At 40.8% G+C, this 254,682-nt stretch overlaps 2 protein-coding genes across 4 annotated transcripts; both read left to right on the forward strand.

The window, feature by feature from the left end:
* Nucleotides 1-20,719: 20,719 nt before the first annotated feature.
* pik3ap1 (phosphoinositide-3-kinase adaptor protein 1) lies at nucleotides 20,720-178,558 on the forward strand. 3 transcript variants are annotated; one of them, XM_051923423.1, is made up of 17 exons: nucleotides 20,720-21,490; nucleotides 38,967-39,383; nucleotides 89,858-90,285; nucleotides 95,176-95,320; nucleotides 95,914-96,056; nucleotides 111,170-111,302; nucleotides 112,177-112,373; nucleotides 113,174-113,360; nucleotides 121,340-121,417; nucleotides 125,252-125,467; nucleotides 130,303-130,365; nucleotides 135,889-136,091; nucleotides 165,788-165,860; nucleotides 165,974-166,159; nucleotides 172,081-172,151; nucleotides 177,186-177,286; nucleotides 177,672-178,558. In XM_051923423.1, the coding sequence occupies exons 1-17, from the start codon at nucleotides 21,478-21,480 to the stop codon at nucleotides 177,781-177,783; spliced, it is 2,766 nt and encodes a 921-aa protein (XP_051779383.1). In that variant the 5' UTR covers nucleotides 20,720-21,477; the 3' UTR covers nucleotides 177,784-178,558. The 3 variants fall into 3 exon arrangements, with proteins under 3 accessions (XP_051779383.1, XP_051779384.1, XP_028651832.1); XM_051923424.1 differs by having other exon boundaries at nucleotides 89,864-90,285; XM_028795999.2 differs by having other exon boundaries at nucleotides 20,721-21,490; nucleotides 165,974-166,141.
* A 26,376-nt stretch (nucleotides 178,559-204,934) lies between these two features.
* LOC114645233 (fatty acid-binding protein, intestinal-like) lies at nucleotides 204,935-222,843 on the forward strand. Its single transcript, XM_051923521.1, has 5 exons — nucleotides 204,935-205,005; nucleotides 205,195-205,277; nucleotides 211,647-211,819; nucleotides 219,221-219,331; nucleotides 222,668-222,843. The coding sequence occupies exons 2-5, from the start codon at nucleotides 205,211-205,213 to the stop codon at nucleotides 222,722-222,724; spliced, it is 408 nt and encodes a 135-aa protein (XP_051779481.1). The 5' UTR covers nucleotides 204,935-205,005; nucleotides 205,195-205,210; the 3' UTR covers nucleotides 222,725-222,843.
* Nucleotides 222,844-254,682: the final 31,839 nt, after the last annotated feature.

A 254,682-nucleotide genomic window follows, 5' to 3' on the forward strand; every position in this document is an offset into this window, starting at 1 on the left:
ACAGCAACTGTGCCTGTGGCCTTCCATTTCCTGATTCCATTCCTTACAATTGAAACTGACAGTTTAAACCTCTGAGATGGCTTTTTGTAGCCCTAAATCATGAGACTCAATCTTTGTTTTCAGATCTTTTGAGAGTTGCTTTGAGGATCCCATGCTGTCACTCTTCAGAGGAGAGTCAAAGGGAAGCACAACTTGCAATTGACCACCTTAAATACCTTTATATCTCATGATTGGACACACCTGTCTATAAAGTTCAAGGCTTAACGAGCTCATCCAACCAATGTGGTGTTGCAAGTAATCAGCATTGAGCAGTGACAGGCATTCAAATCAGCAAAATTACAAGGGGACCCACATTTGTGCACAGCCAGTTTTTCACATTTGATTTAATTTCATACAACTAAATACTGCGTCACTAAAAGTCTTTGTTTGGTAAACACCCCAGTACTCAGATGTTCCTAGGAAATGAAAGACATACCACTGTAACTGCGTTTTCCCAAAGTTTCTAAAATTCTGCAGCTCAAACTCAAAAAATGGGATTCAGCAAAGGCCTGACACGCAGAAATGATTCCACAGACAAAATATCTTTGTTTTTAAAAGTTTAGTTAAATTTTAAAAGTAAAACAGTTCACACAAAAATAAAGGAAGAAAAATTAAAATAGCAAAAAAAAGAAAAAATTATAATAAGAAAAAATTTAGTTCTAAGCTTAATCTTGTTACATCTTAAATCGTTACTAGTCACTTATAATTTCTGAACCATTTCAAAACGGTCAGAAAACTGTATGCTTATCCCATTTCTAAACTTAAAATGGGTTTATCAAATCCCTCTTTACTGGGACCTGCTCTAAACACAATTAACTTAATATCACACTGTTTCTCAATTATATCTCTTACTAACTTATAGGGGGAAAAAAGACTATACCATTGTCTATGACTATAGAAGAAATTATGTTCTATTCAAATAAAGCAAACATTAATATGAGTTTAACTCAAAACTTTAACTTTCTAAAATTGGCTCTTACATTTCCGGCCCCTAATTGGCTATGCAGGAGCGGAGACAATTACTATTCTTTATTTCAATATGAGCCAGTTAACTTTATATTAACTATTGTTTTCAAATCACTAGCAATAACACTGCAAACAAACACTTTAAAAATGTCATATTTCAAACATTGGCTGTTTCTTGAAGCAGACACAGTTTGTTCACGGGTCTGTCCAGTGTGCTGGTTTTGGTCTGCACACAAACTCTTCTGACTGCACCTTTGGCATCTGGCATTGTCTTGATGACTCGACCCATTACCCAGGAATTGCGAGGTGTAGCTTTATCTACAATTAAAACAACGTCCCCTGGTTCAAAATTTCTTCTTGGTGCAAGCCATTTTTGACGTTCTTGAAGTATTGGCAAATACTCTTTAGTCCATCTTTTCCAAAACAAATCAGCCATGTATTGAATTTGTTTCCAGCGTCTTCTTGGGTATGGTTCATTTTCTGAAACGAGTTCGGGTGGTAATTTAGGTTTTGTCTTCAGTAACAACAAGTGATTGGGTGTGAGTGGTTCCAAATCATTTGGGTCATCTGATGTCTTTGTAAGGGGTCTGTTATTGAGTATTGATTCCACTCTACACATCATTGTAGGAAGGTTTTCATCATCGAGTGTTTGTTGGTTTAGTGTTGAATTTAAGATCTTTCTTATGCTCCTTATTTGTCTTTCCCACACTCCACCTTGATGAGAAGCTGATGGTGGATTGAAAATCCATTTGATTTGTTCTTGCATCATAGCATCACTGATTTTTTTGTGTTCCAACTTTTTAATAGCTTCTCGTAGCTCTCTTTCTGCTCCTACAAAATTTGTTCCATTGTCTGAGCGCATGATTTTAACTTGTCCTCTTCTATCGGTAAATCGGAGTATGGCTTGGATACAAGAATCAGTGTCTAAGCTATGTGCGATCTCTATGTGTGCAGCTCTGGTTGTTAAGCATGTGAAGATTACTCCGTACCTCTTAACTAGGCTTCTTCCTCTTTTGACTAGGAAGGGGCCAAAATAATCGACTCCAACATTTGTAAACGGTGGTTGGCTTGGTGCTAGGCGATCTTCTGGCAAATCTGCCATTTTTTGTTCACCTACTTTTGCGTTGTATCTTCTGCACGTTGTGCACTTTGAAATTATTTTTCTGATAGCTGAGTTTGCTTGAGGTATCCAGTATTTCAGGCGTAGCTGTGCGAGCACATAGTTGCGCCCACAATGTCCAATTCGTTTATGAATGTGCTGCAATATGAGAGAAGCAACATGTGAATGCTTGTGTAGAATTGCTGGATGTTTAGCTTCTTCTGGCCTTGCAGCTTTGCAGAGTCTTCCTCCAACTCTCAGTATTCCATCTTGTATGATCGGGTCAAGTTTATAGATTTGACTGTTGTTTTTAACACAAGTCTTTTTCTTTAAAGCCTGTAATTCCTCTGGAAATTCTTGCTGTTGACTGAGGCGGATAAGCTTTGTTTCAGCTTTAACTAAATCGTCTAGAGATATTGGATTTGTTTTTAGAGTCAGTTTATACTTTTTCATGTGCTTTGCAATGAGTAATTTTTGTTCTTCTGGATTACTTTTAGTCTGACTAACTTCTAGTTGGAATGTTTTTCTTTCATTTCTTAAGTTCAGCATTAAGTCTTTAAACTTGAGGAGCCAAGCCACTGCTTTCTTCAAGCGATGCCAATCTGAAAAATAGGTGATTAGTTTGTTGATAGGCTCGGTTGCTTCCTTTGTTTTTGTCACGTTAACTGCACAAGTTTTAACTTCTGGATCATCTTCAATGAGTGGATCATTCAGTTGATCTGGTCTTTTTGGCCACTCCTTTTCAGGCTTCAACAAGAAACCTGGACCTTGTGACCATGTGGTGCTTTTGAGAAAGTTTTCTATGCTTAGCCCCCTGGATGCTTGATCAGCCGGGTTAAGAGCAGATATGACATTCCTCCACTGTGAAGGCTGTGAATGATCTCTGATCATGGAGATTCTGTTGGCAACAAAGGTCTTGAACCGAGTGCTTTCATTTGAAATATATTTTAGCACCGTGGTGCTGTCAGTCCAAAATGTAGATTCTTCTATGGGCATTTGTAGCTCACCTTTAAGCATTTTGTCCATTTTAACTGTCACAATGGCTGCTGTCAGCTCCAATCTTGGAATCGTGACATGCTTCAATGGTGCAACTCTTGACTTGCCCATCAGGAATGAACACTGCTTTTTGCCCTCTTCATTGGTTAAGACAAGGTAAGTGACAGTGCCATATCCATCTTCACTAGCATCTGCAAAATGGTGCATTTGTGCTGTCTTTATGGTTCCAAACCCGGTAGGTTTGAAGCATCTGTTCACTTTATAGTCTGTAAATAACTGCAAATCATCCATCCATTTTTTCCATTTCTGAATGTGTTTGGCTTCTACTCCTTCGTCCCACCCAAAGTTCTCTTTGCATAAGTCTCTTAGAATAAGTTTTGCTGGCAGTAGGGCGGGTGCTAGAAAACCAAGTGGATCATAAACTGAGCTAACAACAGACAGAATACCACGCCTTGTAGCGGGCTTGTTTTGTAACTTAATCTGAAATTTGAAACTGTCCGTTTGTGTGCACCACTGGACACCCAGGGCACGCTCTGTGGGAAGGAGACTGTGGCTCAAGTCTAAGTCCTTTCGTTCATGAGCTCTGTCTTCTTCTGGTATAGACAATAAAACTTCTCTGTTGTTACTCACCCACTTAGTCAAGTGAAAACCCCCTTTGAGGCACAGAGCTTGGAGGTCCTTTGCCAGCTTTATTGCTTGTTCCTCTGTTGTCACTGACCTTAAGCAGTCATCCACGTAGAAGTTATTGAGAATGGTGTTAACAGCTTCCTCAGGAAATGTATCTCTGGAGTCTTCGGCTGTTCTACGCAAAGCATAAGAAGCACAACTGGGTGAAGAAGTAGCACCAAAAAGATGTACCATCATTTTATATTCTTCAAGGTCTTTACTTAGATTACCTTCAGGCCACCATAAAAAACGTAAAAGATCAGTGTCTTTATCTGGTACTTTAACTTGATAGAACATTGACTTAATGTCTGCCATTAGTGCTACTGGCTCCTTTCTGAATCTTGTAAGGACACCAATGAGTGTGTTAGTTAGGTCAGGGCCTTTTAATAATTGCTCATTAAGTGAGATTCCCTGGTAGGTGGTAGTGCAGTCAAAGACTACTCGAATTTTATTTTTCTTTAGGTGATACACACCGTGATGTGGAATGTACCACACTCTGCCTTCGTTGCTATTTAGGTTTTCTTTGGGTACCTTAACAGCGTAACCATTGTCTATAATGTCTTTCATGAAGGCTTTATAGTCTCCGTGGAAACCTGAATTTTTGTTCAGTTTTCTTTTGAGTCCTATAGTACGCTGTTCAGCAATACAGCGATTGTTTGGCATTTTTAGTGTTTCCTCCTTCAAAGGCAAATTTAAAGAGTAATGGCCACCTACCAGACTCGCAGATTCTGAGGCTATGCGCATGAACTTGATGTCCTCCTGTGACATCTCCTCCTTTTCTTCACAGCTGCGTTCTGGAAAATCTGTGTTATACTGTTGCAACAACATATCCTCAATCTCTGTTATTGACACACGATTGATTGAATGTTTGGGTATCTTACCACTTTGTTTTGTGAGGTCATCTATCTTTTTGTATGGTCCACCAACTACCCATCCAAGTGCAGTCTTCATAGCATAGGGTCCACCATCTTGGCTATATATGGTTTGTGAGTCCTTGAAGATTTCTGGGTAGTTGATTCCTATTAAAAGATCAACTTCAGAGTCAATATGAGTTAGACGTACCTCTTTAAGATATGCCCACTTATCAATATCTTCTTGTATTGGAATATTTTCTCTGTCCACTGGAATGGAGACCTGTGTAAAGACCTTTGGCAAATCAAAATATTTATCATCATTGAGACCACAGACTTGTAAATCTGATAAGACAGAACTTTGTGTTAGCACTTTTGAATCATCATCATAGTTATTCATAGTTTTGAGAAATACTTGTGTTCTTCTCCCTTGAAGGTTTAATTGTTTCTGGAGCCTTTCAGTGCAAACTGTTACTGTACTGCCTTGGTCTATAAAGGCATGCATATGTTTCTACATACCTTTCGCCTTTCTTAGATTTTACCTTTACAGGAACTACTTGCAGTGCACATTCTTCTCCGGCCCCAGTAAAGGCACAAGTTCCAGTCTCTGTTTCCTTGTCAGTAGATGTCGCCACACTAGCTGTAGATTTAGATGTTGCCCCGGAATCTTTTTTGATATGCAGGATGTCTGGGTGCTGAAAAGAACATGTCTGACATTTCATTCTTTCTTTACAATTCTTACCAAGATGCCCCTGTTTGAGACAGCGAAAACATAAACCTTTAGATTTTAAAAAGTCAATTCTTTCTCTGTGCGGCAATTCTTTGATTTTACTACATTCAGCAAAGATATGCTGCCCATTACAGAATACACAAGGATTTTTAAATGCACAGTTATCATTAACAGTCTTTTCGACCAAAGTTTCTCTTGCCTCCTTTTCATCGACATCGGAAATACTTGTGGAAAAAATACTTCCCGATCTCTGTCCGTATTTCTGAGGATACTTAGCTTTCTCAGTCTTTTCTTTTTTCTCTGTACAAGTGTCACTTTGTGAAAACAAAGGGTCTAGAAGCATTTCAGCTTCGTCACACAAAAAATGAATTAGTTCAGGTATGCCAGGTCTCTTTTTATTGTCTCTTCTAAGCTTATATGCATACCTCATCCATTCGTTATTCAGTGATGATGGAAATTTCTTACACACAACACGCACATTATTACTGTTATTAAATTCCCCACCGTTCCCTGAATCATTCATAGTGTTCATGCAGATAGAGAGGAAGTTAGCGTAATCTCTTAGAGCTTCCCCATCGTTTTGCTTTATTTGAGGCCATTTCAATGCTTTATTGAGGTATGCGTCTGCTACGAATAGCTCATTGCCATAATATCTTTCAAGCAATTTTTTAGCTTCTGAGTAGCCTTCATCTGGTGACATTCGTGCGCAGCCTTTAATCATTTCTTGAGGCGAACCTCTGGTGTACTGGATCAAGTAATCTAATTTATCTTGTGAGTTTGTTAATACATCACCCACAGCATGATCAAAGGCTCTGATGAAATCTGCATAGTCAAGTGGGTCACCTGAAAATAAAGGAATCTGTCTATGTGGTACTTCACCTCGTGGCGCTGGGATTGGTGCTGGTGCTGGAGGTGGAGTAGTAGCTCTGTTTTGTTGGGTTAACAATTTAGCCATTGCAGTAATTGCTTTCTGACACTCAGCTTGATTTTTCTGATATTCAGCTTGATTTCGTACTAATACATCTAGTATATCATTTCTGGAGCTTTGAGCGTCGGTTTGTGCACTAGTTGTGGGTTGTTCTTGCTTTTCTACTTTAGCTTTAAGTTCATGTAACATTTGTAGAATACTATCAAGTTCTGTGCGTTCAAGTGTGACTGTGGATGAGGGTGATGATGCCGCTGCAGCGCTTTTCTGGGCTAAAGAGTCGCATTTACTTTCTAAAGCGCGCTTTAACTGCGGAGAAGTCTTTCGTGTCTTTGACTTTGAGCGATTCCGTTCTTGCAATTGCATCACTTCGAATTGCTTAACTAGCTGATCATCGGATTTATGTGTTAACAGTCTATTTGCATCTTTCAGCCATAGCTTTGTAACATTAACAAATTCGTTCCAATTCTTAGAACTTTCGGCGAATGTCGTTTTCTGTCTCTTAATCGCGCCTTGTTTACTCAACATTGATATTAGCCTTTGATTCAACTCTTCTATCTCACTGTGCGTTTCGCAAAAATTTTCAAGTCTTTCAGCTACTTCTAAATGATTTTCTGGAGTATCTTTAAGACTTTCTATTTCAGCTATAAGCACAGAAAGTTTATCTTTCCTCTGACTTATGTGTCCTTTAAGATCTCCGATAACATTTTCTGACTTTGAGTCTGTACTCAATTCACTACTAATTTCACTGGAATTATGCTTAGACATTGACATGATAACAGCTCAAAGACTGACAGCTGGTTCTCTTGACAGCAACAAACGTCACAACAGGAACGTTCCAACAAAGCAGATATTTCCTTATAGCGAGGCTTCAAAAACTCAGGCAAAAGCGATCATCCACAAAGTCGTTATAATATCACAGTCTCTTAAAATCTTCTCAAGTTCAGGTGCGGCGACCTTGCTTTCATTACGATAACGCAGAGATAGAAGGTAAGAGCACAGTACCTCGTGATGACTCGGTTCTTTTTCTTTCGTTGACAAGTTCAGGTGCAGAAGCGTCCTCTGTCCTTAGATGGTAGATTCCAATTTCAAGGCCTTAAAATGGCAAGTTTTCTGACGAAAATGTAACTGCGTTTTCCCAAAGTTTCTAAAATTCTGCAGCTCAAACTCAAAAAATGGGATTCAGCAAAGGCCTGACGCGCAGAAATGATTCCACAGACAAAATATCTTCGTTTTTAAAAGTTTAGTTAAATTTTAAAAATAAAACAGTTCACACAAAAATAAAGGAAGAAAAATTAAAATAGCAAAAAAAAGAAAAAATTATAATAAGAAAAAATTTAGTTCTAAGCTTAATCTTGTTACATCTTAAATCGTTATTAATTTCTTATAATTTCTGAACCATTTCAAAACGGTCAGAAAACTGTATGTGTATCCCATTTCTAAACTTAAAATGGGTTTATCAAATCCCTCTTTACTGGGACCTGCTCTAAACACAACTAAACTTAATATCACACTGTTTCTCAATTATAGCAAGAAGATTCTATCTCTTACTAACTTATAGGGGGAAAAAAGACTATACCATTGTCTATGACTACAGAAGAAATTATGTTCTATTCAAATAAAGCAAACATTAATATGAGTTTAACTCAAAACTTTAACTTTCTAAAATTGGCTCTTACAACCACTGTTATCTTTTTTGTTGAAAGTCGAGTCAATTATTATGCAGGCTGAGAGGGGTTCACAAACTTTTTCATATGACTGTATCTTGTGAATAATTCTTTTGATCTGAATTCATATGTAACTGTATACTTTTCAATATTAAAAGTATGGAAATTTTAGGCTTTCTGTTTTTTACTAGGGGGCTCCGCCCCCTGCTCGCCAACCCCTGGTGTTGGGAATGACAAAGAGCGTGATGTATGAATGAGATATAGAATAGTGTGACGGTGTAGATGATGCAAATAGAAAGCAAACAATAAAGTGTGTGGCACAGTGTAAAGGTTTATTTGAAAATTTCTTTGTACACGCCGTTTAAGTGTAAAAGGTAATTCCAGCTCAGAACTTGTAAGGTCATTTAAGATGGTTATTGTTGTGATCAGAGTCAAGTTTGTCAGAGCTTAGAAAGAGTTGTGTCTCTCCAGGAAGTAATGGAATGACTTGGGTATTAATGTTTTCCATATTAATATTTTTTGGACATAATATAGTGCGTTGTGTTAAAAGGGGCATTTGGTCTAATGAGATTGCTGTTCGAAATGTCTCTGTAACTAAGTTGTCGCAGATAAAGGCTTGAGGAATTGTAATAATATGTGGGTGAAGTCCATCTGTATTGGTGAGTGTACCATCTCTCAGTTGTAATAAGCAATTGTTATGATCTGGTTCTGGACATCGTATCTTTTTTACTAACTGTATCTTTTGAAAGCAATGCCAATTGTCTGCGTATTTTAAGGTGCACTGAACAATAGCTGAGTGCATGGCATCTGGAAGAATAGCTAATCACTGTCTAAAATCTCCTCCTCATAAAAGTACCTTTCCTTCAAATCGAATATTATTATTCATAAACGTTTGTAGAAGTTTATGAATGGTGTTGAGTAAGTGACTTCATGCCATTGAACATTCATCAATAAACAAAATTTTTTCAAGACGCATGTCACGTGCAGTGCCACCGTTAATGTTCATAGTGGATACCGATTTGTAGGATCTAATGTAGTTGATAAAGATTTCACTTTCAGGTACATCGTCAGTTATAAGCCTCTGTAGATATTCAGTATATGAATGTAAAGAAGGCAGTCTAATTTGACCCTTTTGACAACAACGTGTAAATGTATAACTTGTATTTCCAGTTGTTTCTTCAGGGAAGTGAACTGAATGACAATGATTGCAAATGACATTCATTAATCCGAATGAATTTTACTGGTGTATGTTTTTCTTGTGCCGTTTGAGAGGCGCGTTGTTGCATGTGTAGTATTTGGGACGTGTTGTTTTGGAGCTGTAATCGATTTGCCTGTGCTGTGTGAGAAGCCCGTTGTAGCCTTCCTTGCCGTTAACGTATGTCTGAGACGGGAGGTGTTTCGTTTTGAATCCGTGCCTGTTGCGATGCAGCACTTTGATTGATAGTTTGCGTCATGTGGATCTAGGATGTAGATTTGTGCATATTTGCGTTGTTGATTTGTTTCAGGGTGCACTGTTCCAATGCGATGCAGTATTTGTGCACATATGCGAAAGTAGTATGGGCCATTGCCTTTTGGTGGCCTGATATTTACTCCGGTATATGCAAAAGCAAATGAACCATTGTAGGATCTAATGCAGTTCATAAAGTTTTTACTTTTAGGTACATCGTTAGTTAGAAGCTTTAGTTGAGCTTTGCGTTTTTGGAGTCGAGACATTTTTTCTTTTAGAAATATGGATAAGTAATAAGGAGTATTGCACTCACTGTTAATATGGAGACTTTTCTGCGGTTGAACGGTTAATAGTGCCTTATTGTAATGAGATCCACCTATGCCGCATAGCCGTCTATTTTGTTGTTTCTTTCGTTTTCGTGTGTTTGTTCCTGTTATCCTTTCCTTTTCGTTTTGTACCCGTGACCGTGTATTCATGACTTGTTTCTTTCTCAGCATGCGAAATATGGATAAGTAATAAGAAGGATCGCAGTCACTGTTAATATGTTTCTTTTTCTGCAGTTGAACGGTTAATAGTGCTTTATTGTAAGGAGATCCACCAATGCTGACACCTATGCTGTCTAGTGTGAAGGTGTTGATGTTCACTTTAGAATATGTGGCTTTGGGTGTCACTTCTTATGGATGTGTGTGTGTGTGTGTGTGTGTGTGTGTGTGGGGGGGGGGGGGGGGTTGAGGATTGTTGTTGCGCGAGCGTCTTCTTTCTTTTTGTGTTCCTGTGTCTTGTTGAATCCCCCTCTTTGTGTGTGTCCCGTCCCTTGCTTGTGGGGTCTGTGGGGTGGTTTTGTGTTCTTTTTTTTGTGTTCCATGGGCTTGTTGAATCCCCCTCTTGGTGTGTGTCCCGTCCGGTGCCTGTAGGGGGGGGGGGTGCCTTGCTGTTGTGCGCGAGCCTCTTTTTTTTTTTTTTTTTTTTTTTTTTTTGGGTCTAGTTTCGTGTGCAATGTGTTTCGTGCTTTGCTTGCATTTGAATACTTTTTTATGTGCCGTTTCCTTTTTTCGGTGCTCTTTGCGCCTCATTTCTCAATTTTTCCTGTGCTCACTCCTTTTTTCTGTGGTCTTGTCCGCCTCTCGCGGCCCCTCATCCGCCTCTCTCGCCCTCTTCTATCCGCCTTTCTCGGCTCCTCAGCCGACCCTCGCGGACTCTTTTTGCGCCTGCGCAGTACGTCTTTTTGCAGCTACGGCCCATTGCCGGATGTGCCTGCGTCCATCATCCGGTTTAGCATTCTCGGTTAGTAATATGGATTCCATATCAAACCAAACAACTGTTTTTACATTGTAATAAATAAAGAAAAAGACTTGTGACAACTCCATGAAGAGTTGGGGAATAGCGCCGTATAATGTCCACTAGACACAAGCAGAAGGACATAAAAAAGGGATCAACACAAAATTGTTTGACGCTGGGTGATGTTTTACCAGGGGTATATATACAAAATGAAGGCAGGAAATGAAATCAAAACAGAGGGATGGAAGTGACATCATCCCGTCGGAGCCAGAAGTGACGTCATCAGGTGGAGCCGGAAGTGACGTCCCATCGGGAGAGGAGGAAGGGGCGTCTATAATGGATTGCAGAAACAGGAAAATGGAGTAATGGCTAGGTTGAGGAACCAATAAGTTATTGTTTGTCTTCTTTGTTTCTGTTGGTGAAGAGAGAGAAATGTTAGTGTCAGAAATCTACCCTTCGTCTCTTGTGGTGTCACTTACCTTAGGGCTTGCTGGCTGCCACGTGTGTGGCAACATTAAAAAAAAATTAATTAAAAAGTATTTGTCTTACATAAGAAAAATTAAAAGACACACACCCACACAAAAAAATCCCTAAATACAATATTGGGGATGGTGGATTTAAGAAACAAACATCGCCTTTAGTTGTTTGTGTCTAATAAGAGTTCAGTACTTGACAATTTAAAATGGAACAAATTGTTGCATTTCAAAACCTTCAGTTCCTAGAGACATATATCAAGTGAAAAGGATGAAATCCCTGGCTTAGAGGCATCACACAACATTTGATCACATACAGTCTGTGTCAATAGTCTACTGCAGTTATGCATTTACTTTGATTAATTAATCTACTATTATTCAAAATCATGCAGTGTGGCTACTGCTAACAGTAACCAAGAATTCAAGATTATGTGGCACTTTGCAACATTGGCTTTCTATTAATGGGGGGCCCTATAGTGCCAGCTCTAGCTTTTTTGCTACCCTAAGCAAAAGTGAAAAAATTGAACCTAAACCACAGAGTGTTGAATGTAATCAATATACATATTATCATAAATTGAAGGGCGTTATTGGGAACAGGGCTGGCTCTAACATTACTGTTGCCCTATGCGAAGTTGCAAAATGGTACCCCGCCACATTCTTTGCTTTGAGTGGAATCATCACTGCCAGAATTATACATAGAAACCTGGAGACAAGACATGGACAGTGAAGTATGGAGAATTTGGAATTTACTATTTAAACATGTTGACGGGGGGCCATTGATTACTTATAGCAACATCTGCTTACAAGACACTCTTGAGGGTTGTCATTTTAGAAATCAAGTGGGAATTAGGCTGTATTAACAGGCTTTATTAATTAATTAATAATTAATTTATTTATTTCATTTAACATTTTTCTGAATTAAGGAATAAAATTTTTTTTTCACACTTTAAACATGTATGCACCCTATTGGTCTTTATTTAAACCTTCAGCCAAATGTGTAGCTTATAATGATGGTGATATTCTAGTTTAAATTTAACCAAGGTAGCTCCATAACATATACATGTCAATTAAATTAATAAAATTGATTGACAAACTTAATATAATCGCAAAATTCATTGAAATTGAAGTTTCATAATTACTTTAAAAAGGAATTCCCACAATTCTTATTTACTTTATTCTCGTGCAGGCAAATAATGTAATGTAACTATCCAAACAATGCATGACCTCAGAGAGTTTTTCTAAAAAGAACTACCATAGTGTGCCAAGAAAGAATCTCATAGATGGTGGTGAACAACGGAGAACAATATTTGACACATATTAACACGCGTTTTAATGTAAGCCCATTTGGGATATGATTATAGTTTGAATTAAATCAGCCTTTAGCAATGTGTTCAAGAGCTGCAGTTCTGTTGCTGTTTTGATCATTTAATATTTTTCAGCCTTGTCTGTGCTTCTTATGCTGCAGTCTGAGGAATTATTATCATCATCAGTATTGCCAGAGGTGGGTAGAGTAGCCAAACATTGTACTCAAGTAAGAGTAGCGTTACTTCAAAAATAATATTACAAAAGGAAAAAGTAGTCATCCAAAAAATTACTCAAGTAAGAGTAAAAAAGTATTTGGTGAAAATACTACTTAAGTACTGAGTAACTGTTTGATCATAATAAATGATTTATTTTTTAGAAATGTTGTAATAAGACAGACAAAAATATAAAATAATGTGCAAATTCTATTTCAAAATAATAAAATAAAAAATGAGTACAAATAAATAACATCTTTACAAAATAAAGATGCACAAATAACACAAAGTTCCAAATCTATTTTTCACAACAAAGCTTTTGAAGCGAATACCTACAGTAGGTAACGTGTGTGTTTGAACAGTGCAGACTACTTACAGTGACGAGATCTACTGACTGTACACTGACAGTACAATACTGCATACTCACTTGCCCTCCAAATAGCACAGCTGATAGAAAATAATATTAGAACAAGGCAGCTTGTGCACCTACAACAAGTCTCACTTTACCGTGACTGTCTGTGTCTGTGCCTGTTTGGTTAAACCTGCTTGTTCTTCACTCAGTGACGTGATAGTTAAGCCTCAGCAGGAGTTGGCTCTCATTTTTCATGTATTCTTTCTTTCCCTGTCTGCTGTCTGTGAGGAGTTTGTGCCGCTATGCCACCACAGTTAGTGTGTGGTCATGTGACTGCATGGCTATGTCTGATTTGTGAAACGGAGTCATGTGATTATTGTTGCTACATCTGATTGGTGAAACAGTCATGCAGTAGATCCACTGGTGACTTCTCTCTGGCAAAAATATAGCGTATATAATGGAAAAAAAGTAACGATTCGAGTGTTGCCCAATGTAGCAGAGTAAGAGTAGCGTTTCTTCTTCACAAATGTACTCAAGTAAAAGTAAAAAGTATGGTGCAGTAAAACTACTCTTAGAAGTACAGTTTTTTAAAAAGGTTACTCAAATAAATGTAACGGAGTAAACGTAACTCGTTACTACCCACCTCTACCCACCGCTATTGTTTGTGTTATTGTTGGATTGTGTAAGTTGTCGGATGTTAAGACCAAACATCACTAGTTTGAGAGTATAATATAAAACAAAATCATCAGACAGTTGCCTTGTGTATTTGTGGTTCTATATTATTAAAAAAAAATGCTGCCCCCACCAAATTTTGACGGCCTTAGCAACCAAGTTAAGCCAACGTCACAATACACAACTTTTTCTCATGGGGTATGACAGATTTACTGATCACAGTCACTGATATGATCATTGCGTCATGTCAAATTACACAACTGAAAATCACAACCCATGTTATATTTACCAACCGTGCACCAAACTTCCCGCACAATCATGCTTTTTTGACAGCCAGTAGCACGTTACCTGATGGAGCCAACGCTATACGAAGGGTTAACAGCTGCAGTAAGTTCAGCAGCAGTCTTTGCCCTTAATTTATTTTTTCCATTCTGTTACATTACGTAACATACGAGGCATCGGACATGCCACCTTCACTTCAATTTGTGAGGTTCAAAACACGCATGTTTCTTATTCTTTGTTGCTACATTCTATTCATTGTACTTCAGGATGAACATTCGTTGGTTCATTTTGATTGTCAACTCCACCAAAAAAGTCAAACCTGTCCTCTATGGATTGTGAAAGATTATGTTATTTGGGTTTCATTTAATTAGACTATATTTAGGCTCAATCAGATTCATTTATGTGTATTATTGATCTTTGAACATGTAATATAGATAGATGTAACTTTGCTGTGACTGTTTTTCCCATGATATTTGGAATATACGTTTTTTTTTTGCCAATTTTCCAGTTTATCATAAACTAGGGGGCTCCGCCCCCTGCTCGCTTCGCTCGCCAACCCCTGGCGTTGGGACATGACAAAGAGTGAGATGTATGAATTAGATATAGAATAGTGTGCAGCTTTGGATGATGCGCATAGAAATAACAAATAGAGTGTTTGGCATATATTAATGTTTTATTGGAATATTTCTTTGTATACAACATTAGTAGTAAAGATGGTGTCTTGTCCTTGAATGAGTCTTCCTTGGCATGGATCATTTATAATTTTAACTGTAACGTCAGATGAACGTCGAACACGTGAGAAGGCAACATAAAGTTGTCCATGTCCAAAAACGGGTTCAGAGAGGTAGATGCCAACCTTGTCCATGGTTTGTCCGTGTGATTTGTTGATGGTCATGGCAAATGCAGGTTTAATGGGGAACTGTCGGCGTTTCAATGTAAAAGGTAATTCTAGGTCAGAACTTGTAAGGTCAATTCTAGGAATGAGAACAGTATTGTTAGCATGTGATCCTGTAAGAACTGTTGCTTGAATAACATTGCGTGTCATGGTGTTGACGACTAACCGTGTGCCATTGCATAAACCCTGTTTTGTGTTAAGGTTTCTTAATAGCATGATTATTGTTCCGTTTTTAAGGGCAAGGTTGTGTTGTGGTAATCCGGCTGGGTTAATAGTGTTCAAATATTCTAAGGGGAAATTTATATGTTCATTGTCGTCATCAGAGTCAACTTTGTCAGAGCTTAGAAAGATCTGTGTCTCTCCAGGAAGTAATGAAATGACCTGGTTATTAATGTGATTAACATTAATATTTTTTGGACATAATATAGTGCGTTGTGTTAAAAGGGGTATTTGGTCTAATGTGATTGCTGTTCCAAATATCTCTTTTACTAAGTCGTCTGAGATAAATTCATGGATTCACGTGATCGTCTCTGTGCCTGCTGTTTTTTAATTCTTGAAATTGTAGCACTCCATCCTTCCTGTCCAGTTGGAAATAATATGGGGTATGTTAAAGTATCAAGAAGCGGAAAGCAAATGTCTATGCGTTGGAATGTAGGTGTGTTGTTTTTATCAGGACGTAAATGTAGAACAATATCTCTGTGAAATGGAGGCTCACCATCTTTACTTTGAAAGACAATTGCCACTTCATTAACGATGGGCAGATTGTATCGTCTTGGATCTTGTGTGTCCTTTATCAAGACCAAAGCAATTGTAGTTGCCGCTATACCTTCTGCATTTGCTTTTGTATTTGCATCCTTTTCAACTTCATGTAGCATTTTTATAGACTTAGCTAATGGGTGATTGTTTATGACATGAGTGACGTTTCTCATTATAAGCTCTGTGCATTGTTTGTTTTCAGGAAGGTTCATGCGTTGATAGTTTGCCTCATCTGGATCTAGGATGTAGATTTGTGCATATTTGCGTTGTTTGATTCGTTTCAGGGTGCACTGTTCCAATGCGATGCAATATTTGTCCACATATGCGAAAGCAGTATGGGCCATTGCCTTTTGGTGGCCTGATATGTACTCCGGTAGATGCAAAAGCAAATGAACTATTGTAGGATCTAATGCAGTTCATAAAGTGTTTACTTTCAGGCACATCATTAGTTAGAAGCTTCTTTAGATATTCAGGATATGAATGTAAAGGAGGCAGTCTAATCTGCCCCTTTTGACAACAACGTGTAAATTCATTACTTGTATTGCCAGTTGTTTCTTCTGTGAAGTTAAGTGAATGACAATGATTGCAAATGACATTCATTAATCCCAATGAATTTTCCTCAATAGTGGATTCCTTATTGAAGGCGTTGTCAGCCATTTGGCGTAAGCGTTTAACAGGTGTGTGGCGTTGATGTCCGCGATGGGCATGTTTTGCTTTTTGCGTTTGATTGCCTTTTTGTTGCATGTCCATTATTTGTGACGCGCTATTTTTTTCTTTTTTTTTATTCTCCTCCGCTTTGCGCAAAGTCCGTTTCAGTCTACGCCGTGCATTGTTTGTATCGAGCCTTGTCCGTTTTTGTATGTCGGTCATTTGAGCTTGGTGCTTTTCGCGTCTTGCTTTTTTTTTCTGTCAGTTCATTTGCGCGTTGTTCACGTCTCCGTTCAGTTATTCTGTCTCTTCGCTCCCTTTTTTGTATGTCTGATACGCGAGCTCTTTCGGTTTGAAATCGTGCTTCTTTCGATGCAGCACTTTGACACGCGCGCTGAATGCGTCTACGTTCATTGTGTCTGTCCATTTGGGCACGTCTCTGTAACGGTGTCACTTGTGTTTTGCGTTTTTTGATCCGAGACATTTTTTCTCCCGGTGTTTCAGAAGCGCGTTTTATGCGCCGCCGTCTATTTTCTTGTTTCTTTCGTGTTCGTGTGTTTGTTCCCGTTATCCTTTCCGAATCGTTTTGTACCCGTGACCGTGTATTCATGACTTGTTTCTTTCTCAGCATGCGAAATATGGATAAGTAATAAGAAGGATCGCACTCACTGTTAATATGTATCCTTTTCTGCAGTTGAACGGTTAATAGTGCTTTATTGAAAGGACATCCACCTATGCTGACACCTATGCCGACACCTATGCTGCCTAGTGTGAAGGTGTCGACGTTCACTTTAGAATATGTGGCTTTGGGTGTCACTTCTTATGGATGTGTGGGGGGGATTGTTGTTGCGTGAGCGTCTTCTTTCTTTTTGTGTTCCTGTGTCTTGTTTGAATCCCCCTCTTTGTGTGTGTCCCGTCCCTTGCTTGTAGGGTCTGTGGGGTGGTTTTGTGTTCTTTTTTTTTGTCTTCCATGGGCTTGTTGAATCCCCCTCTTGGTGTGTGTCCCGTCCCGTCCCATCCAGTGCCTGTAGGGTGGGGGGGGGGGGGGGGGTGTGTGGTCGTGCCCTGCTGTTGTGCGCTCGTGTGTTCTTTTTTTTTGGTGTGTTTAGTTTCGTGTGCAATGTGTTTCGTGCTATGCCCGCGTTTGACTACTTTTTTATGTGCCTTTTCCTTTTTTCGGTGCTTGTTGCGCCTCATTTCTGTGACTCCTTTTTGTATGTGCTCACTCCTGTTTTCTGTGGTCTTGTCTGCCTCTCGCGGCCCCTCATCCGCCTCTCTCGCCCTCTTTTGTCCGCCTTTCTCGGCTCCTCAGCCGACTCTCGCGGACTCTTTTTGCGCCTGCGCAGTACGTCTTTTTGCAGCTACAGCCCATGGCCGGATGTGCCTGCGTCCATCATCCGGTTTAGCATTCTCAGTTAGTAATATGGATAAAAATTCTGCATTGCGAATTTCGTTGTTTGAATATTTTGATGAGAAAGCCTTCTCATTTGTGTATTAATTAATATTACAGGTTTCAGTATGGTAGGGAGTTTTCATGAGAGTGCGCTGCCAACTGCCTCCGACTGACTAACATTATGTAAATGAAGGCTATGACTGAAAATCACTAGAAAAGTCGTCTCATGTGACATTGGCTTCAGTTCACCTAAATGGCAGAGCCATCCCTGGGTGTGTGTAGGTGGGAGTCCCCCTTGGTGTTTCAAGCAAAATTGTACTTGTTAGAACGAACAGTGGGGGTGGGTGTCAAGGTGATGGATATGGGGGGGACGTTGCAGGGAATATCAGGGGCTCGGGACCAGAGATAACCCAGAGCCTCCTCTTCCTGACACCTGTGACCAGGCCTCCCCCTTCAGAACTTTGCCACTTAATGTGCCTGAATTAGAGCATCTATTTTTAGAACATTAGAACAATCTAGAAGAGAACAGGCCTTTCACCAGAACAAAGCTCTCCAGTTCTATCTACTTAATTCTTTCAAAATAACATTAAGTCTAGTTTTGAAAGTCCCTACTGTGTACCACACTACTTGGTAATGTATTCCTCGTGTCTATGGTTCTCTATGTAAAGAAAAATGTCCTAATGTTTGTGCAAACTTTACCTTTAATAAGTTTCCAACTGCGTTCCTGCACTCTTGATGAAGTCATTTTAAAGTCACAGTTTCAATCCACTGGACTAATTCCCTTCATAATTTTAAACACCTCAGTCAGGTCTCCTCTTAATCTCCTTTTCCTTAAACTGTAAAAGCTCAGCTCTTGTAATCTTTCCTCATAACTCATCCCCTGTAGCCCTGGACTCAGCCTAGTCGCTCTTCTCTGGACTTTTTCTTAGTGCTATTGTGTCCTTTTTGTAACCTGGAGACCAAAACTGCACCCAGTACTCCAGATGAGGCCTCACCAGTGCATTATAAAGCTTGAGCAGACCCTCCTTGTACCAGGGCCCTCTTAAAATATGGGCACTGGCCAGGGGCACCAGGAGCACAGGGGCCCATGATGTTTCTGATGCCTATGTACCATATACGAGGGTTGTTTCATAAGTTTTGAGACTTTTTTAAATAGATCCAACATGGTTTGGTTAATTCCAAATTTTTACTCACATAACCTCGTCATTTGGCAACACTTCAGTGCTGTTCAACATACTCTCCCCCGATTTCAATGCACTTTTTCATGCGATAAATCCAACGATCAAAACAGTGACGAATATCAGGTTCAGTTAGTTGGTCAAGCTGCTCTTCCACCACAGAAATGAGGCTGTCCCTGTCCTCAAAATCCATTCCTTTCAGCTCCTTCTTCACTGTCGGGAACAGCCAGAAGTCACAGGGTGTCAAATCTGGTGAATAAGGGGGCGGATGAAGGACTTCAATCCCAGATTTGGCGAGGAACTCAACAGTTTTGTTTGACTTGTGAGGCGGCGCGTTGTCATGGTGAAGGATGAAGTTTTTCAAGGTGCGATTAGGGCGACCTCTAGTGAGATTTTTGAAAACTTCTGGAAGGCACAGGGTTGTGTAGACATCAGAGTTCATCGTCGTGCGTTCAGGACGTGGAACTGAAGCAATAATTTTTTTGTAGCCAAAAAAGACGGCAAACATGGTCCTCTTGGCTGACCTTTGGCGCCTGGCTTTCAGTGGAGGAAGGCAACCTTTTGGACCCCACTTTGAGCTCTTTTTCTCATCTCCATCTGTAGCTAGGTGGGCCAAAAATTTATTAGAAGATGTGAAAGGATTGTAGAACAATAGAAAAAAAACTGACGGCAAGTGACCGAGTCTCAAAACTTATGAAACAATAAGCATATAAGTTGGTCTTGAAACCCTAAAAATCGATTATAAAATCAGACCCCGACTTATACTCTCGTTCAAAAATGTGACACTTATTATTTTTATTCTTTTACATCTTGCCTCCTCCAATCGCGCACCAGTTTCTCAGACACATCGAATTTTGTTGCAGCAGCGCAGTTGTCAATTTCTTTCGCCACTTCAACGACTTTTAATTTAAAACCAGTTTTTTATTTTCTTCTTATGGAATGCTCCATCGTTGATAAGGGGATGCTCTTATGATGAAGGTGTATGAGGGTGTGAGATACAAAAAAACACAAAACAGTGCAGAAAAGTCACTTCGGAATAGTTCAGGTATTACCGGGTAGGTCATGTAGGCACAATACATAGAGAAAAAAGGCCGTGTGCTCTGTGGTTCCTCTCTCAGGTGGGCTTTAGCATATCATAATCTCTTGGACCAATAGCATGAGTTTTCCCCATTCGACTTATATGACTGACATTATAAAATACCGGAAATTATACGGTGAAATTATCCGCAGGAGAACATAAACGAGAGTATTTACGAGGTATGTTTCTGTTTTGCTATCAAAACAGGGTCCCCAATGCACTACTTTGCCCTGGGGTCTATGATGCTGTTAAGATGGGTGTGCCTTGGACTTGTACTCTACACACCGTGCTATATTACCAAACAATCTGCTAGCCTTCTTAATGGCCTCTCCAATCCACTATGACTCCTAAATCCTGCTCATAACGTGTACTTTTTGATTTTTAGACCCCCATTATGTAATCAAACCTAACATTTTTACTTCCTATATGTAATACTTTACATTTACTGACATTAAACTTCATGTGCCACAAATCTGCCCAATTACTGTATGCTGTACACGGTAGAACAATATCCCTGAGGTCCTGAACAGATGGTACAAATTTTAGTGGGCCAGAGGCTTAAAAAAGTTGGGGAACTCTTGGTATAAACAATTAACTAGTTATAAAAATATTGTACAGATCTCAAATAACAATTCCCACTAGTTAAATTATACTTTAGATTATGAAATGTAACTCTACTATAATTAAGACGAGTCGCAATAAGACATTCAATGTTTGAATATAACCACTCAGTCGTAATGTTTAAATTGACCACACTACACATATCTCTGCACTTGTAATGAAAGTGCTCTCTCACCAAGCGAAACTCCTGCAGGTGTGTCGCCTGGCGTTCATGTTTGCTTGTCCCGTTCAGAGGGGGAGCTGCAGCAGAAGGTGAAGTCCGGTCACTCAGATGGGATGTGTGCGTAGGCTGGTGACCCGACCATTAGTCCGTGCAAATAAAAAGAAGAAGAAGACAGCACTTTTTTAGGAAGTGACGAGTAGTATACATGAAAAGCAGGAAATACATTCAGTCGCAAGAGCGGAGTAAAACGTATGGGTGCTGCAGAAGGCGACAAGTGAAAGGGGCGCGAGGACAGAGAGGAGCTGACCGTGACGGTGACGGAGCAAGACGTGCAGGGAAAACAGCAAAAGCCGCCCGCCGGGACGTCCAGACAAGAGAGAAGCTGCCAGTTAGGGTAACTGGACAGAAGTGGCAGTGGCACGAGAGAAATGACGGGCATAGGAATATAGAGACACTGCCAGCAAAGACCACCCCGCATTAAGAGGTTCGCCGTACCCACACAACTTCGGTTTGCGGAGACGACGCAGGACTTTTTCAATTTTTTGTCTACCTGGAAAATTCAAAAGTTAATTAATTGTCGGAAAAAACGTACAGCAAGTGGGCCAGGTGCCAGCAAGTCAGGGGCACGAACTTACATACGCTGCCTGGAAGGGGCGACCCTGAGAAAGAGAAAGAGAAAGGGAGGTGGCCGCAAGTAGGCTAGCCCCTCCAACCTAAGGACTGTCCTAGACGGGGGACAGCTGCCAGCAACGTTTGTCTCTGACGCCGGGAACCGATCCGCCAGCATGTCCAAAACAGGTGCGTTCAGTTTAAAACTTTATTTCCTTCATTAATATGCTTCGTTAAACTTCCTCTTTCTGTGTGCCTGGTTTCACTTTTACGAGTAATAATTTGAACACAGTGGGCTGTTAGAATTATTCAACCACCACTTTAAGTTTCAGTTGACAACCTTGAGTTAACGTTCATTTGCTAACATTTGGTGTCCACGATGTTTCAGCAGATATCCCTGCAGTTTCTAGCCACCTCTTCCCCAGGCTGCTCTTATCTTTCCTCATAACATACTGACTGATTCTGACTGTATGTCTGATAGCATGAAAAAATGCATTTTTGGACCATCTGTTTTGATTGCAAGTTTGCTTTAAGGCAGAGCCCTGGGATGAAGGGAGATACCAGTGGGGTGGGACACCAGTCCATGGCAAGGCACTCTCACTCACTATGGCCCAATTTAGTAAGCCCAGCAGGAATGTATTTGGGATGTGAGTGTAAACAGGACTACTTTTTTTGTGATTAATTTCTTGATTTCAAAAACAAATACTAAGGCAGTAACAAATTGTAAAAAAAAAGAAAGAAGACATTAAAATTTGAAGAAAATCCCGCCACCAGTGTCCACTCCAAGCCCACCCTACCCAGGAGCTATTTAAGAAAGTGGATTAAATTAGAATTGAGGCAGAGTTTGTATGTTCTCCCTGTGTCTGTATAGATTTCCTCCAGGTGCTCTGGTTTCCTGCCACAGTCCAAAGCCAGGGAGGTTAGGTGAATCCTAAATTGGCCCTAATGTGTGCTTGGTGTGTGGGTGTGATCCTAAATTGGCCCTATCTAGGGTTTTGTTCCCTGCCTTTTCTGCTGTGCTAGCTGGGATAGGCCCCAGAAGTACCCCACCACCCTGTTCAGGACAAAATGGGTTTGACAATGGCTGACTGATTGATAAAACACACTGGTTACTCACATGTCAGTGCTAGGGTCGCTGCTACTTTTAATATATATAAATGATTTAGATCGGAATATAAGTAACAGGCTGGTTAAGTTTGCAGATGATACCAAGAGAGGTGGATTAGCAGATAATTTGAAATCCGTTATATCATTACAGAAGGACTTGGATAGCATACAGGCTTGGGCAGATATGTGGCAGATGAAATGTAATGTCAGTAAATGTAAAGTATTACACATAGGAAGTAAAAATGTTAGGTTTGAATACACAATGAGCGGTTGGAAAATCGAGAGTACACCTTATGAGAAGGATTTAGGAGTCATAGTGGACTCTAAGCTATCAGCTTCCCGACAGTGTTCAGAAGCCATTAAGAATGTCAGGTTATATAGCACCCTGATGTGTGGAGTACAAGTCACAGGAGGTTCTGCTCAAGCTTTATAACACGCTGGTGAGGCCTCATCTGGAGTCCTGTGTGCAGTTTTGGTCTCCAGGCTACAAAAAGGACATAACAGCACTGGAAAAGGTCCAGAGAAGAGCAACTAGGCTGAGTCCAGGGCTACAGGGGATGAGTTAGGAGGAAAGATCAAAAGGGCTGAGCCTTTACAGTTTAAACAAAAGAAGATTAAGAGGTGACGTGATTGAAGTGTTTAAATTATGAAGGGAATTAGTACAGTGGATCGAGACTGTTATTTTAAAATGAGTTCATCAAGAACACGGTTGGAAACTTGTTAAGGGTAAATTTCACACAAACATTAGGAAGTTTTTCTTTACACAAAGAACGATAGACACTTGAAATAAGCTACCAAGTAGTGTGGTAGACAGTAAGACGTTGGGAACTTTCAAAACTCGACTTGATGTTTTTTTGGAAGAAATAAGTGGATAGGACTGGCGAGCTTTGTTGGGCTGAATGGCCTGTTCTCGTCTAGAGTGTTCTAATGTCCCAGAGGCCAACATGCCCAGCCGGACAAAGAGATCTAATAGAAGAGTGTCAAATTGAAATTCGGGTACCCTGTCAGCCATGATTTGATCAGGGAGATAGTGTTTTCCCGTATGTGCAGCTACCCAATTAAACTGTGCAGCTGACAATTCCATTAGATCAAGATTGTAAATGGAGAACTCTCAGACCAAGAAAGTGACAGGTTTAGGATTCCTCCATTAGGAAACTATTATACTTTAAAACAGAAATACTTATAGAAATCCCCAAAAAAACAAAACAAAATGAGAACTTGCAAGTTAAAGAATGGAGCCCAGGTCCCTGGAGTTGTGAGGCAGTATTGCTAACCATTGAGAAAATGTATTGCTGTAGAAGTGTGCAAGTGACACGTCATGCAATTCTGCTAAAACATTAATAACACAGTCTGTTTTTCTTCAGTGAATATTATTTAGAAGTGTTGGGGAGAGCTGCACACACAATCAAGAACAAGCCATCAACCAAAAAAGATTAATTATAGAGGGAGACGTACACCTTGGATTAAATAGGCAGAAATCTAACAAACCACCTGGACTAGACAGCATTTATCTATTAAACCCATGGAGCATACACTGCACACTGGGGAAATTCCTAAGGACTGGAAAGTAGCAAATATTATTTATTTCATTATATAAAAAGGGTTGATCAGGCAGATCAGAGTAATTATGGGACAGTAAGGGTAACGTGCATCACTTGTAAAATAATGGAAGGAGTAATTAAGGAGAAGATTGAGCAGCACATGGCACAAACAGAAGTTTTACTGAACAGTCAGCTTGGGCTCAGACAGGGGAGGTCGTGTTTTATTAAATGTTGGAATTCTATGAGGAAGCAATAAAAGAGTATGATCAAAGCTGGAGCAGATGATATTTATTTTGATTCTCAGAAAGCATTTTATAAGGTTCCACATGAGAAGGTGGGCATCAAACTAAAAGAAGTGGGAGTTCAGAGTGTAGTATGTAGATGGAATTGGTCAAATGTAGAAAGCAGGTAGTTATGGTGCAAGGAACCTTATCAGAATTGGGTGATGTTAAGAGTGGTGTCCCTCAGTGGTCAGTGCTGGGGCTGCTGCTATTTTTAAATGTATAAGTGTTTTGAATGGGAATATATAAAACAGGCTGGCTTAATTAGATGATAGATTATCTTGAATCCATTGAATCACTACACAGGGACTTGGACAACATATAGGACTGGGCAGATTTGTGGCAGGTGAAATTTAATGTCAGTAAATGTAAAGTATTACATGTAGGAAGTAAAAATGTTAGATAGGAATACACAACAGGAGGTCTGAAACATGAAAGTATTACTTATGAGAAGGACTAAGGTGTCGTAGTGGACTCAACATTATCAACTTTCAGACAGCTTTCAGAAGCCATTTAAGAAGGTTAACAGAATTTGTAGGTTATGTAAAATGATGTGCAGAATACAAGACAAAGGAGGTGTCACAAACTCAACAAAGAGCCATAGCAAGGTTTGGGGCAGCCACCCGTATATTAATTTCCTGGCTGCAAAAGTTGCAAAAATAAATGACGGCACTGACGTGTCCAAAACAGAACTGAGGGAATAAGGGAAAGGTGGAGGATTTTAAAGGTCAGGATAGGAAGTGACGTCAAAGGGGCCAGGATCGAAAGGGTCTTCAGCCATAGGCTCAATCCCGGATGTGACATCAAGGGGGCCGGAGCCGGCAAGGTCTTCCTCTATAGGTCTGGACCCAGAAGTGACGTCAACAGGGCCAGGTGTGACTTCCCGTGAATAGTCTGTAGGAAAGCGAGAAAAAGACTCAGTACATTCTGCCATATTCCGGTCGGATTCAAAATTGCCCTTACTCAAGCCCTTTAGCTGCCTCCCATCCGCCCGTGTGTGACAGAAGTTATATTGAAGCTTTATAGTTCACTGGTTAGGCCACATCTGGTGTACTGTGCACAGTTTTGGTTTCCAGGCTACAAAAAATACATAGCAGCACTGGAAAATGACCACAGAAGAGCAACTAGGCTGAGTCCAGGACTACAGATTATGAATTGTGAGCAAAGATTAAAGAAGTTGAACCTTTACCCAAAGGTAGTAATGAGAGTCAGGACCGCTGGCAAAGGTATAAAAAAGGTTTTATTCTACATAGTCACATAAAGGAACTTGCGAATCATGGTACAATAAATAAGCAAAAGGAGAGTAAGATGTGACATGAATGAAGTGTTTAAAAATATGAAGGGAATTAACACAGTGCATCGAAGGCTGTTACTTTAAAATTAGTTTAATAAAAACAGTGCAAGCACAGCTGGAAATTTGTTAAGAGTAAATTTCACACAAACATTAGGAAGTTTTTCTTCACGCAGACACATGGAATGAGTTGCCATGTAGTGAGGCAGGCACCAGAGGCCTCATGTATAAATGGTGCGTATGCAAAAAAATGTCGAGCACACCCGTTTCCACGCTCACATTACAATGTATAAAAGCTAAACTTGCCGTAAAGCCACGCACATTCTCATGGCAGCCTACCCCATTCCATACGCTTGTTTCTGCTCGGTTTTGCTATTGTCTTTTCACATAATGCTGAATGTAACAGGCTTTTTATATTGATTTGCATATTCAAAGGGGCATAATTGTGGGAGGAGTTGGGGTGGCACGTGCGTTATTTTTCACGCAGACCAGAATTTGTGGAGCTGAAGCGCATGGAATTTGGCTTACGCATGATTGTGTGCATCTGAATTTTTTTGTGCGTACGCACATTTCCACTTTTGTCGGTACCACATATTTTATTGTGAATTCTACACACAGCGTTATACATGAGGCCCCAGGACTTTAGGGACCTTTAGAGCTATACTTGTTGGATAAGATTGGCGAGTTATTTTGGGCTGAATGGGCTGTTCTCATTAAAATTTTTTCTAATGTTGTAACTCATTAATGTTCTAAAGAAGGTCAGTCAAGCGCAAAATTCTGTAATAACAGACATAATATCTTTTTTGTATTAAAATATATTTTATTTAAAGCACACTAACAGCTATCTGGAGTTGTTCATTTGAGAAAGTGCAAGGGTAAAAAGTAATTATAAATTATATAGTAAAAACTTTATTACCATTGAATATGTTGCATTTAATACATAACTATTGCTAGTATTAAAAAAGCTTTTTACACATTATTTCTAGTATTCTTGTTTTTTCCTTCTGGCACAAAGAACACCAAATTGCAATAAATAACTCCAGAGATAATATAGCAGCCGGGGCCCATGACATACAGTAAATAGTGAGGGAAATGCTTGATTAAAGAAAAAGTTCAAAGTAATGATTGAAAATAAAATCCAAATTTCTTGCTTCAAAAGGAAGAATGCTAACCATCACACTAGATGCTGTTTTTTCTGTCAGTTGATCGCATTGTAGTAATTTTTGCCACACGCTCTGACTCCATACTGCCCCCCGGAAGGCAAGGCTGAAAGCTATATGTGAAAAAAATAAATTATGATGAAAAGTACCAGAGTGCTAAATTCCAAGTCTGTTCTTTGAAAAAACAAATCTAAACATAAAACAAACAACCAAACGGAGATTGTTCTTAATAGATTCTGTACAGATATTTTCAAAGTATATTTTATGTAGCTGTCAGTATAGTATAATGTAGTATATCCACGTCTATTACTCATTCTAATTAAACTACTGAACAGACCACCAAATGTCAACAGTCACCCTATACAACTAATCAACCAAAGATAGTCAAGAAATAACAATCATCATTTATTTTACTTAAAAACATTAAGAGCAAGTACGTCTGTGCCTGTCAAATTCAAATGTCTTATTTGTATGACAGGCTGCACTGTTAAAATCATACAAATAAAACACAATGTATTTTTAAGTAGCATCCACCACTGCAGCACTGAGCGGTGCTGCCACTCGCACCATCAGAAATATATAAAGTTGATAAAGCACAACATACAGTGGTGTGAAAAACTATTTGCCCCCTTCCTGATTTCTTATTCTTTTGCATGTTTGTCACACAAAATGTTTCTGATCATCAAACACATTTAACCATTAGTCAAATATAACACAAGTAAACACAAAATGCAGTTTTTAAATGATGGTGTTTATTATTTAGGGAGAAAAAAAAAATCCAAACCTACATGGCCCTGTGTGAAAAGGTAATTGCCCCCTTGTTAAAAAATAACCTAACTGTGGTGTATCACACCTGAGTTCAATTTCCGTAGCCACCCCCAGGCCTGATTACTGCCACACCTGTTTCAATCAAGAAATCACTTAAATAGGAGCTGCCTGACACAGAGAAGTAGACCAAAAGCACCTCAAAAGCTAGACATCATGCCAAGATCCAAAGAAATTCAGGAACAAATGAGAACAGAAGTAATTGAGATCTATCAGTCTGGTAAAGGTTATAAAGCCATTTCTAAAGCTTTGGGACTCCAGCGAACCACAGTGAGAGCCATTATCCACAAATGGCAAAAACATGGAACAGTGGTGAACCTTCCCAGGAGTGGCCGGCCGACCAAAATTACCCCAAGAGCGCAGAGACGACTCATCCGAGAGGTCACAAAAGACCCCAGGACAACGTCTAAAGAACTGCAGGCCTCACTTGCCTCAATTAAGGTCAGTGTTCACGACTCCACCATAAGAAAGAGACTGGGCAAAAACAACCTGCATGGCAGATTTCCAAGACACAAACCACTGTTAAGCAAAAAGAACATTAGGGCTCGTCTCAATTTTGCTAAGAAACATCTCAATGATTGCCAAGACTTTTGGGAAAATACCTTGTGGACTGATGAGTCAAAAGTTGAACTTTTTGGAAGGCAAATGTCCCGTTACATCTGGCGTAAAAGGAACACAGCATTTCAGAAAAAGAACATCATACCAACAGTAAAATATGGTGGTGGTAGTGTGATGGTCTGGGGTTGTTTTGCTGCTTCAGGACCTGGAAGGCTTGCTGTGATAGATGGAACCATGAATTCTACTGTCTACCAAAAAATCCTGAAGGAGAATGTCCGGCCATCTGTTCGTCAACTCAAGCTGAAGCGATCTTGGGTGCTGCAACAGGACAATGACCCAAAACACACCAGCAAATCCACCTCTGAATGGCTGAAGAAAAACAAAATGAAGACTTTGGAGTGGCCTAGTCAAAGTCCTGACCTGAATCCAATTGAGATGCTATGGCATGACCTTAAAAAGGCGGTTCATGCTAGAAAACCCTCAAATAAAGCTGAATTACAACAATTTTGCAAAGATGAGTGGGCCAAAATTCCTCCAGAGCGCTGTAAAAGACTCATTGCAAGTTATCGCAAACGCTTGATTGCAGTTATTGCTGCTAAGGGTGGCCCAACCAGTTATTAGGTTCAGGGGGCAATTACTTTTTCACACAGGGCCATGTAGGTTTGGATTTTTTTTTCTCCCTAAATAATAAAAACCACCATTTACAAACTGCATTTTGTGTTTACTTGTGTTATATTTGACTAATGGTTAAATGTGTTTGATGATCAGAAACATTTTGTGTGACAAACATGCAAAAGAATAAGAAATCAGGAAGGGGGCAAATAGTTTTTCACACCACTGTATGTCAGTGATATAATCATTTTATATAGTGCTTTTCCTGTAACTCATTTTTTTATGACTTGTATTACTGGTAAATTATCAAAACTTATTTTTTATGAAGTACCTTCATAGAAACCTTTCTTAGCTTCATAAATCTCCAAACAAATGTACAAATTTAGTCAGCCTAAGAATTTGCAAGTAAAAAACTCAATCATCTTTGCCAATTGGCGTTTATTTTATGTAACACATTTCACATTTCTGTGCCTATCATACTTAGATTAAAAAGTTTTAATATGATTACAGTATTAGAAGCAAAGCATTTACACATCTTACAATTTTGGGAGTTTTCTAAATGGAGTGCTTTTTCTAAGTTCTGCATAATTCAACAAATGCAAAACACTCAATGAAAGTTTTCAAGTAACAAACATATATCCATCCATCCATTTTCCAACCCGCTGAATCCGAACACAGGGTCACGGGGGTCTGCTGGAGCCAATCCCAGCCAACACAGGGCACAAGGCAGGAAACAATCCTGGGCAGGGTGCCAACCCACCGCAGACAAACATATACAGTGGTGTGAAAAACTATTTGCCCCCTTCCTGATTTCTTATTCTTTTGCATGTTTGTCACACAAAATGTTTCTGATCATCAAACACATTTAACCATTAGTCAAATATAACACAAGTAAACACAAAATGCAGTTTGTAAATGGTGGTTTTTATTATTTAGGGAGAAAAAAAAATCCAAACCTACATGGCCCTGTGTGAAAAAGTAATTGCCCCCTGAACCTAATAACTGGTTGGGCCACCCTTAGCAGCAATAACTGCAATCAAGCGTTTGCGATAACTTGCAATGAGTCTTTTACAGCGCTCTGGAGGAATTTTGGCCCACTCATCTTTGCAAAATTGTTGTAATTCAGCTTTATTTGAGGGTTTTCTAGCATGAACCGCCTTTTTAAGGTCATGCCATAGCATCTCAATTGGATTCAGGTCAGGACTTTGACTAGGCCACTCCAAAGTCTTCATTTTGTTTTTCTTCAGCCATTCAGAGGTGGATTTGCTGGTGTGTTTTGGGTCATTGTCCTGTTGCAGCACCCAAGATCGCTTCAGCTTGAGTTGACGAACAGATGGCCGGACATTCTCCTTCAGGATTTTTTGGTAGACAGTAGAATTCATGGTTCCATCTATCACAGCAAGCCTTCCAGGTCCTGAAGCAGCAAAACAACCCCAGACCATCACACTACCACCACCATATTTTACTGTTGGTATGATGTTCTTTTTCTGAAATGCTGTGTTCCTTTTACGCCAGATGTAACGGGACATTTGCCTTCCAAAAAGTTCAACTTTTGACTCATCAGTCCACAAGGTATTTTCCCAAAAGTCTTGGCAATCATTGAGATGTTTCTTAGCAAAATTGAGACGAGCCCTAATGTTCTTTTTGCTTAACAGTGGTTTGTGTCTTGGAAATCTGCCATGCAGGTTGTTTTTGCCCAGTCTCTTTCTTATGGTGGAGTCGTGAACACTGACCTTAATTGAGGCAAGTGAGGCCTGCAGTTCTTTAGACGTTGTCCTGGGGTCTTTTGTGACCTCTCGGATGAGTCGTCTCTGCGCTCTTGGGGTAATTTTGGTCGGCCGGCCACTCCTGGGAAGGTTCACCACTGTTCCATGTTTTTGCCATTTGTGGATAATGGCTCTCACTGTGGTTCGCTGGAGTCCCAAAGCTTTAGAAATGGCTTTATAACCTTTACCAGACTGATAGATCTCAATTACTTCTGTTCTCATTTGTTCCTGAATTTCTTTGGATCTTGGCATGATGTCTAGCTTTTGAGGTGCTTTTGGTCTACTTCTCTGTGTCAGGCAGCTCCTATTTAAGTGATTTCTTGATTGAAACAGGTGTGGCAGTAATCAGGCCTGGGGGTGGCTACGGAAATTGAACTCAGGTGTGATACACCACAGTTAGGTTATTTTTTAACAAGGGGGCAATTACCTTTTCACACAGGGCCATGTAGGTTTGGATTTTTTTTTCTCCCTAAATAATAAACACCATCATTTAAAAACTGCATTTTGTGTTTACTTGTGTTATATTTGACTAATGGTTAAATGTGTTTGATGATCAGAAACATTTTGTGTGACAAACATGCAAAAGAATAAGAAATCAGGAAGGGGGCAAATAGTTTTTCACACCACTGTATGATTATTCGCAACCATTTTTAATTTTATATAAAACGCTTTGTAGGAGGTACTTATATGTATAATGCTGTATTAATACTACATTTACATTGACCATGGCCAAAGCACTAAAATCACTTTTTTTTTTCTTTTAATTTTACATAGATGCCTCTTTCAAAGAGCTGCATTGACCACCAGAAATAAAACCAAGAAAAACCCCTTAAATGTAGCAGATGTCACAGTCCAGATTGTAATAATAGACATTTAAAAATATGACCTGTAATAATACATCAAGCACCACTGCAGCATCTGAGCTAGCAGGAGCAAGCTATAGTGTAAGAAACAGTCTGCGGCTGAATTTCAAAGCCTGGCAGAGTACACCTTTATTTTAAAAAATAATTTAACCTAATAAGTTAGTCCTAATGTGGTTGAGTGAAGGACAACAAGTTCAAAACGATAAATGTTGGAGCACAGACCCGGCTGTCCCTGATTAATCCAAGGCAAAACAAAAAATAAAACAAGAGCTCTTCTGCATGAATAGGAAATCAAATAAGCAAAGTAGGAAGTCAGTTAGGGGTCACGGGATTCATTCCTTTGGTGAAGGCCACAAGGTAGGAGCTCCGTCCTGCGCTATGCTCTGATCAAAGAATGAAGCCTCCATCCCGACTGCCTTGTGCTTTATAGGCGGTAGACCAGACTCACTGGGCATCTTCTCGGCACTGTGGAGGGAATGGAAAAGGACATGATTAGCACCAGCGCCCTCTCTCGTCCCGGAGTGGTATTATGTACCTCAGATCAGGTGCATACGTGACACCAAGTAACAGCTTGATACTGTATACATTCACACTAGTTACTTTGGGGGGGTGGGGGGGGCTAGTGTTTCCATGCTACGTGGACACAGTTTCCTGCTTGTGTGTTTACTGTCACAGTCCCTAGGCTGAATATTAAGCAATAATAAATTGCTTAGAATAAATTATGTACAAGAAAGCACTGCATTTCATTTGTGGTTATTGCATTTATCCCATTTCATAGGAAGGGAAATCAAGACATACATAACATATTTTTGCTTTTATAACTTTGGTTTCCATGTTTATACTGTTGGTTATACATATTTACTGTCAATTTTGGCTTGCACATACCTGTATAATATAAGTTGGTGTGCATACAATATAGATTTCATATGTGTATACCACAGAAACATTTTTTAAAGTGTTTTGGGCTTGCACTCTTTATGAAGGCACTAGATACATGTGTTGTGTAGATTCGACAGACTGAAATATGTTGTGAAGTCTCAGGTTGCACAAGTATGCCCTCTGATAAACTGGTATCATGTCCTCTGTTTCCTGCTTGCTTCTGTCCCTTTGGGGTGGCCTTTCGTTCTTGTAGGTAGAAGTGGTGAATAGCATTTCCTGACCTGCTTATCCAGGGCAGGGCTGTTTGGTAGCTGCTGGAGCCTAATCATTGAGCACAAGGCAGACACACACACTTACTAGGGACAATTTAGTGATGCCAATTCACGGAATCTGTATGAAGAAACAAGAGGAGAACATGCAAACCCCACAGAAGGAGTACCCAGGACGTGAACCCCTGTCACCTTGTTGCAAGGCAGCAGTGCTAGCATGGTGCCACTCTGCCACCCTGAGGTATAACAGTCAATATGAAGTAAGAATTCCCAGCCTAGAAACATTCTTTCAGAATTGGAAACTGAAAAAAGAATATCCATCCATCCATCCATCCATCCATCCATCCATCCATCCATCCATCCATCCATTCATCTATCCATTTTCAAACCAGCTTCGGTCAAGGGGAAGCTGGAGCCTATCCCTGCAAGCATTGGGCACAAGGTGGGAACAACCCCTGGTCAGAGCGCCAGTCCACTACAGGGTGAACACACTCACATACAAACACACACTTATGCCAATTAGGAAATGCCAATCCACCTAACCCGCAGTTTTTACAGAAATTATTTAATTTTGTGTATTATTACTCAGAGCTTTAATAGGGGAAACAATGTAGTCCTGTGTTTTCAAGCAACTTTTAAACAGTGCCTTATTTTTTGGTTATTAACAGCTTAAATCTGTAAATATGGGGAGGGGGTCATATCATCAAAGTCTAGGTAAATATATATATATAAAAATACTTTTTAAAAACCACTCTTATATTAAGTTAAAAAGTGTACTAAAAAGTAAAAAATAAGTCTCTGATACATCACTGGTAAAATAAAAGGTGGGCGCTTTGGCTAAGATTTTAAGAAGTGTTTTTTGAATGTTGATTGATGAAAGCGCCTTTTTATTTTATGAGTGATGTATGAGAGACTGGGTGGCGCAGTGGTAGCACTGCTGCCTCGCAGTTAGGAGACCTGCGTTCGCTTCCCAAGTCCTCCCTGTGTGGAGTTTGCATGTTCTCCCCGTGTCTGCGTGGGTTTCCTCCCACAGTCCAAAGACATGCAGGTTAGGTGCATTGGCAGTTCTAAATTGTCCCTAATGTGTGCTGGGTGTGTGTGCCCTGTGGTGGGCTGGTGCCCTGCCCTTGGTTCGTTTCCTGCTTTGCGCCCTGGGATTGGTTCCAGGTGACCCTGTAGTTAGGATATAACAGAATGGATGTATGAGAGACTTGTTTTTTAATTTTTAGTACACTTAATATTAAACTTAATATCAGTGTGGTTTTTAAAAAGTATTTTTTATACATATATTATTTTCAACTTTTTAGTCTTGGGTTTGTTTTAGTATAATTTTGTAATCAATATTTTAACACTTCCTTTAATATTTCTATCCATTACTAGCGCCATCTATTGGTGAAATCTTTAACTATTCTTCATATGAAAATTTCATTTCTTAATTAACATGGATTAATTGATCAATTAGTGAAACTGATTATTGATTCATGTATTGTCATGTCGGAAGTGAGTAAGTGTGCAAAATTTCAAGTCATTTGGATAATAGGAAGTGGGTTAAATATCGATTACAAGATTTGTACCAGACAACAAAGAGATGAAGTTAAAAGAAGCGTGGTAACTAGAGATCCCGTGCTCCCGGTGTACAAGCTGGTGAAGCTGAAATCAGTCCCAACATTATCATCCACAAAGCAACAGAAATCATTAGACATGATTCCAGTCATTTATTGGTCTTAATTTCTGTATGAAAACACAAAAATTAATCAACACATTAATCTATTTTTCAAATAATGGGGGGGGGGGGGGGATTGGGGGGGAGTGAAGCATAATAACAGCAAATGAAAAAAAAAAAATACAATACAATTTATTTCTTGTATAGCCCAAAAATCACACAAGAAGTGCCGCAATGGGCTTTAACAGACCCTGACTCTTGACACCCCCCCAGCCTCAACTCTCTAAGTAGACAAGGAAAAACTTCCAAAAAAAATACTCTAGTAGGGAAAAAAATGGAAGAAACCTCGGGAAAGGCAGTTCAAAGAGAGACCCCTTTCCAGGTAGGGTGGGAGTGCAGTGGGTGTCAAAGAGAAGGGGGTCAATACAACACAATACACAGATCTGAACACAAGTAATCCTCAATACAGTATAACAGTAAAATAAAAATATTACTGGTAAAGAACAGAATTCAATAGTAGATGATATCACATAATATGATTTGTACTATGATCTATGTACTTCTATCTGTCTGTCTGTCTGTCTGTCTATCCATCCATCCTCAGTAAAAGAGATCCACAGTTCTGTGTGACTTGGTTCATCATTTTAATGTTCAAGTTACCTGGACATAAATGGAGCCAGTACTCTGAAATGATTATTTCTACATAATACACCTTCTGTTTATTTTTTTGGGATCTAAAATGTAATAATTCAAAGAAATGGAGTCTCACGAATTGTGCAAAGAATAATGTAGACACAACATTAGCCTTGATTTTCTTCACTATCATTTTTAGCCCATTTCTTTGAAGTGCAGGTGTTCAAAAGGATTTTTTTTCTTTGCATCTGAGTGTGGTTTCTTCGATCGCACCAATAACTGAAACAGAAAAATAAAAGCTAAAGTTTAGTCAAATTCCCAAACATAATCTGGTTTCACACCTTTGACATATGTCGCATCGCATTCTGCTCATAATGTAACTTCTAATCTCGTTTATCTTTTTCCTTTGAATGAGGTGCTTTTATAACCTCCTCCTCACCTTCCCTTTTAGTAAACATCTAAACCCATGATTTGCCCTTTTTAATGACTGTTACATTTGTTACACTTGACATTTTACGCGTTCCAACTGAATGTACGTTTAAAACTTATTTAAGTGAAATTGTCCGTGTGATATCTACAAGCTTTAAAAACCAACGGAATCCCATTGTCCACATTTAAATAAGAGACAAGATGCTTAAGAATAGTATTAACAACAGACATAATTTGCTAAAAAGTAAGTATATTTATAAAAATAGTGAAATATATCGATAATAAGCAATAATAATTGCAAAATAAACAAAATGCATTTAAGTATAAATTTGTTCTACTGTCGCTGTAGCTTGTAAAGATGTTGACTTTGAATAACACATCCATTTTAGAAACGTATTTATTTCTATTACAGTGTTTTGGGGTTGGGGATTCTGATTATCAAGTTTTCTTTATTTTTTTTTTCACCAGCATTTATTCATTTTGTTCTAAATTATTGATGTCTTTATGGTTAATAAATAATTATATTTTACAACATAATTCTATAACTTGATCAAGCAGGTTTGAAAATGGACGGGTGTATTCAGGTTTGCATTTTATTATCAGCTATGTTTTGTGCTCTGTATTAGTCTGTTGTACATTTTAAGACAAGCAAATCATAATTTAGTATTTTTATTTAAATTAGTATTTATTCCCCTATACATATTTTTAATTTTGCATTTCATTATAGTTAATTTGTGTTAGTATTTACTAGTGACCTTGTTCTGTATATATTCAATTTGCATTTTTTACAATAATATTTTTAAGTCATATTCAGTGTGGTTTCTGTAGAATGTCATATTCATATGAAGCAAAAATTCATGTTTGCCATTTGATTGTTTAGAACTGTTTTGTGAAATATGTTAGTTACAAACTTTATATAATTTTGCAAGAATAATAACATTGTACTATAACATAAGCATTAATATTTAGTATTTGTCACATAAATATAAAACAAAAGCGTGTATTCCATTATAAAAATGATGTAGCTTACATGTATTGTATATCATTTATGGAAGCCTAAGTTTGGAATAACATTCTCTATGAATATCTCAGGTTAAATACTGCAAGATTTTTTTTAGAAGTCTACTTATTGTGTTTTACAATACTTATTGTGATAAGAAGAAGTGGCCGGGGAGAGGGAAGTCTGGGCATCTCTGCTCAAGCTGCTGCCCCCGCGACCCGACCTCGGATAAGCGGGAGACAATGGATGGATGGATGGATGGATATTGTGATATTTATTATACTTCTTATATTTAATTTGTATTTCACTAAATGTTTATTTTGTTTTTAAATACTGTACTCTCATGCTTTATGATACACTTTTAACTTTTGATGATAAATTAGGTTTTAATTGTTTACATCCCAAGATGAAGGTATGTCTACTTTGATAGCTAATGTTAATGTGACATAATATTTCTATCCATCATTTTTACATCCATCCATCCATTGATCTTCCTAACCCTCCTTCCAAACCCATGTAATTTGGTCCAGTGCTGCAAGTGCTTAGTGTATCCCACTACAGAGGGTGTAAGGCAGGAAAAAACCCCGGACACAGAGAAAGTGCATAATAGGGCCCATCCATCCATCCTCTTGTGCTTATCTGAGGTCGGGTTGCGGGGGCAGCAGCTTCTTCTAGCTCTTCCGGGGGAATCTCAAGGAGTTTCCAGGCCAGCTGAGAGACATAGTCCCTCCAGCGTGTCCTGGGTCTTCCCCGGGGCCTCCTCCCGGTTGGACGTGCCCGGAACACCTCACCAGGGAGGCGTCCAGGAGGCATCCTGATCAGATGCCCGAGTCACCTCATCTGACTCCTCTTGATGCGGAGAAGCAGCGGCTCTACTCTGAGCTCATCCCGGATGACTGAGCTTCTCGCCCTATCTTTAAGGGAAAGCCCAGACACCCTGCGGAGGAAACTCATTTCAACCGTTTGTATTCGTGATCTCGTTCTTTCGGTCACTACCCATAGCTCATGACCATAGGTGAGGGTAGGAACGTAGATCGACTGGTAAATTGAGAGCTTTGCCTTACTGCGGACGATAACAGGGCCCACTCACTTAGATATCTGCATGGCAATTTGGATGTACCAATGAGCTCAGCATGCAAGCACAATGTGCCGACATTACACAGATAAGAACCAGCTGCTGGATTTTCACCCAGAACAGTACACCAGTGAGGCAGCAGTGCTAACCATTTTTCCTCCCTAATGTTAATGTTGCATGTAATTCTCCAGCAAATGGTTAATCATAATAAGTTATGCCTGTCTGAGTCTCATTCTTTTCTCTACCTGTTTTTGAAGTTGTAAGCAGCTAAAATTAAATCCAATCAAGTTTTTATTTGTCACATACAGTTACACATATTACAATATGTAGTGAAATGCTTAGTTGCCTAACTCCAAGACTGTGTATTAGAAGAATTTAAAAAGACAATAGATAGTAAAAAAAAACCCAACTGTTTAGACATCAATAAATCAAAAAATGCACAATGATAGCATTATAGTAATATTGTAAAAATATATAATAAAAAAATCTGTGATTGTAAAGGGGATTGTTCCTGTCTTGTGAGCTGTGCTTGCTGGGATGCCATCCCTTACCCATGTGACCTTGCTCAGAGTTAAGCAGGTTAGAAAATGACATGACTTAATAAATAATTAACTTAATACAGGAGAGTTAACAATAGGGCATCATGTAGCTCTAGGCGCTGTTCTCATTTAGGATGTGGATGGACCGTGGGAAGAAGCTCCTTCTCAGCCTCTCTCAACTGGTCTTCAGGCAGTGATAGCGTTTCCATCATGGCTAATTTTGGCATGGCTAGTATCGCTTATAATTCTGATAAACGTCCACAACTTTTTGATTGCTATCACTTGCCACGGTAGTGAACTGACCAGCATTAAATGACCACTCTGTGTTGGATTCTCCATTAGGTTATGTCTTTCTTTTACTTTTGTATTTATTAAATATTTGCTTGCTTTTTTGAATTATGTTTGAGGGAATTAGTTTTATATAGTCTTTAGGGAGTCCCCTTGTATCATTCCACTAAACAAAAAAGGCCAAGGAAACCAAAAGATGCCAAATAAAGTGGCACACACAGGAGGGTAAAAATAAGGAGTTAACATAAAGATGAAAGTAAAAGAAAACCCACTGGGCCTTTCTAAACAGGTTAATGCATCCTGTCTAACCTGTGGGGTTCCTGTCACTCTTACCCACAATTTAGACGTTCCTAACTCCTCTTTCACCAAACCTCTGATTTTTCTTCGGCCTTTTGCCAGTCTTCATCTATCCAAATGTAAAATCCCATACATACATACATGAAAGGACAATCAAACCCCAGCTCGCTTGCCCTGCTGTGATCAATTTTATTCCCCTCAGAAGTACAGTACTTATAAATCAGGGGCTAGTTTCCACTTGAACCAGAGACACCAAGCTAGATCCCCATCCAGTATCTCCTTTTGTCCGTGCAAACCCAAGCTGAAATTTGGCTCAAAAAGGTCAGAAGAACATGACTACTTCTTATCTACATCCTCTTGCAGAACAACTCTTTTACAAGAAGAAACAATGTGTTCAAAATGATCCTGTAACTTCCTTATTTTTGTTTGATTGATTTTTAATTTGCTTTGTGGCGGTGCTCACAGTGAAATAAAAATTGACTGATTTAAAATGCTGCATTGCTAAACTGTGTATATAACGTGATTCACTTTATAATTGCAGTAGTCTAACGACTTAGCTAAGTACAGTATTATGATTTCTTTGTTGCAGAAGTAGAAGATTCCTGTGACGTGCTAATAGTTTACACTGAAGAAGCCTCCGAGTGGAGCACCTACTTGCAACATATTCTTGTTTCATCTAATCTCTTCTCCACAAAGTCTATAGTCCCTTACAGACTGGACAGTAGTATAACGTTTTCCAACGAAGATGTCAGACTCTTTCAGCACAGTCGATGCATTCTGCTCCTGATGTCCTTTTCATTTCTGGATGTTTTACGTGACTGGACAGTCCTTGAGAGTTTGAAGGAAGCTCTTTGTCAGCCGAGCAAGATTGTGGTGCTGCTTTGTGGTGTGACAGAGACAGAATGGTTGGAACAGTATTTTCAGGAGTGGCATCAGTGGAAAAAGCTGTACCCCGAGGATGATCCTTCGTTGTACATTACAGCTGTTCAGCAGATTGTTTCTGAAGGTAAGGACCCATTTGCACATTTTAATGCAAAATTGTTGAGTTAAGAAAAGAGAACACAGTGAGTAAAAAAGGCGATTTCGTTTTTAAATGTAATTTTTGCAATTGTGCCTGTGTCTCATCTATAGATGATTTATCCCGGCCCTGTGCCATCCTCATTCTGCTTTTTGTTCCCTGACAACCACTTGTCAGCCAAGCGACTCCTCACAATAGATATTAACATGTGAGACTAAGACAGTGCCAAGTATGTTTGATTTGGAGGCTCCTATGATATTGTTCTGTTAATGTTCATGCAGTCGTTGAAAGGCTGTGTCTGACAGGGCACAAGAGTCACTTAAAGGGATATTGTGTTGTCTCTAGACCAGTGTTTTCCAACCTCGGTCCTGTGCCCCCCTAACCCCGTGACTGCAGGTTTTTGTTACAACCAGATTCCTAATCAGTGACACCACCTGATAGCACTGAGCTCATTGAATTAGCTGGTATTATTCTTCTTTTATTCGACATTCAGTAAAGCATGGCAGCATGATTTTTACATTTATAAGACATTTAGAAATAGTTCTAATTTTGCTATAGTTTTCAATGCTTAGCTCTCTTTTGTTGATTTCATTATATGTTGCTCTCTGTGCAGTTTTCCCCCTTTGTTGTATCTTATTAATGACAATTAAAAACGAGCAGAGCTGACACCCAGGCAGACAACGTGGAATAATCAAAGGCTGCAACTACTTTAGCATCAGACCCACTAATTAGTAAAAAATGGATTAAGTAAACAATTAGAACACCTAGAAAAGTAGAATGTAAATCAAGATGAAAATACTGTTAAAAAGAAAAAAAAATACATTATTCCCATATACAGTAACTGCTTGGGACATTTTAATATTTTTTTTTTTAACCAAACTTAGTTTTCTAATTTCTATATTGTTCCCAAAACACAGAACTTGGGAAATAACACATCACTTAATTAGCCCAGGAGTTCAATTAAAAACAGACGCTGGTTGGAACAAAAACCTTCAGCCACAGGGAGTCCCCAGGACAGAGTTTGGGAAACGCTGAACTAGGATATGTAAAAGAAAAAAAAAATAGGTATCAGGTTAGTAAGAAAAGCATCTTATGATAGTCTCTGCTATGAATGGTGCTATAAAAAATATGAGAAAACTCTATACATTAAGTATAACGGTGAAGTTCCGCATTGATTTCAAAATTGTTCTGTTAACTTTTAAGGCTCTCCACAACCTCGCCCCTCCATTTCTGTCTGACCTCCTCCATGTTGACATTCCCTCCCGTACCCTTAGATCCTCTTCCTCCGTCCACTCGACTGTCCCCTTCATCCGTCTTAGCACCATGGGGAGCAGAGCATTCAGTGGCTCTGGAAATCACTACCATCTGAGCTTAGAAGTATTGAATCATTTTCACTTTTCAAATCTAAACTTAAAACTCATTTGTTTAAGACTGCTTTTTCTCTTTGATTACAATTGCTCTGTCTGATTTTAATTTTTGTATTTTAGTTTTGTTTATAATCTGTGTTTTATCTATTTTTCGGTGCCCTTGAGTGTTTAGAAAGGCACCTACAAATAAATAAAATATATTATTATTATTATCCATCCATCTTCCAACCCGCTATATCATAACTACAGGGTCACGGGGGTCTGCTGGAGCCAATCCCAGCCAACACAGGGCACAAGGCAGGAAACAAACCCTGGGCAGGGTGCCAGCCCACCGCAGAGCACACACATACACACACACCAACCACACACTAGGGACAATTTAGGATCGCCAATGCACCTAACCTGCATGTCTTTGGACTGTGAGAGGAAACCCACACAGACACGGGGAGAACATGCAAAGTCTATGCAGGGAGGACCCGGGAAGCGAACCCAGGTCTCCTAACTGCGAAGTAGCAGCGCTACCCACTGTGCCACTGTGCTGCCCTATTATTATTATTATTATTATTATAAATTAAAGACACACTTTTCACTGTGCATTCATAGTTATACATCTATGTTCTATTTTTATAGTACAATACAATACAATTTATTTTTGTATAGCCCAAAATCACACAAGAAGTGCCACAATGGGCTTTAACAGGCCCTGCCTCTTGATAGCCCCCCAGCCTTGACTCTCTAAGAAGACAGGGAAAAACTCCCAAAAAAACCCTTTTAGGGAAAAAATGGGAGAAACCTCGGGAAAGGCAGTTCATAAAGAGACCCCTTTACAAGTAGGTTGGGCGTGCAGTGGGTGTCAAAAGAAGGGGATCAATGCAATACAATACAATACACAGAACAGAACAAATCCTCAATACAGTATAAGTATAGTATAGTATAGTATCAAACAAATTTTTTATTTTCAGCACTATTGCAAGTTGTAATGTCTCATTTAGTGGGGGCTGAACATTTGAGGCCCGCTATAATTCACACCCTGCCTCCACCCATGCGAAAGATAATATATGTGGCAACACTGCTCAAGAACATTACAAAAGCTATCAAAAAACTAAAAGAACAAGTATACTTGTGAAACTGTATCTAAGCAATGCTGGCTACAGATAATGTATGTGGCCACCTTGCTCAGGGACATTACAAAAGCTGTCAAAAAACTAAGATAACAAGTACTGTATACGTTTGAAACAATATTTGAGCAATCTTGGCTTAGTTGTTTATTTGCTTAAAAAAACAAAACAACTGAATCTGTGAAATTTTTTATATTGTTTGGTTAATGTCTACATTGTTATCGCATCCAACTGCTTTTTAAAAGTCGTTAGGGTCTCCACCCTATGCAAGTATGGTTTTCTATAATAAGGGGAACAGCTAATCTATCCACCTTAGTCTTTTTTTAAAATTTTATTTATTCATTTTATTGCAATCATTCAATACAAATAGATCAATTTATACAAAAAAGAATTGAAAACAAATCAACTCCACCTTAGTCTTAGGCCACTGATTTCTTTTTGTTTTAATTTTCAGTTTGTGCTTCCAGTTTGGAAGTGTACTAGTTATGTTAAACTGCCAGAATAAAAATAAAGTACCACAACTCCAGCTTTACTTATCCTGTTCTCATCTGTCATATAAATGAGAAAAATTATTTCGAGCACAAGTCTTAACAGTGATTGAATTTGATTGAGGAACACACATTCAAATGAACTAATCCATGCCATTTCTCTGAGCGATGGTGCCAAAGGTATAAATTCACCAAAGCACTAAAAACTTACCACTGACCATCCCTGTCCTTACACTGGCTTCAGTGCATTGTGAGGAAATGCAGTGTTAATTAAAAAAAGTAGCAATGCACAGAATTCACTCGAACTCCATATGTGCAAAGCATACAATCATTCAACTTAAAGTTATCTGTCCAGCACATCTGTCCAAAATCAAGATCCAACCTGCGAACATTGCAATCAAGTTCCAGCCTCACTGGGTCACATGTTTTGGGCCTGTACCAAATTAACATCATTCTGGATCAAAATCTTTAAATGCCTTTCAGACAGCCTTGGTGTCACAATCCCACCTAATCCAGTAACAGCTGTGTTTGGTGGGCATACAGGTGGGTTTAAATTGGAGAAGGAAACACAAACTGTAATTGCCTTTACTACACTATTAGCACGTAGACTTCTCTTGCTCAACTGGAAGAATCCTAACTCATCTCTTTTAAGTCAGTGGGTAACCGATGTTACATATTATCTGAAATTGGAAAAAAATCTAATTCTCACTTAGAGGATCAATGCAAAACATTTTCAAAACTGGCAAGATCCAATCAATAACATCTTAGAATAAAATAAAAATTCTCTCCCCTCATTTTTATTCTATTTATTTTTATTCATGTATTCATTTATCTATTTACTTTTACTATTTAAAGTTTCACTCTGTTGGCTTAGCTCTTTTTCTCATGGGTGGCGGTTGTTTTGACTCAAACCTAGTTTTGTTAAACTTGACTTGCTTATATGGAATGTTATTTGATTTTCATAAAATAAATAAAAAGTAGAAAGAATGGAGATAAATATTTATTGGGTCCACAGCCTGCCATCCTGATAATTAACATGATACATAGACAATGTGGAGGTGGGTACAAATATACATTGGTTAAGAACATTGTCCTCTTTACTTTTTCTTGTATATAATATTAATATTTTGTCATATAACTGTTTGTTTTATTGTTTATATAAATAGTTATTTAAAGTGTTTATTTAACACCAATAATGGCTCGAATACACTTGACTTGAACATTTCTATTTTTCCTACTCTTTCTCTGTACGTTTAGCATTCGTTTGCTCAGAGGTTGATGCGCTTGCTGCTTCCTGAGCAGATCTTCTTTTCTCCACTCTAGCGGCCTGCTGCTTCTCTTCTTCCATCGGCATCTTTTCGCGTTAAAACTGATGAAGTCAGTGTTTGTGTTGCAGTTACTTAGTACATTTTCCTTAATTTTTCACTTAAGCTGGCACTTAAGTCTTCAATCTGCTTCAAGAATGATTTAAGATATGAAGAGGTAGAGGAAGTGACGGCAAAGGTAGTAGGGATGAGATCGTACGCATACGCTGCATGGACACCCTGCTGCCGAGAGTTGATTCTACAATAAAATAAAATAAGAGGAATAACCTTGGAGGTCACTGATCACCCCGAAAGCGGATAGTAGATGTCACATAGTTTATGCGTACCAAATCTCAGGTCGATAGGTCAAACGGTTTGCGAGCTACAGGTGATTTAAAATTCTGGACAGACAAACGAACAGCGACGGTAGCTTATTATATAAGAAGATATAATGTTGCGTGAGGCAGTGCTTGTTCCTGACTTTCATTTAATTTTTTTTACCATTCAAAATCAGTTTTATTCAGCCTTGTTTTAGTAGAAGGAAATTATTGTTTTTTCTCTGATTTAAAGATATCTTAACTGTTTGGGCATGTGAACCTTCGTGTTGTGCCTTCATTAGTAACTAAAATATATTTTATTAGGAATGCTTAATTATGTCAACCCTAAATGGATTTATAAATTTTGCACTGCAACAGACTATGAAGTCGTGATCTAAACTGCAGTTGTATCTTGCAATAACTTATTTATTCAAAACAGCCAATATCACTATACTTCAGAATGAATGAACAGAAAGAGACAGCTTTTGCTAAAACCTAAACGCTTTTGTGATATTATAAGAGAACTTGAAATTGGCAGTTCATAATCGAAATGCCATGAATGTTGTTGAAAGAATTGCAACATTATTTAAGGAGAAGTGGGTCAGGATCCAGTGACCTTTTCTGTATTAATAGCTGCACATGAAATGTCTGGTGGTAGTTATCGTTGCTAAAGGTTTCATAACCATTTATTAAGTCCAAATGTATTGCATGGAGCTTTTATAAATACATATAAACATTTGCCATTATTACTTCACTAGGATCTTTTATCTAATTTTAAGAACTGGTTAATGATCTGAAAATATTTATTATGAATAGTGTGAAACAATACAGAAAAAAAGATAGTGTTAGGTGACTTGCTCATTTACAGTGAATGACTCTTAGCTTACTACCCACTGGAGAAAACGGCTTTTAATTTGCAGTAGTTAAGGCTAAAAGTGTTAGTGGTTAATTTCAGCAGACTGTGTCAATATGTTTGTTTGCCCACAATCTGGCCAAAGAAAATTATGCAAACCACACTTTTCAGTACAACCATCCTGTTTTCATGGTTATATATACATATAGATATTTTTATAAGAATGGAAGGGTTATTTTTATTATTGTAATTATGACAGGAAGGTGAATTAAAAAGCTATGACTGTTAATGTGTACTGTATATGAGTTAATTCATGTTTAGTATGATATTTTACATAATAAATTGTAACATTTATGATGACTTGTGATAATTTCACAAATATGCTAATAGCTAGTTCACAAAGGCATTAAATAATTTGCATATCATAGTCATAATCAATTAGCTAAACACTGGGCAGGATGTGAATGGCAAACTGTAATAAATTAATTACAGGGTTATATCACATGAAGTAATAAGTAAGGAAATTAGAGAAATGGATCTGCAATTTAGAGATTCATCTGTAAAGTTTTCTCATGACGATTACACCAACAAAGCAAAGAACAAATAAAAAAAAAACTTAAAAATAATTTCTGACTTTCTTCAAGCTTGGATTTCGTAAAGAAGGCTTCACGATCAAAACGTTTACAATTTTACGTATCAGGATCATTAATAACATTGTGGGAGTGAGAACACAGACTCCCCTTAAAAGTGCTGCCAATTTATTTATGGAAGCAGAGAAGCTCTTGTCAGTAATGAAGATGAGTTAAAAGGACATTGACTCTTTTCACCTAGAAAATATATAAAACAAAAAAGATGCAAACTTACACAATGTTAATTTATCGACCAGTATTATCTAACAAGTCCATCAAAGACTGGGTCACGGGGGCTGCCAGGCTCCTTGTGTTGTTGGGATAGGCTCTGGGACCCTGATGATGAATATTAACAGATACAGTGAGCAGCACCTTGGGGTAAATACACTTTTAATCAGGAATAACGCCGGCATCAGAGTATTCTTTGGAATTCTTTGTGCTGAAAACTTGATTCTTGTAAACTAAAGAAGTATGCAACTTTATAAAAAAAAGATACTTAGCTAAATAATTTAAATAATATGGACATGGGTCTGAACTTGCATGTGTTAGTTCACTAGTTTTTCTGGTGTGTACTGCTACATAATTTGTGTATCAATTACTTTTTAAATACAGTGCATGATCCCTGCCTCCTTAGGTTTTGTTTAAATATTACAGTAACATCATTTTTCAAATCAAATTCTTAATAATAGTTGTGAAAATGATTTTTTCAGTGTTTAGTTCTTTTTTTTAATTTTCAGTAAATATGATTTTGACATTCTATATTTAAATTTTGCTACCTGCTGTTATAAACATGAAATTCAGTGATGCGTTTTTGTTCAGCTTCACTCTCACAGTTTTGTGATTTCTGTTCAAGAAAATTTATTTTACATGTAAATAAGTCCTCAGAAATCTGAATTGGAATAAAAAGGTTTGAAAGGTAGAAAGTGAGTAATGTAATGTGTTTGAAATATGCAGTATATGTTTGCTAACTTAATGTGAAGTTAAACAACGATAAATCTTCACCAGTGTAAGTTAAGGATTTTAAAGTAACATTAGTATGTAGTTCTAAATGTGGCCATTTAACATTTTATTATACATTAAATGAATCATTCCTGTCTATTGTCGTGTATTTAAGTAGCTTAATTTTCTTAATAAAAATATTTTTTTTGTATATTAAAAATTAATTTTGTCAGTAAAAAAATCATCAACTTTTTTCAATTCCCATAGTTTATCAAATATGTATTTTGGCAGTTAGGTTGCTTTTCTCCAATGTTGTAATGCAGTGTAGACATTCTATAGGATTGCTATATTTTAATTTTTTATTTAAAACACAAAGTAAGCAATAGTTTAATCTTTGATGCATTCATATACAAAATATATTATTCAGTTTAGACATGTACAGTTTTATTTCTTCATGTAGTTATTGCTAAAATAATGAATTTGTTATCATAGTGCTTAATGTCTTGAACAAAAAAGCTAATATGACTGTTAATAATTCTATGCAGATCATATTTTTTTGGAACAAGGTGTAGTGAAAACATGACAGTTTTAATAAATTCATTTACATTGTCTGAGGTTGTCAATTAAGAGCAACAACCCTCCACTTATATTAAGGACACAATATGTCACTGAAATTGTATTAACTGAATCATAATACTGTATTCTCAAACACACTTAATTCCACGCAAGGTGGCAGGGGCCAATGTCAAAAAACAGCTCAAGACAGACGACTAGTCCATTGTAGAGGGCACTCATTCTCCCAACCATACCTAGTCTCACACAAGGACCACTTTGGAAATAATAGTTGATCTAATGTGGAAGAATGTGGGAGGAAAATAAGAATAAATTGAGGAAAACTAATCAAACACATGGAGAATGTGTGAACTCCACGCAGACAATGGCTGTGTATGGAATTCAAACTCTGTGCCACCGTGCTGCTCTTAACGGAATAAGAGAGTGAAATGTTTTACTTTATTCTTTATGTGGAAAATATCTTTATCGAAAGGGCCTTATAAAATCAATATTCCACTTAATACTTTCAAGCCAATACGCTAACTGGGGCTCCTTTATACCAACAGCATTACACTTACATATTGCCACACTTATTGCTGTGACAGCCAAGTCAGAAGTTATCTTTCTTTTTAATTTTCTTCTTTGTTTAGAACAAAGTGTGCGTGTATACATTAATTAATTTGCTTCCTTACTTATTTACTTATGTATTTATTTATTTAAAGAGCTTCTGTAAAAAGCCAAATTTTCCCCGAGGACAAATAAAGATCTATCTATCTTCCCCCACACTAAGCAACTCCTCAATTCCACCCGGGGTTAAATGTTAACATTATACAAAGTTATTGTCTGTTATACCTGCATTTTTATTACTCTTTCATTTAATATTGTTTTTGTATCAGTATGCTGCTGCTGGAGTATGTGAATTTTACCTTGGGATTAATAAAGTATCTATCTATCTATCTATCTATCTATCTATCTATCTATCTATCTATCTATCTATCTATCTATCTATCTATCTATCTATCTATCTGAATTGCATGTATTTATTTATTGATAAAAAAGAAAGGAAACAATTTATGTACTGTTTAGTCTGTAGTTATAACTGATATTTTGAAGATGGAATATTCACTTTAATTGTAACATTGATTTCAGTCAGTAGGGAAAATATTTTAAAAATTCCTCCTGCAGAATGAAGTCTCACATTTTCTTTTTGAAATCACAGGACTATAGACTGATCCACAATCTACTGGTATTTTTGCTAATTTACCATAAACCATATGCACTCTCCCAGTAAAGCATGTGCCCCATTTATTCCCCATGAAACATTGTGCTGCTTTTCTCATAATTGCTGTGTTCTGTTCTGTTTTTCATGAACCTATTTTCACTGTAACATTAATTTTTATTTTCTTGTGTAAGTAAATACATGAAATAAAGTAAAATACTAGTTTATTTATAACTTCACTCTATGGTGAGCATGAGAACTGTGAATTTCCCCTTGGGATTAATAAAGTATCTATCTATCTATCTATCTATCTATCTATCTATCTATCTATCTATCTATCTATCTATCTATCTATCTATCTATCTATCTATCTATCTATCTATCTATCTATCTATCTATCTATCTATCTATCAATAAAATACACATTAAACACACTAAAGGAAACATTTTCTACAGTTTAGGAAAGTAAATATATTACTAAAGTTAGTGCACTTAAAATATTTCAGTGTTTAGAAGAGTATTCATTTATAATAGGACGTTTAACTTTAGAATGCAAAGATTATGGTCTTCAAAAGTTGAAACATCTTCATACAAGTTGATAATTAAGGAAATATTTTACTTAGAAAAAAATAAAACTTAATGCAGTGTATGTGCCTTCCAAGGATTTGTGGATCAGAAATACTTTTATTATTTGTCCTATGTGTCATGCTATTCAAGAACATCAAGAAGAAATAATAATATAAAATCAATATAATTCACAAAAAGAAGTCCATGTAAAAATATGGTTAAATGAAGAAAATCAAATGATGTGGAGGCTTAATGATCCACTGTATCTGCTAATGTTGTTTAAGAAACTGGAGATAAACGCTAATGCTGATTCCTTGTATGAAGAAATACGACATAAGCAAGCCCAGTTAAGTAAGGGCAAAAATAAAATGCAACTAACAAGAAATGTTAACACCTAGTGTACCATAAATGTTACTGTATTATTATCATCAGTGCTATGATACTGAAAAACAAGTGTATCAGTATAAGAAAAGGCCACTTTTAAAGTTTGAAATCTACTCAGAACTGTTCTGTAGTCTTTTTGAACAATACAAACTTCACAGTGGAATTTAATCCACAGTCACTGGTAGTTTACTTTGTTAGTTTTCATTCTTTCATGTAGAAATTGCTGATTACTGCTTTATGAAGACCATTTCAATTTTATTGCCTCTGTACTTTATAGGAGAGAATGGAGATATCTCTGTAAGAGGAATCAGTGGTGGCGAACCTATGGCACGCGTGTCAGATGGGGCAGTCAGAGCCCTCTGTGTGGGCACGCATGCCATCGCCCCAGCACACAGTTCGTTACTAGAAAGCCAGATTGACGCGGGGCCGGACTGCTCCCCTCCCCCTCTCCCTCTCACATCACCCACCCCTCTGCCCAGCAGCCCAATGGGATCGCTTCCTCCCTCCCCCGTCTAGGGCTAAGGTGGGCGGCTCACATGCGGCGTGAGGGTGCGGCGCGGACGGCAGCCTGTTCTGTCTATGGCAAAGGTGATTCCCGTGGTGGGGTTGGAGGGGATGTGGTATAGCGGGTCCACAGCTAAAAATTGAAAAGGCCAGTTTTAATAGATAATCGCTGCACTCGCGACTTAGAGGGGCGCATGGTAGTGTGGCCAGAGCTTCATGATGCGGGCGGTCCTCGCTTAAGTGCACAGGTGAGGAGTCGTCCGCATCTATAATTGTTGCCGGGAGCTGCTAATCGCCACACCTGATCCACGTCCCCATAATATATAATAGAAGCACGAGGCGGATGGAAAGGGCAAAAAAAAAAAAGAGAGAGAGAGAACGGGAACGGAGGTTAATGGGGAGACCTGCGTGAAACAATTAAGAAGATAGAAGGGATGACAAAGGACAGCACAGTTAGTTCTGGAAATGAAATCCTTAAAGTGTGGAACTCTCTGCCAAATAATTTTAAGTCAGTGAAAGCACTTGGGATTGCTTTCCTTACTTTGTTTAGATCATCTTATGCTTGTAAGCAGCAGTTTTCAGCTTTGAATGATATCAAATCTGACACCAGAAACAGGCTAACAGATGACCTGAGTGCTGCATGTGTTGCTGTCAAACTTACAAAAGTATGAGCCAAGGTTAGACAAATTATCAGCATGCGTACAACAGCAAAAATCACATTAATTGTTCAAAAGCATGCCAAATGCAAACTTTTACCTTTCCATAAAAAGTTGTTTGTATCATTGAAAGCTCTGTTACTGTGTTTTTCTTTTAAGACGAAAGATGTCAATGTATGAGTTGTTTTTCTAAACTAAAACCTCAGTATTCAGGTTAAATTGCCGTGCTGGCACTTTGCGATAAATAAGTGGGTTTTGGGTTGCAGTTTGGGCACTTGGTCTCTAAAAGGTTCGCCATCACTGTTCTATTTTATTCCCTTTATACAGCACTTTCAAACCTGCAAAGTCAGTGTGCTAACTGTATTCATTGGTTCCAAAAGGCCTCAGTTGTTCTTCACTTGTCCACCACAAAGTCATGTTCAGTTCTCAGTGGTTACGTTTTACCGTACCCTTACATTAGTATAACACCTACTGCAGCTGGTTTATTCCACTCTTGTACAAGTCCTCAGCATGGTGGCTTTACGCCTTGCAACTTGAATGTAAACCTCCACTTGGGAATGATGAGAAGATTATCTTGGTGATTATCCTCACCTCAACTAGCAGCAGGAAACTGCATCAGAGGCATGCAAGCAGACAGTCGAAGCAGCTATGAAACTTTGTGGTTACTATTTATGATGAAGTGTAAGATAATAATCAAAAGTTTAAGTCTCATTTATATACAGTATGTGTTTCACTTAATGAATATAAAGGAAAGATTCTCTGGGCTCAAGCTTGCAGCTTGGGTGCAGATTTTTGATAAAATACTCACAAAGATGAGACGACGAATAATGTAATGTAGGCTGTATGATGAAATACACGTCTAAAATGACAAGATTGAAAAAGGTGTTTTGCAAGCAGCTTTAATCAGTTGAATGTGTTTGAAGAGAGAAGGTTCTAAACTATCAAAGGAGTGACTTAGTGGTGTTACTGTTCCAAGGAAAATAGGGGCCAAAGTTGTTACCTTTACAAGAATTAATTTTTTTTTGCTTACTTGGCGTGTTCTTCTTGCGCATATATGAGTTTCCTCCTATTATTAGATTCATTATTTTTGCTAAATTCCTTCCACTTATAACATAGAAATAAATGGGTGGTCATTGTATCCTTTACTGCAGAGCTGTGTCCTGCATACAAAATTAAAATAGTCAGTCAGATATTGTGCAACCCGCTATATCCTAACACAGGGTCACGGGGGTCAGCTGGAGCCAATCCCAGCCAACACAGGGCACAAAGCAAGAACATATCCCGGGCAGGGCACCAGCCCACCGCAGAAAATTAAAATTGTGTTACAAATATATATGTACAGTATGTTCTATCCATCCATCTGCTGTCTGAACTGTAGGGCCATGGAGGGTAGGCCCTGTCCTAGCAGCATTGGGTGCAACACAGGGTGCAGCGACCAACCCTGGACTCGGTGTCAGTTTATTACAGGACACATTTTTCCATTCATCAGCCTATCCAGTACCACAGCTGCAAATGCAGTGATTTTGACTTTTACCTTGACAGGAACTTAATTCGGCAGGAACTCAGGGTACTCTCAGCGGTACTTGGTTCATGACAGTTAAGAACTGCATGCACAGTGAATGTATAAGCAACTAGAAGCAAAAGTGGACATTCTTCTTGCCAGCTGGACACAATGCTTAATTCTCAAGTTGCAAAATGGATAATCTGTACCAAGGATTCCTCACTTCCTAATGTAGTTTCAGAATAAAAATAAATGATTTAAAGCTTTGTGGATATTGTGTTTGAAAACACACCATTGCAACTTGAAGAAAAGTATGAAAGTTTGGAAATAAATAATACTTTGGCAGTAGCACAAAGAGTAATGGTCAGATGAATCATTGTCTGGGCAACTCTTTCTTTTATGCAATGTATTTTAGCATTTAAAACAGTAATGGAGATGCTTGTGTGGCGGGCGACCGGGTCCCATGCCCGGCCAGGATGCCCCTTCTACTTATGTTCCAGGGGAGCAGCCATGGGCTCCTCAGTACCTCCCCTGGGACGCTTGGTGGCAGCTTCCCTGGCTAACGATGGTGCCTCAGTTTCCCGCAGGGTTCCATGAGAGACGGAGTTCTCCACAACCCTGTGGGGATCTGGAGTGGCCGCCAGGGGCTGCTGCATGGGTGCCTGAGGCGGCCCGGACAACTATACAGCCCCGGGTGGGCTATAAAAAGGACAGGCAACCACCACTCAGGGCCAGAGTCAGGAGGAAGAGGACGAGGTTGCCTGGGAGGAGTGGTGGCACCAGAGGAAGGATTGTGTTGTGTGGAGTTAAGTGCTTTTGGGTCTGCGTATTGCCTGTGGGGTTCACAGGGAAGATGTGCCCCACAGCTGAAGAAAAATAAAAGTCCTTTGTGTTTTACACGTGCCTCAGTGTGAGTCTGTGTCGGGTTGGGCACAATACAGCATCCATATCACACTTGCCATTGCCATAAAAAATAAAATTCTACTTTAACCATTCAATATTTATTTTATGTCACCTTTCACACCAAATAGTATCCATCCATCCATTTTCCAACCTGCTATATCCCAACTACAGGGTCACGGGGGTCTGCTGGAGCCAATCCCAGCCAACACAGGGCACAAGGCAGGAAACAAACCCCGGGCAGGGTGCCAGCCCACCGCAGGGCACACACCCACACACCAAGCACAATTTAGGATTGCCAATGTGCCTACCCTGCATGTCTTTGGACTGTGGGAGGAAACCAGAGCACCCGGAGGAAACCCATACAGACACGGGGAGAACATGCAAACTCCACGCAGGGCGGACCCGGGAAGTGAACCCAGGTCTCCTTACTGCGAGGCACCTCCAAATAGTATCAGATAGCAATTTATAGAGTAAGAATAAACTACAGTAAGTAAAGGATATGTGGCCGTATGCCTGTCCTGGAGCTCTATAGACAAGCATTCAGGTTTTACATTTTATTTGTCATATGCAACAATTAACTGGAATTTCTATGTGTTTATCCTATCAGCAATGAAAAATAAAAGCTAGAATACTACAGTCACTTAATAGTAATTATCCAGCATTACTACAAGCGCTAGTAATATCCACTTTAATTATCCTTCAATTTACAAATCTTATTTTTTCTCATTGTTGTATAAAGTTTCATTTAGGTAGACGATCAAAATGTTTAAATAGATTTTACAATAAAGGAGCTTCAGTTAAGAGCATTGTGAGATAAACACTAGCATAAAAGTTTTCTTCAAATGAAAATGGTGAAAAGGGTTTGCCATGTCAATCTTGTATTGAAACATTTTTAAAAAATCAAGTTTTTGGTTTTATTAATTCTTTGAAATAAATGGATGTACAGTAATTTATTTTTTGTTTCATTATCTTACACTTAACTTACACTCTTATCTGTTGTGAAGGTAAATAAGAAGAAGGTAACCACATTAACGAAGCTCTTTCTTCCCCTAGGTTGTCATAGGAAAGCTGCACACTGCTAGATTCAGATATACAGTACACCTTGGATCACCTTGGTTTTCTCTGTACGTAAACTCAAATAGAAACCCTTTATATTTTGGGCCCATTTCAAATAAATTGCCCCTCTAGTTGTCTAATTACACATTTCTAACATTGGCAATATCTGTATCATCAATAGATGCTATTGTTTTAGCACAGCTTATTTCTAGTAAATCTTTGATATACAACATATTAAATTAAAAATGCTCAGGAAAAACATTAATCTCTAGCATCCTCTGCAGGGTCTGCCTCTCAGTGTGGCTGTTATTACACTGACTGAACGTTACACTCAGACTGTCCTGCTCCTTAGGATACTGGATATGCGAACAAACAGACTGATCCTCAGATATTACAACTTATAAAGTCCATCATTTATTCTCACAATAACTGTTACTAAGGTGTAACAATCAATTGAAATACTTTCCTTCCACATAGGATTTAAATAAGCAATGCCAGGGAGTGGCATTTTTAACTTTAGGATCACATTTTGTTTGTACAATAAACCAATCGATGTCTAACTAGGAGTTTTTTTTTGTTGTTTTTTTATAATTTTATTGATTTTATTGAAATCAGACAATATTTCTTACAAATAGATAAATTTTTGAAGAATAGGATTGAAAACAAATCAACCCCCACCCCTGAGAACTAGGAGATTTGCTGTCATTTTTCTTTAAGTCTCAGGCAAACAAAAAACTTTCTCGACTCTTTTTCTATCGTTGCCCAAGAAATATTTATATAAAACAAGAATAAAAATAAAGGCAAGCAATGCATAGCAAAAAGCAAAAAAGTGCGCCGTAACATAAATTTACAAGCTGACATAAAAATGTGTTGTATATGAAAGAATGATATTTCACAAAGTGGGCTATTTATGGGAATGCACAGCTTATTAAATACTCAGACCACATTGACGCACTGAATATCATTAATCTTTATTGTTGCCTACCCTCGCACATTTGAGTCCTGAATGCCTTTATCTTTAAGTGTACTTCTAGTAAATTGCCAAAATGAATATAGTTTACGAAAGCAAGTAGCATTAGTGTGATACACATCTAAAGTCGCATCTCCAAAAGGCAAGAGGCAGGCTCATTGGTGCCCACATGTACTGAATTTCATTTGTAATTGGAGGGAATCCCCTCCAGTCACGTAACAACAAATTGGGGGGATTTTATAGACTGGGGAGAGGTCAGTGTAAGGTTTAAAGAGACAGATGTGATAATCAAAGTTTACTCATTTATCTGGCCATATGCGGATTCGAAATGTATTCTCTATGTTTTATGTATGTCTAGTCACTACAAAATAAATACTACCGAAAACCAACGCTAAAAATAAAAATTAAAACCTTTTTATAACTGTACCACATGAATTAGAGAATATCAAGCTTCAGGATGTTTACACTAACACAAACTCTGTAAACGCTGTTTATGTAACAACACACTTTTAAAATTAGCCTTGTCAGCAAATTACTTGAGCAGGTGTGTGTCATTTGCTGTACTGGGATTTATATTTGCATCAATATACTGTATAGAGGAGATGTTAACTTGTTAAAAACACTAAAGCAAGTAAACACTAAACCTGACGAGTCAGTGAGAAAATAGATGGATTATTAGGTGAACAACTCTAGCCCTGCCTGTTCTATTCAGAGGACAAATACAAATTTTCTGTCTCTTTTATTTCTAACTCATGACACTAGAAATTAAAATGTTTGCAAGTCACAAATGATTGGTCACATCATCGCACTCTCAAACCGCGGTTTAATTATGTATTTTTATTTCTAAACTATGTAGATGCCAAAGTTAGCTTAAAGTTTGGTGGCTCCTGCACTCACTTCCACTGAGGAAAATGTAATACTTAAACATTTATATGTTGTAAGATAGCAAGATTTGACTTAACTGACCATATATGGAACCTACTTTAAACCTTACAATGTTTTCATATACTGACCCAGTACTGTGCCTGATTAGGATTTGTTTATGGGTTGTAATCAAACAAAGCACCTTAAATGTAGCGGAAAATCCATTTAAAGTCAATGGCGGGTCATAACTGAACTAAAGGATGTGGCAAATTTCAAACTGTCTATCAGCTGCACATAAATATGAAGCTTGGAAAATGTTTTGGCTTTTGTAAAGTTGTATAATTTACTAACACCTTTCACAATTCTAAACTGAAAATACAGTAACCCCTCGCTGTATCGCGCTTCGACTTTCGCGGCTTGACTCTATCGCAGATTTTATATGTAAGCATATCTAAATATATAACGCAGATTTTTTGCTGCTTTTTACATGTTTCCTCAGTTGATTTACCCAGTTGATTTCATACAAGGGACGTTATTGGTGGATGGCTGAGAAAATACCCAATCACATCACGCAGTTAAGTTCCTGTGTGCTGATTGGCTCAGCGACAGTGCGCCGAATTCGATTCTGCTGCGTTAACCAGGAAGTGTCGTCTCGCTCATTCAGCATCAACGTGTTTCGCTGTGTAAAGAGTTAACTTTTGTGCTCTTTTGTGTTTATCTTTGTGCATAGTCAAGCCCTTCATTATGGCTCCAAAATGATCTGCTCCTGCTGCTGCTTCAGGGGCCGTGCCCAAGCACCAAAGGAAGATGCTAACAATTGCCGATAAGGTAAAAGATTTGGATATGTTGAAGGAAGGGAACAGCTACACCGCTGTAGGACGCCATTACGGCATCAATGAGTCCATGATTCTTTTTATTTAAAAAGGAGGAAAAGAATATAAGATCTATGGCCACAGTGTCCTTTAACCAGGGCGCAAAACGAGTTGTAAGGTGACGTAATAAAGCGGTAAGGTTTATAAGAGTGTGGGAAGGGTTTATAAAGCCTTAAAATATATATAAATAATAAAATAAATATAAGGTCGCTACTTTGAGGATTTTCACATATCGTGGGGGGCTCTGGAACGTAACCCCTGCGATAGGTGAGGGATGACTGTATTCCATTTAGGATTATTACAAGTGAAAAAATGATTTTTGAAAACCGATGTTCAGAAAAATGGTTACAGGGTGCAGTTCACCTTGGCTCAGAAAACCCTGTCTATTGCAATCTTTCAACTGACTTTATGATTGATAGATAGATAGATAGATATGAAAGGCACTATATGATAGATAGATACTTTATTAATCCCAAGGGGAAATTCACAGTTCTCATGCTCACCATAGAGTAAAGTTATAAATAAACTAGTACAGGGTATTTTACTTTATTTCATGTATTTACTCACACAAGAAAATAAAAATTAATGTTACAGTGAAAATAGGTTCATGAAAAACAGAACAGAACACAGCAATTATGAGAAAAGTAGCACAATGTTTCATGGGGAATAAATGGGGCACATGCTTTACTGGGAGAGTGCATATGGTTTATGGTAAATTAGCAAAAATACCAGTAGATTGTGGATCAGTCTATAGTCCTGTGATTTCAAAAAGAAAATGTGAGACTTCATTCTGCATTAGGAATTTTTAAAATATTTTCCCTACTGACTGAAATCAATGTTATAATTAAAGTGAATATTCCATCTTCAAAATATCAGTTATAACTACAGATTAAGCAGAACATAAATTGTTTCCTTTCTTTTTTATCAATAAATAAATACATGCAATTCAGATAGATAGATAGATACTTTATTAATCCCAAGGGGAAATTCACATACTCCAGCAGCAGCACACTGATAAAAAAAACAATATTAAATTAAAGAGTAACAAAAATGCAGGTATAACAGACAATAACTTTGTATAATGTTAACATTTACCCCCCCGGGTGGAATTGAAGAGTCGCATAGTGTGGGGGAGGAATGATCTCCTCAGTCTGTCAGTGGAGCAGGATGGTGACAGCAGTCTGTCGCTGAAGCTGTTCCTCTGTCTGGAGATGATCCTGTTCAGTGGATGCAGTGGATTCTCCATGATTGACAGGAGCCTGCTCAGCGCCCGTCGCTCTGCCACAGATGTCAAACTGTCCAGCTCCGTGCTGACAATAGAGCCTGCTTTCCTCACCAGTTTGTTCAGGTGTGAGGCGTCCTTCTTCTTAATGCTGCCTCCCCAGCACACTACGGCGTAGAAGAGGGCGCTCGCCACAACCGTCTGATTGAACATCTGCAGCATCTTATTGCAGATGTTGAAGGACGCCAGTCTTCTAAGGAAGTATAGCCGGCTCTGTCCTTTCTTACACAGAGCATCAGTATTGGCAGTCCAGTCCAATTCGCAATGTTTTGATCCAACCAATGTGTTGAATTAGAAGCTGCTCATTGCCTATAATGCATGGGTGTCGAACTCCAGTCCTGGAGGGCCGCAGTGGCTACAGGTGTTCATTCTAACCATCTTCTTCAGCTTTTGCTGCTAATTAACTTCTTTTGCCTTAGTTTTAATTAACGTGACTCAAGCCTCTTAGTTGTCTCTTTTTTCTTAATTAGTAGCCAAACAATAATGAGACACAAAACGAGCTGCCACATGACCAGCTCACCTGCTCCCATCATGCAATATCTGAATATAAAGGAAGGTGATGGTCTCTGTAAGGTTGATCAGTTTTGGCAGAATGAGAGCAGCAACAAGCCATGGAATTAAATAATGGGTTTAATTAACAGCAAGCATCAGCTTCAAATTAAGAGATTGGTTGGAGTTTGAAATCCCAGTTCATCTCATTTCTATTTGGCTGTCATTTAATGAAGAAAGGAATAAATTAAGAGGGCTGAATCCTTAAAATCAAGGCCATTAAAGTGAAGGGAAAAGAAGTTAATTAGCAGTGCAAACTGATCACTGATTAGGTAAAGGGTTAGAATGAAAACCTGCAGCCACTGTGGCCCTCCAGGCCTGGAGTTTGACACCCCTGCATAATGTATAGCCTATTAGTGTTTCATTCTGCCTTGCCCAATCCTTCTTATATACTGTAGTACATTTCTGTTTTCTGACCAGCTAAGTGATCTGTGAACAGAAGCACATTACCAATTGCCAGTCTTTCACTTTTTTCTTCTTCCATTTCTTTTCACAATTGTAAACTGGACAAAGTTGGGTCAGTTTCTCCTACGTTCCATCCTGGGGTCGGACTCTGGCTGCAGGTTTTTGTTCTAATCAGTTTCTCAATCAGTGACTTATTGTCCCACTAATTGATTACATTGTTTATTTAAATAGTCTTTTTTTTTTACTCATCTCTTATTCTACCTTCAGAAAAGAACAATAGTTTGAGAGTTACGTTTATGGGAAACTTAGAAATCTTTGCATTTTTGCTATACTTTTAAATGTTGAATTCTCCTTTGTAAATGTTAATTAATTAATTCACTTTCTTATGGAGTTTGATCCCTTAATTGTAATCTAACAATGATGATTAATGATGAGTGGTTGAAACAACAGGGCACTTACAGGGCAAATGACTCAGAAGGGCTGAAGATACTTAATAGCTAGCTCCTTATTAACAGCCTAACTAACCAGAACACCATGAAAAACAAAGTAAAAATTATGGTGATGATGAAAATAGTAAATTATCTCCAAGTAACATACATACACTGCTGGTCAAAAGTTTTAGAACACCTATGTTTTTTGCACACAGTTTAATCTCGTAATGTTTCATGAAATCAAGACATAGAACAAATTAATGACAAATAAAAAATAGGTCAAGGAATCATTAAGTGTACACAACTGTATTCAAATTTTTAACTCAGCCACCTTTTGCTGATATAACAGCCAAACTGCTGTAACCCTTGTGATGAAGAATGCCAGTCACCAACTCTTCCACCAGCAAAAGAACCCCAGATCATCACACTTCCTCCTCCATGTTTCACAGTAGGTGTCACACACTGAAGAACCGTCCTTTCACCAACTTGATGGCATACTAACACCCTGCATGATGAACTGAAGATTTCAAATTTTGATTCATCGGTCCATAAGACTTTCTTCCAGTCTGCAGTAGTCCACAGCTAGTATTTCAAGGCCCTGTTTTGTCGTTTAAGGAATGGATTTCTTACTGCCACTCACCCTGTCAAACCTGCAGCACAAAGTCTCCTCTTCACACCAGAAACTGAGACTTGCTTTTTTTTTCACTTGCACTGTTAGGCTGTGCTTGAAGCTTTTGTGCTGTGAGGTTCCTATGATCACACAAGCTAGTGACCGTCAGAAACTTGTCTTCTGATTGGGTTTGATTTTGGGTCTGTCAGATCTCTTCCTATCAAAGTTACTTCCAGTTTCTAATTACCTTTGGATTGTGTAGGACACCATTTCATTCACTGGCACTTGGATATTTTTATTGCAATTTTTGCAAATGAAAGGCCTACACTTTTAAAGGTAATAATGCTCTGTCTAAATTTCATTTGTTAATTGCCATTATTACTGGAATTTATAACTTTCTATAGTGTAATATTGTCCAAGTCATACTTCAGAGGGTGTAGTAACACAGTCTGTTCCAACTCTGCTTTAAAACAGACACAGGGTTTTTAAGTAATCGACAGAAGTTGGGACACCTGTGCAAATTTTTTGCTTTAACTTGCAAGGCTTCATTTAGATAGATAGATAGATTGATAGATACTTTATTAATCCCAATGGGAAATTTACTCTCCTTGCAGCAGAACATCAGTATTAGTTGGTCCCTGAAGAAGGCCCATTTCTAATATTCTGAAATTTCCTATTCTTTCATTTGTTGCTAACCTAAACTTTAAATTTAAACCTTTGGCAGTTTACTGCTTCACTATTTTCTGTCAATCTGAAGAAAAAACTGGAAAAGCTGAGGTGTTGTAAAACTTTTTCTGGTAATGTAAATGCTTGCTACATTCCAGTACAATTTAAAAAACCCAGTTTTGTAATTTATAATTTATGATTTGAGGCCAAGACAGGGGAAAATAACAGCTTTACTTAATTAAGACAGGAGTCAAATTAAAAGCAAAAAAAATCAACACCCACAGTAAGCCCCCAGGACTTACCTTGAGAAACACTAAGTTAGATGGTGAACTGCTGGTTCTTTTGTCATTGACATTTCATTGTTAATAGGTACATATTCACAGGGTTAAGCATCTTATCAAGCAAGTTAAATGAAACGCAACAGAAAATGATGCCTGAGCAATAGTTGCTTCAGCCTCAAGAACTGGCTTTGAGTTAATAATATGAGCTGGAAGAAAAAACTTGCAGCCACAGTTTAGATTGCTAGTACTGAACTTGATGACGCCTTATGCTGTATATGATGCAACATGCACAGATACTACCAGTAACATAGCAGTGAACAACTTATTAAAAAGAATTATGGTAATGCAAAATAGTGTCAAGACTGAGTGTAGGGCTCCTGTGCATATAAAGTAGTAAAGAAGGCATGCATACCATTTTCCTTTTGTTCAGTAATAATTAAATAATATCTCCTGTTTCCTCATTGTGAATATTTTAAATGTGCACAACTTCTAACAAAGTTTGAACTCCTTCTAAAACATACCTTGATCTAAAGTTAGGTGGATACCAAGCCATTTCACAATATACAGTACCTTCACTGTGCCTGGTCCACGTGCCTAGCAGCATGCAGTGTCTTACTGAGCAACTTGACAGAATGGAAAGAATGGCACAGTACAACATTTGTTTCTTAAACTCTGAAAGGAGTGGCAGGGGAAATGAAAATGAAGCACCGCCATAGATCGATGCCCTAACACAGTTCCTATTTACTTCTGTGAAAGCTACTCAGTTAAGTGTTTAGTTTTCTAGAGTCTAGTATTTAGTTCCTTGGTGACCTTGCTTGTTCTAGGATTTTCTTTTTGTATAGTTTTCCAGTACCTTTACCTGTGTTTTGTGTATTGTGTGTATCTGATCACATTTTCAGAGGATGATGGTAACTTACGCAGCACAGAATCAGAGCCATGAAAGGCTTTGTCATCTTTTGCTGGCCTAGGGTGGCCAAATGTGGTGGGGTTTATGTAGCATTTTTTTAAACACTAAGGACCCACAAAAAAAAAACAGGTGACAAATTATATCTTATATGTAAACGTCTACGCGTGGAAGTGCGTGTGTCTGTCTGGCCCGGAAGTGAGAGGTGGAGTCGAGGTAAGGGCTCTACCTCCAAGGATATGCAAGCGAGGCCAGCATGTCGGCAAAGCGAAACCTCCAAAGAAAGAGTCACTCGCTTGGCGGCTAATACAGGAGCGAGGCGAGCACATGGTATCCCTTTTACTTTTCCTCCCGCCACTAATACACAAGCGAGGTGAGCATGTCGGCAAAACGAAACCTCTGAAGAAACTTTCAATTACCTGACATCTCGACATTTCATTTTTGTTTGTGACGATTTCAGTAGTTCCTAGGACCCCATGCTTTTTACAGCACAGACCTATACAGATAGTTGTTTTATATTATTTTTGCATAGCAGTGAACAACATGAACAACAACAATGATGCTGAAGATAATAATGAAACTGTGGCATGGAAGACAAAGACATGGCTGAATAAAATGAAACCATCAAAAAAGTAAAGGACTGCAGCCTATGAAAATGAATAGACTCAACACACTTAAAAAGGTTTGGGGCTGCCACTCGTATATTATTCCTGGCTGCAAAAGGCTTTTAAATAGCACAGAGATGTTCTCAGTACAGAGTCCAAAACAGAACTGCTGAGGGTTTGTAAAGATGGCAGCTGTAAGGGATCAGACGGGAAGTGATGTAAGGGAACTGGAAGTGATGTTCTTCTGATGTCAGATTGTGTGCCGGAAGTGATATTCTTCTGGGCACCGGAACTGGAAGTGACATCATCCGCTCTGAATCAGCCAGGTTGTCCCACGGCTGGTCTGCAGAGATAACAGTAGAAGGTTTAGTGCACCCCGCCACCCCCTGGCCTGGCATGGAATTACCTTTGCTTGGTCCATACAACGTCCTCCTATTCGCACGTGTGTGACAAGCTCTTGAACGCATTGCTAAAGGCCAAAACAGAACTGCCGAGGGTTTGTAAAGATGGCGGCTGTAAGGGATCAGACAGGAAGTGATGTAAGGAAACTGGAAGTGATGTTCTTCTGATGTCAGATTGTGTGCCGGAAGTGATATTCTTCTTGGCAGCAGAACTGGAAGTGACATCATCCGCTCTGAATCGGACAGGTTGTCCCACGGCTGGTCTGCAGAGATAACAGGAGAAGGTTTAGTGCACCCCGCCACCCCCTGGCCTGGCATGGAATTACCTTTGCTTGGTGCATACGACGTCCTCCTATTCGCACATGTGTGACAAGCTCTTGAACGCATTGCTAAAGGCCAAAACAGAACTGCCGAGGGTTTGTAAAGATGGCGGCTGTAAGGGATCAGACAGGAAGTGATGTAAGGAAACTGGAAGTGATGTTCTTCTGATGTCAGATTGTGTGCCGGAAGTGATATTCTTCTGGGCACCGGAACTGGAAGTGACATCATCCGCTCTGAATCAGCCAGGTTGTCCCACGGCTGGTCTGCAGAGATAACAGGAGAAGGTTTAGTGCACCCCGCCACCCCCTGGCCTGGCATGGAATTACCTTTGCTTGGTCCATACAACGTCCTCCTATTCGCACGTGTGTGACAAGCTCTTGAACGCATTGCTAAAGGCCAAAACAGAACTGCTGAGGGTTTGTAAAGATGGCGGCTGTAAGGGATCAGACAGGAAGTGATGTAAGGAAACTGGAAGTGATGTTCTTCTGATGTCAGATTGTGTGCCGGAAGTGATATTCTTCTTGGCAGCAGAACTGAAGTGACATCATCCGCTCTGAATCAGACAGGTTGTCCCACGGCTGGTCTGCAGAGATAACAGGAGAAGGTTTAGTGCACCCCGCCACCCCCTGGCCTGGCATGGAATTACCTTTGCTTGGTGCATACGACGTCCTCCTATTCGCACGTGTGTGACAAGCTCTTGAACGCATTGCTAAAGGCCAAAACAGAACTGCCGAGGGTTTGTAAAGATGGCGGCTGTAAGGGATCAGACAGGAAGTGATGTAAGGAAACTGGAAGTGATATTCTTCTGATGTCAGATTGTGTGCCGGAAGTGATATTCTTCTTGGCAGCAGAACTGGAAGTGACATCATCCGCTCTGAATCAGACAGGTTGTCCCACGGCTGGTCTGCAGAGATAACAGGAGAAGGTTTAGTGCACCCCGCCACCCCCTGGCCTGGCATGGAATTACCTTTGTTTGGTGCATACGACGTCCTCCTATTCGCACGTGTGTGACAAGCTCTTGAACGCATTGCTAAAGGCCAAAACAGAACTGCCGAGGGTTTGTAAAGATGGCGGCTGTAAGGGATCAGACAGGAAGTGATGTAAGGGAACTGGAAGTGATGTTCTTCTGATGTCAGATTGTGTGCCGGAAGTGATATTCTTCTGGGCGGCAGAACTGCAAGTGACATCATCCGCTCTGAATCAGACAGGTTGTCCCACGGCTGGTCTGCAGAGATAACAGGAGAAGGTTTAGTGCACCCCGCCACCCCCTGGCCTGGCATGGAATTACCTTTGCTTGGTGCGTACAACGTCCTCCTATTCGCATGTGTGTGACAAGCTCTTGAACGCATTGCTAAAGGCTGACTTCATTCAAACTATAATCATCTCCCAAATGTGCTTATATGAGAACTTGCATTAAAATATTGTTATCGGCTGTTCACCACCATCTGTGAGATTTGCACTTGGCATGTTGAAGCAGTTCTCCATGGTCTACGTCTTGCTGGAAAAACTCTGAGGTCGTGCATTGATTGGATAGTTACATTGTATTATTTGCATACATGAGGATACAATGAGTAAGAATCATGGGAATTCCTATTTAAAGGTTATCATTATACTTCAATTTCATTGAATTTTGTGAACATATGAAGTTTGTCAATTTATTTTATTCTACAGAGCTGCCTTGGTTAAATTTAAACTAGAATATCACCATCATCATGAGGTGTATGTTTGGCTACAGGTTTACAAATAGACCTCTTTGTTAATTAAAAAGGTAATGGCTAGGTAGTTTAGAGAAACATTAAATAAATAAATTAGTTGATAAATTCTGTAGTGCTAGGGTGTTGTACCGTGTTAGCCATTATGGATGTATTAATACAGCCCTCAAGAATATATTTTTTTCTGAGCCAGTCTTGTAAACAGATGTTGGTATAAGTAATCAACCCCCCCAAAAACATTCTCAAATTGTAAACTCACTGTTTTGCATCCAAACCCTCCATACTACTCTGTCCCCAGTCCTGTCTCTGTGTTTTAATGTACAGGTCTGACAATGACAGTTCCACTCAAAACAAAAGAGAGATGCCAAATATGCTAGAGCCATCTCTGGGAACAGTAGACACTACTGCTTGGGTTCAACAAAAAGCATTGAAACGGTTAAAAGACAAACTGAAACTGAACTATTGTTTAAACTATAGCAAGCATCAGACTTGTTTCAGTACTAAACTAAGAAAAAAACCCAGAAAATATAAGAAGCCCCAGAAGTACTTACTGTAAGTGAAAATGATCAAAAACGAGCAGCAAATAAAGCAAATACTTCCTCCAAGCATACGCAAAAGAGGAAATGGATGGAATACCTCAGGCAGAAGTAAAAAACAAGCTCAAAAGGTTACAGATTTGAAGATAGAAGAGTCAAGAAGGGTGACAAAGTAGATGGCAGTAATTATAGTCCAAAAAATTTAGTTCTGTCTCATGCACACCATAATCAAAATAAATCAAAAGACTACTTAAAGGAAACTAAGCCTGCTTGAGTTCATCAAAGGAAGATCCTATCAGACTCACCCGTTACATTTTCTAAATCTGCAATTGAAATAGTAGACAAAAGCAAGCAGCATAACATAATCTACTTAAACTTTCAGAAAGCCTGAGATACAATACTACATCCAGTAGTAATTTTGAAACTAGAATCCATTGGCATCAGAAGTTGTTTAAGAAATTGAACAGAGAATTCAGATAACAGGCGACTACCCCTTGTGTGGAGAGGTCATCAGCAGGGTACCTCAGGGGTCTCTTCTCAGATTGTCGCCGTTTCTAATCAAAAGAATCTGATATTCAGTATTTAGTAAACGTGTGACGTTAACAGAAGGCAATAAAACTAAGAGATTGAGAACACGTACTGAGGAGGCACAATCTTTTCAAAAAGAAAGTGTTCAAATTTGTGTAGACACCTTCAAAATGAAGGTTAGTGTATAGAAGAGCAAAGTGCTATGTTCAAGCAAAAGGTGCAATCATAGGAAGGAAACAGTGTCTTAAAAAAATGTAGGCATTTATATTGACACAACATTCTTATCGTCTAGTGCAGGGGTGGACAAAGTCGTTTCCTGGAGGGCCGCAGTGGCTGCTGGTTTTTGTTCCAACCCAATTGCTTAATAAGAAGCACTTATTGTCTCCCTCGCTAATATTTTGAACCCTTATTGCTTAGTTTAGTCTTAAACAGCTGTAGTCTCGTTTTTTAATTGCTCCTTATTAGCAATAAGATGCAAATGACAAAAGAGATCAGCATTTCTCCATTTAGCTCGTTTCCATTTACACTTGTGTGTATTTATCGTGCACTATTTGGTTTAATTAAATACTTGGAAGGAAAGTGAAGAGAAAAAAGTGAAGGACTGAGAATTACTCACCGGGTTTTAGACTTCAAATCATTTGGATGATATCCTTAGAAAGGAAAAAAAAATCTAGGATATGAGAATGAACTGACGGCAGAGTTAAAGCAGTAACACACCATGAAATTAAATTTTTGGCAACAATTGTTTTTCTGATTAAGCAATTCGGTTGGAACAAAAACCTGCATCCACTGTAGCCCTCCAGGACTGATTTTGCCCACCTCTGATCTAGACCAGGGATCCTCAATCACGGTCCTGGAGGGCCACAGTAGCTACAGGATTTCATTCCAGCCAGTGTCCTAATTAGAACTCAGTCCTTGCTGATAGTGAAAGTTGGTGTTTAACTCTATGCCTTGTTAGTGCCTTTATTCATCAAAGACAAATTTTAGTTACCGTATATACTTGAATATAAGCCGAGTTTTTTAGCACCCAAAATGTGCTGAAAAACGTCACCCTCGGCTTATATTCGAGTCAGGTCCCGATGCCCCTGCCAACCCGCACGTGTTCAGTCTCTCCCTGTGCATTCCCTGTGCAGCGAGCGAGAGAGAAAGAGAGAGAGAGACACACACACGTGCGAGAAAGACACACACACACACACACGAGAGAGAGAGAGAGAGATACCATATTGTTTTTGTTGACCCTCTTCTCCACTTCCAGAGCTAGTTTACTGTTTTTCTTTGAAATAAATACTCAAAAACATTTAACCTACTGATGCCTCAATTAATGTACGGTCATTTTATTGGTATTTATTTTGATTATTGAAACTTACCAGTAGCTGCCGCATTTCCCACCCTAGGCTTATACTCCAGTCAATAAGTTTTTCAAGTTTTTCCAGTTTTTGTAGGTAAAATTAGGTACCTTGGCTTATATTCGGGCCGGCTTATACTCAAGTATATACGGTACTTTGTAGATCAGAGGTCCTCAATTACAGTCCTGGAGGTCTGCAGTGGCTGCAGGTTTTCACTTTTACCAATTTCTTAATTAGAACCCTTTTATTTACTACTAAAGCAATACGTATTTTAGGCTTAATTTTAGTTCTCTTGCCTGTTCCCATTCAGAACCCTTAATTGCCTATTTTAGATTTTAGCAGCTGCATTTAAATTTTAATTGTTGCTTGTTTTCTTAATCAGACATTAGTTAATAATGAGATGCAGATAACCAATAAACCAGCAGCTCTCCAGCTAACATGCTTACCATGAAGTATCTGTGATAAAAAATGTTTAGAAATGAATGAGAGGGGAATTGGAAGGACCATTAAGTTTAAATCTATTCTGGTCCACAAAACACAAGGATAATGTTCTCACAGAAGGAAACTCTACACTGCAGTTAAAATTGCTCTTGGATGAATGCAAGCATTAACAAGCGAAATAGTTCAATACCAAGTTTCCAGTTAGGAAACTAGTTGGAATAAAAACCGGCAGCCACTGCGTCCCTCCAGGACCGTGATTGAGAAGCCCTGATCTAGACAATGTGCAGAAGCAATATAGAAGGCAAATACTGAAACATATTAAATTATGTTATTGAAATTTGAATATAAATCAAGACACTATGCTCAGAATGTAAAATGCTCTGCTGACACCTGCCTGCAATACTTTATGCAGTTCTGCTTATCGTGCTGCAAAGCAAACTGCACGTGTAGGGTACTGACAGATTGAAGGAATTAAACCTCTTTAGTCTTGGGGAGAAAAGGCTGCATGGAGACCTTAGCCAGGAGTTCTTGATTCTCAAAGGCAGCAATATAGTTGATCTTTCAGCATTCTTTCAATTATAGATAGATAGATAGATAGATAGATAGATAGATAGATAGATAGATAGATAGATAGATAGATAGATAGATAGATAGATAGATAGATAGTTGAGCAAGTCTGAAGTATTACAAATAGACAAACAGCATATACACCAGTTATATGTTGCAAAAATAGTCAGGAGTAGTCCTATGTAAGTTTATTTAGGATCTGAATAATTTGAGAAAAGAAGCTGCAGAGAAGGTTGCGATAGACCTGTACCTCCTCTGTGATAGCAATTTAATGAACAGATGACTGCTAGGATGAGTGGAGTCAGCTGCAGTCTTTCCTGCTCTGTCATTTAATGGTAGGAGACAATAGCCAATGATTTTCTCAGCTGAACAAATCGCCTCCTATAACCTACTCTTAGAAAGAGGGGAGTCAGTAAGAAACCAAATGGTGATGAAGGAGGTCACAATACTCTCAATGATGGCTGAGTAAAAATGTAACAATATATGCCTTGATATACAAGGCTTCTTAAGCTGGTGAAGGAAGAACAATCTCTGTCTGGCTTTGTTGATGATGTGAGTGTCCCATTTTAATGTATTAGTGACAGTAGTCTGCAGGAATTTGAACCACTGAACCACAGACACAGCCTGGCCATTAATTTGCAAAGGTGGACACTTACTGACTTGTCAGTGGAAAATCAATCTTCATTTTCTGTATCTTAATAGCATTGAGCTCTAAGTTGTTACAAAAACACCATTCTGCAAGATGGCCCACCTCTCTTTGACACGTCATTATTGGAAATGAAACGCACTACGGTTGTGTCATCCAGAAACTTTAGGATTTTTGCAGATTTGCCCATGGATCGACAGTCATTTATATAAAGTGAAAACAGGAAGGTGAAAGAACACAGCCTTGATGGGCGCCTATGCTAACTGACATTGGACCTGACATGTAAGGGCACAGTCTCACATACTACTTCCTACCTGTCAAGAAACTCATAATCCATTGGCAGATACCATAGGGTACACCTAGCTGGATTAGTTTACTCTGAAGTAACTCCGGAACAATGGTATTGAAGGCTGAGCAGAAATCCACAAACAAGACCCTCACATAGGTGTTAGGCAAGTCCATGTGGTGAAGAATATAGTGGAGGCATGGAGACATCCTCTGCTGAACAATTTGCCCTATATGGGAGCTGAAGTGGATCAGTGGAGTGGATCAGTGAAGGACTTTAGGTAGGAAAGAATGAGATGTTTGAATACTTTCATAACCACCAACGTCAAAGCAACTGGCCTACAGTCATTAATTTCAGAAATTTTATCCTTCTTGGCAACTAGTATAATAGTGGCTACCTTAAAGCAGTCCTGAACTTGGAGGCCAGTGTGAGTCCAAAAAGAATTATAATTAGGGGCAGGGCAAAGTTAAATTCTGGTTGAATTTAGTAGTAGAAAATAATTAAATATAAGTTTTCAGCTCCATTTCTGTTTCAGTAATATACTTATTTTCTGCTGGAAGTGTAAATCTTTTTCTTCTTCTTTTGGTTTCTCCCGTTAGGGTTCGCCAAAGTGGATCATCTTGTTCCATATCTTCCTGTCCTCGTCATCTTGCTCTGTCACACCCGTCACCTTCATGTCTTCGCTCACCACATCCATAAACCTCCTCTTAGGCCTTCCTCTTTTTCTCTTACCTGGCAGCTCTATTCTTAACATCCTTCTCCCAATATACCCAGAATCTCTCCTCTGCACATGTCCAAACCAATGTAATCTTTCCTCTCTGACTTTGTCTCCCAACCGTCATACTGTGAGCCAACCCTCTAATGTACTCATTTCTAATCCTGTCCATCCTCGTCACACCCAATGCAAATCTTATCATCTTTAACTCTGCCACCTCCATCTCTGTCTCCTGCTTTATGGTCAGTGCCACCTTCTCCAACTCTACTACTTGCATCCTCACCATTCCACTGACCTCCCTCTCATTTACACACATGTATTCTATCTTGTTCCTACTGACCTTCATTCCTCTCCTCTCTTCTCATATCTCCACCTTTCCAGGGTCTCCTCAACCTTCTCCCTACTCTTGCTACAGACCATAATGTCATCAGCAAACATCACAGTCCATGGGGACTCCTGTCTAATCTCGTCTGTCCATCAATATTACACTGTATTTGGAAATTATTTTATCCTACTGTCTTTGCATGCAACATGTAATATTAAGGCATAACCAATCATCCAGCATGATTTACCTAATAACGCATTACAATCTGCTGTAGTAGCTATCAGTCTACCTGTGCTTATGCCAGTTGGCTTTTAAAAGTGTCTCGTGATCAAGATGCTGAGGGAGAAACCTCTAATTTGAATTATAGAAACAAGTGCTCAAATGTTCAAAAACATTTATTGTTTTTAAATATGGCTTCATACTGAGGTAAGGTTTGCTGTACAGAATCCCGCAGTGCTGCTTCTAGAAATCAGTAATTTCTTGCATTTAGAGAGTAAATGCAGGTATTCCAGTAAATCGGACTGTGATTACTAAAATAAAACAACAGTGACATAAATTCATCAAGTGAAACAGCAACAGTGGGCTTCACTGATGTAGCAAGTAACAGGAAATCATACAACACTTTATTTTAGTTATCTGAAATGAGTCTATATATTTCTTAATAAGCCAAGCTTTTTGCTAAATTAACAACTGATTTACCCCAACACAGATTTAACGTTAACCACTTTTCAAATATCAGACTTTTGAAAAACAAATTTCTATTTGTGTGATTTTCAAAAAGCATTTATAGAACTATTTTCGCATTCTACTGGTAACCATTTACAGTACTTTCCAGACTTGTGCGCAATTGTGTTAATTTTATTAGCAACCTAGTAAAAAATTTGCTATTGTATTGCCATAATTTCTCTAAATGTTTGAATATTTTGAATTGCAAAAAGACTGCATTTAGAATTTTGCTGCTATAGTTGTATTATTGTTTGTCTTTTAAAGTGCCACGTGAGAGTGTGCATACTTAGAGTTTGATTAATTGTTTTTTAGACTGGCATTGTGATAGTCCACCAAAAATCAGGTATTACTCACAAAAAAATGTTTTGGCACAGAGACGATGATGTTTGTTCACAGTCTAAAGACATGATTACAGTTTGTTCAGTGACTCCAAATTGTACTGGCATCATTCACAGTTATTATAATTATGAGAGTTGTTCATGATAAAACTCATTTTTATAACTTTCTACTCCCTTCAATTTTTAATAACATTACTAAATTTTAACATTATTTTCTTTTATTTGTTTTCTGCCATTTCATTGATTGTTTTTGACAAGTTCCGCTGCCATTTTGTGTTATTTGGTGTTGGCCATGGCACCCCAACTGCTATCATGTGCTTGCCAGAAGTGCAATGTTCAGTGCAAAAAATCTGGCAATGCCCCAACAGGCACGCAGTTTCTTTTTATTTATGGTTTTGACTTTCTTGCATGATTACTTTTAACTTTGATATTTAGTTAAAATATTGAGTTTTGGTATTTTTCATCATCCTGACTAATTATGAGTGAATCCCACTGAGTTTGTCAAAATCACAGAAATGTTTGTGACCTTGCGAGTTCCACAAAATGATTGGAAGTCAATGAGGAAGGAAGAACTAAACTACTGTAGCTTTGGATGGATTATAATGGTGCTGTGGTCTTTTAAGGGTCTCAAAGGGCCAAGGAAGAGTCAGCCAACTATACTGCAATGATTACGGCGGTCGAATATGTAATCTAAGCTATGAGGCAGCAGTGCTAACTACCAGCCTCAAGCAACAAAAGACACAGACAGAAGGAATGCCACAAATAAAATACAAAAAGTGACCACAAACTTTCAATAAGTAAATAAAATATAGATCATTATTATACTCACAGAGTTCTGTTCTTGGGATACACATTGGCTGTGCCACAAGGCAGCGGTGTGGGATCTGGCTTCTTCCATTGTTTAACGTGGTTCTTGCTGAAGCTTGTTTACGATCTATCTATCTATCTATCTATCTATCTATCTATCTATCTATCTATCTATCTATCTATCTATCTATCTATCTATCTATCTATCTATCTATCTATCTATCTATCTATCTATCTATCTATCTATCTATCTATCTATCAAGAAAAAAGAAATGTATTGTAAATGATAAAAAATATTTTGTTTTTATAATTTCGCTGCAAGTCCTGTGTTTCCTGATTGAGGAGGGGGAGCAGCTTCTTTAAGGCTTGTTTTGGGATGTAGCCGGGCACATGGCTAATTTGCATGCATAATTAGCCATGTGGTACCGCACTGCTAAGCATAGTGATCAGTGTTATATACAAACACTTACTTCTACCCCAAGCCACCCACATTGTCTCCAGGGAGCGAAAATCCAAAGTTATATGTCAGTCAGTCATTATCCAACCTGCTATATCCTAACACAGTGTCATGGGGGTCTGCCGTAGCCAATCCCAGCCAACACAGGGCGCAAGGCAGGAACAAATCCTGGGCAGGGTGCCAGCCCACCAAGGACACACACACACACATCAAGCGTACACTACGGACAATTCAGGATCGCCAATACACCTAACCTGCATGTCTTTGGACTATGGGAGGAAACTGGAGCCCCTGGAGGAAACCCACGCAGAGAACTCCATGGGGAGAACATGCAAATTCCACGCAGGGAGGACCCGGGAAGCGAACCCAGGTCTCCTTACTGCGAGGCAGCAGTTAACAGCCTAATTATGTAACTTTAAATATGTCAAAGAAACAGGTTGCAACTATGGTGAAATAGTGGCACATTATACCTGTGACCCCAAATTGTGTTAAATAACTCCGGAAATAATGTTGCTTCCCCTTGGACTGCTTGGAGCAATGAAAAAAACAGTGTTGTTAAATATAAAAAAGTGAAAACTTATTTGGGCAGAAATTAAACCCAGATTTCTCATTTAAAAGGCAAACATGCTATTATGCTACCATCACCACCTTTTTCTTATTATATACTAGTTGATTACCTAGTGGCTTCGCTCACTGAGTGCAATGGAAAAAAATACAGTAAAATGTAGTCTATAAGTTATTAAACAGTAAAACATTAACATTTAAGAAGTAAAGATACATTGAGCACTACTGGAGTGGTTTAGGGTAAACTACATTTTAAAGGCGCTATAACACAACAGGTAAGTAGTAGATCCCTTGTGAAAGGCACTACACGACCGCTGTGGTATAGAAATTACATTTTCTATGTGATCGTCCAAATTTTTACATGAAAACCTTGCACTACATGCCTGTGATTTACTTGTTAAAATAATTAATCACAAAAGCAACCTTGAATGTTGTGGGGTTTTAGTGACCCAAACTTACCTTAAGGGACAGTAAGTAGTAGTGCAGGGCAATTGACAAACAGAGTCCTGCTTCGATGGTGCCGATTACACTTATTCGCAAAGATTTCCACTCTCCCAGGAGCCGACGGGGCACTTGAAGTGTCACAAACAGTACGAGAAGAGAGGACGCTGCCTGAAACTGCGAAGATCTCGACCCAGCTGAGCAGCCCGACATTCTGCGCCTCCCAGCGTCCACTTTGTTCTCACGACCCCTCGCAGCTGAAGGCAGTCTCGTCTTCACATTGTTTACAGCTTGGCGCAGTTAAAAAGTAGAAAGATGCAAAGCTGTTTTCCTCATCTCTTCTACTATCAAGTACTGCCAACTAAAAAAAAATTACAATGTGGCAGTCTCAGCGACAGTCACGTGAACGAATAAATAAAACTTCTCTGTCAGAATGTGCCTGGCGGTGGACGGCTCAGCGCTGTAGTCCAGACAGGAGGGGTGGGAGAGGGTGACACGGGGTGCACACAAATAATAAAAATTCGTAAAGACGATATAAAAATGGCGTCCACAAATGAAGTGATTAGTTCCTGTATTATAATATGTTCTGTGGTCATAGGTAATTTCCATATCATGTGGTCATACGTAATTTCCGTTTCATACGTAATTTCCATATCACGTAGTCATACGTAATTTCCGTTTCAAACGTGAAAAGAATATTATATACATATAGATTTCTGAGCACGCAATGTACATACTTTCAAATTTTAAAATAAAGTTAAGACATTACTTGGAAAATCTCAGGCCATTGTGTGACTTTGCTGATATCTCTGCTGAAACTCACGAGGAGACATTTGTGAAAATATTGTTTTGTTTTTTTTCTCAGGAGAAAAATCTGACAAGCCTGAAACAAGAGAAAATGTCTCCGTTTTATTTCTTTGTGATCTCATTGTTGTCTATGAAAATCCAAAAAGACATTAATAGATCTCTTTTTTGATTTTTCATTTCTATGGGAAAAGAGAAATAAACATTTAATTCATTCTAAAAAAGAAGACTATAGGCCAATGTACATCTTGGACTTTTTTTTTATTATTTTTATTCAAAGTGCAGAATATTTTTCAACCAGCTCCTGGAAGCCAAACCCACTTTTGTTATTACCATTTGTTCTTTTCATTTTCATTTTTATGGCTTGCTAAGTTGTTCTTATTGCTGTTTGATTTCATATAGTGGTTATTATTGACTCCTTGGTTCATGTGAGATCTCTTATTACTTGTTATAATTTTTCTCTAATGATACATTTACATTTAATTTCTCAATATACAGCATTCATTTTGAAATGAGTTTTTAGGAATTATAATGAATTATACACATGTAAATAGTTAGTTTCAACACATTTGGCAATACAAGTCACATTCAAACCCACATTTTATGTTAATTCCCATGTCAGTTAATATTATATACTTTGCATACAAAGACTATTGAATTTTTCAAATGCAGATGTTCTGAAATTAAATGCATTTTGAAAGGAGAATGTCATATTTGTGCCAAATGAAATCATAATAACAGAAAAACACCACCAACTGAGCTGAATGGAGAGGGTTTAATGTACAGGTGATTTTTGTTCATGATTAAACTTTGGGGAGCTTTATGTATTCTACTTTATGCTTTCCAGTCAGTCAAACTGATGTAGAGATTGTATAAAAATCGTGTACAGAATACGAAGTAAGTACTATTTCAAGCTGCAACTATGTCGGTTAGGTGATACTACAGCAGGTATCTACTTGGTAGGTAGTGAATACAACTACGTTTTATATTAAGTGAACCCTGCTTGAGACTACTTTATTTGTAGTTATTTATCACTACTGAGGGTAAAGACAAGTGAAACCAGTAGTTTTAATTGAGCAGTGTACAGGGCAGTGTATAGTGTGAGGGTTTTGACAATGTCTGGGTTGACGTACTGGACCATCCAGAAGTTGTATGGACAAAAACCCCAATTCTAATAAACAAAATGAGTTCTGAATAATTGAATGGAGGCTGGGCGGCATGGTGTTGCAGTGGTAGTGCTGCTGCCTTGCTGTAAGGAGACCCAGGTTTGCTTCCCGGGTCCTCCCTGCGTGGGTTTCCTTCAGGTGCTCCTGTTTCCTCCCACAGTCCAAAGGCAGGTTAGGTGCATTGGCGGTCCTAAATTGTCCCTAGTATGTGCTTGGTGTTCGTGTCATGCGGTGGGTTGGCGCCCTGCCCGGGATTGGTTCCTGCCTTGTGCCCTGTGTTGGCTGGGATTGGCTCCGGCAGACCCCCGTGACCCTGTGTTAGGATTCAGCGGGTTGGAAAATGGATGGATGGATGAATGGAGGCTGGGACTTGAACTGAAGATTTTTCTACTATAAAGTAATTAAAGTAAGAACCTTAATGAAACAGTTAACCCAAAACCAATCAATAAACAAATCAAATAGGAAGCTGTTTTAACAGATAATCGATAATTAACCACCTACAATAAACATTTACCTAATGACTGCCCATTAAATAGCAAACAACAGAGGCACTTAACCACATGAGAATAAGTTAGTTATAATTAACCCTAAATTGATAATTCAAAAAGAAAACTCAAACCTTACAAAGAACATTAAATATTTAAATGAAAAATGAAACCAAAGAAAACTAAAGAGAAATAATATGACTAAAAGCCAAAGCAGGACTCTAAAACTACTGTAATTTAGAATAGTTGAGGGAGAAGTAGCACAAAAATAAACTCAAATCGAGAACCTGAACAAACTGAATGTCCAAAAACAAAACAACTGGATAAAATTTGAGAATAAAAACCCTGAAATCAAAAACATTGATTAAACGTCTGCAAAGGAGAAGGGAAAGCAAAGATACAAGATAAAATATCAAAATGCAAGGTAATTTTTGATTTCAGACAAGGGGCACAAGGCAGAACTCGTCGTTTTTTTTTTCTCAAACCTGATCCCTTTAAGTGATCGCATAACAATTAATGGTACCTGGAAGTCAACATCACAGAATAGAAACTTACCAAAATTCTGGCTTGTGTGGCTTAAGAAGGTCCTTGTTGTTCCTGTCAGGTATTTTAATTTCAGTTTTAGTTGTATTCTTTTAACTAAGGTACAGTATGAGCAAAGCTCAATTAAACTGTATTCATTTAATATAAAGTTACTAAAAACATAGTTAATGAGAACAGATTCAATTAATTAATGTTTAAGTAATTTAGTTTATTTTTCACTAAAATCATTTTGTATTATTAATAATAATAATAATAATAACATTTATTTGTATAGCACATTTTCATACAAAAAAGTAGCTCAAAGTGCTTTACATAATGAAGAGCAGTAAATAAAAAAATATAACAACATAAGAAATTAAAATAAGACAATATTAGTTAACATAAAGAAAAGAGTAAGGTCCGATGGCCAGGGTGGACAGAAAAAACAAAAAAAAACTCCAGACGGCTGGAGAAAAAAATAAAATCTGCAGGGGTCCCAGGCCACGAGACCGCCCAGTCCCCTCTGGGCATTCTGCCTAACATAAATGAAATAGTCCTCTTGTGTCTAGGGTTCTCACGGAAGGACTTGATGATGATGGACATGCAGACTTCTGGCTTTTAATTCTTCACTGTTGGAACATCACGGTGCTTTGAGTAGATGGTGGTGGCAAAAGCCACCACCAAAAGGACACCGGAAAAAGAAACAGAAGAGAGAATAGGGGTTAGTACAGATTTTAGAGCCACCATGATAGTTATTATAATGAATTGGTTATACAGAGTATCAGGATTAAATTACAGTGAAATTATGAGAAGGCCATGTTAAAATAATGTGCTTCCAGCAGTTTTTTAAAGTGCTCCACTGTATTAGCCTGGCGAATTCCTACTGGCAGGCTATTCCAGATTTTAGGTGCATAACAACAGAAGACCGCCTCACCACTTCTTTTAAGTTTTGCTCTCGGAATTCTAAGGAGACACTCATTTGAGGATCTGAGATTACAATTTGCAATATAAGATGTCAGATATTCCGATATATAAGATGGGGCGAGATTATTTAAGGCTTTATAAACCATACGCAGAATTTTAAAGTGAATCCTGAATGACACAGGTAACCAGTGTAGTGACATCAAAACTGGAGAGATGTGCTCGGATTTTCTTTTCCTTGTTAGGATTCTAGCAGCTGCATTCTGCACTCGTTGCAAACGATTTATGTCTTTTTTGGGTAGTCCTGAGAGGAGTGCGTTACAGTAATCTAGTCAACTGAAACAAAAGCGTGAACTAATTTCTCAGCATCTTTCAATGATATAAGAGGTCTAACTTTTGCTATGTTTCTTAAGTGAAAAAATGCTGTCCTAGTGATCTGATTAATATGCAATCTAAAATTCAGATTACAGTCAACAGTTACCCCTAAGCTTTTTACCTCCGTCTTGACTTTTAATCCTAATATATCCAGTTTATTTCTAATAGCCTCATTATATCCATTGTATTGTACTGATAAGTACATTGTATTGTACTGATATTGTATTGTATCCATTGATACCATTGTATCTATTGGCTCCAGCAGACCCCTGTGACCCTGTAGTTAGGATATAGCGGGTTGGATAATGGATGGATGGATGGATCATTTTGTATTTGGTAATTGTATGGTGTGGCAACAAAATTGGCCTTACTGATCAGCAAATGATTATTTTACAATTTAAACGCTCCAATGGCTATTGCATAAAGTTTGGAATATTGAGTTATCAGGATTATATTTCACATTGTGGAGGTGTACTGTCCTCATGACCAAGAATAAATGGAACCTTTATGCCCTCATCATCATGACAAGTTGACATTGGGCCAGACTAATAAGCTCTGTAATGCTTGGGTGATGGTTACTGTAAATTTTTCGGTTGTTGACAGCACTAAGAAATATAGACATTTAGTATATTCATCCATTCATCTTCTCAGACCACATAAAGAGCAACAGGAAGGGCACAAATCCTTTGCAAGGCATGCTCACTTGCATTGTAATATATAAATGGATGATTCAAGGAAAACATAATTATAGTAATACCTCAGCTAAAGAACATCCCTAAGAATGAAGCTCCTTTATAATGAATTCTCCATAAAAAGTGCAATGGCACTTGCACGAAGTGTGACCGTGGTGAGGTTTGCGGTAGGAGTGACAGATACATTCAAGATGAAGGTGGGATTACATCAGGGTTCGGCTCTGAGCCCTTTCTTATTTGCAATGGTGATGGACAGGTTGACAGACGAGATTAGACAGGAGTCCCAGTGGACTATGATGTTGGCTGATGACATTGTGATCTGTAGCGATAGTAGGTAGCAGGTTGAGGAGACCTTGGAGAGGTGGAGATATGCTGTAGAGAGGAGAGGAATGAAGGTCAGTAGGAACAAGACAGAATACATGTGTGTAAATGTGAGGGAGGTCAGTGGAATGGTGAGGATGCAGGGAGTAGAGTTGGCGAAGGTGTATGTGTTTAAATACTTGGGATCAACAGTACAGAGTAATGGGGATTGTGGAAGAGAAGTGAAAGAGAGTGCAGGCAGGGTGGAATGGGTGGAGAAGAGTTTCAGGAGTGATTTGTGACAGACAGGTATCAGCAAGAGTGAAAGGGAAGGTCTACAGGACAGTAGTGAGACCAGCTATGTTATATGGGTTGGAGACGGTGGCACTGACCAGAAAGCAGGAGATAGAGCCAGAGGTGGCAGAGTTAAAGATGTTAAGATTTGCATTGGGTGTGACAAGGATGGACAGGATTAGAAATGAGGACATTAGAGGGTCAGCTCAGGTTGGACAGTTGGGAGACAAAGTCAGAGAGGTGAGATTGCGTTGGTTTGGACATGTGCAGAGGAGAGATGCTGAGTATATTGGGAGAAGGATGCTAAGGATAGAGCTGCCAGGCAAGAGGAGAAGAGAAAGGCCTAAGAGAAGGTTTATGGATGTGGTGAGAGAGGACATGCAGGTGGTGGGGGTGACAGAGCAAAATGCAGAGGAGAGGACGATATGGAAGAAGATGATCCGCTGTGGCAACCCCTAACGGTAGCAGCCGAAAGAAGAAAAAGAAGATGCTAGAGTGCTGTAGTACTCATTGTACAATATCCTTACACAGAATGGTCTTTTTTCATTGATACTTAGTTATTTTACACATAATGTAGTTATATTGATAGCTATTACAAATTAATAAGTATAATTAATTAATGTTCCCAGTACTAAAATGTAAAATGTGAAGCAATACCTTTTGAAATTAAAAATCTGCAAGCACTACAGGCATGCTTTTCTGCAGCTAAACAGCAAGTCTTCATAAGTATCCTGTCTTGGATTGTGTCACAGGGCCTATGATACCAAGTGAGGTGCAGCTGGTAGCGTGAAATGTCTAGATATTGAACAAAGTGGAGTAGAGCATGTAGAGCAGTATTATAGGAGCTTGTTGGAGGATGCAGACAGCATGAGCCCCTCAACATCCATGCAAACCTCCAGAACCTCTTCCCCAAATCCCATCCCAGTTATTACAATGCATATCCATATTCCTCCTATGTTAAATCTAGCTATAACTAAATTTTTTATTACAAACTAACATCTACTTTGTTAACCAAATTATAACTTGTATTTTATATTAACAAGTTATTTAAATTAGCAAACAAGCTCAATAAAGTATTATGAGTAATATAGTTGAAAGAAAAATAAAAAGCAATAGGTGAGGCAAAATTATGGTCAAAGAGAGTTCAAATGGCAGAACCAAAAGGAAAAAAACAAGGCAAAAAGGACAAAACATAAAATTGAGAGTCGAAGATGGCGGGATAGTCAAAGCTTTTGCAGTTCCCGCATTTATCAAGCATTTCAAGATTACTCCTAGGAATTGCACCAAAAGTCTGACTAGGATAAGAATTTGTCCTACTCTAGATTAGGACGTGAGAAGACGTTAGAAACATCCTATACTTACTCCCCGATAAACGTTTGAGAATGAATTTTATGGCACCCCGAGCAGCAAATTGGCACTCATGATGTCATGATGATGTTTTGTAGTTTTTGATACTAATGCTTAAGGCTTCATTTTAAATTTAATAATAATAATGATGTTGATAATAATACTTAAAGTAGTAGTAGGAGGAGAAGAAGAGGAAGAAGGAAAACATAATAAGGTAGGATATTGTGCTAAGCTGCATGTAATTGTTGCCACTTTGCAACAACATTTAGAAGAATATTGTAATGTACTCAGATATGAAAAGACTGAGACACACACACCGAATTACAGTCAAGCTTTGTCATGATTGAAAGTCACGCTTTCAGGACAATAATCTTTCGACTGTTATGGCCAGTCTCGTAAAGTAACAGTTACTGAAACTAGCATGGCTATTCTTGCACTGTTTTTTGAAGTCTTGTTCACTCTTCCAGTGTTCCCGATCATCTTCCAGAATCATGTTCTGTGTCTTGTGAGTGGTGTGTTGGATGGTCGGGCATCCCAGCCAATATTTAGGTTGGTTTGTACCCAGAAAGGAATGCCACAATGGAAGGACCGCCCAAAGTCATATTCTCCTACTGTACACACAGTGGTAGCATCCCACTGCTGGGACAACCATAGGAATATCTGCAGGGCAGGCTGGGAATTGTAGTCCCATGGGACAGCCCTGTTGGGGTTCTTGGGTCCTGCCGGGGTAAATGCAGGAGAGCGTTACAATAGACTTCCACCTGACTCTGAAGTGTTTCCAGAGTGCTATAATGTGACACTCTTGGATCTGATATAAAAGAAGCCGAGTTTCCTGCGAGGACAATCAGAGTCGGGAGCAATGTGGACAACACTTCAAGGGATATGAGGAAGGAGGAAAGAAATTTATTGACATATTGTCTTATTGTGGAAGAGAATTGGAAAAACAGAGGTAAAGAATGGAGGTAAAGAATAAAGAAAATCGTATATTTGAGCCCAGGACTGTGTTGTGTGGTTGTGTATGGGGGTTTTGGAGTGCTGCTCTGCCCCCTAGTAGTCACAGTCTCCATTTAGGCTGTATTTATCCAGTGCTCCAGGAGTTATGAACCTTCCCAGACTTGTGAATTGTAATACGAATATTCCAGGGGTTTACAGAGTGCATTGTTTTCTTCAGGGTAATATCCTGGCTACTGTAATACAGTTTGCTTTGCATCCTTAACCACCTGTATGTTGATACTGTAATATTGCTTGCAATTCACAGATGCGTGCTTATCCACACTTGGGGCAATGATCTTTTTATGTGTGTCAGTTTGCATTAATGCAGCTTGGTTTAACATTACCTCCTGCGGAGTCATGGGGAAATGTATAAATCTATGTATTACCTCACATGTTGCAAGGGTGTTCAACGTTTGGTGCAAAATTCAAGAATTAGTTGGCTGTGGCATACCCAAATCATTGCTATAGCAAAGCAGAATTTTCTCCGTGGCCAAAAAATGTATCATGGCCAAAACATTACTTTTGGCTAACAATGCATGGCTTCTCCGCCGTTTTCGGACCGATCATGTTAATGTCCAAGATTTGTTATGAATATTATTCCGTCTCTATCAAATTAATATCTTTTACGAGTTTATTTTTGTCCAGTGTTTCCAAAACTTTGAGCCTTTCCAGGGATATGCGTTCAGTCTCTGTATGAATGGTGTTTTGTGGCAACTCCTAGCGAGTTAGGACAACTCATGAGCTCTCCTGAATCCTGTGGAAGTTAGGATTAGCTTCCTAAATTTGGAAAATTGATAAAACGCTTTTACTCCAGTGTGCAAGAAAAGGACTACATTTGCGTCACTCAGAGATTTTTGACCTAGTTAGATAAATAGGGGCACAAAACTTGATGCACCTTTTTTATACTGGAAAGTGAAAGATGTTATAAAATGTGACTATTGTGATCACTTGACCCACCCAGAATACCATTGCAGAAAATAAAATAAACAAAACAATAAAACATATCAAGCTAATTAGAATTTATTTGAAAATGCACAACAACATTTCTCTTTCATTAAATGTGGTCTTGCTATAAAAGTTATTTTGCTGTGTAAATGCCAGTTTTTATTTTAATACTGGTTCCTACTTATGCCTTGTAAATGGTTAAAAATTACATCGTTTTTCTGTGCAGTCTTGCCCTACTTCATTTTGAGAAATAGAAAATGGAACATCACCCTCACTTTAGTAACTAAGAAGGCAAGGTTGAAGTTAAATTTGATTCATACCTCTCGTATGTCTGTAGTACTAACTAGGGTGTTGTACCGTGTTAGCCATTATGAATGTAGTGAAAAGTCAAGCAAAATGACCCCTTTTATTGGCTAACTTAAAAGATTACAATATGCAAGCTTTCGAGGCAACTCAGGCCCCTTCTTCTTCTGATTACATCTTGCCTGAAGAAGTGGCCTGAATTGCCTTGAAAGCCTGCATATTGTAATCTTTTAAGTTAGCCAATAAAAGGGGTCATTTTGCTTGACTTTTCACTTCATTCATACCTCTCGTAAACCATTTAAAGTCAGTGTCTATTGAACGGGGACTGGGCCTGTTACAATACCTGTGAGTGAAGGACGTGATAGTTTAAAGGTTTTGAAGTGTTCAGATCACTTCTGATAAGAAACTGGAATGTACTGTATGCTGGTTTGCACACTGAGCTTAAACATCTTGTCTGGGTCTTTTTTACTTTTAGCTGCTATTTATATCACTATTGGTTTTTTTCTGCATAGCTGATGCCCACTTCCTATTCCGTATTTAGATGTTGTGGCTTTTGAAGCTTACTCAAAGATGTTATTTCCATTTAACTACCTTCAAATGAATTTCAAACCTAAATGAACGTATAAATAAGCCTGCTTCAGCTGCTCTCGCATTATAACTTGACCTCCAAAGCATACAGCAAACATAAATTTGGATTATTACAGTACTGCTATACTATATAAGTATTTTATGAGTATAGTGCTTGCAAGCTGAGGTGAGGGAAAAACATTTTTCGCATTCAGCCGTAACTTCAAATTTGCACAGACAAATGAAGAACTAAAATGCTTAGCTCTTTTATTAACTTGCCATTTTATTGGAATACAAATAATACTTTCTTTATATGTAAATAATATTATCAGATACATATTACACGCTGTTTGTTTTACTTGTTTATTGCATTTACAGTGTCCTTATTCCTTATTATGAATAAAATGAAAATATCTGAATTGTTTGTTGTGTTTCAACATGCTTTAGCTCAATAAACCACCCTATTTAGTTCAAAAAGTACCCAGAAGTGTGGAAAAATTAGGTTTCTCTTCTTACAATACAGTATGAAGAAGCAATTAAGGAGGCTAATGAAAAAAAATCACAATTTATTGTAAAAAACTTTAGAATGGAAATCAAACTCTAGAGCAGGGGTCTCCAACACGTCGCTCGTGAGCTACCGGTAGCTCGTAACCCCTTTCCAAATAGCTCGCCGAAGGGGTAATGAATCCTACATAAATTTGAAAACTTGATTAGTCAAATTAGGGGTTTCCAAAAAATCATATCACGATTCTTTTAACACAAAATCACGATCCACAATCTGAATTGCAATCTATCTTTTCAATGTGGCATACACTTAAGAGCCTATCCGGACTCAAACTCATCAAGACCTAAGTAACACTTTATTTTGAATATCAAACAAAGCTGAATTCAATTGTTCTCTTGTTCACTAGCTAAGTGGAGTTAAGGAACATGCACCAAAGCTGGCAAGTGAGTGAGGAGAGACACCCCCAAACCCACCCCCACTTCGGCTGCTGTCTTTTTCTCAGATTCTCGCAAATAAATCAGTACCGCAAGCGAACTATGATACATAGCGAAATGAGAGAAGTCGCAAAATCAACTGGAATGTTCAAGCAAATTACAGAAAAAGCCCAATCTAAATCCGTTAAGTAGTTCTCTCGTGAAAAGTTGACAGACAGACATTGGATTTTATATATTATATACTGTATTAGTAAACCTTCAAAATAATGTGCAGTTAAAGTCACAACAGCATTCTCAGCATTTCTGGAGCTTAGTAGAGCCAGATAACTAGAAGAATCTTCACCAAGCAGCTCTGAAAATGTCTGCTTTGTTTGGGTCTCCATACCCCTGTGAGTCTGACCTGAATGTCATGAAATCAAAGTTCAGAACACGACTGACAGACGAACATTGAAATGACTCCATAAGAGTGAACCTAAGGGGGGCTCCACTCCACCAGACACCTGCCTCTCTTGTTGACTCCATGCAGTGCCAGTCACCTGACTAACTAAAAAACACGTCACACATGCAATTGGACAAGTGATTAAAGTGACACAGTGACATGTGACAAAATGACAAATGAATATGTCATATCTTCATGATTTTTACTCCGTTTAAATAAAAATTATTTTTTCTTTTACATATTTATAGAATTTTGTGATTTTGACTCCAATAAATAATCATTTTTCTTTTGTACATTTAGAAATTTTACTAATATTGTGGCCGCAACTGGGCGTTGGGCACCAGGGGAGCTTGTCCCTGTAGTTATGTATATAACTGTCCTAGTCCAACAACATTAGTAACTCTTTATTACAAAATGATATTGTCCTTGTCCTCAGTCATTCTATGTATGTTCCTCTGTTTTGCCCTGTTTGCTGTCTGTCCCTCTTCATTTGTCTCAACTTTCTAAGTGCCAACTATTCTTGAGGTCAAGGATGTGCAGTCGGATTAGTGAGGTTTGCATTATTAAGTGAATTTTTCAGTTTTGCTGTGATTCTGTTCAGTGTACCAAATCCACATTTACATGAAACATGGGCTGGAATGTGAAGTTCAGATTTTTCTCTTTGAAAGAGCTTTGAGAGACGTATCCACTTGCATCAGTATATCCATCATGTGACAGAGTATCATAAAGTTGAACTCTCTGACAGCATTTGAAGAGATTTGAAGAGCTTTATTAGAGTCTAGAGTTTTGGTGGAAGACATGCTTTGTAGCACATCTCTCTGAACTTTCAGTGATTGGTATACTCAATGCACATTGAACAGGTAGCCACCACAGTACACTGTATGTAGTTGAGTAAACTTTAGTGCTGGTTAGGCCAGCTGTTTCTGTAATTTTGGAAGGATTATTTATCTAACAGCAGAGTTCCTAAAAATGCATTTACAGTCTGTCTCCTTCAGATGTAGTTGCATCCCTTGCACAATTAGCAGATCTGTGAGCTATTCAGTGTACTTCTATTAACTCTGGACTGAATTCTTCACTTGAACTACTGGTACTAGTACATTGTGTGTATATATATATACTAGCCATGTGCGTCCAACTACGTTGCGCGTATTAAAGTTGTCTGTGAAGGGCTCCCTGTTTAAGCGCGGCTGCCAGTCATGAATTTGGCCCTTCGTTGCACAGCATTATGATTTTTTATAAGGGAAACAAAATTACAAAAGAAAACCCTTGGACATTGATTCAGTAGGAACGGCCCACTCGGAATCACTGTCCGAATAGTAATTATGTGGTGGTGTAGGAGCATTTCTGCTTCTCTTCGTTCACAGTCCGTCTCGTTTTCACGACGCTGTCGTTTTCTGTCACGATTTCTTCTCAACCTTTCTCCAATCTCGCAGGTTGCTTTGTGGCAATCCAAAGAGTAAGGCAATATACACGGAGCAATGGTTATAAAAGGGGGACACATAGGTATCCAGGCTCTTTAAAGCATAAATAGGGATCACTTCACTGACATGTGAGCAAGCCACGGTACAACTGTGAGACGCGCAGCACTCGCCGGCTACAACGTAACAATAATAATTTCCGGAACGTGCTGTTACGTTGTCATTCATTTTACCCACTGTCTTTCTTTCATTCATATGTTACGTAGGCACGTACCTTTTATCTTCGGCAATCTCATTCTCTAACCAGGCCTCAGGAGCTAACCAGCGTAACACTGTCCACCACCCCTTTCGTTATTCTGGCACATTGTTGACATCCGTGAGTAACAACAACGTACTAAACTGGAAGGTGGTCTACGCATGCGTGGAATTCGCGGACAAACAAAGATCAATATCCAAATGAAGATTATATATATAAAGATTAGTTAGTTTGAAGCACAACAATTTGTTTAGTTTGAATGTCTGTGTTTTGAGGTGTGACTGGAGTACTACAGTCTTCAGTAGTATAAGCCTGGAGGAGATTCTTAATGCAATGCCTATGTTTTAGCTGTCTCTCTACTGCTATCTAGTGCTTCTTCTTCTAATTCATTCACGGACAAACAAAGATCAAGATCCTAATGAAGAATATATATAGAGATATTAGTGTGGCGGACAGCCGGGTCCCATGCCCAGCAGGGACGCCCCTTCTGCATCTGTTCCGGGGGAGCAACCATGGGCAGCTCAATACCTCCCCCAGGACGCTTGGTGGCAGCCTCCCTGGCGGACAGTGATTCCCCAGCCTGTCGCATGGCTCCACAATCTGGTTGGGGGCTCGGATGGCCGCTAGGGGGAGCTGCATGGAGTCAGCAGCCCAGCTGGACGTATCCTCAGCCCCACCCGGAAGGGTAATTAGGACCAGGTGGTCATGCACCTGCAACGCTTCCGGTGGGATATAAAAAGGGCCAGCCACCACCACTCGAGGAGCCAGAGCTGGGAGGAAGGAGACGAAGCTTGAGGAAGAGTGGTGGTAAAAAGGGAGAAACTGTTGGTGTGTGTGTGACAAGTACTTTATGGACTGTTTATTGCCTGTGGGTCACGGGGAAGACGTGCACCCACGGGTGAAGAAAATAAAAGCCTTTATTAATTTCATACGTGCCTCTGTGTCTATCTGTGTCGGGTCGGGCGCCTATATAGCGCCTTTGTTACTATATATATATATATATATATATATATATATAAATATATACTGTATAGTCACAATAACGACCATAAAATGTTGAGAAGGTTTGGGGCAGCCACCCATATAATTGTTCCCGGCTGCAAAACTGATTCAAAATGCAAGACATCTTCATACAACTGAGTCCAAACAGAACTGATTCTCTTGAGACAAGATGGTGGCTTTAAAGGCCAGTGAAGGAAGTGATGTCATCAATACCGGAACCGGAAGTGACGTCATTGGCTGCCCCAGAACCGAGCGGGATTTCCCTAGTATGGTCGAGAGGGAAAATTAATGCACTTCGCCATCCCCTGGTCTGGCATGAAATCACATGTATTCAAGCCCTTTAGTTGTCTCCTAAATACACGTCTGTGTATATATATACACACATATATATATATATATATATATATATATATATATATATATATATATATATATATATATATACACATACAGCCTGTGCTGTAAAAAGCACGGGGTCCTAGAAACTATTGAAATCGTCAGAAAAAAAATTGAAATGTACAGATGTGAGGTAATTGAAAGGAACTACTCTGGGCATCTCTCTCCTAGGGGGATTCGTTTTGCCAATGTGCTCACATTGCTTGTGTATTAGCTGCGGGAAGAAAAATAAAAGGGATACTGATTTGCCAATGTGATCACATCGCTTCTGTATTAGCTGCTAAGTGAATGACTCTTTCTTCTGAGGTTTTGTTTTGCTGACAAGCTGGCCTCGCTTGTGTATCCTTGGAGGTGGAGCCATTACCCCGACTATATTTATAAAATGAATTTAAGTAGCCATTTAATTTCTTCAAATTGCAGAGTGTAACACTTAAATACAAGTAACAATCATCATCAAAATTCAGGACAGGAAAAAGCCAGAAACCAATTAGTGATTATCATTTATCAAATCAAACAAAGCAAAACTAAACACAAATTTCTTACACAGTGAATTTCCTGAAATATTGTATTTTTGTGCAACAAAATATTTTTTATGATGTATTGTATATTGTATATACGAGATTGGAAGCATGAGCTGATAGCGTGTTACTGCACCCACCACACAACAAGCCATGTGGTTTGGGACCCCATAGCACAACACTGGAACAGTGTGAGGTTTTTTTACTGTGGCTGGAGTGCCAATCCTGCCACCAAATCCCAGGTTTTCCCTGTAAATTGTAGGACCTGCTTGCAGGGCTGAATGCAGATCAACATCATACCCAGGATGAAGCAATTGCTGGTTAAGGGCCTTGCTTAAGGGCCCAACGGAGTAGAGTCACTTCTGGCATCTTTGGAATTTGAACTGGCAAACTTCCGGCTGTTCTCCGAACAGTTCTTGAGAGCCCCTCAACTAATGTCTTTGGAGAGTCTACCTCACCCTGCTAATTCCCATCTTCCCTCAGTGACATACTGTATACAGGTGTCCTGTAATGTCACTCACACACCAGATACAACATGGAGAATATTACTTGTTTCTAATTGTTCTTTTTTTGTACACTATGGGGAATGCCAATTAACCTCTTCATTTCTTTGATATATGCTTATATACTTTCTTGTTAGTGAATGAAATTCCTATATCAAACTCAGCTATTATCTGGCCCCAAACTGTAATAGGTGTTTGCTTTCTTGACTCCAATTTGAGCAAAAGTGAAGTAATGTATGAACCACAGATTTGCTGGCTACCTGACAGTACAGGATAAAACCACTCAATGACTGCTTTTCATGCAAGGCCTCAGCAAATGCATCTCCAGATTGTCACAGATTATACTGTTTGTGCCGGAACTAAATGAGTTCAGTGATTCCTGGGAAATAAATAATAAGATATACGAAGTAAAACGAGTACTGGATTTTGATTGGCCCAATCTAGCCCTTAGTAGAATACAGTAATCTATGCCAGTTTGCACTGATTTCATATCTTAAGTGTGAGCTACTCAGAACATCAATACATACACTAATTGCTCCAATGTTACTGCACAAATGTTTATTCAGTTTTTTACATGATTTATTCTTTAAGATTCTTAGTCTTTAACTATTTATTTTATGCAAACAAGTGGTGACATCCTATTCAAACAGCATAAAGATATAAGGAACTTGTGTTTTTATCTATTTTATGAACACATACGTTTTTTTTTCCATTATGTTCCCAGAAAAAAAGAAATAAATGTATGCAAGATTATGTTGTACTAATCTACAATGCTCCACTAAACATGTTTTTCCACTTATTAGAGAAGTGAAATATGCACTTGCAGTTCATGAGATGCAAGTCTAACAAATGACAAGTTCCATTAGCTTTTGATTAAGAAAATGGTTAGAATGATACTGTGCCTCTATTATGATTGGTTTTATGTCATTTTTCTTTGCCTTACAAAGATGTACCTTCCTGTTTCTTTCTGTGTTCTTTTTATTTGATTGCATTTGGTACACTCTATAACCTCCCAATTATTCCCTTAGTTTTTAAAATACATTTTTCATTTCCATTTACAGTTTGAAGTGGCATTCATATATCACAATCACTTACTGAATGCGTGCTTTCACTGGTTTCATAATGTTGCTGGCTTAACCGTGCTCTTGTTCTGCTTAGTTAGCGTCAGAAGGTACAGTCTGTTTAAAAGAGTGTTTTATTGGATTTTAAAATGGTATATTTAACTAGTGAATGAATCTGACATTGATTTGTTTATATTTTCATATTATCTTTCTTTGAACAGAGAGCAAAACACACACAAATCAATTTTTTCTTCTTTTATGAGATTCAGGTTGTGAAAGCATAACTGACAGTGAAGCAGATACATGGACAGAGGTAGATGCAAGTGAGTATTTGACGGCGGTTACAACAGAGGATCAAGTGGAGATGACAGAAAAACAACAGGAGAGGGAAGATGTAGACATAATGTCACCAGAAGCAGCAGAGAGCAATTCAGAAGAGATAGCAGAGAAACTGCTGGAGGAAACGGGAGAGGAACAGGCAAACATATTGACGGAAAAGACACCTGAACTGACAGAGAGCTGGCCACAGGTGCCAGAAGAATTTCTGCTAGCACTAGACATACCAGTTGAGGAGACGGTGCCATACCAAGTAGATGACAAACAGCCCTGCTTGAGTACAGAGGAGCCTCAACCGACTGCATCTCTTTATGAAAGCCATGTCATCATCCAGCCAAACAGAATACGTTGTGGGGTGAGTGGGATTAGTTAATATAACTATTTTTTAGTCTGTCATATGGTGGGGATTAATCAAATGCATGTATAATTAAACATATCCTTTTTTATGGCCTACAAAACAGCAGCTTGCCAAAAGAAATGAACTTTTGTATGAAAAATAATTTGCATGGTAGTGGTGTTATAGTAAAATGAAAAGCACATAGACGCCATTTGTGATGCAAATCGTTGTGCACCTATCAAGCTGTTATTTTTTTGGGTTGATAGTTATGATGATAATGATAATACCTTATGATATGTTATTGTAGATGCTGTTATATATGCATACACCTGGCTAAATAGTAGCTCTCATGTGTCAGAAATATGGTGCATATGGAATTGTATCAGAGAGGTGTGTTGAGTAAATTTCAACAATTTGTTTTGGGAATAAAACCAGATTGAATGCTGAATAACACATTGATAAAGGTGTTGCGCTTAGACCTTTGGAGCCACCATACATTCTGCATTATATTAGGACCTCTTTAATATGGTTGCTTGTAAAAAATCCCTTTTGGAGCCATTGAACAGATGTAGAAAGTTTACACCCCATATTGAAAAAACAAGAAGAGTGCATGATATTGTCCAAAGCATAATTGCCCTCTCAGAGTTAACAATATGTCAATAGTGTTATGGCAGATAAGAACTTTTAGTTATTCTATGCACATGCTAAGAAATCTGAACTTTTTGTTTTAATTAGCTTGTATCCTGTAATAGAAAATCAAAAAGAACATTCAAAATAATCACCAGCATATATTGTACACAACTGGCAGCAGTTGTATGGAGCAGGGGGTGCATGCTCCCTGGGATTGTGTTCTTTATTAATGCAGAACAGACTTAAGCCTTATACACATCCCTTTACCATGCAGAAATAATAAGACAGGAGAAATTTGGTACAAAAAGATATATAAATATATATATATATATATATATATATATATATATATATATATATAGTCACAAGAACGACAAGAGTCATCGGAAAGATTTGGGGCAGCCACCCATATAATATTTCCTGGCTGCAAAATTGATCAAAAAGAACAGACATGTTCACACGACTGAGTCCAAAACAGAACTGACGTGCTGCCTTAAAATGGCGGCCTTTAAATGCAAGTAGAGGAAGTGATGTCATCATGACCGGAACCGGAAGTGATGTCGTCAGCAGGGCCAGAACCGGAAAGTGATGTCATTGGCTGCCCCGGAACCGGGTGGGATTTCCCAAGAATAGTCTGTAAGGAATTGAGAGAGAGAATCAGTGCACTTCGCCACCCCCTGGTCAGGTTTGGAATACTTTTATTCAGGCCCTTTAGTTGTCTCCTAATCGCGTGTGTGTGACAATATATATATCTATATTACTAAACGACAGTTTAATTTATGCACGGACGGCGGACGCACCGCATGCGCACTGTGCCTCAGAGTCAAACCCAGTAGGTGGCGCCCAAACAACACAACCTGTGAACTAAACCTGCTCTAATCCACTGTGCCAGCGGTCTGTGTGGCATATTAAAAGTAAGTTGAATTATGATTCCTAACAGTAAACGATGTCTACCTAACGACGCAGCCACAGAAAAACAAAAACGAGACCGCGCCGACAACGCGCTTATGACACAGCAGAGGCAAAGGAGTCATGGCTCCAAATGGAAAGAGCTCACCGATTAGTAATACAAAACTGAGCCCGTACTTCCCAGAGTCAGTATGTGGCGCCCAAACAACACAACCTGTAAACTAAACTTGCTCTAATCCACTGTGCCAGCAGTCAGTGTGGCATATTTGAATCACATGACGGTAATTCAGTATTAAAAGTAAGTTGGATTATGATTCCTAACAGTAAACGACTTCTACCTAACGACACAACCACAGAACAACAAAGACGAGACCGCATGGATAAAGACAATACACGGAGGCTCCTACAACGCGCTTCAGAAACACCAGAAGCGAAGATGTCACAGCTCCACAATGAAAGAGCTCAACTAACGGAAATACAAAAATGAGCCCATATGGATAAAAACAATGAACGAAGGCGCCCACAACGCGCTTCTGAAACAGCACAGGCAAAGGAGTCACGGCTCCAAAAAGAAACAGCTCAACGATTAGGAATACAAAAACGAGCCCGTATGGCTATGACCTGTGAACTAAACCTGAGGTAAAGCGTGCACGCCAGGTTGTACAGCCGCCCGAACCCGACCACCCACACCACCGCATATGCCACCTTCGTTTAGTAATGTAGCCCTCCATGCCCGGATCCGCCACCATGGTCACTTCAGCACGCGAATCCGCCACCGTCAGCAAACGACTTCTAGCTAACGACACAACCATAGAAAAACAAAAAAGACACTGCATGGATAAAAACAATACACGAAGGCGCCTACAATGCGCTTCTGAAACACCAGAACCAGCTCCAAAAGAAACCGCTTTGGTACAAATATGTTTATTTAATTAAATGAAAAATGTTCCAGGACGCACCCACCCTCCATGATATTGCATCCCTCCAAATATCGGAGGGAACAGAAATCCAAGCCATTCTTGGATTTGCGATTCTTTCGAGAATCGCAGGCTTACTGGTATTACCTACTTTACAGTATACCAATATACAATGTAGTATAATGATTTATACATACATATCCCAACCCAACAGGAGCTAATAGACTCATAATCCGGTGCTTCAGTGGGGAGTGCTAACAGCTCTACGTTCAATTTGGTGGCAGAGTGCAAGGCGATGTTTAGATGGCCTCTGATTTCTTGTTGGTTCCTTTCCAATATAAATAGTCAGATATTTTGTATAATTAGTGAACTTTATATAAAACTTGCCATGTATGGGTAACTGCCACCTGAGCCGCACTCTTCGCACCTTTTTGCACCGGCTCTAATCACTTATGGCTCCTGCAGACCGTGGCCTTGGCCATATATTATATATTGATCAGCAAATTTTAGCACTTTTTAAAATAGCCTGCCTGTCATCTTGCCATTTCTTTTCATCTCATCTCCCTGTCAGGTTCACCCTCTCAGCTGGTTTGTGTGTATTTTTTTAATAAAATATAGAATAATCCTCAAAGGTGCACAGTGGCACACTTAAAAAAATTGGCTACAGCACTCAGGCTTAATATTTTTACTATCTTATCTTAAGCCTCTCTCAGATTTACTGTACTTTGAATCTCATAGACACTGTGCTGTCATTCTCAAATGTGAAACTTTAATCTTTTTATTTTCCTTATATTAATTGGATAGTACATTGCTTTTTTATTAGCTATAACCCATAATTGTTTATAAGGAAGCAGAACACTGATCTGTCTGCTGTATGACTTAAGAATTGTTTGTCTTCCATCCATCCATTTTCCAACCCGCTGAATCCGAACACAGGGGTCTGCTGGAGCCAATCCCAGCCAACAGAGGGCACAAGGCAGGAACCAATACCAGGCAGGGTGCCAACCCACCTCAGGACACACACACAAACACACCAAGCACACACTAGGGCCAATTTAGAATCGCCAATCCACCTAACCAACATGTCTTTGGACTGTGGGAGGAAACCGGAGCGCCCAGAGGAAACCCAAGCAGACACGGGGAGAACATGCAAACTCCACGCAGGGAGGACCCGGGAAGCGAACCCGGGTCCCCAGGTCTCCCAACTGCAAGGCAGCAGCACTACCCACTGCGCCACTGTGCTGCCGATTGTTTGTCTTGCCTGAAATAAATAATGTCAAATTTCTGAAACTGAGAAAAGGCTGATCAGGCTAAAATAATGCATTGATAATCTCCTGACACAAGTTAAGTGAAAATTGTGAAGGTGCAATTTAGTGGACGGATCTGTTGAAGTTTTGTGGCTGGGCATAATCAGAGCTATCTCTTATTCAGTTTCCGTGAGGCTGCAGGGCTGTCTTTATTTTTCTGGTTTTGGTTCTTCTGTTACTCACATGTGTGTTTAAATAAATGTTAGTTAGAAACAAGTGCAAAGCTCATTATTACTCTATTTTAATATTGTCAGCATTACCCAATGAAGTGACTTGTGCAGAGTCAAACCACGTTTGCTGAAGTTGTAACCATGTGCCTTTAAAGTACGACACCTAGGCAAGCACTAGGATTGTTGACCTAGCACAGTTTTGTTCAAGGTTCTGGGTAGAGTATTTACATAGTATTGTGTTTGAATTATTATTTTATAGATTCACTTTAAGAATCGGGCGGCACGGTGGTGCAGTGGTGATGCTGCTGCCTTGCAGTAAGGAGACCTGGGTTCACTTCCCGGGTCCTCCCTGTGTGGAGTTTGCATGTTCTCCCTGTGTCTGCGTGGGTTTCCTCCCAGAGTCCAAAGACATGCAGGTTAGCTGCATTGGTGATCCTAAATTGTCCCTTGTGTGTGCTTGGCACGTGGTTTTGTGTTTGCCCTGTGGTGGGCAGGCGCCCTGCCTGGGGTTTGTTCCTGCCTTGCACCCTGTGCTGGCCAGGATTGGCTCCAGCAGACCCCCGTGACCCTGTGTTAGGATATAGCGAGTTGGAGGATGACTGATGACTTTAAGAATCACTTTTAGTCTAGGTAAGGTTGCAGTGTACTGACAGGTGTCTGCTGAGTATATTTAAGTGAGAGCACAAGTAAAGTATAAGCACACATTAGTGATTCTAAACAAAGCCATGATATAAATGTGTTTGAGCATACAGCTTCATCAATGAGAACACCTAAGCCTGATTGCCTGGCTGTGTTATGCAAGTGGAGGATTGCATGTTTTTGAGGGTAATAAGATAGGGAGTGATACCTTGAAAAGTTCTCATTTAATTTGTGCATATACATTTTGACCCATCTTCCTAACAATTAAAGCTACCCCCAACTGAATTGTCAAGGTTCAGCGGTGACATTTCTCACTTCTTACGTTTTATGTTACAGAGCCAGGAGAAGCTCTATATAATCCTGAAATGCAGGCTGGATAAGCAGGTAAAAACAGAAATTGAATTCACATGCAAAGACCGCTGCTCCATGCGCGAACCTGTGGTACTTGAGAATGATTACACAGCATCAGTCAGAGCTCCTGGTAAGTCAACTGAGAGGATTGCTCTTTATGGTTTTAAAGGAGGGGGGCACATTACCATTTAGGGATCATTCATTGTCTACCTAAAGATAAAGTGTGGCATCCTGAGGCAAGGCTGGGTGTATTGTTTCGTTGAAGTCTAAGCTCATTCATTCAGCATTTATCCACACTTCATTTAGTCACTTTTCATGCCAGCCATAAATCCCTCATATTCTATAATATATTATATTCATGTATTATAATATATTAACAAAACATATTCATATACTGTAATATATTCATATTCCATTCATATAATTTGGAACCTCAATGCCCTAAATAGTTGAGCTTTGTTTATAACGAGAATCTCTTCAGGAATTAGTATCTGTCTTACTCTGTGCCCTGCCATAGTGGCTCTAAAAGTACTTTGAATGTTCATTAAGTGAAGTGATGTGAATCTTAATCTTATTATTAAATCATATGACTTTAGCAGTATGGGAGCTATTAGACCACCCTTTCTGTTTTATATTCTGCTGTGTTCACCATCAATGCAGCATGGAAAAAAATCTACTGAAGTCAAATTTTGGTTTGGTGCATCTTATCTTTTCTCTGTACAGATATGCCACCTGGTCCAGTGTCAGTAACTTTATACTCTGGGAATGTAACAGTTTGTTCAACTTCTGTACATTACTACACTGAGATGGAAGAGATCAGCAGATGTCTACTAAAAGTTTCCAACCCAGTAGACTTCATGTGTCAGGTAAGGCACTAGTGTCTAGTCATTTGCAGATGGGCCACATAGATATGGCTTTAAATATCAGATTGTAGTTTATTATTTCTCATGTACTGTACAAATGTATGTGAACGAAAAGCAAACCCCCACCATACTGTGGCCTGACCTAATAAAAATAACATACAGTAAACATTTTAGGTGTGTAGATCAGCTTTTTGTCACCTTAAAAGAACAATGTTTGTCTCTTAAATATTCTGTACCATTATGAATAGGCAAGTAAGACCATGACAGTGACCACAACCACCATACAGGAGCCACAGGTTTTTTTTTATCAAATGTATGTATGTTTGCCTATTTTCATCCTGTTCTGCTTCAGTACAAAGCACATTTCAGGTTGGCTGTTTTCAATAATACCCTAAAAAGAAAGAAATCTATTTTTACAGATCATTGGTGTACAAAAAATATTTTTTGTTTGCTTCTGGGAACTTCAGAGAGGCTCTTTATTAAGTTTTTGACACTGATTTCATATATGAAATCGGAATTAAGTTAGCATGTCAGATTTTTGAAGTACACATCATTGATGTTTTGACACTTTTGAATATCAATATAATATATCAACACGATATCTGGAGTTTGCACTATGTCCCACCAAAATTGTTTGATGTGTTTATTCTGAAAACAAACCAGAAGACAATACCAGAGACACATATTTATTTCAATTTACCTCAATATAAAAGTGAGGTCAACGTGCCCAAAAATGTTGGAGGCACTCGGTTTTTGCGCTTGTACTGCACATCCGTCTCTCTTTGCAAGAACCAACAGTAGTCAGCCATCATGCTCGGAGTGAATTTTCCCCGATATCAGTTTTCCATCACCTTTATATCTTGATGAAATCTTTCCCGATGCTCATCTCTGACATCTCTTAGATTTAGTGGAAAAAAGTCGAGATGAGAATGTAAAAAATGCGTCTTCAGTGACATTCTTACTCCCGTAAGCTAATGTACTTTCGCAAGTTCTCCACAAGCTCAGCATTATTCTCTGCTCTGCGACTGTCAAGAAAATTCTGGACAACCTGCACGAATGAGGGTGCTGATTCAGTGGCCTTCAGTTTCCTTTTGAACTCATGGTCAAGCATCAGTTCATGGATTTCAGGGCCAACAAAAACACCTTCCTTAATTTGGGCTTCACTGTTTCTCGAGGCCAAACTTATTTCTTAAATTCTGAAACACATCACCTTCACTGTCCAGTCACCCTAGTTGTCCAAGATCTGGAACATCATAACTAAAAAATGGGACGTGCTGGACGAAAACGGTTTTCAGATTTGGAGTCAGCAAGTGAAATTTGTTAAAGTACTGGTGAAAGAATCCCAGTAGCAAAATACTTCTTGACCAGTGATGTTTGATCCATCTAGATCAGAGGTCTCCAACTCCAGTCCTGGAGAGCTACTGTGGGTGCAGGTTTTCATTCTAACTCTTTTCTTAATTAGTGACCTGTTTTTGCCGCTAATTAATTATTTCCATTGATTTTAATTGACTTTTCTTGAGACTCTGACCACTGAATTGATTCTTTTTTCCTTAAAGGCACCTAAACATAAATTTGATGTGAAGTGAGCCAACAGATGACCAACTAAGTTGGGGCCTCAAACTCCAACCAACTTCACTTCATTCAGTTTCTTAACTTGAAGCCAATTCTCATTGCTAGTTAAACCCGTTATTTAATTCTGCCATGGCAGACATTTCCAAAACTGTTGATTTTCTGGCTGTCAAAATGTTTTGTGGACCTGAGCAGATCAACATCACTGAGGCCTTCACCTTTCCTTATTTTCAGTTATTGTGTGATGGATGCAGGTTGTTGTTTATGTGTTGGTTCATTTTGTGTCTTAATATTATTTGGCTGCTAATTAAAGAAAAAATAAATGATTAAGGGGCCTAAGTCTTAAGTTGTGCATCAATTTAAATTAAGGCAAAGAGTTAATTAGCAGCAAAATCTGGTCACTAATTAAAAAAAGGGTTAGAATGAAAACCTGCAGCCAGTAGCTCTCCAGGACTGGAGTTGGAGACCCCTGGGCTGGATTATATTTGGAGTGTTATTTGGGGAGTTAATAATATATTACTGTGATATTACTGAAGTTTGTATAACTATTATACAACTTTTAGTGAAAAGCCCAGATATGTCTTATCAAGGACTTCATCTCCTTTTTACCACTGCTTAAATAAGCTTCATTGATCACTGGATTACTGTATATCTGAGTCTTTTCAATCACGTGATTTCATTATTTTACCTCCCAATTTTTTGCATCATCCTTTTTGTCTTTATTCTAATAGATTCAAGTTACCCTTTTCTGTAGGCTAGTGATCCACCTACTGCATCTACAAGTAGTATTCAGTTTCTAATCCATCTTTAAACAACAACTCCAGCTACTCTTGAATCTCTGCAATGGCGCAGGTTTTCCAAGCCTTACCTATCTCTGTTCACTCAATGAGAGAAAGAAGGGGTGAAGACCTGGTGATGAATGATGACTAGAACTGAAATAAATAATAGTTACTTCAGACTTTATCACAATGTTCCAGTTGATGTTTTTATCCACAGTGACCACAATGGTGCAGATTTTTTTTAAGGTTGAAGTGGGTGAAGTGACTTAGGTCATACAAGAAATCAGTGGTGGGAAGTCAACTAGCAAAAATGTAATGTACAGTTTACTATCCTTAAGTGCTATTTCATATTAAGTATTTCTTGTCCATTATTTTATACTGTCTGGGAGTGAGTTGTCTGTTATACCATCCTGTCTCTAGAATATATGGCAACAGATAACACACAGTATTAAGAAAAGAATTTATGTCATGTCCAACCTGCTATATCCTAACACAGGATCATTGGGGTCTGCTGGAGCCAATCCCAGCCAACACAGGGTGCAAGGCAGGAACCAATCCCAGGCAGGGTGCCAACCCACCGCAGGACACACACACACCCACCAGGGACAATTTAGGATCGCCAATGCACCTAATCTGCATGTCTTTGGACTATGGGAGGAAACCCACACAGACACGGGGAGAACATGCAAACTCCATACAGGGAGGACCCGGGAAGCGAACCCAGGTCTCCTTACTGCGAGGCAGCAGTGCTACCACTGCACCACCGTGCCACCATGAGTGTCAAAAACAATAAACACAAATTAATGTGTCATGTTAGAAATGTCTTTCCAGATGCAAGCATCTGATCAGAATGGAGAAAGATGGTGTGGTGCCAGCAGGCAGTGTGCCCATCTTTGTATTTCAAATGCTGTAAGTTGCTTTGGATAAAGGCATCAGCCAAATAAATAAATGTAAATGGTTATGAAGTCAGTGAGATGGCAGGTACAAGGGTCCTAGAACCAGAAGTGATGTCATAAGCCAGTGTGATATGTTTACTTCTGGAACCTACAGAGTGAAGGAGAGGAGAAGTATTATAAGACAGCACCAACCCTTGACTTGGGGTGGAATTACTAGTTGACAGGCCTTGAAGTTGTTTCTCAAGCACACATGTTGTGACAGGAGGTACTACCATTTCCTCAGATACAGCAATGATGTGGATGTTAACTGTGGAATCTAAACTGGCCATCTGAGCAAATGTGCATGATTGTGCTCCGTAATAAACTGACTCCATTTTCATGTGTGATACTCTTGTTGTGTCCAGTGCTGTTGGAAAAGGCTTCTATAATATGTTATATATATATATATATATATATATATATATATATATATATATATATATATATATATATATATATATATATATACTGTATATAAGCCAAATACTACTGACTCACTCACTCATCATGAAATCTCCCAAACCATGAGGACTTGGGACCTGAAATTTGGAATGTAGGTTACCCTTGGCCCATAGGTGCTCGCTAAGAAACAGTTTAAAAACTTTCTTGGTCCAAGTGCGAAATTTCTTACAGTTTTTTAGACTCGTTTGTATGTCTGTCCGCTTTTCGTGAGAGAATTACTTAATGGATCTAGATCGGATTTTTTTCTATAATTTTCCTGAACATTCTGTTGATTTTGCGACTTTCTCATCACACTAAGTATCATAGTTCACTTGTGGTACTGATTTATTAGCGCAAATCCGAGAGAGACTCATCGGACTGCGTGGAGAGGTGCAGGGCCCTCCTCACTCACACATCTGCCTTGGGGCGTAACCTTAACTCCGCTTAGTTAGCGAACGAGAGAACTATTTAACGGATCTTTTTTTTTCTATAATTTGCTTCAACATTCCGACTGATTTTGAGACTTCTCTCATTGCGCTAAGAATCATAGTTTGCTTGCAGGAGTGATATACAGTATTCACGCTAATCCGAGACAGAGGCTGCGGGCCAAGGGGAGGGGGAAGAGTGACGTCAGGAGTAGAAAGCTGGGCAGGCCCTCCTCACTGTCCTGTTTCACTAACACGCGGGCGAAGCTAGTGTTATTATATGGCTGTGTAGCTTACCTCCAAATACAATATCAATAATGTATAAACTGTCAAGTGCTTTGGAATGTTATTCACGGTAAAAGACTCTGTATAAAGTATAAATCAGACATGTGAATAACAAGATGGCTTTCATTCAGTAACATAAAAGTAAGCACTTTATAAGCCTCCCCTAGGTTAGATTTGCCAGGATAGTGTCTAGTATTTTTGTTGAAACAGCTTTTCTTTTTATTGTTCATAGATCATTTTATATAAATGATTTCTCCCTACATATCCATCCTACCTCACCATTTGCCTTCCCTAGCAGTAAATTTTTGTTTGTAAGTAATAACGTCCATTGGCAGAGAATTTTTGTACCTGATCCAAGAACTGTATTTTCTGTGCTTAATTTTATCCTGAATGATTACTTGCTAAAATATGGTTTACTTGTGATGAGCAGACACCACTTTGAATAACATTTACTAATTAATGAAAAGTTTATTGTCAGAAAAAATAGTTGCTAGAAATGTGTTTAGTCATTACAGCCATAGATATAACAATATTAAAATACAATTGAGAGGGCAAGATATAATATTTGACCTTATTCAAGTATATACTGTACAACAACAAAAAAATGATAATGTGGCACTCAAGACAGAATAAATGAATAATATCGCTATATATATACATTTTGTAATCATGCCTTTAACTATACAAGTCTTTAAAGGTATATATAATTTAAGATGGAGATATTTGCAGATCTGGGGTAGAAGGATAGCTTGAAGTGAAAATTTGCAGTCACTATAATTCTAATGGATTGGGATTTTTCTCTGTTTTATTCCAGACAAGTGTAGTGGAGAATAGAGTGTGACACATTTTTCCTGATGGAAGATATTAGGCTATTGTGATGCCATTGTAGTTGTTCTTGAAATAAGTAATTGGTTCAGAGTGTATTTCTAGGGTATTTTGCAGCACTGTATACATCACTTAATCATCCTTGTGCTCCATGTTGAAAAGTTGCAAGCAGCATTCACAGGGAGTCATGCATCTCGTCAAAGTATAATTACCATTTGCCTTAAAACATATAATATAAAAAAATGCAAAAGAGAAGAGACAGTATTGTACATACCAAAAAAATCCCACCCATCCATTTTTTTCAATTTGAAACTGTACTTCCCCCAATATGTTATATTTTTTATCATACCATTAGGATCTGTTAAGGTGATGTAGTATAATTCTCCAGTTTGGTCAAATGTCTGGATTTAGTGAACTGTTATGAAAACAAAATCTAGCAATTAAATGTGCAGTGTGGTGCTTCTCAGATACTTGAGTCTGGCTGCTATGGGGCAGTAGGGAGGGAAATTCTACAAGAACACATCACTGTGTCTCAATAAGTTATCACAATGAGAAATGACTGGCATGGCAGTGTAATTACAGTAAGTTTCAATTGCAGTCATACATAATCCAATGATAAGGTACTTACCTTTTCAAGATATAGTATGAATGTATGGCTTCACTTGCCAGTCCCCCTTGCCCACGCTACGCACCAGCCACTTCGCGTCTGTGCCGCTTGTGTTGTGAAGAGGGGGGCTGAACGCACCCCAAGGGGACGCGGTCGCTCCTCCGAAACCCCCTCTTAAACGGTGATACAATGGGAAACAAATACAGTTTTACCTCCTCTTCGCTCGATCAGCTGCTGGCTTGCTGCTGCTGCTGCCGTGCCGTGTGATCTGCATCTTGTGTGGCACTTCGAACATTTAAAAACCTGAACAGCAGCTGTCTTTGTCATCTACTCTTTGTCTTTTATTTCCGGCCCCGGGCCTGGTTAAATCTGTTGGCACAAAGTCTCATCTCGCGGGACTTGAGTTCTTGATATTTTAGTTTATGATTTAAAAACAGAATAAGAATATGTAAATCTAACAGCATCATATTAAAGTTTGATAAATTCTGAAAAGAATGATACCAAACATATAAATGTAGGTTTTATAATAAGCCCAATTTAAAGCATGACATAAAATGTCACATAAAATCGTTGCACAAAATCTTTTTTAGGATTTTATATTTATAGAGAGTAGATTTGCAGTTTACTTTTCTTTATTTCTTTCTTTCTTTTTTCTTTTTTTTGCATTTTACTGATTTTATTAAAATCAAATAACATTCCATACAAGCAAGTCAAGTTTAACAGTAAACTTCCACCCATGAGAAAGAGAGCTAGGCCAGCAGAGTAAAACTTTAAATTACGGTAGTAAAAATAAGTAAATAGATAAATTAATAAATGAATAAAAATAAATAGAATAAGAAATAGGGGAGAGAAACTGCTTCCTTAATTTAAATGCCATTATCCATCCATTATCCAACCCGCTGAATCCAAACACAGGGTCACGGGGGTCTGCTGGAGCCAATCCCAGCCAACACAGGGCACAAGGCAGGAAACAATCCCAGGCAGGGTGCCAACCCACCACAGGACACACACAAACACACCCACACACCAAGCACACACTAGGGACAATTTAGAATCGCCAATTCACCTAACCTGCATGTCTTTGGACTGTGGGAGGAAACCGGAGCGCCCGGAGGAAACCCATGCAGACACGGGGAGAACGTGCAAACTCCACGCAGGGAAGACCCAGGAAGCGAACCCGGGTCTCCCAACTGCAAGGCAGCAGCGCTACCACTGCGCCACCGTGCCGCCCAAGCTTATTCCAAAATGTTATTGGTTGGATCTTGCCAGGTTTTGAAAAAGTTCTGCACAGATCCTCTAAGTGAGAATTTGATTTTTTCCAATTTCAAATAATATAAAACATCAGTTACCCGCTGACTTAAAAGAGGAGAGTTAGGATTCTTCCAGTTGAGCAAAATAAGTCTGCGTGCTAATAGTGAGGTAAAGGCGATTACTTTTCAATTTCCTTGTGGTCAGATAAAATGGTGTGAGCGCTGAAGTCGAAATCAACAACGGGAGTCTAAAACCAATTTTTAATAAAAAACAATTTCTTTATTCTTTTGTTCTTTATTCTTGGTGAGTAAAAAAACTGTGAGACTGCCCTGTTGGAGAATGTGGGCAGACTGCAAAAGAAAAAAGTGTTTTCCCTTTTATCACCTAGCTTGTTCATTTAGCAAAAGAGAGAACAGAAAAAAAACATAACAGTTCATTTTGAGGTCATCCATAGATTAGGGAACATCTTAAATTTATGACATAGGAGTACAGAAAAACAAACAGCAGTACCAGGCACCTACATTATCTAAAGAATGTGCCCGTCTTAGTACAACCCATTTTAAGCAGTTTTCTTAAAGTTCATTGCATTAGTTATAAAGAGATTACATTCTTTTAATTTTAATATCTTCATTAGATTATATTTGTTGGATTAGATTAATAATTCTTATTTATTAATTCATAAGTAACTTGTTTTCTTATAATATTAAACAAGAGTAAAGGAAGATCACATTGAATTATAATATCACAGGGTGTTCTGTTAATATCAAGAGGTTAGCACTTTCACATAGAAAAATTAAATCAGTCTCATATTCTGTGTATAAACATAATTAATTTCCTACCTAAATGCAGATAAAATCATATAGAATTATAAAATCATATAGTTCTCTGCAGCATGATTAATACAAAATTCAGTCATTGGTATTTTGTGAGTTAAATACTTATAATCAATCATCTGTGGTGGGCTAGCTCTCTGCCCGGGGTCTGCTTCCTGCCTTGTGCCCTGTGTTGGCTGGGATTGGCTCCAGCAGACCCCCGCATCCCTGCAGTTATGATATAGTAGGTTGGATAATGGATGGATAGATGGATACTTATAAACATTACAGTTAATAATGTTTTTTCTGTGTTCTCAATGGAGCTTTCAACTTTGTAAGCATTTCAAATAGGTACAAATTCAAAAGATGGTGGATGGGCAGGAAATTAAATATACAGTTTAAACAGCACAAAAGAAATGATTAGTGAGTCTGATTTTACAAAACAAATCCTCTGGGACAGTCTTAAGTGGTACAGTTTTTGCACCACATAATTTTAGTTTTATTATTATTTGCAATGGTACATGGAGGTGTACAAGTCTCACTGTGTGCCAAGGCTATACTTAGAAAAAAAGAACATGCCTTCCATTTAAACCAGAGCATGGTGTTAAAGCGTGATTTAGTTTTCAGCACATTTTAGTACGATAGACAAGAATTCTTGCTTAGACTGGACTTGTGCATAGCACTGCTGAAACAGGCTTTCAGTTATAATAATGGAAAAGTGCTTTCAGGAAAATAATGTTTTAGAATGGTCTTATTTTTTTTTCAAGCAAATATGCTGACTATGTTACTCACCATTATTGTCCTTCTGCATTCTTTCTTCTTCTTCTTCTTTCGGCTGCTCCTGTTAGGGGTTGCCACAGTTCTTCTGCATTATTTTGCCATATTATCATTGTTTTCATCAAACAGGAAATATTCTTAAATTTAACTAAATAAAAACAGCACAAAAAGAGTTACAAAAACAGTCTGACTCTATAAATACCAAGAAAAAAGAACTAATTGTGGACTTCAGAGTGTAAAATGAAATAACATTCCAGTTGGCATCAATGGAGTAACACTAGAAATTGTTATCTGCTCTTGATGACTTCAACAACAACAATATGTATTTCTATAGCACATTTTCATACAAATGGTGTAGCTCAAAGTGCTTTACAAGATGAAGAAAGAAAAGTTGATATGAAACAAAAATACGATTAGGCAATACTAAGAATAAAGTAAGGTTAGATGGCCAGAAGGACTGAAATAAAAAAAAACTACAGATGGGTTGGAGATAAAAACAAAAAACAAACAAAATCTGCAGGGGTCCTAAGGCCAAGAAACCACCTGGCCACCGGTAGGATTTCTACCTAACATAAATGATCTCAATCAGTCCTCATGGTTTTCTGATTTTACGTGAAAGAATTTGATGATGATAGTCCTGTGGGCCTCTGGCCTTCAGTCCATCAACGTAAGGACAGCATGGTGCCTTCAACAGGTGGTAGTGGCGCAAATCGCCACTACAGAAAAACCGGAAGAAGAACCCCAGAGAAAGTAGGGGTTAGTACGGATTGTTTATCCTTGATGACAATGATAATTCAATGCATATGTTAAAATAATGGGTTTTTAGCAGTTTTTTTAAATGCTCCACCATATTAGCCTTCAACCCCATAACCCCAAGACATGCTGAAAATGGAACAAAGTCATTTTAAAACATGGCTGGTTGAGGAAGTAGTTTTTATTGCTTTATCCTCCGTTTTCATTTCTGCGTTATGCTGTAAAAAATGTCTTGACCCAATGTAACATTCTTATATGTAAGACAGTTCCTCTCCTCAGAAACATTTTTTAAATACATTTTAATTGTATTCTTCTAGAAAATGCACCTATCAGTCATCACCATTAACTGTGAACAGCTTACTGAGTCACAGAATCCCAAAGCCAAAGATAAGGACAGGGCAACTTTGGTATACCTTGGCCAGGCTGACATAACAGAGCTTGATGAGTCAGGAGACGCAGTACATTTCATGGTTTTAAAACTCCAAGTTGGGAAATAGAGAAAAAAAAAATTGAAAAATGCACTTGAGGCTGGACCTCCTTTGGGTGTTTTTGCAACTATTTTTCTACATGGTCCTTTCCTTCTGCTTGTCTATGTTTGTTTTTTTTGTAGACTAGGGGACTCCATCCCCTGCTTGCCCACCAACAGGTTTGGTTAACTGGATATACAATTTAAAGAGATTGTTATTTTCATAGGATGTTACATATGCATTATTTTCACTTTTACTTTACAACTTTAGTAAAAATAATATTTGGAATTAACTTTTCTTCAGGATCGCATTGAATTTTGATTCCGTGTTTAGACTTACATCGTGACAACGCAACGTATAACTGCCTGTGAGTGAATATTGTTTCTTTCTCTTTTTCGAATGTTTGTCCATGGTCTTTCTTCTTCGCTTAGTCGTTGACGTGTCATCTAGAACGTATAAAATTATTGTCCTGATAAAATTTATAAAAGCTGAGAGCACAGGAAGCGTGTCTGCCAAAAGCATTCACACGACTGAGAGGTTAGATGACCGTGGTCTTGTTTGAAAATGGTTGTAAGTAGGGCGGGACATGAAAGAATCTCATGTTAAAAGTCTCTGTCTCATGGGGCTTCATACCGCGCCAACGTTTTTGGAATCTTTTAATTCTCGCTGACAACACGAATTAGACGATTTACAAGTCTCTGAGTTAAAGTTTAAACCCGAACAATATATTCGATCTCTTTTCGCTGTTCCGTTATTTCCATTTGTTTGCTCTAATGCGATCTTTATCATACTTTTTTTTGAGACATTCAGATTGTTGTACTTCCATTATCTCTAACCTGTGGTGGCTCTGAGGCTAAGGATCTGTGCTGGTATCCAGAATCCCTGTCACTGCCAAAAAGAGATCCTACTCTGCTGGGCCCTTGTGCAAGACCCGTAACCTGTAATTGCTTCAGGGGTGCTGTACAATGGCTGACCCTGTGCTCTGACCCCAAGGGGTATGTGAAAACTAACAAATTCCTAATACAAAAAATTGTATAAGGTGAAATAAAGAACAAAAAAAAAAACCTGCTCCGCATGTGTAGTACACCAACATTTTTGGAATCTTTTAATTCTTACCGATACGCCTCTTCATTGGGAAGAAACACTACTTTTTTTTCCCCTGATGGTAACACGAATTAGATGATCTTCTAGTCTCTGACATAAAGTTTAAATCTGAACAATATTTTCGATCTCTTTTCGCTGTTCCGTTATTTCACCAAGTAATAATTTCCGTTTGTTTGCGCTAATGCGATCTTTACCAATCTTTTTTTGAGACTTTTGAATTTTTGTACTTTCATTATCTATAACCTGCTCTGCATGTGTACCACGCCAACATTTTTTTAATTCTTTGCGATGTTCTACTTTGTCATCTACTCTTTTTCTTTTATTTTCGGCCCCAGGCATGCTTAAATCTCTTGGCTCAAAGACTCGTCTCGCAGGACGTGTAAGTGTCTCTCCCAAAAAATCACGTCTCATCTCCTTCCTAGATTTTTTTTTATAATAGGGAGATACTCTGGGATTAATAAAGTATCTATCTATCTATCTATCTATCTATCTATCTATCTATCTATCTATCTATCTATCTATCTATCTATCTATCTATCTATCTATCTATCTATCTATCTATCTATCTATCTATCTATCTATCTATCTATCTATCTATCTATCTATCTATCTATCTATCTATCTATCTATCTATCTACTCTGCCTTTACCCTAGACTCTTTTGGACTCTTTTAGATCTGTCCATTCAGTACTTTTTTTAACTCACATTAGTAGAGGTTTCCCTGTCATGGCTCACTTATAGCGAAACACATCATCTTTACTTAACACCAAAGGAATTCAGAGCTGGTCATAGGGGGAAAATTGTTAACCTCATTTTATAACCTGTTATTATTCTTGAAGCTTAATGCCTTATGGATCAACAGAGCATCAAGTAAATCTTTTGAAGACTGAGCTTTGTCTGTCTAGCACTTTAAATCTTAGAAGGTTGACACAAATGTAGTCTTCACCAACTTGGTGTTGCTTGTAGCTGTGTGTTTGTCAGTGGGTTCCAGAATGGTTCCAGATATAGCTACTGGAAAGGTTTGAGCATTAAGTAACTGAATTTAGAGAAAAGCCAAGCAAAATGACACCTTTTATTGAATTGAATTATTTTATTGAATTTTATTGAATTATTGTAACTGAATTTGAAAGTCTGAGTTAAATTCAAAGCAAACAGATCACACATAAAAATAAAGGAAAAAAGTTATCATCTACAGAAAAAATAAATAATTCTTGTGATGTTTCTGTTAAAGGCATCAGTATCATAGTTACTTTTCTTTAAGTTTCTATATGTTATTACATTGTGGGATGAGAACAGGCAAACCAGCCAGGGTGGACTTTGAGTCTTTACCTGGACAGGAGGCCGAGAGGAACAACAGGTGGATCAGCTGTCCGGACGGAAAGATAATTCTATGCCCAGCTGGAGTAAAATAATTGGTGGACCAGGAGAAGCTGGAACTTGGGAGTGGTTCCAGTGGTCCTCATACAAGAACTGAGTTGGGACATGTGCAGGGGTGCTATGGAAATGGAGTCTACAAATGTATCCCTGTAGGGGTTCCTTGGGGTCGATAGAGGGCGGTGTCAGGGGTGGACCAACCTTCTTTGTTTAAGGCACGGAAAGCATTTCCTGGAGGAGACAGAATGATACCAGAAGCATTCCCGGGTCCGGCATAAAAGGAAGCCCGCTGCCACACATAAGAGAGTCAGAGTAGGGAGGCAGGGGGCAAAGCTCAAAAGAGATGGAGAAGAAGGAAGGAATAATTTGATTTATCATTTATTGTATTATTATTGTGATTGTGAGTTAAAGAGGACTGAGAAAGTGCTTGGGAGAAGAATAAAAATCATTTGTTTTACTCCATTTACGTGTGGTGCATTGCTGAACCTGTGGTTTGGGGTTCTCTGGTGAGTAAACACCATGGAGTTTGCTTCGCCAGGAGCTGGGTGAAATCACGGAAATAACACTTCGCAGAGCTCAGCAAAATGCATAGAAGTCATTGGACAGGAGGAACTGAAGTAGTTTTGAGTAGAATATAATGGTGTAACGGTCTTTTTAGTGTCCCTGAGGGACAGAGAAGTGTCTGCCATTATTGTGGCCAGAAACGTTATTTAAGCTGTGAGGCAGCAGTGCTAACCACTGTGCCACTGTGCCTCAAACAAAAAAATAAAAGAGGCTGAATGCCACAAACAAAATACAACACATGGCTGCAAACTAGAAATAAGTAAATAAAATATAGATAGTTTAGTTACAGAGTTCAAATTCTGGAAACACAAATTGGCTGTGCTACAAAGCAGCAGCTTCGGACCGGCTCGTTCCATTGTTTGAAGTCTCGGCTCTGAGTACAGCTGGAACATTTTTTTTGTTTCCTCTGTGTCTGTGCAGATGCTTTTCTTCCATCAAGAACAAAGAAACACCTTGTAAATAGTAATGCATCTTATGATATTATTATTATTATTATTTTAGAGAGTCTCACTCTGATCCTTGGGATTAATAAAGTATCTATCTATCTATCTATCTATCTATCTATCTATCTATCTATCTATCTATCTATCTATCTATCTATCTATCTATCTATCTATCTATCTATCTATTCAGTGGGGGAGGGGAGTTTGGGTGACTACTTTAAGGCTTGATTTCAGAAAGTAGCTGGGCACATGGCTGATTTTCCATGCAAATTAACCATGCGGTGCTGCGCTGCACAAGGATCAGTGTGACAGAACTCATTATGGTCAGCTAATGTACTCATCAAATGAAAATGCCTCGAGTTTTTTTTTTTTTTTAAACACACACGGGATGGAAATTCGAGTAGAGTGCTGATTGAGTCATGACATCATGTATGCATGAAGAAGATCAGGCATGTGAGAAGGTTCTGGGCATGGCTGCTACAGCTCAGTCTCTTTCATCTTTTCCCATTTCTGTGTGGGTTCGATGTGCTTGATCAACCTTCTCCAAACAGGTCGTTCCTTCACCTCGTCGCCAGTCTGGCCCTTTTCCTCCACTTCTTCTTTTACTTTATCCATCCACCTCTGCTTTTGGCCTCACTCGCTTTTTGTTACCCTGTACTTCTATTCCCATTACTCTTATGCCCACATGTTAATTTTCTCTATAATTGTAACTAATTCATTCATTCAAAAAAAAAAAGAACTTCCTCAATGGTGGTATTATGTGATACTGTAGCACAACTATAAATAGATCACAGAAGGAACATCTAAAGGGTTATAATATTGAACATTTGATTTGGATATCTGCATCAAATACTGCTACAGTATAATGAAGCCTGTGCCATAATACAGGATTCCATGCATCCCAAACACTAAGCCAGTAACAGCAGCAGCATCCTGAGTGTCCGGCTTATTTCTATTATACCATATACATTTTAAATTTCAGTTGTACTATAATTATTGTGTTTGTAGGTACATTGGATTAATGCAGTTGCCCTTTCTCAACAATTTGAAAAAAGCATTTTTAATCCAGTTTTCTGAAAGCTTGATCCCAAACAAGCACTCTTAAGCTCTGTATTTAGTGCTACTGAAATTCATTTGCGATATTCATAGTTTTCTTTACAGTCAGTAACTTTCCAACCTGCTATATTTTAACACAGGGTCACAGGGGTCTGCTGGAGCCAATCCCAGCCAACACAGGGCGCTAGGCAGGAACAAACCCAGGCAGGAAGCCAGCCCACCGCAGGGCACCCACACGCACACACACCAAGGACAATTTAGGAACGCCAATACACCTAACCTGCATGTCTTTGGACTGTGGGAGGAAACCCACGCAGACACGGGGAGAACATGCAGACTCCACGCAGGGAGGACCCGGGAAGTGAACCCGGGTCTCCTAACTATGAGGCAGCAGCACTACCACTGCACCACCGTGCTACCATGTTGAATGTAATGTTGAAAAAAAATATTATTCTTGCTTGAAAACTTGGTGACTTGACATTTGTTCTGTTTTGTGTGGGTAAAAGTGAAAATGTAACATTATGATAATATCTTACTTTTTCATAACTTTTGGGTTAAAAGACACTGTAATAAGGTGTATAAATTATTAATGTTATGCTTACAACATTTAACTGATCTATTGAGATTCTTTTTTTTACTACATTTCCAGGCTTTCAGTATCTTACCAAGCAAAATAGAAGCCCTAGATAAGCTGTTAACAGAATCCCTGAAGAAAAATGTGCCAGCAAGTGGACTTCATCTCTTTGGGATAAATCAACTAGAAGAAGAAAACATTTCAGCATGTAAGTGAACTTACTTACTATTGTGGACCACCGGGGCGCATACTGCCACCCTAACCTGACAGAGACAGGCACAGAGCCCAAATTCAACACAGCACACGTTTATTTTCAGCTGGGGAAACACTTCTTCTTCACTCCCCGAAGTATAGCACACTTTAAAGCACAGTCAACACTCTTCTTTTCTTTCCTTTCATTCCTGTCTCTTGCCACCTTCCCCCCTTCCTCCTCCTCCTCCTCCTCCTCCAGCAAGCTTCGTCCTTCTTCCTCTCGACTCTGGTTCTCTGAATGGAGTGAGGCAGCTCCTTTTAAGCTGGTCCTGGGAGTGTTTCAGGTGGCTCATTAATCAGACCTGCAATCACTCCCAGGTGTGGTGAAAGCCTGAAGTAGGGCTCTGCAGCTGCCCCTGGCAGCCCCCACGGAACCCAACTCCTCACATGCCAAACTCCAACTCTCCATGTGCCCTAAGGGAATCCGTGGTGCCACAGCTACCCAGGAGGGCTGCCCTCTAATGCCCCAGGGTAGGTAGTGCCTTGCAGATGCCCTCTGCCCATATCCTTCCATGCAGCTGGCGTCCCGACCAGGTAATGGCCGTGGCTGCCCATCAGTCTTATATATGTGTTTATTAACTGTATTTTTGAGCTAAGTGCTACATCAGACTTCTTATAACATGAATTACTTGTGTGTTAATGGAAGATGGAAATCAGTTACTTTTTTTGAGAGTTGTGATACTAAAGTTGAGTGTAGTTTTAATAATCTTACTATTGCAATCAGCATACATTTATTATATTATATAGTAGGTAATGGGGTAGTATTAAACAAGGGAAATTGATCTAAATACTAACATTTCCTTACACCAGAAACATTTTAAATTTCACAGTTGAAAGAAATGAAGAACTGCCAACACTGCTTCATTTTTCGGCAAAGTATGGCCTCAAGAGTCTGACAGCCCTCCTGCTACAGTGCCCTGGAGCAATTCAGGCCTATAGTGTGGCAAACAAGTATGGTGAATACCCAAACAGCATTGCAGAGAAGAATGGTTATAAGGATCTGCGGCAGTTCATGGACGAGTACGTGGTAGGTAAAGTGTCATATGCAACCGTGTTTAGCTTATTTTGATTGTACTTTTCAGTTTAGAATAAAATTGTGTGCTTTATCTTGGACAGTGTGGAGGAAATGCTCTGTATATTTTTATAGACTATACTGAAAGACCCTTAGTCACTCTCATTAGCCTGTTTAACAACCTAAACCACTTCCTTTCTCACCCCATCTCTCAGCTCAAATGCATAATCACCATTCAGCTCATTTAATTGAGTTTTCCTACTCTAAATGTATGTTTTTTATAAGAATGAAGGGCTTCTGTTTAACACAGCCCATGCTCAAGTGCTCCTTTTCTTAAAGTATACAGTTAGTGGAATGATTATTTTAGCAAGACACAAGTGATCTCCATTCTAAGTACATTATACAGTATCTGATTATTAATGTAAGGCCCACATTTATAAGAAGAGTAAGAGACGTTTTCTACCACAGGCATTAGGACTACTTTTAATGCCACTTTTGGAAACAAAGACATGCAGGTTAGGTGCATTGACAATTGTCCCTACTGTGTGCTTGGTGTGTGTGTGTGTGTGCGCACTCTGCGGTGGGCTGGTACCCTGCCCAGGGTTTGTTTCCTGCCTTGCACCCTGTGTTGGCTGGATGGATGGCTGTGTGAAGCAACCTGGTCAGATGGCTTTTGGAATTTTTTAATTCTGTTCCACTGCAGCATTTGTGATACTTAGGGCTCAGGCACATCATTAATCAGATGAGAAGCAAACAGGCTTTGAGAGTGAATAAGAAACAAGGGGCCTAATTCATTATAATTTGTCAATTTACAGGAGACAGCTGATATGCTTAAGTCTCACATTAAAGAAGCTATGAATGAAGGAGAAGAAGATGAAGTATATGAGACAATGTCCAAAGTATCTACAGATATTCTAATGAAATACTCCCTGAATCCTGGCTCAAATGAGGAAATCTATGAGTCAATGATGAAACTAAATTCCAATGATGTGGAGGATATATGTACGTATGCATATCTGTTTTACACAGTTTTTTAAATATCTTATGATTCTTTTATAAGGCAGCAAGATACAGCTAGGTCCATAAATATTTGGACAGAGACAACTTTTTTCTAATTTTGGTTCTGTACATTACCACAATGAATTTTAAATGAAACAACTCAGATGCAGTTGAAGTGCAGACTTTCAGCTTTAATTCAGTGGGGTGAACAAAACGACTGCATAAAAATGTGAGGCAACTAAAGCATTTTGTGAACACAATCCCTTCATTTCAGGGGCTCAAAAGTAATTGGACAAATTAAATAACTGGAAATAAAATGTTCATTTCTAATACTTGGTTGAAAACCCTTTGCTGACAATGACAGCCTGAAGTCTTGAACTCATGTACATCACCAGATGCTGGGTTTCCTCCTTTTTAATGCTCTGCCAGGCCTTTACTGCAGCGGCTTTCAGTTGCTGTTTGTTTGTGGGCCTTTCTGTCTGAAGTTTAGTCTTCAACAAGTGAAATGCATGCTCAATTGGGTTAAGATCAGGTGACTGACTTGGCCATTCAAGAATTTTCCCCTTCTTTGCTTTAATAAACTCCCGGGTTGCTTTGGCTGTATGTTTTGCGTCATTGTCCATCTGTATCATGAAACGCCCCTCAATGAATTTGACTGCATTTAGCTGGATTTGAGCTGACAGGATGTTTCTGAACACCTCAGAATTCATTCGGCTGCTTCTGTCCTGGGTCACATCATCAATAAACACTAGTGTCCCAGTGCCACTGGCAGCCATGCACGCCCAAGCCATCACACTGCCTCCACCGTGTTTTACAGATGATGTGGTATGCTTTGGATAATGAGCTGTTCCACGCCTTCTCCATACTTTTTTCTTGCCATCATTCTGGTAGAGGTTGATCTTGGTTTCATCTGTCCAATGAATGTTTTTCCAGAACTGTGCTGGCTTTTTTAGATGTTCTTTAGCAAAGTCCGATCTAGCCTTTCTATTCTTGAGGCTTATGAGTGGCTTGCATCTTGCAGTGCACCCTCTGTATTTACTTTCATGCGGTCTTCTCTTTGTGGTAGACTTGGATATCGATACGCCTACCCCCTGGAGAGTGTTGCTCACTTGGTTGGCTGTTGTGAAGGGGTTTCTCTTCACCATGGAAATGATTCTGCGATCATCCACCACTGTTGTCATCTGTGGACGTCCAGGTCATTTTGCATTGCTGAATTCACCAGTGCTTGCTCTCTTTCTCAGGATGTACCAAACTGTAGATTTTGCCACTCGTAATATTGTAGCAATTTCTCGGATGGGTTTTTCTGTTTTCACAGCTTAAGGATGGCTTCTTTCACCTGCATGGAGAGCTCCTTTGACCGCATGTTGTCTGTTCACAGCAAAATCTTCCACATGCAAGCACCACACCTCAAATCAACTCCAGGCCTTTTATCTGCTTAATTGATAAGGACATAACGACGGACTTGCCCACACCTGCCCATGAAATAGCCTTTGAGTCAATTGTCCAATTACTTTTGAGCCCCTGAAATGAAGGGATTGTATTAAAAACTGCTTTAGTTGCCTTACATTTTTATGCAATCGTTTTGTTCACCCCACTGAATTAAAGCTGAAAGTCTGCACTTCAACTGCATCTGAGTTGTTTCATTTAAAATTCATTGTGGTAATGTACAGAACCAAAATTAGAAAAAAGTTGTCTCTGTCCAAATATTTATGGACCTAACTGTATTTCAGATTTACCAAGTGTGACAAGTAATTCACTCCAGACATCATAAAGGTTTGGGGTAGCCACCCGTATATTTTATCCTGGCAACAAAAGTTTTAAATAATTGAACAGAGACGTTTACAAGACCAGAGCTGTCAGACTGGAGGTAACTGGTGGCTTTAAAGCCCGTAGAAGAAGTGACGTCATCCAAGGTCCCGGAAACTGGAAGTGACGTCATTCAAGGTGCCAGAACTGGAAGTGACGTCATCCAGTGTGCCGGAACATGGTGGGATTTCCCAGGAATGGTCTGCAAGGAACTAAGAAAGACAGTCAGCACATCCTGCCGCCCCCTGGTCCGATGTGGTGTTACAATTATTCAAGCCCTTTAGCTGCCTTCTATTCACAGGTTTGCATTTAAAATGGCAAACTTTTGTCCCCAGGCCTTTTTATATAGCTTTTATTTGAAAAAAAGTAGCATTCCATACAAACAAGACTTACTTTTACAGCAAAGAAAATAACATTATATATAATGAGTCAAATTTAACAACCCCCCCCCACACCCAACCCACGACAGAGAGTGGACAACCAACAGCAAGAACAAATCTTTAAAAACAACAAAGAAGGGAGAATGTCATTTCCCCCTGATATAAAAGCTTACTGATTTGATTTGTTTTCAAATTTTCAAATTTGTTGGGTTATAAATTGATCTGTTTGTATGGAATGATTACAATGAAAATTAATAAAATAAAAATATTAAAAAAAAAGAAAAAAAAAAAAAAAAAAAAAACTTACTGTAAAATCTTATTAATTAGATCTTGCCATATTTTAAAAGAGTTTTAAGCAGATCCTCTAAGTGAGAATTTAATTTTTTCCAATTTCAAACAGTTGTCACAAACTCGGCACAGAGTCATAGAAAGGTTTGGGGCAGCCACCCGTGTAATTGATTTCCTGGCTGCAAAAGAGTTTTTAAATGAATACTGCACTGATGTGCACACAACCGAGTCCAAGACAGAACTGAGGGAATAGGGAAAAGGTGCAGGCTTTTAAAGGGGAAGACAGGAAGTGAGATCACTGGGATTGGGCTCATGGTCTTCAGCCATTGGTTCAAGCCCGGACGTGACATCACAGGGGCCGGAGCAGGCGAGGTCTCCTTCCATAGGCTCGGTCCCAGAAGTGACGTCAAGAGAGCCAGGTGAGATCTCCCGTGAATGGTCTGCAGGAAAGGGAGAAAATGAGTCAGTGCACTCTGCCACATCCCGGCATGCCTCGGAACTGCCCTTACTCAAGCCCTTTAGCTGCCTCCCATGCGCACGTGTGTGACATAGTATACGCACTGACTTATAACAGGTAGACTAGGATTCTTCCACTTTGCAAGATAAGTCTATGTTCTAGTAGTGTGGTGTAGGCAATTGCAATCCATTTTTCCTTCTTCACTTTAAGCCCCTCTGGGAGTCCACCAAACACGGCTGTTAATGGCTTAGGAGTGATTATGACACCAAGGTTGTCTGATAGGCATTCAAAGATTTCTATCCAAAGTGATGTTAATTTGGTGCACGCCCAAAAAATGTGGCCCAGTGTGGCTGGAGCTCGATTACAACATTCACAGGTTGAATCTTGGCCTGGATACATTTTGGGAAATTTTAACCAAGATAAATGTGCTTGATAAAAGATTTTAAGTTGAATGCTTTGCACATATGGAGCTTGAGTGTATTCTATGCATGACTGCCTTCCACTCCTTTTGAGAGATGTTAAGTTAAAGATCCTTTCCCCACCATGCCCTGGGATCTTTGAAAGGAAGGGACGTTAAAATGTTTTTTTTATAAATTGTGGAGATGCTATCTGAGTCCTCAAGACTGATCAGTATATCTTCTGGAATAGAATTGGGTAGGAGGTGAGGAAAATTGGGCAGATTCCTCTTAGCGAAGCTTCTGATTTGAAAGAAGTGGAAAAATTGTGGTGATGGAAAGTTAAGGACTTTTAAAGTGTTTGCTCTTTAGTATATAAAATGGCCAGCATCAACAGGGCAATTTATTTGACGTGTTTCCATCTGAAAACAATTCCCATTAAAGCATGATGTGCCTGTTATTATCCAATGAAAGCACTTTCCTCATTCTGTTGTATTCTTTGCTCAAGGGTAACTACATCAGTACAGCATTAAAGTGATTAAAATTATAAAAATTGAAAATATATGGTTAAAAATCTCCAGCTTTTATCTCATCATGTGACAATAAGAAGGTTACCTTATACTAACTATGCAAAATGTTACAACATAACTATACATATAAGTGGCATACTTTAATTTAATTTTAATTTAAAATGTAGTATTTTAAACTTTAATTAAACTACTGCTTAGAAGTGAAGTAGGTGAATATTCAAGGATCCACCACCTACATCTCAAATGACCACAGATCTTCCACGTTAGTCATTTATGAAAACTTCTGAAAGAGTTACTTCAATTAAAATTTAAAGTGGCTATCAAAATTCTGCACACCTTTCCTGATGTAAAGGCTGAAATCAAAATGAACACTTTCAGTTTTGCTAACCACATTTTTTGTAAAGCAGACAGAAAACAAGGGAGAAAAAAAGCTTTTAATGCCTTGGTTGTATAAATATGCACTCATTTTATAATGGGGTTGTAACTGTCTTATTCCAAAGGTGATCTGCGTTGATGCTTATTTAAGTGTTTCTCATTACCTCTTAGTAAAATCAACTGTTCCACTAGCTTTTCCCTGAAATTTTCCTTTTTGCATAGTGCAGAAATAACCGCGGTGCAAAAAGGAGGTAACAGGAGCTGTATGTGAAGTTAAAGTTGAAGACATAGGAGAACAAGGGAGATGGGAAAGATTTTCAAATATTTTATCTGTATTATGGTATCCTGTGAAGACAGTCATTAAGAAGTGGAGAAACCTGACATCACAAGGACATTGCGGAGATCAGAACATCCCTACAGAATTGATGACCTAACATAGAGAGGAGGCTATCAAGAAAGTAACAACATCCATAAAGGAGCTGCAAGAATGAAAGAAAGCTTGTCACACTTTGCATATTAAAACCATTTTGCACATTCTGTACAGATATGAACTGTGAGGTTGAGTGAAAAAATGGAAGTCATTTGAAACAAAAAACATCAATACATTTCTCAAGAAGACATGTTTGGATAAATTTGATAACACTGATTCTGATCAAACTGTCTGGGAAAATGTTTTATGGTCTGTTGAGACCAAAGCCAACATAGCAATTCATCTATAGATTACAGTGCCAACTGTCAAGCATGGTGGTGGCAGCATCATGTTGTGGAACTGCTTATTGTCAGCAAGGACAGCGCTTCTCTTCAAGCTAGAGGGGGCTAAGATTAACTTCAAACATAGATATATTCTGGTGAAAAATCTGCTGCCCTCTGTCAGAAAGCTCAAGTTAAGAAATAGTATTACATTGCAAGATGATAATGATCCAAAGCGCATATATTAACAACTAGATGACCCCCCACCGTGGCTCTGCTCGCTCAGTAGTGAGACAGGACAAACTTTAAAAATCAATAAAAAAAAAAAGAGTAATAATGTTTATTGAGAAGGATTTACATTGATAGTTTTCATATCTGAGGGCCTCTTGATATATAGTACAATATTTTTGGTTTTGCTATCAGGGGCGAGAATGTAGCTGTGATCTGTTTGCCAAAAATGTAAAAATTTGCCAAGGTATCTCTGGCCAAGTGGATGGTAGGTACACTCCAACGTCAAATGTTGCCCTGTATCTGATCGTGTTCAGCTCTGACGGGAGAACGTCCCCCGTGTGGGGAGAAGAGCACATGGCCGTGATATCTCTGCCAATGAGCAGGTACCCTCTGCAGTGTTTCCCTTGAAAATAAGACAGGGTCTTATATTAATTTATCCTCCAAAAGATGCGCTAAGGGCTTATTTTCAGGGGATGTCTTGTTTTTCCATGAACAACAATCTACATTTATTATTGAACAAAAATCTACATTTCTCTCTATTATAAAAAAAAAATCTTGGAAGGCTTGGAAGGGGACGATACGTGATTTTCTTGGAAACAGTTTAACGACCCGCAAGACAAGGCAGTGAGATAAAAGGACAGCTGCTGCACAGGCTTTTAAATGATCGACACGCAGCGCAACAAGCAGAAGACACAGCTCGGCAGCAGCAGCAGCAAGACAGCAGCTGATCCGACCGCATCTCCTTAGTGTGCGTTCAGCCCCCCCCCATTCACAACACAAGCGGCAGAGATGCGAAGTGGCTGGCGCGCAGTGAGCCCCGGGGTGGTGAGCAAGTGAAGCAAGCCAGGGGCACAACCCCCTAGTATTCTTGAACAAAAATGTACATTTATTCAAATGCAGTCATGTGATCATTTTCTGGAACATCATCATAACTCTCCAAACCCCGAATTCCATTATGAATTTCTTGCGACTCCATTTCTTTTAGAACAATTGGCCCCAATCTCTCATGTCTAGCAATAGAGCTTTCCTTAAATGAGCACCTCTTGTCCATGTAGCCTGCTCGTAGTGCATTCGGATGTCCAACTTCTTCTCTTTACAGAAAGCAGTAAGATATTTGCCCTGGGACTCTTCCACAATTCCTTTCTTGTACTCGAAAGAATAGCTCTTTCTTTTTGCACTCATCTTGTCAGGGGGTCAAAATGCCAGTATTATTTCCGTAACTAGGGCTTATTTTCGGAGTAGAGCTTATATTACGAGCATCCTGAAAAATCATGTTAGGGCTTATTTTCGGGAAAACACTGTAAAACACACGTAGCTCTGATCTCTCTCGCTCAAAAATGTCAAACATTACTTTTTAACACCCTGTAGATGATAATGTCTGGTGAACAAACAGGTATGGCTAGCTAAGTGGAGGCATGGTATGCTCCAACACGTGGTGAAAGGTAGAGTGACTTGAACGGAGGCTGGCGCGTGAATGAGGAGAGTCCCGCCCAGCTCCCTACTCCTGAAGTCCCGCCTCCCCCTCCCCTCGGCCTACAGCCTGTCTCTCGGATTCGCGCAAATAAATTGGTGCTGCAAGCGGTGGGTTGGCACCCTGCCCAGGATTGTTTCCTGCCTTGTGCCCTGTGTTGGCTGGGATTGGCTCCAGCAGAACCCCGTGACCCTGTGTTCGGATTCAGCGGGTTGGAAAATGGATGGATGGATGATTGTGACCACAAGGAGGCACCACTGAGCCCCAAACCACTGACACAATTAGCACCCGACACAGTCACAGGTTCAAATAAACAGACAATCACAGCCCAAAGGATAGGCATCACAATTGACTAAAGTTTCTTTCCTCTCCTTCCACTCCTTCTGTGAGTTTCGTCCTCTGCCTCCCAATTCTGACTCATTGGTCAAAGTGAAGCAATGTCTTTTATCTTTGACCTGGGAGTACTAGGACATGATCCATTGGAAGCACTTCCGGGTCAGGGAGAAGTCCAACAAAGTATGGACCATATCTCACTGCAGCACCCCCTGGCGACACCCACAGAACCCAACAGGGCGGTACTCCGAGACTCCAACTCCCAACATCTCCTTTGGGTGTCCGTAAGGGACCTGAATGCCCCCTAGTGTATCATGGAATACAGTACCCACATACTGTTGACTCCCCTGGTCCTTCCACTCTGTCAGGTAAGGATTCCTGTTCCCATCTGGTCAGAAAGATTGTCCAGTCAAGGAATCGCCCTTTATGATGCCTATCCATCCCCTGTGGCACTCACTTGATTTAATTAAAGAAAAAGGTGTTCCCATTAGGTATTAGTTTATGTGAGTGTATACCTATAAAAACAAGGCGTTGAAAGATTTTTGCTTCCAATGTTCTGTCCCAAAATGATCAGTTTGCTTTGTTGGCTACAAGTTGTTTTTAAATGGTTAAACAGTGGATGACAAGACTTTTTTTTAATATCATCAAAAAAGCTGAAACTCCAATAAGAGTCTGTGAATATCTGATTTTTTTCACTAATTATTGTTGTTTTACATTTGGTTGATGCATTTAATTAAGGCAACAGAAAGATGAGTACTCAGTGCAATTTGTGATATTTTTTAATTGTATCTCACTTAGCTTAAATGACGTGTTTAGGATCATCCAGTTTGTTGGAAGTGATGATTAAACCAACAACCCTGTAGTTTAAAGTTTTGAGGCACTTCACTATGTTGCATGTACGTACAGTATATTCAAATGTATGCACTTCTGATTTGTCTTTATGTGTTACGTTTCTGTTGTCTGGCTTGATTTTTCATTACTGGTCAAATCAACTACTTCAAAGCAACGCTTTGTTTTCTGTTTCAGATGAAGACATGATGGAAGAAATCCCAGACCCCTTTTCCATGTCAACTCAAGAGTCCATCCTCCGGAAATTTCTGGAAGGTAAAGTGAACATATACGGTATAGAATTTATGGGTGAAGGCAAGCCATCGTTTTACTTTCACTGGCGAAGTATCTCTAGGAGAGATGTCAATATTAAAATCGTAAAGTTCATCCATCCATCCATTATCCAACCCACTATATCCTAACTACAGGGTTATGGGGGTCTGCTGAAGCCAATCCCAGCCAACACAGGGTGCAAGGCAGGAAACAAACCCCGGGCAGGGCGCCAGTCCACCACAGGGCACACACACACCAGGGACAATTTAGAATGCCTTTAGAATTTAGATGCCTTTGGATTGTGGGAGGAAACCGGAGTACCTGGAGGAAACCCACACAGACACAGGGAGTACATGCAAACTCCACGCAGGGAGGACCCCCAGGTCTCCTAACTGCGAGGCAGCAGCGCTACCCACTGCGCCACCATGCCGCCCAATAGTAAAGTTAAGTACAGTATTATATTCATGAAAGGACTATAATACATTCACTATCAAATGTCATTTTGCATATTTTTGTTTCATGAGTGTTGCCATTTTGGAATGTCTGGCCGATATGATACTGCGTGTTACAGTGTAAGTGGTACCCAGGCTGACAGAGCATCTTGCGAATTTAAAGATGTGCCAGCTTTGTTTAAAATTAAAGGAAGTTTCTTGAACAGCCAATTCAGTTTAGAAATGTAGGTTTGACTTTGTTGTGTTTTCAACCTTATTTTTAGCATTGTTCTGTGAACTAGGTTACCAAAACAAATTACCTAACAATTCTTAAAAGAAAACCAAATAAGATTTCTGCCACTCTTCTAAATTATACCTGTGAGAATTTTCTATGGAAAGTATGTGTCATTCATGGAACAATAAATTGATAAAAACAGCTAAGAAATTATTTAATGCAGAATTTATCAGTGTTGAGCTATTACAGAAATTGTCAGCCTAGATCGTGGGTGTTGAACTCCAGGCCTGGAGGGCCGCAGCGGCTGCAGGTTTTCATTCTAACTCTTTTCCTAATCAGTGACAAGTGATTAATTAAATTCTTTTCCCTTCATGTTTTTAAGGATTCAGTCCTATGAACTGGTCCTTTTCTTAATGAAATGACACCCAAGCACAAATGAGACATGAAACAGGCCAACAGATGACCAGCTAAATTGGGGCTTTAAACTCCATTTTCACTCCAACCTGTTTTTTAATGAGAAGCTGATTCTTGCTGTTAATTAAGCCCGTTATTTAATTCCATGGCTTGTTGCTGCTCTCCTTCTGCCACAGCAGACATTTCCAAAACTGTTGATTTTCCATTTTTTCTCAGAACATCGTCACAATGTTTTGGTGACCTGAGAGATCAACCTTACTGAGACCTTCACCTTCCTTTATTTTCAGATATTGTGTGATGGGCACGGGTGAGCTGGTCATGTGGCGGCTTGTTTTATGTCTCATTATTGTTTGGCTGCTAATTAAGGAAAAAGAAACAACTAAGGGGTCTGAGTCAAGCTAATTGAATCTAAGGCAAAAGAAGTTAATTAGCAGCAAAAACTGCTCACTAATTAAGAAGATGGTTAGAATGAAAACCTGCAGCCACTGCGGCCCTCCAGGCCTGGAGTTCGTCACCCCTGGCCTAAATTAAAGTAGGTTCACAATAAGGTAGTGATACAAAATAGCAAAAGTGTTATAGTATATTAAAGGCATACACCACCCAAAAATTATATGTTTCTTAATCAGTTACCAACTCCATATTGCTTGTAATAATGGCCAAGAAAAAATGCTACAACAGAGATAAGAGTTTCTGACACAAATGCCTAAACACCTATACAGGGTGAGTCAAAATTATATTAACACTAATGGTACTGCTATGTATTGGAAATGCCAACCTCGACACAGACAGGCACTAGAGGCGCAAATACCAAAAGCACACGTGATTTTATTTATTTAAAGTGTCCACCAGCCCAAACACACACTTTCCTTTCTGTTTCTCTGACATCTCTTTCTTCTTTACTTTTATTTCTCAGTCCTTCTCTCTATTTTGCCTGCACTCCTCCTCAGCCAGCTTTGTCCTCCTCCTCCTCCTCCTCATGACTCCTGCTCCAGGTGTAGTGTCTGCTGGCCCCTTATATAGGGCACCCGGAAGTGCTCCAGGTGTCTGATGATGTGTTTCTGGCAGCACTTCCAGGTATGGCAGAAGAGTTGCTCTCCAGAGCTCAGCAGTAATTGTAGCACCCCCTGGCAGTGCCCGCAGATCCCCACAAGGCTTTACCAAACTCCAACTCCCATGAAGCCCTGTGGGAGTCCGAGGCACCCCCCTGCGACCCAGGGGGGTTGCCATCTAACGTTCCAGGGGAGGTAATGCTCTGGCCACACTTGTTCCCTCGGTGCTCCCAGCATGCAGGCATACAAGCTGGGCAAGGGCCCCAGCCGTCCGCCACAGTATATACTTATATAAAATTTTTATGGACAATTTACATATGAAAAAGTTTGGGAACCCCTCTTAATTCTTTGGATTTTTGTTTATCATTGGCTGAGCTTTCAAAGTAGCAACTTCCTCTTAATATCTGACATGCCTTATGGAAACAGTAGTATTTCAGCAGTGACATGAAGTTTATTGGATTAACAGAAAATATGCAATATGCATCATAACAAAATTGGACAGGTGCATAAATTTGGGCACCCCAACAGAGATATGACATCAATACTTAGCTGAGCCTCTTTTTGCTAATATAACAGCCTCTAGACGCTGTCCTCCTATAGTCTTTGATGAGTGTCTGGATTCTGGATGGAGGTATTTCTGACCATTCTTCCATACAAAATCTCTCCAGTTCAGTTCAATTTGATGGCTGCCGAGCATGGACAGCCTGCTTCAAATCATCCCATAGATTTTCGATGATATTCAAGTCAGGGGACTGTGACGGCCATTCCAGAACGTTGTACTTCTCCCTCTGCATGAATGCCTTTGTAGATTTCAAACTGTGTTTTGGGTCATTGTCTTGTTGGAATATCCAACCCCTGTGTAACTTCAATTTTGTGACTGATGCTTGAACATCATCATGAAGAATTTGTTGATATTGGGTTGAATTCATCCGACCCTCGACTTTAACAAGGGCCCCAGTCCCTGAACTAGCCACACAGCCCCACAGCATGATGGAACCTCCACCAAATTTGACAGCAGGTAGCAGGTGTTTTTCTTGGAATGCGGTGTTCTTCTTTCACCATGTAAAGTGCTTTTTGTTTTGACCAAATAACTCAATTTTTGTCTCATCAGTCCAAAGCACTTTGTTCTATGCAGGTGAGAAGGGTTCCCAAACTTTTTCATATGATTGTATATGCCACATATGATACATGTGTTGAACATGATGGCGAACAGGTTGAGACATTCCTGTAAATCATCTTGCACGTATGAAGTATGTTTTGAGAATAAACTGTTTCTGCCATTCAAATGTTAACATAATTTTGACTTACCCTGTATTTTTTCTAAAATATTTATAAAATAAATTCCTGAAAATCCTCTTGTGCTCAACAGTGGAATGCACTGATGCTGATATACTAGAGGACTGTAAGAAGATCATTAGGAATGCAGTGTAGAGCACCAGTTTATACAATGCTTCAGATATATAAACATTAAGGAATAAAGGAAAAAATACAGAATGAAACCTTAATTCCATCATTTTGCCCTTCGTTAAATGGGCATTAACTATAGTGCTAGAATGTTTTGAGTTACGTTATTGTAAAACGAGTGAAATGTGAAGAATTTAAAATGTTATTTATACTGAAGCAAATGATTCTTTTTCTGTAGATCACTTACTTTTTCAGCAACTTTGTACAAATGTTATCTCTTAACATAATTCTTTGCCTTTAACAGGAAAATCAGAAAATGCAGATTCATTGGTAGAGGCAGAGAGCAGAACGTCAGATACAATGCAGGAAGATCCTTACAAACTGTGTTTTGAAGATGTATATGACACGGTGGAACAGGGCACTGAGTGCCGTGTGGAAATTACAAACAGGCCACCAGCCCCTATTCCCAGACCGTCAATCAGCCAGGATGTAGAAGAAAGAGAACCATACATTTCCAAAGGTAAAATAAAATATGATCTTGATAAGAATATGAATAAAAAAACAGTGGCAGATGTTTCTAAACTAGGCAAAATGGCAGATACATCTACAATCACCCAAATCATTACATTTGTGGCAGATGAAATTTAATTTAAATAAATGTATAGCATCACAGATTGGATGTGTAAATGTTAGATTTGAATATACAATGGTAGGTTTGAAACTTCAAAGTACGCCTTATAAGAAAGGGTGTGGAGTCAGAGATTACTCATCATTGTCTATGTCCTGACAGTGTATAGATGGGATTAATAAGGCTGCGAGAGTGTTAGATTATAGGGCACCCCAAAGTCGAAATATAAGTCAAGGAAAGTTATGCTTAAGCTGTATCGTGCATTAGTAAGGCCTGATCTTGAGTACTGTGTGCAGTTTTGATTCCCATATTATAAAAAAGACATAGCAGCACTGGAAAGTCTAAAGATGAGCTAATTCCAGTACTGTAAGGAGTGAGCTTTAAAGAAAGACTAAAGGAGCTGGATCAGCAAACAAAGATGAAGACGTAACATGATTGAAGTATTCAGAATTATGAAGGCAATTAGAATGATGGACCCTGTTATCATCAGGCTCTTGTTCCTGTTCATTATACTGTAGCTTCTCCTTGACCTCTAAAAGTTATATTGACCCTGTTTTAGGGGTGTGGCGGACGGCTGGGAATTTTGCCCGGCTGGGATGCCTGGAGAATGGAAGGACCGGGACAGAGGCAACATCTTTCCTGGGATGCAATAGGGCAGCCCCCCTAGATTACATCAGGGGGGTGGGGGAGGGGCCTGCACAATTCCAGAGCCCTGGACTGCAGCACTTCCCCCACACCAGGAAGTGCTACCGCAAGAGAATCCAGGCACACTGGGAGTGCTTCCAGGTGCCCATGCAGCACTTCCGCCACACCACGAAGTGCTGCAGGAAGACCATCAACGAGCACCTGGAGCACATCCAGGTACAATATAAAAGGGGCCGCCTCACTCTATCCAGGGAGTCAGAGTCGGGAGGCAGAGGACAGAGCTTGTGGGAGAGGAGAAGAGAAGAGAAGAGAAGAAGAAAGTACTGAGTAATTGTGGCTGTTTGGGGTCACTGTGTCAGGTGCTATGTTGTGTACTAAAAGAAGAAATTCAAACGTGTGTGTTTAGGACATGGGAGTCTGCATCTCTGTCTGTGGTACAGGCTGGAATCTCCACAGGGGTTTTAGAGGTCAAGGAGTCCCACATTCATATCTATTTTGGTGAATGATGCATTTTTAGCAATGTTGAAAATACGTTGTGTTCCGCCTTGATAACATTTTGCTTTCCTTATGTGCATCACCACGTTGAAGAGTATTTATTTACAGTTGCTATGCCATTACTAGGCAAAGTCAATCATAAGTGTGTGCTGCGCAACATATCCAGGTGAAGAGTATAAATGTTGAATTGTGCACTTCCCAGTTATTCTTGATTGGATTCAAGCCAGACTTTAAATAATTAATTCCTTTGTTGTTTCCAAATGTTTCTGGTTAACAAATCCTAGCTCTGCTGTTTGACTGCTGTTTAATGTTAACTTTGTGGCTCTGGTTACATGGGTGTTTATTGGTTTTCAAATTCCTGCCCACTCTATGATTTTCACCACACACGTTGTGCCTCAGTTGTTTTTTTGTGGTAATGGTTTTTAGTTATGATCCCCTAACTTGGTTACAAATGATCTCCTGGTTCATTTTATAATTTAATTCTGCTGCTATCCTGTGCAGTCAGCACAAATCCCAGCTGTAAAGTAAGCTCTTCAGCAAGAACACAGGGACACAGATGGGAATTTGTCCAAAGTAAATTTAACATAAACATTAAAAAGTTTTTCCTCACACATGAACAATAGATACACGGAATCAATAGTATGGCTTTGTAGGGCTTTGGGAGCCTTCAGTATTTATCTTGATGATACCTTAGAGACATAGGACTCGTTTATACTTGACGCTCAGAACGCGTACGCGCACGCATCATGGCTGCCACGCGTTCCCAGCATTCATTTGACTCGTCCTCTGAGCAGGTCCACAGAAATTAACGCAATGCGTGCGTGAGTTGCAGTACCAACAAAAAGTCAGGGGGCACAGTGTCATAAAAGTTGGAATGTGACATCAGAGTCTCTGTTTGCTATCTACATGTGACCGCGATGTGCGCGCTTCGATTTTTGATGAATGGTTCAATGTGGTGAGGCAAAATGGCGAAATACAGATAGATTCGTGGTGCTTTTATATTCAAGCGTTGAATATTCCCGATCATAATGATACGATACATTTTAAAAGTCTCACATACCATCTTCTGTGACGTCTTTTTTTCTGGGGCTTCCTCCTGACCTGACAGCAGCGGCGAACAAAAATAGATCAGCACACAGAACACATTAAATGAATGATATTCCAACTCTCTGCACATTTAGAATCCTTAGATTTATACCTGATATCACTTTCATGATGAAATGCTTTAAAGTATGTATGTTACATTTTACAGATAATGAATACTGTTAATAATTACACACATGGGGATGACCCGGTGGCAGAGTGGTAGCACTGCTGTCTCGCAGGGAGTCACGTCACTGGTATTCCCTGCCTGGAGTGTACATGTTTTTCTGCTCGGTTTCCACAGTGAGCTCCGGTTTCCTTCCAAAGATATGCAGATTTGGTGACACTAAACTGACGCTAGTGTATGTATGTGAGTGCTTGTATTCATCTTGAGATGAGCTGATGCCCCGTCCAGGAATTGTTTCTGCCTTGCGCCCAATGCTAGCTGGAATGGACACCTCCCTGGATTGATGGATTTAATCATAAAACATCCTTTTCAGAGATATTGCGGTAAGGTGTCATCAGAATTTAATGGGTGTTCCAGGCAATTCACAACACAGTGAAGCCGAACCTGTTCTCACCGTGATAATATCTCGCACTGCCACCTGGTGGATTCTTCCAGATTTACGTAAAGTATGCGCGCGAGTATAAACAGTAAAACGCTTGTGTAGCAGGAGCGTCCGCTGAAGCATGCGATGCGTCGCGTGAAGTATAAGCCTGGCCATAAGGTGGATAACATTGGTAAGGTTGCTGTACTTGAATGGCCTGTTCTCAAAATTATTCTAAACTTCAAAAATGAAGGTAAATTCCCCTTTAAACAGTATACTTAAGCATACTGTGTGCTAGTTAATCTTTGGTAAAGGCACCTACTAAGTAAAGAATAATTCTGTTAAAAATCAGGCCAGTTAAAATTAATACAGTTAGTCATCAGCTAACAAAGCCGGCTAATTTTACAAACCAAAGAGACAAAAAGCCATCAATGAAGATATCAAACTTGTTTTCTTAAGTAATCACAGATCATTATTACATTATCTCTTTGAAAGACAAAATGCACACAGCAGAGATATTTTAAATCAGACACTTCAAAATTTGAAATTCAATTAAACAATCTTACACCCAGCATCCTTAGGTACTAGAATTGATATACACAAAACTTTACAAAACTTGTTTTAGGTGATTGAAAATAATAGTTCCTAAACATTAAAAAATCAGACACACTTAATTTAATGTTTACTTCATAATGTTTTCTACACACTATGTTGACTAACATTTAGGCTTCAGTAGACCACGTCATTCCCCAACCAAAAACACTGAGCTGGACCTTAGAAGTATGGCTTCTGGCACAATGCCCTCTTGCAGTGCTTCACGTCACGATCTGTCATACCCTTTTGTGTTTACTACCAAGCTGGTGCAATTAGCTGTATTTTCCTTTGGATATCAATGTTCTGGCTCTTACCTGGTGATCCACAAATAATTGGGGTCATCAAGTATGGCTAAGAAGTTAGACTTCAAAGTATCAATCTACCTAGTAAAAGCTCTCCAGCGCGTGACTCTTAGTTCGTTTTTATTCCTGTAAGATTTGATGTACTGTAATGTAAGTTTACATTGACTTGTTCTTGAAAACTCAGTCCCCTTAATTGTTTCTCTTTCCTTAATTAGCAGCCAAACAGTAGTAAGATACAAAATGAGCCAAAACATGACCAGCAAACTGTGTCCATCACACATTATCTGAAAATAAAGAAAGATGAAGGTCTTAGGAATGCTGATCTGCTCAGGTCCCCAAATCATTTTAACAGAGCTCTTAGAAAAGAAAAAATCAACAATATTGGAAATGTCTGCTGTTGAGCAATGAGAGCAGCGACAAGCCACGGAATTAAAGAACGGGTTTAATTAACAACAATAGGTGGCACAGTGGTAGTGCTGCTGCTTTGCAGTAAGGAGACTGTGGAAGATTGTGGGTTCGCTTCCCAGTTCCTCCCTGTGTGGATAGCGCTTTGAGTACTGAGAAAAGCGCTATATAAATGTAATGAATTATTATTTATTATTATTAACAAGAATCAGCGCCTAAATAAGCAACCAATTGGAATGAAATTAGTTGGAGTTTAAGACCCTGACTTAGTTGGTCTGCTGGCTCACTCACGTCTCATTTTATGTCTGTTTGGGTGCCATTTAAGGAAAGAAATGAAGCAATTCAGAGGAACAAATCTTAACTAAACAAGTAAATTAACATTAATTCAAAGGAAGTTAATTAGCAGCAAAAACAGATCACTAATTAAGAAAAGGGTTACAATGAAAACCTGCAGCTGCTGTGGCACTCCAGGACCAGAGTTGGCGACCCCTGGTTTAAAGTAAACTAGAATAATGTTAACTATGAAGTGTAATGCACCAAATGAAGAATGACTGAATGACAAATAAACTTCATGAACAATTTTGTTAACTAATTATGCAGTCTCATTATAGCATTTGATTCTTCAGTACTTACACTACTGTTTTTTTTCTTCTAGTATTTTCTGCAAAGGAGGAAAAAAAAATTGATAGCCTTTACAGTCAAGCACTGCTAGCATCAGGTAAGTTTAAAAATGGTTTCTCACAATCACATCAGTCTGAAATTAAACCGAGCTCTGCAATCAAGAGGGACTTCATAAATGTTCTAAATGCTGCATATCGTTCTCAATTGTAAGAAGTTGTGATAAGAGGGAAACGTTACTGAAAGAATGTATGGACATGAATTAAATGAAGACTAGAGGTACACCCTCTATCAGTGAGTCTCTTTGTAGCACATATAGTTAAGAATACAGCTTGTTATATGACTTCTTATATTCTATTGTTCTACAAATTTTGACATTAATGTGCTTGTCATTGAAGACATCTAGTTATGCAGAATTCAGTTCTTTGCGTGTGTTTCATGCATGACAGACAGACACAGTAGTATCTTGGAGCTGCTTCTTGTTGCTGGCCAACACAGCATTGCTAAATGTCTCCAGCAGTTACATGTTGCTGTGACTCCACTGATATATTACCGTGCACCAAAGTCACACAGATATTTCTGGTGAGTTATAAAATCTAGTAACAGTCACATCAAGTTTTCAAGAACTACACACTTCTAAAATAAGTTGTTCATCTGCCTCATCCATAAAACAATATTTACTGAGTAAGCAGTTGCTTACATAGTTAGGGACAGGAATGTCAGAGTTACGATAAGTGTACATTTTCATTTACTTTCAGTTACTGTAACTACACATGACTTTGCTGATGTAAAATATTTGCTGAAGGAATCAATGCAGAGCCATATGTGCTGTATCAGTTTCTAAAGAAGGAGCTGGACAGTATGATATACTGTAGATACCACTGAAGATTTCAGGGCTTCATTCAACCAGTCAAAAGCATGTAACCCACAACCCTATTTGTGAATTTAACTGTCCCACTTTGTACTGTTTGCAAGTGTCCCAGACTGGAAGTGGTGTCCCTTCATGGTCTTAGCCTTCTTGGTTGTGTTGTTGTCTTGAGATGTTTGGTCCTGTCCTGGAAAGAGAGAAAAACACGCCTTTATGCATCTGGAGTTCCTTGTTTTTTTTGACATTGCCTAAACATGCTTGTTTGCTTGCCTGTCTTTTCTTTTTACACATTTTTCATGTGATACTTTAATCTAAGACAAATTAAAAATCACAAGTGCAGAGTTCAATTTTTCTGTATTTCTATCTACACATGTATGTCTTTATAGTCACATACTGAGTCTTTACAGTCTTTTAATTTACAATCCAGCCAAAGATTTAGCTACTAAAAGGCTACACTGCCTTCTTATTATTGTAAAAATATTAAACTTACCTGGAATATCATTTTAGAACTGTTTAGCCACCCTAGCTTTCTTATGCATTGCTGATTTATATTCTTCTTTTCTGCAAACCTTCAGGGCAAGTATTAAAAGGAGAAAAGCTGGTCCTTACAGCATTAAGAGCAGCAAAGCAAGAAGTCAGCCCATAAACGTCTTTATACGTTAGCCATGGACTATTACAAAAATATAGAAAGGCAAACCCTATGTTACTAATCAAGTTGTGGGTGACTCCTGACCAGTTTGTAGGGCTTATTTAGCATATAAGCTAAAGAATATCTTCTGGGGTGCTCCGTTTGGGGCCTTTTGTATTGAATGTGTACAATGAAAGAGACATTTGCTGCCTGGAAGCTTCATTAGGAGCTGGGAGTCTAATAGCAAAGGACATTTTGAAGATTATTCCGAGATAAGGTCTGTCTGGTAATACAGGGGGTCCTCGGGTTACAATGTCTTGACATACGAAGTTTCGAGTTTACAACGCCCACTCCCATAAAATCTTAAAAAAATTGAGACGTGAGAAGGAATAAAGATAAGGATTTTTTTACACTTATTTTTTCTGTACAGTGTACAGTACAGTATATTTATGTCCTTTTCCTTTTTCTGTGGCTTAGTTGTGTTTTTATGTTCTAGACCAGGGGTCCTCAATCACAGTCCTGGAGGGCCGCAGTGGCTGCAGGTTTTTGTTCTAACCCAGTTGCTTAATTAGAAAGCAATTCTTGCCAATAATTTAATTTCATGGTTTGTTAGTGCTTTAACTCTGTCAGGTATTTCTCATATCCTTTATTTTCTTCCTCTTTCTAAGGATATCATTCAAATGATTTGAAGGCTAAAATGGAGGAGTAATTCTCAGTCCTTCACTTTTTCTCTTCACAAGTATTTAATTAAACCCAATAGCACATAATAAATACACACAGGTGTAAATGGAAACAAACTAAATGGAGAAATGCTGGTCTCTTTTGTCATTTGCATGTTCTTGCTAATAAGGAGCACATAAAAACCAAGACTACAGCTGTTTAAGACTAAAATAAGCAATAAGGGCTCAAAGTCTTAACGAGTGAGACAACTAAAGTGAAGCAGAAGTGTCACTTGAGCAATAAGGGCTTCTTATTAAGCAATTGGGTTGGAGCAAAAACCTGCAGCCACTGTGGCCCTCCAGGACAGTGACTGAGGACTCCTGTTCTAGACTATGATTTTACAAATGTGTTAGGATAGGTAAGTGACTTAGGCTAGGGTGTGTTTCGACTTGCACCAAAATTCAGGTTACATCTCTGTTGTAGGAATGGAACTGTGTCGTAACCCAAGGGCCCCCTGTATTCTTGCAATTTGCTCAATGGAATATTCTTTTGTTAGCTTGCATTTTTCTATGCCTAAGCTATGCTTCCAGTTTTCAATCATCTGATTACTTTAAACAGGATGTTCTGTCACTATCCCATTGACACGTGTAATAAGAGTGAAGGTAATATCCATTCATGTCTTAGACTGGGCATTTCATTAATAGGTCCAGATAAGGGTCAGTATGATACTGTTAATGTATACTAATTAGGTACTGTATATCATAACTGAGGGATAGCCAGAACTAAAAGTGTTCACATTGTTCAAAGAAGTAGTAACTATGCCCCAAGAAAAGATGAGTACATAGAGCTAGTGAACCGTAACCTCTTTGTAAGTTTTCTTGTGACAAGTGTATTTGCATTTCATTATACCTTGTGATTTGTTTACAACTAAATTTGTCTTAATTCTATATATATATATATATATATATATATATATATATATATATATATATATATATATATATATATATATATATATATATTGTCGCAGTTTGAGGCCCTTATCGTCCTCTTGAACCCTCTGACTCGACTCCAGACACCAGGTAAAAGTCCAAATATTACTTTTATTTAGACAATAATGTGCACAAAGCACCCTCCACTCCATAATATTCATAAATCAATAAACAATACACTAATTAATCCTCCACACTCCCAGACACTTTGCCACCCTTCCTCCCAGCTCAGCTCAGTGTACTGGTTACCCAGAGTCCTTTATATAGTCCATGACCCGGAAGTGTTTCTCCCTTCTGTCCATGTGATCCTGAACACTTCCGGGACGGATAAAAAAGCTCTTTTCTTCAACCCGGAAGCACATCGTTGCCTCTTGTCATGTGATCATGACGCACCTCCGGGTTATAGGGCAAGTAAGAGTCCGGCAGCCTCCCCACAGCGACTCCTGGTGGTCCCCATGGTATCCAGCAGGGCTGTGCATATTAACTACAAAGTCCATGAGGCCCTGCTGGAATTCGGGGAACGTCCACGCTGTTGGGAGAGCTCCACCTGGTGGCCTGGGGATGAGGGCCGGAATATTTAGCCGGCCACCCGCCACAATATATATATATATTGTGAGAAGAAACACTCTACAGACATTATAAAGGTTTGGGGCAGCCACCTGTATATTATATCCTGGCTGCAGAAGTTTGAAATTATTGAACAGAGATGCTCACAAGACTGAGTCTAAAGTCTATGCCAGAACCGGAAGTGACGTCATCAGAGGTGCTGGGACCTGACGAGATTTCCCGGGAATGGTCTGCAAAGAACTGAGAGAGACAGTCAGCACACTCTGCCACCCCCTGGTCTGGTGTAGTATTATATTTACTCAGGCCCTTTAGCTGTCTCCTACTCGCATGTGTGTGACAATATATATATATATATATATATATATATATATCGAGTCACAAACTCGAACGAGAGCCGTAGCAAGGTTTGGGGCAGCCACCCGTATATTGTGTATCCTGGCTGCAAAATTGAAAAAACAAGTGATAGCACTGGTGTGCACAGATCAGAGTCCAAAACAGAACTGCCCTCCTGCAGAGTGGAGTGAGGTTTTATAGGGAGTCTTGGGGAAGTGACGTCGTCCTCTGGGCCGGGGCAGGAAGTGACGTATTCAGAGTTGAGGCCCCGGAACCTGGCTGGATTTTTCGGGAAAGGTCTGCAGGGAACTCAGAAAGAATGTTAGTGCACCCCCGCCGTCCCCTGGTCGGGTGAGTCAGTACTATTCTCTAAGCCCTTTAGCTGCCTCCTACTCACACATGTGTGACAATATATATATATATATATATATATCACCTTTCAAAATGATTACCACTGAAGAATATTAATTAGATTTCAGTGAAAAGTGAAATCTACAAATAGTATAGAACGAACTCAAAAAAGACATAACAGTAGAGTGCTGTAACAGATGATTCACATAAGCAATCAGTATGAAAGCACCTCAGAAGAAGCGTAATAAAAGTTCAAACAATGATGCAGCACATAGTTTTCATACTCCATTTAAAAGTTCAGACAAAAAGAGCATCTTGCATAAACTAACTTTGTGCATTCTGCTTATGACACACTTAGAACTGAACAATTGTTAAAAAAGGTTTTGATTTGGAGCATTCAAAGGGTGTGTTATAATCAGTGGAGACAAGCACTTAGGTCAGTTTTATTTTGCTTGCCCTTCCTTGCTGCCACATGCTTAATGTTGCCAGGTAAATGGGCATGCCACGGTCAAACGGCACAGAAAAAGTCACAGAACAGGGAACATTAGGAGAACTCCTGTAGAATGAGTTTGCTACCCAGTTATTCAAGAGTTACTGTTGGCACTGCATGTTGGCCCCTCAGTTATCTTAATTGTACTGATTTGTTGACAGATAAAGAAAACTAATATTAAATTATGAAGCTATAAATATCTTCATTACTGTATACTTGTCTCAACTAAGATCTTCTGATTTTGATCTTATTTGTGTTCAAAATCTAGACCGATCTAGGTGAATGCTTAATTTTGTGATTTTTCAGGAGTTCCATCCATAAGGTTCTACATGAGTGCTTTCTACCACTGTTGTTCTCTATTTCTTATTTTTGGTCTAATCTAAATTTTTTGAAGTGTCTGCTTATGCTGCATTTTTCTGTCTACATATACTGTTATTTTAGTTTTTTGTTATTAGACTCACAAGTTTTCTTAGTTTGATACTGTGTCATATTCTTGTGTTAGTTGCTGATGATGAATGTGCATACTTAAAATAATGGCTGATTTATTAACTTTTTTTTTTTTTTAATTAATTGTGTTTGAGAATGTTTTGTTCTGTTATGTTCTTTTGTTCTGTATTGAATTGGATAGATTAAAAAGAAAGGGACAACTATGCATTATCCTGAATGGTCTGTTGTCTTCTTAAGCAGTTATTCTGTCTTCTTCTAACCACATGTTGTTCTGCACTGTCTTGCAGAGGCAGTGAGGCCTGTCAGGGACAGATTATCAACCAGCAACTATGATCCTTTTGCTGGCATGAAAACTCCTGGACAGAGGCAACTGATTTCTTTGCAAGAGAGAGTGAAGATGGGCATGTGTACTGTTGATGAAGCACTTCATGAATTTAAAGAATGGCAGCTCAACCAGAAAAAAAGATGTGTATCTTTCAAGTTCCAACAGGTACCGTTATGTGACACTGGCATATACTTAACTGGTGAAATTAATTTTAGGAACCATTCATGAAGTGACTGTTGCCATTTCTCTGCTCAATTATGTTTCAATTTTATTCAATTAGGGTTTTTTCATATATATATAATAATAAAAGGCAAAGCCCTCACTGACTGACTCACTCACTCACTGACTGACTCACTCATCACTAATTCTCCAACTTCCCGTGTAGGTGGAAGGCTGAAATTTGGCAGGCTCATTCCTTACAGCTTACTTACAAAAGTTAGGCAGGTTTCATTTCGAAATTCAAAGCGGAATGGTCATAACTGGAACATATTTTTTGTCCATACACTGTAATGGAGGAGGCGGAGTCACGTATCGCGTCATCACGCCTCCTACGTAATCACGTGAACTAAAAACAAGGAAGACATTTACAGCACGAGTCACACGCGGGAATGAAGGTAAATGACGTTAATTTTTGACTGTCTTTTAATACTGTGTAAGCATACATATTAACACATGTGCAATTAAACGTGTGCATTCACGGGGTGATTTGTCAGGCTTAAAAGCTCACCTTTTATCAAACGCGGGAAGAAAGGTAACTGACGTTGTTCACTGTCTTTTAATACTGTGTAACCATACATATTAACACATGTCCAATTAAACGTGTGCATTTACGGGGTGATTTCTCAGGCTTAAAAGCTCGCCTTTTACTAAAAAGGTAAATGCAAAACTATTTTCAATCAGTTTATTGAAACGCTCCCGTTAAGGATTGCAATAACATATTCGCGAGATAAAAGAACGAAGTAGGGGGAAATGGAGGAACAGCCGCAAACAGCGAAGACCAAAAAATTAATTAAACAATTGAGAACGGAGCGAGTTAAGCATACAAGCATGTTCATAAGGGAAACAAAGCACGGTGTAAAACGTAAGTTTAAATTAAGTTTATAGAAACGCTCCCGCTGCGGATTGCAATAACATATTCGCGAGATAAAAGTTTAATGAGAAGACACGAGGTATAAACGAACCACACGCCGTGGCGCAACGTTAGGGGCAACAGTTTCAACCATTCTATGATCTGCTTCTCGCAACTGAAAGACGGCACATGGCGGATGTTAGCCGACTTGCTGACCGCAACGTTAGGGGCTTCAACTATGGCGCTGACGCCACATCTCAGTGCCAACACTTTGCAGACTGTACTTAAAAGACACGCCCTCCTCACTGGACAGTTAAAAACACCAATCAAACTAACGATGACATCAAGTATTACCCAATCAAAAGTAGGAAAGGAGGCATCTTCATAAAATGTGTGTGGGATGATTTGCATGAGACGCTGCTTTAAAAAAAAAATGATAAAAAAAATACGGGATAAATCCCGTCCAGTATTGATTCAAAACGGGACGCGCAATTTCATTCTCAAACGCGGCACGATTCCGTATTTTAAAGGACGGGTGGCAACCCTACAGTGCCAGGTAACCACCCATACAATCAGATTGTGATTCAGACTAGGAATGCAATGAATGTAATTACCCCGATCTACATACAAGGCGAAAGTCTTGCAACATTCAAAGATGATGGTTTGGGATGGGCGAAAGTCTTGCAACATTCAAAGATGATGGTTTGGGATAAGTACACCATACAACATAAAAGAGCTTATGAAGCCTTGAACCGAAAAAAGCAAGATCTCAGAGATCGTAAAAAAAAAAATAGGAGGTAATGTCGTTTTACTCGCTGTGGATTTTACTCAAACATTACCAGTTATTCCACGAGGGAGACCAGCAGATGAACTCAACGCGTGTTTAAAATCCATGCTTCTCCCACGCTCGGTTATATGTCGCGTGTTCTCGGGTAGGTGCACCAAAAAATGTATACATTTAAGCATGTAATGGGCAAACAAAAAATGAGGTATACCCGAAGGCACTGCAGTAGTACTTAATGTAACTTTACTTCTTAAATGTTAATGTTTTACTGTTTAATAATTTATACGCTTCTTATATGTTGTTCAAATTCTTTTATCAAAATACCACTGACAGCGCAATGCACGATAACATGGAGTGAATACACCATACGCATCCGCCCACGGCTGCCCTGCTGTGCGCAGATAGGAGTTGATTCTACAATAAAATAAAATAAAGATAAAAAGAGTAAAACAATCATCACCCATAAAGCGTGTGTGTGTGTATATATGTGTATATATATATGTTGATATGTGGATGTGTATATGTATATATATGTTTATATGTGTGTGTCTGTATTTTATATATATAAAACACAGCAACACTCATAACAATGACAACACAATTACATTGACAATCATGTTACGTTATTTTTAAAATGTTTCCTTTTTTTTTCATAACCTCTTTAACACACTACTTCTCCGCTGCGAAGCGCGGGTATTTTGCTAGTATATATATATACCAGTAATGGCGCACTGCACGATAACGTGCAGTGAATACACTTGACTTGAGCATTCCTAGTTTTCCTTCTCTTTCTTGGTACGTTTAGCATTCGTTTGCTCAGAGGTTGATGCGCTTGCTGCTTCCTGAGCAGCTCTTCTTTTCTCCACCCTAGCAGCCTGCTTCTACTCTTCTTTCGTTGGCATCTTTTCACGTTAAAACTGATTAAGTCAGTGTTTATGATGCAATTCCTTAGTACGTTGTCTTTAATTTTTCACTTAAGCTGGCAGTTAAGTCTTCAATCTTCCTCAAAAATGATTTAAGATATGAAGAGGTAGGGGAAGTGACAACAAAGGTGGTAGGGATAAGACAGCGCCCGCACGCATGCAATGCATGGCCTCCCTGCTGGCTGCTGCCAAGAGTTGATTCTACAATAAAATAAAATAAAAAAAAGAGTAATAAAAATCATCACCCCGAAAGCGGATAGTAGACATCACGTAGTATATGTGTACCAAATTTCAGGTCAATAGTTCAAGCGGTTTGCAAGCTACAGGTGATTTAAAATCCTGGACAGACAAACTAACAGCCACGGTAGCGTATTATATATAAAAATATATAATTATAATGGTCTACAGAGGGTGCTGCAGCTCCCCAAGCTCCCAGCATAAAGGCTCAAACACAAGTTTGCCAGTGAATGAAGGGTTTTTATTGTGTGAAACTCTTCCACAATTAATCATTTCCCACACAACAACCAGCTCTAGTTCTCTGTACAACACTGCCGCCCCTCCTCCACTTCTCTAGCAAGCTTCATTTTCCTGGTTTTGCCTTAGACGGTGGCACCTGAGGTTCGATCCCCACAAGGGGAAGCAAAGGTGCAAACACCTGATGAGCCACAATTTAGGGAGAAAGACATGCAGTCTACTCTTTGTATTGTTTGACTGGTTCACTATGTATGTATGTGTGTGTGTGTATGTATATATATATATTGTAACAGTAGGGAGCGCTAGAGCTCCCGTGAACCCTCAGATACCACTCCAAACACCAGGTAAAACTTCAATTATTATTTATTTTATAATAATGTGCACAAAGCACCCTCCAATCCACACTACACATGCAATACTCTATAATCAATAACCAATAACCAATACACTAATCCTCCTCTCCCAGACGCGTTGCCACCCTTCCACCCAGCTCAGCATCTGGGCTTTCCCACAGTCCTTTTATATTCCCTGACCCAGAAATGGCTCCAGCCCAGCAGTCCATGAGTCCTTATCACTTCCGGGTCAGATTAAAAGTCCTTTTCTTCAACCCGGAAGCACGTCGTTCCCTCTGGTCATATGATCGTGATGCACTTCCGGGTTATAGGGCATATACAAGTCCTTGGGCCTCCCTGCAGCGTACCCTGGTGGGTCCCACGGTGTCCGGCAGGGTTGGGAATAAAAACTCCATTGTCCATAATTCCCTGCTGGTCTTCGGGGCACTTCCATGCTACAGGGAGGGCTCCATCTAGCGGCCGGGGGGTATCGGCCGGGGTAAATGGCCGGCCACATCTCACAATATATATATATATGTGTGTGTGGGTGTGTGTGCGTGCGTGTCTGTGTGTGTTTATATGTATATTTAAATCCAGCTGCTGCTTCACTTTTACTACACCATAAACATAAAGCGGACCAAAGAACAACACAGTGGCATAGTGATGGCACCTGCTGCACATTACTTGAGTTGGATGCTGAATTTTCATTTTCCTTTTGGCTTTTTGACATACACTTACTATTATCAATTAAATCTTTGTATCTAGACAAATATCATGGCTCACACTAATACCCTCACTTGAAATTTAATTCTTTTTGTCTCTGAGAGAAAAATGCAAGATATTTGGTTTCAGGATTCTTCTTGCTTACAGTTTCACGGATCTTGTTTTCCTGGGTTCAAATCCTTTGCTCAGATGTTATCTGTGTGGAGTTTGCACATTTCCCCATGTTTGTGTGATTTTTTTTCTCCACTTACTCCGGTTTTCTTACCACATACCAAAGACATACCAGGTAGTTAACTGGCAGTGCTAAACTGTCCCCAGTATGACTGCAAGTGCGGTTGTGTGTCTGAGTGTGCCAAGCAATGGATTGGCACCATGTACAGGGCTGTTTCCTTCCTTGTGCCCAGTGCTTCTGAGATAGGCTGTGGCTCCCTTAACCTTGCCTGGGATTAAGCAGGTTTGAGAATGACTGACTGACTGACTGATTGTAGCATGTGTGTAAGCATGAAGAACATACATTTCTACTCTTTTTTTTTTTACTAAAGGAGTCAGAATTCTCAGTAGTATGTAAAAATCACTTTTTTTTTTGTACTGAAGGATTTCCCAGTGCATTAGAGGTAAAAATCAACCTAATGAGACACAAAGATAGCTTCTCTGGAGGCCAGTTTGCTGCAGCAGAAGTGGTTGTTTATCACTTTGGCCCTATCCTGGGAAAAAAACCCTTGGCCATTAATTTGGTGCCCTTCAGTCGTAAGTTGTTTTTGTTAATGTTTAGTTTGACATTGTTAACTGTCACAAGGAGAAATATACTAATAAAGTCCCTTTGACTCTATTTCTGAACTGAGAATTCATTGGAAACATCATTAGAAGACCTTAAGTAGGTGTCCTATTGATACCAATTATTTTATTACGCAAAGGCACTGAGAGACTAACTTGAATTGCTTATTTAGTCTCTAGACAGAGAAAGGTTAGAAACCTCACTTGGACAGAGCTGAAGACCAGGGACCATAGATCTTTTATCATTGTTAGGGCATTGTATCTTGTACAATTGTATTGCAATATGAGTGCAGTAAAGTGTTCTGCTGCAAATTGGCTTTTTATGCTGACCCAAAAAATATCGTTTTATGTATTTACTCCCACAACCACATAAAAACTGAATGTAGTGCTTTTTCATTCGGTTAATGATTTCCAGCAGAAGTAGGCATTATGGAGAGAAGGCTGGCTGAGAGATTCTTGACCTGTTGGCCAATATAAACAGACAAAAAAAACAAAAAAGTTGTTCAGTGCAAGTATGCAGCATTGGCCCTCTTAAAAGGAAACTAAAATAGAGTCTGTACATCATATTCATTACTATTGAGGTTTTATATGTTTGTCAACACACATTATAATATTGGCTGGGTGATATGAATTGATCATCATTCAGCTGGTTGTGCTGCATTTCCTACTTGATCGAGGGTGCCCCCAAGATATCTCATTATGTATATGCAAATATTCCAAAATCCAAAAATATCTGAAGTCTGTAATGTGCAATCTCTTATGTAATTTCATTTGTCCAGTATTTTAAAAACTGTGCCATGGGCCAACACCCCTTTCAGGCCTGGTTTCTGGTTTTGTGCCTAATACTATCAACTCCCCCTGACCCTGAATTGGATTAAACAGCTTTGAGAATATTATCAGGTCAAGTCAGGTCAGGTTGAGGAGCATGCACTGGTACAGCTTGTTGCCGAACCCACCACATGACCAAACAGCTTGAGATACCAGTTGGCAACCCCCAACACGTGGTCCAGTCCCACCCTCCAGAAATGACCATCTATCTGCCAGAGCCAGGTGTTACATGGGCATCCCCTTGGCCTGGTCCAGCCACTTGGATCTTCAACAATGAGGATCCTATGAGCCAGATCACCTTCAGGGGATTGCACCACATGGCCATAGCAATGTAACTGTCCTCACAATGTAGGTAATATGCCTCATTCTGGACTCTGTGAGCAACCGCTCATTCGATATAAAGTTAAACCAGTGGTACCTAAGGATTCTCCAATGAGACACAGTACCGAAGGAGTCCTGTGTTTGTGTCAGGTCACTGGATAGCGTCCATGTTTCACAATCATATAACAAAACAGGAAGCACCAGGACTCTAAAGACTTGGACCTTCATCCTTTTGCATAGATATTGGGAGCTCCACACACCCCTTTCCGGTGACTTCATGACCACCAAACCCCCCCTCCCCCCCTTGTGCTTTCCAAATCCATATACTGACTTCATAGGAGGATTCACCAGAGACATGAATGTCACTGCTGAGGTAAGTAAACCTCTCGATGAGGTCGACTCTCTCTCCCCAGACAGACACACTGCTGATGGCTGTGCCCAAGAGGTCATTAAAAGCCTGGATATTGGTTTTTATCAGGACTCTCGCAAGCCCAGACACTCAGACTCCTCGCTCAGTCTCACGAGCGCCCTGATCAGAGCCTCCATCGACTCTGCAATGATTAGAACATCATAGGAGGGCACTCTGGATATTATTGAGAGGAGTCGCAGTGCATGACTTGATGGCAACTCCAGTCTGTACCGGGAACTGAGAAGGACGGCTTCAAGGGCTCTGAGGGCGGATAAGGAGGTGTTTGTTAGAAGAGTCTGTGAGCAAGTGACACACCATCTATGGTCTAGTGACCCACATCCTACTTACAGAGGAATCAAATCGCATTATGCATATCCGAATCTGTTCCTCACATAGTCGCAGTCAGGTTGGGTGATAGAACGGTCCTTACGGATGACGTTACAGGTGTGATCCACTGGGCTGGCTACTTTGAGCAGCTATTTAAAGCTGATCCTCCAGCTAGGACGATGGACATCTCTGGGTACACAGTTCTTGAGGCTGTTCCTCCAATTAGCTGTAAACCCCCCAATCTTACTGAGATTGCACAGGTGGTAAACCAGCTGAGGGTAGGGAAGGCTGCAGGGATCTGTGGTATCCAGGATGAACTTCTCCAGGCTGGTGATAAGGCTGTCCTCCTTGCATTGCAAGCAATCTTTTCCTCCATTTGGGATATGAGCATCATCCCAACTGACTGGAAAATGGGACTTGTCGTCCCTATCTGGAAAGGGAAGGGTTATCACCTGGATTGCAGCAACTACAGGGGGATAACACTGCTGTCAGTGCTGGGTAAGGTCCTTGCTAGGGTCATCCTCAATAGTATCCATGACCACTTGCTCACCTACCAGCAACTGGTGGAGTCTAGTTTTACACCTAAGAAGTCTACCAATGACTACATCTTGGCACTAAGGGTACTCATCGAGTGCAAACTTGAATATTGGCAGAGTTTCTTTGCTGTCTTTGTTGGTTTTCGTAATGCGCTCAACTGTCCTGTCTTGTGGGACAACCTGAGACTTCACAGGACCCCTCAAAGTTGCTGGATATCACAGCTGGCCTGAACCCTGGTACTGTGAGCGCTGTGCAGAACGGTGGGAGAACCTCTGTGTTTTTCCCAGTTGATTCTGGGGTTCATCAGGGGTGTGTTCTTGCTTCTACTCTGTTGGGCAGGGCCGTGGGGTCCAGCGGCTGTGGGGCATCTGTTGTTGAAGAAAGATTTTCTGAGAATATTATGTTGTGATTTTAAAGAAACATAATTTTATTTTGGTCTTGGCAGTACAATGGCTACCTGAATATCTTTGCCCTAATAAACTCAATAACCAAAACATAATTGTTTTAAATGTATCCTCGTACTTGGATATTGAGTATAACTTAACACCATCTTAAATACTATTTGCTTGATGATGTCATGAATCACAATATCAGTGGTCATAGGATAGCAACTGCAAACCATATAGCCGCAGCTATGAAAATCTTCACATGAAACAGCAACAATCAAGATAAACATCAAAATGCCAAACGATGATGTCAACAGCACAACAATACATAACATCGGTCATATACCATTTGATCTGGTATACTGCATGAAATTCTTCTTCTTCACCTTTTTATGGATCTAAATAAAAGTTCTATTGCTATGCTAAAAACTATTCAAAATCGTAGAAACACATTTAAAAGTAAAACACAACACGCATGCAAAAGGTAATGATACTTGTGCTGGAGTATTAGTGTCTTAAAGGTGATGTCTTTGTTTATGGATTTTATTTTATTTGATCTGTGTGCAATAAGTGACCACAACCCTTTAAGAATATTACTCAGAGTGCTGTGCTGATAAGTGAGTTGATGCAAAAATGAAGGTAGGACAGAAAGAAGCCATGTCTTGTGCAGTGTGTGCTTGGTGGAGGCAGTGTGAGTGAGTTAGTGAGAATTTTATCGGTTCAATGAAGGTAGCCGAGTGTTAACTAGCATTTAGATGAATAAGAAGTTTGCTTGTCTGCAAAAGTTAATAAGCATTTGTTATCTATATATATATATATATATTAAAAATACATTTCAGTCTGAGGCACAGTACTTGCACTGTATCTACCCAAAAAGTCAGAAATGTAGAAACACTATGATACTGTTAAGCCTGTGAGAGGAAGTGGTTAGGAAAAATATTTTTAGCAACCCAGCGATATACGGGTAACAAAGCAAATGGTTGATACCAGAGAGTCAGTCCTACTTTCAGTTAAGTTTGAAACGCTAACCAAGAAAGTTACAAAACATTAGCCAGGAGTCAAAAGCCAAAATAATCTTCCAGAAAAATCTCACACCAACATAGAGTTGTGTTTGTATAACCACAATCTCAGATGATTCACGGTCATGGTGCTAACTATTTAAAGTGTTGAACATCTAATCGCACTTCAGGCTATCTTCAAGTAGCAATGTTACAGCAACGGTAGCAAAATGGTAATGGTAATGTACGTAACAAAAACAAAGTACCTTTCCAGAAGACGTGTCGATATTTCAAATGTTAAAGTGCTTCACATTGAACAGAACTGCTAATTTCATTTATGTTAGGTAGAATGCCCAGAGGGGACTGGGCGATCTCGTGGCCTGGAACCCCTACAGAGTTTTTTTTTTTTTTTTTGTCCACCCTGGCCATCGGACCTTACTCCTTTTCTATGTTAACTAATGTTGTCTTATTTTAATTTCTTATTTTGTCTTTTATTTTTCTTTTCTTCATTATGTAAAGCACTTTGAGCTACTTTTTGTATGAAAATGTGCTATATAAATAAATGTTGTTGTTGTTGTTAATCTGTATTCCCTGCATTCATGCATCATGGGTTCAAACTACGTTGAGCTCCCAGTTTTCTCTGTGCTGATATTTTTCAGACTACATTGCGCCTCACTAAGCTTAAACCTGCTTAAATATAAATCACAGAAAAATAGAAAAATCTCTGGAAAGGTGTATAAATAACTAGGGGGTTCCCCCCTGCTCGCTTTGCTTGCCCACCCCCCCTACCTGCGCTACGCACCAGCCACTTCCCGTCTCTGCTGCTCATGTTGTAAAGAGGGGGGGCTGAACGCACCCCAAGGAGACGCGGTTGCTCCTCCGAAACCCCCTCTTAAATGCTGATACAATGGAAAACAAATACAGTTTTTATTTTACATCCTCTTTGCTCGATCAGCTGCTGGCTTGCTGCTGCTTCTGCCGTGTCATGAGATCTGCATCTCGCATGGCGCTTGGAACATTTAAAAGCCTGAACAACAGCTGTCCTACTCTTTGTCTTTTATTTCCGGCCTTGGGCGTGGTTAAATCTTTTGGCACAAAGTCTTGTCTTGCAGGATGTGAGTTCTTGATATTTTTTAGTTTATAATTTAAAAACGGAATAAGAATCTGAAAATCTAACAACATTACATTAAAGTTCGATAAATTCTGAAAAGAATGATACCAAACATATATATATGTAGGTTTTAAAATAAGCCCGAATTAAAGCGTGACAAAAAAACGTGACATAAAAATGTCACATAAAATAAGCATAAAATCATTGCACTTTTAAGCTTAGGATTTTATATATATATACATATATATATATATATATATATATATATATATATATATATATATTTTTATATATATATACATATATATATATATATATATATATATATATATATATACAGTAATCCCTCCTCCATCGCGGGGGTTGCGTTCCAGAGCCACCCGCGAAATAGGAAAATCCGCGAAGTAGAAACCATATGTTTATATGGTTATTTTTATATTGTCATGCTTGGGTCACAGATTTGCGCAGAAACACAGGAGGTTGTAGAGAGACAGGAACGTTATTCAAACACTGCAAACAAACATTTGTCTCTTTTTCAAAAGTTTAAACTGTGCTCCATGACAAGACAGAGATGACAGTTCTGTCTCACAATTAAAAGAATGCAAACATATCTTCCTCTTCAAAGGAAACAGAGAGGAATGCAAACAAATCAATAGGGCTGTTTGTTTTTAAGTATGCGAAGCACCGCAGGTACAAAGCTGTTGAAGGCGGCAGCTCACACCCCCTCTGTCAGGAGCAGGAAGAGACAGAGAGAGAGCCACAGAAAAACAAAGTCAAAAATCAATACGTGCCCTTTGAGCTTTTAAGTATGCGAAGCACTGTGCAGCATGTCGCTTCACGAAGCAGCTGCACACAGCCCCCCTGCTCACACCCCCCTACGTCAGCGCAAGAGAGAGAGAGAGAGAGAGAAAGTAAGCTGGGTAGCTTCTCAGCCATCTGCTAATAGCGTCCCTTGTATGAAATCAACTGGGCAAACCAACTGAGGAAGCATGTACCAGAAATTAAAAGACCCATTGTCCGCAGAAACCCGCGAAGCAGCGAAAAATCCGCGATATATATTTAAATATGCTTACATATAAAATCTGCGATGGAGTGAAGCCGCGAAAGGCGAAGCGCGATATAGCGAGGGATCACTGTATATATATATATATATATATATATATATATATATATATATATATATATATATATATAATAATAAATAATAATAGTTCATTACATTTATATAGCGCTTTTCTCAGTACTCATATACAGTATATATATAGAGTAGATATAGAGATAGATAGAAAAGGTACTACATGGTAGATACATAGGAAAATTCATATTAGATAGATAGATAGATAGATAGATAGATAGATAGATAGATAGATAGATAGATAGATAGATAGATAGATAGATAGATAGATAGATAGATAGATAGATAGATAGATCATTTCTTTACATTTATATAGCACTTTTCTTACCACTCAAAGTGCTCTCCATGCAGGGAGGACCCAGGAAGCGAACCCACAATCTCCTTACTGTAAAGCAGTAGTGCTAGATAGATAGAGTGGGTGTTACAAAATGGACACAGAAGGTCAGATCTTCTACAGGATCCCAAGCAAATGGCGATGGTTCTGTATCTAATGTGGATTGAGCTTAATTGTCAGTGGGAGGAGGTCAAAAGTGGTGAAACCTAAGATGTGACTGATGGTAAATCATGTTGCTTATTTCAGATTAAAAAATCTGAGGTGGTGTGGTTTTATTTATTATCTAATGACTAAGTGTATAAAATGTATTTATTAAGATTGTTTTACAAAGTCAATGGAATTAATGTTGCAATGTAAGCCTCCCATGATTCAGTCTTGCAAACCAAGGGTATGATTCATTGCTGCTATCTCTCATCTTCCATCATCTCTAAGGTTGGATAACAATATACATGTAAGTTTATAGGTTTATAGAGTCATTATTCTCACATACTTAATCACACACGTAAAACACTTCCTATAGTATTTTTTGCATATTACATGAAATAATTTTCTGTCGCACTGTATAGACAACAGAAAAAGAAGAAGCCTGTTTCTACATTCTTTTTTACTCAACAAGATTTTTGAACAATGTGGTTGCGTTGCAAAGGAAGGTTCTCAGTCATTTGTAGTGTTTTGCATATGTAGACTGCACTTCTCTTTCCTCTGGTAATGAGGTACCCACAATAGAATTTGTAAGAACTTCTGCTTTTAGCATTTCTCGCTATGTTTGCAGTTTGAAAGTGTTGCTTTTTCACTGGGGGTTGTGGTCTTGTTGACTATATCATATTTTGCTGTGTTCAATTGCCCCTTCTGCTGTCTAAATAAGATTTAACGCTTATAAGAAATTGACAGTTTAAAAGACAGATTTTTAACTAAATTTTGTCATTTTTTTATGAAATTTAAATGTTTCTGACATTGTGTTCCTGACACTTTACACAGATGTCATCTAATCCAGGATGTACTGTAGTCCTTATTTTCTCCATTATTTTTTTTAAGAACATTAAAACATTTTAGACAAGAGCAGGCCATTTAGCCCAACAAAGTTCGCTAGTCTTATCCACTTAATTCTTCCAAAATAACATTAAGTCTAGTTTTGAATGTCCCCAAAGACTTAATGTCTACCATACTAATTGTGTCTGTGGTTCTCTGTATAAAGAAAAACTTCCTAATGTTTGTGTGAAATTTACCTTTAACAAGTTTCCAACTGTGTCCCTGTGTTCTCGATGAACTCATTTTAAAGCCACTGTCTCGATCCACTGGACTGAATTACTTCATAATTTTAAAGACATCAGTCAGGTCTCCTCTTAATCTCCTTTTACTGAAACTATAAAGGCTTAGCTCTTTTAATCTTTCCTCCTAACTCATCCCCTGTAGCCCTGGACTCGGCCTAGTTGCTCTTCTCTGAACCTTTTCTAGTGCTGCTATGTCCTTTTTGTAGCCTAGAGACTAAAACTGCACTCAGTACTCCAGATGAGGCCTCACCAGTGTGTTATAAATCTTGAGCAGAACCTCCTGTGACTTGTACTCCACACATCAAGGTGTTATATAACCTGACATTCTGTTAGCCTTCGTAATGGCTCCTGAATTCTGTCTGACAGTTGATAGTGTCGAGTCCACTACGACTCCTAAGTCCTTCTCATAAGGTGTACTCTTAATTTTCAGACCTCCCATTGTGTATTCAAATCTCACATTTTTACTTCCTACTTGTAATACTTGACATTTACTGATATGAAATTTCATCTGCCACTAATCTGTCCAAGCCTTTATGCTGTCCAGTTCTCTCTCTGATGATTCAACGGATTCTAACTTGGTATCATCTGCAAACTTAACCAGCTTGTTCCTTGTATTCCTATCCAAATCATTTATATGTATTAGAATTTGCAGCAAACCAAGCCCTGACTGCTGTGGAACACCAACACCACTCTTAACATCAGCCAATTCTGATAAGATACCTCAAACCATCACCCTCTGCTTCCTGTCTCTGAGCCACTTCTGCACCCATCTATAAACAACATCCAGAACTCCCACTTCTTTTAGTCTGATGCTCATTGTTAGCCAATATACTGTAGCGACCCAATGATAAGGAAGACTGCTGAAGAGACGTCAGTAATTGCTTCTGATACTTTTTTATGTCACTCTTCAGTCACAGCTCCGCTCCCATCTTCAGCTGCTGTGCCGACCTCACCTGTGTGGTTTCTTTGGAGGTCCCGTGTTACAATACTATAAGTATATTTTACTGCAGCCTGGTGAGCTGTAACAGTATTACAATGGTGTGGTGCTCATCACAGAGAAAACAAGAGACAAAGCATTGTTTGGGCTACTGCTTGGATATACTGTTTTGATGTTGGGAACTTAGTGCTGTAAAATAAACAGAAAACAGATGAGTTTTCATGATGAGTTGGGGATTCCACCCCATATACTTGAAAATCAGGCAAATTGCAAGCAAATCTTCACAGACATGAGTTCAAGTCAGAGCTGAACTACAGCAGAAATCATGACAGTGATATATCTGATAGACAGGAAGAGGTGGATTTCAGGGCCCGCAGCTGAAAGTGACGTCTTGGGAGGCGGATTCTAGGGGAGTGGAACCGGAATTGGTGTCATTAGGAGGTGGGTTCTTCTGATGGTCTGCGGAGGGACAAGAGGAGAAAGTGTTAAGAGGACAGCGCCAGGCCTTGGTCCGGCTGAGAAACACATTTATTTGAGCCCGTAAACTGTCTGTCATGCGCAGGTGTGTGACACTGCATACCAATGGATTACAGAATCAGTTCCTTATTGACAAAGACAAGTAATTTTGTGTGGAGCATTACATACCAGCTCATGTCACTCAATGAGATGAAACCGTTTACAAACACAAAGTCAAAGGGACGGGACATCAAAGAGGTGCTGAAGAGATAAAGAGGGAAGGAGAGATGCGCCATTGATGTTACCTGAGTAATGTGCTACAGCATCAGGAAATTACACAATTTTATAGCATTGCAAAACCATACTTGTTTATGAAAGCGTTTTATCACAAATCTGCTTCGGTTACCTTTCCATAGAGAGGGTATTAATGGCATTAGAATTTAGCAGTAAGTTAAAAAATAAATAAAACAAAATAATTAAACATAACTAGCAAACTGGATGTTTTCCTGGTGTAGTGTGCTGTTTTGAGAGAGAACAAAACGGACTTTTTAGCTACAATTGGGAAGAGAAAACCACAACCCCTATGCTTATTAAACATAGAAAGTGACAAAATGAGGAAACTTGACAAACACCAAAAATAAACTCCGGTAAATAAAAGATTTAAATGGTGCATCTTGTATTGTTACGATAATCTGTTTACACGTTTCTGGTCTGCCTATAAGGTAGTGCCTAGCAGGTAAGGGCTTCCAGAAACAAAGGCAACTCAGACTTGGTAAGGGGCTGGTGAATACATTAAGGACGATATCGTCAAGAGAGAAAGCAGCCCATTGTTAATGTCACTGTAGCAGTGGTGTCATGGTAGTAAAATCTTTGGCAATATCAAAGAAGCAGGAGGCAGAAAGGCCTCTGTGACAATTGTTGATAACATGGAATCACTAGCTGGGGACCATTTCCCTTTTAGACTGAGGCTGAAGGGGACCTGTTCTGTAGGAGGCCAAAGCAACTTCTCCAGGCTACTGGCTTATTACACACATTCCCTGATTGGTACGCCATGCACCACAATGCTCTTTTATGGCCAGTATATCAAAATTTTATTATATCCCTTTACAAGTTACTCAGGAATCAAGAGTGTAAACATTATAGACAGCATGGAGTCTGTACAGCCAAGTAGGTATCTCTTGGCCCAAAAAATTATTATGAAACTAGACAACAAAACTGCAAGCCAGTACAGAGTTTGAAAGCTGGCCCTACTATCAAGGATTATGAAAATAATAGATTTACAAGGAAAGTTTGGGCTCACTGGTGAGAGAAAGGTCAAGAAGAAGGAGAGAATATACTAGTGAAAGATTTGTTATTTGCGGTACTTAGAAGGTTAGTGTCATAACCCTCTGTGATGGACAGCCGGCGGTTTAGTCCGGCCGGGGCGTCCCTGAAAGAAAAGAGTGGAGGAAGGCAGCCCTTTTCAGGGCACTGCATCCCCCGGGGCGCTAGGTGGCAGCTCCCCTGGACGGCAACGGTTCCCCAGATTCCCTCAAAGCATCCTGGGACGTGGAGTCTGTTTCCTCAGACCTGTTGAGTGATGTGAGTGCCACCAGGGGGAGTTCACAAAGAACCTAGGGACTACTTTTGTTACGACATCCCGGAAATACTTCGGAATCATGAGGACAGAGGGCGGCACTACAGGAGCGCTGCTGCCTCGCAGTTGGGAGACCTGGGGACCCGGGTTCGCTTCCCAGGCCCTCCCTGCGTGAAGTTTGCATGTTCTCCCCGTGTCTGCGTGGGTTTCCTCCGGGCACTCCGGTTTCCTTCCAAAGACATGCAGGTTAGGTGGATTGGCGATTCTAAATTGGCCCTAGTGTGTGTTTGGTGTGTGGGTGTGTATGTGTGTGTCCTGCAGTGGGTTGGCACCCTGCCTGGGATTGGTTCCTGCCTTGTGCCCTGTGTTGGCTGGGATTGGCTCCAGCAGACCCCCGTGACCCTGTGTTCAGATTCAGTGGGTTGGAAACTGGATGGATGGATGAGGACAGAAGCCCGCAGTACTTCCGGGCTACTTGAGGAAGGATGATGTGGCGTTAAACCCGGGAGAAACACTTCCGGGTTATGGACTATATAAAGGACTGATGAAGACCCAGAAAAGAGAACCGGTGTTGGGAGGTTGGGTGACTAAGCTGCTGGGAGTAGAGGATTGTTATTGTATTGATTATTGGAGAATTGTGGAGTGTGTGGTGCTTTGTGCACTTATTGAAGAAATTATTAAAGATTCTTCTTGGCGCTTTTTACAAGTGTGTCTTGGATGTCTGTCTGGTGGGTTTCACGGAGCAACAGCGCCTCTAGCATCCACACTTCTTAGTTATTTTTTCCTTGCCTTTTGAAATTTTTTTATTTTGAAAACATTTTTCATGTTGCCATTTTGATTTTTTACAGACACTTCAATATTGTTTACTGTTACGGTAGCCATTTTCAGTCACATAACTTGATGATGTCAGTTCTTCTTGCTATTTAAGATGGATGCACCCAGCTCTCAGTATCAAAGCTCTTTGTCAGTGCTTCATACATTCATGTTATGTTTAGGGAATCCTCCATTAGTACCAATCATGACTTTTCTTGGACTTTTTTGACTAGTCTTGTTATTTTGTTTTTGATTTAGTTGCTAGGTTTATCTGATCTCTTGGTTTTGACTCCTGTAAGTTTGTTAGCTTTATTTTCTGTCACCTTCATTTTAGTCATTTAATTTTCCGGTCATTTTCTTGTTCACAAAACAGTATTGGATGCTTCAGTGGACAAGTCACTAAACCACCCCAGCAGACACAGACACGAACTTAGCAAAGTAAAGGATGGCCTGTGGAACTTTTTTTGTTTCATCTTTGCTGCAATCCATTTTAGATAAGATCTCTGTCATTGACATTATTATTTTAGTGATTCTTGAAAGAGCAAAGCACAAAAAGGGGATCCAGACACAAGAAAAAAAGAAAAAGAAAAACACAAAATGCCAGACCTGCCCTTTTTAATGGTCTTGGCTCACTGGATAAAAAAAACTGCACAGGCCTAAAATTGGGGCATGGGCTTTTAAATAAAAGAAGTTCAAAAGGAGTAGAGGGAAAACCTCTGATCCAAAGGACAAGCTAAAACAACGATTCCTTAATATTTAAAGAAATTATTAAAGATGTAAAAAGGAAGCATAAAAAGGGAAGGGAGAAAAATGGAACAATAAACAGCAACAAATCCAATAGTCACAAAATCAATAAACAGAACCTTAAATAAGAGCCAGGGGTCAAAATCAGTCAACCCAAGAAATGAAAATGAAAATAGTAAGTCAAAAACAGGAATCTAATTAAAAATCACAATACCGAAGGTGCTGTGAGAAAAGCAGCTTCTCCATTTATACTGTTGAGTTCAGTCATCTAGCTGTATAATCAGGTGGCCTCACCTCGACTGGCTCCACACATAGCCGATAGATAAACAGTAGAATAATCCATCCATCCATTATCTATATCCTAACTACAGGGTCACGGGGGTCTGCTGGAGCCAATCCCAGGGCGCAAGGCAGGAAACAAACCCCGGGCAGAGTGCCAGCCCACCACAGGGCACACACACACACACACCCACACACCAAGCACACACTAGGGACAATTTAGGATCGCCAATCCAGCTAACCTGCATGTCTTTGGACTGTGGGAGGAAACCCACACAGACACGGGGCGAACATGCAAACTCCACGCAGGGAGGACCCGGGAAGCGAACCCAGGTCTCCTTACTGCGAGGCAGCAGCGCTACCCACTGCACCACCGTGCCACCCTACAGTAGAATAAGGTAAACAATAACTCAAACAATAATCAGTACACCAGAGGTAGGTAGAGTAGCCAAAAATTGTATTCAAGTAAGAGTAGTGTTACTTCAAAATAATAATACTTAAGTAAAAGTAAAAAGTAGTCATCCAAAAAATTGCTCAAGTAAGAATAAAAAAGTATTTGGTGAAAAGACTACTCAAGACTACTTATTATGTTTGATCATAATAAATGATTTATTTTTTAGAAATGTTGTAATAAGACAGACAAAAATATAAAATAATGTGCAAATTCTGCTATTTCCAAATAATAAAATAAAAAATGAGTAAAAAGAAATAACATCTTTACAAAATAAAGATGCACAAATAACACAAAGTTCCAAATCTCAGTTTTTCACAACAATGCTTTTGAAGCCGATACCTACAGTAGGCAACATGTATGTTGCTACGTCTGATTGGTGAAACAGTCATGCAGTATATCCACTGGTGGATTCTCTCTGGCAAAAATATAGCGTATAAAATGGAAAAAAAAGTAGCGATTCGAGTGTTGCCCAATGTAGCGGAGTAAGAGTAGTGTTTCTTCTTCACAAATGTACTCAAGTAAAAATAAAAAGTATGGTGCAGTAAAACTATTCTTAGAAGTACAATTTTTTAAAAAAGTTACTGAAATAAATGTAACGGAGTAAATGTAACATGTTACTACCCACCTCTGTAGTACACCCAATATAAACCAAAAGCAAAATTTACAACATAATACACAATATAAAATTTGAAAAACAACTTAAAGATTAAATCTATACATTGTAACCACCAGAGGGCAGCCCTGAGCACAAGCCACAGACATAGTGATTTACTTATCCAAAGCACAGTCACAAAATCGCCTTTCTCAAAGATCATGCAGAATAATAATAAACCAAACCAAATTTTCCTATTTTCTTCCTCCAATTGAGTGTTGCCAGGTGTCTCCCAGTTCTGACTTGTCCAAGTGCGGCAGGGGGTTTTCTTCTAAAGCTGACCCGGAAACTGCTTCTGGCTTCCTGTCTCGGTCATCTGGAGCATTTCTGGGTTGTACACAAACCAGGGCAGTCCTCCCCCAACAAGACCCCTTATAGGGCTGCATCTCTGGACTCCAATTCCCATGCCACCCTGCAGGTGTACCAAAGTGTTCCAGCCCTGAGGAACACTGCCATCTATTGTATGGGTGAATGAGCTGCTCCTGGTAGCCTTGTACGCCTGCTCCTTCCATGATGGCCTCCTGGCCAGGGATGAATCCTTCATTTATCCTGGCCAGGATGCCTGTCCTACCTTCATGGCACCTAAAAATATATAACGCAACATTAACTGACTCATTAACTCACTCACGTACTTACTTACTAACAAAGATGCCATTTCCCGTTTAGTTAAACAGCTGAAATTTGTCAGGATGATACATCTAGGCCAGTAGGTTTCCACTAAGAAGGGACATTTCAGTCATTAATATTTAGGGGTAAACCTCCCCCACAATAGAGAAACTAAATCCCTCAACATCTCAAAAATGTTTAGACTGATTTGATTGAAATTTGATGACATATCGTATATACTCATGTTTAAGTTCTCTCATGGATAAGTCGGGGCTTGAATTTTCGATATAATTTCCGGTATTTTATAATGTCAGTTGTATAAGTCGAATGTGGAAAACTCATGCTATTGGTCCAAGAGATCACCTGAGTGAGTAACCACAGAACATGCTGCCTTTTGTGTTTTTGGTATCTCACGCCCTCATACACCTTTATCATAAGAGCATCCCTTATCTACGATGGAGCATTCGATCAGAAAATAATACGAAGCTGATTTTAAATTATTAGTCGTTAAGTTGCTAAAGAAATTGGTAACTGCGCTGCTGCAACAAAATTTGATGTGTCTGAGAAACTAGTGTGAGATTGGGGGAGGCAAGTAGATATAAAAAATAAATAAATTTAAGTGTCGTATTTTTGAATGGGCATATAATTTGGGGTCTGATTTTATCATCTATTTTTCGGGTTTCAAGACCCAGACTTATAAGCGTAATATATACAGTAGAGAAAAAAATTTAGCGTGCATGTTTTTGTTTTTTTTTGATTTGTCAGTAACTATTTTAATGAATAACAACACTAGTAGTTCAGTTACCTGGTTTGTAAATATAGGGTCTGTGTCTTTAAACAGGTTTTCACAGTGGCAGATGGGCTTGTGGGATTTGTAGTTTGTAGTCGTAGGCACTGTACATGTAACACTGAAAGAGAAGGATGTGGTGGGACTTTTGTGACTTTTCCATTTTCCACCAACTTCATTATCAGCAGCACCTAAAAAACACTTTATGAACTGTATTTCTACAATGAAGGAGGATTTTATAAAGCCATTGGATATGTAGTAGGGACAGCATTGGGTACTATTCTCCTATTCCTGTCTGTGGTTGCTTTTTGTGAAGAGGTAGGCCTCTGAAGATCATACACCTTCCCTTCTGGAGCATGATGGTAGGAGTGTGGGAGAGTTGTTTGTGGCATTCGTTTTATATGTTTGTCATTACCTTTCTTTGCTGTGTTTCTAAATAGTTATACAGTATATACATTGTAACAAGGAAAAAGACAAAAAGAAAAAGGTTTGGGGATCCACCCCATATTTTGTGAAATAACACAGCAAAATCGAAGTTCACCAGAGTAGTCACAAAGGACCAAATCCGAACAGAACTAAACTAGAGAAGAGAGGTGCTTGGCTTTTATATGCGATGGGCAGGAAGAGGTGGGTCTGTGAAGGAAGTGGTGGAAGTGAAGTTCGTAGGAGAGCGTGGTCTGGGCAGGAATGCAGACGTTGCTGCCGGGTTAGCTGGGTTTCCCTACTGATGATCTGTAGAAGAGGGAGAAAAGTCATTAGTGCCCTTCATCAACCCCCAACTCAACATCTTACCCTCAGTTAAGGCCTTTGACTGCCCCCTGTGTGCACGTGTATAACAACATATGCGTCCTGAGAGAATGTTTCTGCTATCCGCCCACAGATATTTCCACCTCCAACATTCCCGTTTTGTCCAAAGAAAGAAAGAGGATCATGTGTCCCTGGTAACTACTGAGGTGCTTCCTCTCTAGCACCTAGGGGACCAGGTCCGATTTCCACCCAGGTTAAACTTTAATAGTAGATTGCCTATTTGTTGCTCATCCAACACACCCATAGGGGGCACCACCACTAGCCGTAAAGGATTTCTCGCACTGGCATGATGGTCTATGTTACCAACACAAGTCTGTTCTTCATTCTCACTAGTAGGGCCTTGTATAGCCTGCTCTTGCTGCGGGGCACTGTCTTCTGCGTGTTCTCCCCATACTGACCATCCATCTATCCATTTTCTAAAACCGCATTATTTTCTTTAATTTACTTGTAATATGTAAAGTTAATATGCATGTCATTGTATATTTACAGTGCATCCGGAAAGTATTCACAGCGCATCACTTTTTCCTCAATTTGTTATGTTACAGCCTTATTCCAAAATGGATTAAATTCATTTTTTTCCTCAGAATTCTACACACTACACCCCATAATGACAACGTGAAAAAAGTTTACTTGAGGTTTTTGCAAATTTATTAAAAATAAAAAAATTGAGAATATTTCCATGTATGTCCATAGTGACATTTTCATTTTATTCGTACTGCTCTTCATTGGAATTTTATCAGCCTAACTACTTGGAATGGAATACATTACAATACAAACAAGTCTGTTTTGGTTAATTATTAAATAATAAAAAACAAGTACTAGTCAGTTTGGTAATGTTTTCTATTTAATTATTAACCAGTCATTATGTAATGTGAAAGTTAGCCTTAGCATTTGTGTGTAAAAATAACACAAAATTTCTGTAAATTACTCTATTTTCAAGCACACCAAAATAGTAAATATAACACATTTTAAATTTATCAGCAGCCATCATAGCACAGTGCCTTAGCAACTAGATTGTTTATTCTGTTTTCAGATCTTTATGCATGATTACATGATGAGTTTAGGAGGGGTGCTCACATTGAAGGGTTATTCATTAATTCAAAGTGCTGTGTGCTAGAAGTCTGATGTGGGCTTTCTTATTTCCGTATTTGAGATTCCTCAATATGTCGAGTGTCTTCATTCCAGTTACTCCTTGTAGCCAGCCAGGAAACGTTAATCATTGACGACCCCTTTCCTGTTTACCGTCTATCCATTAATCCATCTATTAATTCCTCGAATTTTTCTTTTCACAACACCAGGCCAACAAATTGAATTATTCTTCTATAATCACCTCTAACATTTCCCAAGTCATTCCAACTCTGTGCAACACCTCTACATTTGTTATCTTTTTAGTCCATGATATTTTGATTATCCTTATTTCCAGTGTTTCTAATCGTGCCTCAATAGCTTTGCTGATTGTCCAACTCTCACAACCGTACAGAAGTGTTGGCCAAACATAACATTTCAATATTTGCTGTCGAGTAGTTAAGGATGCGCTGTTTGATAACTAAACCCGTTCCATCTTTTTGAAAAAACTCTTAGCTATGGCAGCCCGATGCTTTATCTCCTGGTCTGTTCTCGCATCAGCCGTCAACATGCTTCCCAGATATACTGTATAAACTGATCCACCTGCTCCAGGGCTTCTCCTTTCACCAAAGTTTTACAGGTAGGTCAAGTTGCTTTCTTTGAGAATATCATCACATAAGATTTCTTTCTGTTGACTTCCAGACCCTTCTTATCACTTTCATCTACTTCCACCTTCACGACTTTTTACAAGTTTTGTTCTTCATGGGCTAACAGCACTGTATCATCTGTGTACTGCAAATTCATCCATCCATCCATTTTCCAACCCACTGAATCCGAACACAGGGTCACGGGGGTCTGCTGGAGCCAATCCCAGCCAACACAGGGCACAAGGCAGGAAACAATCCCGGGCAGGGTGCCAACCCACCTCAGGACACACACAAACACACCCACACACCAAGCACACACTAGGGCCAATTTAGAATCGCCAATCCACCTAACCAACATGTCTTTGGACTGTGGGAGGAAACCGGAGCGCCCGGAGGAAACCCACGCAGACACGGGGAGAACATGCAAACTCCACGCAGGGAGGACCCGGGAAGTGAACCCAGGTCCCCAGGTCTCCCAACTGCGAGACAGCAGCGCTACCCACTGCGCCACCGTGCCGCCCGTACTGCAAATTTTTTATATTCAATCCACCAACCTTTATCCTTTCAAGCTCTCTAACTTACGGCACAGTCATTTCTGTATATAATGAAAAAAGATCAAGAGACAAAACACAACCTTAACCTTGTCTTGTTCCTCTCGTCACTTCTCTATACTCACCAATAATCTAATAGCAGCTTCCTGATCCCAATATAAATTCTTTAATAATTCCAAGTCTTGTCCATCCACATCTATAGATTCAAGCATTTCAATTAATAGCTCATGCCTCACACGATCAAACATTTTTCTCATAATCTATAAAACATACATAAATATCTTTCTGTATTTCAGCAGCTCTTTCTGCTAACATCCTGAAAACAAAAATCGCATTTCTTGTTCCTTTATCTGGCATAAAACCGGATTGTTCTTCTGACACTTCACCAGTCATTTTATCACCTTGGTTAGCTGACTCACCAGACTAATAGTTCAAAGTAGCTCAAACCTGGCTTCTTTGGAATAGCAATGAATATAGTGTAACAAGGTGCTATATATGCCCCCGACCCGACACAGATTCACACTGGAGGCACATGTATAAAATTACATCTTCCCCGTAATCCCCACAGGCACAACATAGTCCTAAAAGCACCAAGTACACCACACACTTCTTCTCCTGCACCACCACTCCTCCCAGGTAACCTCGTTCTCCACCTCCCAAATCTGGCCACTGAGTGCTGGTTGCTGGCCCCTTTCATAGCCCAGCTGCTTGATCACCTGTTTCCTGTTGCACTTCCGGGTGGGGCTGAAGACTTGTCCAGCCGGGCTCAGGGACCCATGCAGCGTCCCCTGGTGGCCACCCCAGATCCCAACAAGGCTGTGGAGAACTCCATCTCCACCGTCAGCCAGGGAGGCTGCCACCAAGCGTCCCGGGGGGGGGGGGGGGGGGGGGGTATTGAGCAGATCATGGTTGCTCCCCCAGAACATATGTAGAAGATTCATCCCAGCCGTCGGCCACAATAGATTTACAAATCTCTTTTGGAAAATAACCCTCCTCATAAATCTTATTTGCCAACTCACTAATATGTTTAATACCAAACTCATCAAGCACTGTCAACATTTCAATGTGCTAAATAATAAATGAACAAATATACAGTATATAACTAAACAGTACAGCACTGTAAAAACAACAAAATGGCAACTTTTATTTTGCAAATTTCTATACTGAATACCGGCTCAAGTCTGTTTACAGGTTCCATGCCTAATAATCGTTTCCATATCTCACAGTGAGAGTCTAACAAATAAAATTTGAAAGTCATGGTGTTGCAGGTCCCTAGGCCACATAGCCCAGAAAGGGCTGATTGAAGGACTGACTCGAACATCACACTTTAATTTCATAGAAGGGAGGTCCCAAGTGTTATTTGACTCAAATGACATAAAATAGATATTTTCAGGTGACCAAATCAGGTTAGTGTACTGGAAGTCAATGTGAATTAGTCTCTAGCGCCATCTGCTGGAGTCGTTTTAAGGTTTGTTTTTTCAGCAGTGATTAATCTAGAATGACTGTTGTGAGAAGTCAAGCAAAATGACACCTTTTATTATTACAATATGCAAGCTTTCGAGGCAACTCAGGCCCATTCTTCTACATCTTGCCTGAAAAAGGGGCCTGAGTTGCCTCGAAAGCTTGCATATTGTAATAATAAAAGGTGTCATTTTGCTTGACTTCTCATTACATTCATAATGGCTAACACGGTACAACACCCTAGTACTACGAATGACTGTTGCAAACTGGTGGCAAAAAAAGTAAAATACTGTGGCCTAATTTAACTGGTTTATAGACAGATAAAAATATGCCAAACTCTTGTGTGTAGTTTATCTGACAAATTCTACAATAATAGAAGGTAATAAATTACTTTTTTTCTACTAAAAGGTGTCTGCAGGAAAAAAAACAAAGGTGAAGTGTATTCATACATTATTAACATAGAACATTGCCATAAATAAGACCCTTTGTTTATCACTGTGAAGAGCTCTGTACCCCTAGAAAAACATCCTTCCTTCTTTCTGCTGTCAGGAGCCTTTGTACCTTTACTGAAAGTGTCATGTTAAGAAGTTATGAAGCAGTGATTTTGGTAAAAGCCCTTACCATCTCTAGAAAATCCAGAGAAGTACAGGAGAGTATCTGAAGACCAGGGTCCTCATTTATAAAGCTTGCATACGCACAAAAAAGAGGTTTGAAATGTGAGTATGCAACTTCCCATGCAAATGTCTTGATTTGGAAATGTGTTGTGAAAGATCAGCCCTGAAACAAACAGACAGACAAACACCAGAAGTCCAAAACACACGCACGTCTATTTTCTTCCCATACTTTAGCACAAACCCACAATGCTCAGTCCTTTCTCTTGTTCTCTTTTTATTGCTGCCTCTACTCCTCTCCTCGCAAGCTCCGTCCTCTGCCTCCCGACCCCAGCTCCCCGAATGGAATGAGGCGGCCTCTTTTATACTGCACCTGTGGCCACACCCGGAAGTGCTACCAGAAGATGATCAAAGTGCAGTGGCCCTGATACAAACCAGGGGAGCTGCCATCTCGTATCCCGGGGGAGGTACTGCTGGTGACATGTCCTCTCCCTCGGTGCACTTCTCAGAAGGGCATCCCGACCGGGCAAGGATGTTGTCTGTCACAGTGTATATATTTACGGCAACTCCAACCCATGAGGGTTGCTGAGGGTTGTGTTGGTGTTACCGGTGTTCCAAGAAGGAGGTGTTTCATCCTGCCGGGCACCCTGGATATCATTGAGAGGAGTCGCAGCGCACGGCTCAATGGCAACTCTGGTCTGTGCCGGGAACTGAGAAGGACGGCTGCGAGGGCTCTGACGGCAGATAAAGAGGCGTTTGTTAGAGGAATCTGTGAGCGAGTGACACACCATCTGTGGTCTAGCGACCCACGTCCTGCTTACAGAGGAATCAAAGCATTATGCACATCTGAATCTGTTCCTCGGAGAGTCACGCTCAGGGCAGCTGATGGAACGGTCCTTACGGATGACACTGCAGTTGTGACCAGCTGGGCTGGCTACTATGAGCAGTTGTTCAAAGCTGATCCTCCAGCTAGGACGTTGGATATCTCTGGGTCCACGGTTCTTGGGGATGATTCTCTAATTAGCTGTGAACCACCCAATCTCACTGAGATGGCACAAGTGGTGAACCAGCTGAGGGGGGGAAAGGTTGCAGGGATCTGTGATATCCGGGGTGAACTTCTCCAGGCTGGTGGTAAGGCTGTCCTCCTGGCATTGCAAGCAATCTTTGCTTCCATTTGGGAGACTGGCATCATCCCAACTGACTGGAAAATGGGACTTGTCATCCCTATCTGGAAAGGGAAGGGTGATCGCCTGGATTGTGGCAACTACAGGGGGATAACACTGCTCTCGGTGCCAGGTAAGGTCCTTGCTATGGTCGTCCTCAATAGGATCCGTGATCACGTGCTCACCTACCAGCGACCGGAACAGTCTGGTTTTACACCTAAGAAGTCTACCATTGACCGCATCCTGGCACTGAGGGTTCTCATTGCAGCCTTTGTCGATTTTCACAAAGTGTTTTGACTCAGTTGATCAAGCTGCCCTGTGGGACATCCTGAAGGTTCGCGGGATCCCCTTAAGGTTGCTGAATATCATGACCGGACTGTACACTGGTACTGTGAGTGCTGTGCAGAGTGGAGGCAGGACCTCTGTGTTTTTCCCAGTTGATTCTGGGGTTCGTCAAGGGTGTGTTCTTGCTCCTACTCTGTTCTATGCCTGTATTGACTGGGTGTTGGGCAAGGTAGTGGGGTCCAGCGGCTGTGGGGCATCTGTTGGTGAAGAAAGATTCAAGGATCTTGATTTTGCTGACGATGCTGTGATCGTCGCGGAGTCAATGGAGGCTCTGATTGGGGCGCTCGAGAGACTGAGCGAGGAGTCTGACTGTGTCTGGGCTTGCGAGTGTCCTGGATAAAAACCAACATCCTGGTTTTTAATGGCCTCTTGGGCACGGCCATCAGCAGTGTGTATGTTTGCGGACAGAGTGTTGACCTTGTTGAGAGGTTTACATACCTTGGCAGTGATATTCATGTCTCTGGTTTGGGAGAGCATGGAGGGTCATGAGGTCACTGGAAAGGGGTGTGTGGCGCTCCCGATATCTATGCAAAAGGACAACAACAACATTTATTTATATAGCACATTTTCATACAAAAAGTAGGTCAAAGTACTTTACATAATGAAGAAAAGAAAAATAAAAAACAAAGTAAGAAATTAAAATAAGACAACATTAATTAACACAGAAAAGAGTAAGGTCCGATGGCCAGGGGGGACAGAAAACGAAGGTCCAAGTCTTTAGAGTCCTGGTGCTTCCTGTCTTACTATAAGGTTGTGAGAAATGGATGCTATCCAGCGACCTGAGACGAAGACTGGACTCCTTTGGTACTGTGTCTCTCTCCGGAAAATCCTTGGGTACCGTTGGTTTGACTTTGTGTCGAATGAGCGGTTGCTCATGGAGTCCCAAATGAGGTACATTACCTGCATTGTGAAGGAGCGTCAGTTACAGCACTATGGCCATGTGGCGTGTTTTCCCGAGGGTGATCCAGCTCATAAGATCCTTATTGTTGGGGACCCAAGTGGCTGGACCAGGCCAAGAGGTTGCCCACATAACACTTGGCTGCGGCAGATAGAGGGTAATTTCCGGAGGGTAGGACTGGACTGCGTGTCTGCCTGGGGGGTTGCCAACCGGGATCCTGAGCTGTTTCGACGTGTAGTGAGTGCGGCGACTCACTGTACCAGTGCATGCTCTCCAACTTGACTTGACTTGACTTGACCCATGCATATGCAACATTTCAAGGGACCCCGGAAATGACAACACCCTCGATCAATGAGGGAAATGCAGACAAACCAGCTAAAGGAAGACTTGCATGCATTATAATAAGTCTTATCACTGGACCATTGTTATAATGTGTGTGGACACTGAAGCAGCGCTACTCAAAATGTCCTACATCTCCCAGCAGCCCCAGTGGTATAACAGTATATTGGGCAGCTTAGTAGGGTGCAGGGGCCGCTGGGAAGAAGATTGAGCAGATGGGCTGTTTAAAATAGAAGCTAAAGAGAGCCAGGAAGATCGCAGTGTTTGTTTGTGAATATGCCTCATACACACAATTGGATTACAGATTGAGCACCTTAGATTACAGTTTCTGTCTAGTACTGCATGTGCTGTCCAGAGAGTTCGTATTGATTGGATACGTCTTCATCTGAGGGAGCCCTCCCAATCACCTGAAATCCTCACACTGCATCAGGAACCTGGTAGAACAAAACTTTACATTGCTTTCAAAAACCTGTTCACAAGGTTTTTCTTTCACACATCCATCCTCAACTGACCCTGCTATGCTGGACTGTTTTGGACATTGTTGTTAGTGGTTACTGTTTGCTGTTATTGTTGTAATTTACTATTACTGATGGGGAGCTGAGGAAGGGCTTTACGTACACGGTTTTTGTTATATTGTGTGTTCTTTTTTCGTTATTTGATTAATTAATCCATTATTATTTATCAGGGTCTGTGTGTGTGAGTGTGTGCATGTTGGGTCAAGGCTGGGTATGTTCCCGGGGTCTCCACAGAAGAATTAACAAATCACCTTTTTCGGATGGTGGGAAACTTAGCATCCCCACAACCACTACAATGTGATAAACATATTACACCTCAAAAATGATTAATATGATGTATTAAACTCTATTTTAGTTCCTTTTTAAGGTGGGCAATATTATGTATTTGCACTGAAGAATTTTTTTTGTCATTTTATATATTAGCTACTTCCTGCCACTTCTCAGAGAATCTCCCCCAGGTCAAATGTATCTCAGCCAAGCTTCACTCCATCATGCCTGCGGAGAGTCGAGGCACTATATCCCTTCTTTGTATGGTTTGGGTGCACATACAGTACATAAAACAGACCATACTTTTGCCAACATAAAAAAACTATTTGCAGTCATGTGCAGTTGTAACGTTCAGACTACACTCATATTACATTAAGGGCACCATAAGTGCCATAACCACAAGTAGTGACAATCCATTAATACACAAGTCATCCAAGATGTGACTGGCAGACATTATGGTTCAGTGGCCTGGGTCTACCCAACCTGTAAGTCATTTATATTGATGTAACATAGTTTTGGCAGATGTGGCGTTTCTGCACCTGGTGAATGGATTGTTGGTATGGTAACTGGCTGAACCCCCAATTTTTTATATGGCTTGCACTATTCATTTTAACAGCAATCACATCATTAAATGTATCAGATGATAGTGGCTACCCAGTTAGACACTGGCACCTTACACCTTTCCCGGACCCCCAGAGTGCAGAGGAGAGATGCTATAATGCCTCACATGATCTTGTGCTCTCAGTTGTGGAGCACAGCCAGATACCCCTGAATGCAGGTGGAGGGGTCTTGACACATCAGGAGGGAGCTTCTCTACTGGCCAGTGCAGCATCGCAATTGCATATGTATGAGGTTGATTAGTATGCTTCATATATGGATGTGCGTTCGAGTCGCGTTCACGTACGCACATTTACCAGGTGACTGTGAGTTATAAATGTAAATTGCCTAGAAATGTGTTTATGTCAGGTTTATAAATTAATTTTTTTGGCATGCACATATTTTCTCACTCGAATCCATGCAAAATTTTATAAATAAGGCCCCAGAATTGGAATGACTCAGATAAAAACGTACATGTTTCCTGTGTTTCCGAGAGTGAATTTTTTTTTCATGTAGGTTTATAGAGTTACTTTATTACTGTGGGCTCTATTTCAGGAAAATCTAAAGAAACTACGGGATAGCATCTCAAGAAGACAGAAAGAGAAGGGTCGAAGTGGAGGCCCACCAGGTAAGTGGATTCATAGCTCTGAATTGATAATGTGGGATTTACAGACTCAACTGTTCCCATCACATCAATTGATTGACTTTTTTTTCTTCTTTTTCTATCTTCCTTCACCACAGATCTTGAAATCAGCGCTCCTTTCTGCCCACCACGCAGTGCTGCATTCAGACTAGAATGTGGAGTGTACGAACCGAGCCCCCGAAAGGCAACCCCAACTCCTCCACCTCCTCCCATTAGACCTATCCAGAGGGGAAACTGGCAGACTGGCAGCACCACCAGCACATCCAGTGAGTTAGATAACTTGGGTGAGCAAACAGGGATTGAGGTGGTTGACTTATTGAGAATTTCACACTTTCACATTCAAAGTGGTAAGAGTGTGCACAGTGCCACCTGTCAAAGCTTTTAGCAGCCTTTTGTATTTTCCATAATGTCAACTACTTTCATTTCTGGTTACCACTTCCAGTGACAGTGTTCAGCACTGTATTGAAAATGCATAGACAAAATAGAAAATTGCATGCAAGACTGACGGGGCCATTTAGTTTGAGACAATATAAATTAGGAGTGAGCAATGTCGGTCCTGGAAGGCCATGGTGGCTGCAGGTTTTTGTTCCAACCAAGTTACTTAATTAGAAAAAATTTTCTTGGCAATAGCAAATCTTATTTAATTTTATGGCTTGTTACAGTGCATCCAGAAAGTATTCACAGCGCATCACTTTTTCCACCTTTTGTTATGTTACAGCCTTATTCCAAAATGGATTAAATTCATTTTTTTTCCTCAGAATTCTACACACAACACCCCATAATGACAAAATGAAAAAAAGTTTACTTGAGATTTTTGCAAATTTATTAAAAATAAAAAAAACTGAGAAATCCCATGTACATAAGTATTCACAGCCTTTGCTCAATAATTTGTCGATGCACCTTTGGCAGCAATTACAGCCTCAAGTCTTTTTGAATATGATGCCACAAGCTTGGCACACCTATCCTTGACCAGTTTCGCCCATTCCTCTTTGTAGCACCTCTCAATCTCCATCAGGTTGGATGGGAAGCGCCGGTGCACAGCCATTTTAAGATCTCTCCAGAGATGTTCAATCTGATTCAAGTCTGGGCTCTGGCTGGGCCACTCAAGGACATTCACAGAGTTGTCCTGAAGCCACTCCTTTGATATCTTGGCTGTGTGCTTAGGGTTGTTGTCCTGCTGAAAGATGAACCGTCGCCCCAGTCTGAAGTCAAGAGCGCTCTGGAGCAGGTTTTCATCCAGGATGTCTCTGTACATTGCTGCAGTCATCTTTCCCTTTATCCTGACTAGTCTCCCAGTTCCTGCCGCTGAAATACATCCCCACAGCATGATGCTGCCACCACCATGCTTCACTGTAGGGATGGTGCCAGGTTTCCTCCAAACGTGACGTCTGGCATTCACACCAAAGAGTTCAATCTTTGTCTCATCAGACCTGAGAATTTTCTTTCTCATGGTCTGAGAGTCCTTCAGGTGCCTTTTGGCAGACTCCAGGCGGGCTGCCATGTGCCTTTTACTGAGTAGTGGCTTCCGTCTGGCCACTCTACCATACAGGCCTGAATGGTGGATTGCTACAGAGATGGTTGTTCTTCTGGAAGGTTCTCCTCTCTCCACAGAGGACCTCTGGAGCTCTGACAGAGTGACCATCAGGTTCTTGGTCACCTCCCTGACTAAGGCCCTTCTCCCCCGATTGCTCAGTTTAGATGGCCGGCCAGCTCTAGGAAGAGTCCTGGTGTTTTCAACCTTCTTCCACTTACAGATGATGGAGGCCACTGTGCTCATTGGGACCTTCAGAGCAGCAGAAATTTTTCTGTAACCTTCCCCAGATTTGTGCCTTGAGGAAATCCTGTCTCAGAGGTCTACGGACAATTCCTTTGACTTCATGCTTGGTTTGTGCTCTGAGATGAACTGTCAACTGTGGGACCTTATATAGACAGGTGTGTGCCTTTCCAAATCATGTCCAGTCAACTGACTTTACCACAGGTGGACTCCAATGAAGCTGCAGAAACATCTCAAGGATGATCAGGGGAAACAGGATGCACCTGAGCTCAATTTTGAGCTTCATGGCAAAGGCTGTGAATACTTGTGTACATGTGCTTTCTCAATTTTTTTATTTTTAATAAATTTTGCAAAAATCTCAAGTAAACTTTTTTCACGTTGTCATTATGGGGTGTTGTGTGTAGAATTCTGAGGAAAAAAATGAATTTAATCCATTTTGGAATAAGGCTGTAACATAACAAAATGTGGAAAAAGTGATGCGCTGTGAATACTTTCCGGATGCACTGTATATCATAGATTTTCTTCCTTTCTAAGTCCTTCACTTATTTTCTTTGGTTTAAGTATTTTATTAAACCAATTAGTCCACAATGACTACACACAGTTTTAAATGGAAACAAGCCAGATGTCATTTGCATTTTGTTGTCAATAAGGAGCCATTAAAGTATTATAGTGCAGCTTTTAAGACTAAAATGAGCAATTTATGATTCAAACAACTAAGGCAGCTAAAATGAAGCAGAAAAATGTCACTTGAGCAATGACTGCTTCAACAGCAATTTCTTGACTTCTCATTAAGAAATTGGGTAGGAACAAAAACCTGCAGCTACTACAGCCCTCCAGGACCGACGTTGTTCACTACTGGTATGAATCATGTATTTGTAACTGGTTTGGCGATTTTTAAAATGTTATGTGAAAGCAAAGTATATGTTTATAAATCATGTTTTAACTACACAAGAAGCATAATTATAAATCTTGCCTTAAGGAAAAAATATATTTTAAATGTTGCATTTGTATTTGATACCATGGGCAAATAATTTACTAAACATTTCTGAAGTTCTTGTCAAATGGGCTTCAAGATTACATCAACAGATTACACACAGCAACAGAGGACTCCATCCATCCATCATCCAACCCACTTTATCCTAACACAGGGTCACGGGGGTTTGCTGGAGCCAATCCCAGCCAACACAGGGTGCAAGGCAGGAAACAAACCCCAGGCAGGGCACCAGCCCACCGCAGGACACACACCAAGCACAATTTAGAATCGCCAATGCACCTAACCTGCATGTCTTTGGACTGTGGGAGGAAACTGGAGTACCCCCACGCAGACACGGGGCGAACATGCAAACTCCACACAGGGAGGACCCGGGAAGCGAACGCGGGTCTCCTAACTGCGAGGCAGCAGCGCTACCCACTGCCCCACTGTGCCACCCACAGAGGACTCTAAACTAGCAAAAACAAAACTCATCAAGCGCAGTTTATGCCTATAATCCACAAAAATATTACAGTTTCTGCTTTTATGTTCCTGTATATTATACAAAGAAGCGAAAATTTAAAAGTAGCAGGACAAATAAACACAATTTATGGAAGAAGTTAGTTTGACACTAAAAAATGAAGAAAGTAAAGTAAAAAAGCAAATTTCTAACCATCATCATAAATTTATATTATATAGGCGGAGTGGTGGCTCTGAGGCTAGGGAACTGCACTGGCAATCGGAAAGTTGCCAGTTCGAATCCTGTAAAATGCCAAAAGGGACTCTGCTCTGTTGGGCCCTTGAGCTAGGCCCTTAACCTGGAATTGCTAAGTACTTTGAGTAGTGAGAAAAGTGCTATATAAATGCAAAAAATTAAATTAATTATTATTAATATCACACAGGACAGCAGAGTAGTGCAGTGGGTAACAGTGCCATCTAACAGCTCCAGCTTTCTCAATTTTGTGTTGTGAACCAGAGACACAAGCATGGTGAATAAGGGGTGTTAGGCCTCTAAAAGGCTTCACTAACAGGAGCTACTGGGCAGGCCAAGGGGCCTCACCCCAGTGGGGCTTAATCCCAACTCCACTGGCCTGCCTCGAGCCTTGCAGGTCCAACAGGGATTGAAGCCTTCAAAAGAAACTTAAAAAGTCCTAAAAGTATCTGAAAAAGCCCCAACAGGTTAGGAGGGTCACCGTAAACCTCGCCTTCTGAACAAAAGGGCCTCAAATCTTTATAAGAAGAAGGATTTATTGAGAGAAAATAGAAAAATACAAATCAAAGCTTCGCAGAGCACAAGAGGCAAATAATAAACAAAGTCCCAGAATGAAATCCAGACAACAGAATCCTTAGACATAGCAAGAGAATGTAATGAAAAGACAGGAGGGAGAGAGAAAGGTTTGGGGAATCCATCCCATATAATGACAGGCAACAATAAATCAAATATGTTGAGTGGTAAAAATAAGACTACGTCCCAAATAGACTAACTGAGGAAGGAGGGTGCAGGCTTTTATAATTACTGTAAAGGAAGAGGTGGGTCCGTGCGGGGTATGGAGGAAGTGAGGTCAGTAGGAGGGCGTGGTCTGGACAGGAGGGTGCTGGTTTACATGGGTTTCCCTTCTGTGTATCTGTAGAAGAGGAAGAAGAGAGGTTAGTGCACTTTATCAACCCTTGAACTGACATCTTACCCTCAGTTAAGCCCTTTGACTGCCTCCCATGCGCACGTGTGTGACAGGAAATAGTTACTAGAAAATCCAATAAAAGTAACAATACTTACAATCCCATAGAACAAAACGTCTAGCCTCTGAATCCTGACTTTGGCTTAAATATAAAGCCAGAAGGAGGAACCAGTAGCTATGACATCAGGGTGGTCTTGTCTCTTGGGGAACCACCCACAAAGCACAAGAAGCACATTTAAACTTAAAGAGACAATTCAAAATTAACCAATAGTAAACAAAATCAACAGAAATAATAAAACATAAGAATAATAATGATTCAAGGTGAACAAAAAAACACATAAATATACATAAATACATTTTGAATTTTGCACCCAGATATTGACCGTGTGTATTTCGCACATTATTCACATGGGTTCCCAACGGTTACTCCAGTTTTTCCTCCGACATCTCCAAAGACATGGACATTAGGTTCAATGATGGTCCTAAATTAGCCCAAGCATGAGTGTGGGTGAGTGCTTAGGTAGGCCCTGCAGATCGGCGTCCCGTGCAGGGCTTTTACATGCCAGAAAGGCTGTAGTCCGCCACAACCCTGAAGTGGATCAAGCAGGTTTGAAAATGAAACAAGATGAAATAATCACACAATGAAATTTTAATATATAAAACCGGTGACTTAGTAGTTTAGGTGAATGATAACTCCATGAAGCCATTCGAATATTTATATTGTTTGTTGACCAATGAGTGAAGAGCCTGGGCTGTTGCACTACAAAACGTTTCTTAATGTTTTTAATGAAGTGGTAAAAGATGGAGGAGACAAACAAAGGTAAAGAGCTGGAGAGCACCACCCTGGAGACTCCATATATTAGATGTCAGCATGTTAAACAGTGCAGAAATGTCTTTGCAGGCAATAGTTTAAAACTGAACTCAACTACGTTGGTGGCCCTCTTGAATATGTAGATCTTTGGCAGGAAGGGTAGGGTCTAGGAGGGCGGACAATAGAGTGACATCAGCACTGGAGTGGCGGTTAGGCTTCCGCTCTGCAGAGGGAGGAAGAGAGAAGGCATTAAACCACAGCGCCAATCCCTGGTTTGGTGGGTTATTACCATCACCTGAGCCCTAACGCTCTCCCACATGCACATAGATAGATAGATAGATAGATAGATAGATAGATAGATAGATAGATAGATAGATAGATAGATAGATAGATAGATAGATAGATAGATAGATAGATAGATAGATAGATACTTTATATGACACCACATAGAGAGATCATCATGTAAGACAAGGGCTGCCCACTGTGACTCAGCAATGTCTAAGAAATGTGTTTCTATTAGTGCCAGAAAAGTGTAAAGTTAGTTGAGTGCAGTGTATAGTTTCCACTTCTTTTGTGTGGTGTCTTTATTAGGATTTTGTGCATTTCAAAGGATTTGAAAACAACAAAATCTGCAAATGCAAATTAAAGATTTTTTTCCACCCAGTCTGTATAGACTACAATGTTTTTTTTTTCTGGAGAAGCCTAACTTTAGTTTTGTCTCACAGTGCATAAACATGTATGCTGCTATAACTCCTTTTTTTCCATATTAATCCAGTGCTAGTTTTGTTCAAAAGTCTTTATTTGTTCAGTGCTACAACTTTAATGTTTACTTAATATTGTCCACACATAGAGAGGAGGAACAACATGCGATTTCCTGGACTTTGTATTTCCTTCTGTTAGGCCATTGCCCTTATGGTTCCATGTTAGAAACTCTTTATTTGTATTACTTTTTTTCCTCTTATCTTTATGTTTAGGCAGTGCCAGCAACAGATCCAGTGTACGTAGCAACCTAAGTTTCAGCAGTGGAGTTGAAGGCGACAACGAGGTAATGTCTTTCTTGCAACAAAAGGAAATGGCCTTTTGTTAACCAATGAGCCCACAACAAGTCAGAATATTTTTTTTCTGTATTATACATAATGGCAATGCCTTTTTTCACCTCAAGAGAAGCAAAAAGTAAAAATGCATTATTTTGAAGTAGTCAGACTCATCCCCAGGCCCCTTTCTTGGCTTAATATATTGTAAGCTGAATTTAAGACCATCCATCCATCCATCCTCTTCCGCTTATCCGAGGTCGGGTCGCGGGGGCAGCAGCTTGAGCAGAGATGCCCAGACTTCCCTCTCCCCCGCCACTTCTTCTAGCTCTTCCGGGAGAATCCCGAGGCGTTCCCAGGCCAGCCGGGAGACATAGTCCCTCCAGCGTGTCCTGGGTCTTCCCCGGGGCCTCCTCCCGGTTGGACGTGCCTGGAACACCTCACCAGGGAGGCGTCCAGGAGGCATCCTGATCAGATGCCCGAGCCACCTCATCTGACTCCTCTCGATGCGGAGGAGCTCTACTCTGAGCCCCTCCCGGATGACTGAGCTTCTCACCCTATCTTTAAGGGAGAGCCCAGACACCCTGCGGTGGAAACTCATTTCAGCCGCTTGTATTCGCGATCTCGTTCTTTCGGTCACTACCCATAGCTCATGACCATAGGTGAGGGTAGGAGTGCAGATCGACCGGTAAATTGAGAGCTTTGCCTTACGGCTCAGCTCCTTTTTCACCACGACAGACCGATGCAGAGCCCGCATCACTGCGGATGCCGCACCTATCCACCTGTCGATCTCACGCTCCATTCTTCCCTCACTCGTGAACAAGACCCCGAGATACTTGAACTCCTCCACTTGGGGCAGGATCTCGCTACCAACCCTGAGAGGGCACTCCACCCTTTTCCGGCTGAGGACCATGGTCTCGGATTTGGAGGTGCTGATTCCCATCCCAGCCGCTTCACACTCAGCTGCGAACCGATCCAGAGAGAGCTGAAGATCACGGCCTGATGAAGCAAACAGGACAACATCATCTGCAAAAAGCAGTGACCCAATCCTGAGTCCACCAAGCCGGACCCCCTCAACACCCTGGCTGCGCCTAGAAATTCTGTCCATAAAAGTTATGAACAGAATCGGTGACAAAGGGCAGCCCTGGCAGAGTCCAACTCTCACTGGAAACGGGTTCGACTTACTGCCAGCAATGAGGACCAAGCTCTGACACCGGTTGTACAGGGACCAAACAGTCTCTTATCAGGGGGTCCGGTACTCCATACTCCTGGAGCACCCCCCACAGGATTCCCCGAGGGACACGGTCAAACGCCTTTTCCAAGTCCACAAAACACAAAAAGACTGGTTGGGCGAACTCCCATGCACCCTCCAGGACCCTGCTAAGGGTGTAGAGCTGGTCCACTGTTCCGCGACCAGGATGAAAACCACACTATTCCTCCTGAATCCGAGGTTCGACTATCTAACGGACCCTCCTCTCCAGAACCGCTGAATAGACTTTTCCAGGGAGGCTGAGGAGTGTGATCCCTCTGTAGTTGGAACACACCCTTCGGTCACCACCACCCCAGTCTGCCAATCCAGAGGTACTGTCCCTGATGTCCATGCGATGTTGCAGAGGTGTGTCAACCAAGACAGCCCTACAACATCCAGAGCCTTGAGGAACTCCGGGCGTATCTCATCCACCCCCGGGGCCCTGCCACCAAGGAGTTTTTTGACCACCTCGGTGACCTCAGTCCCAGAGATGGGGGAGCCCACCTCCGAATCCCCAGGCTCTGCTTCCTCATTGGAAGGCATGTTAATGGGATTGAGGAGGTCTTCGAAGTACTCCCCCCACCGACCCACAACGTCCCGAGTCGAGGTCAGCAGCGCACCATCGCCACCATATACAGTGTTGACACTGCACTGCTTCCCCCTCCTGAGACGCCGGACGGTGGACCAGAATCTCCTCGAAGCCGTCCGAAAGTCGTTCTCCATGGTCTCCCCAAACTCCTCCCATGCCCGAGTTTTTGCCTCAGCAACCACCAAAGCCACATTCCGCTTGGCCTGCCAGTACCTATCAGCTGCCTCCAGAGTCCCACAGGAGAAAAGGGACCGGTAGGACTCCTTCTTCAGCTTGACAGCATCCTTCACCGCTGGTGTCCACCAACGGATTCGGGGATTGCCATCATGACAGGCACCGACTACCTTACGGCCACAGCTCCGGTCAGCTGCCTCAACAATAGAGGCACAGAACATGGCCCATTCGGACTCAATGTCCCCCACCTCCCTCGGGACATGGTTGAAGCTCTGCTGGAGGTGGGAGTTGAAGCTACTTCTGACAGGGGGCTCTGCCAGACGTTCCCAGCAGACCCTCACAACACGTTTGGGCTTACCAGGCCTGACCGGCATCCTCCCCCACCAGGTGGTGATCAGTTGACAGCTCCGCCCCTCTCTTCACCCGAGTGTCCAAGACATGTGGCCGCAAGTCCGACGACACGACCACAAAGTCGATTATCGAACTGAGGCCTAGGGTGTCCTGGTGCCAAGTGCACATATGAACACCCCTATGCTTGAACATGGTGTTCGTTATGGACACAGCACATGACCAGCAAACTGTGTCCATCTTACAATATCTGAAAATAAAGAAAGATGAAGGTCTCGGTAAGGTTGATCTCTCAGGTCACCAAACAGTTTGACAGTGTCCTTAGAAAAAACAGAAAATCAACAGTTTTGTAAATGTCTGCTGTGGCAGAATGAGTGCAGCAACAAGTCATGGAATGAAATAACGGGCTTAATTAACAGCAAGAATCGGCTTCTCAATAAGAGATTGGAGTTTGGAGTTTGAAATCCCAGTTTAGCTGGTCATCTGTTAGCTCGTTTCATATCTCATTTCTGTTTGGCTGCCATTTAATGAAGGAAGGAATAAATTCAGAGGACTGAATCCTCAAAAACAGAGCTATTAAAATGAAGGGAAAAGAAGGTAACTGGTCACAAATTAGGAAAAGGGTTAGAATGAAAACCCTGCGGTGGGTTGGCACCCTGCCCAGGATTGTTTCCTGCCTTGTGCCCTGTGTTGGCTGGGATTGGCTCCGGCAGACCCCCGTGACCCTGTGTTCGGATTCAGCGGGTTGGAAAATGGATGGATGGATGAAAACCTGTAGACACTGCAGCCCTCCAGGCCCAGAATTCGACACCCCTGGTATAGAGGGAAAAGAAGGGCACCCCTGAGATAGTAAAAATGAGACTGCAGAAACTGAAAGGACGAGAAGTCGCAGTGAAATTAAGAGAGGGGCATGCAAAGAAAAAGGGACTTAGTGAGCAGAGTCTACAAGAAGCATTTTAGACGTGTGCCACACCAGCCCAAGGAGTAGCATACAAAAGAGAGGTATATTTTCAACGTTCCTGAATCTGAATAAAAATGGCATCCTTTGGCTACCACATTCAAATTACTGAGTTCAGTGTCTTTTGTTCATTGGTTGCTATATAATATGTAATTTATGTAACAGTTTGCTTGAGTAGGTTTTACAATTTAGCCTTAGTTATTCTCAAATATGAGTAACCAAGAGAAGTGACATGACAGTTGGAGCACAGAGTGATATCAGTCTGTGGCATTAAAGCCACATCTGGTTTCCGTGGTTGTACTGTGAAACGCATCCCTGTGTTTAAAAAAAAAGGAGATAAATATGCAAAGTACTGCCACTTCATAGCACAAAGATAAGCCTTACAGTGCTGACAAGTAATGCAACGAATTTGGCACGTGCCTTTTGCGTATAAGATGGAACGAGCAGCATCTCCAATTCTGTGACTGTCTGGAGCTTTAAAACACACAAGATCAGCCCCAATCTCCACTGACTCTCCTCTTGACACTGAGAGATAAACTTAACTTGATGGATTTCTACTTAATATGTGAAAAGTAACTTCACCACACTCCACCCTGTCCATGTAAAGTACTATGCAATGGTGTTTACTGTAGAAAGGTTTTACATCAACCACCATTTGTTTCTTTAAAAAACGAGTAACCGATTATCTTACTTTTTGATTAAATACCAGCAAAAAGTTTAGGCTTAAGAGGCAAAATCTTCCTAAAACTTCATTGGTGTATGTATGAGAGCCGAGAGAGGATGTGCAATATCGTTATTTTTTTAAATTGTCTCTTCGAGATAACAGACTAATTTTATGAAGATCTCGAGAAAGCGAACTTTGTTTTCTCGAGATAACGGAATAATTTTATCGAGATGTTGAGAAAATTCAAATTTGTTTTCTTGAGGTAATCACAATCTCAAGAAAACGAAACTTAACTTTTGTGCCTGGCATCAGGCTCGCTTAGATTGCGACGCCTATACAGCTGAAGCCTTGCTAACCGTCTCCTTAAATGACAGACACTAACGTAATTATTTTCTAAACTAAGGCATAAACATATTTCAGCCTGCGTCAGTCCTTGATTGAACAAAAATGTGACGCACTGATCAATACAGTTAGATTAAACGTTACATTAAACGTTAGATACAGTTATTTCATCATTTCAAGAAAACAAGATCTTTTGTTTTGTTGAGATCTCGATAAAACTAGTCCGTTATCTCAAGGAAACAAAGTTCACTTTCTCGAGATCTCGATAAAATTAGTCTGTTATTTCGAGAAAATAATTTAAAAAAATAACGATATTGCACATCCTCTCTCGGCTTTCATACATATACACCAATGAAGTTTTAGGAAGATTTTGCCTCTTAAGCCTAAACTTAAGATATTGCACATCCTCTCTCGGCTTCCGTATGTATGAATGTAGTGAGAAGTCAAGAAAAACGAAACCTTTTATTGGCTAACTAAAAAGATTACAATATGCAAGCTTCAGGCGAGATGCCTCGAAAACTTCAATATTGTAATCGGTTCAGTGAGTCAATAAAGGTGTCATTTGGCTTGACGTCTCACTACATTCATAATGGCTAACACGGTACAACACCCTAACACTGTTGGTTTATTAATAATATATGGTAAGAATCAGAGTACTGTACATGGGAAGGTGGGCCGCACAAACAGAACCATTAATAAACAGTTTTTCTTATTTTTGTCACAGGATAATTTGGATTTTTTGAACCAGTCAGGCCACCTGCCACACATGAATGAGAACCCTCCTGAGCTGCCTCCTCCACGAATCCCTCCTCGCCCACCTGTCAGGTAAACACTGGGTTGCCCAGCTGTAATGCTCATATTTCATGAGAACAGGGCTGGCTAACCTTCCCTGTGAAAAGAGTTTTGGTTTTATTTTCATATGCATTTTTAAAACATTAGTCTGGGATGAAAAAGAAAGAGGAAAGAAAAAAACTCTAATGTAATCCTAGCCTTTATTAAGTGTGTGTGTCTATATTCAAGAACTCACCTGAGACAGCTGGTCGATTTCCTCACCATGGTAACACCAAACAGTAATGACTCTGGCGTGCAGCGCCTTACTCATAATCTCCTCGGTTGAAATAAGCAATGGCAGCCCTTTCCTGTGGTATCATCACATGATTTCAAGCTGAGTGTTTGAACTCTCTGTAATAATGGCAATTTTTTTCCCCAGGTCCCATGACCGTAGCAGTCAGGAGCGGTACGTTCAATGCCCAACTCCTCGTTTCAATGTGCCACCAGGCCGCTACAGCCCTCCTCCTCCTATTCCACGCAGGAGTCGTTAAGCTGGAAAATGGAAAGGGATTCTCATTGGAACCAGGCCACAGAAACAGTAACTTTGAATCTTGTGTTTGTTGGACTGACTCACATATCAAATGAAGGAGAAAGCTAATGTTTGCCGTGCTCCCTCTCCCCCAACCGTTTTCTTGCATCACACTGTTCGGTCCTTTTTCAGAAACGTATTACTTTGAATCTTGAGAATGAAGGAGCGCTGCCAGAATGGAACAGTATGCAACTTCAGCAATGGATGATTCACACTCATCGGCTCACATGTTCACCCTGATGCTGGCCTGACTGTGGTCAGTGCACACATTATCATATCCAAATCTTATTAATATGAACTTCCGTTTTCATTCTCTGTTGAATTTAAAATGTTCTTCTTAATGACGGATTGAAAACATAAAATCCACTTGAAAAGTTCTGTTGTGGTAGATGTGGCGACGGGGATCAAATACTCTCAGGCTTTTATTTATGTATTTCTCTTTTCATTCTCTTAAGATCTGCTTGTATGTGAGCCTGAAGAACAAAGTCGATTTGGGGTGTGTGTGTGTTGGTGCAAATATATTCCTAACATGCGTGTGTGTTTGCAGGTATATTTGAATGTTCACTGTATATATTTGTGTGTTGAATTTAGTTTATGATTTATCATCATTTATAGCCCAATTTCCTAAAATCATTTTAAAAAATGTAAACACAAACCACAGATCATTTTACAGAATTGCAGAAATTTATGTTTGGAATGAGGCATCCTTTTCAGAATTATTCTATTGCTTTCAAATTATCTTGAAAATAAACACAGGCCTTGTGGAACTTGACCCGGACACAGACAGGCAGACACGTTTGATTTACCCCACACACCTTTATTTTGGTGCTCCATAATACCAAATATCACTCACAGACCCCCAATACCCCACAGTCCAGGCCAACACAATGCCTTCTCCCTCTCTCTTCTTCAGACCACCTCCTTCTCTTCTCCAGAGACCTTGTCCGTCTTCCACCCGACTCAAGTCCATCTCTGAAGGGAGGCGGCCCCTTTAAATAAGCACCCGGATGCAATCTCCCACTGACACGCCCCAGTGTGGCGGAAGTGCCGGCTGTCTCCCCGGAAGCACTCCAGGTGTCCCTCTTCCCCCCAGCACTTCCTGGTGTGGCGGAAGTGCTGAGGTCCAGGGTCCTCCAGGTATTGGGGTCCCCCTGGCGGTGACCACGGGCCCCTACAGGGTCGAGCTTCCCAGCTGTGTACCCGCGGTCGCCCCCTCGAGGTCTGGAGGAGGCACAAGCCCTCCTCTGATCTTCTCAGGTGTCCCGGCTGGGTACCACCCCCATCCGGGTACCACAGCCTCAAACTTAACAGGCCAAATATATACTGGGAAGATAAACAATAACCACTTTTGTGAAAGTCTCTTTATAAAACAGCAGCCATATGTGTGTACTGTATCAACTGTTAAAATGAATGATCAAAAAATACGGTGAATGTTTTAAAAAAGAAACGTTTATTGCAGTAAAAGATTTCCAACTACTAGTCACCCTCACAATACTCTCCTCCACATCGAATGCACTTAACCCAACGCTCCCGCCACTTTGTGAAGCAGTTCTGGAAGTTTTCTTTCGAGAGTGTCTTTAGTTGGGCTGTCGTGGCTGCCTGGATGTCCTCAGTGGATTGAAATCGTTTGCCTTTCATGGTCATTTTCAATTTAGGGAACAGCCAGAAGTCACACGGTGCCAGATCCAGCGAATAAGGTGGATGTGGACACAGCGGGATGTTTTTATTCAACAGAAATTGTCGTACTAGAAGGGATGTGTGACAAGGAGTGTTGTCATGATGAAGAATGAAACCATTTCAACATTTTCCTCAGTTATTGATGTTGAAACACATCCTGATCTTTTCTCGTCTTCAACCGAGTCAGATCCATTACGAAATCGATCAAACCACTTGTAAACAGTCTTAACTGTCGGTGCAGTGTCACCATAAACCAATTTTAACATCTGATGGGTTTCCTGAGGTTTTTGTTTAAAACCATATTTCATGTTAATGCGTTGCTCGATGTCCATTATTAACAACAAATTTAAAAAACACACTTGAACTCAACATACGACTGACAGGATCAAAGAAGTTGAAACTCGTCACAAACTCAGCTCTAGGATGGACCTGTCAGAACTGGCATTGAGTTGTTTGGCGTTGCTCTTGGATGGTGCGCTGCATAGACATTCACCCTACTTTTTGATCACACCTCGTACAGCATGTGAAAATAGTAGTATGTAACAATAAACGATTAGGAAATATTACACAAATGTTACAGCAGTATTACACAAATATACATTATTTTTTTTTTCTCAATGACAATCTATTATTGTCTTACAAACTTTTCTCCAGTCAAGAACAAATCTGAGAAACAAAGTTTTATGATGTTTATGCAGTGTGACAAATGGATGGAATTGAATTGCTGCTTTAAGGACCTGTGTGGGAATTCTTCACCTAGATGGTATACTTGTGGCTTTTGCACATTCTTCTTGTGTTCTGCGTGGTTGTTCCTCTGGATACCCTGCTTTTTTACTTTAACATTCCCAAAACTTGCCGGGCAGATCAATTGGCGCCCGCATGTTTCAGCTTGTGCAAATGTAAGGGTGGGTATGTGCAGGAGTGAGCACTGCAATGGACTGGCACCTCTGTAAAGAGCAGTTTCCTGCCTTTTTGCCCAAATCTGTTGGAATCGACTCCAACCCCAGGAATCCTGAATTGGAAAAAGTGAGAATTTTTGGGACACCAGCAAGGCCGTCCCATTTAATTCAACAAATAAACTGAAACAGATATTAATGTTAGTGGCAGCACCACCTCTCGCTCTGGAGTGGTATTATATACCTCTGGTGAGCCCGGACGGTAAACCTGCGACATCCATACATGACAACATACAAAGTGAGACCCAAAAGTTTGTAGGCAACTGTTAAAAACATCTTCAAAATACATTCCTCCTCGATCAATACACTTGTCTGCACATTCCTTCAACTTCTTCATGCCCTCCAGGAAAGCAGTTTCTGAAATGTTGTTAAGCTCCCTTGTCTCTGCACACTGAATTTCTTCCACTGTTTGAAAATGCCGCTATTTTCGGCAGGTTGCAATATCTGGCGAGTAAGGTGGGTGGTGAAGAATAGCAACGTTCCTATTTGCCAGACATTTCTTTACAATTGCAGCATTATGAGATGGCACATCACAAAAATGAACACTGCTTTTACGAATCCCATACCAAATAAAATATAAGAGAGACACATGTATTACATGATGCACACTGCAGATGTTCACACTGAAGCTTATTACTTATAACTTGATTAAACCCATCTTAGACGGGTAGCACAGACAGTATATACAGTATATATATATATATATATATATATATATATATATATATTATATATATATATATATATATATATACAGTATATATATATTATATATAATATATATATATAATTATATATATTATATATATATATTTAAAACAACTGGTCTAAAAACTTTTGGTCAGACCTTGTATATATATGTGTGTGTGTGTGTGTGTAAGTGTGTGTATAATAAGTACATAAAAAGTTCATAAAAACCCAGCCCTGTCTGTAATTTTCTTTTCTTACTACTGCACATTTTTTACTAATTACCAGATGGCAACTTTGAGTTCAGGCAGTGTGGAGGCCAAAGACAGCGATAGATAGATAGATAGATAGATAGATAGATAGATAGATAGATAGATAGATAGATAGATAGATAGATAGATAGATAGATAGATAGATAGATAGATAGATAGATAGATAGATAGATAGATAGATAGATAGATAGATAGATAGATAGATAGATAGATAGATAGATACTTAATTAATCCCAATGGGAAATTCTCACCAAGCTATATGAATAGGCTGGAACAAAACAAAATTGCGTCCATTTAGCATAATCCTTTGTATACCTGATCAGTATTTAGTCTTTCATCATGGTTACATGCTGAAAATCTAATAATTTATTTTTCATATTGTGAAAAGATAATATTCACACAAAAAAGAGGTTTAGGGTAGCCACCCTGTATACTTGAAACAAAAAATGCAAAAATCAGCAATCAGAGGTCTTTACAGACTGAGTTCAAGATAGAACTAAATTCATGCCAGCAAGATGGCATTTTTATAGACGGGTCGGAGGAAGTGGCGCCATTGCGGCCTGAACCAGAAGTTATGTTGACAGGCTCAGGCAGGATTTCCCTCAGTTGGTCTGCAGGGGAAAGAGAGAAAGGGTTAGTGAACACTGCCACCCCCTGGTCTGGCATGTAATTACTATCTTTTAGGCCCATTGGCTGCCTCCCATTCGCAAGTGTGTGACAATGTACAAGTAAAATAAAGTTGTTCAGTACTAGGTAGCTCAAAACAATGGCAGAATGTTATTCATAATTATACTCTGAATGAGATGAAATAGAGGCATGTGTTGAACTGCCCTGGATATTGTGAAAGCAGTTTGACTGGGTCTACCCTTTCTAGGGGGGTCTCTGCATCTACTGCCTGACATGGGACTTCGTCCATCTTATAAATGCAAGAGCAATGAACAAGCATTACAACAGTGTTTGAACCAAGCTATTTATTTTCACCCTATACAATTCTTAGCTGACATTGTGATGGATTGCTCAGATGATCCTTAAGCATGCCATGTGGGTGGAGGCCTTTTCTCTGCAGGTTTAAAATGTCCATTTAACTGTATATTTTATGAATTTACATAGTTTGTATGGAAATAAAAAGATGTGGCTTATATACTGTAAATTTTTTGTGGGAATATACTGTTTTATCTTCAAATGTGTCCAGGCCTGTCTTAACGTACAGGCATAATGGGCACTGGCCGGGGGTCCCAAGAGCATGGGGGCCCACAATGTTGATACCTGTGTATGTTTCTGTTTTCTCATCAAGACAGGGGTCCCAAGTGCACTACTTTGCCCAGTCAGGGAAAGACGGCCTTGTGTGTGACTATATGGAACTTCTCAGTGGCACTAAGCTGACTTGGTCATCATTTGTCCGTATGTATTCTACCATCCAGTGTACAAATCACAAATTGTTCAGTTGTACAGGACAAATTAACCACAGGACATCATTTCTCATTTTTGAACCTTTGGTTGTCCTCTTATTTTCCAAAACCTCACTAAATTGTTTAGTGACTCCAGATTAGGAGTCAGTGCGGATAGGTGAGCGATTGTGGCTTGTGCACTGAACTCATTCTTTCTTTGCTTCCAGTAATCCTGGAAGGGCCTCTGACTCTTGTGTCCTTGAATCAAAAAAAAAAAATAACATTTAAGGTTTTCTGTAAGAAGCTCATTTTTTCTCTAAATATTACCATTGACAGTAATAGGGTCAATAATAATCTGCTGTTGACTGCTCATTTGAAGTCGAAACATGGCAATAAGCTAATTAGGAAGGGAGACAACAAAAGTTTGAAAAAGTGGAATAACAAAGACAGACTGTTGTTGGATGTCATGTCCGGGAGTGTCCATACTAAAAGTCTGATGTAGGAGGTGTGCTGTCGAGTGTCATTATGATGACTGGTTACTGTTTATAGTACGCAGAATATCACGTCAACCAGTGAGAGCACCATGTGTGCACACAATGCTGTTTAAAACTGGCAGCCAGTGTAACCACAAGAGGGCATCAATGAGCCCCGAACCTCGGACACAATTCCACTCAACGCTGTCTTGAGTTCAGATAAAGAATATTTACTTGTCAGCAATACCTTTCCATGTGAAGTCAACCAGTACTAACACAAGTATAAATCAAATGAATGCTCTCTTTCTCCTTCTGCTCCTCCTGGTAAGTGTCGTCAGCTGACTCTTGACTCCCCAAAGTGAGGTGGCAAACTCTTTTTCCTCCCCCGGCAGCACCCAAGATCACGTGTGCGCACTTCCGCACTCCAAATCCCATGCAACCCTGCGAGTGTTCAAATCGGGATGTCACGAGAGGAACACTTGCCGCCTGTGGTACGGGGGAATGAACCGCTCCCTGTTTCTAGCTTCCTCCAGTCCATCCATTGTTCTGTCATCCCAACTGGAGTGAGGATTGTAAGGCGTTCCAGCTGCGTTGTGTCCATTGTGGTGTCTCGGCCAGGTAAGAAATCACCCCCCATCCCAGTCGGGATGCTTACATCAGGTACTTATTAATTTTGTGTATAATTAAGAAAGAGGTAAGATGTTGTAAGAATGTTGTTTGTGCCAATTTTAATTTGTGAAAATTATTTCACAAAGCCATGCAATTCAGCTGAGAGAGAGACGGCCAGAGATAGACAAGTGACAGCTGTAAGTCACGGTAGGTTGGCAGAGGGTGTGTGTGAGGGGCACACAAGCAGGTTATTTTTAAAAAGTGCTGATGTCTGTGTGACCACTATGGCAGGACAAACCCAGAGTCTGTGATAAATGATGAAAATATGTGAAGGTATTTATAATTAGCCAAGTTTTTGGTAGTTATCCGTAACTGACATGAATGGGTTTATAATGACGAGGATCCAGCATGACGTCAGGGGCGACATATTTTGCTTGATGGGACATCTGTGTGTCCTCTTGACTTCCTTTGCTACCTTTGCTCATGAAACCCATGATTGTCAGGATTAAAAAAAAAAACTACAGGCCTAGAGAACATTCTGGAAACACAACAATCAACATAACATCCATCCATCCATTATCCAACCTGCTATATCCTAACTACAGGGTCATGGGGGTCTGCTGGAGCCAATCTCAGCCAACACAGGGCACAAGGCAGGAAAAAAACCTCGGGCAGCACAGGGCACACACACACACCAAGCACACCAGGCACACACCTCACCTGCATGTCTTTGGACTGTGGGAGAAAACCCACGCAGACACGGGGAGAACATGCAAACTCCATGCAGGGAGGACCTGGGAAGCGAACCCAGGTCTCCTTACTGCGAGGCAGCAGCGCTACCACTGCGCCACCATACCGCCCATCAACATAACAACACCTACAAAATGGAAATGATCTCAGTCATATTTTCCATCTTTCCAACACCTGAAAAGCATCCAAAAAGACATGAAAAGGGTTTGAAAAATGCTAAAGAAATGCTGGAAATGTGCAATACCCAAGTGTGAATGGGCCTCTAAAAATGGCAATCCTGCTACATTTATGACTCGCTACGATGATAGCCTGTTCTGCTATAGCAGAAGGAATAGAAGAGGGACTTGAAGAAGAAACACCTGTCACGAACAAGCCAAGTCCGCAACCGTGAGTTCAAATTTCTTTTTCACCACAACCAGAAAAACGAAATCCTAAATTACAGTCAAAGTTCAATTCAGAAAAGCCATAATACCAAGAAACCAAAATACACTCGCTAAATACGCGGTTGGCATTCAATTTCCAATGATTGGGAAATGCCTCAGGCTGACCATGATGGTGACGTCACATGTCACAAATTACCAAATCAAACTCCTTTTGATATCCATCCATCCATTTTCCAACCCGCTGAATCCGAACACAGGGTCACGGGGGTCTGCTGGAGCCAATCCCAGCCAACACAGGGCACAAGGCAGGAACCAATCCTGGGCAGGGTGCCAACCCACCGCAGTCCTTTTGATATGGAGGAAAAAATTAAAGATAAAATATAACCACAACAGACGCATCCTTCTAAGAATAACGAGCTACAGTAATTATATTTTTTCCTTTTCTCCCAGGGCTGAATATTTTTCAAAAAACTAAACTAAAAAGTGCACAAAGCAATGGTTTAACACTTACAGTCATATGAAAAAGTTTGGGAACCCCTCTCAGCCTGCATAATAGTTGACTCTCCTTTCAACAATAAAGATAACAGTGGTATGTCTTTCATTTCCTAGGAACATCTGAGTACTGCGGTGTTTTCTGAACAAAGACTTTTAGTGACGCAGAATTTAGTTGTATGAAATTAAATCAAATGTGAAAAACTGGCTGTGCACAAATAATAATAATAATAATAATAATACATTTTATTTATACAAGGCGCCTTTCAGGGAACTCAAGGACACCGAACAACAATAAATAAATAAATAAATAATTAAATAAAAGACACAATTATAAAAAACTTAAAACATCAGAAAATCTAGAAATTAAAACCAAACAAAACCATTATAATCAGGAGGAAAAAGAAAAAGCCATTTTAAACAGATACGTTTTAAGTTTACATTTGAAGGATGAATATGATTTGATATTTCGGAGATCCGCAGGCAATGAATTCCAGAGCTTAGGAGCAGAACGGCTGAAAGCTCTGCTCCCCATGGTGGTTAGACGGGCGGGAGGGACAGTCAGATGGGTGGAGGAAGAGGATCTAAGGTTACGGGATGGAATGGCAACATGAAGAAGGTCAGACAGATATGGAGGGGCGAGGTTATGGATGGCCTTAAATGTTAATAGTAGAATCTTAAAATCAATACGAAACATAATCGGGAGCCAATGAAGCTGCTGCAAGACCAGAGTAATATGGTGAATAGTGATGATACGTGCTGCAGAATTCTGGACTAACTGAAGCTTATGAAGAGATTTATTCGGGAGACCAAAGAGGAGTGAACTGCAGTAGTCCAGCCGAGAAGTGACAAGACTATGAACAAGAATGGCAGTGGTATGAGGAGTGAGGGAGGGGCGAATGCGATTAATATTACGTAGGTGGAAGTAAGCAGACCGGGTGATGTTATTAATGTGAGATTGGAAGGATAGAGTACTGTCGAGGATGACACCCAGACTCTTGACCTGAGATGATGGGGAAACAACAAAGTCATCAATAATAAGAGAAAGATTATTGGTTTTGGATAATGATGATTTTGAACCAATGAGGAGAACCTCAGTTTTGTCACTGTTTAATTTAAGAAAATTCAAAGAAAACCAGGATTTAATTTCAGCAATGCAGTCAATAAGCGAGGGTGGTGGAAAAGAGGAGGTGGGATTACCAGCAAGGTAGAGCTGGGTGTCATCAGCATAACAGTGAAAATTAATGGTATATTTGCGAAAAATATTGCCAAGGGGAAGAAGGTAAATAATAAAAAGTAGAGGCCCCAGGACAGAGCCCTGGGGCACACCAAAAGTAACAGCGGTGGGTTGGGATGTGAAGGTTTTAAGTTGTATGAACTGAGTGCGGCCTAAGAGGTAGGATCTAAACCAATCAAGTGGAGTGTGAGTAATGCCAATCAGAGATAATCTATTAAGGAGAGTGGTATGACAAATAGTATCAAAGGCCGCACTCAGATCAAGGAGGATGAGAATAGTGATTAGACCAGAATCAGCAGCCATAAGGAGGTCATTAGTAATTTTAACAAGTGCCGTTTCTGTACTATGAAGGGGGCGAAAACCAGACTGGAACTTTTCATATAGATTATTGTGAGATAAATGGGTGTGAAGTTGGATAGCTACTCTTTTTTCAAGAATTTTGGAGATAAAGGGCAAGTTAGAAATGGGGCGAAAATTATTGAAATTAGTAGGATCAGCACCAGGTTTTTTTAGTATTGGGGTTATAGCAGCAGTTTTAAAAGATGAGGGAATAATACCAGTAGTGAGAGAAGAGTGAATGATGGCAGAAATGAGAGGGACTAGAGAGGGGAGGCAGGCTTTAACCAGAACTGTAGGCAGGGGGTCCAGCTGACAAGTAGATGACTTGGATTTGCAGATGAGATCTGAAATTTCAGAGGAAGTGGGAAGCTGGAAAGAAGAGAAAAAGTGAATAGGCGAGTGTAGTTCAGAAGGAATATAGTGAGGATCTGGACCAAGGTGCTGATGTATCTTTTGGATTTTCTCGTTGAAAAAAGACATAAGAGAATTACAGAAAGCAGTTGAGTAAAGGTGAGATGGTAAAGAGTCTGGAGGTTGTGTAACATTATTAAGTAAAGAAAACAAAGTCTTGGTGTTACCTGTATTACGAGTAATTAACTGAGTGTAATAATTAGACTTGGTTTGAGCTATACAATCCTTATAATAGAGAAGATGATTTTTATACATCTCTTTGTGGACAAAGAGTCCGGATTTTTTAAACAACCTTTCAAGTTGCCTGCCCTTAGCTTTCAGAAGCCGAAGTTCAGGCGTAAACCAAGGGGCAGAAAAAGAAACAGAACGGGTTTTTAGCGGAGCCAGAGAATTAAGAATACCATTAAGACAGGTGTTATAATATGAGACCAGTTCTATGGGAGTGGATAAATTATAAAAGTCCATTTGGGAATCGATTCTAGAAAACAGCAAATTCAAGTTAATATTCTTAATGTTGCGAAAGGCTATGAGACGTGGAAGCTTAGGAACAGAAAAGGTAAGTTTGGCATTGAATGAAAGAAGAAAATGGTCGGTTATAGTGAGTTCATCTGCTGTGAGATCAAAAGGAACAACACCAGAGCAGCAGATCAGGTCCAAGATATGTCCTTTACAATGAGTAGGAACATCAGTGTGCTGCTGGTATCCAAAACTCTCCAGGCAAGATAAAAAGTCTCTAGTGAGAGGGATATTGATATTGTCCAGATGTACATTAAAATCCCCCAGCAGAATTATATTTGGGGTAATTACAGATAAATGAGTAAGGAAGGTAACAAGATCGTTCAAAAAATTGTTGTTTGACTTAGGAGGACGGTAGACAGTTGCAATGATGGTAGGAACTGGGCCAGACAGTTGACACACAGTCGATTCAAAAGAGCTAACAGCAGGAGCAGACAACGGCAGGACTTTCCACTTCTCGCGATAAATAATCGCGACACCTCCTCCACGGCCAGAGGCACGGGATTGACAAGTGTAAACAAACCCCGGGAGGGTGCATTCATTAAGTTGTGAAAAGTCTTGAGGTTGCTGCCAAGTCTCAGTTAAACAGAGAAAGTCAAACTTATGGTCAATGAGGAGATCCTGAATGAGATGTCCCTTGCTCGTGAGTGAGCGGATGTTCAGTAGACCAAAGCTGACAATGTTGCTGTCGCATTTGACAGTGGTGTTAGTCGACCGAGCTAAGCTGGCCAACACGCTATGATCAGCGTTCCTATCTGTGTTGTGTGGAGGGTGCCGAAAATCAGACCAAAAAGAGTTAATTCCTTTCAAGACGTCCGTTCGGAATCTCCGGCGAGACCCACGGTGGATGTATCTCCGACGAGGGAGAAGTATGACGTCCGGGTCGAAATACAGCACCAACAGCAGAGGCACAGACTGGAGAAGACGCAGTCGAAGAAGCTCAGCAGCTGGATACTGGAGGAGGCCAGTCGCAGGTTGGATAACGAGCGACAGAAGACTCCAAACAAGCATTAACCAGGCGATTATCCTACCAGTCCACATTGTAGGTGAGGAGGCCAGAGGCAGCTCAGACGTCCAGTGAATAAGCCGGTAAGTTTCAAACGAAACGGAGGTTAGGATGAAGCTAAATGCACACACAGCATATACAGCCACGCAGAGATGTCAACAAAATGGCAAAAAAAAAAAAAAAATACCCACAAAATCACGTAGTCTAGTTACCGGCGAGCAGCAGCGACCAGTCCCGCCAGCGTTCACTCAAACCGGAAGTCTTAGCAATTCTATGTGGGTCCCCTTGTAATTTTGCTGATTTGAATGCCTGTCACTGCTCAGTGCTGATTACTTAAAACACCAAATTGGTTGGATGACCTCATTAAGCCTTGAACTTCACAGACAGGTGTGTCCAATCATGAGATATAAAGGTATTTAAGGTGGTCAATTGCAAGTTGTGCTTCCTTCCCTTTGACTCTCCTCTGAAGAGTGACAGCATGGGATCCTCAAAGCAACTCTCCAAAGATCTGAAAACAAAGATTGTTGAGTCTCCTGGTTTAGGGGAAGGCTACAAAAAGCCATCTCAGAGGTTTAAACTGTCAGTTTCAACTGTAAGGAATGGAATCAGGAAATGGAAGGCCACAGGCACAGTTGCTGTTAAACCCAGCAGGTCTGGCAGGCCAAGAAAAATACAGGAGCTGCATATGAGCAGGATTGTGAGAATGGTTACAGACAACCCACAGATCACCTCCAAAGACCTGCAAGAACATCTTGCTGCAGATGGTGTATCTGGACATCGTTCTACAGTTCAGCGCAATTTGCACAAAGAACATCTGTATGGCAGGGTGATGACAAAGAAGCCCATTCTGCACTCACACCACAAACAGAGTCACTTGTTGTATGCAAATGCTCATTTAGACAAGCCAGATTCTATTTGGAACAAAGTGCTTTGGACTGATGAGACAAAAATTGAGTTATTTGGTCAAAACAAAAAGTGCTTTGCATGGCAGAAGAAGAACATCGCATTCCAAGAAAAACACCTGCTACCTACTGTCAAATTTGGTGGAGGTTCCATCATGCTGTGGGGCTGTGTGGCTAGTTCAGGGACTGGGGCCTTTGTTAAAGTCGAGGGTCGGATAAATTCAACCCAATATCAACAAATTCTTCATGATAATGTGCAAGCATCAGTCACAAAGTTGAAGTTACACAGGGGTTGGATATTTCAACAAGACAATGACCCAAAACACAGTTCGAAATCTACAAAGGCATTCATGCAGAGGGAGACGTACAATGTTCTGGAATGGACGTCACAGTCCCCTGACTTGAATATCATCGAAAATCTATGGTATGATATGAAGCAGGCTGTCCATCAAATTGAACTGAACTGGAGAGATTTTGTATGAAGAATGGTCAGAAATACCTCCATCCAGAATCCAGACACTCATCAAAGGCTATAGGAGGACTTGTTTATGACAAATGTCCCTCCGTTTTATGTTTCATGAGCCTTCACAGTGTGTAAATTCACATACTTATTATGTATTTATTAGATACTTGTTTGTCTCCTCACTCATAAGGTGAAAGGCACTTTCTGAAGAAAAAACAAAAAAAACAGCTACCTGTCTTTCGTTTTTGATTTCCAGATCCCTTACATCCAAATCAGAGTCCAATTCAGCAATAATACACAATAATACGAAACCCAGAAATCGAAGTCAAGACCCAAGAAAAAAATCAGAAGGGTTTATTTTCACAACAATGGCTGTGCAAACACAAATCTCTGAAGAGCACAAAGAGATAAGGCAGACACAGCAAACAAAGTCCCAATGCAGAATCCAAAGGCAGTGGTTGAAACAAAGCAGAGGTTCCAAAATATCAAATAACAAAGTTTCAATACGAAACTCAGAAATCGAAGTCTATACGGAGCAGAGGTTAAAAAAAAATCAGAAAGCTCAGTTCCAAAACAGAATCCAAGAGGCGAATTCACAAACAAGGCACAGGGTCGAAAATCCGGAAAACACAAAGCAAAGCAATAGTACAGTAACTCAGCAAAACAGAGCAGAGGATCAAAAATATCAGTCAATCCAGATGTGGGGCCAAAAATGGAGCGAGGATTCAAAACTCCAGAAAATCAAAAGTGATAACAAAAGCAGATACTTACAAACCACTCTCCACTTCCTAGCACATTCAATGAGCCATCAGGAACCATGGGAGGCCCTGCCTTAAATGTGATGGAGGGCCGTTCCTGTCTGTGATTGACAGGTAGCTCCACCTCTTGGGGGACCACCCACAAAACACACAACAAAGGCGGTTTATATACATACATAGTGTGACGGACGGCCGGGACACCCCTTTGGCATTGAAACCGGGGGAACAGTCATGGGCTGCACACTACGTCCCCCGAAACTTATGTATTTAATTTGCTTTAATGGTAACATTTCATTCCCATTAATAAATAAATATATATATACATACATATATATATTGTGGCGGACTGCCGGGACCCATGCCCGGCCTGGACGCTCCTGTGACACTGTATCCGGGGGAGCAACCATGGTATGTAAACTACGTCCCCTGGAACACTTAGTGGCAGCCCTCCTGGGTTTCATCGGGGCCACAATCCTTCAACACTGGAGCTCAGTGCAGCCTGAATTAGGTCAACGAGCACCTGGAGCTCTTCCGGGTGGGCTATAAGAGAAGCCGACACCCACCACTCGAGGAGTCAGAGTCGGGAGGAGGAGGACGACAAAGCTGCATGGGAGGAGTGGAGGAAGATGAGTGTGTTTTTGGGGACTGTGTAGGGCCAGTGGGACACAGGGAAGACGTTCCCCACAGCTGAAGACAAAAATAAAATCTTTTTCTTTATTTTTATACGTGCATCTGCTGTGAGTCTGTGTCAGGTCGGCGCCAACCAAGCGCTTATTCCACAATAGACAAAACTAAAAATAAAGAATGATGCACATAATCAACTTAAATAAAGTAATCAAAAATTGAACAAAAGAGACATTGAATATAAATTTGAACCCAAGCCAGGGGAGGACAAACGAGGGAGGGCATTTCAGCAAGACGAGGACCCCAAACACACAGCCAAGGAAACTCTCAAGTGGTGTCAGAGAAAGAAAATACAGCTGCTAGGACAGCCCAGTCAGTCTATCAGCCAACTTGAATCACATTGAAAAATCTACGGAAAGAACTGAAGATCAGAGTTCATAGAAGAGGCCCCTGGAACCTTCAAGATTTGAAGAACAGTTTGGGTGGCAGAATGGGCCAAAATCACACCTGAGCAGTGCATGCGACTCGATTCTCCATCCAGGAGGCGTCTTGAAGCTCTCATTACCAGCAAAGGCTTTTCTTCTAAGTATCAAATACATTTCAGTAAGTGTGTTCAAGACTTATTCCCGGTGTCATTCCACTTTATTACACACTAGCTGAAATACCCGGCGTTGCCCGGGAGGAAAATAAAGTTTTTTTTTTTTAATTGTTTGAGAAAAATATAATAAAAAAAAAACAACTTTAAAAATAAAAATAAATTAAAAAACAATCAAGACTCTAACTAATGTGTTTGTCTTGTGGTCTTGTATGTATGTTATCATCCAGTTGACGCTTGGAACCGGCCAACTCTATTTAATTTCAAAAGCAACAGGGGCGCGGTGGAGCTCAAACTTAAAGAATGCGGACAGTCACTTCACTTCCAGTTCACCCTCTGGTGGTCATTCCAAGTGTCAACTGGATGATAACATGCATACAAGACCGTAAGATCATCCCCCAACCCTCCCCCCCGACCCAAAAGGGGGTGGGTTAGGGTTGATTTTTCCCCTACAGTATTTTTAGTCGACCAATGAGAAACATGTGCACCAAGTTTCATGAAAATCGCTCCCGCTGTTCGGACGTAATGCTGGAACACACATATATACACACACACATACATTGACTTTTATATATACTGTATAGATAACTTAATTTATGGACTTATTTGTTTTGATTTCTTTGTATGTATGGATTACTTGGGTTGTTACTAACGTCTGGTGTAAATTTCATGTCAATAGCCCCATTATATTTACTGAGAACAATGTTGACGTGTTCAGTACTGCTGTATTAGCTGTTAGGGTTCTTGTCGAGTTCCTGGGAATTGTAACTCACTTGTGTTTTGTTCTGAGCTCTTCACTTGTGGTGATCAATCAAGTCTTGTCACATTTGTTCCAAACACCCCAAACTCCTGGCAGACTTCATATAATTGAAGGAAGGATGAATGGAGAACTGTAGCGGGACATTCTTGATCAGAATCTGCTGCCATCTACCAGGATGCTGAAGATGAAGCGACGGGGGACATTTCAACAAAACGAGGATCCCAAACACACAGCCAAGGAAACTCTCAATTGGTATCAGAGAAAGAAAATAAAGCTGCTAGAATGGCCCAGTCAGACGATCAGCCGACTTGAATCACATTGAAAATCTATGGAAAGAACTGAAGATCAGAGTTCATAGAAGAGGCCCCCAGAACCTTCAAGATTTGAAGAACAGTTTGGGTGGCAGAATGGGCCAAAATCACACCTGAGCAGTGCATGCGACTTGATTCTCCTTCCAGGAGGCGTCTTGAAGCTCTCATTACCAGCAAAGGCTTTGCTTCTAAGTATTCAATACATTTCAGTAAGTGTGTTCAAGACTAATTCCCGGTGTCACTCCACTTTATTATTTATGGACTTATTTCTTTTGATTTCTTTGTATGTGTGGATTATTTGGGTTGTTACCGACCATCTGGTGTAAATTTCATGTCAATAGCCCCATTAGATAGATAGATAGATAGATAGATAGATAGATAGATAGATAGATAGATAGATAGATAGATAGATAGATAGATAGATAGATAGATAGATAGATAGATAGATAGATAGATAGATAGATAGATAGATAGATACTTTATTAATCCCAAGGGGAATTTCACATATTCCAGCAGCAGCAAACTGATAAAAAAACAAAATTAAATTAAAGAGTGATAACAATGCAGGTATAGCAGACAATAACTTTGTATAATGTTAACGTTTACCCCCCTGGGTGGAACTAAAGAGTCACATAGTTTGGAGGAGGAACGATCTCCTCAGTCTGTCAGTGGAGCAGGACGGTGACAGCAGTCTGTTGCTGAAGCTGCTCCTCTGTCTGGAGATGATCCTGTTCAGTGGATGCAGTGGATTCTCCATGATTGACAGGAGTCTGCTCAGTGTCCGTCGCTCTGCCACGGATGTCAAACTGTCCAGCTCCATGCCTACAATAGAGCCTGCCTTCCTCACCAGTTTGTCCAGGCGTGAGGCGTCCCTCTTCTTTATGCTGCCTCCCCAGCACACCACGGCATAGAAGAGGGCACTCGCCACAACCATCTGATAGAACATCTGCAGCATCTTATTGCAGACGTTGAAGGACTCCAGCCTTCTAAGGAAGTATAGTCAGCTCTGTCCTCTCTTGCACAGAGCATCAGTATTGGCAATCCAGTCCAATTTATCATCCAGTTGCACTCCCAGGTATTTATAGGTCTGCACCCTCTGCACACAGTCATCTCTGATGATCACAGGGTCCATGAGGGGCCTGGGCCTCCTAAAATCCACCACCAGCTCCTTGGTTTTGCTGGTGTTCAGTTGTAGGTGATTTGAGTGGCACTCCTCTTCCTGCCCACTCCTGATGCAGCCCACCATAGCAGTGTCGTCAGCAACCTTTTGCACGTGGCAGGACTCCGAGTTGTATTGGAAGTCCGATGTATATAGGCTGAACAGGACCGGAGAAAGTACAGTCCCCTGCGGCGCTCCTGTGTTGCTGACCACAATGTCAGACCTGTCAGACCAGGTCTGTCTGTAAGATAGTCCACAATCCATGCCACCAGGTATGAATCTACTCCCATCTCTGTCAGATCATCCCTAAGGAGCAGAGGTTGGATGCTGTTGAAGTAGAGAAGTCCAGAAACATAATTCTTACTGCACCACTGCCTCTGTCCAAGTGGGAGAGGGATCGGTGTAGCATATACATGATGGCATCCTTTGTTCCCACCTTCTCCTGGTATGCGAACTGCAGAGGGCTGAGGGCGTGGCAGACCTGTGGGCTCAGGTGGTGAAGCAGCAGCCTCTCCCTGGTCTTCATCACATGTGATGTCAGAGCGACAGGCCAGAAGTCATTCAGCTCCCTAGGATGTGATACCTTTGGGACTGGGGTGATGCAAGATGTTTTCCAAAGCCTCGGGACTCTCCTCTGTTCCAAGCTCAGGTTGAAGATGCGCTGTAGAGGACTCCCCAGCGCCAACGCACAGGCCTTCAGCAGTCGTGGCGACACTCCATCTGGACCCGCTGCTTTGCTGGCACGAAGTCTCCTCAGCTCTCTGCTTACCTGGGCTGCTGTAATCGTGGGTGGGGGAAACTCTCTCCTATGCTGGTATCAGCAGAAGGATGGGTGGAGGGTGCAGTACTCTGAGGTGAGAGTGGTTAGGGTGGTCAAACCTGTTAAAGAAGTTGTTCATCAGGTTTGATTTCTCCATGTCTCTCTCAATGGTGGCACCCCGCTTCGAGCTGCAGCCAGTGATAATCTTCATCCCATCCCACACTTCCTTCATGCTGTTATTCTGCAATTTCTGCTCCAGCTTTCTCCTGTACTGCTCCTTCGCCACCCTGAGCTGGACTCGGAGTTCCTTCTGCACACGCTTGAGCTCATGCTGATCACCGCCTTTAAAAGCCCTTTTCTTCTAGTTCAAAAGGCCCTTGATGTCACTTGTAATCCATGGCTTGTTGTTAGCATAGCAGCGTACAGTTCTTACTGGAACTACAATGTCCATACAGAAGTTGATGTAGTCAGTAGTGCAGTCAACAACCTCCTCAATGTTCTCACTATATGATCCCTGCAGGATATCCCAGTCCGTAGTTCCAGTCTCTCAGAGCCTGCTCTGCCTTAGGGGACCACTTCCTGAATGATCGTGTGGTTGTAGGTAGGACCCTCACTCTTGGGTTGTAGTGAGGCTGAAGCAGAACCAGGTTATGATCTGCTTTACCAAGCGCAGGCAGCAGGGTGGCGCTGTATGCATCTTTAACGTTTGCATACAGTAAGTCAATAGTCTTATTTTCCCGGGTGTTACAATCCACATACTGGGAGAAGGCAGGTAATGTTTTGTCCAGCGTCACATGGTTAAAGTCTCCAGAGATTAGCACATTATATTTACTGAGAGAAACATTGACATGTTCAATACTTCTTTTCGCCGCTGTATTAGCTGTTAGGGTTCTTGTCGAGTTCCTCAGTATTGTAACTCGCTTGTGTTTTGTTCTGATCTCTTCACTTGTGGTGATCAATCTTGTCCTGTCACACAAGCAAACAAACTCAGGCTGATGTCTTCTTGATTATGTTGACCTTATTTGTAAGATACTTTGGATAAAAGCATCTGCTAAGCAAAAAAATGTAAATGGTAATCTCAGTAGGTGGGCGCGTCTCAGGTGTGACACCTGTGAATGAGCAACAAGCAGAGAAGACGTCAAGGCGTGTGACAGCAAGGGACCAGTGAGCTGGACAGGACTGGTGAGGAGCCACCCACTTGTCACCAGCATTAAAAGCAGACGGGCTGAGCTGGAGGCTGGCACACCGCTGTAACAGGACAGGTGAGTTACACGGCAGGGGCCTGGTGGGGGGGTCCTCCTTTTTTTTTTTTTTTTTTATCTGTGTGACACTGGTGAGCATAGAAAAGTTTGCATTGAGGTGGGCTGCAGCTTCTGGCTGAGCTGAGCGAGTGGAAAAGAGAAGAGAAAACCCTGTAGGCAAAATGGGGAGCGTAGGTGTCACCCTGAAGGGCGAAACCAATGGCAGCAGGCCTGTGAGGGCTGTGGGGGCTCGTGCTGGTCATGTGCTGACAGCTGCCACCGACAGGAAATAAAAAACAAAAAGAAAAGGAGAAGCGTGAACGGACGCTCTCAACACAGGTGGCTGAAACCAGAGACTCTGCTTATTTTACCAAAGCGCAGAAAGGAAAATAAAGAAAATAAAGATGGCAAGCAGGTTGGCGTAGCGGGGGTGGCAGGTGATGTAAAAAGTCCCCAGGAGAGCCAAAGAGACGCTACTGGAGTAAGTTGGCACAAAGGGCCTTCATGACATCCACTTCCTTAACCTTCTTATACCAGTTTGAGAGAAATTGGGGGCCTAAAGGGTTCATTTTAATGGCATTGGTCCGCTGGCAGGAATGTGGCATGGACAGGGCACCAGTCCAGCAAAGGGTATGCTGGCTCAGAGTCACTCACTCATTCACTCACTCGGGGTGAATTTAAAGCAGGGGTACTCAACCTTTTTATACCTACTGCCCACTTTTGTAGCTCTGTTAATAGTAAAATTTTCTAACCGCCCACCGGTTTCACAGTAATGGTGAATTATAAAGTAGGGAAGTAACTTTACTTTATAAAATTTATAAAGCAGAGTTACAGCAAGTTAAAGCATATAATAATAATTACTTACCAAGTACTTTATGTCAGATTTTCGCTAAGTTTGGCAGAATAAATCTTTATAAAACAACTTGCTATAGTTAAATTAGTATGTAATCGCAGCGCCGTTTGGTTGCTCCGCTACCGCCCACGATGAAAGCTGGAACGCCCACTAGTGGGCGGTAGGACCAGGTTGACTACCACTGATTTTAATTTTGGAGTCACCATTCAAAGTTAAGAAACATGACTTGGGGTTGTGGTCTTAAACCCACAGAAGCGCAGGGAGAACATGCAGACTCCACACAGGCAGCAAGTGGAGCGAGACAGCAACCCAGGACTCTGGAGCCAGCCGACGAGACAGTCTAAAATTTAAAAAATCGATTAAAACACAACATCTAAATGCTAAATTGAAGACGTGAATAACAGAATTGACAAACCAAAATCAATCAACTTGAGACTCCTTAAGAGCGAAATAAGACAAATAAAACAAATCATTAAGAATACAAAATATCCCAAACAAAAAGAAATTCAAATTCTAGACCCCAATTGAAGGCACTCAGATGACAATTTTAGATAAGAAGGATAGGAGACCCCTGAAGCTTTCTATGGTTGAGGGCAGATGTTAGTTACCCAGTAATAAACAAACGCGTCCTCAGAATGATTAAAAAAGTGACAAGGGGGTGAGTGAGGAGAAGCTGAGAGTGTGAGTGGGGACAACGGGGGCCTATCCACGGGACAGCCGGCGTCCAGAGCTAAATAAATCGAACCAGTGCACCACTGGGCATCTAAAAGTGAGACGGAGTTATTAACAGTCACCTGTGGGGCTCCCAAGCACCCCCCAGTGGGACCTCACAATGCTGGCACACAATGTGCCCCCCCTTTCTGGCCAGCAAATCAGAGATGAATTTTGGGGTAAATGGCAGACTATGATGGGGTCACCTCTGGTTTTCATGGCAAAAACAGAATTTGAAGGCTTCGTCCATGAGAAACAAATTCCCAGTGGCCACCTCGTGCCCTCAGACATGAACAACAGCAGCATTTATTTCTATGGCACGTTAGTAGTGCCTTACAAGATGAAATAAATAGGAAATTCATATAAAACATAAACCAACAAGATTAGGCAATAATATTATACAGTAAGTAACAAAGAAAAAGGTGAGGTCGGGTGGCCTGGATGACAGAAAAAAACAAAATCTGCAGGGGTCTCAAGGCCAAAAGACCACCCAGCCCCCACTGGGCATTCTACCTCACTTAGGTGGTCCAAATCAGTCCTCCAGCTTTGTTGTCCTCCTCCTCCCAACTCTGGCTCCTCAAATGGTGGGACTCGGCTTCTCTTATAGCCCACCTGGAAGTGCTCCAGGTGCTCGTCCTCGTGGTTTACAGGCTTCATATAGGAAGAATTTAATGATGGCGGTCATGTGGACATCTGGGACACCCGTCATTCAGTCCATAAACACAGGGGGCAGCATAGTACCTCGATCAGGGGGTGGTGGTGCAGAAAAGAGAGCAGAGAAAAGTGCAGATTAGTACAGAATTGCAGAACCCAGCGGAAAACGATCATTCAGTGCCCATATAAACTAACAGGGATACAACTAGAATATAGCCATTGTAAAATAATGCGTTTTTAGCTGTTTTTTTAAATTGTTCCACAGTATTAACCTGGCAAATTTCTATTGATTCAAACAATTTTTGAAACTCGTTTAGCAATGTGGGGAATTACATTGTTGTTGTTTTTTTTTATATTTTATGATGAAAGTAGCTTTTCTATTAATTGATTGAATTAATTAATTCATGTGTGTCCCACAATTTTATTTATTCACGTATAACCACCCTGCTTTCTATATGACCCAGAAGTGCTTCCAAAAAAGTCATATTGTGTCACCAGAAGCATTCCCAGGTCTGCCTTGAAAAGGAACCCACCACCTCCCATTGGGGAGTCAGAGTTGGCAACACTCAACTGGAGGACAGAAGGAGGAGGAATGGGTTTTGTATGGTGGCTTGTTCGTTGATCTTTGCACGGGTGCTTGTTTAAAGATGTTGTGGGTTACTAAATATCTTTTATTTTATCCCAGTATTGTTTTGGGCATTATTGTGTGTGAGGTGTGAGGCTCAGGGGCTCCACCTGGTGGTTACAGCAGTGCTCTGACATGTGCCCACCTCAAGTGCCGCCGCATTTTGAATCATCTGCAGCAGCTTGGTGACACAGGCCAGCAGAGAGTCACAGAAGATCCAAAGCCCGGACCAAGAGTTGTGCTGAAAAGTCCAAGCTTGACATCCTTACAATTCAAACCCCAGGCTAGGTCCAGTGCCATGTGGAGACAAAGCCCAGTATGTGGACCATGACAACCTAGAGCTAGAACTCCTGGTGCCACCGTCAGGGGAGGACCTCCCTACTTTTTCTTTGTCCCAGAAGTGCTTCTGAAAGGACACAGCATGACACCGGAAACATTCCTGGGTCTGCTGCCTCACTTCACTGGAATCAGAGTCGGAAGGCAGTGGGACAACACTCAGCAGAGGTAGAGGAGGAGGAAGACTTGGATATTATTGTGACTGTGGTGTTATTGTGACTGATTACTGGTCAAGAGCAGGACCTTGTGGAATTAAGGTCCTTTATTTTATTCATATAACGTGTGCTGTATTGTTGTGTCTTGGGTTTTTGGCACGGTGTCGCAGTGGGTAGTGCTGCTGCCTCGCAGTAAGGAGACCTGGGTTCATTTCCCGGGTCCTCTCTGCGTGGAGTTTGCATGTTCTCCCCGTGTCTCCCCGGTTTCCTCTCACAGTCCAAAGACATACAGGTTAGGTGCATTGGCGATCCTAAATTGTCCCTAGTGTGTGCTTGGTGTGTGTGCGTGCCTTGCGGTGGGCTGGCGCCCTGCCCAGGGGTTTGTTTCCTGCCTTGTGCCCTATGCTGGCTGGGATTGGCTCCAGCAGACCCCCGTGACCCTGTAGTTAGGATATAGCGGGTTGGATAATAAATGGATGCATGGGTTTTTGGGGGCTCACTGGCACCCCCTTGTGGTCACAGCAGAATACAAAATCCTTAATAGTAACTCAGTTAAGGGTTTACATGGCCGCATAATTGGGTTATTCACAGAGAAATCTCCCTCTGCTTGTCAGGTTTCTCAGAGGCCAATAACCCAATTCTCTAAATGGAATGACAGATTACTTGGCATTTCAGAAATCAGGTTTCTGTGAATAATTGGGAAATTGAAGCGCATGGGAACATGGAAAATGAAGGTTGTAAAGTCGGTACACACGTACTATGAGGTATCATACTGTATATTATGTAGTGTTGGCCTTTATGTTACAAAAACGACATAACAGCACTAGAGAAAGTTTCGAGATGTCATGTCTCAGTCTGACTGGCGTTCAGATTCGTGTTTTGTGTTCTTTTGTGTTCAGTTTTGGTCCTTTGATTCATGTGAATTACGTTGATGTTACTTTTGGTGATTATGTGCATTATGTGGAATATAGCGCCGACACAGACAGATAGCGAGACACACAAGTCCTAAAGCACACGCTTTGATTTTTCTCTTTTTGTTGCCTCTTCAGCACAAAGCTCAAATCAGCAGCCAGCAACACTATTGCTCTCTCCCTTCTTTCTCTTTCGTTCTTTTCTTCTCTTTGTCTGTTCTTCTGCCGCCTCCACTCCTCTCCTCACAAGCTCTGTCCTCCACCTCCTGACTCCGGCTCTCTGAACGGAGTGAAGCAGCCTCCTTTATACCACACCATGAACGGCTCCAGGTGTTCTCGGATTGGATTCCATCAGCACTCCTGGTTGTGGTGGTAGTGCTGCATGGGCACCCGGACCTCCTTCTGGCAGCACTTCTGGTTATGGTGAAAGTGCTGCAGTGTTGGGCTCTGCAAGCATCCAGGCGCCCCCTGGCGGTGACCACGGGCCCCACCAGGCCTTAGTTTCCAAGCTCCAAGCCCATGGTCCCGACATACTCCAGGGGGGTCACCCTCTTGTGTTCGGGGGAGGTATTGTTCCCAATATGTCCTCTCCCCCAGTCCTTCTGTCATAGGGGCATCCTGGTCGGGGATCTTCCCTGGTCGTCAGACACAATTATTATTTATTTATTTTTTATTTCATTTATGTATGTAAGCTGCCTTTGTTATGTTCCATGTGTTTTGTGGTGGTCCACCAAGACACGGAACCATCTGAAAATCACCACTAGGAACTGCTCTCCACCCCATAAATCCAGAGGGTCTGCCGCAGTTCTTGGTGGTTCTTTTCAAGAGTGTTGGCTTTGCTTGTGTTTAATGTGAATTCTGCTTTTGAGTCCGACAAGTCCTTGAGTGTCTCAAACTGCGGTCTGCCTGACTGACAGTCCATTATAAGGACACCACTGGCTCACCCAGCTGTAGATCTCTGAGTTGACCCCTTAATAGGGATGGCTGGATGGAGAAATCAACAAAGAGAATCCTCACCGTGCTGCCAGCTTTGTCCAGGTGAGATAAGCCTTGTGGAGCAGATAGACAATTGTATCCTCCACTTCAATCTTTGTCCGATAGGCAAACTGCAGTGGGTCCAGGTGGTCTACTACAAGAGGACTCAGATAGTCCAGGACCAGCCACTCAAAGGTCCTGATGTGAAATATTTGTAGTTTCTTCATAAACCCAGTGGTGCAGCTTGAAGACATCATCAGTGATGAACCCAGTTTCATAAGGTGTTTTGGGTCTTAGATCAATAGAGACCCTCACCTTGGTGACCCAGCTCGGGGCAATCAGTGCCCAGCTTGTGTTCAAGCAGCGTGCTACACCATGGATCTCCCCTCTTGATCCACAACCACCTTGATGCTTTTTCTGCACCGCCTATGATGCTCTTGGTGGCTCTTCTTTCCCGAAACCCTCTAATGCCAAACAGACCGAGTGCCCCACTGCCCTGCCAAGCCCCTGTGGCCCACCTCAATGGCCCTTCCACCCATGCCTTCTACATTCCTCTACCAGCTTGAGGTAATTTTCCTTCTTGTGCCTCATGGCCTTGGCCTCCTCTGACAGTGAGTTCCATCATGGCCACTCACTTAGACTGGTCAGATGTTACGACCAAATCTGGCTTGAGTGCCATCCTTGCAATGTGTTCCAGAAACTTCACCTGCTCCTGGTATCAGCTACTCAGTCATGGTGTCACCTACACCTCCCCTCTCCCAAGGATTTTGGACAGCAGCTGATGATGTGCTCTAAAGAACCTCTTGCCCGGCGCAGGCGGCAAGCTAGGGTATCAGCTAAACCCCAGCAATGCAGGTTGGATGGCCCTTGGAAGAACATCATACATCGAAACTTCAGTCAGGCTGGTTTTGATTTCCAGTGTTTACCCATGTGTTTTTTCGGGCTGTTTTATGATCCCAAGTGATCCAATCTCCATGGTGGCACATAGCCAGTGCCCTGCTACGCCGTTCCTCTTCCACCTCTGCATGGATCTCTTCCTGGATCAGCTGACGTCTCTCTCCACCAGGGGGAGAGTGCCACTGGTCTGCAGTCGTTAGGCCTTTGTTTTCCACGGCAGTGGCACTTTCTGAAGCCTTAAGGACAGACTGAACAGGTGACAGGGGACACCACCACAAAGCTGCTCAGCACAGGCCTTAAGGATCCATCTGGTGTCACTTTTGAAGAGGATGGTGAGGTGGTCAGCGCTGTCACTTAAAGGTCCAGGATCCTGGGTGTGTGTGCTTTCTACCATAATGTACAGGTTTGGTTAATAGGCAATTCTAGAGGGGTCCTGCGTGTTTGTGTGTGTGTGTGTGTGTAATGGGCCTGTGCTCAGCTGTTTCCTGCTTTGCGCCAATGCTGCCAGGGTAGACTCTGCCTCCTGGTGACTCTAAACTGGATCAAACAGGTTTACTTATTATTTCACACCGCTCAGTTTGCTTCTCTCCAGTGTTGTCCCTGTAATGTGGTCAGTGGAAGGAGCAGCTGTCTGCATTGCTTCACTTCATGTGTGGACCACCAGGCGGGCACACCGCCGCCCAAACTGGACACAGACAAATGCAGAGGCACAAGTACAAACACACACTTTTATTTTTATTTTTTCCTTATGGGAAAAGCCTTCCCCTTTTTCCCACAAGCACAACACAGTCCAGCACAGTCACAGCAGAATACAAATGTCTCTTCTTCTTTCTCTCCCTTATTCTCCTCTACTCCTCCTGACAAGCTTTGTCTCGCTCCTCCCGACTCTGGCTCCCATAGTAGTGTCTGCTGGCTCCTTTTATATGGCACCCCGAAATGCTCCAGGTGCTCATTGACGCATTTCGGGCAGCACTTCTGGGTGTGGCAGAAGACCTGCACTCCAGGGTTCAGCAGCTGCTGCAGCACCCCCTGGTGGTGCCCACAGATCCCAGCAGGGCTGTATCCAACTCCAACTCCCATGGAGCCCTGAAGGAGTCCGAGGCACCACTGCAACCCAGGGGGCTGCCATCTAGCATTCCTAAGGAGGTATTGTTCTGGATACGCTCCTTCCCCCGGTCCTACCAACATGGAGGCATCCTGGCCAAGCAAAGCCCCAGCCATGCGCCACACATGCTAAGGCAGAAAGGACAGATGACTCTTCCATATATTAGCATCACCTTTAGCCTCCCTAGACGATTACAGGCACCTCAAGAACAGAAACGCCGAGGCTCTGCGAACCCAGAGGTTAACTTCCAGTCCACAAATATGAAGACCAGAGCAGCTGCAAAGCAGAAAGAGAGGAACATGTTAGGGCCAGGGAGGTCATTTTTTATAGTGCCTTACACGTAAAGTTCATAAAAAATGAAAAGTTTAAAGGAACATGGCACCTTAAGGCCTGAAGTGAGCACGAGACTGGCATGTGCCAGCAATGATGCTTGACTGACAGCCCTGGAGCTGCACTGTGCTGCCATCTTCTGGCACTTCGGTTCCATGTTTAGAGTGTCAGATGATTTGGGGGTTTCTGATTTTGTTGAGAATCCTGGGCTGTATGTGTGAGGTGGCAGAGGGTGACAGCTTTGTGTTTGCTGCCATCTGCTCCAGATCTTCAGGTGCAAGTACCCGACAGGTGTACCAAAAGACTATGGGGAGCCATCAGAAATGAAGAATGGTAGATAAATACAGGCTTTCATGCCAGTCTTGGGAATGTGCCACCATTGGTCACTGAGTGATAAAGCAACGCAGATCTGGGTGCTCCTTGGCTCCCCATTAAAATGCTAGAGTGGACTGTACAGAAGTACTGCGTCTCAGCTGTTCATAATGGAGCTAAAGCCCCCCTAGAGGCTCCCCGCTCAAGTCTATCACAGCTGCTCTGCATTTTCTGTTGCTCTGACATCGTGCTGAAAGCAGAGCCCACAGAGAATCAGCTAGGATCAGCAGCAGCAGCACCCCGCGTACACCTCCTTCTGTGCCAGGCACAAGCTGCCCAACAAACAAGTCCTCAGCCCCAGCGGACTACAGTGAATATGAACCTCACGGGGCCAATTAAACAACATGATGAATGCCCAGGGGGAATGGCGTCAACATCCTTATCAACGTAGATGCCCATGGAGGTGGGAGTCATGGAAGCAAAAAGGTAAAACTGAGGGCACCGCCAGAGCAGAGTGGCAGGAGGAGAGTGCAGTAGAGTCGCACAAAGAGGTGAGTGGCATCTGGGCATTGGCGGCACGCTTCACAGGGGGGGCACCAGGTGGGCAGAAGGAATAACTGAGATGGGTGGGCAACAGATGTCCGTTTTCTCAACAGTAAGGAGGAGAAGTCATCAAGTGGACCCTTGCTAGGCTGACCTGTGCCACCTCGCCGGCTGCTAACTGTTTCATTCTATTATAGAACCAGAGGAGGAGCGATGGCCTTCAACGGGACCTGGATCGAGTACAAAAATGAAAACTTTGATGAATTTCTTGCAGCTTTGGGTAAGTTGAGCCGGGCGATGTCATGCTAGAGCAGGGGTACTCAGTTATGGAGCTGGAGGTCCTCAGTGGCTGCAGGTTTTCTCTTGAACTAGCATTATAATTAAAGCCCATTTATTTGCTACTAAAGCTGTGTTTCTCAACCGTCCTCATGTCATGACCCACTTATTTCCATGGTAATATGGTTATGACCCACCAAGGGGAGAGGGGGGTCCACCTTGGTGATCTGAGCACAGACATCAGAGTTGTCTCCCTTGGTGAATCTAGCACGTATATTAGAGTGGGCTAGAGGGGTCTGCTTTGGTGAATCAAGCATGATAATCAGAGATGCCTCCTTTGGTAAACCGAGCTCATACATCAGGGCAGGCTGGATGTTGGTGAATTGAACACGAACATCAAAGTGGGCTTGAGGGGACCCCCTTGGTGACTTGGGCACAAATATCAGAGTTATCTCCCTTGGCAAAGCTAGCATGAATATCAGGATTGTCCCCCTTGGTGAACTAAGCATGAACATCAGGGTTGTTTTCCTTAGTCAACTGAGCATAAACATCAGAGTGAGCTTGAGGGGTCCTACTTGGTGACTCAAGGTCAAACATCAGAGTTGTCTGCCTTGGCAAAGCTATCATGAATATTAGGGTCCCCCCCCAACCTTGGTGAACTGACCAGAAACATCAGGGTTGCCCCCCTTGGAGAACTGAACCTCAGGGTTGTCCTCCTTGGTGAACTGAACATGAACATCAGAGTGGGATTGAGGGGCCCCCCTTGGTGAATTGGGCATAAACATCAGAGTTATTTCCTTTGTTGAACTGAGCACAAACATCAAAGTGGGCTTGAAGGGTCCCCCTTGATGGCTTGAGAACAAACATCAGAGTTGTTTCCCCTGGCAAAGCTAGCATGAATATCAGGGCTGTCCCCTTGGTGTAACTAGCATGAACATAAGGGTTGTCCTTCTTGGTGAACTGAACATCAGAGTCAGCTTGAGGGTCCCCCTTGGTGACTCGAGCACAAACACTAGGCTTACCCCCCTTGGTGAACTGAGTATGAATATCAGAGCGGGTTGGAGGGGTCCTGCTTGGTGAATTGATCACAAACATCAGAGCTGGCTTGAAGGGTTTCCCTTGGTGGCTCGATCACAACCATCAGGGTTGCGCCCCTTGGTGAGCTGAGCGTGAACATCAGAGCAGGCTGGAGGGGTCCCCGTTGGTAAATTGAGTGCAATCATTAGAGTAGCAACCCACTGTGACCCACTACCACTGTAAACTACAGCAGCCCAGTCGCTGAGAAACACTGCTAATGACTCAATATATGTATATATATATATATTTTTTTTTTCAGCTTAGTTTTAATCTTTTATTACGATTCAGAACCCCTGGTTGCCTGTTTCAGTTTTAAATGGCAGCATTGAGGTTTTAATTGTTTCCTGTCTTCTTAAGCAGCCATCAGCTAATAATGAGGTGCAAATGACAAAGAAGCCAGCAGCTCTCTAGATGACGGGTGTCCATTTAAACCTGTGTACCTGCATCATGAAGCATTGCCCTTAGTAAAATGCTTTGAAATAAATGAAAGAGAAGGACCACAAAACATGCGGATAAAGTTCTCCGAAAAATATGCAGTTTGTGTCTTGTCAGAATGAAAAGTCCAAACGAGCCATTTAATTAAATATCAAGTTTCATTATCTGCTAGGCCTGATTTCTAATTACAAAACCACTTGGGATCTCCAGAGCCGTAATCGAGTACCCCTGTGCTAGAGGGAATATCAGTGGCTCCTTAGGTCCCGGGACCACTAAGGGGCATCTTTTTTTTTGTTTCTCTCTCTCAATGCTGTAGTGCAGGGGTCCCCCAAGTTCAGTCCTGGGGTCCCACTGTGGATGAGGGATTTCATTGCAGCCACTTTCACATATAAATGGTTCAGCCTAAATAATCAAGTTGTTTAATTAGTCTTTTTCTTCTGTTATCGATACATTCCTGAATATGTTATGGTGGTTGAACAGGGAGTACTGATCGGGTCCAAAAGAATTATTGGGACCCCAGCTGGGTCACCCCATTTAATTGTCATTTAAACTGAAAACAGAAACAAAAGGACAATGGTGTCAAACAATAGAACTACAGGCTGCTGCTCAGTTGAGGGGGGTCTCACTTTGCGGGGCTCTGCCTAGCAAATCGAGACGTCTCCTTCTGGTGATGCCCGGCTTTATAGGACTCAGCTCAGAAGGGGCGGAGTCAGTTGCTGTCACTGGGTGTCTTCCTGGAGCTGTGCAGGCTGAAGCAGGTGATAATGTTAGCGACAGCGCCCCCTCTCGTCCCGGAGTGGTATTATATATCTGTGATGAGCCTGGAAGGGGAGCCTTCATCGTGCATGAGGGACATTACATACCACAAAATTCAGTAGTTGTTTGTTATACTGTATCTTTATACAGTATGTTAACTTTCTTTCTTTTCCCATATTATTTTTAATTCATCTGAGGCATTTACTTCCAATACTGACGATTAGTGATGAGCAGTACAGACACGGCTGCAAATGGCACGGAATATAAAGGGAAATATAAAATGGACTTGCCAGCTAATTAATAAGAAAAGGCTTAAATGACCAGAACATAAAAAAAGTGCAAAATCTTAAAAAGCAAGATAAAGAACAATATTTAATGTTAATAATTGAGCCTTCTGGGCTCATTGATGGTAAGCACTACCACTCTGGGACCCGAGGGGGCGCTCTAGCTAATGATTTCACACAATTTGAAAAAATAAAGGGCGATGGACATTAATTTAAATGACATTCCCTTTGTTGTCTATGCCTGTTTCGTGATCTTTGCATTTTCATGTGGATGGAGGCTTTTTTTAAATAATGTCCCAGTCATGTTAATCTGCTCAGATCCTTAAAACGTTTTGATGGTGGTCTTAGAAAAAGCAGTAAATGAACAGTTTTGGAAACATCTGCTATGGCATGGAATTAAATAATGGGATCAATTAACAGCAAAAATCAACTTCTAATTAAGAAACTGATTGGTGTGAAATTAATTGGAGTCTGAGGCCCTGGCTTAGCTGGTCATCTGTTGGCTCAGGTCACATCTCAATTCTGTAAATAAAGCAATTCAGAGGACTGAATCTTAAAAAAACAAATCATGAAAATGAAAGGGAATTAAATTAACAGCAAAAAACTGGTCACAAATTAAGAAAAGTGTTAGAATGAAAAGCACAGTAGCCCTCCAGGGGCCTCATTGATATAATCTGCCTATGTACAAAAAGTGCGTGCAACACCCTTCACAAATTTCAGGACTTCTAAAAGAAAACGTGCATATTCTTATGGCAACTCTAAGCCATTTCGGAGACACTGGGAAATGACGACACCCTTCATCAAGTTGGGAAATGCGGGCAGATCAGATAAATGACGACTCACATGCATAATAATCCCTGTCACCGAGCTGTGACTATAAAGTGCATTGACGTGACAGACATACTGAGGCTCAGATGTGATGAATATGATGCACAAACTGCATTTTAGTTCCCTATTAAGAAGTCCAGTGCTATGTATTTGTAATGAAGAACTCATTTGGTTGCTCATCAGTTTATATCGTCTACTGGACTGGCCGGCAGGTTAGGAATATCTCAACCAAGCTTCACTCCATCATGCCTACTGTGCTGGCAGCCATTGAATGACGCTACATCCAGCTTTTGCATTCTGTGGGTGTACATACATGAAACAAAACAACATAAAAAGGCAGTCTGCAGCGGTGTCCGGTTCTCCTAGCGTAATCGGACCACTAATACTGCAGTCATATTGCAATAGCGAGAATGAAGCTGCTTTTGTTAACTGAGAGCAGTGACACTTCATTAACACGCAAGTCATCTGAGACCGACAAATGGCACGGCTCGGTGGCCTTGGTCAGCCTGTGTTTCATTTATTTAGAGGCAAAGTATCCTTGACAGACATGATGGTGCTTTGTGTGGTGGGTGACATGTTGGAAAGGTAATGTATAGACTCTCAGTGTCTCATAAGGAAGGCCAGGAACAGCAATCACATCATTTCATGTGCCAGGTGATAGTGGCTACTTGCTGTAACCAGAAGAGGGTGCTCTTTCTCCCCTGTAATGTGTTTCTTGATGCAGAATTGACACAAACCAAATACCAAATACCATCCCACATGGTGGAAAATAATTACAAGAGATTGAGGAATATGGTACAAAAAGAGATATATGTATTTAACTTGCTTCAAAAGATAATATTCATTCCCAGAATATAATGCATAATCCTGTATACATACACAATTTTAGACTGGAGAGAGACATCACAGCCAAGTGGGAGAATGCTGACAATCAGCAATGTCAGCAGAGTAATGAGACGCCTCTGATGTTGTGCTGGTTCCTCGTCATTATAAACACTTACATAATTACTGTAGATACCACAGGGGCTGGATGGGCATCCCGGCCAGAAGATGGGATGGTTCCTTACCAGGAAGGGAAGCTTCTAATAGGCAAACAGGCATCCCGGCCAGGGAAGAGAAAGGGATCAGACCCTGAAGAGAGGGCCAAATAGGACGGACGGACAGCCCACCGGAATGGGAAGATGTTGCTGGGGACTGTTTACTCCCCCAGCATGTTAGATGGCAGCAGCCCTGGATAGCGGTGCTCAGTATGGAACCAGTAGGGCATGCTGGGAAGTGTAGTCCTGCAACACAGCCCTGCTGGAGCCCCAGAGTACCGCAGGGAGATGTGTCGCCTAAAACTTATAGTTAGAAGTTATAAAACTTCTGTCAGGCAGTGGCCCTGGCATCAGAAGTACTCCTGGGTCCTTAATAACACGGACCGCACTCCCTTGTCCAGGGCAGTCGGAGCTGGGAGGAAGAAAGGCAACACTCAACTGGAGGAGGGCAGTGCGGTGGTAAGAGTTGGAAGGAGAGAGATTTTGTGTATTGGAAAAAGAAACCTGTGCTTTTGTGCTACTTTGTGGTACTGTATGGGACTCTTTTTGTATTTGTGTTGGGGGTTTGTGCCATTAACGCCCTGGTTTCCATCACTTTACATATTCAAAGAATTCTTGTCAGATTTGGGCGACTACCAGAAGAGCTGGCTGGTTATTAATACCTTCACAGACTCGGTCAAGCAGACATCAGCACTTCCCAAAACAAACTGCTGGTGTCCTTCACATGTTTTGCCCCTCATCTCCCTAACCTGACTCACAACAGTCATTTGTCATTCTCTCTGGCAGTCTCTGTCTCTCTCTCTCAGCTGAATTGCATGGCTTTGGGAAGTAAATTTTACAAATTACATTTGGCGCAAATAACCTTCTTGCTACAGTCCACCCTTTGAGCATATAATCTGTGAACCTGCCTTACGCCTTTCCCGGACCCCCAGGATGCTGAGGGGAGGCCATGTAATGCCATGAATGATCTTGCACTGTCATTTGCAGAGCACAACCAGATACCCTTGAATACAAGAGGCGGGGTCTCGATGTGTCAGGTGGGACGCTGCTCTACCAGCCAATGAATGTCAGCAACATTGTGATTGCATATGCATGACGCTGATTAGCATTGAGTGTCAGCCATTTTCTGAACAAGGTCACAGGGAGGTGCTGAAGCCTATTCCAGTTAGCAGACGGCGTAAGGCAAGAACAAACCCAGGACAAGGCGCCAGTCCATCGCATGGCAAACACACACATATACCTCAACCACACACAAGGGGGCAATTTAACGTCGCCGGTCCGCCTTCCTTCTACAGCAGGGAGCCACCCTCAGATCCTGGAGGGCTGACATGGCTGCAGGTTTTCATTTGAGCTGCTTTCTTAATTGTTAACCAGTGTGAGGGACGGACAACATCTGAGGACCATCTTCCTTGCTGGAGTTGACTTGGGACCCTTACCTGGCAGTGATGACAATAATATGGAAGGACAGGTGTGAGCACCCGAAGGAAACCCACGCAGATACGGGGAGAACATGCAGATTCCATGCAGGGAGGGACACAAACCCTGTTTTCCTTACTGTGAAGTAGCAGTGGTACCACTGTGCACCGTGCCGTCCCATAACAAATGAAAATGTTGAAATGTGATCTCTGTGGGGAACATGGTGCTATAATGACATGAAGCCTCCGTGAGCTGGACAAACATCCAGCACGGATGTGAAGGGAGAAGAAAAGAAAATCAAAGTACTGAGATCCAGGCAGGGGTCTCCTGAATGAAACCTGAGAAAAGCAAGAAGAATAAGGAGAGAAACAGGGTAATGGACACTGAGATGGACCCACTGATGACTGCACATAGCCAACTGACTCCCAGGTTTACATAACACCCCTCTGGGGTATTAGCACCCCACTGCTCCAGGGAGGCCGCTATAGTGCAGAATGTGTAAGTTGCCAGGTCTAACCTGCTGTCTGTGATTTTTCACAGGTGTGGACGCCGTGAGGAGGCAACTGGCTCGGAATATATCATTGCATGTGACCATAAAGCAGGATGGTGAGCATTTTACCGTATTTGAAAAAAGCAAACTACGCTCAAAGGAGTTGACCTGGACCTCGGGCGAAGAGGTGGAGGGGGAGGATCCTGACGGGACAAAGATAAAGGTAAGGGTTCCATTCTGTGAATGTGGTGTGATAGAGCAGATGGCACAATTAAGGCCAAGTTATCTAACCATGAAGAGATGGCCCCACCAGTACAGTTGCCTCTGGCCTTTGGAATTGTGCCCCCCAAATACAGAAACCCTGCAAGTCAAGCAGTAGGAGGTGGGCAACCAAACACAAAGTAGAAAGAGAGGGAGGAGTATGAGGAGGAGTGTGCTGCTGCCTCTCAGTTATAAACTAGCGACATGATGGTGTGTCCACTTTGGCACACATGTCACAGGACAACAGGTTTAGCATCTTCAGGGGGGAGTGGGTGGAGGCTGTCTGCCCAGCAAGCCTTGCAATTTACAACCAGGTGATGTTATGCTGTGCCCCTTTGGCAAGGAAAGTTACACTCCTCTACCTAATATTCTGCTTGGCAACAATCCTCCAACTACAGTAGTCAAGTTTTGCCCCACCCACCCAGCCAGGTCAGGTTCTGCCTCACCCACCCAGCCAGGTCAACTTATGCTCCGCCCACCCAGCCATGTGAAGCTGAATTCGGCCCCCTTTAAAGTTCAGCTCTCCCTGGGCATACCAACTTAGTTTTAACTCTAACTGCTGCAGAACCCCTTCAAATCCCAAACCCCCCTAATGCCCCCTGGCCACGATCTTAAAAGTACTCCCTGCCCAACACAGAAAGAACCGAGTGGAACCAAGGGCTGCTCAGCTTGTTGTAGCTACTACGGTCTCTTTTACCAAATGAATCCAAAATTAAGTCAAAATCTGACTCCAAATAGCCAATCAGAGGTCATCTTATAATTAGGGGATTAGCATAAGGTTTACACCCCCTTGGACCAAGAGGGATTGAATTTGATGACTTGGAGACCTCAACCTACGCCTACCACCCAAACTCCCCACAAGCTGGGCAGGACTTACTTACTTAGGCCTTACTTCACCCCTCCACTGATGATCATTCGCCATCGACTCCTATGCTGTGCCCCAATCCCAACCCCAAACTCATTTACTATATGCATTAAGATCTCTGTGCCAAGTGTTTCTTGGTCCTTCTCAATTACGGTTTTTGCTTTGTGGGCTCCATGTTAATGCCTGTCTTGTGATGTTGGTGCCTGGCTTTCTTTGGGCGTGATCTTCAACCACAGCTCCGCCCTGCTGATGGTTTCTGGCCAGTGAATCCATTGGATGCAGCCTAAGTAACAATAGATGAAGATCTGGATTTTCCTCAGAGTGGCCTTTGCTGTTCTCCGTGTCTCTGCTCCACTTGACGTCTGTGTTGGTGGCTCATTCAAATTGTTTGGGGTCCCAGGTGCTCGGTGGGCAGTGCCATCGCTAAACTCACAGGTTCAACACTAGGGGCTGACCTGGCACTTTACAAGGAACTACATGGCCAGAAGATCCATACCCTAGGATGACTCAAAAGGAGCTTAAGGGTCTTGGGGGGACAGCAGAAACTTCACAGTGGGGTTGACGCATCAGCATGAAAGATTCAAAGGTTAGAAAGCAACACAAAGTTAAACAGTAGAAGACAACATAACACCCGAGTAGGAATGGTTCAGATGACAGAAGCAGAGTGTAAACACTAGAAGACAGCATGACACCCAGACAGGCGTGAATTGGGTGGTAGAGAAGACGATACTACAAGTGAACTTGAAGTAGTCCAAAAAACCTGTCAGTTGAAGCATCACAGGGTGCAATGACACTAAACAGGAATGGTTGAAGTAATTAGTAAGTAGCAGAATTTAAACACTAGTGGCAGCGTCATAAAAGGAACAGGAAGAGCTCATTCAGACCATAAAGAAGTAGAGTTGAAATATTGTATTATGCGATGACATGCCACCTGAATGAGAATGGTTCAAGTGGATAAGAAAACAGGTCAGGTCAGGTTGGGGAGCATACACTGCTACAGCTTGGGAACCCAGTTGGCAACTCCCTAGGCAGACACACGGTCCAATCCCACCCCCATTGAAATGACCATCTATCTGCCACAGCCAAGTGTTATGTGGGCATTCAACAGCTCTGGTCCTCAACAGTGAGGGTCCTGCAAGTCAGATCACCCTCTGGGAATCGCGTCACATGGCCGTAGTGCTGTAACTGAAGCTCCCTCACAAATCAGGTAATGTGCCTCATTCGGGACTCCATGAGCAACACAAAGTCAAACCAACGGTACCCAAGGACTCTCTGAAGAGACACAGAACTGAAGGAGTCCAGTCTTCGTCTCAGATCACTGGATAGCGTCCACGTCTCACAACCATATAGCAAGACAGGAAGCACCAGGACCCTAAACACTTGGACCTTCGTCCTTTTGCGCCACACACCTCTTTCCAGTGACCTCATGACCCCCCATGCTCTCCCAATCCGTCAATTGACATTATAGGAAGAGTCACCAGAGACATGAATGTCACTACTGAGGTAAGTAAACTTCTCGACGAGGTCGACACTCTCTCCACAGACAGACATACTACTGATGGCTGTGCCCACGAGGTCATTAAAGGCCTGGCTCTTTGGTTTTTATCAGGACACTCGCAGGTCCAGACACTCAGAGTCCTCACTCAGTCTCTCGAGAGCCCTGATCAGAGTCTCCATTGACTCTGTGAAGAACACAGCATCGTCAGCAAAGTCAACATCAGTGAATCTTTCTTCACCAACAGATGCCCCACAGCTGCTGGACCCCATGACCCTCCCCAACACCCAGTCCATACAAGCTCTGAACAGAGTAGGAGCAGAACACACCCCTGATGAACCACAGAATCAACTGGGAAAAACACAGAGGTTCTGCCTCCATTCTGCACAGCACTCACAGTACCAGTGTACAGGCCGGCCATGATATCCAGCAACCTTGAGGGGATCCCGCAAACCCTCAGGATGTCCCACAGTGCAGCTCGATCAACTGAGTCAAATGCTTTATGAAAATCGACAAAGACTGCAAAGAAACTTTGCTAATACTTACAGCTGGTGAACCCCACGTGGTGGTGATGAGAAAACAGCAGAATTTAAACAGTAGTGGGGGATAACAAGACACCCACTGTAGGTTGGAGTGGTTCAAGTAATTTAGAAATCATCACAATGTAAATAAGCACTTGGTGATGACATAAGAGCCAAACAGAAAATTATTTAAGTAGTTCAGAAGGTTTGGTGTATTTAAACATCAGGGAGTGACAGGACATGAAGTCATTAAATGCTCAGGAGGCTCTACGGCCAGCTGAAGTACAAGAGCAGAGGGTGACATGCCACCTGAAAAGGTCAATGTGTTCACACAGCAGATTTAGGCAGGCAGGGGCTCTCAAATTAAGAATTTGCTGGCCCTGTTCTTCCATCCAAACATCAATTTTCTGAATCCTTTGGGCCCAATGGCTTTCATGACAGCACTGAGTACAAGTCCATGGCAGGGCACACTCAATCATATGGTGCCAGTCTTGTGTAGCTAGCTAGTTAACATAACAACTGTGTGGGCTAGAAAATCCAAAATGAACACAAGCAGAGCATATGGAGCCCCCACAGACAGTGACAGGGCCCGTCTCCTAAAGCTGGGCAGCAGGAACACTAAATGCCATCCACCAATTCCTTTACTTTTATCCTCAAAACTTTCAACTTCACTATGAAGCTGCAATCTTTCTCTCACTTGCCATAACAGTGGTCCAAGAGGAGCAATATGATGTAAATAACCTTACATCATGCTTTTCATGAGGTAGAAACTGACTTACATTTAGGACACATTAGATGAGCCCAATGGGTGAGAGGTTGGTGACATGTGATCCATAACAACTGAAGGACACCACAGTGAGCCTTAGTAAGACCCTGTCAAAGCCCCTAGTACTAAACAGCTGTCTGCTCCCTGGTGTACATTTTAAGAAGTGTGGCCCCCTAGTGGAGAAACAAGTGGCCTGTTAGGCCAAGCTACTCAGTTCAGTCAGAGGGAATCACCCAATTACTCCATCCGCCAATGTTCCCACTGTAATAATATGGAATTATGATGCTGTGTTTGCCTCAGTTGTTATGGTGTGGCATTTTCATTTGACTGATTACATGGCGGCACCTTAGGGAGGTTTTTTTGCAAAAATGAAGATGCAATCTCTCTTTTGCAATTTCATTTTGAAAGTCTGCACACAAAAATGCTACAAAAATTAAAATGAAAACGAAATTACCTGGGCGGCACGGTGGCGCAGTGGGTAGCGCTGCTGCCTCGCAGTTGGAAGATCTGGGGACCCGGGTTCACTTCCTGGGTCCTCCCTGCGTGGAGTTTGCATGTTCTCCCCGTGTCTGCGTGGGTTTCCTCCAGGCACTCCAGTTTCCTCCCACAGTCCAAAGACATGCAGGTTAGGTGGATTGGCGATTGTAAATTGGCCATAGTGTGTGCTGGGTGTGTTTGTGTGTGTCCTGCGGTGGGTTGGCACCCTGCCTGGGATTGGTTCCTGCCTTGTGCCCTGTGTTGGCTGGGATTGGCTCCAGCTGACCCCCATGACCCTGTGTTCGGATTCAGCAGGTTGGAAAATTGATGGATGGATGGAAATTACCCCATTTGCATTTTCATTTTCGGCCTGAACTGCAATGAAGCTGTAAAAATGAAAACTAAAACGCAAAAAAAAAGCACTGGCGCCACCTGCTGTTCATTGAATTTTCATGTTCCGCTTTGCATTTTCATACTTAAAGTTCTCAACATGCAAATAGCGTGGGCGGGGCTTTGCACCTCGATTTCCCACAATTCTGTGTCCGTCGTAGCTGTAGAGCCACTTCGATCGTTAGAATATCTCTTACTTCGACTGTGTTTAATTAATATGATTTTGATCTTTTCACCCCCGTACTGCGAGCTTCACGGCAAAACTGTCTCACAGAATCCGAAGATCACGCATAATTGTAGTTCTGAAGAAATCAACGTGCTATTTAAGTACAATATTTAACAAGGCAGAAATTAGCCTTTATTACATCATAGTTTACATTTATTTACACTGCCATGGAAACGGGACGCTTAGTGTTTTCGTAGTATTATATTGTACCTTCGGCGCCGAGCACCGTAATGGCGCTTCTGCGGAGGTGCTAGAGTAACCTGGAGTGCCGTCTGCAGCAGCAGTACAGGGATGGAGACAGCTGAGAGACTGACACCTGGGCAACTCCACCGCTCCACTTCTCCATCTGCTAAGATTCATTTTTCCAGTTGCGCAGACATCGGCCGAGCTTCAGGCTCAAGAAGCTGGAGAAAAATGTGGCCGATCGAGTTGCCACTGACCCCAAGTAAGCCGTGAGAAGCAGGGCCGGTGGTAAAAATGCGCAAGCAAAGGACAAGGCAGATCATAGAGGCGTTGTGAAGCGGTGGTGAAGGAAGAGCCTCAAAGCTGAGATCCAGACCTAGAACGCGGTTTGCAGCACCAGTTAAGTAAACGATGACAGAAAAGAAACCGATACATCTGCATCACCGTACCAGGAGGTTCGTCTGCTTGCCTACAGCTGACCTGCGTTGAGCACACCTGCTGCACCGAACAACAGCACAGCAATTAACATCCCGGTTGTGCCACCTGCCAGTGCAGCACGCAACGTCCCAGCTGCGCCATCTGACAACACAGCACTCCCAAGCCCTGCTGATGTTCCCTCAACACCGGCTGCATGTCCAAAGCGGGAGAGAAGACCACCCAACCGTTTCGACGAGTTTGTACACTGTTGTAAGGAGTTGTAAGTGGCCGTTGGGGACAGTGACTTTGAAGGGAGGGCTATGCAACGGCACAGGACAAGTTACATCTAGGGACAACTAGGGACGAGTCACCAAATACTGAGCTGGAATTGGCATCATCAATAGCAGGAGCTACACATACACTACACAGTCGCACGGGCTTTTCAAACTGGTGCAGCAAAAGGCAAGCAGTCTCTTTAAGGATAGCAAGCCACCTCAAAAAGACATACAATGAGCACGGAATCCAGCCATTGCAGTACTCTGTGCTGACTCTACACTATAATACTACATATAATAATACGTCCCGTTTATACTTCAGTGTAAATAAATGTAAATTATGACATAATAAAGGCTAATTTCTGTCATGCAAAATAAATAAATTCTGAAATGTAATTAAATAGTACATTAATTATTTCAGAACTACAATCATATGTGGTCTTCGGATTTTGTGAGAGGATTTCGCTGTGAATCTTGCAGTACGGGGGTGAAAAGATCAAAATCACGTGAACTAAACAGACGAAGTGAGAAACATTCTAACGAGTAAAGGGGCACAGCTACGAAGAACCAGGAATTGTGGGAAATCGAGGCGCAAAGCCCCGCCCACTGATCCGCGCTATTTGTATGTCGAGAACTTGAAAATGAAAATGCAAAACAGAGATTGCATTTTCATTTTATAATTTTAATTTTCTTCTTTGCAGAAATACCTCCCATAGCACCTTAAAGGAGCTTCTGTTTGATTTGTTCTGCAGTGCACTAGATGTAGGTGTAAACGTTTGGTCAATTTGGTCAATTCAATTTTGGCCAAATAAAAATAATAGTGTATTTATGTTATATATTGCTTTTCATATCTGTCTGTCTGTCTTATATAGTAATTTTTATATCTATTTATCCATTTTATATGGCACATTTCAAACCCATCTATAATTTTATGTAGTACCTTTTATAACTGTCTGTCTTTTTATATGGTGACTTTCATGTCTATCTGTCTCTCTTTTATAGTGCTTTTCATATCTGTCATAACTAGTGTCACATAGTATCTGTCTTTTATAGTTTCTTTCACCTATCTTTTTTATATAGCGCTTTTCACATCTATCTATCTATCTATCTATCTATCTATCTATCTATCTATCTATCTATCTATCTATCTATCTATCTATCTATCTATCTATCTATCTATCTATCTATTGTGGAGGATGGCTGAGGTCCATGACCGGCCAGGACGCCGCTTCGTTATATGCTCAGGGGGAGCAGCCATGGACTGTGCAATACCTCCCCCTGGATACTAGATGGTCGCCCCCCAGGGTTGGAGCGGTGCCTCGGTTTCTAGCAGGGCTCCATGGGAATTGGAGTTGGGTGCAGCCCTGTTGCAATGGGTACTAGAATGGAAACAAGCTATGCCAACATCATCGTCGGCTGGGTGGACGAGCATTTCTTTTCTTTCTGTATAGATTTTGTACAAAAGCCTTCTTTACCTGTACAAAAGATATATCAGCCATTGTGTTAGTGCTGCCTCCTTCTTCAGAAGCAATTAATTAATGATTTTATTAGTTTCCATCCATCTCTTAGGTTTTCGGTGGATTTCATTATCTGGGCTGCCATCTCAGCCTAACTAGCATTAAAGTGCTGGAACCACACTGTTGGCATTGGGGGATCGGGTGATGATGCCCTGAGGCCCACGTGTATGGTGAGGGGCTGGGGTCCGAAAGCGAGAGAGCAGCACTCACCTTCTCCCTTCTCTCATTCAGGGCACCTTCACTCTTGAAGCCCCGAATAAGTATGTTGGCCATTTCCAGAGGATGTCTGATGGCAAGCAGATCAAGATCTCCCGGGAGGTGGACGGTGATGAGATGCTGCAGGTGGGTATTGTGGTACCTCCAGCTCATTTATTTTTTTTTTGATATCTAAATTTCAAAAGGAGCAGGATGGGCTAGTGGAGCTGATGAGTGGCTACCCTGACACCCAAACCACTCTGTAAATGAGTCATGTCCTACCCGTGCCACACCATTTTGGAATTTTCCAGAATGCCTACACCCCTCCATTAAGCATGACAACAGCATAATCTTAATACTCCTGGCAGTGGCCATCAGTCTCAAAACAAGGATATGAATCAACGCCCAAGGCAAGTAGCTGAAGGGGGTCAGTCAGCTTTGACAATCATTAGGAGGGAAACCAAGACAAAGAAAATGGAGTCCCACCTGCCACCTGGCCAGGGCAGATTTAGCAGAGCAGGAATTTCATGTACTGACCTGTGGCAAACATGGCATCTTATGATAGTGCCACTTTTAAAGCCACAGAGTTCTTCAATATGTCCTGCCAATGAGCAGTAGGGGGCTTAGCAGCACCCCAAACACAACTACACATCCCAGTCCTGGATTCAAACAGAAGATAATTTTTTAATTTTGCTGTACCTCCAAATCTTTTCCATAATAGTATAATGCACAGTCTTCTTCTATTAATACCAATCTTGTCTCCGTCCACACCTCCCACGTAGACTCATTCCACCCTCCTCACAGACCATGCAATTAGTCTCCCCCTGTCCTTCCGTTAAAGTTGCCTCCCGGCCGGGTAAGCAACCTTAGGCCATCCAGGCTGGAACGCTAGTCCATGCTTGGTGGCCATGACACTGTCAAAGGAGACCACACAGCTGATTTTAGAAACTGGTAAACAATGAAACAACTGAACTCAACAGGGACGTGCGGTCAGGGGAGGCAGGTGAAGTAGAGCCTCACCTGTCATCATGAAAAGTAAAAAAAATAATTATGATAACATGAAATAAATTTGTCCACGGGTCTGTGCTATAAATTTGTTTTCTGTATGATTCCAATAATTTTGATCATTTTTATAATCAAAATCGCTGAATTGGCGCATTTCCTGTTTAAATACAGGGGAGAAACACAAGGTGTGGCAGCGACGAGCCTCACCTCCCCTTGGACTGCGCGTTCCCTTACACACTGGGTTGATGTGTGTGATTGGCGGGTGCCTGTTTCTGTCTCTCTGTGTGTCGCCAATATAAGGTTTGCAGACATGTTTATTATACACCCTGACTTTCCACAGTCTGACTAATACCTTTAATGAATGTGTGTGACATTTTTAGTCTTGCTGATCGGACACAAAACCACAGTGAGAAGGCCCAAGGTGAGGCAGACAGCACCGTGCCGCCCCGAAGGGAGCGCATGTGAGCCCAGCAGGTGCTCATTGCTGCTGTTCTTCTACGCAGAGGCGCCAAGAAGTTAGCGAGATCAGAAAGGCAAGTGCACTGCAGCTGTCCCCCAAAATGGAAGATTAAGATTTTTAAAACTAAAGGAAAATAAGGAGGACTTTTACAAGAAAGTGACAGAGATTTTTGTGGAGAAGGATAGGCGCATGGACTTCATTTACAAATAAAGGCAAGACCATAAACGGTTTTCAATTTTATAAAAAGTGGGATCAGACTAAGAAAAAAACAATCCAATATTTAAAAAGTAAATTTTGACCTTATATAAAATATTCCTTTGCTTTTCTTGTTTTCTTGTTTTTGTTGAACAGTCTGTATTAAAATTGATTAAAGCATCAGAATTAAAAGCTTTTAAAAACAACTAAATATTTCAATCAAGGTCAAAATTCAAATCTGTTTTTTATAGACCTCTCTATACTTTCATTTGTATTGAATGTTATGAATTGTGAAATTGCAGCGGCAAATTTAGAACACATGGAGGGTGTCGAGCAAATGCGCTCTCTCCGCTCTTCTTGCCTCTATAAATGTAATGTTCTTTCTTAGCCAAATATGTGCCTTACCGATGTGTGTGTGTAAAGAATGCTGATGAGATATGAAACATAACCAGGAGTCAATGTGCAGGCTGCCAGCTGAACAGTCAATTACTTAAGAGTCCGTGCCTCACCAGCCATGAACCTCACCGCACGTCACTAGAACTCAATCACCTGGAGGGACGTCCACAAACATTTTGACCATAAAGTGTTTGCATGGTAATAATCAGAGATTTTGAGAGCCATATCTTCTAGAGCATTATAGCGTTACATAAATCCAGAAAAGAAAAACTATTCATTTTACAAAGCTGGCCAGTCCTATCCACTTAATTCCTCCAAAATAACATCAAGTCGAGTTCTGAAGGTCCCTAAAGTGCTCCTGTCTGCCACACTAAATTAGTAGTCACTTCTTCCATATCTTCTCCTGTGTTTGCCCAGCAGCAGCATGTCTGAATGAGTGTGAGTACAATGGTTCATTAATATGTGAGCTATCTGGTAATAAAATACATTTCAGTCTGAAAAGTTCATCCAATTGTGCCATACCGGTATCTACCCCAATGATACAAATTTGAATTATGCCGTATTATGGATTTTTGACCATACCACCGACTCCTTTGTCCAAATCCACATATGTCCAACTTAACCACCACCTGTAATGGTTAACACCAACATATGGACAGGTGCCACCTTCAGACACAATGTGGCGCTATAAATTGCACAGCACAGCCACCCTTTTATTTACCTGGTTTTGTGGTTTCTTTCCATTCTTGTTTAACGTTTCTCCCCACTTTATGTGTCTTATGTGTCATTTCACTTACATTAACTTTCTAGTCAATACAACTCACCATTAGGAGGGTTTAATAGCGGCACACATCTGTCACCATACGCTTTTGTCGGTGCTGCCTGCTTGGATGGAGGGTCGGACGCTCACTTAAGGCGTGACGTGGGAGTCCCTCCAGTGTTAAAATGATGTCACCAAGATGCACGTCTGGGTCAGGTGAAGGCCGAAGAAAGCACAGAGGGGGAATCCCAGAGAGCTCCCACAGATTGCCCCTATTATTCTTCTTTCCAACAGCACCGTCTGCCAGAGCTATAACTCCTAGGCAGCCACGTGCCAGTCAAACACCTGGCAGATTCAGCCCACTGTTGTCATCTGTTTATCTGGAGGACCACTGTTTGCTCTTACTAAATCTCACAGGCTTTATTTAGATAGACATCTTGTCTAGGGAGGGTTCTAAATTCTTTCCTAGATGGGTTTTCAAAATTTCGTTTACAACACTTGCCAAATGGGACATCCAGGCCAGCCTTGGAGAGACGTGAGTCCTGACAAGGAGTGGGAATGGCAAAGCAAGAGTGAGTGGCCATCCAAACACTCCCTGCTTCTCCGGGTGTTAAAAGTTGGAGTGAGGTGGGCTCACATTTCAACTCTCATTTTGTCTTCTATGCAGTTAACCAGTATAAACGATGTGGAAGTGCGGAGATATTTCAAAAGGAAAGCAGAATGATGACAGTGAGGTCGTGTGGCTTGCAGACAAAATGGCAGACCCCTGGCAACCAGAGGATGATGAGCACAGACCGAAAGTCAAGAAGTTCAATTTGAATCAAAATCTGTTCACTAAATAATAAAAATAAATCACTTTGAGCCTGGAGTCTTCTTCTCTTCTCTTGAGATGTCAAATCCACCCTCCCACTCCACTTCAATAGAATCTGAGAAGGCTGTTGGGTGACTGCGTGATGGACAGAGAGGAGCTGGAGGGTATCTAGGGAGGATCTCGTCATCACGCAGTGGAGGGTAGAATCACTGCTAACACACATTTCTCCTCAATACTTATTGTTACAGGAATAGCTCTGTTAAAAAAGTAGATGAGTTCCAGGACTCGTTCGTTATAAGAAACCTTGCCATCAGTGGTTGATGTGCTATAGGAGGAATATGATTACTGTCATGTCATGGAATCACAACACGATCCAACTAAGATCTCACATTTTGCACCACGGTAACTGGAGGTGGAAAACCGCTAACCCACTATGTCTGGATTACAGAAGCAGCTCTTTATATGCTTTGAAACCAGAGGCGGGCTTAGGGGTATGCGGGGCCTACGGCTGACCGACCCTACGCGGGGCCGGTTACATCAAAACACTGTTACTGGTATGTGTGGACTATATAAACTTGTGCGTGAATTTAATAAAAATAACTAGGGGGCTTTGCCCCCTGCTTGCTTCGTTCACCAACCCCTGGGCAGGCGCTACGTGCGACTCACTTTGCGATTCTGCCGTTCATGTATGGGGATGCGGATGTACAATTTAAACAGATCGTTATTTTCATGGGAATTGTTACATATGCATAATAGAACTAACTATTTTGCATTACAGTGAGTAATTAACCATATTAAAAAATAGTAAAACGTAATAATTTGAAAGTAAATTATGTTGCATTCGACTTTTTCGTTGTGTTATACGCTTTCGTTCTGTTTGGCTTTGAAATTAACATGCAAATATTTTTTAAACTTACACTTTTACCATAAAACTTTAGTAAAAACAATTTTTGAATTAAATTTTCATCAGTATCGCATTTTTGATTCTGTGTTTGGACTTACATCGTGACAACGCAACGTATAACTGCCCGTGAGTGATTATCGTTTCTTTCTCACTAATAAATAAACTGACTTTTTCGAATGTTTGTCCCTGTGATTTGTTAATTGTCATAGCAAAAGCTATTCTAACGGGAAATGTTTAACGTTTTAATACAAATGGCATATCACGATCTCCTTTGTTGTCTAATGTTATCCACGGGAGATGTACTACATTACCTTTCTTGGATACATCCTTCATTCTACAGTAATTTGGGCGGTGGAAGACCATACGGTAATTAACGGTTGTAGATATTCTTCGGGATGTTGTTAAGTTGATGTTTTCATGTTCCACACGATCATCACCAACTGTTTCAGCACAGTCTATTGATAGACATTTAACCAATTTGCTGTGTAACTGATCAATAGTTTTCATGTTAATTCTTTGACTTCATCGTTTCTCAGTGCTAAGATTGCCCGTGTACTCATTTCTTCTGTTGATAACCCTTCGGGATGAAATTCATCCAAAAGATTTGGACATTATACGTCTTCTGTAATTGGAAGTTTAAGCGAGGAAAACGTAAAAATTTATAAGAGCTCTGAGAGCAGGAACTGTGTCTGTCAAAAGCATTCACACAAATGAGAGGTGAGCGTGTTTGAATATGGTTGAGAGGAGGGCATGTCTTGAAAAAAGTCTTGTCTCGTCTCAGGATTTTTTTATATAATAGAGAGATGTTAATATACACTGGATTTTCTCATTACAGTATTCAGCTAAATTTTTGCAAGATAACATACAGACTTTATCAAAATATAACTGGAGACTGGACCTCAAAAGCAGGGCCCCCTTAGGCACAGGGCCTGAGGCGTTCGCCCCACTTGCCACCCCAAAACGCTGCTCTTGATTGAAACAATACAACAACTTCTCTGCTCATGCATATAGGGACAGTCTGTAAGCACTCTAAGTGGACTGCTTGCTAGTGACGTCACTGGCGCACTCTCCCTCTCACACAGTTTTAATCGCGCCCCATAACGTTTTTTTGAAACGCTAATAAAATTTATTCCTATATTTTTTGCTGCCGACACACCGCTACAAGTTTAAAATTTTCCTATGAATAGCGAAATTACGCCACAAATGGCAACATTCGCACCCCCTTTTTTGTTACTTCGGGGGGCGCCCCCCACAGTTCGAGAACCACTGGATTATTGCATAGGCAGAGCCATGGCCGATTTACCACATCATCTACTGTCACTCGTGGCTGACACTCAAGAGCGGTGTTTGGGGGAGGCAAGTGGGGTGACCACCCCAGGCCCCACGCTTAAGGGAGCCCTGCTTTTGAGGTCCGTATGTCCTGTTCGAGATGATTTGTCAAGTTATATTCTCTAGTATATAAATATTTGAGATGCTTCTAAGAGGAACCCTTTTAAAATCCCTCTTCCAGGTCAAATTCCGTACATGTACATCTCTGAAAACATTCCATAGTCCACCTTCATTGCCCAAAAAGGGTCGCCAGTATAATCCCTTCCTAAAATAGGTATAGCCCATTAATTGCTGGGTTGGCTTCTGTCTTGACATGGGAACAACTGATGGCTTGTCGCTTATGACTCATTTGTATCCGGAGAGCCTACCATCATTTCTTAGTCAAGTCTTTGGTTCAGTTTGCTACAGTAGGCCTCGTTGAAAAAGTGTTGAAAGTGTTTGGTATTGGAACGTACAGCAACGTTTGATTACTGATTTAGCCATATCGCTGTCGATGTAACAGGCTCCACGCCAGTGGTCAGCCCTAGGCCCCGCACACCCCTTGTGCAACCTTCCTTGAACTTCTCTATCCATTCATGCACACTTCTTTGCGACAAAACACTTTGTCCATACTGTGCACGAAGTCTTCGATAAATAGCGGCACCGGGCACACCCTCAGAGCACAAAAATCGAATGACTGCAAGTTGCCCTTCTTTCATGCAAATCACAAGTGGGGCAACCCTTGTTTCTTGCACCGCAGACGTAACACGTTCACACCTGCACAGCAGTGACTGGGGAGACAGGGACCTTGTACGGAAAGAAGACTGTGCTGCCAACAGAAGTGTTAATATAACCGGAGTGTGCATCATTTTTGACTCGCCCTCATAGTTTTTATTTGTTGCTTAGCTTGCTTACTTTGTAGAGATGCTCGAGAAAGATTTTTAATCTCATGTTGTTGTGGCCCTCTTCAGGACAAGCGTTTGATTACCTCGGGATCTTGTTCATGAGTGACGAAAAGAAGAGTATGTGAGATCAACAGGCGGATTGGAGAGGCAGCATCTGTTCTATAGGAACTGGACTAGTCCGTGGTGGTGAAGTGGAAGATGACTTAAATCTGCTTAGCGTTACATTTTTTCTCAAAAGAAAAACTTGTAAAAAGTGTTGCATTTTTTGGCTTGAAAAATGACATTTTTATTAAATCTCATCTTTCTACTGTAAAACATGAAAAAACACTGAAACTACAAAATCAGAAGTGTGAAAGTAATAATGATACAAATAATAATAATGAATAATAATATGAAATGAATAATAATGATAATAATGCTAGATATCAGCAGCAGCTACTGGTTCTCATCTGTTTGAATGGGAAAACTGTTTAGGTGTCCAGTCTTTTACCCGACCCTGCTCAGCATAACAATTTGTCTCAACAACTTATTCTTCCGACCACGTCATCATCAAGAGATAACTTCAGGTAAGTGAGTGGATCTTGATTGTCACTGTTCACTTTTATTCCTGGCTGACCCACAAAATCAAAACGAGGTGGTGCTGGTTTAGTTGAAGCAGGGTCAACAGAAACCCAACCGCGAGCGTCACTTTCGGTTCCACTGTCTGTTTCACTTTTACTGCCTGATGACGACAGATTCACTTCGCCATCACTGCTGATGAGAAGCTCCTCAACATTGCTACTCGTTTCACTGTCAAGAGTGTGCAACACCTGGGCTGCTGAAAAATGTTACAAGACATCATTATGAGGCTAGGAGAAGATGTGTCTACACCGTTGCCCAGGTGACACTCAGGCCTGACCCTTACATAAGACACGCCTATATAGTTGCCCAGGTAACACTCGGGTCTGACATTTACATAAGACATACCTATACTGTTACCCTAGTAACACTCAGGACTAACGCTCTTAGCAATCCTCGGGTCTAACGCTTATGCAAGACTCGTTTATACAGTTGCTGGAGTGACACTCGGGACTAACGCTAAGGGGGTTAAAGACGAAGCGATTGATTTACCATTCAGTCTACATCCCTGTTCTCACCTGTGGTCATGAGCTGTGGGTAATGAAAGAAACAATGAGATTGTGAGTACAAGCAGAAATAATGAAGTTTCTCCACATTGTAGCTGGGCTTACATTCCGTAACAGGGTGAGACGCTCAGCTATTCAGGAGAGCCTGAAAGTAGAGTCGCTGCTGCTCCAGATCGAGAAGGACCAGTTGAGGTGGTTTGGGCATGTCATTAGGATAGCATACCAGGTGGCTCCTTCTTGAGCTGCTCTGGCTATCTCCAAATGGGTGGGGACCCTGCAGCAGACCCAGAACACAGTGGAGGAAGTGACGTCAGATTGCCTGGGAATTCCCCAAGAAGAGCTGGAATTTGTAGCTGGGGACAGTGAAGTCTGGGCTGACCAGCGTGGTCTGCACCCACTGTGACCCTCACCAGGAAAAGCTGGTGTTGGGAAGCCGAGATGAGATGAGGTGATGTTTTTGTGGCAAATGGTGATGACAACACTTATGATAAAGTAGGCATCTTCAGTGACCAATGGTGGACAACAGGAACAATATAAAAAAAAATCCATGAAAATATCTCACATTACTTGTGTTGTATAAACCATTCGTGGAGTCATCCAGTTATATGCTCACAATTGGCAAACCACATTTTTTTGCTAAACTATTGTTAAATAAACTAGAAAATCAAAGAAGTTCACTAAGAGAAGACACTTTCTCACCTGGATTGAGTTTATGAAGAGGACTCCTTCATTCCTTTAAATCTTTGCTCTTCAGGTTTCAGGTTCATCTTCAATCATTGACTTCTCGATCAAACAGTCACGACAGAGACCTACTTAGTGGGGTAAGCAGCAGGCTTTATTCATATCCATTATGATTTGGAGTGCAGTACCTTGAGAATTTGAAGTTCAAGCTCATCTTGATAAGGTTTACTGATTAGAGGACCTTGAATGAGGACAAAACAGTGAAGATGGCATTTAGGGCAAATCAAAGGCTGGCTGCATGCCATATACCAGGAGGAGGAGGAGGAGGAGGAGGAGGCAGAGTCCATGTTAATATGTAAAAGACACGAGGTGAAGTGAGCTGCTTACGTGTTTTACTGGCCTGTGCTACATATGGATTAGTCTCTCTTTACATCTGCACATTTCTTTCATTATCTGGAAGCAATACGCCTGCTCTGTTCACTAAAAATGTTTAAGCTCCCAGCTGGCAAGATTCACAAAAATAATCTAAAAGCATAAAATACAGGAAACGCACCACCACCATGAGTGCACTCAATGAACCGCAAGGGACTGTGAAGCTGCCCTTTATAGGGCTCAGGGCAGACCTCTGACAGTGATGGGTATGTGGCCCCGCCTCCTGGGGAGCCACCCACAAGACACATGACAAATGGAAGAAGATTCACAGATACGTAGAAATTAAATGAAATGAAAAAAATGAAACATAAACAGGGGAACCAAAAAATAACAAAACAGACATAGAGCCTAGCTGGGGGTCTGAAACATAACAGCTTACACATGCATCTCGTCCAGGGGCTTCATCCTGCCAGCCCTGAACTGCATTAGAATATTAGAATAATTATTACGAGAACAGGCTATTCAGCCCAACAAGCTCGTCCATCCACTTCACCACGATTCTCCAAAATATCATGTGACCAGTAGGAGGCACCAGTGAGCCCCCAAACCCTCAAACATGTCAACACCAGCACAATATGAATTCAAATGAGGATTTATTACAATGGAGATCTGTGATATAACAATCTCACAGCACTCTAAAAACGTCAGGTGAACAATGGAGCTGGGCAGACTGGTTTTTCCAGATCTAATCAAGGTGGCCGGTGGAACACCTTGGGGTGTGCTGCTATACATAGAGTTACACCCAGCATGCAGGAGTGCAATGTGACACACATACACTACTCAGCTACAAAGTATCAGTTCACACAATACAACCAGATTTAATGAGAACCTCATCATTGTCCATCCATTCACTTTGTAAGCCCATTTCTCCTGGTTGGGTTTATGGGAAGAGAGAGCCGGAAGGCAAAAAGTGGTCCCACAGGAGGTGTCTGACCCACTTGATCCAGTTCTGTGGTCACAGGCACCCAAAGGTGATCTCAGCTGGTGTCAGGTGAAAACTGGGAACCAACCCTGGACCAGTACAAAGCAGGGAAAACTGACAAAGGGAAAGTTTAGATCTGTGGGTTAACCTGACATGACACATTTATGTGACCAGTGGTGGCCTAAATGTCTGGTATGCCTTTTCAGATGTGAGATGAAATTAAATTACATGGAGAACATCATCAACACACATGGAAAGAGCACGCAAAGCCCATCCAGACCATGGCTGGAGCCAACACAGCTCCAAGGGTCACTGTGCCATGGTCAACCACGCTTCATCTCAAAGACGGAGACCCTGCAGGGAACCTGGGGAGGGCATTGGAGACTCCACACAGAAGCCGACCCTTCACATCACGCAGCAACACCATTCTGGGAGGAGATTTTCATGAAACAAGAGCACAGAAAAGTTGGACACCTGCAGAAGATTTAGTAAGTATTCAGAGCCCTAATGTTTCTGCACACTTTATTGTGTTGTAGATTTAATTTTCAATTGATACATTTGCCATTTGGCTCATCAGTCTATACTCAATAACCCATAAACACGTTCTTTTGTCTAACAAGGTGCAAAACAATGGTTACCGCAAAATCCTGTCGGACTATACCAATTGTTTTGTCTTGGTAGAGTAATATATATTGCTCTACTTTCCCCTATTGTATTATTAATATGTAGCCTTAGAATGCCTAATCTCACAGATTTACCACTGTTTATAAGATACTATTGTATATAACTTATCCTCACCTTCCCTTCTATATCTTTAACCTTAGGCAATTAGATGTAGTAAAAAGACAAGCAGAAGTTAAGTTACAGTTTAAACAATGTATTAGTATTATTGATAATATTCATAAATAATAACAAAATGCAAAGTACATTTGAATATTGGCAACCATACAACCTGATTAAATGGTGATATGTAGTTCAGGCGGCACAGACTTGTAGTTACTTAAATGTCTCTAGTTAAGGCATCATTGGTGCTCAGCTTTCAGCCACATGTCTGTTCAAAATGGCTGCTGAGCTGTTCTCTTCATTGTGTGGTCTTCATCATCAGGTTAGCAAGAGAGATGCTTCTTTCAGATGTTGGTTAGTAAGAGAGAGATACTGAGGTTAAACACATACATTTATAGATGTTCTGTCCAGCCCCGAGAGCCAATAGGACATCATGGTACTTAAAGGCCTCTGAGACAATCCAATTCCAAACAGCCACACCTCAGACCAATGGGGAAATAGAACATCTTAACATCTGCCCCCAAACCATATGTTAAAGTACACATTACCCCATTTGCGGGGGTAGAAACGACTTTAGCAAAGAAACACTCGCCAAACTGGTTTAAAACACACATCCCCCAAATCCATTCCCTTTATGGGGTAAACACTAAATTACACTGCTTTGTCTAAATTACAAATAAACATATAAACATATACAGTACAAAATATTCGTCAAGTTATATGTAAAATCTCACATCACAACACTCCACCCCGATGAATGATTTGTACAATGTCTTTATAAACAGTCTTAATTGTTTAAAGAGTCTGATGAATAACTTGTGCTTTGATTTGCAGTATTTGCTCTCCCAGTGTTAAAAGTTGTCCATGACCATTTGTCCATTACATATCTTCTTTATTTCAAAGACAATCTGAAGAACTTGGAAGCGCTTCTGATGACTTGTATCTGCTCTGGCTTGCTTCAACTGTTTGTTTAGCTTTCTGCAGTCTTCATATGTCATCAGATCTGGTGGTTCAAAATGAGACAAGTCCACACCTTCCACTAAACTAGCCCACTGCAATTTAAGTCTATTGTGAGTTCTTAAAACTGACCTTTGTTCTTTACTGGTTTTGTGTCTAACTGCTAATTTGACCCCTGTCCCAAACTATTCATTTAAGCATATGCATCTGTACAATTAATATTAAAATTTGAAAGGTAACATGCCACAGGTGCCAGTACAACCAGTTCTGCCCAAGTGAGAGCACATGTGCCACTGCATAAACTGTTCACAAACCAACCTCTGTGGCCCCTCTTCACACATTTGGAGTTAATTTAGTTGCCTCTTGTGCTTTCCTACCCATGGTGCAACTCTTGACTGCCATCAGCCTTTACCAGTATAGGCTGGCATCACCACCATGAGACATCACAGCTATGCAACTCATCATTCCCCCTGTAGGCCACCCCTAGAGTTGTTTGCTCACCATATGCGTACTCGATGTGCTAAACACCTTGGTTCAGAATTGGCCCACTGGTCCTCTGCTTGCACCACAGCTGACAACCTCAGCAGGGCTTCCATATTTTCCCAATTAAAACTATACCTAAACATCGGAACCCATATATCTTGCAAATGTACCAGCTGCACCTGCTTTCCTGAAAATTTCACTAATTTTCTTAGTATACATTTTCCTTAATAATAGTATTAATTATATTAATTATCCCACTTAATTAATTAATACCCAGAATGTATACTGTATGAACCCAAAATTAATCCCCTTATTTTGGCATTCCTAACTGGTTTGTTCAGTTTCCACCCCTTGGAATATAAATTTGCTGCAGTAATGAACAAACCTTTCCTTTTAAACTATAGCTATTCTGACTAGACTTATTATTGCATGACTTGTGGACTTGTTACTCACTTAAACCCCAGTAAGTGTCTTTTTCTTGCTGTCTGTTCAGTTCTTCTTCATGTCTTTGTCTTTGTCTTTAGTCTTTGCTTGTTGTCTTTTCCTCTTTCTTTTTTTTTCATTCCGCTATGTAGGCAGGTCTGCAAAACGGAAGGTGACAAAGCAGTTTCTGTCCATCTCATCTTCTTGGTTGTTAACCTGGTGCCAACACTCAAACTTTGCTTCCTGGCATTCATTGGAACAGCTTGGCCACTAGTGCCGCTCTGCTACAATGTGTTAGTGGTAACCCAATCTCCTGCATGGATTTTACTCTGCTAATTGCCTTTCACTATTTGTTACCTGCACCAACCCAAAGTCCATAAAACCTTACAATAGAAGTAGCTCTATTACAAAAGGCCAGAAAATGGAAACAGAAATAACTATTTTCGCTTTCCTGTCTTCCTGCGCTACCCTTCTATTTTTTTTCACTACCTGTGTGTCCTTTTTTTATTTTATTGTATGGTAACTGCTACCTGAAAGTGCAGACTAAAACCTCTCCAAAATCCCAATTCTAAATCCAGCATCTCTCCTAAAACTGACCTGTGTTCTTTACCCAAGACCAGCTCACTTTTCTCCATTTTATTACAGGGAGATTCATAGGCTGTCTTTTTAAACAACTGGTCAGTCAGGTTTCGAATTACTGAACCAAAGAGTGTGTGCTTTTTAATTACTGCTGGCCCCAGCACAGCTGTTAGGACCTTCACACCCCTGTGCATTCCTGACTTGCTGCCTGAGCTTGTAAACCTTCCTGCTGCACCATCCCCCATCCTTTGTTCTTTGGCTTGTCCTGTTTCATTCAAACCAAATCCTAAACTGGTGCACTTTGTTTCCAACTCAGCCATTCTTGCATTAGCACTTTTAGACCTTTCACACACAAACACTTGAATTCCATTAATTTCAATTGTTCTTTGTTTTAATTCCATACTTTCTTTACTCATTATCTTTAAACCATTATCCATTTCATGCCCTCTAGTCAACAATTGCCATTCACACTCACCAGCTTCTCTGCCTTCTATCTGATTTCTTTGTCCTAAATCAAATTTCAATGCAGCACTGGTTACCTTTCTTAACAGTGGTGAAATATCTATCGGTGTAGCATGTTCTTTAACTATTGGACAGACCTCTGAATCACCTCGAGATTGTGGTGCAGTGGAAAATAATAATGGAAGAAAACATGCTTGCTGTTTTCCCTTCCTTTCATCTCTCTCCTTTTCCTCACACTCACATTCCCACTCTTTTTCTGAGCACCCATCTGTTTCATGTAAGTCACCCACCCATGTTTTAGGGTTCCAGTAAGATCCCGTTACTATTGCCCTAACTTTCACCATGGGTGGTTTTCCCTCCTTGTTTCCCCTGCTTTCTGTGCTTTCCACTTCAGCAGTGGGTGTTCTACATGCTAGCACTTCACAATTATCACACCAACTGTTACATCTTTCGAAACTTTCACACAATATTCCATTTTCACTTTCATTCACTTTGCTATTTTCTTCCTCATACTGATCTTCCTTGTTACCAATAATACAAGCTAGTAAACCTCTTATAACAGCAGCTGTCTTCTTTATACCTGATCTCTGTTTTCCTGCTTTTAATCCTTCCAGCCCCCTTCCATTTTGTGGCATGCTCAGCTCAGCTTCTGCTTTCTCTACCTGCACTACAGGTTTCCTAGCTTTAGCCTGCTTGTTTCTGCCACTCCACTGGAAGATGGCCGACTTTAATATAAATTTAGGTATTTCTGTGTCTACAATTATAATCCAATACAATTTGCCACCTTCGTTATGGGTTGGCCTACTTTTGCCCCTGTAAGCAAACATACACGTACATACACAAAGATCCTAAACGAGTAAGTGCTGTATGAATGATGCATGCATGTCCCATCACTCTCTAGCATTATAACCACGTAAATGCCATATGAATGATGCATGCAATGTTCCACCACTCTCTAGCACTTTAATTAGGGACTCACTAGCACCAGCACTAACAAACATGCGGGTGTCCTCGTGACACACAGGAAGTCTCTACACTTTGTTGGTTATAGTCCATTCAGCAACCAAACAATGTTTACTTCCACCGCATTTGTACACTGGATGCCCTAAAATTCACATACATAAACACACATATACATCAACAGTATTTGTAAACAGGGTGCAAAACATGGTTACCACAAAATCCTGCCGGACTATACCAATTGTTTTGTCTTGGTAGAGTAATATATATTGCTCTACTTTCCCCTATTGTATTATTAATATGTAGCCTTAGAATGCCTAATCTCACAGATTTACCACTGTTTATAAGATACTATTGTATATAACTTATCCTCACCTTCCCTTCTATATCTATAACCTTAGGCAATTAGATGTAGTAAAAAGACAAGCAGAAGTTAAGTTACAGTTTAAACAATGTATTAGTATTATTGATAATATTCATAAATAATAACAAAATGCAAAGTACATTTGAATATTGGCAACCATACAACCTGATTAAATGGCAATATGTAGTTTCAGGCGGCACAGACTTGTAGTTACTTAAATGTCTCTAGTTAAGGCATCATTGGTGCTCAGCTTTCAGCCACATGTCTGTTCATATGGATGCTGAGCTGTTCTCTTCATTGTGTGGTCTTCATCATCAGGTTAGCAAGAGAGATGCTTCTTTCAGATGTTGGTTAGTAAGAGAGAGATACTGAGGTTAAACACATACATTTATAGATGTTCTGTCCAACCCCGAGAGCCAATAGGACATCATGGTACTTAAAGGCCTCTGAGACAAGCCAATTCCAAACAGCCATATCTCAGACCAATGGGGAAATAGAACATCTTAACATCTGCCCCCAAACCATATGTTAAAGTACACATTACCCCATTTGCGGGGGTAGAAATGACTTTAGCAAAGAAACACTTGCCAAACTGGTTTAAAACACACATCCCCCAATTCCATTCCCCTTGGGGTATGATGTAAACACTAAAATTACATTGCTTTGTCTAAATTACAAATAAACATATAAACATATACAGTACAAAATATTCATCAAGTTATATGTAAAAAAAACACACGTTTTCAGGAAGGTTTTCAAATTTCGTAAAAACCACAAACAGAAATGTCTCCTTCATTAATTGAATCTCCAACCTTCTCAATGCACTTGCACCACCTGCCTGGAAGTGCCAGCATAATAAAAGGTTTTAAAGTCACTGAAAAGTGTCTACCAATTAAATATGACCTGAACCAGTTAAGAACAGCCCCTTTAAGCCCAACAAGATGTTCAAGCCGCAGCTGCAATGTCTCATGGTCAATAGTGTCAAAGGCAGCGGACAGGTCAAGGAGGAGAAGGACTGCAGTGACACCTGAGTCAGTAATATTTGGTATGGGATTTGTAAAAACAGTGTTAATGCTTGTGATTCACCCTCTGTTAGAATGACACATGCGAGGCATTTTATTAATACAAATGTTTGTGATGCACCAACTGTTGGAATGACAGAGACATAGAAACCAGACAGATACACAGACACACATTCTTTTACTAGCTGTGGTACCCGTCTAAGCCGGTTGAAATCTAAGTAATGAACATTGACCTCATTGTTAACATTTGCAACATCATGCAATGCATATGTCCCTGTTATATGCCACTTAGCATGGGAGTCGTAAAAGCAGTGTTAATGTTTGTGATGCGCCATCTGTTGGAATACAAATGGAATGCATATGTGTTTTTTTTATATGCCATTTGGTATGGGATTCGTAAAAACAGTCTTAATGTTTGGGATGCACCATCTACTGGAATGACACATGCAATGAATTTTACTACTACAAATGTTTGTGGTATGCCATCTGTCGTAATGACAGAGACATGGAAACCGTTTAGTTGGGTTGATATCTAAGTAATTAACGTGGACCTCATTGTTAACATTTGCAGTGCATCAGGCAATGCATATGGCTCTCTTATATGCCATTTGGTATGGGAGTCGTAAAACCAGTGATAAAGTTTGTGATGCGCCATCTCTTGGAATGACAGACACATATTGTTGTAACTGGCTGGACACACTGTCAGACACTTATCCTTTTATTAAGGTGGATTATTATAAAGTGCATATGACATTGCTAGCAAACTAAACTAAAAATCAGCATTTATGTAGAGAATGCTTGATAACCCCAATTTAACCAGTTTGTAGCCCCTTTGGGGTCATGGGCCTAAGTTTGAGGACCACTGTGCTACCGTATTAAACTTTTAAAACAAGTCTGTCTCTCAATACATAAACACAACTGTAATTTTGAAATCAAAATTCCAGGGGCTGACAAGCAATTAACACTGTGCTGAGCTCTTATTGATCCCCTCATTAGAGAGACCTAATTATTGAACAAATGCCTCACACTCCCCGTATTGTCAGACACTGATTGTTCAAATGATTCACTTCACCAAAATAAAAAAATACATTAATTTACTCTTCGTCTGTTGTTCTGAGTAGAGAATGTCCTTACCTGTGCTGGCATTTCATTTTTATCTTTTCTGATCGTGGTCTGAATCATTAATCTTTACTGTGTTTGTCCCTTTGTTTTCTCAAGTTCCTAATTTTAGGGCTAATTAGTTTAACATCCCCTTAATATTCTCCACATCATGATTTATCATTGCACCTTTAAACTCCCGAAAGATTAAAAAACAACTGAAATTAGAGCGAACCTACCATTTACCATTGACTGCATCCTGGCACTGAGGGTTCTCATGGATTGCAAATTCGAATATCAGCAGAGTTTCTTTGCAGCCTTTGTTGATTTTCATAAAGCATTCAACCGGGTTGATCGAACTGCCCTGTGGGACACCCTGAGACATCACATGATACACCCCCCAAGTTGCTGGATAGCATACACTGGTACTGCGAGTGCTGTGCAAAGTGGAGGCAGAACCTCTGCACTTTCCCAGTTGATTCTGAGGTTAATCAGGGGTCTGCTCTGCTCCTACTCTGTTCAATTCTTGCATGGACTGGGCGTTGGGGAGGGTTGTGGGGTCCAGCAGCTGTGGGGCATCTGTTGGTGAAGAAAGATTCACTGATCTTGACTTTGCTGACGATGCTGTGATCTTCACAGAGTGAATGGAGGCTCTGATCGGGGCTATTCAGAGACTGAGCGAGGACATCCAGGCCTTTAATGACCTCTTGGGCACAGCCATTAGTAGTGTGTCTGTCTGCGAAGAGAGTGTCGACCTCGTCGAGAGGTTTACTTACCTCGGCAGTGACATTCATGTCTCTGGTGACTCTTCATATGAAGTCAGTAGACGGATTGGGAGAGTATGGGGGTCATGAGGTCACTGGAAAGGGGTGTGTGGTGCTCCTGATATGTCTGCAAAGGATGAAGGTCCATGTCTTTAGAGTGCTGGTGCTTCCTGTCTTACTATATGGTTGTGAGACATGGACGCTATCCAGTGACCTGAGACGAAGACTGGACTCCTTCATTACTGTGTCTCTTCAGAGAATCTTTGGGTACTGTTGGTTTGACTTTGTGTTACACACGGAGTCCCGGATGAGGCACATGACCTGAATTGTGAGGGAGCGTCACTAACACCACTATGGCCATGTTATGCAATCCCCCGAGGGTGATCTGGCTCACAGGAACCTCATTGTTGAGGACCCAAGCGTTTAGACCAGGCCAAGGGGACGCCCACGTAACTCCTGACTGAGGCAGATACAGGTTAATTTTTGGAAGGAGGGAGGGACTGGACTACATGTCTGCCTGGGTGGTTGCCATCCCGAGCTGTTATGTTGTGTGATGGGTGCGGCAACTCAACCTGACCTGACTTGACCTCATCCCATTCTGCCTTGAATTCAATGGTATGTAAACTGATAAATGTGACATTTGTGCCCATTAACAGTGAATGATGACAAAGTGAAAACATGTTTTCAGAAATATTTGCAAATTTGTTAAAAATCCAAAACTGAAACCTGACATTATGTTTCAGTCCATCTAATGCCGCCAAGGTGGCACCTCAGACTGTCCAGATGCTTAGTGATTGATGCCCTGGTTCAGATCTGAGAGGAGATCCCCCAGGACACCAACTGTCGTCTCATTCGGAGCATACTCCCCCCCCTGCTGTTGTCAGGCATGCATACAGTACAAGCATGTGTGATGGGGGGATACAAACTACTGAGTACGATTTGGAGTTGCTGCAATTAAATTTCGGCAAAATGGACTCGCCTGCCTGACGCATCATTTTTTCACTTTGATTTTCAGGGTGTTTTTGAATTCAGCCCTCTGTAGGTTGTTCATTTTCATTTCCATCAAACGATGTGCCATCCTTTCATTCCTAACACATGACCCAGTCCATATCAGTAGAGATATCTAGCACGATTTTCTTCCCATTGAGATGTGTTTTCAAAGTGTTCCTCTAATTTTTTTGAGCAGATTAGTTCTGCCCAAAGAGTGAAAGTTTTGCCTGATCAGAACGGAGAATCTTTTTCCTCAGCTCTCAGAGTCCTTTAAACTGTTGTATCCATTTAACTCTGCCATAAACACCTGGTTGATGCAGTGCTGCTCAGATGGTCCTTCTGACGGGTTCTCCCATCTCAGCAGAGGACTTGTGAAGCTCAGTTTGAGTGACCATTGCATCCTAGGCCATCTCCCTATGCAAGGCCAGACAACAGCCAACTCTAGGGAGAGTCCTGGGGCCCCATGTATAAACAGTGCGTACGCACAAAAATGTTGTGTAGGCCCGTTTCCACGCTTAAATCGTGATGCATAAAACCTAAACTTGGTGTAAAGCCACACACATTTTCACGGTAGCTCCAACCCTGGTGTACACAAGTTCTCCGCTTGGTTTTGCAAACTGGCGGCACCCAGCGTCAAAGCAGTGCTACTGTTCCCGGGTGGTTTCCCTTTCTTTTTTACATCCACAACGCCGTCTTTATCAAATACACTGAAAGTAACCACATACTGTTCATTAGTTTAAGGCATCTGATTGTAATTAACCTGTAACAATATAATGGTCCACGGAATGGCCAAACTGTTCTAAATACCATAGCTGCTTTAGCGTTATTACTCTCACTGCACCTTCTTCTTCTACTTTCAGCTGCTCCCGTTCAGGGTTGCCACAGCGGATCATCTTTTTCCATATTACTCTCACTGCACCACTCGGAGCAGCTGATTGGAAAGAAGAATTATCGGTATACAGAATCAAGCACACGCTACCTCAGCCATTTGCTATTTGAACTGTTCTCTTCTGACAAACACTTCAGAGCCATTCCTGTATGGACCTCGCGGTTCAGAAACAGTTTCATCCCAAGAACTATAAACGCACTCAATCAGTCCATCAAGTGCTCCTTATAGAACTGTTTGTACTTAGAAGTACAATTACATCACTGTAAACTTGCGATACAGTTATAATATTGCACAGCCTGCGCCACTTTATAAAGCGCGTATTTACATATGATGACGATATCATTTTTAAGCTGAAATGCAGCAAAATATGTTTATTACATTATACAGATATAATGTTAACGTCATTTAAATAATCTATATTGTCAATAATTAAACATGTGAGGACACAGTGGCGCGTTGTATTCTTGCTGGGGCTGGCGCGACACTGTTAAGATAGATGGATAGAATAATTAAACATGTACTACGAAGATATTTCAATGTTCCTTAAAAGTTTTGAAGAATTGCCGTTCTCAGCTTACAGATGGCTTAACGTCTATTACAGAGCTGATTGTGTAGCGATTGGTTACTTGGAGAAAGAAAAGGAAGGACAGGAATTGGAGGTTAGTACATTTGAAAGACAGTACTGCTGCAATAAATTATTTCACTGAAGGTTGTGCATGGCGCAGCAAGCATCTTGCAGGAGGCAGGAACAATCTGTGGACAGGGCGCAAGCTTGTCACTATCACTGCGCCACCGTGTTTAATAACATGCTTTAACTACTATCATCATGAAAATGATATCAAGTATACATCTCAGTATTTTAATTATTCAGAGAGCTCTAATATCACAAATGTAATGGATTCTGTGTCCCGTCAGAGGAAGAGAAAGCCCGTTTAAGAAGCACGTAGTGATTCACACACATAGAGCACATACAAAACATAGCATTTAACATGCTACTTTAGTTACGATGGTATTTGAGAAACTAGTAAATTAAACGATTTAAAGATGAAGTTTATGATGTTCTACTTTAATGACAAAATAAACTATGTGATTGAAGTGGAAATTTTGAGATTGAAGTTGACATTTCGTGCTTTTTCCCCACTGTGTGCCTTTCTTTCCTCTGTATCCTAATAAGCTTTCATATGACACTCAGATGGTGGGCAACGACTTGCCTTTTCACGGCGACTTTGATATCTGACCACTTCTTTTTTATTTCGGGCACTGTGCATCTTTGTGAACTTGAGCTTTCGAGTTTCTCCGACACTCTGTCACTCGATTAACTTCCTTTTGTTGATTATATCATTGTTTAAACCAACAAATAGTATGTTTTCCTTGCCTCCACTTGGTATTCACTGAAATTCTTCTATTTTCCCCCGTGCTTTTGCCATTGTCTTTTCACAGAAGGCTGAGCTTAAGGGCTATTTATATTGATTTGCATATTCAAAGAGGCGTAATTCTGGGAGGAGTTGGGGCGGGACAGCAGGCGCGTGCACATGTGTTACTTTTCATGCTGACCGGGATTTATGTAGTGGAAGAACGTGGAAGTTGATGTTCACACAGATTTATGTATCTGGATTTTTTTGTGCATACGAACATTTCCGCTTTTGTCCGTACGCCATGTTATAGTGTGAATTCTACGCACGGTGTTATACATGAGGCCCCTGGTTTTTCCACCACACTTCTTTCATTTCACAATTATTAAGGCCATTGTATTCCTGGGATCACTCAAAGCTTTAGTAATGTCATGATGTATGCATGACCATAATTTGATCATAGATGTCTACAGACAATTCCTTGGACTTCATGGCTTGGTATTTTGGTCCTGCCACGCAGTAGGATTTGTGTGGTTTGCTAAACGATGTCCAATCAATTCAGTTTGCCACGGGTCGACTCCAATTACATTCCAGGCACATTTCAAGGAGAATTAAAGCAAACAGGACCACCTGAGCACAATTTGTAGTTTCACTGCACAAAGGATCTGAAAACTTAAGTAAATGATAGAGTTCACATTTTGATTTTTAAATAAGCTAGGGGGCTTTGCCCCCTGCTTGCTTCACTCGCCACCCCCCTACCACCCCCCGGGGCGCACTAAGCGCCAGCCACCTCGCGTATCTGCCGCTCGCGTTGTGAAGAACGGGGCTAAATGCACGCTAAGGAAACACGGTCGGATCAGCTGCTGGCTTGCTGCTGCCGTGCTGCGTGATCTGCATGTTGCGCAGCACTTTGAACATTTAAAAGCCTGTACAGCAACTGTCCTTTTGTCTCACTGCCTTGTCTCGTGGGACGTTAAAGTGTCTCCGAGAAAATCACGTCTCCTTCCAAGATTTTTTTTATAATAGTGAGATTAGAACACCTTTCTGAAAACATTTTCACTTTGTCAGTCATTTTCTTACCTGCTTAGACCTGAACAGGGTCACAGGGGTTGCTGGAGCCTATCCCAGCTAGCACAGGGTGTAGGGCAGGAATAAATCCTGGACAAGGGCGCCGGTCCTTCACAGGGCAGACACACACACCCACCCCAGGGCCAATTTAGGATTACAATTCAACCAACCTGCAAGTCTTTGGATAAAAACAGAATGCAGGGAGCAAACCTACCCAGACACAGGGAGAACATGCAAACTCCACAACCAGAAGACTCAGGATGTGAAACCTGGTCTACTTACTGCAAAGCACCAGTGCAACCACTGCGCCACACCTTTTCACTTTGTCATTATGGGTTATTGAGTAAAGATTGATGGGCAAACATGGCAAATGTATCCATTTGAAACTAATAACACAATAAAGTGTGCAGAAGATGGAGGGGACTGAATCATTTCTGAATCCACTGTCGCAGACCCTGGTGTCCCTGCAGCCCTGAGCTATCAGTTCTCTTTAGGTGATCACCACTCCTCTCACAATCTGGAAGTGCGTGTTGCCCCCTGTCCCTCTGGATACCCACAATGGCCCCTCTTAACTGTTCAGTCACCATCCTGGAGGAACATTACATTTTCTTTTTAACAGGCAACTATTTCCAGCAGGGGGCGCATGCATCCTGGGAATAATAATAATAATAATTCATTACATTTATTTAGCGCTTTTCTCAGTACTCAAAGCGCTATCCACACAGAGAAGAGGTTCAATAGAGACTGCAGCCAGGAGAGAGGCTGAGTATATTGGGAGAAGGATGTTAAGGATGGAGCTGCCAGGCAAGAGGAAAAGAGGAAGGCCTAAGAGAAGGTTTATGGATATGGTGAGAGAGGACATGAAGGTGCTGGGTGTGACAGAGCAAGATGATGAGGACAGCAAGATATGGAAAAAGATGATCCACTGTGGCAACCCCTAATGGGAGCAGCCGAAAGAAAAAGACTAACCAAACAATATACATAAAGATATACTGTATCTTAAATCTTTCTCTAAATAGAATAAAGACTCAGTAACACTAAAGTAAAATTATACTAGCTTCTGTTTAATAAAGGCTTAACACTCACAGGATTATAATACTCGAAGGAGAGCTACTTAGCCAAAGCACGATACAGTCGGGGTTTCCTGCGAGCAGTGCTTGTCCAACTTTGAGACAGACTGTAGAATGGCATGTTGTCCAAGCCACGGACAGGAGTGATGACTTCCAGCCATCTGTAGGTGAGTTCTGCTGTCCTGGGCAAAGTCTAAGCATTTCTACATTTCCTACAGTTCAAGAGTCTGAAACACGATCATGCAAACTCCAAACATGGGAAAGTTCTGGTTTGCTGGTTAATCCCTCACAGAAAACAGAGCAGGCACTGGATGTTTGGGGTCACTGCACACTCCTTCTTTCCCTGAATATCCTGCCTTGGCAGCAAACAGTCACTTATTGTTCATCTTCTTGTCATATTGCTAACCCTAGCGAATCTGCCCCCTCTGTCAGTCGGCTTGTCACTCAGTGTGTTATGTGAGAGACGCGGATCTTTTTCTGGCAGCAGTCTTACCTAAATGTGTTTGGTTTCTGTTCATATGCATAAAATCAGATAAAATGAAATAAACTTAACAGATCATACTGACATACTTTAAACTTTGGCTGCAGCAACATCTCATTCTTTACTTCCTAGGATCCCATCATCTATTACAGTCCTGGGCCAATTTGTGCCGTACAACAGGTGGGCACAGCACCCCGAAAGATGCCATCACTTCTGAACTGCCAAGACATACATCCATGCAAGGAATGGCTTTCCTATAGTCTTCATGGGCCCTGCTCTTACAGTGTGCTACTCTTGGCAGGAGTTTTCCTTTCAGATACCACAAAAAACATTTTGGAATCTTTTCAGGAAGCCTGTTAAAGGGCTGAAGTTAGACGGCATCCTATTACACAATGTGGTTATCCAGTCAAGTGGCTTACCATTAAGACGGGAGATTAAAAAAAAAAAACCCTGTGCCAAGAGTAAAATTGTTGTCTTGCAACTCAAATGTCAGGCTACACGGAGTAAGATAACAATGACAGGCTTTCAGATTCGCATCAAGATATTCAAGGTTGGGAATGTTTTAGTTAACTATAAAAGAGGGTCCTGCTGCCTCTGTTCCATGATGCTGCTGAAACTAGACAATCAACTACTGTGCATCAGGACTCTCTTCAGAAGCCGGCAGTTGCTGACTGTATAGAAACAATCTGTGTTACCCGTCTGATGGGATGGAATTTAACTAATCAATGTAGGCCTCAGCATTAATGTTCACAATGCACCATCTGTTGAAATGTACGAGTTGTGATCCAAAAGTTCCTGGAATGCTTTTATTCTGCAGCCAGAAGGGTTTGGTTATATCAATCGCCGCTAGATAGCAGTTCAAGTTGTCCTTGAGAGCTGTTATCACACATTATAATGTCAGCGCAGTTGTTTTTCAAGTCGCAGTTCTTGTTTAAACTTCGGTTGTGTCTGTGATGGGTTGTTCGTGAAAATGAGTGATTTGAAAGAGCAAAGGGTATGTGTGTTAAATTCTGTTTTAAACTGGGAAAAACAGCAAAAGAAAGCCACGAAATGTTGCAACAAGCATTCTACAGGGATGTTCAAAGGTGTTTGCGAAATCAAATTCACCGAACACGTCCTCAGATGTGGGTTGACAATTCATTTCTTTTGCATCACGACAATGCACCAGCTCACACATCTCTGATTGTGTGCGGATTATTGGCTTCTACAAAGTTTACTGCCATTCCCCAGCCCCCGTACTCCCCTGATTTAGCGCCGTCTGATTTCTTTTTATTTCCTAAGATGAAGATGAGGCTCAAGGGACGCAGATGTGAGACGGTGGAGGAGATCCAAGCGGTAACAACCAACATCTTGAACACACTGACAAAAAACGACTTCCAGAGGTGCTTTGAAAGGTTGAAATCTCGCTGGGATTGGTGTATCAACTCAGCGGGTGACTATTTTGAAGGAACTGTTCACCTTTAATTGTTATTTGGTGTGTATGCTTTTAAATAAATGCATTCAGGGAACTTTTGGATCGCACCTCGTATTTTGTAATGGATGCATTGCATTTATTATTTCAACAGCATTCAAATGCATTACCACAAATGTGTGTGATGCACCATCTGTTGGAATGACAAATGCAATGCATATGTCTCTGTTGCATGCCATTTGTTATGGGATTTGTAAAAGTAGTTGTGAATGGTGACACAGAAGGACAGGCGTCCCAACTGTTGGAGAATGCTGCCTTACCTGGCCAGGAGGCCAAACTGGATGAAGCAACCCAACTGAGATGGCTAATGGTTTTTATCCCAGTTGGGGAAGTTGAGGTATAGTGAATGGACCAGGACAATTTATCCTCCACCATGGGAGGTGGCAGTGCTTCTCCAGATAGTTTCCAGTTTGGACATCCAGAGGGTATCATGGGACCTCTAGTCACAAAGGTGGTCCTTGGGAGCTACTGTAAGGTACTGCTGAAAGAAGCTCTTCCTGTTTTGGGGATCTTCTGCCTGACCCAAAAGTACTTCCCATGGGCTACACCCCAACACTAGCAGTACTCCTGGGTCTTGTATAAAAGTCAAGTCAATTTTATTTATAGAGCACATTTAAAAACAAGAGGTGTCAACCAAAGCAGTCACCTCATTTCCATTATAAAACTGATTCCTGATGCAAAATATGATGGTGTTATGAATGACTTGGAACAGGAAGCCTGGATATCACTTAAAGAAGTCATTTCCACTTTTTTAGGTAACAATCAAGATTCAGATTATAAAGAATTTACCATGCCCTCTATAATGTTTGGGACAAAGATACATTTTTGCTTGATTTTCCCCTCTGCTCCACAGCTTAAAATTGCAAATCAAAGAATTCAGACATTGTGATTAAAGTGCACATTGCAGACTTTCATTTAAGGGGATCTGCAGACTTTTTGGTCACGCAACACTTTTTCCCCAAGGTCCCCCCATTTCAGGGCGTCATCACAATGTCTTGGACACAGCAATGGCAGTTCTATTAAATCAGTTGACATATTTAGTACTTTGTTGCATTTCCCATGCATGTAATGACTGCTTGAAGTCTGTGATTCATAGTGTGGACACCAGGGTGCACTCCAGATTCCCAAACACCCAACACAAGCAAGCTTTGGACACAAGTTAAAAGGAAAAGAGTCTCTTATTGTGGTAAACTCTTCTTTTTAAGCATTTCTCACCACCACGGCCACAAGTACAGTAAAGCAAACAAGCACATTTTTTATCTCCCTATCTGTCTCTGTCTTTCACTGGTCACTGCCTCCTCCATTCCTCCTTGTAAGCTTCGTCCAATTTCCACCCAACTCTGGCTCCTCCATCTGAGGCAATCAGCTCCTTTTCCACCCTGGTCTTCTGGTCTATGTCTGGTCTTCTGTACCCATGGTCTGAAAAGCACTTCTGGGTGAGATGGAAACCCCATGAAGTAGGGCTCCCCAGTCCCTGCAACAACCGCTGGCGGCAACCACGGTACCCAACAGGGCTGAGTAGAAGAACTCCATGTCTAATACTGCCCTGTGGGAATCCAAGGCACTGCTACAACACAGGGGGACTACCATCTTGCACACTGGGGGGATAATGCCCTGTGTGTGCTCTCTCCCCTGGACCCTCCATTTCATGGGCGTCCTGGCCGGGTAAGGCTGTCGGCCATCCCTTACAATAGACATCACCAGGTGCTGAGGAACTTCTCTGGTGATGTTCTGCCAAGCCTCTAATGTAAACTGTGACAAATGTACTAGTTAAGTTTAAAGAACTGAGTTATAACATGAATCTCAAAGTTCATTTTTTGGAGTCTCATTTGGAATTTTTCTCAGAGCAGTGAGCAAAGAGCAGGTGACAGGTTCCATCAGGATATCAGGGATATGGAAAGAAGGTACCTGAGCCAATGGGATGTAAGAATGATGGCGGACTGCTGCAGAATGATTCATAGGGCTGCACCAGGAAAAGTGGGTAAACAACGGGCCACCAAATTAAGTTTTAGATCAAAAAAAAACAAAAGCTATACAGTATGTAAATCAACATATATGCTTGTTTTCTTTACACATACCACATGTTAAAAAATATCAGACTGACCAAATGTGTTCATGTTAAGTTGACTTAGAACAATGTGGTATACGTGAAAAAAATGGTGTAATTTGCTAACTTTCAATTTTGTGCTTAAATACGACATGATGGAAACATTCTAATTACATTTGTTGTGTTCATGAATCCAAATAACTATTCACAAATTAATTTTTCTTATGAGTTTAATTTTGCAGACCTGTGAAAGCACTAAAGATTAAGGGTTATATGTTAATAAAACACTGTGAAGTGCTCCACGTCCTATCATTAAAATTTCAGTGCCTTTGACAACTGCTATAGTCAGGAAGGGAAGATTAGACTTTCTTCATCTGCCTTTACTCCTGTTTGACTGGTTGTTCACGATTGTCAAAAGGAAAGTGTGTCTCCTTGGCCCTTTACATATCAAAGGCTGTGCAAACTGAAGTCTGCAGTCTCTTCTGTAAATAATCCAGAGCAGGCAGCTTTAAATGAGTTCTATAACATCACACTGCAAAACTTGCACTCAGTCCTGTCCAAAGCATAATCCCCCCCTCTGGCGGTTACTGACACAGAGTTTACAATCATATCCAAAGCATGCACTGAGAAGGGCTGGTGTCTAGAAGAAAAGTCTTCAAACAGACATTACACAGAAACATGTAAAAGCTCTTATGATACAGAGTTACATGGTGTGCTGTGTGAACCAAATGTCAGGAGAACTTATGCTTAACCTGTTCTTCTGGTGTGGAAAATCTTCTATTTTTCAACTGCAAACTTTTTATTCCAAGTTTCAATTATTTTGCTCAAATCAACCAGGATGAAAATAATTGACAGGACTTTAAATGCAGTCAACTTTTTTCTAATTTTGGTTCTGCACATTACCATAATGAATTTTAAATGAAACAACTCAGATGCAGTTGAAGTGCAGACTTTCAGCTTTAATTCAGTGGGATGAACAAAACGATTGCATAAAAATGTGAGGCAACTAAAGCATTTTTTGAACACAATCCCTTCATTTCAGGGGCTCAAAAGTAATTGGACAATTGACTCAAAGGCTATTTCATGGGTAGGTGTGGGCAAGTCCATCGTTATGTCATTATCAATTAAGCAGATAAAAGGCCTGGAGTTGATCTGAGGTGTGGTGCTTGCATGTGGAAGATTTTGCTGTGGACAGACAACATGCGGTCAAAGGAGCTCTCCATGCAGGTGAAAGAAGCCATCTTTAACCTGCGAAAACTGAAAAAACCCATCTGAGAAATTGCTACAGTATTACGAGTGGCAAAATGTACAGTTTGGTACATCCTGAGAAAGAAAGCAAGCACTGGTGAACTGAGCAACGCAAAAAGACCTGGACGTCCACGGAAGACAACAGTGGTGGATGATCGCAGAATCATTTCCATGGTGAAGAGAAACCCCTTCACAACAGCCAACCAAGTGAACAACACTCTCCAAGGGGTAGGCATATCGATATCCAAGTCTACCATAAAGAGAAGACTGCATGAAAGTAAATACAGAGGGTGCACTGCAAGGTGCAAGCCACTCATAAGCCTCAAGAACAGAAAGGCTAGATTGGACTTTGCTAAAGAACATCTAAAAAAGCAAGCACAGTTCTGGAAAAACATTCTTTGGACAGATGAAACCAAGATCAACCTCTACCAGAATGATGGTATCAGTATGGAGAAGGCGTGGAACAGCTCATTATCCAAAGCATACCACATCATCTGTAAAACACGGTGGAGGCAATGTGATGGCTTGGGCGTGCATGGCTGCCAGTGGCACTGGGACACTAGTGTTTATTGATGATGTGACACAGGACAGAAGCAGCCCAATGAATTCTGAGGTGTTCAGAGACATACTGTCTTCTCAAATCCAGCTAAATGCAGTCAAATTGATTGGGCGACGTTTCATGATACAGATGGACAATGACCCAAAACATACAGCCACGGCAACCCAGGAGTTTATTAAAGCAAAGAAGTGGAAAATTCTTGAATGGCAAAGTCAGTCACCTGATCTTAACCCAATTGAGCAGGTATTTCACTTGTTGAAGACAAAACTTCAGACAGAAAGGACCACAAACAAACAGCAACTGAAAGCCACTGCAGTAAAGGCCTGGCAGAGCATTAAAAAGGAGGAAACCCAGCATCTGGTGATGTCCATGAGTTCAAGACTTCAGGCTGTCATTGCCAGCAAAGGATTTTCAACCAAGTATTAGAAATTTTATTTCCAGTTATTTCATTTGTCCAGTTACTTTTGAGCCCCTGAAATGAAGGGATTGTGTTAGAAAATGCTTTAGTTGCCTCACATTTTTATGCAATCGTTTTGTTCACCCCACTGAATTAAAGCTGAAAGTCTGCACTTCAACTGCATCTGAGTTGTTTCATTTAAAATTCATTGTGGTAATGTACAGAACCAAAATTAGAAAAAAGTTGTCTCTGTCCAAATATTTATGGACCTAACTGTAAATATAGCTTGTCTGTCGGATCAAGAAAGGAAGAAAAAAAAAAAAACAAAAACAGTGAGAGAAGGATGATGTTAACGATCAAGAGATGGGGGATCTGATTTGGATGTCAGAAAACATAACTATGAGCAACACCAATCACTAAACCACTGAGATTAACCCCTTGACATTTCTGACTTTCAGTAAGCTTTTCTAAGTGCTTTTATTCTGAACAGCACTGTCGTCAAAGACGTCCAGATGTTCTTCCACCGATTTAGAATCTGGTGAATGTCCACTGATCCTTGTGTGTTGGATTTCTTGGGTGATTTTTTACCCATTGTAAGATGATGTCTGGTCGCCAAGTATGTGGGATTTTTAAGGGGTCTAGACCTGATCACAATAAATTAAAAAAACAGGTTTCTGCCAGGAAGAGGGCCAGGATATCCTGCTGACTAAGCCAATTGTGAATAGTAGTGGGCTTCATCGATCCCCTAAATCCCAGACACACACCACATAACAAAACTCTGGGTGCAAATGTAAGGATTGGTACTCCTGTAATGTCTGTAAGACATTGGTGAGTCTATGAGAGAGAACAGAGTGGACCGAGATTTCCTCTATAGCTCACATAGATTCTATCACATTGTAAAAAAGAGTAACAGTCCAACTGAAGATGGAGCTCTTCACTGACTTCAAGTAATTATTAACTTTGCTTGTTTTGGTTGGCAGACATATTCAAATCCACTGTATAAGAACTCAGTGCTAATGTCTGTGCTTCATGCCAGCATTCTGGCCAGCTTTTTAGTTTCAATTAATCGACTTTAAATCACCCTTATATCACTTGTGAACACTACTATTGCCGCTGTCCTCTACTGCCCACCCTTTACAGAGGACCAATGCTGTTACAGCACATAGTAGCTCTCGTTTAATGTTTCATTTCTTTTTTGTATTCCTTTTTGTGGTTGCTCTTTTCTTTGTTTCAATAAAACACTTCTTTCATTTTGGACTTCCACATTAGATAGATAGATACTTTATTAATCCCAAGGGGAAATTCACATACTCCAGCAGCAGCATACTGATACAAAAAACAATATTAAATTAAAGAGTAATAAAAAATGCAGGTAAAAACAGACAATAACTTTGAATAATTTTAACGTTTACCATAGTTGGAATTGAAGAGTCGCATAGTTTATAGTTTGGGGGAGGAACGATCTCCTCAGTCTCTCAGTGGAGCAGGACAGTGACAGCAGTCTGTCGCTGAAGCTGCTCCTCTGTCTGGAGATGACACTGTTTAGTGGATGCAGTGGATTCTCCATAATTGATAGGAGCCTGCTGAGCGCCTGTCGCTTCACCACAGTACACCGCCTCTGAGTGCTTCTTCCATTCCCTTTTATTTGAAGACTATACAAACACATACGCAGTATCAACAACTCCTTAACTTTGCCAACCCTTTCAGTCTCTACTGATACTCCCCCGTGATATGGTGCCTATGTGTCCAAAAGTCATATTCAAATAATAATGGTGGGCTAGACTCCTTTAAATTCCTTTTATTTAAGAACCAGTGGTCTGCGTGTTCCACTAGTAACCTATAAGACATTGGCGAGGCTATTGGAATTGAGTGTGTTTCTGTGTAGAATTTTTTCTGTGTAGAATTTTAAATTAAAGCTAATTTTAGGATGGCAATGTGTGAGCCTTAAGGAAAAAAATTTAAAGATCAACATATTTAATTAGGATAAACAGAGAACAACAGGTAGTAGAAGATATATTAAAATTAGAATGGTATAATATTGGCTAAACAAATAATAAATGATAATGGTAATCTATATAACTATAATTAAGAATTTGAGAAATATTGACTCTTTTAAAGAAGTTATATAAACATTTAATGAATTTACAGCTTACATTAAGTTACAGGGAAAGCATATTTTGATTTTTGGATGTAATAATCAGTTTCCAAGGTCCTTATAACCACATGCTTGTCGTTACAATATATTGGAATTCTTTATGTGGAAAACAATGATTGGGAAAAAACATGGATGATACTCAATAATTACTACATAACTAATAATGTTAAGGAGGTCACATACCGGATGATTCATTGAATTTAACCTGTACGATTTAAAATGAACACAGATGATAAATGTACTTTTTGTGATAGTACTGGAGATATAAATCTGGCGAGGAAGATGCAATTATCTATATGCTCCATTTTAAGGTTTGCTCTCACAGAGACAAAGCTGACAGCCCTGTGAGAATGTTTTTTTTAATATTTCTCCAGTGCCTTCAATACCATCCAGCCATGCTTATTAAGGGGTCAACTCAGAGATATGCTGGTGGAGGAGCCTTTGGTGTCCTGGATAAAGGACTATCTGTCAGACAGGCCACAGTTTGTGACACTCAAGGACTGTATCTCCGACATGGATGTTAGAAGCACTGGAGCACCACATGGAACAGTCCTGTCCCCTTTTCTCTTCACTCTGTACCCCTCAGTCTATAAGTATAACACCAGGGCATGTCACTTGCAGAAATTCTTAGATTATTCTGCACTTTTGGGGTGTACTGATAACTGGATGAGACAGAGGTGAGGAGTCAGGTGGAGAACTTTTGAGAATCATCTGTAACTCAACATCAGCAAAACCAAGGAACTGGCTATTGACTTTCGTCGCACCAAATATTCCCCATGCCCATGCAATATTCTGGGAGTAGATCTGGAGATAGTATGCAGCTACTAGTATCTGGGGGTCCACATCAGTGACAGGCTGGGCTGGTCTCATAACACAAAAGAACTACATACAAAAGGACAAAACAGAGTTTGTTTTTGTAGGAGACTGCATTCCTTCAATATGGGTAGTGACATCCTTAACATATATGACACATTTGATGGCCAGTGCGATTTTTTACGCAGCGGTGTGCTGGGCCGGTAACATCACTTCAAGAGAGGCCCACCAAATCAACAAGCTTATTAAAAGGGTCAGTTCAGTTATGGGATGTACTCACGACCCCCTGGAAGGCATAGCAAAGGAGAGAATGTAGACAAAACTGAGTGCCATAATGAACAATGCTGCACATCCTCTCTGTTTGACACACTAACACTGACTTTCAGCCAACCAATTACTGACCAGAAGTGTGTCAAGAAATGTCAAGGAGTCAATACGCCTTTATAATGCCATACTGGGACTGCCAAGTCAGAAATTTGGAGATATAAATTTGGCAAGGAAGATGCAATTATCTATATGCTCCATTTTAAGGTTTGCTCTCACAGAGACAAAGCTGACAGCCCTGTGACAGCCCTTTTTTGTCATTCTGGGGTCCAGGGATGAGTTATCTGTAGTATAAATTGGCAGTTCATCAGTATGGGCAGGGGTTCCTATAAAAACCGCTAGTCTGCAAAGTTGCAGACAGAACTCCATCTAGTATGGCAAAAGTGTACAGTACTTTTAAGGATAGCTAGCCCCCTAAACGAGCTGTATAAAAAGCAGAGGATCCATTCTAGCACTGTGCGCCACAATATGATTATTGAGTTTGTGTAAAAAGCACATGGACACTTTGGTGAAGATTACACAGCAATGTCATCTCAGGCTGCCCTCTCAGAAACCTAAACAACTTCTACACACCCCTCATCAAAAGTATTTTAGTACCAAGGGCAAAAAAAAAAAAAAATGACCAGAGATATCTTTTTTTTGTGCTGTGGTGAAGTGAACAGTACCACTGCATAAAGTCCAGTTTAGGGAGACTGAGGAGGGTGGTCTGCCCACAGTCCATCCGCATGTTGAATAATGAAAGTGTCTAGAAATACATGATACCTTATTGTTAACTTTTGTACATGAAGTTATTTAAAGTACTAAGTTGTTAAGCTATGACATATTTATAATTCTTTTAATGTTTTTTGACTATTTATTAATTAATGTATTGTGACATCTTGTAATTAATGTTTTCTATTTACTGTGTTTAGGAGAGGCTCTGGGGTGTCTATGACTACAGAGAAAGACAGAAGGTGCATGCGCAGGAGCGGAGGAGACAGGAACGAAGGAGGTGTGTGCACGTGTGTGTATGGATGGGGAGATGGAAAAAGGAAGCCTGGAAAGTGAACAAAGAAAGTGATTAAAAAGAGCAGCGTACGAAAAGGGGTAAAGACAAAAATAGTGAAATTTTGCTGTTTTAGAGAGGCGAGATTGCGTTGGTTTGGACGTGTGCAGGGGAGAGATGCTGAGTACATTGGGAGAAGGATGCTAAGGATAGAGCTGCCAGGAAAGAGGAGAAGAGGAAAGCCAAAGAGGTGGTTCATGGATGTGATGATGGAGGACATAAAGGTGATGGGTGTAACAGAAAAAGATGCAGAGGACAAGAAGATATGGAAACAGATGATCTGCTGAGGAAACCCCTAATGGGAGCAGCTGAAAGAAGAAGAAGAAGAAAAGGTGTGCCTAGCAATCCTAAACAGGTGGCCGGGGATATCTTTTTTTTGCTGTTCTGTTCAGTTCAGTTCTTGTTTTCAATAAACTCTGCATCTTTGGAGCACCACGTTTCAAGCACCTGTTTCTGAGTCTCGCCCTTCTTAGTCGCTACAGTATTTGTGTCATTTTATATTGTTATTAAAGGCACAGTCACTGGAGTTGAGCAACTATGCATTTCACTACATATTGTCAAGTTGGGGAGCATGCACTGGTACAGTGTGTTGCTGCACCCACCACACGACGAAAAAGCTTGGGATCCCGGTTGGTAACCCTCCAGGGAAACACGTGGTCGAGTCCCACCCTCCAGAAATTACCTTCTTTCTGCCACACTCAGGTTTTTCATGGGTGACCCCTTGGCCTGGTCCAGCCACTTGGGTCCCCAACAATGAAGATCCTACGAGCTGGATCACCCTCAGGGAAGAGCATCACATGGCTGTAGTGCTGTAATTGACGCTCCCTCACAATGCAGGTAATGTGCCTCATCTGGGACTCCATGAGCAACACAAAGTCAAACCCGCGGTACCGAAGGATTCTCTGAAGAGACAAAGAACAGAAGGAGCCCAATCTTCATCTCAGGTCACTGGATAGCGTCCATGTCTTGCAAACACATAGCAAGACAAGAAGCACCAGGACTCCAAAGACTTGAACTTTCATCCTTTTGCAGACGGTTGTGGCGCGCGCCCTCTTCTATGCAGTGGTGTGCTGGGGAGGCAGCATAAAGAAGAGGGACACCTCACGCCTGGACAAACTGGTGAGGAAGGCAGGCTCTATTGTAGGCACGGAGCTACACAGTTTGACATCTGTGGCAGAGCGATGGGCGCTGAGCAGGCTCCTGTCAATCATGGAGAATCCACTGCATCCACTGAACAGGATCATCTCCAGACAGAGGAGCAGCTTCAGCGACAGACTGCTGTCACCTTCCTGCTCCACTGATAGACTGAGGAGATCGTTCCTCCCCCACACTATGCGACTCTTCAATTCCACCCGGGGGGGGTAAACGTTAACATTACTCAAAGTTATTGTCTGTCTGTATACCTGCATTGTTATCACTCTTTAATATTTTTTTTTCATATTTTCTTTATCAGTATGGCTTGAAATAAATCCCGTGTTTCATCATTTCAAAATGGATGTAAAAGTATCTACGGACTATTTCAGAATGTAAAAATATGAAAGCAATACCCATTTTATCCTTACTTAAACCATTTAAACTTTTTGCTGTTTTAAACTGTACTTGTTTTTATTATGTTCCCTAGCAATGTGTTTAGTTGAAGTTGACGTGTGCTCGTTTGCACTGTATTTTGATTTTTGTTAATGTTTAATAATAAAATAACAACAGGTAGGCCTGATTTAATGGAAGAAAACCAAATTATGAAGATGAAACGTCAGGTTAATGCCACGTGTCCCTTAACTTTAAAATAATGCA

The sequence above is a fragment of the Erpetoichthys calabaricus genome, chromosome 2 (genome assembly GCF_900747795.2).
Source record: "Erpetoichthys calabaricus chromosome 2, fErpCal1.3, whole genome shotgun sequence".
Lineage (NCBI taxonomy): Eukaryota > Metazoa > Chordata > Cladistia > Polypteriformes > Polypteridae > Erpetoichthys > Erpetoichthys calabaricus.

Coding starts and splice junctions, on each gene's coding strand:
- pik3ap1 (XM_051923423.1), top strand. Junction 39,384..89,857: donor TCAGCAGATTGTTTCTGAAG/GTAAGGACCCAT, acceptor TTCTTTTATGAG/ATTCAGGTTGTGAAAGCATA. Junction 136,092..165,787: donor TATCTTTCAAGTTCCAACAG/GTACCGTTATGT, acceptor GCTCTATTTCAG/GAAAATCTAAAGAAACTACG.
- LOC114645233 (XM_051923521.1), top strand. CDS start 205,211: ATGGCCTTCAACGGGACCTGGATCGAGTACAAAAATGAAAACTTTGAT. Junction 211,820..219,220: donor CTGACGGGACAAAGATAAAG/GTAAGGGTTCCA, acceptor TCTCTCATTCAG/GGCACCTTCACTCTTGAAGC. Junction 219,332..222,667: donor ACGGTGATGAGATGCTGCAG/GTGGGTATTGTG, acceptor TCTTCTATGCAG/TTAACCAGTATAAACGATGT.